Source organism: Pithys albifrons, chromosome 2 (assembly GCF_047495875.1).
Source record: "Pithys albifrons albifrons isolate INPA30051 chromosome 2, PitAlb_v1, whole genome shotgun sequence".
In the NCBI taxonomy this organism is placed as follows: domain Eukaryota; kingdom Metazoa; phylum Chordata; class Aves; order Passeriformes; family Thamnophilidae; genus Pithys; species Pithys albifrons.
In genome coordinates, this window is record NC_092459.1 from 115,320,739 (window position 1) to 115,606,377 (window position 285,639).

The following is a 285,639-nucleotide window of genomic DNA, read 5'->3' on the forward strand; positions in this document are numbered from 1 at the left end:
TAGTCCTTGTGTTCAGGGAATACATTTTCTATTAATCTCAAATTTACATTGGGTGGGATGTCTGTAATCCATTCTATATCACCTGGAAGAGAAAGTGTAACAAATTAGGTTTCTTAGTGGAAAAGAAATCCATAGGTTCATTTCATGTGTATTGACAACTGGTTACTTTTGGTTACATTTTAAATTATTTTGGCATTTTCGGCTGAACTATAAGATCTATAAAGTGCCCTTAAGTACTCAGCACAAGGGTATTGATATGTTTTTAAAACCACACAAACCCAGTTTTTCCAATATATTAACACAATATATCCAGAATTAAAAAGTTTGGCATAATTCACACCCAAATCTCCACCATTTTTGAAACCAGCTTTATGCTGTGCAACTGTTCTTTCACATTTACTGGGAAACCAAAGTGTAATCAAAGCCAGGGAATGTCATCACCGTCAGCAAGAGGCCAGACAGGATTGCATGGGATGAGTTTCACTGTCTCCCAAACACAAGGACACTTCACATCTCTCAGTTTATCTATCAAGCTGATAGAATCCAGTTTGAATTTGTATTCAGACTTGGGGTTGTTTGAGTTTGGGACAGAATGCCGAGGGTGTGGCCCTCCCTCTAACCTGTTTCTGTTTGTACCCAACACAAGCACAAAACACTGCAACCTTTGCATCAGTTTTGATGTGACTTTCCACAACCATGCATTTAGGAATTAACCCCTTGAGAACACGAAGACTTGTTATTTGTAATTATGAGGATTCCCGTTAGACTGACTCATTTCAGCAGTGAGTGCATTCCTTGCTTTGTTAAACATCAAATCTCTGTTTGAAAGGGTTTGAAATGAATCCTTTTACACCACCCAGTGTGGTGCTACTGGCAATTTTACCAAACACAGCTCCCTTACTCATGTGATCAGCATATTTGTGTTTATGAAACCATACTTATCTTCTCATGGAACTCCTCATTTGGATTGCAAACACATAATCCCTTCACCCCTCCAAAGTGTTTCCTGAACATCCCAGATGTTGTCCATGATGTTCAGGAAACTTGCTAGCCATGTTTCTTTATTACTCCATTGGTTTTGTACTCCATCACTACTTTCTGTAACAGTCTCTAATCTCCACATCCAGACTTGTGCTCTTGGTCTCCAAGTGCCCAAGGAACTCAACCTTGTCTTCTTCAACAGCAGGGAGTGTCTGGAATGCTGGCAGCTACCAAAGCCATGGGGCTTTAATTGTGTGAGGGGAAAGTCCAGCCAGCTGACAGAGCACAGAACCCCAGGACTGTGTCTCAGGGACACAGCTTTGTGTCCCAGCCCTTGGCAGAGGGTGGGACTGGGTGAGGTTTAAGGTCCTTCCAACCAAACCCATCCCATGACTCTGATCTTGCTAAAAGTCAAAAGCAATGAAGATTTGCCTGGAGTCAGCACAGGCTTGGCTTGTGCTCCCCTGAAATCTGAAGGGTTCTGACTTATCCCAAAGGGAAGGCTTATCCCAAAGGGAAGGCTTTAGCCATAACTTATTGCTTTACCTTTATCCATTAGAGACATCAAATCCTGACTGGACAAGGAGAAAGGAGAACCTTTTCTGTACTTGTTCCCTTTCCCCTTGCCTGCTCTGTCTATTCAGACAACAAGATCCTTGGAGCAGGGAATTCAGGGTTTATCTTTATTTATTGTACTAAGCAGTAGAAACCCTGGAGGTTTTTAAGGTGAGACTGGACATGGCACTGAGTGCCATGATCTAGTAACCAAAGTGGGGTTGGATTAAGGCTTGGACTTGATGATCTCAGAGGTCTCTTCCAACCCAACTGATTCTACGATTCTATGTCACATAGGCAGCTGCTGCACCCAGTCATGAAGACTGTTGTAAATCAATTACTAATACAGATTCATTTAAAGACTCACTGGCTCTGTGAGGCATTCAATACTATATTTGGGAGCACATCAGCCAGTTCTGGGCTAGAATCCTGATTTTACCTGTGTATCCATCCAAAAAGTTGGACAGCTCCAGTGGGGCAGGTGGCACATCACAGTTTACCTTTGTGGTTTCTAAAAAGAAACAGAACAGTCACGTACAAAGAACACAGAGGGACTATTTCCAGGAACAGCAACGGGTTAAAGAGCTCATCCTGTATAAAACCAGGTGCACACAACAGTTCAAATTCAGCTCCAAGACATTTATCATAAAGCTTGAAGGGTTTAAAACAACACATTACACGGAGTAGGCAAACACTGGTGGCTTGGGCCCAGCCTGGGGCCCTCCTGCCTGCCAGGGATGAGTCACTGCTCATTAGTTCCCTTCTGAGATGTTTGGGGACGTCATAATCGAAACTGCTCCTGTACCTTGGCCTTGCAAATGTTTTCTGCTCCCCAGAAAACCATAAACACAAAGCTACTCCCCACAGAAATGTTAGTAGGAATCCAGGAGCCCAGGGACAGATTTACCTGAAATTTCCTCTCCTTAAACTTTTAGAGAAGGTGGCACTTTAGGACTAGAGATTTTTTCATGAGAAATCACTTTCTTAAGTGGTTTATTGTACCTCAGACACCTCTGCCTACATTTTCTCTGTGTGAGAAAAATGAGAATTTTTTTTTGCAGATCTGCAAACCATAAACACAGATTTTCCTCCCCTTGCCTGACTAGAAGTAACCAGCAAAGCTGCCAGAGTGCAATCTGTGCTCTGATGGATACCCGGGCAACTTCTGGGGGTTTGCACAACACTAAGGATGCTTCAGTACATCAAAGAGTACTTTCAATGGGGTCCTCACCACTGCAAATATCACCTGTAACAATGGTAAACACTCCAACCTAATTCCACAGAACAGCAGCAGCAAGGAATTCAACTGATCCAACTTCAGAACTATCCACCCTCAGACTCAGCTTCAGCCTAGGTATTTTATTTAATGTGTGATGCAAATGTTCATAATAAATAAAATAATAAAACAAACTCCAAATGTTCAAAGAAAACTTTGAACTTTTATAGACAAGAGCATGGTTTTCAGCTTTTCAGCACTGAGTCCCTAAAGCCCACAGACCACTTCCATGGGCACAGAGATGGCTTGTTTAGACGTTATTTTATCAGGCAATAAATCAATATATTTCCAACTTCTAGGATTGTGATTTGCATGGATCTAATACATTAAATTTTGTTCCATTTCCATAAAAGCACTAAAATACCCAGAGAAAGAACAGTACTCACGTTGTGCATCAAGACAGATGAAGGCAGCCCAGCCAAGCACAGCAAAACCCACTGCTCTAGGAAGGGCCATGAGCACTGCAGGAAAAATCTGCTCCTCGAGGCAAAACCAGAGGGTTGTTTCTCATATAGAAAAGTGGTAAAGAATCATCTCATTTGCCATATCATATATTAGTTATTTCCTTAGCAAAAGCTTCACTGAGAACAAGACTGGAATAAGCTTTCCAGAGTAAATCCACCAACTATATAATGTGGTTATCATCTTCAACCTGAGAGCAAAGTCCTTTTGGGCAGTAAAGCAACAAGGAAATGCACACTTGTGCTGGAACACAGAAAGGGGTAAGTGTGGTTTTATTCCAACACTCATAACAGACAAGAGAATAAATTAACAAATGTCCTGGCCAGTAGGAGAGAAAAGCAGATATTCCCTGGGAAAGAAAACCATCATTGCCCCTTTGGATCTTGTAACAATGGCAGAGTATCTTCCCCTAACTCTGATCCACAGGGAATAAACACAGAATTCCTGCTGTGAAGATAGGAGTTACTATTTGATGCAAGGAAAATAGACACTTCTGAGGTGTGTCTATTATTTTACAGACAGTAGAGTATTAAAACATTTTACTTCAATGAAATCCCCTAAATCATCCCCCCAAAACCGCAACATTTTCACCTTGTCGAGAACTTTCGAAGACTACAAACGATTGACACATAGCCTGTGATTAGATGTGTCATTTGTAGGTAAATAGACCTTCGTGTGGAAGCAGAAGGTGATGACACAGCAAGAAAGCTGCTGCCAAGTCTTTTTGTGCTTGTGCCAGCATGTTTTGTCACTGTGGATACTGAAGTAATTCCTGCAGGTGAATGAGAGCACACCACATTCGCTGCCATGGGAATGAGAACACAAAATACAATAAAATAACAACTAAAAATAAAATTATCACTGTGCTGGCCTAGCCCTATTGAAATGTGAGAGCAATTCAAGCAGAAGCAATTAAAAAATTACTAAAAGGAGTTCAAGCCTGGGCACCATGTCTTTTGAACAAAGGCCCCACCCAGCCCTGGTTCTACATTGAGTGGGGCTGTTCCTGGTTAATTTTCACTCCTGGCCTCATTGCTCCCTCTGTCCATGATGGCCAGGCCTCAGCACGTTTATGTGGCAAAATACAGAAGGCAGGTCTGTGCACAAAAAGCCTCCTGTGAAGAAGTTCCCTGACCTCGTTCCCCAAAATCACCACACCCCTTTGGGCCATCACAGCCAGGACAGAGCCTACACAGGCTGGTATTTGTACCAAAAAGTTCTTCCAGCAACCAAACCCCCATGAGCACTGGAAATGTTAATTCACTAATGAGCACCCACTTTTGGATGTTCCAAATCAGAGCAAAGGCATCGCAACCTCAGCATTGTCTGGGACCTCTGTTGGCTCCCAGAGAGCTGGAGGCTCAGTGAGGAGAAGGTGAGACTCAAGAAGGGTCTCCCATGGGTTATCCACAGGGAAGCAGCCCAGAGGCTGAGGGAGGATGTGCATAAACTCAGTGCAAGGCCAAATGCAAGTTGAGGTTCAGCTCCAGGCAGGTGTAGAGTGGAAGCTGCTGCTCAGTGCAACGGCAGTTTCAGTGGGAGGGTCTTGGTCCAAGGGAACAGCAGCACTTCCCATCAAATTAACATCCCAAACCTGTGTGATTCCCAGAGCAGAGCAGCTCACGGAGTCCTGGGCAGCTTTGTCACTTGCTGTCCCTTCCAGCTGGCTGATGGCTCGTGCAGCCTCCCCCACCGTGATGCTCACGGACAGGACAGGTACTGACCTCGGGGACAGCAAATCCAGGCTGCCACTTTTTGGCCTCAAGCCTGGAAAAGCCTTGGGCTGGTTTTATTTATAGACAGAGGCAGGAGGGGATTCAGCAGGAAATCTGGTCCTATGATAAGATAAACTGAACACGAGTGAAGTCTTCTTTGTCTCCTAAAAGATGGATTCAGTTTTGGAGGTCTTTTCCAACCTAAATGATTTTGTAATTATTAAGAAATAAAGAAAAAAACCTTCAAATAAGGGCTCAAGCATCTGCTGCACAGAAGAGTTTCCCAACCCAATGCAGTTATGCCCAAACACTCAGCAAGAACAGGAAACAATGATTTTTAAAAAATTGATTCCCTCTGGCAAAGAAAAGTGTGTTCTGAGAGGGCCACACCACTCACAGCCTGGGGCAACCACATGCCCACATTTCTCCAAACACATCTCTGGGAGTCATTCCTGTATTCAAACTCCAAGATTTCTGGGCATGCAGGGAACAGGCACAGCCCAGAGTGCAGACAGTGACAGTGACCTTGTGCCCACGAGTGACAGCAGGATGTGCCTTGGAGCCTTCCCAGCAAACCCACTGCACATACACAGGACACCCAGACAGCAACTTCTAGAAACAGCCATGGAATCTACTCATACTCTTAGATTTAACAGCCTGTTTAAATGGCACAGTCTGCACTGTGGCAGTGCAGGACAAAGTTAAACATGGGGTTTTAAACACAGCTTAGTTCAATATTTTGCATACTTGGGTCATTTGTAGGGCAGCTCCCTCATGAATTTTTAATACAGCTTCAAAACTCGATGCAGATAAAAATTCTTTTAAGTTCATGTAGATTTAGAGTAGCTCAGCATTTAATGATATCCTGCTCTTGACAGATAAACAGCCTGTACTGTGATGCTGCAATTTAATCACAAATACACATGCATGATTGAGACCATCAAACTACATTTCCACACATAACTTAGTTCTTAAAAGCATCTATTAAAAGCTCACACACTTCTTAAATTAATAATGTTTATTTCCATTAAACCAAAGACAAATTTCCAGAATTAATACAAGATAAAAATTCAAGTTGGTTGGCAAAGGGGGTAAGATAAGACTGCACATCATGTATGTTGTTTTTATATGCTCAAAAATGTTTCTGAATAAAACAATACTGGTATATAGAACTGGCACTTTCCCCCAGAACAAAACCAGCAGAATTTTCCTTTTCCTTCTAGTCAGTATTCTATGAAAACTAAACACACACACATGCAGCCTGCAACTTCCATAGCCAAGGAATCTGCAACAGTCCTCTACCAGAAGTCACAAAATTGTAGCAAAACACTTATTCTACCACATTCTCATACCTGGTGGTTTTTATAATACTTTCAACAAAACTCAATCAGTTTTCCAAGGTTTATTATAAGTGCTTAGAGCTGCATCTGTACTTACATTCATAAAACCTGATTTAGTTGATACAGATTAAAGCACTCCTGCCTGAAATCAAAGCCATTGAAATCCACTTTTGCCTGTTGGGCTCCCAATTTGCTACAGCATTGGACAAAACACACCAACAACACTGATTTTTAATTGTTTCAATAAAAATCATCCACCTGGAAAGCAGGATTTTCAAGTATTGCTATCCTAGTCTTTTAACACCCACTGGAAATCATCAGGCAACAAGATAAACAAAAACAGCCCAAACAGAGGGCAGGACATTGAAAAACCTCCCTCTCCCTAACCCACCCCACCCTCCCACCCAGGATCTCTTGCTGATTTAATTCCAAACTCCACTTATTGTACAGCCATGAGCTGGAATAAGCTTTCCCTGAGTGCTCTTTCTGTTTCAAAAAGTCAGAATGTGTTTCCTTGAATTCAACCACTATAATTATTATTATTATTGCCATTTTCTTTGCCAATATGAAACTATTTTGTAGGCAAGTTATTTCATTTTGGTAGCCCTGGATTTGACAAACTTGTATTCTATTGCTCCAAATACAGAACTTGAAAGTGCATCTGACTTCTGAACAGTGTCATTCAGGCAGGTTTCAGAGACTAACTAGACCCAAAAGATGCACATGCACAAAGCTTTGTAATGATACATCTCTGCTGAAAGATGCAGAATGAACAGCGGATCTGCCTGGAAATTCAGTGGCATAGCAGGAACAAGACAGAACTGCTTTGCATCCTAAGGTCTGGCTATCAGAAGGGAACAAGACTGTTGTGCAAGAGGAGTCAGGAACGGGGATGAGCATGAATTTCACACACACAAAGCCAAATGCAAGATGCAAAGCTGCATCCCTGTGGCACTGATTTCACCTCTGCAGGTCCAGCCCTGTCTGCTGCCCACCTGCACAGGGATGGGTGAGGGACAGGGGGAGCATCAGAACTGCAGGAGAATTTTGTCTAAACTAGTCTAAGTGGCAGGGCTTTGGCTGCACATCCCCAGAGCCTGGCCTAGAATGGACCATCAAACTCTGCACAATGTAAGTACATCAGGAGACAGAGTTGTGCTCTTGCTGCTCACTGCAGAGTTCTCAGTAGTTTGGGTTTGTCCCTTTCAGTATTTCTAGCACTCCAAAAGGTATTATTTATGTCTTTCCCCATAAATTAAGTTAGTCTGATAATTTAATTCTGTAGATTTATAAAATATTTTCTATGCAACTTAACATGATAGCATAAAAAAAAGGCAATTAAATTTAAATTTAAGAAATAGGATATTTACAATTAAAATAAGTACAGACCTTACTGGATTTGCATTCATTTATGGCACAAAGTAATTTACAAGGCTTAAAGTAATAAATAAGTCACTGGAAAGCTTTCAGAGATGTGCATTCTCCACGTCAGAGTGCAGTGGAGGTTCAGGAAGCAGTAAGGAATTCTGGCTCAAGTGTGGTCATGACTCCTTATGTTGGACGGCCTTGACCAAAACGGGACTTGGACCTGGATTAAAAGCACATAAGAAATATACTTATATTATTACTGTAGGGTTTTTACATTATTAGTGTAATTTTTTACATAATTAATGCAACTTTTTACATAATTAATGTGTTCTTTGATGTGGGGGGCACTGGGGTTTGTTTTTGGAAGGAGGACAAAGAATAGGCTGAGAATCTTGGCTGACACTTTTCCATAACTGTGCAAGAAATGATGTTGGGCCTGGAGTGAACTTTCCCAGGCAGAAGCTGCAAAGCAGTTCTTCCAGCACAGCTACAAGAGGTTCATTCCCTCAGCTCTAGAGTCAAAGTGAAGCTTTTACACCTTAACCTGCTGAAGGGAAGCTGATTCATGAGGTGTGTGTGAAATGAGGCATTTCACAGACTCACAGACTGTTCTGAGTTGGAAGGGATCCACAAGGATCATCGAGTCCAACTCTTAAGTCAATGGCCCACACAGGGGATTGAACCCATGACCTTGTCATTATTATAACCAAGTTTAACCAACTGAGCTGGGCATGTTTTTCTCTAAACACCCACCCTCCCACACAACTGAAATGCCTGTTTTCCTCAGCCTTTTATTTCCCCTCTTACCTGACATTCTTCTCAGCGCTGTTCTGCCGAGCGCTGCCCTGTGCCGAGGCCTTGACCTGAGCCTCCAGCCTGGAGTAAATGCCTCCTGCATACTGGAATCCAGGAAAAAATCACCAGGGTTGGACATGATTTCAGTGCAATCTTTTCAGAAAACCCACTAACATCCAGCAGAGCCCATGGCATACTTTGTTTCATTAGCACAACCCAGCAGGGCTTTTCTTAAACCCATCCAATTTTCCGTGACTGGTTTTTAAAAGGTGGTGAACTTGAAATATTATTTTAAACTATAATGTCCCCAAAAATCAAAATGAAGGCTAGAAAAGTAAATTTTATCCACCCAAGTATTGAATAAATGGTGTTTTCATTTGTGTTAGGTATTTTTGTTAATCAAGGCTCACTTCAACCCTGTGAACAGCACTTTGTGCCAGGACAAATCTTACCTCTTTGCTGTCTTTTGACTTGACTCGATCAAGGTCTCCCAGTCTCATTTTTATTAAATGCCCTGTAATCTCAGACATTCTTCTCTGATCTGCCAGAAATAAGAAAGGGAATTCAGAACACATGCTTTCCTCGTTGCTGGATACAAAGAGAAGAATTAGACACACAAATTATTGATGCTGGATTTTAAAATTAACTTTCTTGTCAGCTCATGGAAAACTCTTGAGCAACCAAGATCCCAAACCCTGATGGATGGGATGGCCTCAGTCTCCTTGGCAGGTCCCACACTCACCCTGAGGCACCACACTGAGATCAAAATCTATGGAAATGGTTTGGGGGCAGAGGTTTTCAAAACAGCAAAAATGCACAAGAGTCTCAGGAGAGATTAAAAAAGGCAGAACAAATGAATAGAATAATATTTTAGTCAGAGAGACTGGAAAAGAGAGAAGCAGCAGATGTTTCTCTGCTTATCTACACAGACAACAAATGCCACAGGGACGCAATACAATTATTTGCATATTTATACAGTCATGAGATGACACAGTTGTAATCTCTGTAGGTGAGGAGCTGACATTCCAAGTACAATACATGAATCACACCAACACCCAAAACCCCATTGCTGTATCTGAGACTGAATTCACCCTAAGGGTGTCCAAGTAGCTGTATTTGAACAAAACCAGCTGTTTCTTATGGACAGTCAGCAATAGGACAAGGGGCTCAAGCTCTGCCAGGGGAAATTTAAGTTGGAGATCACAAAAAAATTCTTTCCAGAGAGAATAATCAGGCATTGGAATGGGCTGCCCAGAGAGGGGATGGATTCCCCATCCCTGGAGGTTTTTAAACTGAGATTGGCCGTGGCACTGAGTGCCATGATCTGGTAAAGGGACTGGAGTTGGACCAAGGGCTGGACTTGATGATCTCAGAGGTCTTTTCCAACCCAATCCATTCTATGATTCTATGACAGGAGCATTTTCTTTTTATCACATTAACTTTATGAAAGCTCAACTCATGCAAGAACAGACCATCTTCTCTCTGAGCATCCTGGTTGAACCTCAGGGACCTGGAGGCATCCCACTTGTTCTGCTGCATGCTCACGCTGGTGGGGAGGAAAGATGCACACCAGGCCATCAGTAAGGGCTTACAGAGAGGGGCACTCCAGAAAATGTTCTCAGGGGCTTTGAGAGTCACTTACATGAATGGAGATGCATCTCGGGAGCTTGACTAGCCAAGAAAAAAAACCACAGTTAGTTGGTTTGAAGATCAATCCAAAACTTAAAAGAGAGTTCCTCATTAATCAACCCAAGCCAAGAGCCTGGATTCACAGCCAGGGTTTTACCTTATCAGATGGCTTCTCCTTTTTCTGCACACTGGGTGAAGAAACCACTTTCTTGGGGTGCCTGTATGATTTCTTTAACTTCTCCTTTCTCCCTGCTAATGGAAGAAATATCCACTCACACCACCACAGAATTTCTCAACTACACAGCTACAGAAGATATCCCCCCTCTATTTCTTTACAAATAATGTGAATTAGCTGGCTATTTTCCTTCTCTTGGTGTTGCAGCCACACTAATGAACATTCCTCAAATACTCTTCTATGAGAAGTGCACAGGAACTCAAGAATGTATTTGAAACGCAGAGTGTCAACATGTAACAGCATCAATATTTTAAATTTCAAAGTAAGTGCAAATACAAGGTGTATTTTTGGCCATATTAATTCAATCAACAAGTTCTGAATGATATCACACCACATTTTCGTTCACCATGTATATTTTTTTAACAAACTGGTAAAACTCCAAACCCTTTGATCAAGACAAAATTAAAAAGAATTGCCTTTGCTCAAGTGACTCATGAGCTGGGTGAAGAGGAGAAGCTGCTTTTTGGTTTTCCACGTTCCTAAACCCCTTATCACATTAAAAAGAAACAACAAAAACCTTTCCAGATCATATAGAGCTTATCTTCAATGCAGACACACATTTTAGCCACATTCACCAGCCACTCCAAAGAATACTTTGCAGATTTTCTTTTTGCATGTAAAAACAGCCACATAACTACTGGATTTTCTTTCAAGACTTATTATGTAAAATTTCATGAAAGTAATTAGATAGTTTCCTAAGCAACTCTGAGGACATCTGACATGAATAGTTGCAGCTCTCCTTGTTTGCCAGTGATTTCTGATGGCACCGAGCAGGGGGGAAATTTGTACCTAACCCCAGAAAAAAAAAAGAAATAAAATTCAAGCAACATTAGTTTTTATTTTTAAAATGCTTAATGACCAAAATCTGCTTACAGAAGACTCTTCCTGCCTCAAATCCCTGCCTGAGTTCCAGAGAGGATGACTGTAAAGGATTGTTGTACCTGGTTTCTTGCACACTTCTTCTTCATCCCCCACCTCATCCTCGGTGACCTCAGAGCCAGTGGTGTACTCCTCCTCCTCAGACAACAACGACTGCTGTTTCTGATCAACAGCAGGAGAGTTGAGAGACTAAAAGTGAGGCTTGATTTCTATTAAATGATACATAAATCTGTCTCAGGGAGCTATGCTGAAAGTCAGCTCCTTCATCTCAGGGACCTGTGTGCACAGTTAGGTCTGAGAACACGATTCTCAAATGTTTGCATAAATGTTTTCATTTCTGGCTCTTCCAAGTGGTCAAACATTGGAATAATGCCCAGAAAAGCTGTAGAAGTTCCACCTTTGCCTGGATATGCCACTGAGCCAACCAGCACAGCTCTGAATTTGAATCTAACTTAGAAGTTGGCCCAGCTTTGGGAGGAAACACTAAGGAGGCCAGCAGAGATCCCCTCTCTATTATTGTATAATTGTGTTTAAAATCTAATGTATGGCTGGCTGTATTATTTTCCTAATTAATAAGAAAATTTGTTATGGTACTAAGTGTCTGAGCAAGCCACTCAATCACAGAACACAGGAAAAGACAAGCTTACAAAGGGTTCCACTCAGGCTTGCTGCATCTTGCAAACTGCCTGAAGCTGAGATATTCAGCCTTTAAATACCACAAATGTGCCCTGCAGTGCCCTGCAAATACACTCAGGTTACACAGGGCTACCTGCACTCATAATTTATTGCAAACTGCTCTGGAATATCTGGGGTTTGTGAGCTCACCCTAAATTACAGGCTCCAATACTGCAACAGATGGGCTCACAGTGAACAGCTCCTCACAGATCAGCACAGAATTATGGAAATATTGAGCAATGTGATGTTTGCAGTATGTGAATGTACACATATGTCTAAATAAAGTGATCATGAGTGCCTAGGAATCCATGAGAAATGATGAAGCTTAACAAGCTAACACATACACACTTTCATTTCTTGTAAAAAGTGTTGCTATTCTGCAAGCTGCAAATTAAAGTAAAAGCAAGAAAACACATTTTCTGTCTAATTAATTAGAAAATAAGACAAAATCAAAGCTAGTTCTCTGCTAGTAAAGAAGACCAAATATTTAAAATTATGAATAAAATATTTTACTAACCAACTGTAAAGCCCAGCTCTTCAGAGACAGAAACTGCAGCCACAAAGAAAGAGAAAGACATGTAAGTTAAAGTACTAATTATAATTTTTAAAAAGAGTGAGTGGAATTCAAAAGTAGGAGTGTTATAGGAACACCTTTCATTTCTTGGAGCGGAAAAAACCCCAGCCAAAACACAACCCATGTTACTGTTTTTTTTTATAGACATGCAGAAGTCACATGCAGATCCTCAGATACATCAGCTGACAAAACCAAGGCAGCAATTATTTAAATATCTGCCATATGATGTATTTTAAAGTATGGCTGGATCCTTAAAAATCATCAGTTTGAGAATGGGGTGGAAAGTGTAGACAAAGAAAGCTCCCTCTGACATACAGAAACATTTCCAACAGACAGGGTAAATGTTTTGCCTTTTCGCCAACCAGGTATGTTGTACCTGTGCCACCCTGCAATGCTCTGCAGTGTTTCTTCCTCCAACAGTGTATGGGGTTTGTTTTTATTAAAAGCTATAGGACAACTTCTTCCAAGTGCCTTTGTAAGAATCCTCATTATCAGAAAAAAGGGAGGGAAAAGATGAGCACTCACAGCATTAATTTCTCCAGTTTTGGGACCCCAGGGTGTATTTGGTTCTACAAGCACATCACATTCCAGGCCTTTTTCATCACCAAGCCCAATACCAGAATCACTTGGAGAGAAACACATAAAACAAAAATAAATGTTTCTACTTCACAGCCTCAGAATCAGTCTCTCTTTACTTACCATTCACCAAGAGAGAAGGCAGTGCTTCAAGTCAGCCACATATAATTTTGATAAAATACAATAAAATATAAAGATAGAAGTGGCTGCTTATGGAGACAGAATGACTAAATGCCTTCTTGAAATGTGAAAGGAAGAAGTACATGTTCTACCCTTCTGAATTTCCAACTAAACAACCCAAACAAAGTTACCTTTAAAAAGTTCTATGACTCATTTGAAGGTGGGAGAGAACTCAAAAGCAATGAGAGCACATGCTCAGAGTTGAAGGCCAAGTTATTTCAGTAACACAATACCCTGTTCTTACCTATTTGCATCCTTAGTGAAAGGAACAACTATAACATCTCTGTGATGCAGCAGATCATTCAATATTTGAGTAGTCTGAGATGGCAAAGCATCCCCATCTTCATTTCCTGCAGGTAACTCAACCATGTGATCCCTCACCTTGCAGCCCTGGGATACACAGCACATCAAATACTGGAATTAATAGGAAGAACCTATTTCTAAGTAAAATATCCAAACTTCAACTTGTGCACTTGTGTCCCCAGGTCCTAATAATAATTTACCATCCTCATTTTGGAAAGATATTTAATTTCATAACACCCAAACTGTTTCCCCCCTGCCACGTGTCGTCTTTTCCAAGTGAGCTAGTACTGCAGTACCTTTGGGAGGGTTGTGGGATCAAACCGAAGAACCTTCTGGTTGCAACAGGGATACACTCCTGTCCCAGTGGGGCCCAGAGCACTGGCTACACCTGGATAAAGGACTGGCTGCGAGTGGTACTGGCAGTGGGAGAACTCAGTGCACAGGAAGGACTACATTAGGAAAAAGAGAGAAAGAGAGGAGATTACCTACGGAAGGCAACATTTTGCACTATGAAGAACATAACCAAGCTTTATTACCATGCATTGTCCAAAGGGCTTTGATCCCTGCCTGACTGCCCAAAAGGCACCCAGAGGGCAGAGGAAAATCACACTGACCTGGTTACACCTTGAGCAGCTCAGCCAATTGACAGTCCCCCAGAGGCGCCAGTAAACATCCCGCCAAGACTTCAGCTCCTCGTGAAGGCCAATTAAATACTCATGGACCTCCCAGGTTTTGTCTCTGAAAAAGCAACACATCAGGTCACACACAGAGTGTTTTGATTCTGTCATCAGGTGGAGAAGGAGCAGAACAAGGTGTTCACTGGTGAAAAGCCCACAGTGGAGTTACAACAAGAAGGAGACAATGTGACAATCATTATTCATTTCAAAGCAGGGAAGAAGAGCATTTAATCTTTCACAAATCACTAACAACTGCAGCTTGATTCACCTCAACCTTCCTAGTGATCAAATGAGACACACCTCTTCAGAATTCAAGAGAGAATATGCAACTTGCAGTGGTGCATGTTATCTTCAGAAAGAGCAGATACAATATCCCCCCAATTTTAAGCCCTGGCCTGAACTATTTTTGTCATATATATGCCTAACCCCGACGAAGAGAGCACTACTTCCAACTGGAAATCAGTTCTAGGCACCACTAGAGGACCAATAAATAGAAACCTATTTTTGAGTCATTAAAAATAGGCCTGGCTTAGCTCCTCAGTCTGAACTCATTAGTGGTCAGGATCACTTCCCTTCAGTGTACAAAAGCAGTCACAAGTAGCACAAGGCAAACAATCAGAACCTAAATAATCCTCTGAGTAACTTTAAAGCCCTGCACATTTCTCTGCTAGGAGTGGCAGAGCAGCTACACACAGCCAGCTTAGGAGAGGTAATACAATTAATGAATTTTACATGGCTAATCACTGATGATCCTGATGGGTCAGGACAGGGTCCCAAGATTTGGTTCTATTTAGACTAATCCACACCTTGGAATAACTGCTGGGAGGTAACACTAAACACATGTGGCCTCAGGAGCTGATATGGAACTGTTTGGGTTGTTCTGAACAAAGCAGACCTGTTGAGAAAGGTCTCCTGTTCTTTATTTCCCACCATCTTCCTCAAGGGGAGCATGTAAGGAGGAAACCACAGCTGATCATGTACTGGTTTCATTAATAAGAGGATCCAGCTGTTCATAACCACAGATCAAACAGAACTGAATTAAACAGCTGTGCCTAGTGACTCAGGCACACATACAGGATAGGTCTTGGAAGCTCATCATAATCATTCCCTATATTTTTATTTTCTTCTGGGTAATACAAGAAGTTGAGATGTTTCATAGACTCTTAACATATCTATAATTCATTTTGTGAGTATCTGAATATACAGTATTTTGTAAAATCATCAAAATCATCAAGTTGAAGAAACATTTTTAATATATATATTCACTACCTTATATGAACATAGACAATATTCCCATGTTGATCTATGTTGATTTTTCCCGGCACACAAGGAATTCTCCTTTCAGTGTCTTTAGTGAGCAGCTTTTTACATAAACAACACCTAGATTATAAAATAAGAAAAGAGAAAGAAGGAAAGAATGCACTGGGGTAAGAGCAGGACCTCAAAACACAGGGACTGTGCTGGGAGCTGGAGCAGCAATGCAGAGACTATACCTGTACAGTGTTGCTGCATTTCCTCTGGAATCAGGATTGGCGTACTCCGGATCAAACAGCCTCTCAATCTTCTTGCAGAAAAGTTTACTATTAATGACAGCAACAAAGCTTGGCCATTAGAAAAGCTGAAAATTGCTTCAGGTATGGTGAGATCAATGGTGATAAGCAAAGTCACTCTCAGAATCTAATTTTTAATGTCATTTTCCTTTAAATTATCCTGCTCCCCTCTTGTTTTCACACAGCTCTGAGGAAAGAGAACCTTTATTTTTTTTCCTTTATTACGCTGCTTGCCAATATCAAGTGTCAGTTTCCACCTTGACTAAAAGATCTTTTGTCAGTGAATGCTGCTTTGAAAATAGACTGAATTCTAAAACTTACCATGTCTTTCCCTCCTGCCTAAAACCCTCTCACCCTTTCAGCTTGCTGTCTGTCAGTCTGCACTCCAATTATCAGCCCTTGAGCCTGACCAAGCTGGAATCCTTCTGTACAAAACAGAATTCCAGCACAACTATTCAGCCTTCCAGTCATCCTGACTTCTGTGTCTCAACACCCAAGTTCAGGGGATGCTGAAGCCAAACAATTCTCTACCAACCAGGAGCATGACAGCCCCTAAAAGATACCTTACCCAAATCCTGGCTCCCATGAGAGAATTCATGAATAATACAACCAAGCCACATTCCCAGTGTGGCCTTTCCTTTTGCTCATAATTTTAATATAAAATTATTAAGTCTCATGGTGATATTCTGCATTGAAGAAGCATTACATGAGAATATCAATTGTGTGTTTATGAAATGTTACGAAATATGATCTGAAAGCTCAACAGCACTTGAGTGGTGTATTACAGGGCAAAAAGTTACCTCTTAAATTTGTCTCTTTTGTCCTTCAGCTCTTCCACTTCATTGTGCCTGAAGAGATCGGCAATGTGTGTAACAAGATTGGCATTGATACAGTTCATGTTACATGGCGTGGCTACAATGGCATTCATATTTTTGTGACAATAATGAATACATTTTTCTACCTAGGAAAAACAGAAACATGAATGTTAAGGACTTCTAGACAAAAAACATACTAATTGCTTCAAGATTTTGTGTTTTTTCCAAGTGTGGTGATTTGAAAAGCCATTTCAGTTCAACTTCAAAATAATACACAAGTCTCAGATTTGCCTAAAGGAGACTCAGAATTAATGTAACCGAGTTAATGTTCTCCTCCCAAAAAAACCACACAAGTGTTTCACCTTCAACAAGTGGCACTTCTCAACTGCTTGTAAAAAGAGAACCATAAAGCACATTCCACATGGTATTGCCTGGATCTCAACTTAAACAGTTTCCTGTGGGTCGCTCCAATCCAGAACTTCTGACAAACATTTAACAAATAATAATATTACTTATACAGAGCTGGAAAGCCAGACCCCACATTGCACAAGTGTTGTTGAAGGATATAAAACACAGACAATCATTTAATTAATAATCTTTTTTGATAAAAACTATCAAAAGAAGATAGTGATGTTATCCTGGATTAGTCATCAGAAGGCAAATCCAAGATCCCACTAATCACAGTTAGAAATAAACTTTTATAACTTTTAATAAAGTTTTATTGTATTGAGATTCCAGAAATATTGGATTACTGCACTGAATGGGAAAGGTGGTAGAAGTGTTAAAATATTCTCTCAGCATCCCCTGTTTATGTAACAGCCAAAGCACAACAAACAAGCTGTGGACACCTGGTAATTAACTGTGCCCTCATGGCAGAGAATCTTTCTTCATACTTACTAATGAATCCATCTTCAAAAACTCAGAAGAAATAAGAATTGAGATGACATTTGATGGTTCTAAAAGAAAACAAATTAAGGGTTTTTTTACATTAATTCTTTTTGTAATATTTATCACACCCTTCCCTCTGCATATTTAGTATCTCAAGTATTATTTTACCAATCAACTGGCCATTCAATCTTCCAATATGTAGAACATTTTCCATCTTAAGAAACAGACCTTTGGCTTTCCATTTAGATGACCAGAGTAGAACTATGGCAGCCTGGAATTTATTAAAACTGGAAAAGGTGGCTTCATAAGGGTGTCATGACTAAACAATTATGCAACAAGATGCACTTCCACCTGCAGCCACCACACCCAGCTGAGATTTTCTCAACACAAACTTTGCATTGCAAATTGTATTTAAAACAAGGGTAGCAAAGGCTCAATAAAAAATTAAAAACCTGCCTCAAATGAATAAAGACAAAGGTTCTTCTACTGTTCCATCAGGGGCACGGGCTCAAGCTCTGCCAGGAGAAATCTAAGTTGGAGATCAGAAAAAAATTCTTTGCAGAGAGAGTGCTCAGGCATTGGAATGGGCTGCCCAGAGAGAGGGGGTGGATTCCCCATCCCTGGAGGTTTTTAAACTGAGATTGGCTGTGGCACTGAGTGCCATGATCTGGTAAAGCGACTGGAGTTGGACCAAGGGTTGGACTTGCCAACCCAGTCGATTCTGTGATTCTATCAAATTGTAGAAAACACTGGAATAGTACCAATGGAGAGAAGAGGAGAAACAAAACAATCCTGAACAATCATTACTTGAAAACTACCATTCTGTTCTTGATCTGGTCTGAAGAGCCTTAGAAACACCAGATCCCAAAATGTATGTATGTATGCATGGCCAAACTTCACAAACGAAGATTTGGGAAGGTACATTAGAGCTTTTTTACTGCTTCAGCTTTCAGCGTGTTTGCTCCAAGCTGTCCATGCTGACACAGCAGAGCCACCTGCTGTGACCACAGGATCGCTGTTTCAACACTTTCCTAACAAGCTTCAGCACAACAGTCACAAAGAGTTTGGGGCTGAACTTGCATCAAAACCACTACACTTCAATGAGCACAGAACACAAAGAGCCCACAACAAATGATTACACACTTTGGTTTACCTAAAGTGGGCATTTCACTGAGCTCAGAATCCTTGGAGTTCCTCTTGACGTATTTGATCAGCCAGTCAAAGATGTGGACATCACAGTGCACGGAGATGTCCACCTCCTCCCAGCGCTGCGCGTCCCCCGCCAGGTACTCGGCAAAGTACTTCATTTCTGAGATCAGCAGGTCTCGAGGGCACACAAAATCTTCCTTGAGGTTTTTGGCTTCATCACACACATGGATCACCATATTTGGCCTCAAAAAAATAAAGACACAAACCAAATTAGGACGTTAAGCCAATTAGCACATCACAACCCAAGGATCTCATCTCCAGCTGGGCATGACACGTGGCTACAGTGATGTCACTACCAGGGGTTTGTTAACAGAAGGAAGACAAACTGCAGTGATTAACTATTAATACAAACTATTCATAGAAGCTCCTGTTGGATGGCATTGTCATGGGGAGAAGACAGATCCATGTCCTCTGATACACAATCAGTGATTCAATTAAGGGACAGGAGACAGATTGGTTACAGGGTACTACCTGAATTACACAGAACTTAATTGTTCTCCCTTTTTAGTTTCCTTAAAATAACAAGGCAGATATGTATGCCTAAGTTACAGGGGCACCAATGGGAACAATAACAACTTTCATCTGTGCAAGTGAAAACTGTTTTCTTGTATATTCAAATGCCTGTTTCTTAAGAAAAGGCCCAAGCTGGAATCAGGCAATGCTCTCTCTGCAGAAAGGTGGTTACTGCCAGGGTTTCAACCAGCCATTATTCTGTGTGTACTCATGCACCACCAAAACAGGGGTGTGATGGTATCACAGGGACATGCATGTCTATTGGAATTCATGGTTACATTTTTCATTTACACCTTTTTTCCTGCTTTTACATAGATCTAATCTATGTTCACAGAATATTGTTTGAGCTTCAATCTTTTTTCCTTCCTTTTTTAAATCAGGTTGTTTCCCATTCCTGCTACAACAGTGATCAATCACCCAGAGGAACATTATGGACAGATTTACAAATATTTCTATTGCACACAAAACACTCTTAAACCAACTCATCGTATTTCTGTAGCAATGTAAGACTGCCAGAGTTTTACACCATCTTTTAGGCTTTTGCCTTTTAATTAGTTGTTCTCTTCCTGGTAGTAGAAAAGCACAAACAGTTTAGAAATCTTTCTGTCAGTTCTACCATCCCCAAATAACAAACACAGGAACAACTTCTCACCCCTGGCTTTCATCAGTGCTTTCTCCACTGTCATGGACAGGACCTTTCTCAGATTCTGAAGAATTCCTTGAGGAGGTTGCACTGGGCCTGCCTTCAATGCAAGGAAAAAAGGCTGCATTAGGACACAAGCACCTGACCTTTTGCTTTTCAGCATCCTGGAAACACAACTGAAGTGTGGCTGCCATGGAGGAGCAATGGGACACAGCAAACAACAAGTCTGCCACGAGGGCACTGCACAATCCAAATTCCTGCTCTGGGTCACTCAGACACTTGGCTACAAATCCAGATCAGCTCTGTCTCAACACAGAGCATAAGACTCACAGCCTCCAGCACTTACTTCTGGGAATACAATCCATTCCTTTAGCTCTCCTTGTCTGCTTTGTGGGGTGTGAGTCTCAAGACTCTGCCACATCAAAACTTCTGTTTTCAGAAAGCTTTGCTGCCAGGACATAACTTGAGACTAATTCCCATTCTCACCCATAATGTGCCAGCTTTGCAATCAAGCCGCTTCCAAGCAGAAGCACAGAAGACTCTGCAGAGGTGTTTTTGCCAAGGTTTTCACACACATGGCTTAAACCAGCTGATCATATAAAACAATGCTCAAAGAAAGACCATGAAATTTGACTCCTCCTGGATGTAGCTTATTCCAGGAATAAAGGACAGCTGCACTTCAACTAGGTAGTTCTCATGTGGCAGCCAAGAAGGGGACACAAACCCCAGTGAAGTCCAGGAGGTCTAATCACCAAATCCAGGGAGTTCTGGGTCAAGGGTTAAGACAATGAATAACTCTTCATTGTGATGATGCATCACTGCACTCTGAAACTTCAATGATCTTGTTTACAAGTCAGAAAGATCATTATCTTTTTTAAATAATGGGAGGGCACAGATCTGTCTTGCAGTGATGAAAACCCATAAGGTCATTATTTTCCATGATTCTGCCATCTCTCAAATTCTAGCGGTTCCAGAAGCTTCTTCTGCCTCTCGTGTAATGTCAGAGGCTGCATCTTCTGAAGGAGATTAAAATAGACCTCTGCATCTTATAGCTAAATAACTACAACAGACTGACAGCAAGAGTGACACAGTTCAGAAGGCAGCAGTTCTGCCCTTCAGGAAGCAAAAGCATCCTGGCAGAGGCAGAGGAAACTAAACTTTCTTCCAAGATACAGCCTAAGGCCTTGCAGTTAAGCCTTAGTAAGGCCATAGTAGAGACAACACAGTTCATAAAAGGGGAAGACTCCCTTGAGAGAGCCCAGTAAAACCTTGGAAAGGGCTGGTCCAGCCCCAGCCCTCAGGGCAGCCATCCCCCAGCAGGCAGGGGAGGTGGGAGCCCTCCATTTGGAATGCAAGGTAAGGTGGGAGCTTTAATAGATGACATGGCAGAGTTCTGTCTGAAAATATTAAGCAGTTTATTTTGAACACTGTGAAGTTATTTATTAAAGGAAATAATGCTGACAAGAATATGCAACACAGCCAAATAAAGGGGCACATCTGGACTTCTTCCTATCTTTTTTGATTCCTCCCTGAAGCTTACAGATTGATTGACTTCTGAAAATTAGTAATAATTACTTTGGGTAAAAGGCTATCCTATATAGTTGTTTACTGCTTTAAGATGCATTCAGAGGGATTTAACAGCAGTTTGCCTTGTAATTAGCAAGTATTAGATGACCTTTTATAACTCAGCCAAAAGCAGAATCCAGCTCAAAACGAGTTTGATCTGATTTGCTTCTTCTTGCTGTCATTCATGACTACAAACAAATGCAAACAGGCCTAAAATTCTTGATCCTTACAATAAGCAAATGTGAATAAATCCACTAGGAATTAATTAATTAAGCAAAATACCATTTACAAATATGCTTTTCTCAAATCCCCAACTCTGAAATATCCAAGTACCTCACAAATATTAAGAAGGTGAGTTCACTCACGCCGGTGAGAAAATAGATTAATTATCCTGATTTAATATCAACAAATTACATATAAACAGGACAAATAAGTTATCCAAAATCATAAAGAAAACAAAGGATAATCTCAGGGTAAGATCTGGTAGCAGGAAACACTACATTAGTGCACTTAACTGCATTAATACTCATTACATATATTACATTGTTAAAAAGAAAACATGCACTAATTGTCTAAGGAGTTCTAGAAGCAGAGTCAGCTCCTTCACTGCCTACTGGGAAGCCACTAATCTTATAAACAGGCACCTGTGGGTGCCAGCAGCATTTATCCCACAGCATCCCTGTAACTACATAATTGAAAGCTGCTTGGAAGCTTTTTTCAGTCTAGACACTCCACATACAGTTTTCCAGTAGCATCCCTTGATTAGGGATTAGAGTTACTAGAAACACTTTATTCACCCTCCAAAGTTCAAACAGCTGTTTTTCTGTGCCAAGGGAACAGGGAAAGCTGCAGCACTGTGAAGGACATCACACAGAACATTTTGCTTGAGTGCTTCACTGTGATCTTAATTTTTATCACAGAAATTGTTTATTCATTACTGAAGCAAATTTCTCATGCCATTTATTGAGTCCTACAGGCACTGAAACATCTCGGTCTATAATGAAAATGAGAGAAAAACTATCACACATTTAATTACAACTTCTGACAGAAGTACTTAAGAAATTCTTAACAATATTTAATTGTGCTATGACTGAATTGAGGACTATTAGGATTGGTCCTCTTTGCCAAATTATTACTTGGACATATAATTGACTTAAGGCATGTTACGTGTCATCACAAGACTGTCCTGCATCAAAAATTAGCTACACTGTGCTCCAGCTCCTGTGTAGGCATCTTGCCATGGAGCAGCTCTGGAAACAGAGGGCTTGGAGCTGGGAGGGAAAGGTTTGCCCCCAACGGATCACCTCCTCAGCTTTGCTACACAGCACTCCCTGGTTTCTTCATTCAAGCTGCTTAATGTGCCTGCAAAGGTTGCAGGTTTAACAGCACATCACCAAAAACCCTCAACAGAGGGTTCAGCAGAAGGACTTGTGCCTTTTGGAAGGACAAGTTATCAAAAACACCCAAGCAAACATCCCTTCTTAAACTAAACTAATGGAAAGTGCCTTCTTGTACACATTGTATTGACACTTAACTTTCCAAGGATGAGTAACTCTCATTCCCAGGTGGACTTACCACCCAGGACAGAAAAGCATGCACATATTGATTATCATCAAAGCCAATACATGTCAGAATGACTAAAGACATACCAGTTATAGTAATGGAATCCTGCCCAATAGCAGGCTCCTGAAACTCTGTCTGTGTATCGAGCAAGGAGGATTTGATGTACGTAGCTAAAGTTTCCACAGGACTCCCACCAGCAGCCATCAGGGAATTATACTGGTTGTCAACAGGTGAACTTCCACTGCTTTTTAGTTCATCAAACCTTTTTGCACACTGTCACAAGATTAAATGATAGGACAATGAAGCAGTAGCTTTCAATACATTTGTAACAACTATGACTTGAGATGGATATTGTATTTTGTATCTTCTGCATGAGAACAGTGACTGATACCAGTGACTGATATCAAACAGTGACTGATATCAAACTTACAGTGCTTCCTACTTAGTTAGTGGTATCAGGAAAGTACAGAAATATACAGTAAAATCAGACTTACCATAATTAAATACTTCAACAGAAAGAGAAAAGTTAGACAAAACCTGTTTCAACATTCATTTCCTTAAATCCCGTGATTTAAAACCCAGTTTTCAAAATGGAAGGTTATGGGGAGAGTTTGAGTTCTTATTTGTAACTAGTTCTTTCACCATAAACATAGTCAGATATTATTCACACCTATAGTAATTGGTTCATAATTTCTAGTTTTTACTTATTTTATGACCTCCATTCTGATTTGGACAAAAGGGACTGGTGATTCCCACTGCAGTTCTATTAATTCTCATTCCCACTACAGTTCTATTACCTTCCCATCCCTTGTTTTGATGAACTACAAAGTCTTTCCACTCTGTAGATTTGCACCAATACAGTGACAGTCATGGGCTTGGTTCAGCAGAATCCCACACACAGGTAATCTGGACATAAAAGTAATTTACTTAATTGCACAGGTGGTCCTCCTGTGACACTGGTGTTGGGCTCCACTCAAGCAGCTGGTTTGACTGATTTATTTTGGGCTGAAATAAGTGCAATTGCTCTGGGCCAAGGGCACACAGTGACACCCTTCTCATATTCATGGCTCAAATTTGTGATGATGCCTTAACACACCAGGGGATTCAGTGGATACCTGTGCTTTGATGTAACTGCCTTAAGCAGGGACCCCATGTATGTGAGTTCTCTTAAAGCAGAGCAATCAGACATGTACTAATCAATCATGTTAATTAACATGAGGAGAGAGCTCACTGATACAGTTATTTCATTTGTTTCATGTGCATGGTCCTCTCTGCATATTCAAAGATGAGCAGTAGGGATGTTCCCAAGCACTTTGCCAAGCCCTTGAAAGGCAGCAACATTCCACAGAAGCTTCTATTCCCAATCCCTCATTTTTATGTTCCCAATCCAAAGTTACAGCAATGCTATAAATGTGAGCTGACACACTTGATTATGTTTGCAAGAAAGTCAAGACCACTGGCTTGTTTTCTTTCAGCTTTGCTGAATCACAAGGGCAAAAGACATCTTCCTCTCACAGCTTACAAACCCTCAGCAATGAAAAAGTTAAAATTATTATAAAAAAACAGTAAGTGTTTCACCAGGAAATTCAGCAATCCAGAAAGAGAAGTGTACAAGGTTCTTCCAACTCTATTCCAACCAAAGAAAGAAAAATCCACACCTTCCAGGATCAGGAAGAGGCAACTGAACTGTTAACTACCGAGCAGAGGTCAGGAACTCCTTCTTCCTTAGAATTATAACCAACAGCATAGACAGTTATTAGGTTTGGTAGTGCCTGCAGGAGGTTAGTGGGTACTGGCATTCTTTCATCAAAGTCATGGCGTTGTAATTTGAAATATGTTAGCACAGCTCCTTTTCTTTATTCCACTTTTTAATTTAATTTTTAGTCTTATTCTGTATCAGTTCTAATGAAGGAAGATACAGAATGCATTTCTTAATGACAATGTTCAGATTCTTGTAGAAACAAAACAAAATATCTTTTTTTCAATCTACAGCTCATTTAACATTTTCAATTCTCTAGGCATAAATTACTTTAGAAAAAAAACAAACTTAACTTCCAGTTCCCTCCCTCCCTGCCTCCAAAATTTTCCTTCTCCATAAAGCATTTCTTGCAGAACACAAATTCTTTGATCAGAGAACTCACCTCTTTGGATGTGTATCCCGGAACCAGCCTGGCCACACTGTCCCAGTTGATGGGCTGAGGAACACCCATGAGGGAACACAGGATCATGTCCAAAACCATTTGGTTGTTGTCATAGGGGAAGTTATTGTTTTCTGAAAATCCACGACTCATCTTGGGCTACTGAAGCCTAGAAGAGAAAGAGGTATTAGCCAGTCTCACTGCGTGGTTTGCTAAAGCTTGATCTCTGTTACCAGCATAAATCCCTGTGGGGAGTGTGTGCTGTGGCATCACAGGCAAGTAGTGAGGCTTTAGTTGACAAAATTCTTGTGTTCTCAAAAGCCTGGGGGAGAAGCAACGTGCAAAACACCCGAAAACCAACCCAACAGCAGCAGGAATTACCTGCCTTTCCTCTGAGTTTTCTGTTTCCTGGAGGGATTCACACCACGGAGCCCTCAAATCCAACAAACAGGCTTCCTAAAATCTCAGAATAAACAGCCTCAGGCACAGAGGGATAGTTCAAATTTACTCACATTCAAGCACAGTTACCTCTTCCCACACACTTTCTACCCTCAGCTTTGCTCTGCACACTTCTTTGGCACACCTGACTGTACTTGGGGCACCCAGCTGGGGGCCATCACTAATGCTCTGGAGCCAGGAATCACAACACTGGGATGTCATTCCACTCTCCTCCTGAAGACCTGACTTTTGAGTTGTCGCAGGGCATCCTTAACCCCTGATTAGCTGGGATTATCAGTTCCAAAAAACCTTTATTCCTTCAGCTTCAAGCTGAACACCAGAAAAAAACATATATGGGCACAAATAAACACCTGTAAAAAAATCAGCTCCCCTGGTTTGAAAATCGGGTATTTAGGGTTTGGGGTTTTTCCAAATGGATTTTATGTATGGCACCAGCAAGAACAGCAAAAGTTCCAAGTGGTGTTTTAGCATGTGCTGGGAGAAAACTGCAGGCATTAATGAAGAGTTTCATATTCAGTAACAGCCTGAGAGCTGAGTAAGGATTCATACTTGGAAAGCAATTTTTCTGAAGTACCTTGAACGGATCACATAAATAACAGAAGTTAAAAGCCACACACAAATTACAAAGCCAGGTTTGCAGAGAATTTGAGAGACCATACACCTAGACAGTAGTGGATTTAAGTGATCTCTTGTTACTAAAAGTAACTACACATAAATGTTTCTTTTGTATCACCCACTTTCTAAAAGAAAAGACGCTTAAAACAGACCAAATAGCCCTGGATTTTGTTTCTGCCTCTAGGAGCTCTTCCAGCACTTTCTTGTTTGTTTGTTTTGTTGGTAGAAACAGAAATCTCAATAGCAGGTAACTGTAAACTTTCATTCTCTAAAAAGAACAGCTGAATTAAGTCAGAAAGAAAAAACCCAAAACCCACCAAGAGAATTCTTAGGTTTCCTACAGAAAAAAAAAAAGACATGAAACAGAAAACAAGTTGTGGAAGATTTCACACCATTTTAACAACTCAGTCTAAGCGAGATCTGCTGCAAAACATGCCAAATAACCAATTTTAAAGGACAAAACTCCTTCAGAGGCTACATGAGCCCAAACTTTCCAACCAAGATAGATGGCACTGTGAGATGAAGGCAGATCATTCCCTGCAGTCACAGTGTCCTGATCCCTCACCCTGAGTACTTCCAAGCAGTGTCACCGTGGCCATTCTGTGGTGGGGACTTCTCCCTGTCGCTGTGCAGACACACGTCAGTGCCAATTACAGTTAAGCCACTGAACATCTCCCATTTCTGCTTTCGGGAGAAGAAATAACCGGGCCAGAACAGGTCAGCACCACTGGCAAACCTCAGTGGTTATAAAATCCAAGGCTGACTTCTTGTGCTACTTCATCCTTCTGGAGCAGCTGGTTTAAAAATATGTTTGGAAGAGATAAGTCAGTGATGAAGTGTTATAATCCCTTCATCTCACACCATAAAATAGGCTTAATGCAAGTAAAATTACCAGCACTGTCAATATGCCATAAATCAGCATTCTGAGGACTAGTTCTATGGGATGATTATATTGGGCAAGCAGAGAAAGAAAGGAAAAGCAGTCATTTTATAAATCTATAATTTACAGGGAAAACATTTGAGCATTTCACTGGGAAGGAGTTTACTGCAATCAGCCCTGTGAGCACAAAGCAACCCAGGCATGAAGGGATGACAGGTGCCCTAAAATGTGGTGACACCTTCACAGAGAATCAAGTCTTGGGCTCTCTTGTATTTTTTTACTTGCTTTTCTGCACATTAAAACACAGTTTTGTATATGCCTATTATTGCATAGACAAACAAAAGAACAGACTTAATTACAAGCATACAGAAGGTAACTTTTTATTTATATTCTGGAAAGGGCACAGGACTCCTCTGGGCAGCTTTATACTGGATGTATAACTTTTGCCTTTTTGTCCTTTAGGAAATCCTGTCGGAAATACAGTTAAAGACACATGCAGGAACTGTAAGAGCAGCAGCAAAAATCCTGTAATAAATCATATTGTTAAGAGAAAAGGCAACTTCTAGAGAGTCTCTCCGTTCTATTACTGCAAGGAAAGCTCAAATTAACCCTTTCCTCAGCTAAGGAAATGGGAGTGAAAAAAGCTTCAGAATTATTTGACTTTGACCAACTCATTTGAGATACACAAATACAGAAAGATACACGAGAACGGGAATTTCTGTTAATACTCAGAATTCTAAACGAAGTGGTGCAAAGGATTTCTAAGAGTTAATTCATTGTGCAGGAAGTTGGTTTGCATTACGGAAACGTACCGTCCCTTTAAAGCCTGACTTTTTCTTAATTATTATCATCCAAAGCAGATAATTAATGTAAAAATGAAGAATTACTCCTCCTTGCACGTGCATAACCCGGGGGAAGGTGAAGATGGTGGGGCGGGCACGAGGTTCCATCCACAGCCCTGAACCGCAGCGAAGTGATGGTGCAGAATGAGGAACAACAGCAACTTCGCGGCTTGCCCACGTACCAGCCGAAATTAAAAATTATAAGGTACTTAAATGTAAATAAATAAATTAATAAATAAATGCCGGTCCCAGGGTCGAGACCTTACAAGCGCAGCAGGCTCCCCGTGCGGTGCCCTCAGAGCGGGGACAGCCGACAGCCCGCCGCGGGCGCGCTCCCGGCTTTACCTGGCGGCTCCCAGGCGCGGGGTCGGCGGGACGGGACGCGGCTCCTCCTCGGGCCGTGGCGGGCGGTGGCACCGCCGGGGAACAAGCGGGACCCGCAGCCACCCTCCGGCTCCCGTTCCGCTCCGCGCCCGCCGCGCCCTCACCCGCCGGCACCGCCCTCACGGGGAGGGGGGGGCGGCAGCGCCGGGAGGGGAGGGGGGGGCGGCGGCTCCAGCCAATCGGGCCTGGCGCGCGCCGAGGCCACGCCTCCCGGTGGCGGGCGGAGCCAATGGGGCGGCGCGGGGCCCTCCCGCCCGGGGCGCGCGCCGGCCCCGCCTTGCCGCAGTGCAGCGGCCGCGGCAGCGCCCCCTGGCGGCCGCACATGCGGCGTCCGGTCGCCGCGGCAACGCCCCGCCCCCTCGCGTGACGTCACGGCGACGTCACGAGGGTGGTGACGCGACCCCGCATTCAGTCCCGACTCGCTGCGGAGCTGGTGAAGCCCACAAGTGACGTCACACCGCCCCTTCCCCTCCGCTGCCTGCACCCACACCCTGCCCAGCCCAGGCTTGCCCAGCAGTTCCTCACAGCAAATACTCTGACGTCACTTTTGCAGTGAAACCCCACAATTCCCTCATGCCGTAACTGCGGTGAAGGAAACACCGGGTTCTTATCAAGCCTGTCAAAGCAATGCATCAGATACAAGAGAAGTGGTCTCATGCCATTAGCACAGCACATTAATTAAGCAGGAACGTGCTAATCACTCTGCACTGTGCCCACACAGAGGCTGAGCAAAGCAGCCTCTATTCTGGCTTTTCCCAGTTTTCTGACCTCAGTATGTGATAAAAGCAGTAACACTGAACTCTGAGCTGATTCACAGAACAGCCCAAGCACCAGGAGAGTTTGACCAGAGTTACTCTGCAAAGGGTCACAGTCCCAGTCCTGTCATGTCACCCACTGTTGGACTGTTCCCAACCGTGTCTGCCACTGCATCAAATATTCCCAAACACCTAAAATCCCCTTCCCCTGGGAAGCCACCTGTGCCTGCCCAGGATCAGCACAGATCCCCTTTTCCTACATAACAATCCTCCCCAATCTTGCCATGTTCTTCTGTTCCTTGTGGGTATTTTGGCAAGAATCACCAATATTGACTGTTTTCTTCCCAAAACCCCACTCCTAAACTCTGGAGTAATACAATGAGGGCAGAGGATGCAAAAACAGCAGAGAAAAGTTCAGAAAAAAAAAAAGATTGTACCAACTTAGAGAAGGGTATGAAATCCCAGCTCTCTAAGGCAGTCTAAAGGCTTCCCTTGGGTTTCAGTGCAAGCAGAAAACACTCATTTCACACCATCCCACAGCAACCCACAGAATAAACTGAATATTACTGGATTATGATGACATTTAGTTATTTCATGATGAATAGAAACCTGATGCTATGTCAGAGAATTGGAACATGGTTTTTTAACTTACCTGTGCTGTTAGTCAGAAGTTCAGTCTCTCCCTTTTTATTTTCTTAAAGAACAAACTACCAATATCAATATTTGACAATAAAACCCCCCTACATCTTAAATTTTACTAATTTGCTATTCTAGAGACTGTGCTTGATCAGTTACCATAATTCAAATTATCTTCTTGCATTTTTCATTTCTAAAGCAAAAAATCTCCCAAGATACCCTCTGCCAGCACAAATAACCTGTGTCATTTGCTCAAGTCCCAGAGTTTGGGGACTATTGTGAAATTCAGCAAATTTCAGGAGCTCAAAGCAGATAAAGATCCAGGGGTGCCCTGCACTGGCATCTCATGACTCTCCAGTTAAACCAGTTACACCAGTACCTTTGCTCCAAGCAGAGATTATCCAGCTGTTTAAAAGCTGTGTTCAGTGTGGCCACAGATGCCAGGAAAATTTTCATTGCAAGCAGCTCAGATTTGTAAGAAACTGTTTTTGCTTTGTATTGACCTCAGTAGCAAATTTCACCAAGACAATAAAGTAAGTCAGAACCACATTAATATTCCAGATCCAGTCTAGTTCCACACAAAGAAGAGGTTTAGGATCTGTGAAAAGTGGGCAATTAAGTTTTTCTAGCCAGAGTATTTTAATTATTCAGAAACCTGAACAAAGCTTTGAGCATGTGCATGTTCATTGCTCTGGCACCCAGAGAACCATCAGAACTGGCATCTGTAGCTTATGGTATTCAAGCACAAAGTGCTTGATATCAGCAAGATTAAAGTAAAACCAAACTCAAACCTTATATAAACAAACATTCAGAGGTCTGTTAAAGACTTCTAGGTCTGCTACAAGAACGTGAGCAGTTCCAGAGAGTAACATAAAGCTATTTTAGTATGTACAGATCTCAAAATAAGAGCTGATTGCCTAATGCAGAAATTAAGCAATAATTCAACCTGTCTTTTCTGATCTCCTCTTCCACACTCTCCTGTTGCAGCCACACCTGCTCCTTTTAGTCTTCTCCCCTTCCTAAACCTGGGTAAGTGTTGAGCAGCCTGTGTACCAGCCTTCCTGTTCCACTCAGTGTTCATTTTGCTCTTTTTTTCTGTAGCCTGACACGTGGACAAAAACAGACAGTGAATTGTAGGACTCTCATTTTTTACCCCATGCTACTTTATGCATTAAAAAGAAAAAACCCAAAACCTTATTGCACAGTATACATTTTACTTCAATGAACTTTAATACCCTTCTGCAATCAGTACAATTAATTGGGAGTTAAATAACTGACTTAATTTCCTCAGAGCCTTCTTTTCCAACTGAAGTAATTGCAAGATTGAAAGGATTAGAATTCCTGTTGAGATTTAATAGTTACAATGATGACAGTCAGTGACTCGGAGGCTGAGACAAACTACTATAAAGACAAGTCAGGTAAATTCTGAATCACCCTACTCAAAGAATTGTTTTCAAAATAGCATTACTTGAAAGTCAAATTAAACTCATCTTTCAAAAAATCAGTAAGATTTAAACATTCCAACAAGTGTCATGGCACTGTCTTCTCAACTTGTTCTGAGCCAGAAAACAAAAGGACAGAAAACAATCTCCTTAAATGGATACTCTACCAAAAAAAAAAAAAGTTGAGGTTTATTTATTCCTTTATTTAAAGATCCTTTCTCTGACTGAAATCTTTCACTGACAAGAGAGGCTGACAGTCCATTAACTACATCTCATGACAGTAAATTAATTCCCTTCAGGAATACACACTGTAAACAGAACTGTACACTTTACACCCCCTGCCCCCTTTTTCCTCTCTCCATTTTATATTTCACAATTTTTGGGTGTTTTCATTTCAACACAGTTAAAATTTCCAAATATAGATGATTTTCTTCTATGCCCTGGGACACAGGGAAGCATCTCAGGAACATGTTCTGGTTTAAACCTATTGAACTGAGTTTCAAGTTTTTCACCCTTTAACTACTCTTTCCTTTGTATCTGCACTTGAAAATTTAACAATTTAGTATAAATTATTCTAATCAAATCTCCCAACACCTGATCACAACCAATTCTTGCTGGTTATCAACAACAGGCATTCAGAGATGACTTTAAAAATCCAAGGTTCCAGCATGATATCTGTCTTTTCAGCCACTCTACCTCAATAGAACTGTGCTCATTTCACAGTTCTGTTGTGCTGAACAGCCTGCTGAAAACTCAAGGCCAGCAAATGCAACTAAAATATAAATACTGAAAGCTTTGCTAACACATGATGGGTGTTGAAGGCCTCTGTTGTAGGAACAGTCAAACTGCAACTCCATGATCCATTAAGCAAAGACATGTGCCCTACTTAAACTTCTGAGAACCTTTAAAACAAAAAAAGCTATTTTAATGATTAAGACAACTTATTTAATCCATTGATGTGACCTTCAGAAGTTCAACATGTTATACATACATACTACAAGGAAAAAGGGTTTAATTCTCTTTGCTTCATTTAACAAAAAACCAAAATGGTATTTCAGGACAGAATTCTCAAACATCAGTATGAAGAAAATACTAAATACTCTGAAGAGTCTTAATATTTTTATGGCTTTTGATAAACTGGAGCCCTCAAATGTTATGGGCAGATGCAAAATTAACCACCTGAAAGGCAGCAGAGTTTGTGCAACTCCAAGACCTTCATGAGACAATTAAGCAAGAAATGTTACTGCTCCAATTTCTTTTGACTTCCCCCAAATCAATGCTTTGCTACTGCACTAAAAGGCAGGACAGGTGTTTGACATTCAGATCAAACCAATGAAGAACAGAAAACAGCTGAGGTGCAGAAGGCAGACTGTGGATGGGCAGCTGACAGGCTACAACACAAACCGGCCAAGAGTGAGACAAAGTGATTTACCACAGAAGGGAGTAACAACTAATAAATGCCTGTGAATACCTTTTATTCCAATGTCCTTTCAATAAACAGAACTGCTCTCCCTCTGTAAACTCTGTTTCTCCTCCAATCCTCCCAAGTCCCTTTTCTCTCTGAGCTGAAGTCTTTATGACAGAGCCCTACTACTAATGAAAAGCATTTTAAAACTTGTAACCATTCAATTTTGTCGCCTAAATCTCCTGCAGTTCTCCCTCCTTTCAGAGGGAAACATGGACCATTACTCTTTTAGGGTCCTCAGCCTGCAGTTTTGGAAAACACCTTACAGAAATCAGTCTTCCCTTAGCACATCTATTGAACAGGCCTCTTGTCAAGCCAATACTCTAATGGAGACTGGGTGTTAATCCCCCATTTCATCAACAGTTTGTCTTCTTAACAAGAATAGGGCAGTCTCTACTTTTTCCCTTTGTTTGCTTTGCTTTAAGTGCCTCAGTTCCCCTTATCTGGAGAGCTGCTGCCAGGTGGTTGGACAGAATCACTAACGAACAGCCTTAGGAGAATAAAAAATAAATACTACAAATTTGAGCAATCATTTTTCCACCCCCTCACCAGTCAGTAGCAGCAACCACCGGTACAGACAGATCAGTGTTCCACTACAAACCAGATTTTCAACAACCCCCTAAGCTGCACCAATAAAGCCCAGTTCAGTAGCTTTGTTGATGAAAGTGCATTAGAGTTCCTGCTTCTCTCCACCACCCACAGTGGAGTCCAATGCAACGGGGACTTTACTACTTCCAGCAAAAACAGTTTCAAAAGCAGCTTCCTGCTCCTCTGAAGTCACAGCTGCAGGGGCTCCTCTGCCAGGTGTGCTGGGAAAGGCTGGCCTTTGCTTTGGAATCCTTTCCAGGTCCGCTGCTCTCCTACCTCTCCTCTTGCCCAGGATTTTGATGTAATTTGCTGGCACAAGTCCTGTTGTTTGGCCATCGTAACTGGCCAAGAGCCAACCACGGATTTTGGGCTGTTGTTCTGAAGGAGAAAATGCAAACACATCAAGTTACAAAACTATTCCACAACATGAACAAACTACTTAGTAAGTTTTGTTCCAATGCAAGTAATAACTTAGTGGGGGAAAAAAAAATCAGTGCAGGTGAGGACTTTAGTCAAATAAGGTGTGTTTGGTTTTCTAGTTTTAATTTTCAGACTGTAATACTATAACTTTCTTCACATGTGATTAGAAAATAAACACACAATTGAAAGTTTACCTTTGGGTGCTAATTTTAGCATGTCACCAGCACGGAAAGAAATTTCTTCTTCTGAGAGAGCATTGAAATCATATTCTGCTCTTCCAACTACATGGTCGTCTTCTCCACTCGCCCAGTTACTGGACACTGTTTGCAAACAGACATTAAAAGTTTATCTGCACTGAATTACTGAGTTTGGTGTGGTTTTTTAAAAGGAAAATGAAGAAAACACTTCAACTTTCTTGTTAAAACTTTTCCAGTGGAGAAGTGACAGAAGTAACAGGTAAAGCATTGACTTGTTGAGTTAATACAACCAATATAGCCCAAACTGCCACATCTAATAGAAAGGAACCAGAAATAGAGAGGAACCATGAGATTGAAATCACACAAAGCTTAAACACAATCTTAACAACAGGCTACTTCAATGGGCTGTCATTTGTATAACTCAGTATTGTGCCCCAGAATCTACTAACTACTATTACTGCAGTGTGGGATTAATCACTGTACAGACAACAGTGAAAGGAACAATAATGCTGCACTTCATCATCTTTACCTGTTTCTTCATCACTGTATGTAGAAAGCAGCTTCCAGATCAGGTAGGGACCTCCCATGATAACAGCAAAGAACAGGAAGATGGGCCAGGACTTGGCAGAGCTTCCCAGCTTGTCTTCAAGGCCAGCACGAGCCACTTTGCCCTCACTTTCAGCCCACAAATCCTCATTCTCGGAGCTGCTGTGCAGCCCCAGCAGCCGCTGCAGGCGCTGGTACAGGTACCTTATAGTTCTCACCAGGGCAAAGGCCGAGAACACCTTTGTGAAGTGGATTTTGAGGCGGGAGAAGTGGTTGGCCACGTCCAGCACGGCTCTGAAGCTGTTGTAGACAGCTGAGAAGGTGGCATCCATCATCATGCTGACCGAGGCGAAGGCATGCACGATGCTCTCGATGGACTGGAAGGCGCCCCTGCTGCTCTCCTCAGCCTGCTGCACAAACCTGCTGGGGGGAATGGCCTCGGCACAGAACCGGTTGTACCCCAGGCCACCATAGCCGTAGCTGTAAGGGCTGTAGCTCCCATAAAAAGAGGTTCCATATGAACCATAGCCTGGAGTAAAAGAACTGCTATAAGCTGGCCTGAAAGCGCTCAGGCTGCTGCTTCCCGTTTGCTGGGACGGTCTTGGCAAGATGGGGGGAGGTATTCGTGCCACCATGGGCTGGGCAGGTCTGGTCAGCAGGTTGTCACCCAAGTCAGCAGACCTAAACAAATTCAGACAGCAGCATCAGTACCCAAAGTTTGGATTTTCCTTTCCCCAGGGCCCTTAGCTAACTCCATAAACACCACAGGGGGTTTCAGCAGGAAACATGGGAGCCAAACACTCAGTGTGTGGTACAATGTTTGCTGGAAGTGAAAAATCTGGTCTGGAATACAGGTCTTTCAGGGGAAACAAACATAATGAAACACTCAGTGTAAACACGGAATGGGAATGACCACACTGAAAAACTTTTGGGTCTTTATTGTATTGATGAAGAAAGCCTGAAATGCACTTTGTAAAGCCACCAGACCTCCTGTTGTAACACCCAGGTCATTCTTCTGCACACAAAAGCCTCTCATGGCCCCCATCAAGAGTATCTATGAATTTCCCAATCTGAAAACTTTATTTCCAACACTACAATGAGCCAATGAAACAGCAGGAAGGAGCCTTAGAGTTGCTTGGAATCCACCCTTAAAGGGTGGTGTGACCTAATTGAGAATCCAGCTAATTATGCAACATGTGCAAGGGCTTTGGGTCCCCAATTTTCCCCTCTACCCAAAACTGCCTTTGTCAAGATTATCAAGGGATTGAATCTACTACTGATAACTGATATTGAATTTATTCCTTTTAGCAGAAAGAGGTATTATGAGTCCATCACTTGTTTTTAATTTAATAATTTTTTTCCTTTGTGTGCCCATAAGTTCAAGTCATTTAATTGTATTATGACTCTGCAAGCACTTGACTGGCATTTGGATTCTCTCAAGCAGCTTTTTGTCCAATTTCTGCCATCTCATTAAAAAAAAAATCACAGATTATCACCCTAAAAGTCAAACATTGTGGTTATCTCCTATATTTGCTGCTTCATCCCATGACTTCCCACTTCTGTAGTCCATTAAATTCACAGGGAAAAAAAGGCAGAAGAAAAAAAAATGCCAAAATGGAATTGCTGTGGAGCTGCCTCTGCTATTTCTCTATAGGGCAGGGAACAGCCTCCTCTCAGCAAAACTTACAGCTTTCCACAGCAAAGAATAACATTTTTATCTTTACAATAATTGCTTTTTCCATCGCAGGTTATAACCCTCTTCGTAGTTAAAAACAGAAGCAAAAATAAGTCACTATCACAACAAACAGAGCTCCAGTAGCTTGGTAAGTCACCCTCAATAGTCAGCTTGGACACCTCATTTTAAAGGTGCTTAAAGCCATTTAAAACGGGGTAAATAAACCCGGCAAGGCAAATTAACATCAAATCGCTCGCTCAGTAAACGGAGAACGCAGCGAAGTGTCTGTGCAATGTTTAGTGCTGGGCCAACCTTTTGCCTACTTTCAGCTGCAATTGCAAAAGAAAAACAAGCCGGATCTTCAGCCCCCAAGCGAGCTTTCCTCGCCTGCTGACAGAAAAGGGGCTCACAGACACTTTCTGCCCATCTATCTCCACGAGCAGGCTGGATTTTCTGGGAGAGCTCCCACAGACTGTCACACACACGGATCTCTCCCAAGCCCCGGGGGCACAATCGGCTCCGGGGCTTCCACAGCCACAGCACCCCCGGGAACGGACCCCGGGAACGGACCCCGCGCTCTGCACACTCCTGCCCACATCCACAGCTTCGCCTTCCCCACACAGGGCACCCCCGGAGCCCCTCACGGAGCGGGACCCCCTTCATGGAGCGGAATCCCCGGAGCTCCTTCACGGAACAGGACCCCCTCATGGAGCGGGATCCCCGGAGCTCCTCACGGAAAGGGACCGCCTCACGGAGCGGGATCCCCGGAGCTCCTCACGGAAAGGGACCGCCTCACGGAGCGGGGACCCCCCGGAATCCCCTCACGGAACGAGCTTTCTCACAGCGCGGGATCCCCTCCGAGCCCCCTCACGGACCAGGACCCCCCCGGGCCGCGCTCGGCCCCAGCCGGGCCCGACCTTTGAGCCCGCCCTATGCGTGCGGGCCGGGCCGTCCCGAGGGGGCGAACACCCATGTCCGCCGCGGCGGTGACACCCGGGGAAGGACGCCCGCACTCACTGGAAGGCGGGTGCGGTGCCCGCCAGACGCCGGGACTCCCAGGGCTTGGGCGGCGGCGTCGCCGCCATCGCGCCCGCTGGGCTCCGCTTCGGCACCGCTCGGCTCCTCTTCGGGCCTGCTCGGCTCCACTCGGCACAGCTTCGGCTCCGCTCGGCTCAATTTCGGGCCTGCTCGGCTCCACTCGGCTCAGCTTCGGGCCTGCTCGGATGCACTCGGCTCATCTTCGGCATCGCTCGGCTCGGCTCGTCTCCTCTTCGGCTCAGCTCCGGTTCTGCTTCGGGCCGGCCCGGTTCAGCTTCGGCTCAGCTTCGGCTCCGCTCGGTAGGGCCCGCCCGCTGCCAGGCGCCACGCGAGAGCGCCGAGCTATTCGGTCAGCCGGCCTGCGGGCAGGGCGCTCCGGCACGCCAGCCAAGCGATGCGCTCTGCAGAGCGGCTGAGCGAGCCTGTGCCGGGCCGCGGAGTGAAGGGTGAGTGAGGGGAGCGGGACCGGGAATGGGATGGGGATGGGAATGGGAATGGGGCAGGAACGGGGCAGGAACGGCGCCTCCGGCCTGCGAGGGGGCGGCCCTGTGCTAAGCGGGCCCCGTTCGCCTCATCCTCCTGTCTCAGCCCGCTCGCGGCGCCTCAGTGTGGGGGGTGATGGGGTCCCCCCTCAGCCCTGGAGTGTCGGGAATCCTGAGCTCCATCGATCCAGGGATGTCGGGGGTGCTGAGCTCCCCCCGATCCATTAATAACTCTTCCCGTGCTGTGGAGTTGGTTCCATGGCTGCAATATTTCTGTGCAAGGTACCTCCAAGCAGGATTGGATATTAAATTTCCAAGAGACACTGGAGGAAGGATCTGTTAAGGTTTCCCAGCCGGCAAAGCACACCAGGTCAAAGGGATGCCCCAAACTCCAAAATAAGTGGAGGCAGAGGAATGTGCCCTGCACACACTTGTTTTCCTCTGGCACCTGTTTGTTCCTGCTTTGGGTGACAACAGACTCCTTGAACCTTTGCTCTGAACATCTGTGGTTATTCCCACGTGCCTCCTAAAGTTTCCTCGATTTCCAGCGACCACTTCGCTGGGAATCTCTCTTTTTCCATATTTAAAAAAAAAAGACAGTTCTATCCCATTGTTAAATTTCGGCCAAAGAAATCAGTCAGTTCTGAAGTTCTGGGCAGAGAGAATGACAGGAAACCAAGTTAGCCATCATATTTTAGTGAGGGAGAAAATCATTAAGAGATTTCTCATAAAAAGTGTTGAGATGGGAAATAAGAAATGTTAAAAAATTGCAGGGCTAATGGATTTAGGGCTTTTGTGACAAAAGGGGCTGGCATATGTTTTTTGAGGTTCCTTTTTTCCCCCTTGTGATTTTAACACACTGATTCTTTAGTCTCTGCAATTTTAGGAGGAATTTGCATTTTAAATTGGGTTTAATATGTTGTAACTCTACCCTTTTATTTAGTAAAATTAACATGTCATGTAATGCACTTTATCTAAAGTAAAACTGGGCAAAAGCTCAGCATTCTCTTGTCAGAACTCCTGAGTTCAGGTTTTTCAGGGAAAAACCTGGGAAGTACAGAAGGTTTTCCCCCAGTCACTGATCCTTTTGTGTTGGTCTTCCACTTCTCTTACACTTGTGATTTAAAACAAAAATGTATCCTGAACTTTCTCTAGAGGACAAAACAAATCCAGTTATTTTAAATACAGTGCAGTTAAGTGTGTCCTTTTATTACTGAATTTCTGAGTGTATTCTGAGTTTTGTTTTTTCTTTTCTTTGTTCACTTCCAGAGTTCCCCAGCATGTTTTCCCTGCCAGAAAAGGACAGGCCAGTTGTGCAGCTCTTACTCAGCGCTGGCACCTGCCCACGATGTGTGTTGAGGTTCTGCTGTGTGGGATCCCAGATGCTTTACAGGCATCCCGACAAGGTTTGCCCTTTGTATTCCTGCTTGGAACGTGGGAGCCACGTGGAGGAGAAGGGGGTTGTGCTCTTGGGCCCTTTGCCTGGGAGGAAACTGCTTTGCACAAGGAGTTGTGAGAAGCAGCTGCTGCTCCACGGTGCAGCTGGGAGGAGTTACAGGAATCATGGAATGTAACACTTGTGGTGGGTTAAACGTTAAGTCTGGCTCTGAGAGTTGCCTGAAAACACCAGAGAACAGGGCACATGAGCTGCTGCAGAGCTTCTGTCACTTCAGCAGCAGAGCAGCTGTGACTGTCCCCTCTGTTCTCTTTCCCTTAACACAACAAGCAGCAAAGGGGCTGTGGGCAGTGCAGCTGATGAGCAGGAACCATCTCTGCTCCAGACTCTTCTGCTTTAAACTTCTTTCTTCCTTCAGTGGAATTGGGAGGGGATGCAGCTGTTGCTAAACATCCTTTTTAGCTGACCTTAGTGCTGAAATTCAGTGTTCTTTGAATTTTTCCTGCCTGTGCCCAGCCTTCCTTGCCTTTGTTCTTGTGCTGGAAACTCCTCAGTTTGGTTTTGGCTCTTTGCACATCCCCTAAATTGGTTCTTTTAGACCTGTCCCACTGTGTAGGCCAAATAAACATCAAATAAACACCCTCATGTGCTTGCTCTAATCTCTTGTGTCTGCTGGTGTCTGTCCTGGTTGTTTCACCTTTATTCAAGACTCTCCAGAACACATTTTTAAGATTTTTATTCCCTATCCTTTTGCATTTTCTTTTAATTACTTGAGGAGTGTTTGTCTTGTGTGCCATTTTTTATTCTTTTGCATCTCTACCTAATTTTTCTTTGAGCTGCAACTGCTGTCTTTCCTACTGAAGTCCTTTTAATAAATCCTTTCTGAACTGTGTCTTTGTCTCTTATCCTTCCACAAATTTAGGGCCATGCAGCCTCTTCTCCCTCTTCCCCAGCACCTCCTCTTAATTTTTGTGGGTTTCTTTCCTTACACAAAGTTCTTCCTCTGTGTATTTTATTTCCCCCCCCAACCTGTATCCTCTCTCACTTTGTTTTTATACCATACCAGCCAAGTCTCTTCCTGGGCTAATGGAGTTGAAGAAATTAAATTCTAATCTAAATTGCAAGAAGGCACTAAATGTCTATTTTCATTGAAAAGCAATGGGGCAAAGATAAGTGTGTTGCTGCAAGTCAGATCTGGAAAATGTTTTCATTCTGGGCTGGCAAACAAGTCTGTTCAGCAAAAGTTTCTCTGGAAATGTCTATTTTGAGAAAAACGCAGCTTGGAGCTGTTTAATTGTACCTTCAGGATGTCTTTGGGTATTAATTCTGAGGTGTTAATTACATACAGTGAGGCTCAACTGGAATGGTTGGTGCTGCCTTATGGAACTGTGTTTGTTAAACAGGCAATACCAACAGCAATTCCTCTGTTTGTGTCAGGATTTGCTGAAGGATTTACAAGACTTTGTGAGAAAGGATCAAGGAAAAGAAGGTACAGTTGGCCTGGATGGAGCTGACCCACCTTGTAAGAGAGTGAGACTGGAGCACATGGAGGAAGGTGCTGATGGTCAGAACCACAACGGAGCCCTCCCCGAGGTTCCTCCAGGGAAGGATGGGAATGCTGCAGTGGAGAGCTCCGCTGGGGGGGTTTGCAATGTGTGTTTGGGAATTCTTCAGGAGTTCTGCCAGGCTGACTTTGTTAAAAAGGTAAATCCCAGTTCTTTGCCTTTTGGGGTTGTGTGTGTTGGGGTCTGCAGTGTAGGGGTGGTGACTACAAACACCGTGCTGGTTTTTGGGGATTCTTTTGGAAAGAGATGTTTTCTCTTTTGAAAGAAAGAGACCAGAAGACAAACCAAAACATCTCCCTACTTTGAATATTTGAAGTGTAGATGGCACCATTCAGGTCCATCCTGCTCCTGGGCAGTGTTTTCCACCTGTGGTGGAACTGAATTTTGCCCAGTGTTTTAAAACCCAGCAGTGCAGGTGCAATGGGATGACTGCAGGGAGCAGACTTTGCAAAGAAAAGGACTAAGAGAGAAGTGGTCACAGGAATTTAGGAGGTAACCTGAGGTTCAGCTGCTTCCAAGGAAAACCTCAGTGTAAATGGTGAGCTCTTCACTTTTTATGTGCCAGGAAAATGAGGAGCCATCAGCTGCTGGCCTCTTAACTCCTTGTTTCTGGTACAGCTTGAACTTGTCTTTGTGAAGCAATAATGTTTGGAGAGCCACAGAGGAAGAAGTTTTGGTGATACAACAGGTTGTGAATAACAGAAAAAATGAGAGTTGGGGGAAACATCATCTCTGAGCAGTGAAATTCCTCATGGGTCAAACTGAAATATCAGGCAGGAAACTCACACTTGCATTTGGGGTGTTTAACAGAGTTTGAATAGCAAAGAATTTGCTTTAATAGCTGAATGTATCTAAAAATGGAACTGAACAGAAAGCATAGGATATGGTTTCTGTTGTTACAGTGCATTGTGTGTGTCTTTTGTTGCCATTGGCAGAATTTGTATCTTTTTACAGAATCCACTTCCAAGACTTGTTTCAGAGTTACTCTTTTCAGTAGCAATGCAAAATCTGTCAGCACTTGTTAGGGCACTGCAACACCTGATTATTTTATACCTGAATTTCCTTACCTGAGATGCTGATTTCACCTTGAAAGCTCAGAATTCTTCTCTACCTTTCCCTGGAATCACTGACATTTTGAATGATTTCTCCATGTGTGTTGGCATCTTGCCAGCAGCTCTCACTGGCCCACTTTAAAACCTTTAATGTGTGTTTGGAATCCTACTTTATTTCCAGTGATTTTTTAGGAGGGATTGATGCTGTGGATTCCTGTTTGTTCCTGTCTTATCCCAGGATCACAGACATTTTTATTGCCCTGGAATTAATTGTGTCGCTGCCATGAAGGAGGACACTCCAAGTCAGCTGTTCTTGTCTTTGCTCACTGTGGTGAAGTTTTTTGGACAAAGATTTCAATATGCAGTTGGTCTTGGCCTTAAAATAGTTAGTTTTGTTGTTTTATAGCCATAAGAATGCAGTTTATTAGTAACTGCTTTCTAACAGGACAAAAATCCCTTATATTTCACTGACTTATTAGTGATTACTCTGGTTCGTGTGTTCACATGAGTTCATCGTGGTTGAATACAGATTATCAGCTCGGGGCCATTGCTGTGATTTAATATAAACTCCTTCTCTTCCAGGTGTGCCAGAAAGTTCATTCTGCTGATTACCAGTTCAGTAGTTTTGTGTTCTCAGTGTCACTGCCCCCCCAGCTCTCTGTGAGGGAGGTGAGTAACTGAAATAACTTCAACACCTATTAAAGACAGTGACTTTGGGATGTACAAGCTGGAGGTGGTTTGATTTTTAATTGTTATTGTTTAAAAAACCCCTAGAAACATGCTAGAAGTGAGGTCTGCTCTCCCTTTGCTTGTGGGTGAGTGTTATTTTAATTGATGAAGGGATTGAGTCACTTTGGTTTGCAGTGAGCCCAGAGGTTACTTTCCATCTGAAATCCTACAAGGAGTCTCTTTAACCCCTCAGTGTGTTGTTCCCTCTGGCAGAGTTGCCAGCCCTGCTTTTTGGACCTTCCAGAGGTGGAACTGCATAGCTGGTGCCTTTCCTGAAGTAAATGATAATTGGGAGTGCAGGACACAGATGGAGGAATTTCAGGATGAAGTCTTTTAAGTGTTCAGCATTTTAAATGATGGGAAAATACACATTTTAATAATCACCTGTCTTGGGCATTGTTGGAAGTCTAGATTTGTAAATCTACAGTGTGTAGCAGCTGTAAAACTACTGATTTTTGTGGTAATTTTAATCAAATTTTAATCATTTCACTCCTTTAATTACAGTGGATAATGATAACATGGAAGAGTGTATAACCCTGGTAACTTTTTTTAAATTGAGGGAGAATACTAAGCATAATATAACTTGATCAATAAAGGCCAAATTTTTGCTAAGCTGTGTTTTACAACATTCCCCTCCTTGCTGGTGTAAAGTGATGCAAAAAATCTGTTCCAAAGGGCAGCATGTGAATCTTTCTGAGAGGTGCCTGCTGTGGTAAGATGTGACAGAAGCTGAGCATGGCAGAAAGAAGTGTGGATGGTCTTGGAATTCTGGATACACCTGTGGGAAAGTCTCTTCTGCTCCCACACAGTTTGATTCTAAAATAATCTGCTACACTTGTGGTGGTGACTTGTGCTGTTAGTTCTGCATCTCAGGCAAGTGTCAGTGTAACAGCAATCATATATTCTACTTGTAAGGCTTCCTGAACATAAGATTCTCTACTTGCCTTCTTAAATTGAGCACAATTCGTGTGTTTGCTGCAGCTGCCACAGGGCCTGGTAAAACAAGGCCAGAGCAGATTGCTTTGTGCTTTCTGGCTGGATGAACTGCCCTTATTCCCATTTGATTTTATGGCCATCCAGTGTGTCCAAAAAGCTCTTCCAGCCCAGGTGAGTGTGTGGCTGCCCGTGTGTGTGCCCATGGTGCTCTGGGGAGCCCCAGGTGTGGGTCAGGTTTGCTCTGATGGGGTTGGAAACCCCTGGTGTTTGCCGGGAAGCCTCGGTAGAGGGTGGTGTTGCATTGCAGTTCAGGTGAGGGATGTCCTCACACTCAGTCCTTGTGTTCCAGCAAACCAACAGTCCTGCAGTGCCTGGGACAGCCAAGGCAATAAAAGTGGTGGTGTGGGTCCAGAAAAGAATAGAGGGAGTGAAATGAGTGAGTGGAAAGCTCCAAACCCACATCTGTTCTCTTTGGAAGCAGTTTTGGTTCGACTGGGAGAGAGTTTGCATTAGGAAGTTGCTGCTGGCCCTTCCATTCCATCCCTTCAGTCTTGCCCAATGCTAAACCAGCTGCTTTTGTGCTCCAGCTGCAGGGGTGGAAGTGGCTGATGGTGGAAGAAGAACTTTAAAAATCAGGGGGGTTTATTTACCACCTGTCTGTTTATGACTTAAAAAAACTAACTGGTATAAACAGTCCCTGTTTTACAGTTACAGAAAAGCAGGAATATAATATAATCAAATGAATATCAAAAACAAATATCAAAATATCTCTAAATGCTTTGTGTTGAAAAGAGGTTGTTTGTTAAATTCTGCTCTTAATTCTCTGAAGTGCTCTGTGCAAGAACATGTGTAATCTGACCCTAAAAGGGCCCCAAAGAGAGCCTCCCTCCCACTGCCCTTTGGTGTCACACACAGAGTTTCTTTTTAACAAAAAAAGAACCAGAAACTGCCTTTTAGTATCACCTCCAACTCATTTAGTGTGACAGTTGTCATCCTGCCAAGTGCAAAATGCACAAGAGGACCCAAAGAGGAGCAGGACATAAAAGTGCCATTTTCATGGTGTTTGTGTCTGGGGTGCAAAGAAGCTGCTGCCTCTTCCCACAGGCAGGAGGTTTGATTGGAATCAATCACAAACACAGGAGTCCCAAGTTTATGTCAGACAGCTCTGCTGGAATATGGAGTGAGTGGTGCCCTTCAGAAGGGTGACTGAGCTCTGTGCGCTGTCTCAGCCGCGATCCATCAGTCCTGGTCCTTGCTCCAAGGACATGGATGCAAATAACATCTGCAGCCACGGCTCCCTGTAGGACTGGCTGGAATTCCCCATCTCCAAGCTCTGTTCTGAAGGAGTGGGACAGTGCTGGGGCTGGGATTGCCACTGTGACAGTCCCCTGCAGCTCGGGATCAGCGCCGTGCCCGAGCCCCTGGATTTCACAGGCGCATTTGCTGCTCAGCATTGCCCTGCAGGCTCCAGCTCTGTAATGAGCATTTGGCATTTTCCAGCCCCTCCACAAACATGAAGCAATTAGGAAGGGGAGGGATCTGCTCCCCTGCTTCACGTGCAGCTGGCACAGAGCAGAGGGGTTTGCCTGGCTTGGTGGTTCAGTGGGATTTGGAATTTGGGATCTTTTGGCTCCTGTGCTTGCAATGCCCTCGTCTATTGTTTCCTCTTAATTGAAGGGGGAAAGTAATTTCTTTAATTCTCTTTCAATTTGGAAGTCAAGAGAAAGGAGATGCAATTGTAGCAGAGCTGCTCCCATGCAGAAGTTATGTCTGGTTTGGAAAACAAGGGATAGGAGTGAGATGGGCTGCCCCAGAGTACCAGCCCTGCTCTGAGTCAAGGCATGGGAGAGCTTTTTAAACTGGCATTTGTCAAATGCAGATTTTTAGGCCCAGTTCTGTGGTTGTCAAATTCTCCAGCTGAGAGTTGTTCCAGGAATTTGAATTGGAAGCTATTTTTATTTATGATCTTATCTGGGTCATTATGCAAAGGAGATGACAATATCCTTCAAGTGAAGGAGCCTTACTCACACCTTACTCACCCCGTCTGCATCTGCAGGAGAATGAATCACAGGGAGCCTGAGCAAACACAATTGCAGCACCACAGCTGGGTTTGTTTTGTTCAGCAGCCTCTGGGCTGTGTATCATGTATCTAACAAAGTTCATGCCTCTCCCTGCCGTCCCTCTGCCCTCTCAGCGCTGTTTTTAGGGCTCCTTCGTTCTTTCAGATGTACCAAAGGCAAGATAAGCAGCTTTTGTTTAATTGAGTTCCTCTATCAGCATGTAAAAACGACCTATGATGTGGTTCCTCCTTTTGTTGTTGCTTCACTCTAGAAAGTTTTGGGGGGAGTTTTTCCTCTACTTATTAATTGCTTCTCGTTCATTATCAGTGAACTGGAGCATTTGTACTAAAAGCTCCCTCTGATTTCTGGATTTATTCCCTCTGTCCCTCAGCTTTCCCACACTCAGCCTGTCTCCCAAACTAAGTGCTGTGCTTTAGATAATGGGGCAATTCTCAGGGAAAGACTTTGTGATTATGAGCCCAAGTGTGTCTTTTATTTCATGTTTTTTCTAATGGATGATAACTGAATTGTGGGGTTTATTCATTTATATGTCTGTCAGTTTTCATAGACCATTCACTGAGACACCTTTTTTTGCATTTCCTCTGTGTGGGAAATAACTGATGACTTAGGCTGTCAGTCTTTTCCTAGATGTAATGTTAATAGTAAGTTCCAAATTGTTCAGTGAACCCTGATGATGTTTGGTTCAAAGCCAGGTAGGATTTGAGGTGAAGAGCAAAATGATGTCTTAAAAATAACACCAAACACCAATTCCATCTCTCCACCTCTGAAGAGAAAGCTAAATTAAATTCTCAACACTTCCTTTTTGTCCTGAGTTTTTAAAACACTTTCCCTTCTGCAAAGAGTCTCTCAGATTATTGGCAGTTTGGAGCCTTAATTTCTTTGTTTTTCTTTCCTTGCTGTCTCCTTTGCATGGTTGGGACCTCAGCGAGCTGCTTGGCTGGGGCTGAAGCAGGACATGAGGTGAGTGGTGTCTCCTGGAGCTCCCATCCCATTCCCACCAGAATGGTCCTCCAGTGCAGCAGAAATGAGAAACTCCTCATGCAGAGAGTGTTAACCAAGCAATTCATGCTGTATTTTGGAGGTCAAGACAGTTGTTTTCATACAAAGACACTTCTGCTCACACTGATGGAATATCAGACTCACCTCCTGTGTCCTTGGCCAGGATTTTAATGTGCTTTGTACCTTCAAAAGTAATCATAAGGAAATTCAGAATTGGGAGGTGCTATCATTTAATTATTTTTTTATTATTATTTTATTATTTATTGTCCTTTTAGTGTCTCAAGAACTCTATGTAGACATCAATCTGTATAAATAGTGAGCAGGCAAGAAGTTGTTTACAGTCCTGCCCAAGTGACCTGATGCTTACAAAGAGTAAGGTGGCAGCTGGTTTTGTGTGGTTTGGGGTTTATTTTTTTACATTCTTTGACCTTAACTGAGGTTTCTTATCTCTTTTGCTCTGTAAGTTCCCAAACAAGTGGTTTGAGATGCATCTTTCTCAGCTGTGCTCCAGGTGAACTCTGGAAAGACAGAATTTTCTAACTATCATGGAGCTCTGGCATTTGTTTCCTCGGTGCATGTTTTGTGCACAGAAAAAAAAGGAATGTTTTACTTGGCACTCAAGTTCCTCTTGAAATGTTCTGTGTCATGTATCTATCTTTGACAGACGCCTGAGCAAGTTATTTCTTTGTGATTCAGGAATCTGGGCCTTACCTTGGAAAAGGATGACATTGTTCAGCTGAAGGAAGCTTACAAGTGGATTATCCATCCCCAGTTGTCAGAAGAGTTGGGTGTTCCTGCTGATGGAAAGGTTTGGTATAAATAAGAAAACATCTTTTTCTCTGGGTTTTTTTTTCATATATGTGTGTATATATATTTATGCACTTATGGGGGGGAATAAAACTATACCCTTTCTCCTTATTAGCAGAGAATAAAGTTGCATTGCTCTTCTATTCACAGCGGGGAGAGAAACACTCAGTTACCCTGGAGATGCTCCAGGAAGAAACAAACTTCTTAGGTACCAGTTCACACATCCCTGGACCATAAAAGTTGCTTTTCCAGTGCTCTTTATCTGCAAGGCACTTGACTATCAGCCAATCTGTTCAACAGCCCCAGGAGGTGCTGTGGTGCCTGAGTACCCGCAGTAATGAGTGTTGTTTGCCCCAGGCCAGAGAGGGGATTGGGGCAGAGTGAGATTGGCCCGGAGTTCCTGGGCTGGCTGTCACTCCAGGAGGACGGGCGGCCTCTCCCTGCCCCAGGGCCCTGCACTCTCTGCACAGGAAGCCCCTGCCAGGCTTTTACAGTGGGGACTCCTGCAGGGTTTGGTCTTTATTCCTGCTCTTCCAGAGGGCTTGGGGCGTTGGTTTAGTGACCCTGAGGGGCTTTGAGCAGGGGCTGTCCCTGACTCGGGTCCCTCCTGGCTGGGAAGAGCTCTCAGCTCATCTGTGGTGACTGCAGAAATGCAAATGCTGTTGTGGCACACATTTTATAGATACACAATAAATGGGTTATCATCTCTTTTATCTATCTCTTTACTATTTTCCTAAAACTACAACAGCGAATCCTGAGAATATCCTCCCTGTTTGTTTAAAGAAAACCATTACCACCTTCTTGTTCTTTTTTTTTCTGTCTGTAATTTAGAGTTTGTTTGAAGTCAGCGTCGTCTTTGCTCACCCAGAAACAGACGAGGAGTGCCATTTCCTGTAAGTTTTATATAAATAACAAAAAGATCTTTATCTGAATATTGTGCAATATTGTTGGTTTGGATTTGTTACAGCTGCAGTGTTTATAAACTAGAATGGGGCCTGTGTCTAAACTTCCTTATGGCCACGTAAAGTTGCAGAGCTTGAAGTTACATCATCTCTGGTTAATTCTGTGCTTTGATGCCAATAAACAAAATCATCCAGAATTTTGATTTGAACTGGAAGGAGAATGCTCCATGTCAGCCTTTTCCAAGTCATTCCCAGTGTCATTTTAAAAAATAAATTCAAACCACATGGGAGAATCTTTGAGGTCATGCTCAAAAGGTTTTCCTGCTCTTGTAGGAGACACAGATGAGAGGGGAGGCTTTGAAGTGAGTTAATCCAACTTAGCTGCTTGATCAAAACAAACAGAAGTTCCCTTTGGCCTGGCCCAGGAGGGCATGTGATGTACACACAGAGGCAAAATATTTCTGTGAATTTAGGTGCCATTTAGTCTGGTTTCTCAAAATCTGGCTATAGATAATTAGGTTCACTCTTCCTGTTTGCTGATGCTTCCTGGAAAACTTCAGCTTAACTCAGTTAACTTGCACCTGCTGCCATTTAAGTGTTAGCATAGGAAGAGGTTTGGCAGAGATGTCTTTGTTGAACAGTGAATTAATTTCTTAAGACCAGAGATTTCTTTTGTGGCCTTTATATATTGCCTTGTGATTTTAGCCCTTCTGGCAGTTTGTGAGCTGTGAATGTTCAGCTGTTGGTTTTGCACAGTGCCCTGGGCTGGGAGCTGAGGGAATGCAGGCTTGGAGATGCACCAGTGTTTGCTGAACATCTTTTCTTTCCAGCTTCTCCAAGACTGGCCAAAAGAGGCAGAAATTTGTAGGCCTAAACTACAGCTCTAAATAATGGTACCTGCAGTCCTGTAAAAATGGAAGTGTTTCAGGATCCTGCACCCTTTTGTTCTTACTTATTTAGTTTTTTTAATTACAGTCATTTCTGAGGTGCCAAGGCATTCTGCACTTGGATAGTTCATATTTGGAGATTTATGTTTAAGGATATGGTGATACAGAAATTTTGGAAGAGACAATTTGTGTGGCAGACTGGCCAGGGAAGTCACTTGTATGGAAACAGCAGAACCTGCTGCCTTCGAGTCCAAAATAGTCACAGAGATGCTGAAAAGCCCCAGCAAGAAATGAAAAACTGGGTTGTAGGTTAGAAATCCTCCCTGAGTGCACACAGAGAAATCCAGAAATCCTCCCCGAGAGCACTCAGAGAAATCCATTAAGAGGAACAGCAGCTTCCTCTGCAATACTCAGAAAAGTGTTTCACTGCCCTGGCTTTCACTTTTGTTAAACAGCTCAGAGTTTCCTTTTGAAGAGGCAAAGCACCAATGGTGTTGAACACCCAGGGTTATTTTTTTGATGAAGTAAACAAATTGAATTTTCCTTTCCAGAAGGGGCAGTTTGAATCTGGAGTTTGTAGTGGGCATTGTCTAAGAGCAAGCACAGATGGCAAGGTCTCAGTACATCTTGCATAGAACTTAAACATTAATGGTGACCTTTACTGAGAAGGATTGGAAAGGACTGAAAGTTAAACTTGTGTGCTTTTCCACCCCATCTCAAAGCTGAGCCGTGTTTGTGTTGGTCAGAGCAGAGGAGATTTTACACCCTTTTGTCCATGAACTCTCTGGATCAGGCAAAGCACATCTTGAACCATTTGTGGTTTGGGAGTCAGTGAATTTTAGACCCTGCTCTGAACTAAGCTGTGCAGGTGAGACCCTGGAGATTGGTGCAAAACCCATTACATGCTGTGCTTGTGAGTCTGGCTGTTCATCTCTGTTTCTGTAAGGGGAGCAGCTAATTTTCATTTCTGTATTTAGAGCCACAGCCTGTCCAGACTGTTTCAAACCAGCAAAGAACAAACAGGTAAGATCCCATCATTGTTGCAGCTCTTTTCTGACATTCAGAATTTCGCAGCAGTATTTACAACAGAGAACTTACCTGGGTATTCACTCAGTGTTGAGTGGCTGCTTTTCCTGCATCAAAAATCTCTCTAGTTTTCAATTGTCTGGAAATAAAGTTATTCACTTCACATTTCTCAGCTTAGGAAAACCAAGAGCTTGGTGCTTTCCTTTGGGCTGTGCATTTTCCAGACTGTCTAAAGGTCATAATTTTAGGATTGGTCTCTGTAAATGCCTCCCTTAACATCTAGGGATTTGATTGTCATACATTAAAAGCAGCATAAAAGATGCTCCTCAAGCTCTCTGTGGCTGCAGCAGTTCAGATAAGTCCCATTGTGAGGATGAGACTCTGCAGCCAGAAGGGAAATGATCCCACTGCAGTTTCCATGTCCTCTGATGTGACTGCAAGCCCTGGTATGTGCAGGAAGGTTTCATCCCTCTGGCTCTGGAGGAGGGCAGGGAAGAAAAGGGGTCTGGCCACTTGTTGCAAGCCCTGAGCACACACAGTCACTGATGGAAAAGAGGGCAGGAAGAATAAAGAACCAGCTGGAAAGAAACTGATACAAGTAGGACAGTTGGTGTGATCAGAGGGAGAACAGTGACTTCTGTCAGGAGCCATTGCAAGGCCTTTTATCCCTCCTGGAGAAGAGTCCACCAACATTTGGCAGAGGCAGGAGCTGACCCAGGAATTCCACCCACTCTTCTCCACCTGACCAATAAATGCAAGGCTTTTTTTAGAAGGGCTGTATTACAACTCCCTGCTTGCTGCTTTGCTTCCCTTTAAAAGGGGGAGATCCCATATCAGGAGCAAAACCACACAGGCAACAAAATGTTGGGGAATCTAAAGCAAAACCAGCAACTCTGAAGAGCCATCAGAGGCCTGTCCTCACAAAGCAGCTGTGCTGGAAGCATCAAGGGCTGTGTTAACCAGAGGAGTGGGGTAAAAACCAGGTTCTGAGGGGAAAATTCTGTGCCATGTGCTCTAGATAGTTATTTAAACCTGCTGCTGCTTGAAGGGCTTTCCAGTTCATCTGTTCTCCCAGGGAGGGAAGTGCCTTTATCTCTGATTTGTGCTTAGAAGGACAAAGAACAGCTTTCCTGAAGGCACCCAGGAGCTGTGTTGGAACAGAGACCTGAATTGTCCCAACAGTGCCCCAGTATTTTCCATTTTTTTCCCCAAATCCCCAGTCCAGCTTGCCAAAAAGACGTCATCAAACTGGGAATGCAGCAGCCAAGCTGGGAGGAGAGGCAGAGGAACCTGCACTTCTCCAGGTGGAAGGTTTTCTCAGTGAGGAGAAGGCTTTGGGGAGACCAAGTGAATCTCCTCCTTGTACCAAGAAGTGATGAGAACAGGGAGCCAGGCACAGTGGGAGGGTGGGAGGCAGCAGAAAGAAGTTGAAAGGAGGAGCTCAGAGGAGATTCTGATCTTCAGAACCAGATCCCTCCTGGACAGGTTTATGCCCAGCCCTGCCTGTCCTGACATAAAACCTGGGGCTTGGAGACACTGAACTGTTGACAATGAGGGTCACTTGGGTTTCTGTTCATGGATTTAGGCTTCTGGTTTTACACTAGTTTGCAAATTTGGACTCCCAAGTGAAAAACTCCACCCCGTGTATATTTTAGTGCTTTTTCTCTCCCTGAGGCATCTCCTTTCTTGGTTTTTCTTAGTTCTTGACTCATGTTTTTATTTCACTGTGCAGTCTGTTTTCACCAGAATGGCAGTTATAAAAGCCCTAGAGAAGATAAAGGAAGAGGATTTTCTCAAGTAAGTATTTGCTGAAACTGGTTCTTGGTATTGTGCTTCTGTACAGCATTAAGATGGGGAGGAAAACAGTCAGTGGGGTGTCTGTAAAGGAACTTCTGGGTGTGGAAATTCTGCTGTTTTAACTGATTAAAATAGGTTTTCTGTTCTTCTGGTAATAGAAATAATTCCTGATCTTTTAATTAGGGAATATTTCGAGTTTGTAAGATGAGCTTCCCTTTACAAAGAAGACTTTCCCCCATATTTCCAAAGTGTTAGGAGTTGAGTTTTAATAAAGCACCAAGAGCTGTAATATGATCAAAGTCACACTCAGTGAGAAGCCATCAAGAAACTTTCTCTGTGCTGCTCTGCTGATGCTCCACCATGTCCTGGTATTACTAGTATCCTTTTTACTCTTTTTTTTTTATATACAGGCATTTTCCCTGTCCCCCAAGTTCACCAAAGAACCCCTGTGATGCTCTGGAGATTCAGTGCAATAATGGTGCAGTTTTTGTGGCTGGTAAAGTGATGGATTTATTTGTTGTCTTGACCAGAACTTTCTAACACTGCCATGAGACCCAGAGATTCTTGCTGTTTATTAATTCCTGTAATTAAGTATAAGGAACAAAGAAACAACTCCAGCTCAGGCCAAGAGGGAATGGGTTTGAAAGGGGAAGGAAATTACAGATCTCCTCTTTCTGTAGGAGTCTCTACCTTTCTCCCAGGCTTGTGTGTGAACAACTTATTTAAATGTGTGCAAACAGATCAAAAAGCCCAACCTGGAATTTAAATCCAACATTCTGTGTTTTAAAAGGGCGATAAAAGTCCTGAATGCAGGAAGATGAAAAATAGAAGAATGCAGAAGTGAGTGGCAGGGTGGTTGGTGTTTCACAAACACGCATTTCTTATTTTTAGTTATTGATGAGACAGTTGGATGTGCATTTTTGTGAATCCAAGATATCCAGTCCCCTTTAGCATTTTCCAAACACACTGTTTTATTTTAGGTTGCTTTGTTGAGTGGTTTTATCAGAATCCATCTGTATGAAGAGCAGGACAGAGGGTTTGCTTTCTGCATGTCATTTTACACTGGGTTTGTTATTTACAGTTTATATCCAATCAAAAAAAATTCAGGCAAGATTTGTTTTAGTTTTCAGACTTAAATCCAGAAGAGAATTTATTGAGCTCAGTGCAGTTATTTTGCTACTATTAAATGGGACAGGATCTTAATTAGTAAGCACAGAGTTGGCATTGCCCTCCTGACCTTACCTTGGGTGTTCAGTGATTACTCCCCACCCCAACTCTTGTTTCAAGGATTCAGGAGGTGTCAAACCGAGAAACACCTTGTGTTTTGTTTAACTCTTGTTCAGATCAAAAGTTGAAATTATTAGAACTGGGGAGCTGAGAGAAAAAAAAAGCAGCCCATTTTATTGTCCTTTTTCCATTTTATGGAAGGAGAATTGAGCAGTGTGAGGCTGCATGTGAGGGGTGAGTCAGCCAACTTTCAGATGTGCCCTGGTGAAACGGTTACTCAGTTTCCCCATTTGTTTGTGTGGCTTTTCTGCAGGTCCGAATGCAAGAAGGAAACATTGTTTGAGATAGGAAAATATGATACAAACCCAGAGCACAGTGAGTTGCACAGAGCTGGTCTGGGCTCTGGCTCATGGTTTCACAGCAGTGAGCTCCTTGCTCTGTGAATATTTTCACTTCTTACCTCACCTGTCTGTAAAAAAGCTCCTGGTGGTCATCCCTGCCTTTGGTTAGGGCAGCCCTTGTGCCATGAGAATCTCCCTGGGGTCACTCCAAGGATTCCAGGCCCTTCCCATGGCACCTCCTCAAGGTTCCTGACGTTGCCCCTGGTTTGTCAGTGACACTTTCTGCTCCTCACGTGGTTTTCCTTGTGAGCCAAAGCATTGCAGTTTGGATTTCTGTTTTCAGCCTTTGGACAAGGCAGGACTTGCTTGGAACCTGAACTGCTGAGTACAGGGAGGGTTATCCCTGAATCCCAGAGGGTGGGACTGCAGCCACAGGCTCTCCAAGCCCCTCTGAGTGGCCATCCTGGGCAGTGGAGCTCCCCTGGGTGTTGGAATGCTCCTCCACAGCACAAGTTTTCACAAAGTGCAAGTTAAACGTGTTCAAAGCTTTTCTGCACTGGTTCAGAGGGGTCACAGGTAACACAGTTCTTCTTCACAGGAAGGTACAACAAATATTCCAGGAATTTGCCTCAGACCCCCTGGATTATTGATGGGGAGAGGAAGCTGGAATCTTCTGTGGAAGAACTGATTTCAGAGCATCTGATGGCAGCATTCAAAGCAGACAGTAAGTATGTAGGAGATCTCTTACCAGACATACTTCTCATCATTACTAGAAGATTTTTCCTTAGTAACTACCCACTTAATCCAAGAGTGTGAAGGAAAAAACCTGCTATTTCTTTATCCCTCTCTTATCCCTCCAAGTCAAAGCTTGTAAACTTTTTTAGCTGTGATCAGTGAGTAATTAGACCCTTTTATCCTGCTACAGTAGCTCTGCAGTTCACCTGATGATGCAAATATGTTGGTTTCATGTAGTAGGGTTTTTGCCCAAACAAACTTCTTATGGGTTGGTGATTCATAAAGTGACTTGAATCAAGAAGGGGTTTGCCCCCAGCACTTTGTAATACCTGCCTGGCTTTCCACCCTTCCTGTCTCTTCCCTTCATTCATTTATTTCCTTCAGTGCAGATAATGTTTATCCAGGGATTATCCAGCTGGAATAATCACTGCCTATTCTTTGTGGAATTAAAAACATAGAAAGCCCAAGGAAAAGTTGCATTAAATGCTGATTTGGAGAAAACCAAACTTGTGCTGCTGCCTCCCTCTCCTCCCCTCCCTGTGGGTATGTTAGTCTGGCTGTGGGATCTCATTCAGGCCAAGGAACTGGGAGTGCTCCTCAAGAAACCTGTGAATGAACAGCAATATCCCAGATGTGTCCCTGAATTGCAGGCTCCAGTTTGTAAAGGCAAAACAAGTTCAGAAAGAAAACATTCCACCTTTCAAAAGCTGTAGATAGTATTAAAAATGTAACGTAGAATCTCACCTGCCTTCTTTAAATCTGTTACAGGCTTTAATTTTTCTTCCTCTGGGAGAGAAGATGTGGATGTGAGGACACTGGGCAATGGTAAGGCTTGGAAGATCCCTTGTGAAACACAGGAATGAAGTGGTTGTGTGAAGGTCTCTTGCTGAATGCTAAGGCAGGCTTTGCAATTCCATCTCAGACACACTGCAGTGATATTTATGTATTTGTTCCCAAATAGCTCCATAAAACCAGCTAGAAAGAAGAGCCCTTTCTCCGTGGCCTTGACTGCATGGAAAGGCAGAGCTGGGTGGGAGTATTTGGGTTTATTCACTCCCTGCTTTTGAGGCTTTTATGTCAGACTGATTCCTGTCCTGTTTTCTGTTCCTTCACTGTCACTGTGGTGTGGGGGAGCCTTATTTCCCTTCTGAGCTTGGCTCCTGTGGGAAGGTCAGCTGCTTTCCAATACACTGAAGCTGCTGGACCCAAAGGAAGAGGGAAAGAAAAACTAAACAATTACATGTTTCAGTTGCTGTCTGATTGCTGTGGTTCTTGGCATTGCTTGTGCTGGGGATTGTCCTGGCCCTGAGCACAGAGAGTACAACTCTGGCAACAGATGCTGAGCTGAGGGAGGAGGATTTAACGTCATCCTGCACCTGGGCATTGCTGTAGGTGACAGAAAATCAGCTAATTAACTTTTCCCTTATTTTATTTTTTAATTAGCAGAGACTTGTACAAGATGTCTTCTGGGAAGTCATAATTTGCACTTACTGCTGATACTGGGGTTTAGTGGCCAAAAAGAAGTCCCTGGTTCCTTATCCTTCCATCTGATGCCACATCCCTAAACCCACAAGTTCTGTCCTTGTTTGTGTAGCAGCAAACAGGCTTCACACCTTCAGCCTCCCCGTGTCACTTCAGTGCTCAATTAGAACAACCTGTTTTCCTGTTTCATGGCTGTGCCTGTTGCCAGGAAGGCCCTTTGCAATGGAGCTCGTGAATCCTCGGAGGATCCACTTCACTGCCGAGGACATGAAGAGGCTGCAGCAGGTAAAGCCTTTGCCCCTCCCCTGCTGCCTCTCCAGCCCAGCAGTTCTGCTCACCGGCTCTGCCTTAAATATCGCAGGCAATTAACAGCTCCTCAGACAAAATACAGGTTCGAGATCTGCAGCTTGTCACCAGGTTAGTATTTAGAGGGATTTGTGCAGGTGTTCCTGGGGTAGTTGTGCTTGTGTGAAGTGAGTAATGTCTGTTGTTTAGAGAGGCAATTGGTCGCATGAAGGAAGGTGAAGAGGAGAAGACAAAGACCTACAGTGCCTTGATATGGACAGACAAAGCAATCCAGAGAGAAGACATCGAGTTTCTGGATGGTATCAAGGTATCAGGAGCTCTTGTTGCTCATTTCAATAGTACCTGTCTGGTGCCTGAGGGAAGAGTTAAACACCCACGGGCAGGTCTCCTCCTCTGGGTTTGGGTTTTTTATGCTGTAGGGATTTCCATACCACCTTCCTTCCTTCACCACAGTCATCCAAGCAGGACAGCTGGCTGGCTGTGAGCCAGGACAACAAATCCTTGTGCAAGATTCACCTTCCATTAGACCAAATAATCCAGCAGTGAATGGGAGAGGAGGAAATCTGGCACCTGTACCCCTTCCTTTACCTGGCACAGTGTTTTGGGGGAGCAGAAGTGGCAGAGCTTTCTACAGCTGCTCTCCTGTGGCCACAATTCTGAGTTGGAAGTGTCTGTGACAGTGCAAAGAGGCCTTAGCAAGGCTCAGCACCCTCGGGAATAAGAACTTTCTTTAGATGTTGGGCTGATGGAAAAGGGGGTTCAGTTTTTGTTGTGCTGCCCCATTTCCTACGGGTCTTGCCCATGACCTCATTCTCAGGGAGACAATTCTTGGGAAGCTCTTCCTTTTGCTTCCCTCAATCCTGGAAAGTTGCCTTTCAAACTGCTGCATCTCCTTTGGGAAAAGGAATGAACTTTGGAAAAGACTATTCTGAGATCTAATCTCATTTCAGGTTTTTTCCCCTCACTTTTATTTCTAGGGGGTTGGTTGTAGCTTAGACAAAGCATTTTTTGGGTGAGATTTTTTCCTGATTGCCCTGAGGCTCTCAGTGAGCTGCTCAGTTCTGGAGTCATTCCAGCAAAGGCTATGGAGATTTCAAGGTTATTCCTCTGTATTTGTGATTCCATTAGTTTGTTGTGTTCATGTGAGGCCTGTTCAGCCTCAGATGGCTGCGCTTTCTCCTTCAATAAACCTGGAAAAAACCAGCCTTGCCTCAAGTTTACCCAACTACCAGAACACAAGACACAGAGCTGTGCTTGGCTCACAGCACTGGTGCCTCCCCCAGTGTGTGCAGTGCCACAGTCCCTTCCCCTTCCCTCCCTGTCCACGGCAGGAGCTGCAGCTGGAGCAGAAGACGCCGCTGCGGGTGCTGCACCGGCGGCCGCTGGCCGTGCGCTGCCGCCGCATCCACGCCATGAGCGCCCAGCTCCTGGACCCGCACCACTTCCGCCTGCGCCTCACCACGCAGGCAGGGACGTATCCTTGGCTGCCCCAGCTCCCGGCTGGAGCACGGGGAGAGCGGGAGCTTTCCTGCTCTCAACCCGGCGGGGTTTGGAATCGCTGCTCTCTGCGGTGGTCCTGCAGAGTCTTTACTTTTACACCACGATTTCACATTGAGGTTTTCCTTCCAAAACTCCGCCTGGGTTTGTGTGGATTCTTGTGCTGACCTCTCACAATATCCTGAGTTGGAAGGGACCCACAAGGATCATCATCTATCTCTAGTATTTAAAGTGTCTGACAGCTGTACTGGTTAAAAATACACTTAAACTTTTTCTAATTAAACTGAAAACTTTTCACCTTGGAAAATGAGCTTTTCCACAATATTTAATGCACTTCAGCGCAGACAGTGGATTCCTGCTCCTTATAAATTAGTAAGAGTTTTGTCCTAAAGTCACCACTCACTTTAGAGTAAAACAGAAGATAAAGGTCAGTAGTGCAGTTTTTGGCACTTAGGAGCTCTCTCAAAGATGGGTTTGGTTTTACCAGCGTGTTAACTAAAAATGGGCTTAGGATTAAAAAGCAAACTTTTTTCCCCTTTTGATTTCTTTGCTGTAAAATGCAACTCTCCTTAGCCAGAATTTCCAGCTACATCAAAGAATTTGTGCACGGAGACTTTGGAAGAACAAAGCCTAATATTGGGTCCCTTCTGAAGAGAACTGCTGACATTCTGGAGCTGGATGTAGAAGTAAGTTGTTTGCTCTTTAGCCTTCCTGGAAATTACTAAGGTGGTTGCATTTGTGAGATGCTTTTCATGGGATTGCTCTCAGTGCAACATTCCTGACCACAGGGAAGAGAAAAATGGATGTTAATGTAAGAACGGTGGTTTGTGCCACACGTGCCAGGCTTCCTCTTCCAAATTTGTATCAGGGAGGGATGGGAGGAGAGAAGATGAGTTTCTAACACTGGCTATCAGCACTCACTGGAACAGAGCTCAGCATGTTCCCTGAACCACATCATTACTTTCCAAAGTGGGGTTGGATGGGAAAGAGGAGGGACTTGACTGCTGGCAGTGCAGCTTCAAACACAGCAACAGATTCTGTCTGTTCACTGGCTGGAGGCAGGTGGAAAGCACAGGATTTGTTTGGGTTAAAAGACTAGAAGTAGAGATCTGGATTTAATACCTAACCTGGTGGTTAATTGAAAATGAAGGGGTTCATTTCAATAACCAATGATCAATGAGCTTTTCCTCGTGGATTCCTGGAAAGCTCTGCCCACGGGTCACAGTTTGCAGCTTCTGCATCTGTTTTGTAGGATGACACAGCAGGAGCGTTTTCTCATCCTCTGGTTTTCCTTGCTTGGAAGGCAGATTTGGGGACAGGTGATGGTTTTCTGTTGGAGCCTTGGCTGCACCAGTCAATACCTGACCATTTCAGTGTCACCAGTCAGCAGGTTGGTTGCTCTCACACCAGGAGGCCCAGCTGCAGGATGGGGAGAAGCTGGAGACAGTTCACATTCCCACCAGACAGTTCTGGGCACTTTGCACATGCAGCCCAACATCCAGTTAGTGGCAAAGGGAATTGTGACTCCTGGTAAGTGTAACATTCCAAGGCTGCTGACTTTGCCTTTCTTTCCTCCCCTCATTTCTAGTCTGTGGATGTGGACTGGCCTCCCACCCTGGATAACTGACTCCTGAGCTGGGATGAGGAAGCAGCAGCAGCTCCTGACCAAACACTGTGCAGTGTGACAGCCTGGGTGCAAAGGGTTTCCAGGGAATGTTTGGATCATGTTGATCTGCCAAAGGATGCCCTTACTTTAAATCTGCTTTAAACACTCTGGACCAGGTAGTGTTGGTTCAATCTCTGGCCTTATTTTAATTCCTTCTGTGCATAAAGATTTTAGGGGAAGCCAGTGCATTCCTGCTGAATTAAAGATAACCCTCCCTCAAGCCAGGTTGTTTTTTGTAAACTCTTTTTGCAGCTTTCCTTGTAGCAGGTGGCACTGAACCCCAGTCCCAGCTCTTCCTGAGCACTGTTCCTGCAGCAAATCCCAAAAGCCAGGGAGACTGGAGCCAGCAGGACGGTGCTGGAGCAAGTCTCCCTGCTGGCTGCTGCTTGGGCATGGGCAAATTTGGCTCCCAAAGGACTTTTGAAAGGAAAAAAAAACCCAAAAAACAACCCAACATTTTTCAGAGGAAATCTTTACACTTCAAGTTTTTCTCATTTAAGAAACATCAGCAACACTTCCTGGAAACAACAGTTGGGGCCTCACCAGCTCTCCAGCCTGGTCAGAGTCCTCTTGAGGAGCAGGAATTCCCCTGTGAGTCACCACATATTAAAAGACTGGGAACTCCTGGCAGTGCTGCATGATGGGAATCTAAAGAAAAACAGGAATACCAAGAATCTCAAAGTGCAGGCAGAAAGAAAACACACCAAAGGGTGTTAGAATTGAGAGACAGGGAGGGGATAAAAAGCTTGGATTTAGCAGCACCTCACCTTAGCTTGGATTTTCTCACACCTCACCTTGGATGGATGCCTGGAAGAGCTGAACACAGCCTGGAATGGGGAAGATCTGAAGTGTTTCCTTTGCTTATTTTAAATGTTTCCTGCTAAGCACCACCTACTTCTTTAGGAAGAGGCACTTTTATACCTGTATACCTGAAGTCCAGAAGAGAGTTAAACAAGAAATTAAGGTTTGGAATTTCAGGGCTCTTCATTAATTAACAGTTTGGAGATAAAGAGGGCAACGTTTGCCAAGACCAACCACTGTCTGGGGACAGGGAGGGTGACTGGGATGTCTCCCCTCCAATTCCATGGTGCCAGGACCTCATGCCAGAAGAGCTGCTGAGAACCTGAGCTGGAGGCTCTAAAACTATTAATAAATACATTTTAAGGAGCTCCTAAAGAGTCATCTTGAAAAATTATGCACGGCCTGTGCTGTCTCTGTTGCTGTGCTTTCCTAGCCCTCTGTAACACAAGTAATTCAGAAACTCCTGTTTTTCTAACACAAAAATAACAGAAACATGATTTAGACAGCAATATTATTTTTGGTTTTCATCTTGAAGCCTTTATGAGCAACAGATTCCAGGAGCTGTTCTCAGATAATCATCTGTAGCCAGACAGGAAGTGTCATGAAGGGTGGAAAACTAAAGAAACTGAAGTCAGAAAACAAACAAGAGAGAATTTCAGTCTCCTATCTGTGATTTCTTGAAACTCAAAGTGAGCTAAAATAGGATTTATAAATTCCATGAACTACAGGGGAAGAAAAAGGTAAACAAGACTGTGCACTGTGAACACAACAGGCAAGAGAGGAGCATTCCAGGGGGGGAGGACAAAGGGCTGCTCCTGTTGTAGCTCCAGGGCATTGAGACCCTGGGGGTCAGCTTCAGAACCCCAGGGCAGGTAACCCAGGCTGGAGAGAGAGCCCTCAGCGTGCTGGGCTGAGCCTTCTCCACACAACACACAGAGATGCCCCAGAACTCCCAGTTTGATGAGTGTGAGGTGTCCCAGTAACTGCAGCAGATCCTGTGCAGGAATCACAGACAGATGTGGAAGCCAGAGATGCCATCTGGGGGGTTGAGCTCTGCTCCAAGGCCAGTTTGGAGCAGCAGATGAACACTCTGAGCTGCCCTGGGAGGAATATTGCAGCAATCACAATATTCATGGGGTACTTTGGTCTTCCCCTCATTTTTACAAGTAAAACACTGACTTGTGCGCACTCCAAGTGGATGTTTTGTGAGAACAAGATTTAGTCTTGCATTTCTCTGTCAGGCCACCTCTAATGCCCCCCTGCATTTTGTTCTGCACCAGCTCAGCTGAGGCTGGAACTACCAGCAGCACAGAGGAACCCCAGGCACCTGCCCCCTCATCCCCTCTGCCTGAGAACTCAACAGCTCTGCCACAAAACCTGCTGAGCCCTGGCACTGCTTGAGGGTTTGCAGCAGCCACCAGGAACTGAAAACACCCCAGAAAAGCCCCCAAATAAGCAATGAAAACCTACCTTGTCCCTTTTCCCTGCCTGTCCCATGGTGAGGGATGTCACAGAGCTGGGGAGGTTGCAGAAGCTCAGCACTTGGTATAACCAGTTTTTTTAATTACCAAACCAACTCGTTTACAAAGGAAACCAGAACTTTGAAAATATTTAATTATACAGTAAAAATAAATTGTACTATAAAGAGCTTTCTATGAAGTGAGTAAAATGTTTACATTTAATATACTTAAAACTGAGAACTTCAAAAAAACTGAATAAACAACACATTTCAAACTTTCTGTGTATTTCTTTGGTCTTTCTATTGCTTAAGACTGCAGGGGAGCTGTGCACAAGTGAGGAAGAGCTGCTTTGAAACAGGGGAAGTCAATTCACTGCATTGTGCACCTGGAAAAGCAGTTTCCCAGACTTCCCATACATCCTGTCCCATGCCTGTCACCTATGGAATGGGGGTGGTGGATTCTGGCAGCAGCACCAGAGTGCTCCAAACACAGGGAGGGAGTCCCTGCTTCCCCATAAACCACAAGGAGCTCCTTTCCTTGTGTCCCACTCTATGTCACAAGTGGCTTTTTTTATTTAGGGGTATTTTTGCTTGTTTTTTAATATTTAAGTGTGCTTTTTTTAATCCTGCTTTCATGGTCTGGTTTTGTCACCAAATGGTAACAACTGAGACCCTCAAGCCTTATCTGCCCTACAGAGCAGGTTTATCACTTAAGAAATACTCAGACATTTCCTGCTGTGTTGCTTCTTAAAAAATAACAGCATAATAAAGTAGCCAAGGCCCAGAGTGTCTTATCCAGCCAGTCACCTCCAGCTGGTGTCATGGAACAGCTCAGGGCTCAGGCCAAGAGCAAGGGCTGGGTGGGAATCAGGTGGGAGGGAGGAAGTTCTGGTTCCTGATACAGAGGACAGAGGAGTGTTTTTAATGAGTACTGACTGAAATGGCTTTAGAAGTTGTCAATAAGAGCTGATGAGGCTGCACTGAGACTGCCTCTGGGTTTGCCCTCCTGGGAGGGGGTGGTGCTGGGGAGGCAGGATCTGAGCCTTCCTTTAAGCAGTCACTTGCATAGCAGGAAACTGCTGGGATACCTGAGGAAAAAGTAGATATTTTGGCTCCACAGATCTCTGTCGTCCAAACCACCACACACATCACAGCTACACACACACAACAACTGCAGAGCAACAACAGCTTCATCCCTAAAGCAACAGGGGTTGGCTTGTAAAAATGCACTCTGGGTGAAGTGCAGACTCTCTGTTCCTTCTCTTGTGCAGTGGTTTCCTTTACAACAGAGCTGGACTACTTAAAAATTCAAACCTTCCGGTCTTTTTAAATATATCTAACAATGACATAGTCATTAAAAAAATGTCACGAGTCAATTTGCCCTCAAAGCAAATGAGTGTGGTGAAAATGTGGAAAATCAACACATGTGCTCATTTTAGAACAGCATTTATAGAAAGGGGGTAAGAAACCTAAACCTTTCAAATAAACTGAGCTGAACTTTAATATCAATAGATGAGACTGAACTAGAGTGCTCATGTGCAGGTTTGTTTGCCTCATTTCTGTCCTATCAAAAATTAATTTCTATATAAAAAATGGCTGTTTTGAAAGAACTTTAACCCTGTGAAGTATTTGAAATTTTAACCCTTCTGAAGACACCAACTTTTTACAGTCCCCAAAGGCAAGGAAGCTTGAAGTGTTACCAGTTCCCTTTTCCAACAGCATAAAAACACATCTACACGTACTTTTAAGGCACAGAACCCCAAACCCTACTCCCACCTCCCCTCCTTGATGGGCACCACTATGGGCTTAAATAACTTAACTTCATGGTAACTTAAATACCCTTAAGTTCCATCGTGACACTTGCATAGCGACATTCTGAGAGACAAAGCGGGGACTCCAGAAGGGTGAGCGGCTCCTCCCCACGCTCCGGGACACGGCCCCGGGCGGCCCTTCGTGCCCCACTCAGGGGTTGTAGCTCTGCAGGATGTTGTCAAAGGGGAAGGATTGGTAGAGCTCATCGGCATGGACGCCGTCGCCGTCGTAGAACTGGGTGTCTGCCAGGCCACCCTGGTGGCTGCCGGGGAGCCTGGGCTCGCCCAGCACCTCCTGGTCCATAAAGCTGTACATGGGGTCGGCCAAGGCGGACTGGGAGGCGAATCCGGCGCTGCCGGCACCGCCCGGGGGCAGCTGCAGCTGCTGCCGCGGAGCGCTCGAGTTCAGCACCGCGTTGAACTTGTCGAAGCTGAGGCTGGCGCAGTTCATGTCGTCGGTGTCCATGCTGATGGCAGAAGACGCAGCCGCGTGCCCTGTGCCACCGACACCCGGCAGCTCCGCACTCGACACCGTGCCCAGCCCGTTGGTGCCGCTGTAATTCCGGAAGAAGCTCGAATCCTTCTCGTCGGGCCAGCTCAGAGGGTCGGGGAAGGTCACCAGGGAGCTGCTGCCCGGCACCGGCACATCCGTGGGGAAGCTGTTGGGGGCGTGTGCGCCCAGCAGGCCGCTGGCTGGAGAGGAGGAGCTGTGCAGCCAGCACGGGGACAGCCCATCCTGCTTGGCCGGGCCCACCGGGGCCAGCTGGCTGCAGCCAGGGTACAGCTGAGTGCTGCTGGCCAGGGAGCCCAGCCCGGGCATCAGCAGCGAGGAGGAAAACAGGTTGGGCTCTACGGAGAGAATGCCGGGTTTTAGGCGGGGTTTAAATTAAAAATGGTAAAAAGCAAAGACACGCTGCAAGAAAACACTCTAAGATTGTATGAGCATTTCCACTTTGGCACTTAACTGCTCCCCAGGGTGGACCCCAGTTTCTGGACAGCAGCAGAGAGCTGCCCATCTCACTCCTCTAGAGCCCACGTTAAGGGTGATGGCTACAGTCACATACAGAAGTGATGGTTTCATGTTTGTACAGGAAAAAGTATCAGTGCCTCACAGGAAGAAACCCTCAACAAAAGATTAGAACTTGAAACACTATTTGTTTTGAACCAGACTGTAGCCAAAACTCACCTTTTTTAATCATCTTCCCTTCAGGAGTGACCACAGGGAATGGAGTTACTTTGGGCCTCTCTGCTGTATTTGATCCTGCAATGGAAGAAAGAGTTAAGTCCAAGTGTTTGCTCTTACACACAACAGCTCCATCTAAATGGAAGTTCACTCAAAAAAGAAACAAAAAAGACAAGTATTTTCCTTACCACAGTCCTGTATGAGCTTTTGCCAAGCCAACGTTGATCTTTGCCTTTTGGCTTTGTTGCCATATGGATCTACAAAGAAAGGGGAGGAAGGGAAAAGTGTGACGTTTCTCTTGGATACAACGTGTAAAGGAACTTCCTAGTGGCACCAAGATATAGTTAAAGAAAAATATTTCAAGCATGGCAGCACTAACAAACCATGGGAGTGTTATCAACAGTGATGGTTGGCATTTTCACTGATAGAGGGAACAAACTGACTGTTGTTACTTTTTAGATCCAAACCACTATTTTGCGTAAATATCACAGAATTTTTGCTAATGAAGCAGCTACCACGAGCTCTGCACTGGTAATGGCTTCTCGGCAACACAGCTGACTGGAGGCATACCCTTTTCATCTGGGAGGTATCTGAAATCCATGGGTTCACTGACTTCCTGGTCAGAAGGTCTCCGCAGCTGCATCTTCACGGTGACGGGCTCGGAGATGTCCCTGAGGAACGGCGGCGTCCTGAACACGATCGCCACTTGGCGGTGAACGTCGGCTTGGGAGAAGGAGCCTTTGGCCTCCCAGTTGTCCAGGACAAATCTGACTTCGATATCATCTGCTCCATTGGAAACACAAGGTGCTTGTTAAGCTGGAAAACCAAAAACTTGCAGCAGAAAAGGGGAGCAAAGAAAGGAGCCCCTCTCTGAATTCAAGTGGCTCGACAGAAGAGGCGCTGAGAGCCCTTGAACCTGAAAGCTGCTGTGCCAAGATATAAAACCAACCCACTCAGGGATGTGTGATGAAGGTCTCAGTCCCCCAGCAAAAAGTGGGAGCATCAGCCATTTGGGACAAAGATTACCTTTCTGCACTTTGTCACACAGGAGAAATATTTCGTCTCCTCCTTTGACGCTTCCACAGTTCTTGTTCACACGACAAATTCTCAATTCTGCAGTGTTGGGAGCTCCTGGAAACAAGGATGCAAATCTGATGACAAAGGATTATGTGAGTTGGCCACTGTTGGATATGAGGTGCTGGGAGTTAAGGCATGTGAAGGGAAGGCAACAGCTGGAGGAGCGACACCCCAAAATCCACATGCAACAAGTCGCTCTGTACTGGAAATCCAGAAGCAGGGCCTAATATTCCATGATCCTGCAGCTCTCAGCTTCTCACCTCCACATACAAGACACCAGCACAGCTGTGGCACTCACTCCCTGACTGTTCTAGAGGTCTCAAAACACTTCCAGGAATGATGTGGTTGTGCTTGGCCCTGCTGCCCTTCAAGCTGCAGAATTCAAAGCAGTTCTTTGAGGGACTGGTTACCTGGTACAGTCAGACTTCTCAGGAAAAACCTGGGCCAGCAAGTCATGAAAATTCCCCTCCCTGAGCATCTGGCTGTAGTTCTATTCACAGAGACACTTGGCCATCCAGCCCCTCCTCTGTGACCCCCGCAGGTGTCCAAGAACAGGTCTGGGACTGTAATTCCATATCTTTACTCAAGGCAGCAGCTCTCACCCAAAATACTCAAATTTCAACTCCAGACTGTGACTAAGCATGAACAGCCCTCGGGACAGTGGTGGATGGAGAGCTGTCTCACTGTGTGTCACCAGGAATTGACTCCTCTGAAGGCTGCACTCCACATCCCAACAACCTCATGGCTACAGGTAACTCCAGTGGGATGGAGCCCTGCTCTGCCTGGTATGTCTGGCCTTGTTCTGGAGCAGCAGCTCCAAATACATTTAAAAGGCCTGGAAAGATCCAGCTGGTTCTGCTTTGACTCCCAACACCAATTCTCCTGCAGCCACAGCACCAGGAAGGCTCTGTCACCATGGGCTCCCCTGCTGTGATACAGATGAAACACGAAACCAAAGCTCAGGGTGTCACCCTCAAAAAAAACCCCCAAAAATAAACCCAAACAAATCTGCTTTGAACTCCCAGTTTGGGTTTATTCCTGCCCAAATACAGGTACAGCGGAGAACAACACAACTACACCTGGAATACCTGGTAGTCTCACACCAGACCCCAATTACACAGTTACTATCTGCAGTTATTACTATTATTGTTATTAGAAGGCAGAGCTCCAGCCTCCTGCACTACATGACACACACACCACTTCATTTGCTGAATGAATCAGAAACTCTGAAGGGAGGGGAAACCAAACAAAGCCAGAAACAGCATAGGATCACATGACTTGACAGCGTCATGGTGCGTTTTTCACAGGAAGGGTAAATTAAGAGTTGTGAGGAAAAGCCTAATTCTACCTTTTTTTCACTTCTCTGTGTTTGAATGCCACTTGATATCACGGAATCACAGAGTGGTCTAGGTTGGAAGGGACCTTGAAGATCCCCTCATTCCAACTCCCTGCCATGGGCAGGGACACCTTCCAGTATCCCAGGTTGGTCCAAGCCCCATCCAACCTTTCCTTGGACACTACCAGGGATGGGGCTTCTCTGGACAACCTGTGCCAGGGCCTGCCCACCCTCATAGGGAAGTATTTCCAACTAATATCGAATCTAAACCTCCTCTCTGTCAGTTTGAAGCCATTCCCCCTTGTCCTCCCATCGCACAGCTTTGTGAGAAATCCCTCTCCAGCTCTCCCTCAGGTCAAACCCCTTGGAAAAGCAGCTCCTCACCAAAAGTCACGTTGCTTTCAACAACGGCAGAACAACACGCTGTGCCCAACCTCAGTTCTCAGAAATGCTTCATCTGACTCTTCCCCAGAGTTTTTGGCATGGCAAGACATGCAACTTGGGAAATTTCTGTTCAAAACCAGGTCATGTGAAAAACAACTGAAAACAGAAGGTGCCTGTGATACTGAATTTTAGACAGTGCCAATGGGACTGCCTGTGCCATATCCAGGTGATTGTTATGTAACTCCACTACTCAAAGCAGGTGGAGACTATGAAGTATCAGACAAAGATTTGAAGTGTGCAGCTGATTTTCAAAACGCCTCAACAGATGTGCAAAAGCTCCACTCTCCAACCTGTTGCATTCTCTGCAGTGCTGACCTTACCCAGCACCGTCAGACAGAGCAGGTTTAACCAGACTGGCATTTCTGAAAGCAACTGAGATGTGAAACCCGGCGACATGGTGCTTTCTGATTTGTGGTTGCACTTCAGCAGGGGTTTATTTACACCACTGCCACGTTACAGGCAGGGTTCAGACTCCTCCAGTGCTGCCCACAGACACCCACGGCAGCACACTCAGCTCACACCATGCCACAGCTCGGGCCTATCACAGCCTCACAAGGGCTGACATCAGCCAGCAGAGACTAATCATGATCTGGCACATTACTAAATGGCATCTGAGGCAGAGCTGCAAATCTTGTACATCACAGTTTTATCTCAGCCCTGATTACTTCAGTGCAAGGGCCCTCAACAAGATGATGCTCACAGTCCCAACTTCCCCATCATTCTAGACTCTAAAAATATCAAACCCATCTCAGTTCATAAGGGTGATGTCCCCACAGTACAATTCCAACAACTCTTTCAAACACAGATCTTACTTTATTCGGTAATCTCTGCTAAAATAGGGACATTAAATATTTAGCATGGAAATACTCATGCTGCAGAAATAAAAACCACTGCAGGGAAGTTTTCAAGGATGAAGAGTTCCTTTGCTATTCTGCTCCAGCAGGGAAGTCCAGCATATGCTGAGGGCTACAATCCTCAGCTGCAGTGACCTGCTGAAGCCCTACAGACATCCAGTTTTGTGGAAAACAGTGTCAAGAAGGGTGTGTTCCTGTACTTGAGCATGATCCAAGATTCCCCCATTGTCTACCCATACGATGAAACAGCAACTCACTGGCATACAAAGGCATATAAAAGCCTTAAGACATTTCCCACTGGGATAAATGTCTCAAGTTCCATTCCAGGGCCCTCACAAGGCAAAGACAAGACTCCTCAAGGGCACAAAGCGGCTTTAGAGGACTCCCCTGAAAAACAGATGAGGCTTAAGGCAGCCACCCATCGCACTACAGTGACTTATACCCCTTGGCACACCAGCAATGTGCCCTTTCGTGCAGTCATTGCTGCTACATGAGTAAGGGCTGAAAACACACCTGTGTGTGAGTCCATGGAGGTGGCATACAATTCTTACTCTGTCTGGCCAACACGTCTCCCTGGGATCATGTTTAAAGACGTGCTCACTGTGACCTGGCAGATCCAAAGCCACAGAAGCGACCCGGAACTGACCCAAACCTGGCATTTCTCATCCCAAGCTGGAGAGGAAAAACAAAGGGGGAGAAGAAAATACGACCTCTGAGTGAGCTGGTACTTACTGTTGTCATAGATGGGGTTGGAGATCAGAGGAGGCAGAGCTATGGAGTAGTTGCCGTGCTCGTCGGGGAGGAAGGCCTGGAAGCAGAGCCGCACCACGTTGAGGTCGTACTCGTCGATGTTGTGCAGCTGCTCCTCAGGCACTGAACAGCACAGGGAAGGACAAGATGAGGGTTAGCTTCAGAACCAGCAGGAATTCTCTACCAAACACCAGCAGTAAAAGACAAGCCTGAAGCCCCTGCCACATTTCAGGAGCAGCACAAATCAATTTCTTGTGCACAACAAATGACACTCAAGCCTTTAATGCTTTCCCTGCTCAGCTAGCTCAGTTCTTCAGCTGTTTCTTGCCTTTGGTTTCCTCACCTTGCCTGCCCAATCAGTTTGATGCATCTGTAGTTTAAAAGTCACTCCCTGGATGTGTTTATCTCTTATTTGCAGATAATTAAATTTACAAAATTAATGTTGCTACTGAAGAGAAATATTTTGGTACAAAGATGTCCTAGGACCTCACTGAAGACTTTCTGCAGCAGTGAGAGGCTACGTGGTATCATTATTTTCCTTTAAAGTCTGAGATGGAAAGGGAATCAGAAGGCAGTTCCTGGGGCAAGAACGAAGCTGAAACAGCACAAACCACCTCCCCACTCCATCACCACCTGTGTCACTTCTGTACCTCTTAGTGGAATCATTAGGATATAATTTTGTAACGCAAGAAGAAAACCTTTGTTGGAAAGAATCTGTTTCCTTACATGTTACTCCCAGCAATGCATAAACCAAACTCAGTATTTCAGTTTTGTTCACTCTTTCCTTTATTTAAATTACAAGTCACAGGACCTGGGTTATCCTTATGAACATCTCACGCACTCCTGGGAAAAGCAGCCCTCTCCAAATTCAATGCTTTCTTTAAGGTCTGACATTAAACCATTATACAGACATTCAATGCCAGCAAAATGAGAAACTGATTTACTTTCATTTAGTAGAGGTACTGATAATTAAAATCATTGCAAGAGTTTCTCTTTCCCAAAACGTTTCTGAGCAGCACTTCAGCAGTTTCACACTCCTCACAATCACCCAGAGTGAACACGTGCCAAGTCACCAGATCACCACCTCTCCATTCACTCCCTCCCCTGCCCTTTCAAAGGCCTCTTGGCAAGAATAAAAGATTGAGCATGGCTGTGATAAGAAGTCTGAGGACCACACTGTACTGATTAGATTGCTTGCTCTGACCTTTAACATTTAGCACTGGCTTGGTCTCCACCCTGCCACGAGTGGGATTCCACAAAGCCCACTCGAATGATTTCTTCCCTTTACCTTCTGATAGTGTGAAATACAAGTGTGATGAGCTCAGAATACTTTCCACTGGCATTTTGAGCTTTTCTGGGGCTCTGAATCTCTCAGTTTCTCCTGGTCTCTACTGCTAAAGGAAATCAAGTCACCTTTCCCCTTCACAAGCCCATGACCAAGGCAAACACAGCAGCATGTGTAAAACTAAGCAACAACAGTGTGAACTTCAGAAGTGCTGGGGCCCAGGGGACTCCTGCGATGAGCTCTTTGCAGCTTGGTGCTGACTGTGTGACCAGAGACAAAAAGTTTCATGATTTAATGCACTTCCTTAGTTCATCTGCTAGCCTGAGACAGGATCTTTAGGCAAAGGGTTTGGAACAGACTCCTCAGCCTAACCCTGACTCGGCCAACTCTGCAGCCCAAACGCCTCTAGGTACAGCCTGACCCAGAGAATGAAAACAGAGAGGTGCATTCCCCAGGCTGCTCCCTGCAGAAGGGATATCAGGACAGCAGCTCTGTGTTCCGACATCATGGCCAACTCCTAAGGACACCCTGACATCACGGCTTACATTCGTGTGCTGTGTGAGCCACCGGTGACCATGTGGATCCCTCCAAAGGGTGGCCAAATTTCAAACCTCTTTACAATTAAACTGAGCACAGAGATTCAATACCTTTGTCTAAGTCTGTAGATGGAAGCCAAGCACTAAACCTCCATCTGGCTTTTGATCCTGAATCAGATGTGAGGACTTTGTGGTTGTACAACCAAGTCTCTCTCATGCTACAGGAGCCCCGGTTCTGCACCAGCTTTTCCACGAGGAAATGTGTCTTTCTCAGAAACAAGTAACAGCAGAATTAAAGCTTAAGAGAACCCTCTAGATGTAAAAATACACTAGATATGGAGAAAATTAGCACTGCTGACATTCAAATGACGTCAGCTCCTACGCTACGAACTTGCGCAAATTGCCAATAAATCTGTTTAGCACCTGATGGAGGAGAGGAGTGGAGTGCCAAGAATGGCAAGGGACAGAACATGCAGCTCATGGTACCACAGTAGATCCCCCTACTTCTACTTTGCATGTTTTCATAAATGATTTAATAAAACTCAAAAAAAATCTGTAGTTTGAAAGAGGAAGCGTTCAGTCAAGAGTGATTCCTCCTGGGCTATTTTTAACCAGAGAAGAACATAACAGAGCAAAAAAGAAGAACAAGACAGCTGCAATTCCATCTTGTGATGACATGCTTTGAAAAAACAACCCCAGAGACACCAGATTCCATGTTCACATACAGAAACACACAGCTCGCATTGATTTCCAAACATAAAAGACAATCATCCAAACAAAAGCAAACATTGTTGTTTTTAAACAAACATCTAATCCTGCTTGCTCTGAAGTCCATTTGGGAGCAGCCACAGCCTTGGAATAGGTGCTGGCTTCCACCCTGAGAATATTAAAAGCAAACAAATACAAGGCAGACAAACACCCTGAATAATGCCTGGGGCATGGCCAGACGGAGGATGGTCGTGTCACTCTGAGTTGTTTCACCAGCTCTGGCACAGGAGGACAACAGACAGGACTAGACCTGACAAACCTGAAGTGATTAAAGCCAGGAAATGCTGTCGAAGATTTTGGGAATAGCATGTACTGAGGAGGAGGAGCAGCCACTCCACCAGGGCATCACACACATGAAGCCAGAACATCACCCAGCGTGGTATGTCGGAGGCAGGTACAGCAAGAAAGGATCCAACGCAACACATGAATAAAAAAAGGGAAGAAACACTCTGGTTTTGGCAAGAGTTCAACTTCCTCTTCTGACTGCTGCTCCCTGTGTGGCACCACACCTTACTTTCTTCATATGAATCCAACTGAAAGGGCTGGAACCCACCCAACAGTCGAGGTATGTTAGTCTGATGGCCCAATTTAATTTAAAAAAATAGCCCTACCCTGGCAGGAATTCATTTCCCACAGTTATCTCTGCACTCAGCTGCACATAAAGAACTGTAAGTGCAGCTGTTTTACAAGGGGAAGGAAGAGCTTATAAAAGTAACACACAGCAACTCAAACACATGGAGATTAAAAAATTAAATTCTAAATATGAATAGCATCAAAAACTCCATTAAAAACCCAGCAGCCCATGGTAAAAGAAAACCAACCTCGCCAAGATTCTTGGCAACAGGAGTTCAAAAGCTGCAGTCAAACCCAGGGAGGACTTGCCGTTCCTCTGGAAATGAGCTAAAATAACTACCAAATCCTCTCATTATAAATCTGTTTACAGCTCTTCTGAACAAAATGCTGATTCCCCAACTTAAATAATTATCTTGGAGATAATTCCCTAATCCATTATCCACTAATATGGGAAGAGACCGATACAGTCCCAGTGGGGGCAGAAGAACACTCGACCTGAGCTAAACCGTGAGCTCCTTCCAACATGAGCTGGCTAATCAGGCAGCTCCTGTGACACAGGGACAGCTGTCCCTGTCCCCAAGATTCTTGTCTCCTAAGTCCAGACATGTCCTGCTGGGATTCCACTGAGAACTCGCTGAATTTGCTTCTGTAAGACAAAACTGAAGACTTTCTGGGTCCAACCCACCATGGTGCAATTCCAAGTTCAGACACAAAACTAAAGGTACTGGTAATATCAATTTGTTCCTGTCTATTAATTTCTAATTATAGTTTTACAGGGTTTTAGTATTTTAACAGCCTTCAACATGCAGTAAGGCCCATAAAATACCGTTTATCTGATGAAATTACTGGGGGATGAAGGCCTCTGATACTCACTCATAAGGTGATGCTGCAGGGAAAGTGAAAGTTTATTCTCAACACTGAAGAGAAATGATCATGGGTTTGGTTTTTTTGGCTGATGACACTTGATCAAACATCAGGTCCCTCACACTCAGCTAATGATGTCAGAAACTTGTGGAGTGGGTGGAGCTGGGGGTACTTGAGCATCTCAACTTAATATGCGTGGAAAATTCCAGGGCAAAGGATGTGGTGTTACACACTCAGGGAGGGCTCTGTGGAGAACACCCCACAGAGGCACATCCTGTGACCTTCCCTGCTCAGTGAGGGGCTGCAGGGACACACAAGCCATGTGAGATCTCAAGGAGAATGACCTCCTACAAACCAAACCAGCCCCAAGATCACTGGGGAACACACAGCATTAATAATCCCCATGAGCTGTTTCTCTTACGCAGATGAGGGTTTTTAATTTAAGGATATGCTGGGAGCTCAGTTTCGTTTCAGGGATGACACAGAGGTGGTTTGCCCCAAGGCTTTTGCTCCTACAGTACAAAGATACCCCCCTTGGCCCTGATACCGACTGGGCAGTCTAAGTTGGTCCGGGCCAGAGGTTTTGCTGCCAAAGGCTGGCTCTGCTCAACTTTTCCAGCGCTACTCTTAGGCTGGGCTTAGCTCTAATGTGGTGAATCAGATCAAGGAACTGGTCTGGCTCAGAACTATCTTGCCAGAAGGAAAGAGGAAAAGGCTTGTTCTCAGCCAGCTGGTTCCCACGATAGGTAGCCCTGGCACAAGGGAATTGGTGGAACAGGATGCAGTGAAAGGAAGGGCTGCCTCTTCCAGTGCTGGAGAAATGGGGTGCAGGTCACAGGGCCCTCTCGGTGCCTGGGAGGTGCATTTCAGATCCAGCTTATCCCCTCCCAGCCTACATCCATGCTGCAGCCGTGCCAATGGAGCCTTGGGAAGTCTCACAGTAAACACAGCACACACCAAACTGCTCAGTATTCCACTGGTGTCTCCTGTCACTGAACTCCACAAGCTCCAAAGTCCCTCACCAGCTGGTTTAATGCCACATTTGCTGTTTCCAAGTGAGCTACAAACATCCAGGGACAAGGATGGAGAGGTCCTGGTGTGCTATTTTTTTCCTGGTACCAGGAGCAGAACACTGTTCTCTCTTTGTACCTCAGCCTCAGCAACTGGACACACAGCCCTGGACAACAAGTCAGGCTGTTCAGCTACACATCCTGAGCCATAAATCCCATCTATCAGCACTGCCCAAGGAATCATAGAATGGTTTGGGTTGGAAAGGACCTTAAGGACCCAGTTCCACCCTGTGACACAGGCAGGGACACCTGCCACCAGCCCAGGTTGCTCCATGCCCTATCCAACCTGTCCTTGGACACTTACAGGGATAGGACAGCCACAACTTCTCTGAGCATCCTGTGCCAGGGGCCTCCCCATCCTCACAGTAAAGAATTCTTAGCATAAATCCAACCTAAATTTCCCCTTCTTCAGTTTGAACACATTGCTCATTGTGCTATCACTACAGTTCCTAATGAGGAGTCCTAATAAAGCTGCAAACAAGGGGAGGGAAGGACTGTGGCAGCACTAGGATTCTTCTCCCAGTACACCCATGCCTGGTTTATACCTCTGACATTCACCAAAAGGTAACTTTTAATCGATTCTGCAGAAAAAAAAGAAGCTTTTACACACACCTCAAAACAGAAGGAGCATCAGCAACACTCAGTTTTAAAAAACAAAAATCTCAGGGGGTTGATCAGTGCAGAGAAATGAAATTCAGATGCCAACCTACAGCCAATAAATGCCCCAACTGCTATGGATACATTTCCTTGTTTTACAGAAGAAACATGAGGAAGGCAAATGGCTTGGCCTCATATAAAAGGCAAGGGAAGACCTGGGAAAATAAATTAAAACTTTTAAAATTCAGTCCTTGTTTGGCTTCTTTTCCTGTTTTATGTTCAATCTGAAAAAGGTAAAACTGAAATAGATTTAAGTGAATGTATCTATCAGCTTCTGTACATTTCTAACATGTTTTTTAGCAGTAGCTGTTTATAAAAAAAGTAAGTCAGCATTTTTGTCTACTTGGTAATTTTCCTTTTTAAAGAATTTCAAAAGGGGCTGTGCTTTAGATTAATACACACATTTCAGCATAAACAGTGAGAAGTATTTCCATGAGGAACAAAAGAGCTTTCCAAAGCTGAGTGCTAAACTCATGCCACGATCGGGCCACGCAGCTCTGGGCCCTGCCACGATCGGGCCACGCAGCTCTGGGCCCTGCCACGATCGGGCCACGCAGCTCTGGGCCCTGCCACGATCGGGCCACGCAGCTCTGGGCCCTGCCACGATCGGGCCACGCAGCTCTGGGCCCTGCCACGATCGGGCCACGCAGCTCTGGGCCCTGCCACGATCGGGCCACGCAGCTCTGGGCCCTGCCACGATCGGGACATGCAGCTCTCGGCCCTGCCACGATCGGGCCATGCAGCTCTTAGTCATGCCACGATCGGGACATGCAGCTCTCGGCCCTGCCACGATCGGGCCATGCAGCTCTTAGTCATGCCACGATCGGGACATGCAGCTCTCGGCCCTGCCACGATCGGGCCATGCAGCTCTTAGTCATGCCACGATCGGGACATGCAGCTCTCGGCCCTGCCACGATCGGGCCATGCAGCTCTTAGTCATGCCACGATCGGGACATGCAGCTCTCGGCCCTGCCACGATCGGGCCATGCAGCTCTTAGTCATGCCACGATCGGGACATGCAGCTCTCGGCCCTGCCACGATCGGGCCATGCAGCTCTTAGTCATGCCACGATCAGGCCATGCAGCTCTTAGTCATGCCACGATCGGGACATGCAGCTCTCGGCCCTGCCACGATCGGGCCATGCAGCTCTTAGTCATGCCACGATCGGGACATGCAGCTCTCAGCCCTGCAGCTCTTAGTCATGCCGTGATCAGGACACACGGCTTTCCTTAACTGAGGTTGCTCTGTGCCTCTTGAAAAGCTGATGCCTCTCACTTGCCAAGATTTTCAGCCTGAGAATTTACCTGGGGGGTTGCACATTTGTTCTGATTCAAGACAAGAAACTCAAAGTTTTTTTGTAATATCCAAGGCACTCATTTCAGAGGACACTTTCCATCCATTCCCAACTCACAGATTCTTGCCAAGAGCCTCCTCTTGGTTGCCAATACTTTGTTCTGAGAATCCACAGAGCTCCGTGGAGAGCAGGTGGGCTGGAGAGAGGGATCCTGGGCAAGTGACGTCAGAGCAGAGGGCATGTGTGGAGGCAGCAGCACAGGGGCCCAAGGGAAGCTGCTCAGAGGGCTCAGCATGGGCAGGAAGCGAGGGTGGCAGCGGGGGCGTGGAAGGGGTGTCACAGCGGAGACGGTGACGAGCACGGAGCCGCCACAGGGTCAGCTGCTCGCGGGCGGAAAGGGGAAACGGCAGAGGAAACACTGTGAAGGCAACAGAGACGTGTCGGCCTGTGGCGTGCAGGGGAGCCCAAAGATGAACTGCATGCTTAGAGCCAAAGCAATTACACAGGAACACGAACCTTCAGCCTGTGTCAAGCTCCAGGGAAAGGTTATTGACACCCCCTTCATGAATTGCCTCGAATGTGACGATTCTCTGGGTTTCTCACTTCGAGGCAAGTCCAGGGTTTTCATGCATTTGGCTAAAAAAGGTCAGTCCTCTGCAATGTTGCACTGAGAACAGTTTTCCCCAGAATTTAAAGAAAACACTTAGGGCTTCTCCTCATTGATAATTAACTGGAGCTGTTATTAACTCAATTGTTGTCTCTCTGTCAAGTCACACCCACTCACAAAAGCTCTTAACTGAAAACTGGCTCTTCTTTTAATTTGAGTTGGCTGTACATCAGACAGCGCATGGGAAGACAAGGATATGGCACAATTCAACAGCTACTAAAAGAAAACAAACACCATAGAGAGTAGACATGGACCAGCTCCACTGGAGGAGTAACTCTGCTCCTTCAGTGCTGGGCTATTTATATTACCATCCAGCCAAAGAGTCCTAGTTACACATTGGGCACCCGCCCCATTTCCCTGGAGCGCTCAGGGACAAGGGACAGCGGCAATTTCGAGAACTGTTCAGATTGTTAGAGGACAAAAACACAGGGGATGTACTCTGGGAACACAATGGATCGCCAACATGGTGTGGAAACAGCAATTCTCCCCCAAACAGTAATAAAGAGGAGCAGCCCAATTGGAAGTCATCCTATTGCAACTTAGTGAATTTGTGCACAGTTGGCACAGCCTGTGCTGAACTTCCCCAGGGATGGATGCTGCCAGCCAGCAGTGGGAATTCACAAGGACACAGCCTTACAGGTACACTTCCAGAGTGACTCCCATGCAGACATCTCCAGCTTGCCAACTCCAATCACCCAGGAATTCAGAGATAGGCATCAGTTGTTTCAAGAATACAGGCCAGACTGCTGGAGAAAATCATCTTAAATTCCACATAGCTCGACCAAGCAACTCCCTGTGGCTGCTGCTTGTGACTCTCCTTTCACATGTGTCCATACTATATGCTGGAAGGTGTGGAGGAGGGATGGCACCACCAGAGAGCTGGTGCTTGTGTTCACTCTCCCCTTGACATCCCAGCTGTCTGGGGCACCTGACAGCCCCTTTACACAAGGAAGCTTGGAATGCAACTTTGTGGACCCACGCCTTGCTATTACTTCATCCCTTACCAACAGGACAAGCAATGCACATGCTGGCAGGCTGGAGGCACTTTGCATCTGTTAGCAGGGCCAGTGCTGAAACTCTGCCCTGAAAGGAGGCTCAGGACAGGCACTGTTTGTTCCAGAACAAAGTGGGAAAGAAAAAGAAAAGACAACCAACACACCAACACCCTGCAGGTCAGTTTTCCATGAAGTTTCTTTGATGATGTTCATACAAGAAATGAGTAACAACAGCTTGCGACCTGCTCAGAGGGTGCACAACTCCAGTGTCTCTAAATAGAGAAGTCAGATTCCTTTCTGAAGACACAAAGGTAAAGCACAAAGAAGAATGGATACAACACAGCCTGCACAATCCTGGAGAATGCACCAAGACTCTTCTGACCTTAAAAAGCAAACTAAACCCATACATAAAACTTTCAGCCTTATCAAGCATTGAACACTGCAGTGACTGCTGCTCACAAAACCCTGTTTTGCTCAACTAAATAAACATATAAAAACATCCCTGTCACTAACCCTGTTTTATTAGGCCTTGGTGCCATGCCCTTGCTGGCCCCTGCTCAGTGTGGGACTGCCCTGGAGGCCGTTCCCCAGTGGCTCTGCTTTGTGCTGACACGTTAACACACGCCGAGAGGCAGTGACACAGCTGGGGATTGCCAGCACTGCCCCTGCCCAGAGCAGGGTGCTGCCCTGTGTGTCACCCAGGCAGGGGTGACACTGCTGCCAGGGCAGAAATGTGGCCTCCTGCACTGCTGGGAAGCAGCCCAGGATCTGCCCAGGTGCTACAAGCACAACCTGCTGTTATCGCCCAAAAATGATTAGTGAGTGTGGAGTGAAGTGCCAACAACTGTAAAAATCTACTTCCTTCTACAGCAGAATTCCCCTTTCATTGTTTGAAACCAAGGTATAGTTGGCCAAGTCAAGACAACATAATTCAAACCCTTAAATTGTTTAAATTGTGGTGATCTAAACTTGTGTCAAAATAGATGCTATTTTGTGTGTACATTATCCTAAGATAGTTGCTTAGATGAATCATCAGCACCATCAACCTGACTCAGTGGCTGGTCTAAAATGAAGAAAAATACCTTAGACATTCTCATTCTGTAACAAATTCAACATGCTGCTTTTTGTCCCAGTTCAGGGACATTTTAAAGCCAGCCAGAAATCCAGGTGTCAACTCTCCAAGAAGGATCTTACCTGACCATAGGCACAATTCTGTGGGTAATAAAAAAAACCAGAAGTATTTGGAAAATCTCCAAGCTCCTGCCACACTTCAGTGAATACATGACTGCATTCACAATACTGAGCTAGTAGTTTGGGGGTATTTATGCTTTTCACCTCACTCCCTCAGCTGTGCCTGCATTCTCAGGGTGTTGGTCTCACTCCAGTTGGCCCCAAAACCTGCAGTGTGTTCCCCACCCTCCCTGTGCACTGAACGTGGCAGTTCTATGGCTGTGACATTAATTGGTTTAGCAAGTTGATCTCAGGGGAAACCTTTTTTTTCCCCAAGTTGGTTTTCCATTGGAGCAACTTGGTGAGTGTGTGCAGTGCAGAGCCACCTAGGCTGTGTGGTGTGAGGGAAGTGGTGGGAGTGTGTGAGCAGGGATGGAGGGAAGAGCAGGATGACTCTTGCTGAGAGCAGCCCACGGATCAGGCATCACATAAAACAAACCCCTGTGAGTGGGCCCTCCCAGGTGTGGGCTCTGCAGCAGCAGGACCTGCCTCAGGCTTGACTTACACCAGTCATATAATCATGGAATGGCTGGGATTGGAAGGAACCTTAAGGATCATCTTGTTCCAACTCCCTGCCATGGGCAGGGGCACCTTCCACTACCCCAGGTTCCTCCAAGCCCTGTCCAACCCGGCTTTGATATTACAATCCTGCTGTGGATTTCTGAGTGCCTGGACCAGCTCCCACACTGTAAAATCAAGCAAAGAGCAACTGCAAGGGGTCTCTCAGCCCCCTGAATGGGTTGAGGGGTCACAGCAGAAAAGTGGGACAGTGGCAAGTGAGATTTTTTACTGGCTTAAGCTGTCACAGATTTATGCTAATTCAGTCCTTTACTCTCATGGCTGGCACAACTGGGAAATCTGATTCCCAAGACACTTTCAGACATTTCCAGGAAACATTTCTGCCACTATTCCATCCCTTCTGTCCAAATAACAACTCAGATTGCTGCTGGGAATTACAAAAATTCAACAATAAAGAAAAAAAATAGGGGCAGCTGTCCAAAGAGAGTCATCATGTGATGACAGAGAAGAAAGACTGGAAGGGACACAAGAGGAAGGCTGTTTCTCAGAAAGAGATTTTTTGGAAAAAGATCAAGCTCTACCACAAAAGCAAAGGCAGGACAGGAAAACCAAAATGCCACCACTCTGACAAGTGAATCAACTGATTTCATTTCCACTCACCATTGAAAGGGTTAATCTTCTTTGAGATCCGTAAAGAAATTGATTCCTTCAGGTCTTTCTTCTTCACACACTGAATGCCCAAGTTCTGAAAACTGAAGCACACATGGCAGGATTTCAGCAACTAGTAGCATCTTCAGCATAGAACTTTAAACAAATTAATTGATGTTGATTAGTGTGGTACCGTACAGGGTAAGAAATTAATTTTGAGAAGGGTGTAAAAGATCTCAAAAGCAGGGATGGTGTTTTTCCTAAAGCAAGGGCAGAAACAGAAGCAAAGAATATTAAAATAAAATTCTACAGTATTTATAGTCCTTATTAAGAATATGTATTTCCGTATTACAAATTACCCTGCAGTAAACCCACAGTCATTAAAAGTCACTCAATCTTGGGTCATTTATAGTCACAATTAGTTTTCTGATCAATAAACCTGCTAATTTGCATTAGCTAAAAGGTTTGTTCTCCTGCTTTTATCAGGGAATATAAATTTCAAACACTATTTTAAAGTTGGTTGTTTTTTTTTCTTAAACAGGTCAAAACAGGTTTTTAAATCTCACATAGTTATGGAAAAGTTCTGAAGAGCTGCAGCTCTTCCTTATTTGCATAAAAGTGCAGGTCACCCTGATGCAGGAGGTGGGGGGAGTCCCAGGCAAGCTGACTCTTTCCCACATGGAAAAACCATGACATCATCAAAGCTGAGTGGATGTAAAGCAGGAAGTTAAAAAAAAACAAATTAAAAAAATTATCTGTGTTTCATGATGTGACAATAAGCTCTGAAGATGGGTTGTGCCAGTAGGCATCTTTCTCCAGAAGTACCAGCCATTTCCCTTCCTCTGAAACTCCACACACCTTTGTTTTAGCAACAAAAACACCTTATTGCACCTACAGACCCTCCTTGTTCCTATCACCACTCTCCTTCTGAACCAGACTACCCTGGCATGATCACAGAATCGACTGGGTTGGAAAAGACCTCCGAGATCAAGAAGTCCAACACTTGGTCCAACTCCAGTCGCTTTACCAGATCATGGCACTCAGTGCCACAGCCAATCTCAGTTTAAAAACCTCCAGGGATGGGGAATCCACCCCCTCTCTGGGCAGCCCATTCCAATGCCTGATTACTCTTTCTGTAAAGAATTTTTTTCTAGTATCCAACTTCAATTGGCAGAGCTTGAGCCCATCATGCCCCCTTGTCCTATAGCTGAGTGCCTGGGAGAAGAGACCAACCCCCACCTGGCCAGAACTTCCCTTCAGGGAGTTCTAGACAGTGATGAGGTCACCTCTGAGCCTCCTTGTCTATGCTTGGCTCAGAGGTTCCCAAATCCTCTGCCATGAGGCTGAACTTGCAGAGCCTCTGATCACCAGAGGAATGCCCAGACTCCCTTTGAACTCTGGATGTGCCACAACCCAGGGGGAAGCCAAGCCCAGCAGCAGCTCCTCATTCTCTTTGGCTTCACGTCGTGGCTCCTGACAGTCAGGATTGGGCCTGGACCTTGAGGACCAGTCCTATTTCCACCTCCTCTTTTTAGGGCTTGATCACAGCACACATCACTTTTTCACCCCCAGAACACCCTCTGTGTTCCAGGGATTGTCTGAAGCACAACTCAAATTCCATAAACACGCTCCTTTCTGTGTTACATCCCCAAACAAAGCCTCTTGTGGACACAGCGAGGCTTTTCAGCACCCCAGAGCTCTCGGATTAGAAATGTTCTCTAAAGCTGTGCTGTCACAGTGAAAGTGTGTGTCTAACTATTGCTAAGCAGAGGGCTGGGCCAGAGGAGGAACTCTGAGAACCCCAGCAGGGCTCTGGGGTTTCACAGCGACGTGAACTGACAGGAAGCAACCGAGATAACGAGAAGAGAGAGGGAGAAGTAGGAAAAGAGAAAAAAATCTAAAAAAACTATGATATCATTCATGTAGAGAGAGAACAAACTAGGAAGTAAAAATCTGAGTACACAGGCAGCCCCACAAGCTCCAGCATTCAAACTGTTGCCTTGATGTCTTGGCCAGCAAGGGCTCTGATCAAGTTCGGGCAGCAGTACAAAGATCACTACTCCACAAGCGCAACAAAATGCTTTGGGAACTTTAAAGAGCAGGATACAGAGTGATTACTCAGAACAGCCCAAAATCTATGACTAAGAATTCCACTTCTACTCAGAATAAAGGAAAAATGGATTTTTGTTCCACTTAGGATGCTCAGCAAGAGCAAAGAGCCAGACCCACTATGGAGAGAGGACATTTCCTGCTCACCAAGTATTGGATGAGGCTTTTCTCCAACATGGACTCGAAGAGAAGAATGTGAAGATTGAGTCACCAGCCACAAAAGGGAAAATGACTTTAAACATCCAGATCCAATTATGGATCATGCTGTTCTTTCATCTTAAAGTAACCAATGATTTGTTAAAAAATGAGTGTACCGATGCTGGAAACATTTCAAAGGGAATATTTCAAGCCTCCTCCCATCTCCAATGTCAAGCTCAAACTGCAAAGTTCACATTATCAATAAAGTGAAAGTAGCCCACTCACTGTTCTGTAAGGAACTGAGAGGCTTACACCCTGACAATACTGAGAGGGACTCATGGAGAGAGCAAACAAGCACCAGTGAAAGGGAGACGTGGCATTATGTCAAAGAATGGAGATTGCATCAAAATCTGCAAATAAACATTTGCAGAGCATCCCAGTGCTTTTTGGCACTGCCATGGCCTCTCTAACAGTCTTGCCTCATGCTTACACATTCAGCCTTGTGCAAGATAACGCCAAGAGGAAAAGCAATCAGTGTCTTCCAGCACTTGGTGATGATAATACAAAGCCAGAAATGGTGTTAAGCAATCCAGCTCTTTTGCTTGAGATTAGAAGGTACAGGGCTGAGGGGAGGAAGTGGGATGGGCTACAACAACAGACTTCCTTTGACCCTGGCTGAGGAAGCTTTGTTTGAGAAGGCAAAAGGGAAGCTGATGAATGGATGGTCAGGGTAGGAGGGTGCAAGGTCCCTCACAGGTTTGGATACTCACATGACAACAAGCTCTGTGCCACCAGAACACACTGCAGCACATTCAGGGTCCCTGGAGCCTGGGCTGGATGCTCAAGAAGCATCTCCAGTGTTTATTTCACCACCAGGCAATCCCCACCTTCAAACAGACGTGTCTTAGCTCTTTCCTTTAATAGTGTCCTACTGACTAAATATGGAGTAATTCCACTGACACAAACAGAATCCCACCAGCCTCAGAGTTGTGTGGAAGAGCCACTTACACACTGAAATATTTACCTGATCTTCCTCCCAGCTCAGTTATGTTTACCCCAAAGCAACAGACTCCTCCAAATTTACTGCATTGCAAACTGTGAACCACAAACAGCTTGTCAGGTCTAAATTCCCCTCTCTGACAATTCTGTTATATGAAACTTGGTAAACTTATAGGAAATGCCATCAAATACAACTGTATTTGAGATATTCTTAACAGCACTGACAAACATCCCATAAACAGCCTGAATTTTCTTTACTGCATCCACAAGCTGATCCTTCCTTACACATTTGCTCTGCAGAGCAGGGCCTGAGTAGAATCTATATTTTCAATCAAAAAACCCCCAATCCAAACAAACAGCAACTACAGTGACAGCTACTAACACACTCTACATGTGTCACAACCACTGAGTTCTAAATGACATGATACTCTGCCAGCACAAACTTTCTCCAGAAAGTCCAAATACAATTTTCATGGAAGGTGTGAACTTCCCTCAACACCCTAAAGTACAAATTCTAACACTGCTACCCATTCTATTACTCATCCTTTTCACATGTAGGAAAGAGTCATGCTCAAGTGGAAGACTTATTACTGAACAAGACCAAAAAAAGTAATCAAGTGGGAGAAAGGAAAAAGAGACACTGGGAGAATAAATAAAGGAAGGAAAAGGGTGAAAGAAAATGCTTGTGTGAAGTACTGAAAAAGGAGGACATACTTCAAAGAGAAGTTACCCTCTCCCTGAGATGGATTAGTAAACTACAGCAAACACAGCATTCTAATTGCTCTTTCAATCATTAGTCTGAGTTTTAAAACACAAGATTAGCAAATCACTGGCATAATTAATCAAACTCCCAAGCAACAGGATTACTCACGACAGGACTCGCCGCTCTGGCCCGAACTCGGCTTCGTAGTAGCCATCTCTGCAGTCCTTGCCAACCAGATCATGAGGGTGTGGCTTGTAGGGCTCATTCTTTGTTACCAGTGTGGTTCTTATTTTGACTTTTCCAAAATAGTTCAGAATCTACAAAAAAAGGGAAGAACAAAAAAGGTGAGATACTTTCTAGATTTCAGCTACAAGGGCGAAAGCTCCCACATGGAACACAAAACACAATTTATCCTGAAATACTCTGTGGAAGAAACACCAGAGCTCTGTAGGTGACCACACAAAAATGCTTCATGAAGAACAAGTCTACCACCAAAATCTCAGGGAAAAAACTCCTAAAGCCTCAGGGATAAGGATGCTGCCAGTGCACGGAACATTAAGCAGTGAAAGAAGATCTTAACAGATACAACGTAACACAAACCCCTCTGGAGCTGGGGGGGGGTTTCTAACTGATTCCCAGATGAATATTCAATCTTACATTCAAGCAGGGGAGAACCAAATTCTCCAGCTCTTGGTTCACAGCACTCACCAGCCTAACTCAACACACCTTCCCCAGGTGCAGCAAAGCAGCCTCATGCTGATGGCTACCTGTGAAGTCACCAAGTGTGGGGGAGTGTTAAAAAAAAACAAAGAGGAAAGACAGTTTGGCCTAAATTGTTTGACGCACAACAACTTGAAAGCAAATGCAAGACTCGCTCGGGCAGAGGTGAGCTCTCCTCCTCCACTTCCCCTGCCCTGTAACAGTTCCTCTCCTCCTTCAGCCCTTTCTTTCCTCTCCTCCTCCTGAGAGTCCAAGGATCATCATATACCCTTTTCAGCCCAAATCTCCCAGCTTGGACTTGATCTGTGCTCTCCCAGCTTCCATCATCTGTTACCTTTCAATCTCCAGCGTGGCTCCTCAGCCTTCACATAAACCACTTTTTACCCTTAAAATAATACTTCTACCACTCTTCACTTTCTTCAACTATTACATCATTTCTCCCCCATTTCACACCCAAGCCCTTAAATCTGAAGCCTGATCTGGCTGCTTTTGATTCTCCAGTTCCTCCTAGATGTTCATCTTCATAACCACAACACGAAATTTAATCTCTTCCTGGCCCCTCTATTCTCATCCTCATTGGTGTTTCCACCTCTGGAGGGGACTCCCCTGGCACCTAATCAGCACTAAAGCCTCCTACAGACCCCAGGGAGGCAGGAATTCACCTAGAAATCACCTGCTATCAGTAACAATCAGCTCTGTCATCAATAATCACCTCTAAAAAAGAACAAACTTTGTCAGAAATGCACAGTCACCTCCCCATGTCCCACCTTCCCTTTGGCTTCTGGCTGGTCTTTGTGTGCAGCACAGTCCAAGATAAGAGGAATGAAGGGCTTGTGCTGCCCTTTCAGCTTGTGCCCTGGCACAGATTTAGGCTGAAAGTGTGCAAGCCTTGAGACTTGCCAACAGCCTACAGAGTTCCTAGTTCAACTGGCAGAGCGCTCAAAAACTGAGACTCTGGCAGATCTCCATTTCCTGCATTCCTCAACCAAATCTGGCACTGTGATAATCAAGGGGGAACCTTCTTTGGTTCTTCCCTTAGTAATTCTGGCTCCAGGGCTAGAACAGCTTTCCCAGTTGCTTTATGTTGTGGAGACTCTGCTGATCAACCCATGCCTGCCAATACTTTCTCAAACTTTCCCTCTTCAAGACCTTTTATGCCTCAGCCTAAAACATCTCATATTTTTCCCATTTCACATCCTCTGTATCTGTGCTTTTTCTGCTGTGATTCCACTTTTGGCTCCACTCCTTTTTAATACTTGCACACACTGCAAACACAGAGGCACAGCTTCTGTTCCTGTGCCAGACAGCAAGTGCTCTTCACTTCCCATTTATATCTGAGCTTTCTCTTCTAATCTCAGCTCCAAAAACCTTTCTCCAAACTGAAAGAGGTCAAGGACACACTGGCAACTTAAAACTTAGAACAGGAGACCAGAAATTCTGACCCTACCTGTCCAGGGTCTGCAGCACATTCCTTTGTCCCACATAGAAAGCTACTGCCCAAGTGCTTCCATTCCACCTCTACTGTCTCTCCCTTTGTCCCTGATTCCATCAGAGCTGCCAGGGCTCCTCTGAATCCCTTCATTCTGGATTTCCCAACCTATCCATAATACAACCACCCAACTCCTCATCATTGCAGGTGCCCTGTGTGCATAATTACCCTTTCTCAGCTCATTTTTAAGCTCTATACCCCTTTCTAACCCCACACACTTCATGGCAGTGCCTTCTGCAGGGCCCAATCACTGCAGCACTCATACAAAGTGCCTTCTTTCATGTTGTGCCCAGCAGCTTTTCCAAGCCTTTGCAGATTTTGCAAGCAAACTCCTTTCAAGCTCTCTCAAAACTCCTGCTGCAACCCAAATCAAACCCAAACCCAAGTCATAACTAAGAAAGCACAGCAAATGTGCCTTCAGAAAAAGCTCCTAATGAGCAGCTCCCAGACCACCAGTCCTTCACTGAGTCCGCTCTCCAGCAGCACTTTAACTGCCTCTCTTGTACATTTGAAACCAAATCTGTTCATGACCAGGAGCAAGTAAATCTTTGCCCACTGTGCTGCAACTCCACATTTGCATGCCAAGGAAAGAAAGACATGAGATGAAAAGCATTGTATTTACTGTGTGGAGTCCAACACACAGCTACAAGCACCACGTTACTGTGGAAATGGTAATTCATGGATAAAAGTGGTATTTACCTGGATGGAAGGGAATGTCTTGTTGTTATCAGTACTGTGTTCTCCTGGAATGCTGCCTGCAGATCTTCCCTCACATTTGTATCTGAAGCGCATTCCCCTTTGCCTGGGTTGCTCAAATATCTCAATGTAGGGCTCAGGGCCACCTTCAAAATAAAACATTTTTAACATTAGGACATAGCAGAGCTTAAAAAGCAGCAGAAGATGCAAGAACTGGGATTTCTAGAGTCCCGGATTAACATTCCGACTTTCCACTTGATCTACTTTTTCAGACAATGTACTCTTCTTTTTATGTAAATGCACACATTGAAGGGGAATAAAGGGAGAGAACAGAGTTAGATAAAGCCTCCATGGTATAAATGCCAGGCAAGTAATTAGCAAAGGACATCCCCCTCCCTCTCATCTAGAACTTAGTGTCTTTTAACCATGATAGAACACGTGTCTGATGAAAGCCGATTTGATGCAACAGAAAACAAATCATTATTTTGAGGGAATCACTGCCATCTTTAAGAATAACACAGTTTTAAGAATAGGTGTCCTCTCCAAGTACCGGTACTGCCAAGTATCATGTTCTCTCAAGTGTCCTCTGAAAGAGATGTTTCCCCAGAAAGGATTGATTTAGTTTAGTTCCTAGGGCAAGTGCAGCAGAAACTATGCAAATTATGCAGAAAATACCCCACCCTACTGGGTTGAATATCATCACTGGAAGCTCAGAAAATATCTGATTGCTTGCACTGAATTCTACATTTTGAGTTGCCCACCTCCCACAGGGCTGGTTTCTGGTTGCAGTGTGTTGCCAGACAATGAAACCTCAGAAAAGAGAGGTTTTCAGGAAACACAAGTGATAGATGAGAACAAGAAACAGCAGAACTCTTGAATGGGGGGTTAGAAAGACATTAACTTAGCAAGAGTGTAAGTACTTTTCAAGTGATGTTTTATTGCCAGACAATAACAAGCTATTTAATAGATCTCACTGAGAACATCAAACAGGACAGTCAATCAAACAGTGACAACAGTGGATGGCATGTGAAAAACAAACAACAGAGGGTAAGTAAATATTGTCCAAGTTGAATCATCGTAGTGCTACACGATCAGAAGAACGTAGCTTATGGAAATAAATGTCTGCTGAGCTCTCTGTCATCTTCATATAATAGCATCCTCCTCAAGCAAGGCTGAGCATCCTAAACAAACAGGACAGGCAATATCCTGTGGCACAGCACTGACAAAAAGTGCTTGGACTTCAACATAATAAGCCAAACAGTTATTAAATATGTTGAAAGTCCTAAAAGGGTAGAAGAACCCCTGCTTCCTTTTGCCCAAGGTCTGTATGGCCTGTGAGTCCATAGCACATAACTTTTGGCAAAGATTCCCAACTTAACTCCATAATAAAGGCTTCTCTTCTGCTGCACCTACAGTGGTTTAGGTACAGCTGCCAACAGTAAGCTTGAACTTTATGCCTGGGATTTGCTGGTCACAAAAGATTTCCAGTGCTGCAGCAGTTCATACCAAAGTAGGAAAATATTATAACCTAAAAGATAAAGAGATCAAGAGAAGCAGAGAAGGAATGGAAAGAACTACATCTCCAAAACGTCACCTTGGTGTGACCTGAATCCACATTTATCTGTCACACACCTACAGCCAGTGGTGGAACAGCACTGTGAGAACAGCTCTTGGCTGGGATTATCTTTGGCCACTCTTGCCTCCTTAAAACCTGAATGCCTGTTCCAAAGACACAACCCACTTCCATTCCAGGCTGTATTTGGTGTCAAAACCTTCAACAACTGCGGCTCGGGACTCCTTACAGATCATTCTAAAAATTGAGCAAACTACAGTTTCTAACCTGATCACTTCCCATCAAGTAGATTTTCAGTCATTTTTTGAATACCAGCCAGGAGCTGTCACATCAAACACACATTAGCCACTACTCCAGACCCAGTTACTTAGAAGGATGGTCCCTTTTCTAGATACTTCCCAGCTCTTCCCTAATCCTCCCTTTTTCTGTTTAGAAAATAAGTAAGTCCAGCAAAGGTCAAGGGAGGACTGGCATCAGTAACTAAAAAGCCTAGAAATTATGTAAAGCTGGTTTCAGAGGGAGCAGAACTCTGAACTTCTCCCACACCCGTGCTCACACACCTGTGTGTGCCTATTGCAACTTGCACATTCAATTTGCTTATGCTATTTCATTTATCAGCACAGTCCAGCAGCCCAGACAACAGAGGGCTTGAGCCAGCAGCACAAAGGGACTGCTGCTACCTGTGAGCCTCCCATTCCATCACACAACCGAGGAGAGCAGCCTCACCCTCCTCTTCCTACACAGCCCGGAACGCCGCAAACACAGACACATATCCATGTGCTAAATTAAAAACCTATTGCAGAAATTACAAAACTGCAGCAAAGTGCCTACTAATCGAGTTAACTTGGAGATTCTCATGGTTACAGAGCTGCTAACTAGAGGTGCAGGACACCCACAGACATTACGTATTTGTCAGAACTAGCCAGAGCTGTTCGAAACCACGGCAGAGCACGATCACTTGAGGTCTTTAACTCTCGCTGCTCTAACCAATAATTTCCCTTCACATTACATTCTATTTATACTTGCTCAAGAGGGCTTTTTTTTCCCCCTCACCTATTAAGAGCACTTTATTTTAAAACTCTGGGCTCAGTGATCTTTACAGGGCTGTGGTTGAAACGAATGCCACTGAAGGTGAACCAAGTGCTTAACAGCCAGGTGTGTTTGTGGGAAAGTAAATCTCAGTGACGCGGCAGCCTCCAGAGATTAAACATTAAACTTCATTTTTTTCTTGGTTCCCTCTCACTGTATTTAAGAATCATAGTATCATCTCTGCCGTGATTATTGGTGTCATCATGTTTTGTGTAGAGAGGAAACACAGAGAAGTGTTTGTGTGAACTGAAGGTATTATCAGCGCTCTGCAGCCAACTGGAGGGCTGTCCAACGTTCCCCATTTCTGTAAGTCACCAACGTGCTTGAGAAGTGGCAGGGCTTAACTATTCCACAATCTACTCTCACACACAGAGGTCTGTTAGTTCCCCCACTGCTGCTACAGACCTGCCTTTTTCAGGTCTCCCTGTGTTTGTCAAACAAATACGAGCTGCATCAAAAACCAACTCTCACTAATTCTGGAAGAGAAATACATGGCTACTCATATTACCTGTCTGCCCACAACTATTTCTAAAAGCATTTGAAATGTAAGAAAAGGGGGAAAAAGTAGCTAATCCTTCATCTAAGTGCTTAAGAGTTTAATTTGTCTTTGTAATTAATTATAATTGCCTATACACATGCTAGCAATAGAAACACTGTGCTACATATTACAACCTGCCTCTCAATCTTTTTGTTATTAAATTGTTTATTCCTCCTCGTGCCCTTAATGCTACTAAATAATTTTAAAGAGAATATAGGAGACCAAGTGTCACAACTATATATGCAAGGAAAATAGGCAAAAGCAGTGACAGCTCCAACAGTTCAACCAGCTTATTACTCTCATTCGAGCACCAAAGGGTGCTTTATTCTCATCAGCTTTTGAGCAACATAAAGAGAAACAAAAGGCCAACCCCAAAAACTCAGAACAAACTTGCATCAGAACTCTGCAGGATGGTTTAACGTTGAACACAGCCTGTGCCATTAGGGAAGAATTGTGACATGCTGCCACCAAGCAAAGCCATAGCAGGACCAAGGAAGGGCTCTGCCTCTTTCCTTTGCTCGGGGAGAACTGCCCGGTCTATAATTTTCTTGCACAATCAGGAGCGCCCGTGAACACTCTCCAGCAACATCTGCATGTGAAAGCAGAACAGCTGCGGGTCTCTGTGGAAGATGTGAAAGTATCACCCGAAACCCTCCAGCCCGAGGTGAGTGCAGTGAGACACAGATGGGAGAAGCGTTGCCCTTCGACTTTGATGTCACTGCTTTGCACAAATCCCTGGTGACTCCTCCGTCAGTCGTTTCTAAAAAGCAAGATTCTATCCACTTAAAACCTTCTGCAACACCTCAGGCAAAAAAAAAAAAAGATGGTGGAAGCTTTGTTATAGCACATTCCAACTCAAGCAAAAGCAACTGCAAACACAAACAAGATCTGATTTTAAAAAGCAGTAATTACCTAGGGTTGCATCCACTGCACACTGATCCTAACAGAGACAAAAACTGCTCACGAACTTCCTCTTTACTATCGTGTTACGTTACAAAACAGCAACCAAAAGGGAAAAAAAAAGCCAACTACAAAAGCAAGCTAGTACCAGGAAGTTATGAACTTCCCCCGCTGAAAAATTCCTTATCTGGTTCCTAATTACACTGAAAATATATAGAGACACGAAGAAAAAAAAAATCCCCAAACTGCTGTCTCCTGCTTCAGTTTTGCCACTCTGAAATCAAACCTAATGATCGGAAGACATTTCTGTACACACGTAGTTGTTTTCTCTCTGTTGATAGTTAGCACACCTATGTATTTACCAGCAGTGAAAGTTCATAGTTTGCTAAGTGGCAAAAGAACCCACACCCAGGTTGAGATTGGAAAGCAGCTCAGCCTAGAAACACTAATCTAACTAACGTAGCCAAGTTGTAAATTCAGGTTTTTTTCTTAAACGCTCAGACAGATATGAGAGAGACGCCTCCCGAAAGGATGACAAACTCGGTTTCATTTAGCCTCAAGAAACTTAATTGTGCTTTTTGTTGTAATTACTCAAAGCGCGATCCCTTATCTGCGCTACTTTGCATTTGTGCCATCTCTGTTTCTCATTCATTTGCATTCCCACAGCCAAGTTACGCTGCGAACTGGATCCCCGAGGAGCATCACCCGGTTGCCTCCAGCCCATGTACGAAACCCGTATTTAACACCTAAAGTTGCGCTGATAAAACGTTTAAGTCTTAAAAGATATGTATCTTTTGAACCGTAACAGCCTCGGAAGATGTAGTCGCGACTGGTGCGAACAACCCAACGATTCTTCAGGCGAAGGCGAGAAGCGCGGCCGGGTCTCTGCTGTCCCCGCGGCCGCCCCGCACGTCCCCCTGTCCCCTCCCCGGCTCACCGGCCATGCTGACAGCTCCGCTCCGGCCTCTGCGCCGCGGGGCTCCCGCCCGGGCCCGCACACGTCGGAGGAAGGCCCGGACACCCCTGCTCGCCGCTCTTTTCAGGGGGAATTTCCCGGCGGGCGGGCGGACGCAGCGCTGCGGAGCCGCCCCCCGCCCGCCCCCGCCGCGGCGCGCCCGCCCCGCCCGGCAGTGCCGGCACCGGCACCCACCCCGGGACCCCGCTCCGGGACACCGCCCTGCTCCCCTTGCTGCGCCAAGTCAGGCACAAGTTTGTCCTCCGGCCCTGCCCTGCCCGAGGTGCAAAAGAAAAAGTTCAGTTCCTCCGATTTCAGAGCCTGTTCCCGTCCACAGCCTCACCCTTCTTTCCAGCGCGCTCCGACAGCAGCATCCCGACATCGCTCCGACATCCCACTCCGACAGCCCCAAGAGACCCAGTTCCTTCCTTACTGCACGGAGCCTGGTGGTCAGCCTGGAGAAAGCTCCAGGAGCCCTCCCTGCAGCCTTCTAGTGCCTACCTAAGCCCCCTTCCTTCCAGGATGGCATTTATAAAGAGGACAAGGACAGACGGATAGTGACAGAACACGGGGGAATGGCTTTAAACGGACAGAGGACAGGATTAGATGGGATATTAGGAGGAAATTCTTTCCTGTGAGGGTGGAAAGGCACTGGAACAAGGCTGCCCAGGGAAGCTGTGGATGCCCCAGCCCTAGAAGTGTTTGAGGCCAGGCTGGACAGGGCTTGGAGCAACCCAGGACAGTGGAAGATGCTCCTGCCCAAAAGAGCGGTTGGAATGAGACTGTTTTTGAAGGCCCCTTCCAACCCATTCTGCAATTTAATAACAAAGCTGTACATGCTGAGGACAGATCAATATTGAAGTTAAGGAGAAACTAATCATCAACAAACTGATTAAGTCACAATGGTCAACTTTAAATCTACCAAACCTTCAGAGCATCTCAGATCCTCAATCTCACAGCAAGATCAAGCCAAGGAGTTGGACACTGAGAATAACCCCAGAGAGCCCCAAGTGTGGCTGAGGTGGAGGGGTCAGCGACAAACAAGCAAATCTAGGGGGGAATTAAACACCTATGAAAAGAGGAACACAAAGGCACAGGAAGGCCACACCTCGCTGTGGTGCAAGAGTGTATTCAGTTAGCAACAAAATTTACAGTTTTTCCTTGACCCTGGGAATGGAATACACTGCCCATGTAGTTAAATGAATTAGTATTCATGAAAAAGGAATACATAAAATAACAATAAAAGCCTCAAAGAACACTGAAGCAAGGTACAAAACCATTAGGGTTTTTACATTTCTTTTTCTCACTATCCTTTACTTTAAAGCAAAGGTTATTAGGATGTATGGAAATGAACCACAGCAAAAAATGCTGTTCTGTAAACTGCAAATCCATACACCAACTCAGGCAGAAAAGCAGAGGAGGCTGCTCAATACTTGTTATTCTTCCTGTCTTGTGGTCCATCTCCTCTCAACAGGACTTTTCTTTCTAACCTTAATTTTGCCCAACTATCATTGTATTTCCTATAAATGGAATTTCTCTTTCTCCATCCTCCAAGCAAAACTTTCCTTAAGATTCAGTGTTCATCACATGACAGGATTGTTACACTGCTGTCAAATTTATAACTGAAATTGGAGGCTTAGAATCCTGAGGGGCACAAAGGATAATCAAAACATCTGTGACATTACCTCTAGATGATAAAGGGGAAGAAAAGATACATTATTTAGATATTATGATAATTCTATGGTAGTGGGTTAGTTTCTTGCCAGAATAATATTATTTCCTCATTTTATTTCCCACAAAAAAAAGAACCAACCAAACACAAACAAATGAGAAGTGCCCTAAACTATGAGTAATCAGGACTTAATTTTTATGTCTTCAAGGATTTCTTAGATTCCCTATGATGGATGATGTAAAATAAAGCAGGAAAGTGGGACTAATACTCTAAATCAAACTTAAGACTTTACCTACACATAGACACACACACAACCTCAAGGCGTTCACTGACAAAAAGAGACCACAAACAAAACTCTACTCAAGGTGATAGCTGAGGGTTGAGAGGAGGGCAAATGCTTTTCTCTTGCATTTTCTGTGATGAGTCCAAAGATACCAACAGGATGGCACATGAACAGAGAGGCTGCTGGGGGCTCAGTATCTCACTGAGTTATAGAAAACCACACAACCCGATTTCTCTCCCTTAAGTGCCCCATCCAAACACAGCTCACCAACACCTAATATTAGAAGATAATTCAGTTTTTAACTAATCACCTGGTGGGCCAACCGTTTTGGACAGCCTTCCTTCACAAGTCTGAACAGCTGGAGAAGTGCTCCCCCTCTGAGGGCATCCCTGCAGGTCACAAGAATGATCTGGACAGGATTTTTAAAGGGAAAGGGGTGCTGCTCCTCTGGGCTACTGAGTTTGGGGTTGGATGTAAAGCAAGCTGTCTGTGCAGACATGTTCTGTACTCATCTTCAGGCTGGCCTGCAAAATCGCAGATAGTAAACTGTGGCACTTCAGGAAGAATTAATTTAGGGGGTTTCCTAAATACAGTTTCTATCCCTGGTTTTCACCTACTTCTCTAGCCTGTGACAGTGCTGAATAAACACAGAGCAAGGCACCTGGGAAGCTCTGTGGCTCACAACGGAATTAGTACTCATTTCTTTGGAAGGAAAGTGTTGTTGGAGGGTACTGATCTAAACCAACGTGAAATAAAGGGCAGTATTCCAGGCAATATGAATACCATGTTATGACCAAAACAAAACAAACATTCCCTACTTTTCCCCAGCTCTTTTGAACTCTTAGTCTTAGGGCTTGCAGGAACAGGCTACTCAAAGATAACCCTTCAGACTGCATGTTAGAAATCGAGGTGGTATTTCACACACATACCAATGTCTATGGTACAAACTGTTGCTTGATACTATTTTTAAGAGAAAATACGAGTGGCTTGCACTTCTTAGAACATCCCCAAAACTTTATCCCTACCCCTTTCCTAAGACAAAACTGACCTTCAATAAAATGAGAGGACAACCAACCACATGAAGTATTTCACTGTATAAGATCTATATGTACCCATAATGGGAATATGCAGATTCTAGATCTGGCTCAGGAAGCCCTTGAACTGAGTTCTTGGAGGAAGGACAGTGTGAAAGGAGACATTTTTGCTGATGGTTTTACTCTCTCCAGCATTACACTGATGCCCACGGAAAGGCATAACAGTGAGACAAAAGGATCTTTTAGTCTAAACCCAGTGTGGCTGTTTTATAAAACATTCATGTTTCCCTGAACTAGGGCAAAGCTCTATGGAAACCAAGAAGCCTTACCAAGTAAGAGGCAGAAACCTAAGCACATGAAAGAGGCCTTACTCAAAATTGTGTAAGCACACAGGGAGATCCCTGTATTCAATTCTGTCCTGCTGATTGGAATCGCAGGGATAATCCCAGGAGAGTGATGTGAACTCGAGGGTTGCAGGATAGCTCTGATGGTAATCCCAGAAACCTCATCACCAACTCACACGAAGCGGAAGAACACGTGCTAACTTTGGGTATATGCAGATCTCTGCAAAAAGCAGGATGGAATTCCCCTCCTCCAGGATTGCATAACACCAGCCAGGTGCATCACTAGTGTTTTTGTCAGCTGACTTTGGCTACAGCCAGAGGCCAGATACCAGAATTTTTAGGCCAGTCTGATCCAGTGCTTTACTTCCCGTCTTCCAGTTCAAGCAAGTGTTTGAAGATGTCATTTTTCTCCACTTATCAAGACCAAAGATAAGTCCTGCCCTCCTGCTTTCCCCTGCCTGCTGCACCAGCACAGTTAACACCTATGTTGCTGTAAGGAATAAAGCTTCCTGCTCTGGTAGGGAATGTCATGGAGCAAGTGGAGGCACAAAAAAAAACCCACCAAAAGAAAACACCCTCATAGAGCAAAGGATTGAGTGTTTGGCACGGTGTGAGCCAAGCCCAGAGTGATGGCCCTGCAGTGGAGCTGAGCACAGACATTGCCCAATGAAGCTGCCGTGACAGGAGAGCAGCACAGGTAAACTGTTAAGTCTTTATTTCCTGTTCTCACCTATCTGACTTAAATCAAGGTTAAGCCCCTTGTCACTGGCCTGGTACTTTAGAATATGGCTCTCCCGATAAGGTGTATCATTCTAGGAATAAAAGTAATAAAATCATTCCTTTCTCTCCTTATAGTCTGTATTCTTGTCCACTGCATCTCAAGCTTCACACACTCCCCTGATTATTAATTTCCAACCCTCTGTGCTTTAGGAAACCTTTTGTTGTTTGAGGTATATTTTTTAATCTCAAAGGCCTCTTGTTTAAACACTTTCAGGCCTTTAGGTGGTTAAAGCTTTCGTGGTTATTGGTCCTGAGGAAGGTTCTAATGCAGAAGTCATTGCAGAAGAAGCCATGGCTTGCAGATTAATGATAAACTCACAGATTGTTCAAGCCATTCTGCTGGAAGTGCTCCTGTACCACACTTTGAGCTTGTCTGACACAGAACAATGCTACTGTGCCTCCTCCTCAAAACAGGGTGGAGAGAAAGGAAATGCTAATAGAGAAAGGTTGGTCTTGTGGATAAGGCACAAGGCTGTGATTCAGGAGACTGGAATTTGGCTCTTGGCTTTGGCCTTTCTACACTTAGGCAAGTCGTTTCATTCTCTAAGCCCCAATTTCCCCAAGAGAAATCACAGAAGAGACTTCCTTGCTCCCACATTTCTATCTTACTTATTCCTGATGAAACTTCCTGGGGGACGAATCTGACATTACATCACAGTGCAGACCTCAGTGCAAAGACAGTTTCAGGGACACTCCAGACTGTGGCAGTGTCAGAAAAAGGCAGTCTCTCCTCTTTATCTCCTTCCATCCAGGTAATTCACGCTTGTGTAGTCTAAACACTGTTGCAAGCACTGCCTTGGAGACACAGGACCTTGCTTAAAAGTAACCTGGAGGAAATAAGGTTACTGTTTCTCTGCTGGCTCCATTTTACTGAGCCAGTTCCATACACAAATCATAGAAATAACTGCACTGACAGGAAGGAATGTGGTGGCACCAAGGCCAGAACAGGTTTTGGGGAGACAGATTTGGGCAGAGGTGCCTGCTTCCTGGCAGAGTATCAGTGCCATGGAATTACAGCACAACGCTATTTTTAGCCTGACAAGTTGAGAAACCTCTCTGAAATTTGTAATTCACACTTCTTCCTTCCCAGAGCTCACATTCAGAGCAGGAGTCCCCAGGCCCCCTTCTCCACCAGCACGGTCCGGTGTTTCCTGTTCCTTCCTCTTCATCCCAGTGCTATGAACACCTACCACAGTTTGCATGGTCTTCACATTTGTTGGCAGGAAAAGGAAAAAATTGAGCAGTACTACAGTGAAGCTGATTAGTGACCTCTGAAATGGATACGGACAAGCTGCAAACTCCTTCCTCATGCCACAATCAGGATTCACCTGATGCAGAAGTGCTGTAGGGAGAGGACTTAGGGAAGAGATGAGCTCAGGTTGAGCATGAAGAGCTAAGTCAGCAGAAAACAACCTTTTTCTGCCCAGAAGGGTATTTTTAAAATAGATTACACCTCTGTAAGCCACATCATTGTTGCTTCCTCACAGGAATAAAAATGCCCTATTGCAGCCACAAAACCAACAGAAGGAAGGATGGAAATTGTCCCTTTGGCAACAGCAAGATGTTGGAGTACCTTAGTTGTAACATGAAAACTCCATACTACAAATATATAGGCAACGTAGGCCTAAAATGATTCCCTTGCTCCATCATGCACTGGATCCAGTACAGAGGATAACAATCACTCATTCAGGTTTTTATTACAGGAGTTCCCTTTTTTCTCAGGGCTCACAAGGAGTTTAAGCTCCTTAAATCACCTTGAGCTTCAAGAACCTCAAAACATTGTATGTACAGCCAATAATAAAGAGGTAAAAGTGTACATTGCTTCAGTGCAGCCCACCAGACATACCTCCTTCAAAAACTAAGGTGCAAGACTTCACATTAGATCTCCAGCCCAATCTCCGGCAGTTCTGACTTGTACAGTTACAGGATCACAGCCAGAAAGGGACACCACTCTCTGTGCCCAACGTAAACATGTAACACCTTCTGGGACAGGTTTACACACAGTGTTCTCCTACACATGCAAAGCAAACTTACAGTTTGTAAACTGGTTCCACACATCTTATCTGGACCCACATTAACCCTTTGTACAAACTGCCCAGGGCTGTGTGTCAGAGTGCAAAGCCTTACTGGCAATACCTGGCCACAAACTGTGAGTAACCCACAATCAGCTATGAATAACCCACAACCAGCTCTGCTGCTTCACCCCACTGCTGTCTGCACTTTGTGCCTAAACATCCAGTTTGCTGCTGTGCTGCCATAAAATACTTCAGATTTCTTAAAAAGGCCAACATCCTACCGAGGCCCAAGTACTAGTCTGAGCTTTCTGAATCCCAAGGTTGAAAGCACTTGATTTCACACCCAGCACAGCAATGGGTTTTGCTGTCATGTACATTCTTTACTCATACATATCAATCTTCTTTTATATTTGATTAAAAGGAACAATAAGCCAAGAAGAAGAATTCTTCAAGAGAGCTGTTGCACAACACAAATCAAGAAAAAAGAACAGACTTTTTTTCCTCCCCTGGAAATAACAGCTCTAGACACAGCCTGTTGAATAGAAACACAACAGACACGAAAGAATTGCTACCACAAGCTGCTTCTGGCAAGTACATGCAGGAACCAGGGAAAGGAGAAGACCTAACCCAAGACAGAGACAACAGAAAGGAGCCAGTGGCTAGAAGGATTAATTAAAACAAGGGCTAGGAGGGCAATATCATATATAAAGTTGAATATAAAGAAAAGGTAACCACTTAATGGGAAGGTTCCTTAACAGGCAGACCTAGAAAAGACAAATTATACACAGTAAAGCCATTGATGTTCCAGCATCACTTTTGCTTAGTCTCCAATGAGACCCTGGGGTACAAGTCAAAGTCAGCAGTGCTGAAAGTCAACCTGTTGAATTTTCTGTTTCACAGAGGCTGAGCCAGGTATTGTTACCTGACTTGTCCATCGCAGCAGCCCCATGGGTTGGTTCTAAGCTAAGAATTACAGGCTCCAGCAGCAAGAGCAGAAACTAAGGAATGGGGGGCATTTGGAATAAAGTCCCTGGTTACTGTTCCACTGGCCTTGCTCCTGGTTGTCACAAAAGCTTGTTCCTTTAGGGCCTCAGTGCCACTGCCCCAGTGACTGTGACTGACACCACTGGGTTTGTGGTGACTCAATAAAATGCCCCCTCGTGGTGACCACCTCAATTTCCTGACAAGGCACCCAATTCTGCCTTCCCAGTACACCACACTGTCTCTGCTCCTCACACCCTTGTGGTTTCCTGCTGCTTCCAGAACACGAGAGTAAAGATTTTCATGTGCAAAGCAGTCAGTATGGTATCTTGAGCTCTCATCTCCAAAAGCAGCCAAAGACAGCTGACTGTGCCTTTTGCAGGAGTTTGCATTGAAAGGAAACCTGCATAAGTAACCATAGGCAGCACAGAAATTAAATGGAGACAAAAGTTCCCACTTAAATTTGCAAAGTATTTCTGTGAATCTACACAATCATTTGCTTTAAAAAAGTAACCAAAGAATGAAAATTTATAGGCCTACAAAAGTTTGTTATATTTAAAAAAAACCCAGCTATTTCATTTTTTCTTATCACCTTCTCTTACCCTGTAAAAGTAAAATCAAATGAGTAAACCAATCCAGATCTAATACCACTTCAAAGCTTTTGAGACAGTAGAGACTCATAGTTCAGCAGGAGATACCAAATCTGTTCCCAGTGGCACAGACAGTGAATTCTGTAGCTGGCTGATTGCAGGAGACTCAGCCCTGGGATTGGCAGACACTCACCTACAGTACAATGAGCTACTACACTTCATTAGTATTCATTATGATCCACACCCACCTATAAACAGCCTGCAGAGGCTGTTGCAATTCTGAAATTGGTAGTGAGACCTGATTCACATCCGGATACTTTTACTGCCCCAAGTCTTTCAAACTTACCTGGCCCACCATGTGAAACTACAGGTCCCAGGAGAAAGCTCTTGCTGCAAGAAAAGATTTTAATTCCAGCTTTCTTTTCCCCAGTGTTAGACACTTAAGATTCAGCTGGACCAGAGGGTATTGCTACTCTTTCCTTTTCCCCACAAGTGGGCAACATCCATGCTCCCGAGGTACAAAAAGCCCATCAGGAAGTAAATCTGAAATAATGACAATGTTCTTCAAAAATCCATGTCATTTAACTGCTGGATTATTTTAAAACTAAAATTCATATTCCTTTTACGCATCTTAATTACACATGATAATGTTTCTGCCTCCTGAATATGCATCTTTAGGCTCCAACGTCAATGTAAACACTGGTCCAGCTCTGCAATTACAGCACTTTTGCTTCTGCAAATATTCCCATGACCTACATCACCAAAAAAAAACCTCTGGCAGGTGACCCAGTTACTACAGACTTGGTCAGTTCAGGACTTCACACTTGCAACACAGTTAAAACCTTATTTGCAAAACAGCACTGCTGCAACTGGTCAAGTGGAAACCATGTGACCTGACATGATTTTAATTGTAACATAGACAGAAGTTTCCGTTTACATAGCCCAGGACTAACATCTACTGCTGTTCTGATACCAGAGGACACCTGAAATGTAGGAAGTGAATAGAAGGAAAAAAAAAGAGGCAGCTGCTTGGACAATTTACTCAGACAATTACTGTCTCATCATTACCATCCCTGCTTGGAAGAATGTTTACTAGTGCCCCTAGTAGCAGAATGGAAAAATAAAATTAAATGTATAGCTGAATGGAACCACAGAATAAATTATATTTAGCATAGCAATTACAGTTTCTCCTAGACTACATGCATTATGAACAACCTATATTTGTGTGGTCAACAACCTTGCCTCATAAACATCCCTGTAATTAATTTGAAATAACAAAAACCTGGGGTAAATAAACTTAGTGTTATTTTTGCTCCCTTTAACAGTGTTGGGCTCCTTAACTTTACACAGACAGTTGATTCACCACAGCTGATGAGGCAGAAGTCTCCAGCCAGCAAAGAAGAGGACTCAGATGTACCAGGGATGAAGGCAGCGGCAAGAAGATCCTAAAACGATAAAAAAACCAAATCGATTATGGTTTATGAAAACAAAACAGAGCAAAGCAGCCGCTGCTTAAGTAAAGGGTACTAAAGGGTTGTTTTTTTCCACTCCTTAATAGCAGCCATAGCCATTCTATGCTCCAGTAATCCTGTCCACTTGTCTTTTGCAATATCCTCCCCTTCCAAAGTCTCTAACCCACAATTGTTTCAACTTTTGCAAAGATTCTGGCTGTCTTCCAACCCAGAGCTTTGCAGAGCTGTGTGCACAGCACTGCTTTATGAACAGATGTTTAGGATCTTCATAAACTCCTGTCCTGGCCCAGTGAGGTTGGAGGGAGCCACAACTCTGTGGTTCCTTTATGAGTGTCTCCATCTTGGCTCACAACACACTCAGGCAGAGAATGAACGACAGCTTTATTGAGGAAATCTGGGAAAATTCAGGCTGGAGGAAAGGGGAATGTCAACTTCCCTTGACTGTTTCTTCCACACTTATTTGAGGGGCTTTAAGCAACTCGTGAGGCAACAGCACATTCTTGGCTGCTGGAGGGGTGGCACCTTGTGTGTGTTCATGCCATTGAACAAGCATTGATTCCAGGAATAAGTTCATTAAATTTGAGGTCAGGCAACAACACATTCATAGCAATACAGTTAGAGCCAAGAAGCCCATCACGCACCTCACTTACAGGCAAGGCTTCCACTTGAGTTGACTGTAATTTTGGCTGAGTGATAAAAGTCCACAGCCCTGCAAACAGAACATTCATTTAGGTATTGTAAGGGAGCAACTTGCTGTAAACTCTGTTATTCAAAAAAATCTAAGTGTTCACACATTATCACATTCATAATTTTTTAAAATAAGAACATACACTTAGTGTGCATTTTCTGTAGAGACAAGTAGTAACTCCTTAGAAAATAAGTCACCATACTTTTGTTTTTACAGTTCTACCATCAGGAATTATTTGGATTCCTCCCTACCAACCTCACTTGCTCCCACAATAGTAAGACACAAGAACTTACCCAGTAGCACTTAGTGAGGTGTTAACTTGGGTCTGACAGTCCCATGGCACTGCCTGTTGTGCTAAAATTCTCAGTAAGACTTTTTTGTGGAGCAACAAAAATAAGCAGGAAATAAACTTGTGATTGTTTTGTTGGGTTTTTTTTTAAGTCAAGGTCTGAAATGAAAAGTTAATTTGCAAGCTTATAAAACACAACAATAGTGGGCTTACATAAATACAGTGGGTTAAAAAAAATAAATCAGTAGTTGGTGTGAGTTATAGTGTCCAGAAATAGTTATCAGAGTCCTTATAACAGTCCTCAGCCAGATACAGTAACTTTGGCACTGGGAATCCCCACTGCAGACACAGACAACATGACTCTGAAGAAAAAGGGTCAAACAACACCATCTCACCCATTCAGGGAACTTTGCTTCTGTTTCTGGTATTAGCCACAGACTTTCTGTCTGACCCCTCATAAATCTCTGTGCCTTAGATTCCTCATCTGTTCAAGTAGATCTTAAATAAAACTTCTCAGAAAAATTATAAAGACTTAAGTGTTAGAGAAAGATATTTACATGGTATAAGGGAAAGTCTTGGGAAAAAAAAAGAGCAGGATACTTAATACCAAAACTTACTAAAAATAAGAAACTTTTAGTGGGCACTCTGGTTGATCCTCTGTCACCTTAAACATGGGTGTTAATGGCATCCATTACTTAGCAAATAGAGGATCATCCCGTGTTTTGCTTGTCAACAAAACTCTTCTTAATAACTAGCTGAAAACCAAAACAATCTGAACTAATGGAACGGTGACTGAGAAGAGGCTGAAGTTCACATACAAGCAGGAGCTGATGAAATCAGGTCTTGCTTAGAAGTCACTGAGAACCTGTGGTTAGTTTCTATTCTTTAGCCTTAAACTTTTCTAAGTAGTGGCTTTGCTTTGCTCTTGTGACGTTTTTAGACCTTTGCACGAGGACACAGAAAAGTGCAGCAGGGTTTCCCCAGTGACATCACAGCCACTGAGATCAGGAGTGACCTTTAAGGCTGAACAAGATTTGAGTTCAAACATACAAACCTCTGTGTGAGCCCGAGCTGTGCTTCTGGACACTCCATTTCAGCCGACTTGTTACTGAAAGGTGAACTCAAAACAACTGGAAATAAGCAGAGTCTGGAGAAAATTGAGATATTGCCTTGACTGAATTTTCCCCACTTGAAGTCACAACATGCATGAATGGGAGAGAAAATTAACACCCTGCTGATTGTTCATTTCTGTAAGAGGAATGTTACTCAGTAAACTGATTGATAATTCTACCAAACATCTACCCTGAATTACAGAACAATAAACATCTCTGTACTTGTACAACTTACCGTTTGGTGTAAGCCAGGATTTATTCAGTGGGTAAAGAGGGGAACAGAAAGAGGGGATTCCCTGGCCTGCTCATTCCTCTTATTTCAATGTCTGCAACATCGTCATTTTCCTCAAAACACCATTCCCAGAGGTGTATTTTTATCCCACTTGATTTGAACTAAATTACTGCAAGCAATCCCTCTGCAGAAAACACTATTCCCCATGATGGTCTTATTGTTCATGATTCGACAAATTTGGTGGTTTTTTTTTTTAACAAAAGCTTCACTGGGTTGCTTTACAAACTCTCCCAGCAGCTGTTTTCCTACAGAGCAGGAAAAGGTACAGTGCTGGTCAAAGACCTGTAAAAACACTCTGAGTGAGAACATTACACATGCTACACCATCCAGACAAAACCAGAAGTGAATGTGATGACCAGTTACAATTCTTGCAAGAAATACTTCAAGACTTCTAGTTTCATAAATGCAGTTCAGAGTCAGGACCAGCTTTCAGTTTCCTGACAGTCTCTTTCATCTGGGAGAGCAGCAAATGTATTTACTTAATACAGTCAGCACTTCTTCAGCTTAGTTATTAGAAATCTCTGTTGTATTGTTCTCTATGACAGGGTTATGTCCTCCTGCTGAAGGAGTGGGAAAAGCTGTTTGTAATAAAATATAAGTTCAGTATCAAACACATGAGAAGGAAAAAATAATCTGACAAAGTCACAACAAACACCCTTCCACAGCAGTGCTGAAGGCAGATGGCAGATGGCCAAGCACTTACACATCAAGTGATGCACTAAAACCTCAGCTTTTCTTCTTTGCATGCACAGAGACACAATGTGTGTGACAACTTTCTGTTCAGGCCAACTGACCACACTGGAAAAACATGGCAAAATTAAAACTGCACAGATAAAAGAAATTCTGGTATGTTCTAGCTTTAGCACCTACTTGCTACAGCATTAACTCTTATTTTATTTTTATTATATCACCATCAACACACTTGGTTGGTTATGGCTAGTCAACACTTCCTATTTTAAGGTCACATTTTCAGTTACTCCCAGTTGGCCAAAAGCTTTTGTTTGGCATATGATTACATATACTGCCCCTCCAGATGATTTTTTTAGGAAAAACAGAACAAACATGACTCAGTCATTTCTAAGAAGGATCATAGGGAACATATGTTTTAATTATATTCAAAGAATTCTTACAACTTTTAAGAAACTTCTGCACATTTCAGAAAGAGGGACATGAAATTCAGCAAGGAGGCTGCGCTGGTGTCACTACTGGGATTTTTTGCTCTTCCTTTGAAAAGACACACAGAACTGGGCAGGTATTGAACCTTTGATATGACTGACCTTGCACATGCTTGCCAGATTTGCCTTTTAGTAGCCAAAATTTTCAGCTTTCTCTCCATTGCAGACATGCAGAGAGTGCTGACTGGTCCCCACAGCAGGCAGCTGATTGCCAGGCTGCCACACACTGAAACAGGGAAGGTTATTTCTCCTCTGGTTTGGGGACTCTCAGGATTTTCACTCATTGACACTGAATAATGTACTACCTGGCTCAAATTCAGAGGAAGAAAAGAGGGATTGAGGTGAGAAAGGGAAGTCTGAGTTACCACAGAAAAAGGAAGACAGGCAAGAGTCTGAGATCAGAAGAAACAAAGAACAGATGAGGTGTAAATAGGAAGAGAAGGCAGCAGGAAGATTCAGACAGTGTCTTCCCAGCAAAGAGGAACTGTCCAAGACGAGTAGGATTTTTCTATCAACTTCTAGAAGGTCAGACAGCTGAAAGGTTAACAGTATTTTCTGGGACAAGAGAAAAATCAGTCCCCAGGTTACTGCTTTGCCAAGATCCTCCCAGAAAAATACACAAGGAGCCCTGAAGAAAGGGAGTCAACACTGACCAATATGCTGAGTGACAGCAAGGAACACGCAGCACTAAGGGTTGAAAACACCCCACCGTGCTCTGGTTGGGCCAGCAGGACTCGGGAATAGGCAGGGAAGAGCAGAGCTAGGAGGGAAGCAGAGCTGGGGGTGGCTCTCCAGGCCCATGGTCGGGGTGGCAGCAGCCCAGGGCTGTTCCTGGGCAGGAGCCAGGAGCGCCGCAGTGACACAGTCACAGCAGGAAACCCGCCCACAGCTCCCCTTCAGCTCCCACGGGGAAAGGGCACGAAGCCTCCACAGCAGTGGGTGCATGGAAGGAGGAGGCAGCAGCCCAGGGGGATGGTCCTGGAGGAGAGGGAGGTGCCTGTTTGCCCACAGGAGCAAGTTGCTGCCTCTCTGGTTTCCTCTGCCCCCAGCCTGGGGTGGTTCTCACCCCTGGGCTGCACCTCACAGCTCTTCACTGCCTGGAATAACACACAGCACCACACTCTTTAGAAGAAGTGTGATGAGGTAATCACAAAAATACAGCCAGGAGTTTTTGCTGGTGTTTTCAGGCTGAACAGCTTGTGTCACATTAATCATTGCATAAAGGCAGCATTAATAAGCACCCTTACCTCACAAAGTTAAGATTACATCATTTCAAGATTCTTTTTTCCCCTTTGCTTTTTCGTCATTAAGGCAAAAAGTAACTATTGTATTTCTTTCTCTCAGTTTCTACAGGAAAATCAACTGGTACAGCCAAAACAGAGGTGACTTCACATGAACTGCTTCTTTGCTTGTACCTAACAAGTAAAACCAGAGATGTTAATTCCTGCAAGGGAATTTCTTGCTCAAAGTTACAATTTCAATATAGAACTGCTCCTCTTTAAAGAAGATCTCAAGTCACACACAGCAACCAGCTAAGAAGGACAGAAAAGAGCAACATTTGCAGGAAGTCTGATACCAAAGAGCCTCTCTTACCGAGTCTCTGCAGGAATAACTTCCCTGTCAATCACTTTAACACAGGCCTTGCTCCACAAACAAAGGAGAACACTCACATTTAAAAAGTTTGAACTTTATTTACAAACAGCTGAATTCTAATCTGCAAGTCCTGGGGCAGTATCGAAGTTCTGCAACATCCAGGGAAATTCCACAACACTCACGTCACTCAACATCACTCTTGACATCTTATATGTCAAGATACATTAAGACTTGTAATTCACCAATGGATCAAGTCTGAGAAACTAGTAACCTAAATTCTTCCTGAATGTTCTTCTTAAAACCCTGAACATTCTTCTTAAAACCCTAAGAGGGAGTGGGGGGAAAAAATAAAAAAAGAAGAGCAATTAGAAGACAGTAACAAAGCAAGAGAAAAATAAAAAAAATCTGTGTAAAGGCAAATACTTTGATATCCAGTGGTTAGGTTAGTCTGAGATTAGCTATGCAAAAATCAGCCCTTAAACAGCCTTGGAATAGTCAAGTGGAACAATTTAAAAGCAGGGGAATATTATGGGATTGTAGACTACTACAAAACACTTTCCATATTTGTTTTGCTGTTTATCTTATCACCTCCTTCAGCTTTAACTCCTTCAAATTCATGATGGATTTGTGTTTGCACAGGTGCTGGAGTTGTAAACCTACTGGAACTACTACAGCCATGACAATATTTGAATATCACTGTTTTTAAAACACATCACAAAGCCAAGGCAACCATGTCATAAACCCAAGGTGTAGTTTTGCTAAAAGTTACTTAAGTTATATGGGCAGTGCTTCTTAATTTTAACCTGTGACTAAATCTAAGCCTTCTAGTGTAAGTTTTGGGGTTTTTGGAGAGGAGGGGGGAATAAAGAAACCTTTCCAACCCACTAAGGTTAACTTCTAACAGATTAATTACACTTGGAGCAAGCTGGAAACCAGAGGCAATAAGGAAAAAACTAATTAGACTGTGAAAAATACAGTCATGCCTTCTCCACGAGTTTGGAATACTTGCAGCAGGGGGAATGCTAAACAATTAAGACAAAATACATGCCACGTTATTCCTTTACAGTCCTTCAGGCCTGTCACAAAGATTTTAGGTGGGTACTTAAGATGTTTAGAGCTCAGACTCACTCTTCAAATGAAGCAACTCATTTTAAAGGAATTCTGGGCTATCTGTTGTCCACACAGCAAACTGGGACCTCAGCTGTCAACACAGTTTGCAAACTGCATGACTCAGAGGGCATTAAATCAAAATATGGATACACCAGAGGCAGGGAAGCAAAGCAGTGCTCCCATTCTCCTCAGATTGCCTCCAGCATGGCAGTTTGGCAGTGGATTTGGCAGTGTTGGGAATATGGTTGGAGTCTCTTTTAAAAGGTCTTTTCCAACCGAAGTGATTCCATGACATCATCATTTAGAACAACGTAATTTTTCTGGCACTGCCTTTCCCCTTGTCTCCCTGAAGAGGTGGTTTAATTGTTTAGATTTTTTTAAGCAGATCCCATCTGCATTTAAAAGAAAAAAACAACAGAGACTGAAGATTTTAAATTTCGCTTTGAGGATAGTATTGCACAGTACATAAAAAACAGTGTAGGCAAACAACTTTACAAGGTCATCTGCAAAAACACCACATTAGAAAGAAATGACAATAGGGAAATAGCACAATACTTGTTCCATAGGATCAGATTTTCCCCCACCCCTCACAAACCCCAATGCACTTAACTGGGTAAGCAGTGTTATCGGTTTACAGAACCAGACTTAAGACTACTGCAGGTTTTCATGGAAGCATTTAGAACAGCTTTCAGGGTTTATCTGAAAGCACTTTCTGCATGCCACTGGCTTTCCACACTGCAGTTTGCAGCAGTGTCACAACAGCCTCGGCTGTTGCAATGTCTCTGGACCTTCAGCTGTGTGTTCACAGTTAGTCTTTACTACCCAATGACAATAAAGAGCCTCTCAAGTTCTCATGTTGGAGCAGTCTTAAGACAAAAGAAAATAATCAGATAACACAGCACAAAACACGCCTGTCATCTCCGCACCTTGGGAGGATTTCTTTCAGTACTTTAACAATTTCTGGGCCTCCATGGGAGGCAACACCTGTGCAGTGCATGGCTGTGCCAGAGAGTGGAGAGCTAGAGCCCAGGGAGCTGAGCACCATCGTGACAGATGCACAGAAGTGCAGGTGCCAAACAGGAGAATAATTTAAGATAAGAACAATGCATTGCACATGAATTAGGAAAGCACAAAGGAACACAGGCTCGGTCAAACACACTCGAAACCAGAACGTGGTTGCAGCAGCCACTTGACCCTGTTGACATTCCAAATTCAAGTCACAGGACAGGTTGTTTTTTGTGCCTGTTTCAAAAGCTGGTGACAGTTAAGACTTTTTAAAAGCTAATAAAGGCAACTGTTACAAGCATATGCAAAGAGCTGTTCAAAATGAAACAAACGTCTAACAACAGTATAAAATAAGGCCATGATTTTAACTGGTCAGTTACAGGAACCTTCCATACTTGTTAGTAAGTGCAACACACCTTCAGGATATGGACCATTAACAAGGGATTATCCTCTTCACCTGCAGATACACCAGTTACCCATTAAGGGTAAGTTTAATGGGTCTCTTTATAATACGAATGCTATTTGTTGGAACAGGAGATGAAGCATCTGGTAGTTCTTTACTGGAAAGCCTCTGCAACACACAAAAATATGCCACAGGGGAAAAGAAAAAGTAATTTTAAATTAATCAATGAATTTTAAATTCATTAACTCAGAAGTAGCAGCAGATCAACCATTTCCTTGCTGAATATAACATTCTTTATGTAACGAAACAGTATAGCCCAGACCCATTTTCAGAGATTTTTTTTTTCTAGTTGCCACCAGGATACAGAGGAAGAGCATATTCCCCTCTGCACAATTCTTGTATCAACTGAGACAACCATAATCCTGATGGTGAGGAGGGAAATTAATTGCAAGTTGTTCAACACCATGATAGAGAGAGGTGCCATTTTTCTCAGATCCATGGATCATGAAAACTGTCTCTACTGTCCAGATTACTTCCAGTCTCATAGCCCTCCATTTCACAACATTTTATGTGACACAGAACAGTTAAAGTCACCCATAGACTTCAAAGCTTCCAAGAGTCATCACAGAAATCAGTATTCAGGTCCTGATAACAGCACAAAAACCCCAAATCAGGACACAAACTGTCACTGTGTGAGGGCATGGAAACATGGGTTTTCAAGTTCACTAACTTGGAAACTTTGGCTTCACTTCTGTGAGTAAACCTGGAAGGTCATTGTTCAGATATTTAACTTGTTGGAAGCACAACAGGCAAAACCTCACCAACTACTTCAAACCACCAAGTTAGAGGGAATAATGGTCCATAAATCTTCGTACATAAAATAAAAATGCTAGTCTTGCTTTACCTATGAACACAAAAGCATAATAAATACCTGTGATCTTGATGTGATTGCTGGAGTCTGCATGGATTTTCCATCAAGGACACCCTAAAAAGGGCAGAAAAATCTGTCAGGCAGTACTGCCAACCTCATGGTGGAGAGGCAGCAAGTTCTGGCAGCTGGGACACTGTAAATCCTGCATGCACTGACAACCTCCACCTCTCACAGGGTGGCTTTAGGCATTGTCAAGTCCCAAAAGCATACAGAGAGTGGTTCAGGTATTTCAGCCTTTACCAACAAGATCTCATCTTGATTAGAGGGTGTGCCCTCAAAAATTTATGCCTCAGTACAAAGCTACACAAATAGCAGAGCCCTTTATCTTCCCTTTGAGAGGCCAAAAGCTTTAGTCTTCATAGTAGTTTTACATGAGGGATTCAAGTGGTTCTCAAAAGAAGATAAAAATCTAATTTCAAGCATGGCAAGAAGAGAGATACTACCAAATCAGTCTAGTAGTAACATCTAAAAGACAGGTGCAATAGCTGGGAAATGAAGACTGAAATAAACTAAACTAAAAAGTGTATTTTGTTTCCATCAGTAAATGTGCAGAGTATTTACATGAGGCAGTCTAGGCACCAGACTACTCAGCTTTTCAGTTAGTCCACTGAATAAAATCACTTAAAAATTACATTTTTTGTAGCTCTTCTCCTTCCATCTTGAGGATACCTGCTTTCTGTGGCATCTGAATCACAGACATTTAGCTGGAAGAACAAAAATACACAGACTCAGAATAATTGCTATGCTAAAATTACCTTCATTTTTAAGTACTGCTTCTAGTCAATACATTAAATGTATTAGCAGTCAGTCTTAAAGAATATTTATACAAGTCCACTATTACCCCACTGGAATCTCAAAAGCCTCTCACAAAGTCTTATTACCCAAACCTTGGCATCTGTACTTGCAATACTCAATACTAGACAACAAATGAGTTCTTTAGAAGTGTCAAAATTGAGGGTTTGTTTCCTCCTTATTCTTTGCCTGTGCCTCAAATCAGAGGTCAGGACACAAGAACAACTATTTAAGGTAATTTACATATAGCAATAAAACAAATCAAGCATTAATCTCAAAGGTTCCACAAAACCAAGATTTAACAAGGAACTCCACACTCATTTCAGCAATAGAATGACCTACTGTGTAGGCTGCTGATTTCTAAAGCAGCAGAACTACCAACAGGCATTCAAAAAGCATCTGCCAGAACCAGACTGGCTCATAATTTTACAGTTGTAAGACTCATAACTTCTTCATTTGGAGATAATTTTTCTCTGAATTAAGAACTGCTTCCAGAGGAGACAGTTCATTCAGCAATTGGTCATTGCAGTGATAGATAAGTACAGTAATATTTAGAGGCCTTGACACCAGATGAGAAATAGTCATTAAATGCCAGATCCTGAAACCATGTTGTTTATAGCTATACATTATATTCAAGACAATTTCTCACATGTACATCCCAGTAAAACTAATAATTAAGCTTAAATTTAGATTCCCAAAACCACAGGGGGTGTACAAACACATTTCAGTTCTTTAATTTATTCCACACCAGTAATTAACACTCCTTCAAACCCTTGGCCTAGCCCCCATTCCTTGCCTTTTCTCCATCTATGGCTTTTTGGGGGCACTCTCCGGGTGTAGGTGGACGAGACACTTTAGAGCTTGGTGAATAATGTTGTTTAGGTGAAGCACTCTTAGGATCCATGAACAGAGTCCCACTTAATTTATGCTTTCCTTGGACAACACACGTTCTGAGCTGAGAAACCGTGTTATATCCCGGGATGGTACAACCAACGGGAGGTCCCGATGCTCTCAGTGCCACTGGAGCCTCCATTTCTGTAGGAGACACCTGGCTTTTAGAGTTTGGCCACGAGATGAAAGGCTGCATTCCACATACCACCTCAAATACATACTTGGATCAGTCACAGGAATGCAGAGTCCCTTAGACGTTGATGGCTCAGCTACACTGTTGGCATCACTACAACTCTGACATGCAACATTTCTATAAAAGTCAAACACTAGAGTTACAAAATGCTGGCTTGTGAAACACTATATATTTCCAGAAAGTTCATATTGGCATCAGCCTTCTTAGCTTGCTATCACAGGTCTATTAATCAGCACAAACTCACAGGCAATGTGGGACATGATCATCATTGTACTGAACTTCAGAGCAGGGATTTAAACTCAATGCACTTCCTTCAGTGAGTGTTTTCCCAGACTGGACTGTGCTACTTCAACCACTGTATCTGCTCTCCCCAGATGTGCACACCATTTTTTTGCTTATTTTTGTCATGTGACTCCCACAGCACCAAGCAGCCTGAACACAGCAGGCATCACATTTGGTAGGATTGGGCAATTACTCTCAAGATTACATATTCTTCCTGTGCTGAAGTAGCTTATGAATAAACAGACTTCCCAGGCAGTGACAGACACTTGTACTGCCTGAGTTCCCACTCCACTAAGTCAGCAGCAGCTCTAGTGTTTCTGTGAGCAAGAGCAGTGCTTTTAATCCACTTTGCACTAACTGTACTTCTTGTCAGAAAGAACAGTTACTTGCACATAAAATACTCCAGCTTCAAGCTACATACTGAAGACTTATATTCAAGACTAAATAATCTCCCTAGCGTCAAGTTCTTCTTCATTCCTATGTGTTCATGCACATTAAATTACTTTTTTCAAGGATTTCTTAAACCTGTCTCCTGCCAGGTGCCCTAGGGAGATTCCGGCTTTGTTCCTGAAGCCCTCAGCACCCTCCACATGCTTTTGATCCACACAGATTGCAATGAGAAATCCTAGACTTCGTTTACATTGTGAGGCAGTTAAAAGCAGCTTCTCCACAGTTCTAAGGTTATTGCACTAACCTTTCTGTCTCTGCTGTAGAGGTGTCCAGTTTAGATATTTTATTTAACAAAGAGGAATTAGATGGTGCTCTGGAGCTGCTGCTTTTGGAACAGCTTTCAGCTAAAGACGACCTTTTGCACTGAAATCCACTATGACTTTGACTAACATCTGACACTCTTTGCTGAAACGACAGTTAAAAAGTAAATAAAGTCTTCAAGTCAATATTGAAGGAAAAAAAAAAGAAAAAACATTACCAAAAGAGCCGATTTTATGATACCTTCTTTCTTTTCTGTAAGGTTTCTGCTGGCAAAAAATAATGGAGTTGCTTTCTCTTCACATAAGTTGCCTCAATCTTCATACCTTCCTTCAGGATGTTGAGGGCACTGGCCTGCCTGTAAACTGACACCAAACACAGTGTTGTGTCTCTGTGGGGCTGCTGCCATTAGTTCACAGAATCACAGACTATTCTGAGTTGGAAGGGACCCACAAGGATCATCAAGTCCAACTCTTAAGTCAATGGCCCACACAGAGGACTGAACCCACGACCTTGGCATTATTACAACCAAGTTTTAACCAACCAAGCTAACAGGTGCTTGTTGAAGTCTCATATGGTTTCTTTATGTCTGTCCAGCCCAAATGAAAAGCAAGGGGTTCCCAGCCTAAATGAACACAAAATGCTACTCAAGCACTCCCAAGTAGACTCAAGATGAATGTGATCTACAATGCCCATTTCACATCCCCTACAGACCAGATACATAACAGCTATTTAAGCTCAAATAAATCCATTTATGTGCTCAGTTACAGCCATGGTTTGCTAGTCATGCAAACACATCACATCTGAGCTGACTTGAACCTGAAGGAGATAACACTCCTTAACCATTAGATTTCTAGCTGAGAACAGATCCAGAGGACTTTCTGAATCACCCCAGTTGTGCACATCTGAGGACCAGGCACCTCACTCAATATTCAGACTAATTTTTGATTTGGCATTTCCAGTGGCGAGTGTGGGATTTTCCAGAACAGTTCTGTAGCACCACACAACTTCTCAGGAGTTTAGATGTTAAAATTCTGTCCAAGTAAGCAAGACTGGATTTTAGGGACATCTGATTGGACTCTCTAGAATTTAAACAGGTTTTTCTTAACAGCCTCTTATGCAACTTGAAAATGCTATACTAGCACAACAGTTATTACAGAATTAAGTCACATTCAGATAAGCTTATCTAATTGGCCTATCATGAGCATAACTGGAAAGTCAGCTTACTAACAAAGAGTGGGAATCAAAGTAAGGACATGCAACAAAAAGGCTCACAAGTCTTCCTACAGGAGATCTAGAAGTGAAATGAAAGCACCAACACCAATATGGACAGCTCCTTCAAAACAAATGCAAGAATTTTCTCATGTAGAAGGGAAATACGGTTAACTGAACCAAAGCCCTCCAAACAGCAAGCCTTAGATCCTTGTGCCCAGCAACGTGAAGTTCATCTTTGCCCTCTGAAAATATCCTCCCAAAGTCAAGGCACACAGTAACAGCTTTCCAGCACATAACTATGGTCATCCCTACACTTGCCAAAGGATTTCACACCTCTCAAGAAACACCTTCCCTGTTCACTTCTCTCTGGATTCAAACCCTATATCCAGCCCATACTAAAGGTCCTTCACTAAGAGCACACAGCTGTGCTAACCATGTTTGTGTACAGAAAGAAAGGATTTAACATTAATTCTGGACTCTCAGCAGTACATAAATCTCATCAGCAAAATTTACACTTGCCACAACGCTGAAAGACATTGCCATTGGATGTATGTGCAAGTACAGACGGCACTGCAAGTCTGGGGAAGTCATCCCACCTGGCCTGAAACTCAGACAAGAATTTTGGTGCATTTTTTTGTGCTTTTCTTCTGTTCCAAGCATGAGCTAAGAAGGAGGTTGAGTTTTACTGCGTTTACTCATGTCTGAGAAAGAAAACACCCAGCTCATGCTGACACTATGGATAAACTCTAACAAACATTTAAAGGATTTCACTGTTTAGAACTTTGTCCAAACACATTTGTCAACTTCAGCATAGCCCAATTCCCTTGTTCTTCATTATGATAACAAGGCCTGAGCCTGAGAGCAAACATGCACTTCTGAAAGGTACAAGATTGAGAAGAATTGATCAGATTACAGGAAGCATCTATGCTTTCAAAGAACTTCTCACCCCCACTCCCTTTATTGGAGCATTAACTGACAACACTTGCACTAGTTACTTATCTCTACATTTATCAAAAGTAGTAACAGAATATGAACATGGAAACTTACACACCAGGCTGCACGTAAATACAATGTGATAACTCAGAGACTTTCACAGTCACATATACACAAAGTGTGCCTTGGAAAATAACATCAACAAGCATTACTGGCTCATCTTAGAGCTTGATACAATCAATTTACATTTTCAAAGCAGAACAGCTGACTACTGGTTTTCAACACGTGTAGCTACCCCTAGTAAATGGACATCTGGCTGTGCATCTGACTGTTCCCTTCAGGAAATACAGTTCCTTTGGGAGTGCTTACACTGTGACCTACAGAACTGTTGTTTCACACGTGGTACGTGGAGTGTGGCTAAACACACATTTTTTTTTCAAGATAGACTTACTTTGACACAGTGTCAACACATTATGTTTTTTAAGCTAATCTTCTATATGTTGCTCCCTACAGGAATATTTAATACCAGAAGGAAGCACAATTCACTTTGTGAAGCCATTTCCACTAGAGTAAAGGAAATTAAACCCAAGTCTAGAGCAAAACAGAGGCTTACCTGTATCTGTGAATGACTGTATCCCATGAGTTAAATCAACATTAGTCTTTTCTGCACTTTCCACTTTCTTAAATACAAGTCCAAGGAACCACATTGACACAAAGCCACTCCTGCAAAGACAGATTCACAAACCTGCTGCAGGCACAGATGCCAGTTATTTGGATTCTAGTACACTTCAGCTGTGTGCAGCAATTAGAGACTAGAGCCAGACCATATTTAAGCCCTCAGAGTACATTCTCCCTTCCTTGAAAGGCTCTTACCTGCTCAGGACTCTGCCTGTTAGAGGACAGCCCTACAGAACACACTGAACAACTCTCACCAATCAGCTGAGGTGAACAAATGTAAAGAAGTTACAAAACACTGGCCAAACAGTACCTCAGAAAAGCAAAGTAACAAAACTCACTGTTTATAGAGATTTTCATTGCCAGGGAAAGACTGTGGTTGTACATGTGCAATAGTTATAAATTCATTCCTTTCCAGGTTTCCAACCAGCACACGAATTTTGGACTCCACGAGGCCAATCCTAGTAAGAACAAGAGACGTTTATTCATTTTTAACTGTATCCAGCACATCAGTTAGATGCCTGCTTGTAATACAGTGTTAACCAAGCAACAAGCTGAGCAGACACGGGAACTTTGTATCTCACACACACTGTAATTTCAGATGTTTCCAGTTACACTTGAGCTTAAAGACAAGGATAAGCCAATTTAACAGTTCAGTGACAACACTTCTACCCATAACCTGTGATGAAAACACCAACAAGGAACAGATCCCAGCACCTCTGGCTGCATTTTCAAGTGCAGCAGAACTCCTTTTTTACCCCAAGGATCAGGGAGAAGAGTGGTTTGGAAAAGGCTCAAGCTACAACTGCTGAATTACACCTGAGAAAAAATGAAATTCTTCCTGCAGATTGATCAGTGAAAGGGGAAAAACAGTTATTTTAATAAACAAATAATCTAGTCAGTCTCATCAGAAATTTATCCAAGAAATGAACCACAACCATGAAAGCTTTAATTTCAATACTGGCATTTTATCCTTTTACCTAAAACTCTGCTAACTTTGAAAGCAGTCAAATCTGTGTTACTCAAGTACCTCATGTTGATGAATGACAGAAATGTGCTATCCCCAAACCCATTCAAGAGCTGGGGAACTAAGTTTGTTCTTACAGCAAACTGAAGCAAGTTGATCTTCTGATTTTTAGTTTTCCCAGATGCAAAACTGGAAAATGTGCCTCCGTTTCTCTCACTGCAAAAACACCAGCTCTTACTTAGAGCCAGAATTCTCCTTGTCTTTACTGTGAGATACAATAAACTTGGTTCACTGAAGAACATTTCCCATAAAGAATTACTTGGCCCTCTGGCCACACACCTTGTTGTGCACATAACTGTGACTGACACCAAGCTGTAGCTGACAGTGCTTTTGAAGTGAATATATTAGAAAGCTCAGATAACAGGGAGTACCTGTAAGAGCTATTTAATCTTTCTTTTAGAGATGGCACAAGAAGGATTTGATTTAAAACACAAGGCAAGCATGTAAGTAAAATTAAGGTGCCTTTAGAATGGGAGGTTTTGCTTGCTTAGTTAGGCAAATTAAAATACCTATTTCTTAACAAAGAAACACCCTGAAAAGTTAATAACACACATTACAGTGTCTTACTTCCTCACAATTTCCCTTTATTTCAAGGTTCACAGTTAATCAGCACATTCACAAAGGTTAAACAAGTTATTATTGGCATATCTCCCTTCACTGAAGAAAAGCAGGTCTGGAATAGGCTGACTGCACAGCAGTGCAATCCAGTCCCTAACTAAATCTTACATTAAGTAAAATTATTTATGAAACCAAGTCTAAGACTCTAGAACAGTGGTCTTCAAAGCTGGGGGGTGGTGGCGTATTCCATGCCTAGTTGCATAAACACTTCATTTGTTAATACAATTAACAAAAAAAAAGTGCAACATTGAATTGAGTTTCAGGACTCACCAGTTTAAGTGATGCTCCTCCGTACAGGCAGTAGCAGTGAGCACAATATAATGCCTAGAAGAAAAGGAAAATGAATACACTATCTCAGGACTTGACTTTCTAAATATGAGATTTTCTTTTTTTGCAGTAAAAACAGTGTCGGTGGCACAAGACACTTCCTGTGCTTATCCTTACTAAAACTTATACAATTACCTCCAGTTTCTTTAAACAAACAAAACACCAAAACTGAAACACAATCTTCTATTTAGACCCCAGTTAAAACTCACTGTGCTAACCAGTAAGTAAATTATTTCAGTTCAGGCAGATTTCATACATACTTGTACTTCTGAAAGAAGTTCAGTGGTTCAAAGAGCTTTGACCAGTCTGATTTTCCTCTGAGAATCTCATCTGTAACTTCCAGACCTACAATTAAGGTTGAAAACCTTATTACCATTTTGTTTTTAAGATACCATGACATGAACTCTACAAGATTGACAGTAACTGACAGATCAAAACACAGGAATCCCCTTGGCACAATGACATCTGTTGCAACAGTTCATTGTAATACTGGTCCCTTATTGCCTGCAACAGGTGGACTTCCCAGAGACTTTATTCTCCCTAAAACACCTCACTGAGCAAAACTAATTCAGATAACAAGGTTTCACACAGCAAGAATTATCCTGTTTAACCAGGTAATAGTCATGGAAAGCACTTTACCACGTTGGAACTCTTCTACCATCACTGCTCTTGTTGATATGGACACATTGTATGTGGAGTTCTGCTGTGGATAGGTTGGTGTGATGATGGGCATCACGTGGTACCGGTCTGAGGGGTTCACCTGGGATGTTACAAGGACTTTGTTTAGCATCAGTTCAGGTCAGAAGAAAGTTTAAGGCTTCTGAGTTCAATGCCTACATACCCTGGGGTCCCACACTGGTAAGTTAAGAAAGCTCTCTTCGAGTCGTTTCAGCAAGACTGGCTTTGGCCAATTCCTACACAAGAAGAGTCAGTAATTAACCATCTATTTCAAACTCTGCCATGTAATTTATAGTTCCATTGGATGTTGTCAGTGTAAGTTTTTATACAGAACTACATCTAGAAGGCTTAATTCTTTATGGAAACTAAAATGAACAACAGCTCTTACCATTTTGAAAATATCAAGAAGAACTTGTTAACAAGAGTAGAGGCCAAAGCATTGGGATAGAGTTGACATATTCTCGCCACCAGCATTGCCCAGGAAACTCCACCAAGAAACCCCATTATGTTGGAGTAAACACCACGTCCTAGAAGGGATACCATGCAGTTAGTCTGTAGCCTTCCAAACTTAGAGCAGCAGTTTCACAATCTATAGAATACCCAGTATACTTCAGCCTCAAAGTTATTTATTTTTGCAGTGCAGTGAGGCCAAACTGCTGGTCCTTGCAGTGATGAGAAAAAGAATCATTACCACACTTTTTCCCAAAATACTGCTACTCTAAAATTTGCTTATTCTGCTACAGCAACTGCTTCACTCCAACCTCCCTTAAGACAAGAGTTCTGCTATTCTTCTGGCACTTGCTCTAGCCACATGCTTAAACAGTATTTTCTTAATTCTCATGTACTTCATTTGGAATTCTTATCACTTGAAATCAGGTTACTGATAAGCAATGCAGGACTCTGCCTTATAAGCACTCTCCTCTCGCCACTCTATCCCCATTAAAAAACATGTGGAATCTACCACGTGGACAGGCCCTGAATCTAAACTAAAAAGCTTTCAATTTAACAACTGTCATTTAAACAGCAACCCAAAGCTGAGGTATTTCCAATAGTCAGTATGAGGTGCCTCTGGAAAGTTTAAAGATCACAACCAACCACATCACTCACGTTTTGCCCACAGTTTGATTGCTCGGAGCGTGAGCCGGAAGTTCTCCAGGTTTGGCACCAGACGAAGGATTTCATCAGTAACTCTGCTGCCTGCAAGACACCAGGCCAAGTACAGAAGCTCCTACTAACAGGTACAAGGCAGCTTTATGCTGACCTACAGCTTAGTGTTCAAGTCCATGAAAACAGGTTTGGATCACTTCTTTTGTATTATCTTGATAAAAATGACACATTGCACTTGGTGTTCCCTATCACTGAAAACAGCTTTTTCATAGTTTAGATGCTAACAATTTTTAATAAAGCTTTTTCACAGGATGCTTTGGCCATAAACGAAAACATAAGACATTCCAACTCACCCTTTCCACTGAGGGTGGCAGAGCACTGGAACAGCTGCCCAGGGAGGCCACAGAGTCTCAGTCTCTGGAGAAATTCCAAACCCACCTGGACATGTTCTTGTGTCACCCATTCCAGGTGACTCTGCCTTGGCAGGAGGGTTGGACAAGATAATCTCCAGAGGTCCTTTCCAACCCTAAGTATTCTGTGATTTCAAAAGCTCAGTTTCTTTTGACAGCCAGGAACCATTAAACCAAATGGTGTTAAACAGAGAGCAGGTCAGGCTTCAGGTATTTTAATTTTTTTAATGAACTACCATACATTCTTCATCAAGTGCCCTACAGAGTTACCTGAGTTTCTGTGGCAAATGGAACACTGCACACAAACCAATCAAACAAACAACAAGCAGAAGCCTATCCAAACACACAACTCCTTGAAACATGTGAATTTAGGCCCACTCATCAGTGTCAGAACTCAAGGACACAGGAGAGCAGCTGCTACACCTTGTAGAGAAAGGAGGGTTGTGCAATGTGCATTCCACACCAATTTCAGGAACACTTTCTTTGTGAAGGTGTGGAAGACACGTTTACCATTTAAGCTCCGAATGCATCTGATATCCAGGCTCCTCAGGCACGAGTCATCTTGGAGATCCAGATCATCAGACACCGTTGGCATAGACAGTTTTGCAAACACAAGATCAATCTTAGAGAGAAAAAGGGTCCAGCCATGAGTTACAATGCAGCACTGTTGCAAACAGCACTGAGTCAACTCTGAAAACAGTGGTTAACATTTGTATTTAGAATTATGTGACTATAGATGAATCTGCAAGAGACTTATATGCCACAAACAAGAAAATTGCTTGAAGTTCCTTATTTATTTACAAAAATCTTTTTTGAAAGCAGGCAAGATTACTTTACACTTAGAATTCCTATTAAAAGGAAATTTAAAATTAACCACAGAATTAAGATGTAAGTTCAAACAACCCCAACTATATTTCAGCAAACAAGAAAGCATTTTCTTTATGCAATGAGCTTTTAATTAGCTGTATTTTAGCAGAGTCTGAGGCAAGAAAATTATTCTGTGAATGTCTGTACCAGATAAAGGCCACAAAAAGGTCACTGAATAAGTGTCTTCATGATGGCTTCCTAGGGACTTATTCTCCTGTAAGATCCCATTTTAATCTGTTTCTTCTCCTGGGATAGCTTGTGGTCAGGCTGTTTAACTACAGTTTCTTACCTCAATGCCATCAAAGTCAAATTTGATAACTGGTACATAGGCATCCTCAATAGCCTGTGAAGGAGAGGATGCCTGCAATGAAACACTGGTTTGCTACTTTAATGTTTTTCCTATATTATAGCAAAAATACAGAACTTACAGTGCTACACTCCTCTGTATAAAGACAGAGTTGCTTCCCAACAAAAAAAAATTGCTAATAATCCTCAAGCAGTGTAGCACTACTATGGTAGTAACACCAGATTTTATTAAAAAGTTACTTAGGTAAGAGATTCAGAGGCTGATCATGTGGTGTAACACTGTCAGCAAACAACAAACCTTAAATATTAGTGGTTGTAAGCCCCTTATAACATCCAAGATTAAAACAACTTCCAGACACAACCTTGCTTTTGGGTACAACTGACTCATTCCCAAACACAGGGAGGGGAGAAGGGACCACAAAAATCTTATGTGATGTACAGTCATTGGGAAAGGAACCAAGAACTGGACATCTAAATTTTGATGCTGCATAAACCAGTATTTTAGAAGGTGCTCAGAAACAATTTCTATTTTAATTTTGGCTAGTAAGACATTCACTACCACTGCAAGTCTAACAAGAATATTTTTGTAAAAGTTGCACAATCTACCAGGCCGAGGGTTTACTCACTCTTAGATTTTTTACTTCCTCTTGATTTTTCAGTTTTTCAAAGAATGACTGAAAAAAATCCGATCTTTCCACATGACTGGGAGCAACACAAAGGGCATCTATGTCAGAACCTGCCAAGAGATTCATTTCTTCTGTTACTGCTGGGAGTCACTTTCCAACATTAGAACTACGACCAGACACTGAGAGTTGTACCTTTAGTGTGTACTCCAAGCCTGTAGGAACCAAATGTAAATATCTTGCCACCAAGATGTTCTATTATCGAAGGGGGAAGATTCTGTGGGTAGAAGAGAGAGATTAAGATGCACATAGTCCTATGTGCAAGTTTAACCAGCATGTAAGTTAGTAAGGAAGACTAAAAAAGACTCCATAAACATCTTCTCACTCCCATACTGGGTTTTTAGTTTAATAGACTGGTTTTCTGAAGTGAGTTGAGCTTCCAACTAATAAAAAAAGGATTATGAATAATGTAGCAGTACTTTTACAAATTAAGACCTATTATTAGCCTTCCCTGCAGCAGAGGCACACAAATTAACACAACCCAAGAGCCATTCAAAAGGCATACCTAGTGCAGTAATTTCAAACTAGGCTCAGTGCTGGAGGCTATTTGGGGCAGGATTAGTGCCAATTTACCATTTTTCTCATCCACATGTTGTTTCAGCTTTGTTAACGAGTCAGCTGATTGAACCAATTCACCAATTTATTGAGTGCCTCAAAGACTTGGAGATCTTGAAGTACCTCTTCTACCTATTTCTATGGCAGTTACTACAGCTCTAATTGATACTTAATACTTAAAAGTTGAACTTTAGCATAAATCTTCTAAAAGAAATCAAAAGGCTTGAGGTGTTTTGATAAAAACATAGTAAAAAAACACCTTACCTTGCTCTCAGCAAGTTCTAAAATCCATTCTTTGACCATGTTATTCAGTTTACCAAGAACAGCTGTCCTATAAAGAAAACTCACAGGAAGTTTGCATTAAAAAAATCAAAAACCAAGAGGTTAACAAATTTTAGAGTCTCATTATACCTCTGAAAGAGTTTTTCCTTATCTTCAAACACCCCAAATGGCTTCATTGCTTCAATGAGCTTCTGAGTGTGAGCATGGTCTACATCACTAGGAGGAGCCAGGCTGATTGGAGAGGTAAGTCCATAGTGCCCTTGAGGCTGGTTCTGCTGCCTGGAAATACTGTGAGAAAATAAAGGACTGAGCACACATAAGAAAAAAATAAACCTTGGTAGAAAACACCATTCAGCCTACAGGTTTCCATATCCACTTCTGTTCTTTTATCCAGCATTAACATAAATGAGGAAAAAAAAAGGCTCATGATTTTTAGATAACTTGGGCTAACTTAGAAGACACAACTACTATAAAAAAAACCTCAAAGCAAACAAACATTTGTGGATGTAAAAATTATCTAAGTACAACACCACACACAGCATAATTTCTGAAACATTTCAGTTTTGTATCTGTTTTGATTTAAGGATCTTCCCAACAGCTTTCTGTTAACATTAAGCAGGACAATTCAATTTCTCTTAATTCAAAATATTTGTGGTGTTTTGACTGGTTCTGGGAGGGCATTACACTTGATTGTAAAGGCATACAATGAAGTGATCTGTTAAACAGTTGATGTGATAAATTCAGTGTATTATTGTATAGAACCTTTGCTTAAGAAAGGGGAAAATGGAAGAAAAGCACCTTGTTTTACATTACCTGCTGAAACCAGGAGAGTAAAACAAGTGGGACAGGGGTAGGAATGGTGCTTAATGCATCAAGAGTCTCTACAGAGACTGTAACAAAAGGAGAAACACAGTAAAAGGTCTGTAGAGCTCATCATACTTGTCAGAGTCTGTACTCAGACCCTGAGGATAAGGAAATTAATTGTGCCACTATTCAAACTGGATATTTTCCTTCTTCATGTATCGACAACTTCAAGAAATTATTGAGTTGGTCAAGAGATGTTTGTTAGTGTTTAAGATACCTGACCCATTTTAACTGGAAAGAGATGAGGAAATGCTCAGACAGTTTCAACACTTCATTTTTAAAAAGACAGCTTATTGCACAGCTCCTTATTGCTAATTGTTGCCTTTACTTCTCCACTGAGGGAAAACAGATTTCCCTCTCTAAAGTATCTTTATCAAATTACACACACAGCTTTTAGTCACCTACTGGGCTTTTACTCCCCTTCCTCTCTACAAACCCCTTTTCCAAGCTTGGTTCTATGTATTTTCCAGAAAGCTTGGGGCAGGTATTACGACTGCTGTCCTATCAATGAGTCTCCCAAGTCACAACACCTGTTTACTTACAAGGGGAACTGGAGCATGACCTAATGAAATACATAAATTTCCACTCCATAAATCAAAACATTCATAAGAAGTATTTTCCTTCCTGTGATATCATTTTCAAAACAAATACAGGAAGAAAGCCTGTGCTTAATTGCTGTGCATTACAACTAAATTGAAACACCTACAGCAGGAACTACCTCCATGTTTTATGCATTACTTGTATTGTACAACTTGCACTTCACAAAGTTTACACAGAACAAGAATAGGATTTAAACTACACAGGAATTTAAGACCCTTCCAGGATACAGAAAAGCACCATCTGTCTTTCTTTGCCCCATTCCTCTTACAGATAACACGAGATTGGCACAAAGGACAACATCAATATGTTGAACTTAGTATTATCAATAACAAATTAATTAGATAATACTCATATCAAGTTCTTTTAGTCCATACTAGATACTTTCCAGTTGCTTGTAGGCATTACTAAAATCTCGACCTCACAACCCAAAAGCTGAGGAAAACACCACTTGGAAGTTCTTATCAAGTGGCTTCTGCCCAATAGAATTTGTTGCCCTTTTGGAATTAAAAATAAATAAAACCTTACTTTGCTTCCTCAAGCATGCCAGACTTCCAGGCACATAAAATTAAGGGACTAATGGACCTTAACACTCATTTTACAGAAGCCATTCACCCATCGGCCTCCTGTTTAAACGGGAATCCTAGTCCAGCTCGATATTCTCCCAACTCTTGCTACAATTTGCCCTCCTCAGCAAGCACCTCCAGCGCGTGTCAGTCCGGACAGACCCCGCTTATACACACAAAGCCAACTAAAGCCGATTTATTCGGGGTTTTGCCCCTAATTCCCAGCCCCACACAGCAGCGAGGCGCCTCTCCCACAGCCCGGGGCCAGCGGCGACTCCCTCAGGGCGTCGCCTCCTGCCACAAGGGAAGAACGACTGGAAACCAACCCGCGAGCCGCAAAAACAGCAGAACCCCATGGGAAAAAAACCCAAGGCAAACGAGGGAAAACTCCCACCCCCCTGGGTCTTGCAGCGCCGGCGGCCCCACTCCCCCCGCACCAGCTCATGCCGGCGGGTCAGAGGTGCCCCCGCTCCGCTCCCCCGAGACTCGGACACAGACACGGCCACTGCTCCGCAGCGCTCCGCAGGACGCGCGGCCCCGTTACCGCCGTTCCTCGCCCGCCATTGCCGTTGCTCGGCGACGGCGTCGACACCACACGAGGCAAGTCCCGGGCGAAGCCAGCCCGGCCATTTATTTTAACTTAAAAAACCCCCAAACTCCTCCCCACGCAGGAAGGAGGATTTCACCCTCAAAACCCTCCCGGGAGAGGGGGGTTGAGCCCGGTGGGAATCGCCCCCTCCCCGTTCGCTCTTCCCGCCGCCGTCCCCTCCTCCTCACCCGCGCGTCTCCCTCATGGCACGCGCACGCGCACAACCCGCGCCGCCTCCCGCGCTTCCCACCCTTCTACCGTGCCCGCCTTCCCGCCCCGCCCCTTCCCGCGCGCGCGCCGCCCCCTGGCGGCCGCGGAGGGGAAAGGGTGTCCCGTCGTGTCACACCGTCCCGGGACGGGGACAATGCGTGGCGATTCCCTCCCTGCGGTGGCGATTCCTCCGCTGCGGTGGCGATTCCTCCGCTGCGGTGGCGATTCCATCCCTGCGGTGGCGATTCCATCCCTGCGGTGGCGATTCCTCCCCTGCGGTGGAGATTCCTCCCCTGCCGTGGCGATTCCATCCCTGCGGTGGAGATTCCTCCCCTGCCGTGGCGATTCCTTCCCAGCGGTGCAGATTCCTTCCCCCAGGAGGATGTTCCTTCTCCTGTGGTGGATGTTGCGCTCCCCGCGGAATGGATGTTCTCTCCCCCGCTGAGGCTGCGCTGGTCCCCGCCGTGAGGGGCTCCCGCAGCCCTCCTGTCCCTCCCCTCACCAGCCGGGGATGTTCCCGCTCATGACACCCCAGCGAAAAGGGGTAAGATAAAAAGCAGGTATCACTGTTGGTTTAGTTTATTCTCGTCCCCGGTGTGCCTTGACTGGCATTGGGAGGACCCTGCGATTGGCTCGGTTGGTTAAAACTTTGTAATAATGCCAAGGTCATGGGTTCAATCCCCTGTGTGGGCCATTGACTTAAGAGCTCGACTCGATGATCCGCGTGGGTCCCTTCCAACTCAGAATAGTCCGTGATTCTGTGATTTAACACACCTTTTCCACTATCCCAGGCTGCTCCAAGCCCTGTCCAACCCTTCCTTGGACACTCCCAGGGATGGGGCAACCTGTGCCAGGACCTGCCCACCGTCCCTCCTAATATCCAATCTAAACCTCCTCTCTTTTAATCTGAACCCATTCCCGGTTGTTCTGTCCTTACACACTCCTACAAACAGCCTTGCCACATCTTTCCTGCAAGTTCCCTTCAGGTACTGGGACGCCACAATTATTACAATAATTTTAGGCCAACATGACTTGTTACAAGCTGGGTGTTAAACCAGCCAAACCACCCTGAGATTATGGCACTTAAGTGACAATTTCCCACTTGCATTTAAGCCTCCAAAAAAAGCTAAAAATCAAAATCCCAACGCTTCAGTAAACTCGAATAAACCACTTTAAAAACGTTTGCTTCCCCACTGCCCCGATGTCCTGCCACATCACAGCCTTTCTCTGAGATCTGCACATGATTTCTGGACTTTTCTGGGGTGTCTGTAGAGCCTTTGCTGAGGTAAAATATGTTTTATCTTGCAAGACACTTTGAAGAAAAACAAACTTAACTTTTGTCCCCAGATTTTAACAAATTAACAAAGCAAATATAGTTTTAGCAGGATAGCCTTTACTACTGTTCTCAAATAATGTCATGCTATAGAGAGTTAAAAATTACTTTATGGAATATTTGCATGGCTGGACTTGTGCTAAAGTTTCAAAGTCTTTAATCTGATTGATGCTTCTGCAAGGAACTGGTAAAGAGAAAGAAAATCAAGCAAATTTATTGAGAGTTTTTGATAAACCACTAGTCAAACATTTGATATTCTTAGAAGTTTGTCAGGGTTTTCTTTAACATTTTATGGTCTCTACAACACTATTGTGATCCTATAGCCAGAAAAATTGTTCCTCTTTTTTACTATCAGGTTCATCCCATCTATTTTGTGTAAGGAAAACACCTGCCTTTATTCCCCCCCCCCCCCCCCCCCCCCCCCCCCCCCCCCCCCCCCCCCCCCCCCCAGTTTATGTGGCCAAGTATCCAAATTTATTTTTTTAAATATGTTTCTGCTGTGAGCTTTAGTACCTCCCTGGGAGCTGCATTTGCCTCCAGCTGCGATTTAATTGGAAGGTGATACATTTCTTTTAAATCACCTGCAACATTTAGGGGAAAAAATAACAGCTCGTCAAGCACAAAAGTTTGTCAGGTGCAATTCTGGTGTTAAATGGCAGTGAAGAGTAATCAAAATTAACTGGATTTCTTCAGCTGTAAACTGTTAAAGCAAAGGCAGTGGGGGCTTGAGAAACAGGATGTTAGTAATGGATGAAGCAGGAGTATCAGGATATCAGTTCTTAGAATGCCTGGAGTTGGAATAATACTTTTTCTGGAAAAGGAATAGTTGTGAGGAGGTGTGAGAGCAACAATTAAATAGAGGGGTTTTTTCCCTTGAGTTTGTGAGTTCTGGTTTCTGGAGTTATCTGAGGTGAGTGATTTGGTTGGCTCTTGGGTGAGGGGGGTTTTTTTCCCATGGAAAATAGTGGTCTGATGTTGTTTATGACTTATTTAATCTAAACTAAGCAGGGTCAGCCCCGGATTAGTACTTGGATGGGAGACCTCCTGGGAAATGCCGGGTGCTGTAGGTTCTAGTCCTGAGGACTTCACTGGCACCGTCCAAGCTCACTCGGCCGTGGCAGATGAACCTCAGGACTTAAATGGTGAGGCCAGTTCTGTGCACACTGAGCCTCACCTAAAATCCACTGTGCAGGCTGGAAGGGCACACCCACGTGGGGACAGCCCTTCCCAAATCTTCATTGGCAAAGCCGAGACACACACACAGTTGGTTACTGTTAGTTATTTATTTCTGACATGTAACTGTTGCATTCTGCCTGTATAACTTTTATAGTTTTAGGTATAGGGGGGCTAAACCATGTTATGTTTCTGAGGGTAGAGATTTTTGGGGACAGTTTGTTTCAGAGTACTGCTTTTCTCTGCTGGGTGTCTTATTTTAAGTTTAAAATGCTTTTGTGTAGTGCCTGAGATATAGAAATGCCTGAACACTAACTGAATATTGTAGCTGAGGTTTCTCTTTGGTGAGTGTTTGTGTTATCCAGATAACGTTAACTCAAGAGTGATATGGGGTGGAGTGGATGTTTGGGTTTGTTTGTTTGTTTTGTTTCTTATGCTGTTGGTATGTTCTAAAGGAGTAAATATCCTTTTCTCCAGCAAAAGTGATGTGATATCTGAGTACTTTTAATCTGTTAAAGAGTATTACTAATTTTGTGGAGATGGACTTTTCATATGTTACAGTCAGCAATAGGACAAGGGGACACAGGCTCAAGCTCTGCCAGGGGAAATTTAAGTTGGATACTAGAAAAAGTTTCTTTCCAGAGAGAGTGCTCAGGCATTGGAATGGGCTGCCCAGAGAGGGGGTGGATTCCCCATCCCTGGAGGTTTTTAAACTGAGCTTGGCCGTGGCACTGAGTGCCATGATCTGGTAAAGGGACTGGAGTTGGACCAAGGGTTGGACTTGATGATCTTGGAGGTCTTTTCCAACCCAATTGATTCTGTGATTCTACATATAATTTGAATTTTGTCTGTGAAGTTAATGATAGTGTGGTGTGTTTTATAAACCACTTTATGAGATTATGGTTTGGTAGTTTTCTGAATTCAATGCTCATTCCTGGCTGAAAGAAGTTGTCTGTGTCCTCGTTATAATGTTGTTGTTTCTTGCCCCTTTTCCACTCCGTTTTTTTCAGCTGCTGCCCCTGTTTTCCATAGAGGGGATATTTGAGACATAACTTGGAGGTTTTCTTATAGGTATGATCACAACTATTGGCTTTGTAGGATTAAATCTCCTCCATAGAGAGATGTATGTTAATATTACCCCAGTGAAATATTTTCAGTATGTCTGTGTTACTTGTTTGTTCAGCTTGGAGAAGAAGAGACTGAAGGGAAGGACAAGTTGTGATATTTTAATGTTTTCTTAGTTTTATGGTGTTTCCCCAGATGAATTATGTGTTGCATGCTGTAAAAAAGACAGATTTATCCAGAAATATTTTTTTACTGTTGTATTTGCCAAAGTGCTTCAGGATTCTTATCACATTTAATGATTAAATGGTAACATTTCAATAGGTAGAGTGAAACTTTAAAACAGGTTTTTGAAGGCAGCTTTGGAGGAATTAGAGGCATATGCATGAAAAGTTATGTATCAACTATTGCACCTGAACCTTTCTGCTTCAGCATAAGAAATCTGTCTGAGAGGGAGACATTGCAGAGAATATTTGTGTGATCCTAAAGTATTATTCACATCACAGGAACTTATCAGAAAAAGTTTATTCCAGCTTTGTATTTATGTAGAGGATCTTATCTGTGTAATGTACTGTATTTCACTGGAGTGATTTGTCAGCAATAATTTGTATCTATACATTTAGGCTCTGATGAATATCAGCTGAGAATGTGAAATTCAATTCTGGAAAGCTGTGTTTTGTAATGAATGTTCTCAAGATTCACTAATCTATCATGTTATGTGGAAGATCTATGCTGAGAGATAACACTGAACAGTAGAAGGTGAGGCTACTGAAGGAAGATTTCAGATGGATGCATTGAAACAAGTAGTTTGTTGTGGGCTTGGCTTTTCTTTTTTATTTTTGAATTTCACCAACTTACTTAAGGGATGCAATTCTGTAGATATTGGTAACCTTACAAGCTTCTGAGAAATGTAAATGCACAAAACATTAATGTTTTAAGCCTGTCCTAAGTGGCTAAAACCTAAGATTTTTCCTTGAGGGCATCCTTTGGGACTGTGCTGTTACACTGTGGCATGTCTTGCTAGGCTGGCTTGCTCCTGATGGCCATGAGCTAGCTCCTCCTGAGGCTCCTTCCAGTGGGTTCCTACCTTAACTGCAGTCACTTGGTAGGACTTTAACTTCTCTCCCGATCATGAGCCAGCGAAACAGCTCCTCTGCTTTGCTTTCCCAGGGAAGCCTGGAGGGCTTCACCCCTTAACGTTGTGACTCTCACCTGTCCAACAGCGACAAAAGGCTCCACTAAACTTGCACAGGCAGCGCCACCAGGAGATGGACGGGTCGCTCCCGTGTTTCCCTTCAATTGAAGCCAAGATTAATGACTGTGTTACCAGCTCCTAAACCAGGTTAGTTGATGGGAACTAACAGTGAGCTCGCTGGAGCGGCACTAATCTCACTGAAGTGCCTGCCTTTGATCAGCTCGTTCTCTCTCAGCAGGCCGAGAAATCGCCACAGGACGGGAGTGCTTCGTTTACAATCATGTTAATTTTGCTGTAGGTTTGTCTTTAGCTGTTGGAGATTAATGAATCAAAAGGGTGTTTAAATTTACAACCAGTTCTCTTCTAATCACTTGGCAGTGTTATTTCTGGCTGTTTTCTCCTTTGATTACCTGAGCTGGTCATCCAGAGGGCTCGGCTGTTTTTCCATCTGATAGCTGGGTACAGCCTTAAATGTTTGGGAAATGGTGAGGTGATAGCAGAGGATGTTGAGGATTTTTTGTTTTTCCAGCTTATTCCTAAGCTGTAATATTTGTTGTAACTGTGTTTAAATCCATCATGTGCCTTTCCTCTTTACTCATTTTTTGCCCCTACAATAATCTTCTGTCACCTTTGATTCCCCCAACATGCATCACATGCAGGGACAGTACGTTGGGAATATTCATTTATGGGGAAGTGCAGGCAGGACTTGTGAGGCCTGACAGTTAAATAGGAGCAGAATCTGCTTAACAAGGACTATGGATATTTGGATAAGCAGGTGGCACAGGGAATCCTGGATTTCACTGTAAGGGGAAGACTAGAGTGGTGAAATGTTTCAATGTCTTATAGACAGCCTGAATAGTTTTGTTCTGTAAAGATTTAATATGACCTCTGGTACCCTCAAAATGTATTATGTGCATAAAATTCCTTGCCATTGCAGTTTACTTTTCATGTGTTTCTTTTTGGGGCGGAAAGTGGTGTGGAAAGCACACTTGTAGTTTAACATTGCTTCTCTAGAACAAGAACAGTGATCTCTGCTGGCTACACCTGAAGAAAGAAAAAACCCCCTTATGTAGAAGATGTTGGTTCAGATCAGAAAGTGTCTTGAGTCAGAAACTGTTGCCAGGAAGATATTGCCCAGATTTACTGGGATATGCCCCTTGTAGGTTTTTTTCTTTTACTATAGTACCTTCATTTTACAGGAGTACTGAAGAGGTGTAATCTTTTATTGTTGAAAGTTTTTCTCTGACCTGAATGAAAATTTCTATGAGATGAGGATCTTTGTGAATAGCTTTAATTAAAGAGCACACACGTGTTTGTTGTTGGTTTTTGGTTTTTTTCTTGATAGAGGAGGAGAATAAATCTGTTTAATTTTGCATTTTTCTTCTGTGCTGGGGACCCAAGTGCTCGGACAGTGATGGGGTGTGACAGTGGTGTTGTTCTGGTTCCATTATAGTTGGAACGTGGCTCTGAGCCTGTTGCTGAGCATTAAAGCCTGGTGCTAATACCCTGCTGCACTCTCCCTTACCATGTTGAGGAGTCTCCTTTGTCATGAATTCATTAGTTTCATGCAGAGATCGTGTATAATTCTGATTGCTGCTTGCAGGGAAACTTTAAAGAGAGGAATAGATACTGGTGATTACTGAAACACCTCAGTTCTATGTGCAAATGGGGAGAAATTTTCACATCCATTAACCTTGTAGTAAAACCTTATACAAGTTTTTTTGTTCCTTGCCTTTTTAAGTGGTAGTGTTATGTTCAACTTCTGTCAGAAAAGAGTGAATTTCCTTATGAACTTGAGCCCACAGTGAGGAGCTCCAGCTGAGCAGCCTCAGCCTGGGCTTGCCAAGGTTTTGGGAGGTTGTGTAGCTGTGCTGGGTTTCCATCAGGTCTTGAAATTGTCCACTATTTGAAGGGAAACTAAACTTACAGAAAACAAATAATAAATGATTCTGCTCCAGTGTAAAACACAAGTGAGTTTTACTGTTCCTTTTCATTGTTGTTGCCAGGACCCGTTTTCCTCACTGTGTCTGTGTGTTCCTGTATTTATATTGAAATGAGGAGGGAGAAAATGGAAGGTGAAGACTATCTATTGAAGTTGTCTGTAAGCTTGTTTCTGTTTTGGGCTTCCCGTTAATACTTGGATTTTTGTGATGGTTTTCCTGGGTAATTATGAAGGGGCAACTCACAGGGGTTACAAAATAGTGAAGGGGAATAAGAGCTTTGAAAAAGAGTGTGACATAAATACTGGTTTAGTTTTACCACTGAAAATATATCTCCAAATTTAGAGGGGAAAAAATATCTGAACTTAACTACTGTCGTGTTCTTCTGAAGTAAAAGTATAATTTACTGTGGTTGGAGAAAAACAGGGAAAGAGGAATAACAGACATAACTGCAGCTGAGCTTGTTTTAGAGGCTTTTGTGATCTTGGCACTTCTATCCAGTCTGGTGAATTGTTCACAGAGTTTCTTTGTAGTTGATGAAGTAAACAAAAGGTAATTGCTCCTTTTTGTTTGAGGAGTTGCCTCACCAGGGAATTGGGAGGTGCAAGGTAAGCATGGAAATGATGCTGACTTTCTCATAAACAAGTTTTTAAAGAAAAAAATTAACTGAAAAAAATGAGACGAAGCAAAGGAGAGTGACAAGTAATAGACTGAAAAATTAGAAAAAGGCAAGAGGAATATGATAGACGAAGTTTATTACCATTATGTGGTTTGTGAGGGTATCCTTTTGGGCTTCTTGCATGTCTGTGTGTACATATGGATATGCCCATCCAATTACTTCTGTCTTGACTGGCAAACAAACACAGGACACAAATCAATATTTCATACAAATATGCAAGTGCTTCCAGTTACACTAACAATTTTTAGCATATGTCTTGTATATTTTCTCAGCTATGGGTAAGAATTGAGTAAGAGAATAGAAAGCAAACAAATGAACAGTGGAAAAAATATGTGTGATGTTCATGAAAACTGCTTGTAAATGAGGCAGTTCAAGAATGCAGCACCTGGGGTGGATGTTCCAGTGTGGAGGAGAAATGCTGAAGTATTTTCATCTCCTGCATACAGAGTTCATTCTTGGGTACCTCAAGTCTACTGAAATACAAAGGGTTTCTAGGTGGTATAAATAAACCAGGAGTAAATTGTTTGTTTATGCTGTGAGAAAAGAAGAAAATGGCAATTGAGCAAATAAGCCTGCAGTCTGTATGAGCTCAGAAATTCTTACTGGTCACCTAAGAGTCACATTCATGTTTTTATTGTACTTTCATCCACCTGGTTGCTTTCAAATAATATATATTTGGTCCTTTTTCTGTTAACAAATGTCATATTAATCTGAAAGTTTCCTTTTTTTGCTTGCTGTTTGTAGCAATGTAATAAAGGGGAGGTGTTCACAGGGAAGATTGTAAAGATTTCAGGGTTATTGTTTTCTGAGATTATTGAAATTGATTCACTGTGAATTTGTTGCCAGATAAGTTTTCCATCTTTGAAGCACTCTGTTTTCCTGAAGGAGCTCTCCTTTAATTGATGATAACTAGATATAGTAACTCCTCTCTGGGATGGCTTAGTTCACCCTTCAAAGAGAAGTCTCTGGGGGTTCTTTGCTATTTTGCACAGGAGTATTTAATTATTCCAGAGGTTTAAGAAATAATGCTACCTGTGCAAGGCTGCCTTTAATTATGCTCTCATCTGCCTTCTTCAGGAATGTTTTGCCATAGTGTGGAGCCAGGGAGAAGCCTGAGCTCAGATTCACACTTGAATCTTTGTAGAGTGCTGGCTGTTTGCACAGGTGATGCAGCAAAGGAAAGCTGAGAGTTGGAGATACACACAGCACAAATCATTGGTGTCTTGGTAACTAAAATAGTTCTGGTTACATCAGAGTAGCCATGAAAATAGTTTGCCATGTTGCCAGCAGAAAAACTGGGGACAAGAGGATTGTTCAGTCACAACTGTTGGGAACTGGACCTCTGTCCTGGGACTGTAACTTTATAGATTGATTTTTTTTTTCTTCTTTAAACTACATGTGAATTCATTTCATTTATTCTTTGATGTACCCCATCAACGAAGCACGTAGGAAGATAAAAGTATTAATTATCTGCAACTATTAAGACTGAGAATAGATAGGTTTTCATATTGCTGGTTTCATACTGTAATTAACAGCATCCAAGACTGTAGGACTTGAAAAAGATTAGAAAAGAAACCTCAGTGCTATTCAGCCTTTACCTTCAGCCCTGCAGCTTTCCAAAAAGTATACAGTAGATTTTCAGTCCAGTGGATATTTCTTAGTTGGCAACAGATAAAAGCCTTCAGGTTCCTGGGAGAGGATGAGAGCACAGGAAAAGCTGGTTGCAAAGTCACTGGTGGAATCCCTTTAATACTGGCTGGGTGATCTTGAGAATTTTTAAAATAACACTGAGCATAATCTAATTTCAGTGAAACAGAGTTCACCCTGATAAAGGGCTCTCCAGAAACGAGCTCTTTGTAACTATAGAAACACCTAAATTTTCTAATCTTTGATAGGGAATGAGAACAGACTTTGCAGAGCCCTTGGTAAATCCCAGAGCTGATAGTGAATGCTTAACACATTGAATGTAGTAGGAAAGAGGCTCTTTGGAACTTGCTTCCAGTAAAACATTCTCTAAATCAGAGTAATATCCTCACTTAGCTGCTTAATAATGAAAAGGGTGGTCAGAGGAATGTAGTGGTGAGTGTCCTTGGAGGTGGGAGAAAAAGGCTGGAGCACTGTCAGTTAATTTTCTGAATCTTTCAGGAAGTGATTATTATCTCTGGTCACAGCCCCTTTTAGGAAATTGGAATCAAAACCAGGTGCACTTTTTGCACTGAAAGAAGGAAACAAAACTTACGGTAACACAGAGCAGGAGTGGAAACAACACAGACTGAGTGCTATGGAGGCAACTAAAATCTGGTATAATTCAAGGCAGATGAAAGACTACTTTATTAAATCTATGGTTTAAAGATAAGTGTCAGGTGAAATCCACTGAGAAAGTGAGCACTCTGCTTAAATTTGAACAGGAGCTGGTGTGGAGCCAAGTTCAGATGGAAGTGGTGGTGCACTTTGAACCTGAACTAGTTTCTCCAGTTCTGATAGAAAACTTGCTGCTTCTCCTTCAGCTGTTGTCAGATGGGAAGGAAAAGCCCAAGATGGAGTGATGGGAAAGACTTCCCTGAAGGTGCTTTTGGGTTTTGATGGAAGGGGATCTTTGTTTTGGAACACCCCCTCCTGTAGGTAACATGGTTCAGAATATTTGTGAAGGAATTTAAAAACACCAATGTGAGCTAAGTCATATCACCTAAAAGTGAGTGATGAAGCACAACAAGGTATTCAGAGTGACTGTTCCTAACTAGTGTATCCAAACAGTTGTTTCCTGTTCTTCATGTTGCTCATTTTGTGGATCTCATCACTGAAAAACCAAGCTGGGGAAAGTCTGCAAATAATTGAATTGCAGCCACCTCCAGTACCTCTGTGAAGACTGTGGGGTTTGAATGGGTAAGGCCAGGAGTAAATGCCACTGACCCAGTGCATGAAAACTCACTTTGCAGCAATATTGCTTGAGAATGGTAATTCCTCTCTCCACTACTTCAATGATTCTTTTATTTTAAATATTTTAGCTTTAATGGGAGGTATGTGGCTAAATACCAGTGCAGGCCTTTTACAATCCAATATTTTCACAAGCCAGTGACCCAATAAGCACTTTAAACCCAGTAACTCAATGCTGTTGGAGGGAACTTACCCAGTGGTGCAAAACCTCAAACTATTCTTCACTAATGCAGAAGGAATCTTTCTTTTGTGTGAGAGAGACTTCTATTTTTCAGGAGTATACAGGAGAACTTTGAGGTTCTTGCTTTGACAGCTGTAAATTAACATTGTTTTAATTTTTTTTACTTCATTTTTTGGACAGGTAAGAAGTGTTCTCCCAGGTTTGGTCTGAGATATCTCCTTAGATTGTAATTTCAGTTGTCATTTTGTGCTGCTGGATTAACAGTTGTGCTTTTCGAGCTGAATGAGATTGTTCAGTTGTCATAAGTGTTGTTTATTGTTAAATATCATAAGCACCTTTGTGCCTTGGAGAAGGTGGCTGCCATTTCAGTTAATATTTAGTTGTTATGTAGGTTGAACAGTTTACTCATTACTTTTCCAGGATCAGGGAGGTGCAGGATGTGCCTCTTGGCTGAGTTACAGACCCAGACCCCCCCGAGGTGGAGTGAGATTCCAAACCCAGCACCCTTCAGTCAGTCAGTGCTCACTCCCAGTGAGAGGCTGAGGCTGACACTGCTCTCTGCAGGTGATTTGCTCACACACTGTTTATCTCTCTAAGCCTGTTAGTCACCCAGACAGTCCCCGAGGTCAGGGCAGACACTGCCAGGCTGTGCTTCTGGCTCTGCTGCCTGAGATGTGGGTGAGAAAAACCCCAAGTGGTATCTGCCTGGTGCCTTCTAACATGTTATTTGCCTCTCTTGGAAATACCTTGCTTGATGCATTCTATGATTTCATTTGTGGACTTTCTCCCTTTTGTTTTTCAGGGTGAGATGACAGCCCTCAGGAAGAGCTGGAAAACACACAAGTAAGTTTTTAGTCTTTTTGGTTTTGTGTTTTTTTTTCTTCCTCCTCTAAGTAACCTTTTGGAAGACAAAGTCATTGACTGCTGTCCAGAGAGCCCAGAGGAGCTTCCTAACACTGGAATTTAAATTGCAGAAAATCAGGTGGTGAGTTTTCAGTCTTGGAAGAATTTCAAGGCATGTCTCAGGTTTCACTGCAGATGAACTTGAAGCAGAAGTGCATTCAACATTCTTTACTTTACACCAGCATCAGTGCAAAAGCATTGAGATTTGGGTGGGAATCTAGAGAAATATGTTTTTTGAAGTGGCTTTTATTAGAATTTTTATAACTAGAGGCAAAAGAGGAGCAGAGTCTATTTTTAATTGACCTTAATAGGATGTTTTGGGCAGTGTCTGCACAGTCCCAAGCTGGCAGGTGATCTGGATTGAGCTGTGCCTTCAGCAGGGCAAACAAGCACAGGGTTTGTGTGCAGATAAACCCATGTAGACACCTGTATATCTTTCCATCCATTAATATGAGATTTAATTTTTTCAGTGTGTGTAACTCTTGTCTGAAACTTTCTTCTGGCAGATGTTCTTCTCCCAAAGTGCAATTTCTTTCTGCTGCCTCCCCAAACCAAATAAATCTCTCCATAATCTCTTAAAAATAACGAACAAAGAATTCAAGAGTTGTCTGTAGGGAACTGAATGCAATACTTGCCATCCAGAGTGTTGATTTTCCTGGGGAAAAGTACAAGCTACTGCTCCCTCTCCTGGCCTCGTAGGGGAAATGTGTGGAATTGTCAAAAGGGGGCATTCTTGCTTTTTCACACGAGTGAAAAATAAGCCATAAAATAAGTGTATAGTTAGACCTGTCATTTTGGTAGAGCAGAAATTGCTCAAGCTGACAGTCTTCAGCCAAAGCAAATATAACAGATGGAATATTAAATATCAGAAGTGATTTAAAGACTAATTTAATCTCTCACTTTGTGGACAGAGGTTTTATCTGTCTCACCTAAGGTTTACCCAAAGCTTTTATTAATTGATGGAAATGCCCACTGCACAGTTATACTTACTCTGTCTGTGTATGAAAATATATATCCCTTGCAATTGTCAGTTAAATCTCACAGAACAATTCTCTATATCTGAAAATACAAACATGACAGTCCTGCCAGTCTGGACAAGGATTTGCTGCAACTGGTTTTTGCATTTTGATCTGGCACATCTGGAGTTGCCAAGAAATAGTTGAACAAACTCTGTATTCTTATAAAAGTCTCTTGAAAGGGCAAATCCTGATGTACAGCCTGTCTGGATGTACCTTGAGGAATTACTGATGCCTCGTGCAGTCCTTGCTCATGGAAACAAGAGCAAATCCAGGTTTGACTGTGCAAACAGAGAATGCTGTTGGTTTTAAGCTTCTGTGTTAAGAGGTGTCAACAAAGGTGTTGGTTTCTGAGTTTGCCTGAGTACTTACAGACTAGACCTGTTAACAAACAGGTTCAAACTGGTGCTGATAACTTCTGTTCATAATCAAATTTGTCTCTGCTCTCAGGTATTTCTAATACTTTTATTTGCTCTAGTGCTGTGGTATTTATGATTAGGTGAAGTCTTTCTATACATGGTAATTAATATGCTTTAACATTAATACTCTAGATCAACTTGGGGACAGCCAACTTATGACCTGCATTTTTAAAAAAATCACATATTGTTTTCACTTGCCTAGGGAATAATTTCTTTTTTATAATTCAGTTTATCTGGCTGATGCAAATAAAAAATACTTCTGCCCTAAGGTTATAGAATATTTTAGTTACCATGCTTTAAAAAGATGCTGCATTTTCAACCAGGAGTCTGGTTGGTTGTTGCTTGGTTTGGTGTGGTTTTTTTGGTTGGTTGGGGGGTTTTGTGTGGGTTTTTTTGTTTGTTTTTGTTTGGTTGGTTTTTGTTTTGGTTTGGGTTTTTTTTTTACACTGAAACATCTAATTTCAGTATAGTGGACTGTTAGGGTTGGGATAAAGATGTCTCATCTTGAAGGCATAATCAGAACACACCAGCACAACAAGCAGCTTCAGGGGGCATATCTTTTAAAACTGTAGCTTTAGAGCAGGTGTAGAGAGGGCCATAAAATATTTCAGTTTTAAACCAAACAAAATTTCAGTGATCTTTCTGCACTACCCATCACCTCCCATAGCAATTTATACTTGAGGAAAGTGGGTGCAAGGCACTACCAGATACTTCTCTCTCCAAACTCACAAGCAACAATCTGCAGAGGAACAGACAGGGTTCACACTGACAGTTTGCTGTGGTAATGGAAGGAAAGCATCAGCCTCAAGCACTTGCTTCCCAGCTCCTCATATCTCTACTTAACCAGGGTGGGAGGTTAATTTGGAGTTAACTCTTTGCTTCAAAAACTCAAGTTTGTTATGCTTAAAACTGCTGGTGTAGACATATTCCTGCAGGGACTGGGTATGTGGAAAAGCTCAAGCTGAAATGAAAAGAAAGAACAGAACCAAGGGCTGCAGAAAAGCAGTTGTAAGTAGAAGGAAATACAGTAAATACAGTCTGTGCTCATTGTCAGCTTTAAATACGAGCAGGTAAAAGAATTGCAATTAATCCTCCATGCAAAACAGTGGCAAAAGGTTCAAAGGGGGACACAAAACAGGATGGTCAGTCTGCTCCTCAGTTAAGTGGCTGTTTATACATTTATTGGGAGTCTGCCTGGAAAAATATTCTTCCCTACATGTAGTGGGGTTGTTTTTAGGATTGTTGACTGAGGCAGGAGGTGCAACTGTTCCCTTTCATCCTAAATTGTACTACTTTGCACCAAGTGGAGCTCCTTGAGGTCCACTCCAACAGGGTTTAAAAATACATTTTGCCATTCTGTTTTGGGGCAGATAATGTGTAGTTGGAGTGTGGATTTACTCCACTGCAAGTTAGTCTATCTCCTAGGATAAATGATAAGTTATTACTATGACTTTTTATTAGGAATCTATTATTAGTGGCCTTGTGGAAAGCAAAATGCTGTAGTAGAAATGTGGGTTTATATAAAATGCTTACTGGTGTGTTTGTGGGGGTGTGAGGGAGTGTAAGATACTCAACTGTAAAAATAAAAAAACCCTATTAGTTCATGTGTCATTAAGTAGAAATTAGGTAATGGATTACTTATAGGCTGCCCCAAAAAATGTTTGTTTGAGAATAAATGAAATTCTCAAATTAAAGGCTTGTTGTTGCAAGTCAGACCTGATTTAAAAATGCAGAGGAGGAGGGAAGGATCTTGCTGTGACTCTAAGGAATTATTGGTCAGACCCTAAGCTGGGAGGGTAAAGGGCCATAAAAACAGCCAGGAATAATAATTTGTGGAATTGCACAGACTAAGTTCTACATCCTGGAGCTCTGCTACCAATGATAAATTAAAGGAATCAAAGTCCTTTTGGTGAGACTTTGATTACACAACAAAAGATCTATGATGTTCCAAACATGGCTCAAATTGCTGGAGAAGAAAAACAAACAACATCCCAACAAAAACCTGGTGATCAGGAAACTGGAAAGTATCTAAAAGTTCTGATAGTTCACAGCACTAGGGAGGATGTAACAGCAAATGGGTGTTGCATGAACACAGGGATCAAACTCCTGAGAGGAACAAACTTGGAAGTGGAACAAGTAATCTGGGGACATGTAACTGCCCCAGCCTGACCCAGTCAAATGGCTCAATGAAGGTCCCAGCTCATGTTTAACCAAATGGAATTGAGATCTCAGTGTTGCACCTGACTGGTCCCTGAGCTGATTTCCTGCTGAAGTTGTCAGGATGATAATTGTTCCTGTGTTATGTCAACACCATGCTCTGGCTGATCCAGCTGAGGGGTGCAATTAGGATTCCTTTAGAATATCAATGGCTGTCCAGTTTCAGAGGAAACTGGATACACACCACTGGTAACATTTTCCTGTTTTAACTTAAGCCAGCAATGAGCTGGTTCAGGCCCTTTTCAGCTTGTGGTAATTTTGAGGTTCTAGAAGAATATGGGACTGCTTGATTCTTGTCTTAATATATCTTTAGACAACACATAGAATAATAACTTTTCTCAGCAGTGTAATGGACTTCAGTTTAAGCATCAGCATGAGAGGTTTCAATACTAAATTTCTGCTTGATTCTCTACAGGGTTCAAATTTGGTATCAAAACTGTCAAGTTTTGCATATCAATTTTGCTGTGAGTTTCCACATGGGCTGCTGGCCACGATTCATTTGAAACCAGGCTCTTCTGTAGATCCTTTCACTTAGAGGGGGACAACAAAAGTCATTGAGAGGGAAAGCCAAGGAGCTCTAGAACCTCTCTTTGAGTTTGTCCATGCAGTGGGTGGAGAGCAGAACTTTAGTAAGATAAAACTTTATGAGGAGAATTCAGAAGTTAAGGTGATCTGTTCTTTGAACTCCCCCACAGAAACTGCTCATCTGATTTCACAAGAAGGTGAACATAAGCCAAAATTCCATGAACAAGTGTCTACTTACAGGTAAGAGCAAACCTCCAAAGGATTTTTTTTGAAAAATGGAACTCTTGGCTTAGCTCCGTCTTCAAATATTGGTGCTAATGTGATATTAAGAAACCAAGCAGGGAAGAGCTTCTGGGGTTAGTGCTGGGGGGTGAGTAAAGGCAAATCAGAGCAGGATGATAAATAATGTGTTGGTCTCTGAAAGGAGAGGTGTCATCTTGTTCCTGACACACTGTCAAGAAGATGCTTTACTGCTTTGACTTGCTGTGTTGAAGAACACCTAACAGCTACTCAGTAAGTGGTTTTATAAGGAATCTCACCCATGTTACAGTAAACAGAGCTCAAAGATAACATATCTTTATGCTTTTACACTTCTGGGGATGATAACTGTGAAAAATTACCTGGGGAGGGTTAGCAGGCTGTACCTGTGGCCATTTTCTCATGACCCTTGAGAGATCAAGTTTACTGTCTTGGATCATGATGTGTTGTCAAATGACAGGTTTGCCTGTCTGGCCAACAAAAAGTAATTGAGGAGTGTTATGGTTTTACAATCCATGTTTCACCAAATTTGTAGCTTTTTGAGCTGTTAGACCTGAACAAAGTAGGTCAATGTTGACAGAATAAGGTTGGCTCTCACTTTGCTTCAGTTTTGAATCCTTCTGTGTGTGTGCCTTTACCTGGAAGCATCATGTGGGAAGCACAGAGTTTTCTGGAGGTATTGCTGTTATAATTTCAGTTGCATCTCAAGTTAGGATTTTTTTAGTGTTATTGTACAGCATTTTTTTAGTCACTGTTCTAAAATCTGTATTTTGAATCCCTAATCTGCATTAATTTAAACAAGTAATCTGATAGGCTCCTTTAAGTGGGGAATTGGGAAGTGGAACCTTTGTTGACCTCAGGTTAGTTGTCCTCAAGCCGTTTATTTTTGTGGGTATGGAGCAGCAAAATTGCTCCACTTACTCTATTTCTCACCCCTTTCTCTTCTGTAGTGGCTTCGTCTGCTGCACCCACATTGTGCCCTGAAATGTGTTATTAATTTAAAAAAATGTTGTGTGGGATTTTGTTTGGGTATTTTAATACTCCTTTAGGTCTTGGGGCAGAAGAATCTGTGTAAACAGATCCTTATGGCTGAGATTTCCTGTAGCTGTACAATACCTGCTGACTGTGCTTTTAGTCACTGTATACAATGAAAATGATTATTTTTAGTAGCTTTCTCCTCAAATAATTTCATCTGCATGAAATGTGTGATCTGCTCCTTTGGGTTTGTGTAAGTCAAACAACAAATGTGTAGCAAAGTATAAAATCAGGCTGGTTTACAGTCCTGACACTTTTCCAGGTAAGCTGTGTCTGGGAAGAGGAAACATTAAAGGAAAAAAGGCTCTTTTGGCTACAGGTGACTTATTTAAACTCCTGTAGGGAAGGACTTTCCAGGAATGATGAGTGTGGGGACCAAATGCTTCTCCTTTGCATCAAGTGCCTCAGCTCCTTGGTACAGACTCTGTGTACATGTTCTAAAGCAAATGAAGCAATTAAAATAGCATAGGAATTAATTACAAAACAAAATTCCAGAGTAAATGAAGTGCTTAAATATATGCAAGAAATGAAAATAGTGTTATATTAGCACAGGTCTTCAGCAGACCACACGCTAGACTGAAGAAGCTTTGTAAAGGAAATAATTTGTGGGAGAAAAGTGTACAATGGACAAAGTTTAAGCTTAGAACCTGTGCTTGAATGCTTTGGAGTGAAATAAATAAAAGCTAGACTTTTTGAAAAAATGTTTTGCTGCATTTAGGGAAAGACTTTTTTTTCCCTACTTGTCTTTGATATTAAGAAAAGGTGATTACAGGGTACTAAGTCAGGTTTTTCCCAGCCTGAAGTTATCATGGATTTTCTTAAATTAAAAAAACCCACAATGATACTGTAAAACAATCCCAACTTGCAGCAATTCTGAGGGATTTGCTAACTTATTGTTTTGCCCTGAGGCAAGATCAACTTTACCTGTTATGCAAGACAGAAGTTTGTGTGGCTTCCCTTTAAAATCCTTTATGACAGACTGTCTTCCTCCTTTCGTCTGTTCACGTATTTGATTATCTTCACCTGATATGTAGGGAACTTAACCCCATTATTTTGTCTTCTCTGTGTAAAATAAGCAGTGAATCTTTGCAGCAGCCTTTTGCAGAGTGGAAGGCTGTTACAGTGTCCCCACAAACGGGCTTTGTTACACCAAACAACATCCCTAAAGGCAGTCAAATATAGCACAGATAACAAAATATAGTATAGGAAAGACCAAGATGACACTTGAAGCCAAACCCAAATGCCAGCACAGAATCACTCACCCTGTTTGCTTCTCAAATCTTTACCTCTTGATGCAAATATTTCCTGCTAAACATTGCCCCGAAGGACAAAAATACTTTTGTGGCTGAAGTTAAAGGGTTCAGCTTCTCCACAATGTGTGTGGGGAATTTTTCAGAGTTTGTAGCAAGTGGCTCTTTGCTTTGGTCTGCATTGGCCAGGGCACATTCCTGTGTGAATCCACTTCCACATTAGGCAGGGGAGGGATTAGAGAAGTTGTTTCATGAGCTGCTCTGTCAAATAGCCTGAGAGACACCTCACCTCCCCTAAGACTTCCCCATCTGAATCTCATCTATCAAAGGAAAGTCTGATATTTTCTGGGATGCCACAATTTGTGGAAATGAATGAGCTTAATTAAGCTCATGGGAAGCTCTCACAAATGGCTAGAGATAAATATCAAATGGGGTCAATACACTGTCATGAGACTTTTGGCTTGTTACTGGATGTTCCCATCCCTTTGGGATGGCCTGGAGGGCAAGGACTTGTGAGAAGATTGGGGTTGGCCATGATTAAAGCTATATTTAGAAACTTTTTTAATTGCATACACTTCAGGCACATTAGAGCTGGCTGGTTTTTTTTTCTTTTTATGGAACAGTTTTCTGCTCAAAAATGCAGTTTAGTGGAAATCAGAATGTTTCATGGGACTATGTCAATCTGATTGTAGCTTTTGACAGAAAGGGGAAATTAACTCAATTTTTCAGTGGTTTAGTAATGGGAGTGTGTCATTTGGACAATGTGTGCCTTATTGAACTATTTGACATGTTTCATATTGGAACTTAGAGCAGAATTAAAGTAATTATACTGACCTACCAAGATATGACTTTGAGTGTACAACAGCTACTACCTGCTACACAAGAAATTGTTGACAATAATTCAGATTAAAATGGAATATGTGGGTAGCTGCCAAACTTTTCACCCAATAGAATGCTATTATTTTATTAGAATAAAATAAAAATTAGATGCTAGATTAGATTCTAATAAAATTTAGAAATTCTGGAATGTTATGGAAAATAAAGTTCTCTGCTTGAGGGACACTTGGCAGAATAAAAAAACAAATCCTGATGTAAATCAAATCTGTTGGGGATAGAGGTATTGACCAGTCCTGTGAGTCTGGAATGAAAGGGGTGGTCCCAGATTTTTCTACAGGCTACATAAAACATTGGAAAATATGCACTGAACATAAAAAGTGACCAATAATAGAAATCAGAGAGCTGGGGAAAGACTGTAGGAACACAGATGAAATCATTGGGGAAGCCAAGCTCAGGGAGAACCTGTCCTGCTGTTCCTCATGGATGGTGGGAAATTGGGAGAGACATAAAGAAATAACCACAGGAAAAAAACCAATATGAAGTCCTGGATATACCTTAACATTGTTTATAGAGATCAATCCCACCAAGCAATTCCTTTAGAGCAAATTGAACTCCTGTACTTACAACTTGCCTGATCTTGTCCTTGCAGAGGGGCATGGAAAAATGTTCCTTGGGGTGATGGGATCAGCTGTGGGATTTCCTGTTGCAACTTGCTGGCTACTACAGGGGGTCGATTGGCAACAATCTCATTTGCACCTCTTCAATGGGGAGAGAAGGGGTACTTGCTGCCCAGCAGTTTGGAGTTCACTTTAAATGGGAGGTGAATTGCTTAAGGCCAAAAAAAAAATCAAAGGACCAGTTCATGATTAGAGTGTTAGAAAAGGAAGGTGTAAAACAGCACAAGGTCTGAGGGTATCTTGCATTAGTTTCTTGTTGTAGCTTGTACTTGGGATTTTCTGTGAGGTTTGGCACAAACTGGGAAGGATCTGCTTGAGAAGAAGTCCATGAGAAGAATTCCACATCTAGGGGTGGATTCTTGGTGTTTTGTCGTTGTGGACACTTGGCTGTTGGTGTTGGGGAGTGTGCTGGTGTGACAGACCTGGGACGGTTCGGCTGAGTCTGCACAGGGGAAGGGCAGAGACAGCCCTGCTGAGCTGAGTGAGTATTTCTGCCTTCATCCTTCCAGAACTCTGCTCCATGGGAGCAATAAATGTAGCTTGATAGTTTGTAATTCTCCCATTGTAAATGTTACTTTCAGCATTATGGCAGATTTTGGTTTCCCTTTGCAATGTGGCTGTGACATTCATGGCCAACACTGACCAAGTGTAGTTTGTGCCTCCAGAATCCGTTTTCTATGGATGACACACAATCACACTCTGGACCCACAAGTTAAAATTCTGAAGTGGCACCATTGATGAAAGAAAAAATTTTTTTGCATTACACAAGCACCCGGAAGGTTTTCTTTTGTTCTTGGTATGTTTCTCATGTTAAAAAGTAAAAAGGAAAATTATATAATAGAACTTAATATATGCTCCTGTGTCCCATCTTGGGGGATGAATATGTCATTCCATATGCTGTAGCTAAACATAAATGAACTGTTATTAATGATTGCCATAATGTTTTCTAGCAGTTAGCTGGCTGTGATTCTAGGAATTTTTTTCCACTGTGTTTTGAAGGGTTAGGTTATTTAAACTTACTATCAAATGGAATCAGATCAAAGTGAGCTAATTTTTCTTAAACACTAATCATTTTAAGGCTATTGAACTAAATATAGAGGCAGTTCATTAAATCATTAAAACAGCCTGCAATAATGCTCACAAAGTCATTATAGTGCTATTCCCCAGCCAGAGAGGTGGTGTTGCCTTAAGCACAGTTTAATCAAATTAGATGGTGGGCTATGTCCTGGGGTTTCTCCTATTGATATTCATTAAAAATACATGATTTATCACTAATCTCTGTAAGGTATATCCTCCTCCTCCAAATGAATTTTGTAAATGTCAGGGGGAAGCAAACAGAATAGTTTATTGTTATAAGAATTTAAGTGTGGTGTGATCACATTTACATTTGTATAATATGTAATTTAGTGATTGATGATAATTTTAATGTGCCTTTAAAATTTTTTGTGCTTAGTTAAAAAGTTAACAAAAACAGAAAACCCCCAGGAGTAGCCACTTTATATTTTAGTGCTGTATAAGCATATGAATTAACTTTAGACTTAATTATTCTGTACTTCATCATATAGTTTGCTTTTACGGATTGTCTATCAAACTTCACTGTTTAATTTCATGTACTCCTTTTGGTACCATTTTCCATTTTTTCTTTTTGTTTGGAGCACTTCAGTGTTGTAACTCCTCTGTCCTTTCCTCTTCTCTCTTTTAATTTCCTTTTAAGTATTTCCTTGTTTTAAACTGGGAGGAAATATTAATGAAAAGACCACACACAAACATTCCCCTCTGTGCTGTCAATGCCACTCATTTTTAGCGAGAATTTCTTCATTTATATGATGCTTTTGAATCCTGTAATGCTCTACAAATGGGGTAGATCAATGATGTCACCAAACCCCCAAACCTGCAGCTGATTGATGGTGCAGTGAGGCTCCACCACACTTCAGACCATGAGGGAACACATTTCTGATTGCACTGCTCATCTGGACAACCTTAATTCCTTCTACTGGCATTTACCTGTATTGTCCCAACTCTAAAGTGCCCTGTAAATATGCCCTGGGTTTGTGTTGCTGTTATTTATGAACCTTTGATACCATTGGAACTCCTGGGGAATATCCCCAGTGATCGCTCTTGTTCTGGGAGCTTCTTGGTATCATGTTGGGTCTTTTCCATCCAGGAAAGAGCCACCTACTGGACCTGGTTATGGCTGCACTTACCTGGGGTCAGGGGTTTAAAAGACAAGAGTTAACGTTTCTGGGGCAGGTGGGTAAAGTTTTTAGTGCCCTGAAAATCACCTGTCAAAGCTCAGAGTTCACCCAACTCTGCTTAGCTCACGGCTTTGCTATGTGGATGCAGATTACTAAGAAACTATTTACTTGATTGTTGGGTATTAATCATGTTACCACAGAATTGCCCCTTAATTGAGACTGGCTTGAATTAAAACATAACTATTATGTTGTAATTGCTGAGGTGGTGTTGTAATTACTGAGATGGTCATATAACAACACTTGCAGAAGGAACTGCAGGTGTGGTTTTAAAACACTGTCCTGCTTGCACTTGTCAGCTGTGCCAAAAGCCACTGTGCATCAGTGTGAGGCAGATCTGGGCAGGTTGCTGCTGTCACAGGCTCTGCTCTGGACACTGGCAGAGCTGAAATTGGAGCTTATTTGTATACCCTTTAGAAATTAAAACATGCCTCAAGGTGGATAATTACTCTGTTGGACACTTGAATGCCAGAGTCTTTGGATTTGTTGGACTGTGGCTCAATGTAATGGTGATCCCCTCTCCAGCTGGTGCTGCTGAACTTCCCCTGCCTCATATACACTGGCACAGGAACCTCTCTCATGCCACTAAAAGTAGGATCAAGAACCTAAACCTGTAGAAAAGCTTTCATTTTGGCAGGTAAGCTCTCAGGATGTCTTACCATGGGATTTGACAAATGCCAGTTCCAGGTGCAAGGAAGAGGCCAGGAAAGTACAACAAGGTGAGGAGAAAGGCAGGCCAAGAGCAGTGCTGAGAGGGGTGGAAAGGGCACAGAGCTGTACCCTGAGTTAAAGAACAGTAGCACTTTTGCTCATGGTTTTATTTCCAGCCACATGTGGGGTTATTTATTTTTACGGGGTTTTTCATACTGAAACACCAGTTCAGTCAGTTTGCTGAAAATCAGAGCTTTTGTCCTACACTAACTTTCATTTTGTGAAGGAAAGCTTGAAAATGTGTCCTAAACACAATGAGACTCCACTGACCAAGACTTCAAAAGGTACAGTTCAAGTAGAAAAGATACCCATGCTAATGTCCTGCTTTATAACCAAACCCCTGAGCCTTCTGGCATGAGAGTTGTGGTTATTGTGATTTACAATGTCCTGAGTGGGTTAAGTGGAGAAGAGGAACCACCCTCAGAGGGGGCTGAGTGGCACACAGGACTTGGTGCAGTGTGACACTGACTGCACACACCCCTGAGCTGCAGGGCAGGGCTGGCAATGGGCCCACAAGCCTTAATCCTGCAAATATACGTCTCACAATTCACTTTATACTCGTGAGAAGCCCAACCTGAGTGAAATCCTATTAAATTGTGGGTCTAGAGCTAATTAAACATCTGCCTTTCAGTGATTTTTTTTTTATTTTACTGAGATTACTTATAGTGTATAGGTAAATGCACATCTATAGAATTGGTTCTATCATTTTCTAAACAAGGCAATAGACAAAACATTTGTTGTTTTCCTATAAAAAAGTCATAATCAAGTGCTGATGACAGACACCATTTGCTTTACCTGATTTTACTTTTGCTTCAAAACCTTTTTCAAAGCCAAGTGTGAGGTACAATAGGGCAGCTGGAGATTATCCATGGGCTCTTCAGCTCCAAAGCCTTTAAGGTGAGATGTGAGCAAGACTGTGCCTTAATTATTGGCAACAAGAAGCTTTGCTTTCTGAAGTAATGAATGGAGGTCCTTACAAAGGCTCTTCTTAAGTAGCTAAATGCATAATCCACCCGGGATATTGTTTTAAAATTCATTTTGTGTTCAGTAATTTGATCAGAGGAGGAATTGTATTGGTCATTTCTCTTGTGTAAGAACTGTGTCGCACCTTGGGGCAAGGAACATTTATTTTCATGATTAATACCTGTGAGTTTCGTGGCCTAATCAGAAAGCCCTAGATGTATTTGAAATGAAATTGCCTTTTTTTTTTTCCCTGACCCTTCATTCAATTCACATCAACACTCTGACTATGATCCTTTTCCTTGTGGATGCAAAGATCCTGTGTCACCCACATAGCTTTTTTTTTTTTGTGTTTGTAGTTCCAATATTAAGGGGTTTGAGCTCCAGAACAAGTCGTTGTAGTTGGACACCTTTGTACATTTGTGTAACTTAATACATTTCTCAAAGATGAATAACACAGGAATTGTGAAAATTAATGTAATGCTTTGCCCTGCCTTCCCTGGTACCTCTCCAGCCTGACCAAGAAATCCATGCTGGGTTTTGCAGTGTCCTCTTGCCCCTCTCTTATGTTGACTCTTACATACTGTAGCTTGTCTGCATGACATTAAAGATCTTTGGTGTGAAGGGCATGTCTTAATTCCCCAAATCCTTTATACCTTTTTATCACCTGCTAGAGCTACCAGTATTTATCCAAGGTGCCCAGAATCCCAACTCTAGCCAGAACCTCCTCGGTGTTAGGCAATTAACATGATTGATGTCTTGATGAAAAGGCAGCATGTAGTTGATATTTTGGCTGTTTGGTGTTGTCTTGGCATGGTTTAAATGATGCATTTCTGTTTGTGTCTTGGCCTTTGTGAATGTCAGCTTCAAAAATAGGAAGTGGCTGTGCCTGTTGGGAAGGGATGGCCTGAGAAAGGCTTTGGGGAACTGGCAGTGGCCCGTTCCATTCCACTCCCCTGGGTGTCAGTGTTATGGTCTGCTTGGAGCACTGGCCATGTCCATCTCTGAGCTGTTTGTGTCAGGACATGCAGGATCACAGCTCTGCAGAGCATAACAGTCAATAAGCCTGGAAAAGGCCTCTGAGGTTGAGTCCAGCCTGTGACTGAACACCACCCTGTCAGCTAGACATTGGTCCAGTCTTTCCTTAAACACCTTCAGGAATGGTGACTCCACCATTCCAATATCTAATCACCTTTCTGTGAAGAAATTCTTCCCAATGTCCAACTAAAACTCCCCTGGTCCAGCTTAAGACTTTCTCCTTTCCTCCTATTGCTGGTTTCCTGGGAGAAGAGCCTGACCACCCACCTGGCTACAACTTCCTTTCAGGGGCTTTGATGGTGATAAGGTCACTCCTGAGCCTCCTCTGCTCCAGGCTAAACAACCTTCAGCTCCCTCAGCTGCTCCTTATAGGACTTGTGCTTCAGACCCTTCGCCAGCTTCATTGTCCTTCTCTAGACTTGGTCCAGCACCTCAATGTCCTCCATGAAGTGAGGGGCTCAGAACTGGACACAAGTACTTGAGGTGTCTTATAAGAGCAAGAGGAAGCTCAAAAAGTCCAGGTCAGAACTCTGGTGAGCAGCCTTGGATGGACCTACATGTGGTTCAGTGCTGTGTGGAGAGAGTTGACCTAACTGGAGTAAAGGTTTAATTCTTCCCTGTGCAGAAGATGAAGCACTTTAAAGAATTCTGCTGGTGTCCCAAAAGAAGGATAAAGCAACAGAGAAGCAGAAGTTTTATCAGAGAAGAGGAAGTAATCCTGGGAGGGTCTCTGAGGACTTTTGCCATGAGGTCAAGACCTGAGATTGGAAGTTTAGGGGGTAGGGTGGAGTTCCCCTCTAGTCTCAGCATATGAAACCTGCTTCTTGTGACTGGTCACATAAGCATGGTCTGCCAGTGGCTTTTTCTCCCCAGAAAAAGTTTCTGTAAATAGAATAAAACATTCCTTCATGTTGGAACAAAAAGAAAAAGTATTTACAACTTACTAACACTTTAGTTACCAACTTGTGTGGCTATTTACTCCACAACCCCCCCCCCAGATAAAGCCTGATGCTGCCATTAATTACATGATGATTACTTTCCAGCAGGATAAATTAGCCCCTGCTGAGCTCCAGGCTGCCACAGCTACTGTTACCTGTGCCTGAATTTAGGACTTTAAAGCTTACTTCAGTACTTCTTTCACAAGCAGTACCTGTCTGGATGCTCTTAGACTTAACCACAGACATGTATAATTTCAGTAGAATCCCTGCCTTCTGGGCAAGTCTGAATCACTTCCTTTGTTGTATTTATCAGAGATTAAAAGTAAACATGTTTGCAGGACTTCTCGTATTTCCATGCGAGTTGTAACACCACTTGTGTGCACATCTGAGTGCACAAACCCATGGAGTGAGCTCAACTTCTCAGGTATCTGGCTGTTTGGTTGGTAAATCAGATATTCCCTTATGGATTTGACATTGTCCTGACTTTATTCTTCAGGGGATTTTTGCAAGAGTGTACAGATAGTGTGAGCTTATTGGCTCATGGTGTTTCCCCCACTAATTTACTAATTATTTCTTAGTAATTTCCACATTCATGTGTGCATCTGATATGTTTGGTGTGTGTGCACATATCTGCCATTCCAGTGAGAAAAATGCAACCATAGCCACGTTATGTAAATAAGAATTTATCTGTTCAAAGCCCTGCTTAGCAGTGCATGATTTGGCAAAGGAAATAATCTTCATAAGTGGTGTCTGGTTTTAGTTCTGGCTTCTGTCTTTTCAGACCAGGTACTTTTGGGCTGCTGCTCATTTTTCACTGCTCTCAGTGCCTTCCCAGATGTTCCCCAGTCTGGAATGACTTGCCTGTCATTGTTGTTCATAACGTACCAGTTTGGTTTGACCTTTTGATGTGTGTGGGTTCTAGTCATGCTGTGGTGGACATGAAGTTTCTTGGTAACTGAAAGTTTATTTTCTGAAGCTACATTTTTATGGTGACTGTTGTGGTAGTGAAAGATTACCTGTTGAGTTCTCAGAAGTCAAAGGAGTCATAATAATGAAGACATTAGAATAGGCTGAGGTCAGTATTTCCATTCCTGGTTTACTTCACAGTATCTTAGGAGTCTTGTGTATGTGCACAACTACTTGTTGTTGCTTTGCTTGCATTTCATGTCTTATCTTTACTCATCATGGCTTTGATATTCCTTGACATGCCAGGCCAACTTACAGCATTTGTTATTTTCCACACTCAGGCTTCTACCCTGGAGAAATGGAAAGAAGAATTCTTTCTTTTTAATGACCTCTGCCTCATGATTTGATTGTCTTATGTATGACTTCATACCTGCTCAATTCATGCAGTAATTACACAGTTCCTGGGAAGCACCTTCTGAGTTACTGTCTCTCTGAGCAGCCATCCTGAGAGAAAGATGGATACAAACACTTAAGAAACTCTTGGGACCTATAGGGTTTGTTCTCAGGTCTTTCCATCCCTTGAGAGAAGCATACAAAGCATCCTGAGCTTATTATAGCCTCACTTCTTTTTTTCTTTTCTGTATTTATTTAAAGATATTACTGGGGTACTGCACCTTTATGTTGCCACACTGCTGTCAGAAGCAAAGAATGATCTTATTATTTTATTTCCTGTGTTTTAACACTGTAGGTATAGTCATGTTTGGATCACAAGTTCAAGGTATTTTGGGTACTTATGTATAAAACTGGAGTTGAGTTGTACTGACCTGTTGTGATTGTATGTGAGCCCTGGCTCGAGCTTCTTGTGAGCTTCTAAAGTGTAGCTGTGTGACTTCTGGCTGCTCCTTCCATCCCTGGACTACAGGCAGCCAGTGTGGTCCAGGAGCATTTGCCTGTTCAGCTTGGATGGATTAATGTTCTGCCATCAGTACTGTTCAGCTCTCTGCACAGAGCCTGCATTCTGTTCCCTGAACACCCTTTCCATGTGGCAGCATCCTGAGGTTGGTGTCCTTGTTCACCATTGCCTTGGGAAGGCTGTGCTGCAGTGAACCAACCATGTCCAGGCTGCACTTTTGTCTCCTGCTCATACCAGCAGTTCATTTGCATCTGAAGGGCTCCAAAGATAGTCAGGAAAGCCAAATAACCTCTGTCCCCAGCTGCATCTTTAGCTGTGGTACCTTCCAAGTTGCTTTTCAGGCTCAGCTTGTACCTCCTGCAGTAAAAGCAAGGATGGGCTGTGTGGGGTGTTGCAGCTGATTCTGATTCCAATTTCAATGGAAGTGAATTTTCAACTTGCCCAAGTTAGTGCTTTCTGCAAACACCTGAAGATACAGCTGTGCTCTGCCACCTCTGTTCTTTCCCCTGTGCCCACACCTCAGAATGGGTTTGATTCCAAACCTCAGAAGTCCTGCTGGTGACATCAATACTCCTTTGTGGCAGGCTGGGTCCCACATGGCATTCCTTGGCATCTGCTGGTGCTCACTGTGCAGTGAGTAACTTATTCTTCCACAAAACCTTCTGCCTGTGTCTCTGGCAATGAGTGTTGTGAACGTGTTTGCTCCTGCCAAGTCAGGTGCTGTTTTTTGATGAATGTTTTTCAAAGGCTTTGCACAACTTCTGTGTCTATGTAAAAGTGCCATTACCTGCCTCCAGGAAGGAATCAGGTGGGTACAGTGGCAAGGAGGACCCAAAACAGTTATCTCATTTTTCAGTAGCCTCATGGTGCTTATTCAAGTAGGTTCTGTGGCTGTATCAGTGATGCCTTCAGCGTTCATTTTATTGCTGCCATTATTTTTGTTCCATGTGATGGGTGCTTGGTGAAGCAGGTGCTGTTTTGGCAAGGGGGTTCTAGTTTTCAGGTGTAACATCCCTGGGAGATACCAAGCATTTTAGAAACATTTTGGTAATATTAGAGAGATGTCAGTTCTTTCTGAGCTTGGGGCTTTGAGTGTGTGCATGTGTGAGGCTGGTGATGTCTCCAAAATGCTTATGTTCCATTCATACTTGCAAAAACATGCCTGATCTGCTCCCCAAATGTTTTAGGGACCCAAGCTTTGGTTTGTACAGGAACTTACTGTTGTCCTGGAGAAAGCATGTGCTTCTCCTGTATATCTGTGTGTAGTTTGGTGCTCACACAATGGAAATGGGACTTGAGAGGGGAGTCTGAGAACTGCCCAAAACACTGAGTACTCAGGTGGTTAAGGTGCTCAGGAGGACTGAAATTTGTCTGCTCAAACCGAGCAGATGAGGAATGTGAATTTCCTAAGGGAGTACTTGAACCAGTAGGTCACTGATTTCTCCAGGGACTCTCCCTCAATATTTGTTTCCTTGCATGAGGAAAGTGTCCTGAATGCTGCACTGAATCATACAATCGATTGGGTTGGAAAAGACCTCCAAGATCATCTAGTCCAACCCTCGGTCCAACTCTGGTCCACCTGCTCTGGTGCTGGAAGCAAACCCTTGCTGGGTGCTACTGATTGTGGCAGACCATCTTTGTGCGAAGACAGGCAAGGTGCTGAAATGCCACCAGTGCCTTTATGTTTCATGCCTGAGCCGTTCTGGTGCCTCCCCTGTTTAGGTGTACCTCTGTCCTTGGGGAACAGCTTGTATTATCCAGGCAGTTCCACGTCCTGGGGTGTTGCAATGCTGAACATTGCACAAGCAGAAGGCTTTGAAGAACCTGTAAGAGGACAGACTTTTCCCATGGGGAGTGCTGTGGCATTCAGGACTTGTTTAGGTGAAACAGTGATTTCTGTGCTATGAGTTTTCAACCAGGTGTTCTTTCACCTTGGTCTACTTGGAGATTAAATGTTATGGTGGTTGTGCTGCTGGGTCACTTCAGTTTTGCTTTTGTGGATGCTTTGCTGCTTTCTTTAAAGTTCTTAGTGTTTTCTGAAAGGCTTAGTGCTTTCACTGATGACCCACGAGCTATTTAGTGTTGCTTTCTTTGTGTGTTATTGTTGTCCTTGACTGCTAAACTATTTCAGGCTTTACAAATCACTTACTCTTTCTGGTTTGCATCACAGTAATATCACATGTGGCCAAAAGGTAAAAGCAATTGTTCTAAGAGAACTTTAATTGTTTTGGGAGAACTTTGTGTTAATAGCAAGTATGAGGCAAAGTTAATTAAATAGTTACACGTTTTGGGTTCTCCTTGCCACTATAACCACCTGATTTCTTCCTAAAGCAGGTAAAATATAAACAATGATGATTTTGTAAAAAATAAATAAGCTTTTAAACTTTGCTATATTGTTAGTACAGGTTGCCTGACAGAGTAGTTCTGTGATAAATTCAGGTTATCAGCCTGTTTTCAGGGCAGAATTAACTGGCTTTAATCATGTGAAAGGATGAAAGAACTTAAAGCTTTGAAACCCTGCTCTGCTTCCCCAGCTCACAAATAAAGGAGAGGGTAGGGATAGAATGGGATCTGATCATGTCATTAAAGATTGTTTTGCAGTGCCCCAAAGAGCCCTATTCAAGGAATCACTGGTAATCTTCATCTTAGGGTTTCTTAACCTTTTGAAACTTGAAGTTGGCAAACTAAAAGCATTCAGCTTACACAGGCCTTGGTGAATTACTGCCCATGCTTTGAAGCCAGTGGAAGGAAACTCTTTAGCTCTGCCCTATCGGTATCACTATTTGTATTAATGGAATAGCAGAGCTGCAGGAAGCTGGCAGTCTGGAAGCAGGGTGGGGATGTTCTGCTTGCAAGTGTCTTATAGGTGTTTTCTGACAGTACAGCTAAGGCTTTTAAAGGTGTTAAATTCCATTCTGAAGTCCAGATGGAAAGGGCATGAATATTCCTGTTCCCACACAAAGGATGCTGAGGAGAGGTGCAGGATCCAGTGACTGTTCCCTTTGGAACCAGAGTGATCAGTCTGTGCTGGCAGCCTCTTCCAAAACTGAGCAGTCCTGGGTTAAAGTGTTTTCCTACCAGATTTCTGGTTAGAGAACCTCATTCTCCAATGGGAACACTGAAAATAACATCTCTGTGGATTTTAATCTGCCATTGGGATCTCTCCAGCCAGAGGCTAAAAAAAATGAAGACAATTGCTTTGCAACTTGAATTCAATTATGTTCCTTTTATCCAGATACAGTGGTTCAGTCTGTCATATCAGTATGACAAAAAAGGGAAGTGAATTATTCTGGGCCCTAAAACTATTGTTGGGGAAGGAAAGGATTTGTAGATGCGAGTTAACATACTTTGACAACTGTTTGCCAAAGCCATTCATTACATCTGCCTCTGCATTAGAAAGGGCGCAATATTTCATTTTCCATTTCCTTTCACAAATAGAAAATTAATTGCACAGACTTGCAGCAAGTGCAGATATAACTCGTTATGTATTGTTAAGGCTGTCTGTGATAAATTTATCAAGCTTAGACAAAGAGTCCTCTGAAATCACAATGGATCCATCTTAATTAACATTCTTTAAGTGACAATTACACCTGTTTGGAAATAGGAGGTAAAAGCAGACAACTTTTCCAGAAGCACAGTAATAGTGATCTCTGGTTACAGAGGAAGCTGGAAAACATAAACTATACTGTGATTTGAGCCTTGTTACTCCCCTTCAGGAGTCAAATTCCAAGTCCTGTTTCGCAAAAAAATTATTCCAGTGGATCTGTTAAAAAATACACAAAATACAGAGTTGTTCTGACCACACAATAATGGTTGTCTTGCTGTTGGCTAGTGATGTAATTGAGCAGTTAAATGGGGTGAAGGTGAACCCATTAAAGTCCCTTTCTATAATGCAGTTATGACATATGCTGTTTATAGAACTCTCCAGCCATAAAACTCTCCTGCTGTTATCCATCCTTGGTCATATTTGCTGATACAGCTGATCTCTGCTGGTGTCACTGCAGTGGTGCTCTGGAGACTGTCCTTAATGGCAGGTGAAACCAGAGGGTGAGCAAAAGAAGGTGGCACAGTTTGCAAAAAGGAGCAGCCAACAGGAGAAGGTCAGGGACATGTGGACACGTTACTGCAATGTGCTGAGTTACCTTGGCAAAAAAAAATACCACAAGATGAGGATAAGGAGGACAAGGGGAAGTTTTGCACTTGGGGGTGAAGGCAGACGGACTTCTCCCTGAGAAGAATTTTCAACAAGCTGATATTTCCCTTTGCTTTCCTCTGTGCTGAGGTTACATCCTGGACATGGACTCCATGGGGGAAGAGCACCATTGGACTGGGATCTGGAAGCCTTTGAACTGAAACCTTCCATGGCCTTACAAGGTTCTGGTGAAGGAGGAATGTGGTGAGCACCAGTGTTTCCATCACTGCAGTAAAATATTGCCCATAAAGACAGCCTTGGTGGGTATTTTAAGACCCACAGTTTTTAGGTTGTGATTTAGTAATTACCTTGTTATCTGCAGTCCTGGTTTCTCAGACCCACCTGCTTTTTGAGCTTTTTGTTACAGGGCTCACTTTTAGCTGGTAGGTTATAAACACTTGGAAACTCAGGCTGTTCCCATGTGCTTTTCAGACACCATCCTCTGACCTGCACTTCACCCCTTCCTGCACTCCTTTCTCCCACCTCTGAATTTTTGGAATGCTGAGATGAGCCCTTTATTTTTGCCAGTACTTTCTAAGCTTGAATTCTAACAACTGAAACCAGAATTCAGTTTAATGCAATTTCTTTCTATGTTTTCTTGTTATGTTTGCCAAGAAACTCAAACTTTAAAAGAAAACCAACCTGCAAAAGCCTGTGTGGGCCTATTTCCTTAATTGCTTCAAACAGTTCTAGAGTTTCTTGAGTTTTTCTGCTCAGCTATGCAGATGTAAAACATTCCTCCCTCAGAATGAGCATGTACAGACCTCTCAGTGGCAGAGCACTATGGAATTTGTGTGATGCACATACCTCATTCCATTTGCAAGTGTCATTAGCAGCAAAACTAAGTTACAGTTTTCATCAGACAAGTCTCAGACTTGAAGATGTAGGTTTTGGTTTTCCTGAAATATGGTGTTTGGTTTGTTTGGCTTCTGAGATTATCAAGGCTTTAGTAATACAGGGGTCTGCCTAAATTAGTGAGTTAAAAGGAATCTGGTGCAGAAAACCTAGTTATGCTTTTTGTTTTGATCTGTAGGCTAAATGTGTGCACGTAGAACAATCTTTCTTTTGGTCTGTAACAGCACTGCTGTCGATATTGGTGGAAGGAGTTTGCAAAGACACCTTAATGCACTTGCTGGTTGAGTGATAATCCTATTTCCTCCCTGTTTAGAGCCTTGTTACAGCCTGTGCTGGAGCAAAATACCCAGTGGTGCTAAAAGGGCATATTTCCCTTCCTTTCTGCTGTTTGTTCCCCTGCTGCAGCTCCAAATGGTCCTCTCTGCTCTTCCCCACTGCCCTGCTTTGTGTGTGTTAGTGCTGTCCCAGAGCAGCTGGTGGTGACCCCCTGCCTGCCATTGTGTGCTTTGGTACCACCATCCCTGGGCAGGGCAGAGAGCTGGTCATGTCTTGGTTGTGAGCTCAGAGTCTAACCTGGGTAGGTCTCACTGCCTTGGTTAAACTCTGGGCATGAACTCAAGCTTCTCTTTCACAGACAAACAGCAGAAAAGAGTTCAGGCACCGCAGGATTGGGATATGCCGTTCAGGCTTAAAAAACACACCAAGCAGGAAGAATGAAGCTCTTGCCTTTGAATTTAGGACATCAGTGGTGTGTGGGCTTAGATTTATGATGTCTCAGCTTTTTTATCCTCCTGCACTTTTTGCTGGTGGTAGTTAATGCTCTTTTGGTCTTGTTGATAGAAGAGCTTGAGGTTTAGTCAAGTGTGACTCTTATCTCTGCCAGTGCCATTCCTAGATTAGATTAGAGATTAGATTTGTCTTTTTATTCCACCCTTCTCCTGAGTCCCCATATTTGACTCTACTGACTGCCAGCCTCTCTGAGATCAAACTGCATTCAGCAAAGACAAACCTGTGTCAGGGTCTGCAATTTGGGCAGTTGCTTCCCTTTCAGTCAATGATCACCCAGAATTTTCAGGGCTATACATCCTTGTCTATTCCAAAATCTCAACTCTTTCCCTTTCTGTGACTTTGAAGATCATGGAAGGTGAGTGGGGGGGAAAAGTGAGATTCATGAGGAGTTGATTGTTACTCAGGTGCTTGCAGAGCTGCTTCCCCATGCAAAGTTTCTAAAGCAACTTCCAAAATCTTTGTCTTAAACCTTTGCTTACAGCCAGGAAACAAGTTGTCTGTGTCAGTCACATTATGATAAATCTCAGTGCCCTTTCTGTTATCCAGCTTTCAAAACCTTGATTCTTCTTAAAGAAGATTTAGAATATAGAATAATGACCTGCTTGAGCAGTGTGTGTGTCTGACTCTTGTTGCTTGGCTTTGCAGATGAAAAATGTGTGTTTGGATCATGGGTATAAAATGTAAAGATGCAAGGCTGGGTTTATTAATAGGCTTGGTATGTCTCATACAAGGTGAGCTCACAAGCCATGGTTTGGCACAGCACATGAAACAGCCAGATAACCTTAAGAAACAATTTCAATTAGATCCTTATCAGAGTTACACCAGTCAATTTAAGCAGTAGAAGCAACAGCATGTAATTTCTGTGGCACAGATTTCACAAACTGAGTAATTCGTAATTACTGTTATGTAGAGTTTAGGAGGTAGAACAGTGCAGAGATCCTGTGGCCTCTTCTCTGTGCATGAAATACTCAGTACCTGCAGTGAACCTTTAATGAACTGGCCCATATCCCACAAAAGTTTAGGGTAAATTGAAGAAGATACAAAGAAATTGTGAATGCTTGTTAACTACCTACAGGATAAAATAGGTTTCTTAAGTATAATTTTGTGTTTTCTATTAATTAATCTCAAAAATGTTGTCTTAGGCTCATGTGTGTGCATAAATACCAGAGAGTATAGAAGTTTAAATGTAGTGTGATTTTTAATCCAAATAAAAACCTTTATATGGAAGTAGAAACATCAGTACAGAAGTGCTTTGTTTCCATATTACCCATCCTTATTCCTCCTTAGGAATACCTGAAAATGTGTATTTTGCCATGAGTGAGAAGGGATGTCTCAAAGTATTCTTCCTTCTTATGACAACAGGAGAGTGCAAGAAGCTTCTAGTTTTGGAGATTAACCCACCTCAATCTGCTTCCCTCAGGAGAGGACTGGCTTAAAGGGGAAGATTGATGAAAATTTACTTATCCCCAAGGGCAGAGCAGGATCCCTCAGCAGAGTCTAAAGCAACTGTATGTGATGGGATTGATTATTTGTAAATGAACTGTTTTCTGTTCGACAGTGAAAGCTCAGAACGTTATAGTTACTTGTTTGTTTTGGAAGGACAACCTCTCTTCTCAGGCAGGAAACAAAAGCTTGATGGTGCAGAACATTTCTTGGAGCTTTGGGTCTATAAATAACTGTTCTGCAGAGCACCTAAAATGTCCCAAAAGGACAGGTCTAGTATGAGCTACAGAGGAAGTTGATGCAGAGCTGCTGACTAATGTCAGTGCTCGGTGGTGCTGCTTCTCCCCAGCGTGTCAGTGCAGGAGCCACACAACTCTGTGCTGTGACTGAACATTTTCACTATTGCAGCAGGACTGGTCTTGTACTTCTGAACCCCGATTCAGGCAGGAGTTTTAACATTGCTAGGTATGTACCTCTGCTGAACTTCTGGCACGAGGTGGAGTAAGGCTTAGTATTAGTATGCTGGACTGAGGCAAACATTAAATATGTATCTGTATCAGCATACAGCAGCCATCAGGATAAAGGAAGTTGTGTGCCACTCGGTGCAACAGCAGCATCCTGTTGTGGAGAGCAGTGCTGACCACACTTCACCTTTGGGGCTGGCTGCCTTCAGGGATTTTCAGTCAGAATCCATCTTCAAAATGCTCTTTGTCTTCAGCCTCCTCTGAAGTCTCCTTTGTCGTCAGGTCAGTTTTGCTCCTCCAAATTTCAGTAAAAACCCTGGGGGATAGCTGGCAATCCACTGGAACTGAGGGAAGCTGAAATCATGACTTTACAATCTGTATTTTAGAGGCTTGACTTTAAGGATTTATTCATTCCTATTGCATGTGTCTGCAACTCAGTCCACTAGGTACAAATGACATAGGCAATGGAGTACAGGTTGTACCTGAAGTGCATTTTTCCTTTTATTTTTTCTTCTTTTAAAAATAGTTGCTGTAATAGATTTTCAAAATCATTTAAGCTGTTGTGGGTTCATCTCAGATGTCTTTGGGTCCAGCTGTATCTTTCTTGAAAAGCTTGATTTTTTCAGATGGGTAGATGCTTAGATGCTTAACACAGTTTTGTTTCTTAGCTCAGGAGAAACAGACCCTCTGAATCACTTACACTGTGTCCAGTTGCTTTTGTCTTACCTGCTGTTAATAAACTTTGTGTAACACGGACTGATTGTACCTAAATAGTCAATAACATCTTCATTATGAGCTTTGTTATCAGTTTCTCGTGGATATCACAACAGTAATGAGTCCTGTATTGTTGTGGAGGAAAACCAGAAACTTCAGGATGAGTTTATGGAGGGGGTGAAGCTGAGAGGGGACCTTTGGCCATGTGGGACTGATGGTGGTTTGTTTAGTAGCAGAACTGGGGGTGCTGGGGTAGGAATTGAGGATGAAAAAGCAGGGTGGGGAAGCTGGAAGCTCAGAACAAGGCACCTGAAGATGATGAGATGACACAGTGGAGGTTGTTAGAAGAATTCAAAGCACAGAGTAAAAAGTCTGGGGCAAAAGGCAAGGAATGTTACCTTTGTAATCTGCGTGTGGTGGAAAGGATCAAGGAGTGCCTGAAGGGAGAAGGTGGGCAGAGAGAAGGGTTATTGTGACACGTTGCCTGGAAATAAATGATGAATGTTTTATTCTCTGAAACCAATTACTTTCTAAGTGCATAAAAGGATGGGAGTCACTTGACCAAATGTGAACATCTGTGTAGGTATTGATACCTCAGCTTACTACCTAAATCCCTCTAAACAGGAGAGAAAAATACTCGTGGATGGCTTGGGTTCCTGAGGGCAGAGCCTTCACAGAACTCTGGTAGTTCTTAAAGCTTCTCTCCATTCAGCAGGTTCTGTCACACAAAAGGGCCTGGAAATTGCTGGTCAGTTCGTGGTGTCAGGTTGTTTTGTTTGGCAGCACTTAAAGGCAAAGCTGAGTTCTTCTGAAAATAGGATAGTAGAGCAAAAGTTACCCAGCACTCTTAAACAGGTGGCCACTCACAAATTTTACTAGAATTCTGCAGCACACCTGGAAATTAGAAAGCAGGTGTCTCTAAGATGATAAAACCGAAACCAGAGGAACACAACGCTGTGGTGACTGTAATCCTGTGACTGTATTGTGCAATAACTATAATAGTGATGGTATCTGCAAGTGTAACCTTTAATTACCCTGCCTGTTTCTCCAAACTCTTCAGGAAGGAAAAATAACACCTATTTCACACAGGTTGTGAAAATTAAATTTCCCAATAGACAAGAGCATAGGAACACTTCTACAGTGTCGAACCAAACTCCCTTCTAACATAACATTTTTGTCTCTGAGGGTGACCAATAGATATACAGAGGAAAAAAGATTAAATATGACAAGCAGAGAGTAACACTGCCTGGATTATAACTTCCTAGTTTCAGTAGTCTGCAGATTAGGAATTTCCTGAGTTTGCTTTCGAATCACCTTGCGTAACAGAATGGTGCTTTCCCTTATTTATGCATCTATTTGCTTTAAGATTGTTTCTGTCCTCTGGTATCTGCTCTTCCTATCCAGCTCAGTGTCACATGCAGGGCATTCCAGTTGATTTAAGAACCTAACACCTCTTTTTAAAATTAACTTAAGAAACCAGTGTTTCTGAGAGTCACTGGCTGTTGCTGGTAACAGCAGTTGAGTTCTGGAGTTGTTTTGGGGAAAATGTTGCTGGAATCTGTTAGGAGTTTGTGGAATGAAAGTTAGTGAATCAATTCAAATGCTGTTTTGTGTTTGGGGAAAAAGGATGGTAGAAATGGGATATGTTTTACTTGGGGTTATCCAGTATTAGGGAGTTTGACATGTGACATCGGAGAAATATTGTTGTTGCCACTGGTTATAGCAGATACCTGTGAAATGCTTGTGTGTTGGAGCACTCTGGTACCTCCCTTAGGTGAGGTGGAAGTAAATAGAAAACTGTGTCCTCTGTGACTGGTGCACGAGAGCACAGTACTGCTAAAGATTTATGTACCTGCCAGAACTCTGGCCTGCTGTACCTCTGCCTCTGTTACAGGCACAAATACGAGTTTATTTTACTTCTTAGGTGGTTCTTGTCACAGTGTTGTTGGGGGAAGAGACACATCCCTGCCATTCCCCTTTTTGTACTGACTTGTCTCCTAACACTCGATTAAAAGTAGCACAGAAATCGGTCCAGGTCCCTCAACTTCTCCCGAGGGGGGGAATTTGGAGAGAGGCGAGAGTGTCTACCACAAATACATAATTTTCTTTTCACTTCATGGTTCCCTGTCCATCGGATTTGGCAGCCGTGCTGAGCGGGAATGGTTGCGGATCGATGCCGAGGCGATCAATGCCACGGCAGCGGCCGGCGCTGATCGCCTCCAAATCAATTCACACGCTGCTCTTGCTCAGGTTACCTGCCACTTCACAAGGAGGGAGGGACGGGCAAGTGAGAAGAAAATTGCACAAAAAGTATTCTGGGACCTTTCTAAATAGGCCACTTACGTGCAACACTTCCTCTCCTGTGCATGTGTTTATAGGAGATGTAAGTATGAGATAAGGTCACAATGCAGTGCCTTGTTTGAAACTCAGACGCTGCTCAGAGGGAGGAGAGTGGGGCCCCGGAGAATGCCTGGGAAATTCTGTGGAAGACACTGAGCAGTCCTGCGTCTTCACTGTTTTCCACCTTGTGTTTTGGGTACTTAAATTAGTCAAGCACTGCTGTTTGGATGTGTGTAAATTTAAATTATCCTGCGGAGCGCTGTGCCACGGGGAACTGTGGCTCCTAATTTCTGAATGCTCCTCAAGGTGAACGGGTTTTGTTTTGCTTTAATAAGGCAGGAGTTGTGCATGTCGAAAGTGCCTTTTGTACAAAGATCTCAATTTACTTGGCAAACTTCCATGCATTAAGTCTCCCTGCTTTGCTGTCAAGGAGTGAGGTATTGTTATCTCCATTAAGAGCAAGTGAGCCAGGAATAAATGCCTAGTCTCTTCGTGTTGCTTCTGTTTCCTTTTATTTTCCTTTCTTCACAGGGATAGTAGCCCTTAATTTAGAGATTGTTGAGACTAGAGATGGTTCTGGCCCCGATAGCACCTCATCCTCCTGCCAACACAAGGACATCTCCCATTTTCTTCTCCTGCAAGTGTCTGGCTGTGACCCAATTCAGTGCCATCCTTGGAGATTCTCTTGTCTGTGCCACAGTTGCCATGGTCCCTAGGGAAGCAGTCAGCAAGTAATTTAGGGGGTAGGACCACCCAGCAGCTGCTTCTCCCTGCCAGTCACTGACATGAGACCTTGGCAAAAGGCTCTGTCTTGCATGGGAGCATGGATCCATATGCACAGAGGATAAATAATCCAGCAGGGAATTCTATCCTGCACAAGGGTGGCCATGCACTGGGTCCTTTGGCTTCATACACTGACTATGTCAGTTGAGAGGGGGGAATAAATACAGTTGGCTGGGGGAATTGTTCAGAGCAGTCCTGGGAGGCAGTGGCAGGTCTGTTAGAACACTTGACTGCTGTGTACTCCAGCCCATGCTGCTGCTTTTTGCAATAAACCAGTGCTGTATGATTGAATGTGTCCAGAGACCATTGCTGTGTAGGGTTCTGTGTCCTCTGACAGACAGGACCTGCCTTCCTCCTGGAGCAGAAGGTGGGAACGGCATGCATGGAACAAGTACAGCCATACCAATACAGAAGAATGTAGAATTCATTTACCTTGTTTATTGCTCATTAATTTTAAGGAGTGGTGATGCCCTTGTCTGTTTTCAGTAGTACAACTGCAGCTAATCACAACAGGAAATAAATATTGGCCACTGCCTTAGGAACACACTGGATAGCAAGTGGTTTGTGGCACAAACTGTCTTTTTGCTTGGCACCTGATGTGGTGAGACCTTATTTCTAGGTGGGGAACAAGAGGTCAAAGGCTGCCTGTCACATGAACACTCCTGCTCCAAGATAAAGCTGGCAGGTGGAGCCAGGCAGGGCCCCAGAGTGAGCTGCTGCCAGTTGTGGGGTACTCTGAGCTCAGCAAAGAGGTCCAGGAAGAACGGAGTGTCTGAAGCAGCATAAGAACAATATTTCTTGCTGTTCTCGAGAATGGCATATTCTGTTTTATGTAAATGCAAAGAGGATCCAAGATATGATGTTTGTAATCTAGATTTATGGTGGGGTTGTGTTGGTGTTGGCTGGACTGTGACATTGAAGTTGAGATGGAACAAGCTATAATGGAATGATTTACTCACCTGGTACTTGGGATGATATAACAAGCATCTCTGAATCTCGGATGGACGCATGGCATCTGCTCAGCGTGGATCCTAGCTGGATGTGAAAAGGATTAGGGAGTTTTCAGAGCCATCTAGAACTTTTTTGTGTTGGTTTTCTTGAGAGAATCGTGTCTGTCATGGTTATATCTTGACATAGGGCTAGCTGGCAGCATCTGGAGAGGGTTACCATGGTGATGCTTTGAGTTATATGCCAAATTTAGTGTTCGCTATAGGTATACATTTGCTATATATGGTTTAAGGAGTATCTCACATAATAGTCCTGTTTGAGCTGAAGTTGAGGATTGAAGTGGAGAGCGCTTGTTGTTTTACTAGGCTGGGTGTGGAGATGCAAATGACCATGAAAAACTAGGGTGGGTGGCACGGCCAAAGGTTCTCATAATTACCTAGTTAATGGTGCTATTGTTTGAAGCTTCACGTGTTACTTTGTGTGATAATAAAACAAAGAGTTCAACATCTTGAGAATGGCTCTTGAGGACTCTTGTTAGGAGACTGCAACTGGCTTTGATCCGCGGAACTGAGGCTCTAGGGCATGAGTCCATGTTGAAGTGTAACCTGAACCCCAATCCCTCTGCGCTGCCCAGCTCTGATCCCTCCGAAAAGCCTGAGGAGCTTTACTGAGCACACCTCCTGTTGTCTGGAGCTGGGCCATGGCCAGAGCAAGTTGAAATCCTGTCTTCTGGCCCACTGTGACTCTCACAGACTTTTTAGTTTTCTTGGGTCTGAACACTGGATCTCCACTGCTAACAGAGCTATCTACTGTAATCCCAGCAGTTGCAGACTGCTGTGGGGCACCCCTCAGAACTGGGGAAAACCCCCAGATGCTGAATCTGAGCTATGGAGGTGCTTTCATGACAGAGGGAAAACACCATTTGGGCAAAACGGGCACAGTATTTTTCCAGTAGATACAGGATGTTTTTTATCCTCTCTCGGCTTTGTGAGACACAATGTTTTAGAATAATCTAAGATAGCTGAAGTCTCTCTTGAACTTTAGCCCTCGAGTTCTGGCTCTTGTTGAGCTTGGAAGGTCTGGTTGGTATATTTTTTTTCATCTCTAGAGCATGGGGATGGAAGACAACACTGATTGCTGCCTTCTGATTCACCCTTAATCATTCCCACGTTTGGCTGTTGCTTGGAAGCAAAAGCCTGGTTTTTTGTCATGAATGTGATTCTTCTGCTGTCCCACTGACAAAATTGACTCTGACAGGGAGGTCTGTATTTTTTTTGTACCTCTTCTGTGGGCTCTGGTCCTGCAGGCCTTTAGTGAACAATAGAGGGAGGCAAGCAGGTAAGAAATGGAAGGAGAATGTGAGGGAAAAGCAGCCTGATAAACTTACAATGTTCAAATTCTGTGCTGGAATCTGGTCCATGAACCCTCATAGGGAACCTCTGTAGCTCCTGGATTAAGTTGCCACATTTCATTCTTCTTGTTCCATCTGAGCTCCAACACAGAGGGGAAATGCTGACCTGTCTGACTAGTAATGGCTGAAAAAACTGCGCATTTGTGACCATAATCAGACTTAAGAGATGCAGGGAAATAAAACTTAACCTGCCATAATCCCAATTATTTCTCAGTCCAGTCATTTTATAGCCTGACATGAGGAGGGGACTCTGATAAGGTTCCTAGTGTTGCACAACACGTGCAGTGTCTCTGGCATGCTGACATGTGAGGACAGTCAGGATAAATGTGGATGGCTTAGGAGGTGAATTGCAGGGCCCCTTGATGAGTGTTTGCAGGGATACCTTCCTTGTAGGCAAATCCTCAGTGGGATGTGTCTGTGTGTGCTGTGTTGGGGATGGAGGGCTGACTTTCACAGAATGATAAAATGTTAAGGGTTAAGAGGGACCTTAAAGATCATCCAGTTCCAACCCCCCCTGCCATTGGCAGGGACACCTCCCACTAGACCAGATTGCTCAAGGCCTTCTCCAACCTGCCCTTGAATGCTCTCAGGGTTGGGGCATCCACAACCTTCCTGGGAAGATTTTTCCAGTATCTCACTACCCTCCCAGGGAAGAATTTCTTCCTAATATCTAACCTGAATTTCCCCTCTCAATTGGAACCCATTCCCCCTTGTCCTGTCGCTACAGTTCCTGATGAAGATCCCTCTCCAGCTTTCCTGTAGCCCCTCTTCAGATACAGGAAGGCTGAAAGGTCTCCATGCAACCTTCTCTTCTCCAGGCTGAACAGCCTGAGTTTCCACAGAATCACAGAAGTGGTCGGGTTGGAAGGGCTCACAGGGAGTCCTCTGCTCCCACCTCCCTGCTCAGGGAGGGTCATCCCAGAGCACTTGCCACAGGCTTCTGCAATATGTCCAGTGAGGGAGACTCCACAGCCTCTCTGGGCAGTCAGCTTCAGTGCTTGGTCACCTGCAGGGGAAAGAGATTCCTCCTCATGTTTGGGTGGAACTTCCCATGCAGCACTTTGTCCATTGCCTCTTGTCCTATTACTGGACACCAAGAAGAGCCTGGCTCTGTCCTCTTAGACATTTATGCTCATTGATGAGGTCTCTTCTCCAGGCTAAACAGGCCCAGCTCCCTCTGCCTTTCCTTGGAAGAGAGATGCTCATCTTTGTTGCTTTTCTCTGGACTTGCTCCAACAGTTCCATGCCCACCTTCTATTGGGCGTTTATGACTTCTTTTCAGCACCGCTGAGCTTGGAAACCACCAGTCCTCTCCACGGGCGAGGAAAGCCCAAGGTGTGGCGTTCCCTTTGGGCTGGCGCTCCCGTCGCTTCCGCCGCGGGTCCGAATCCCGGGAGGCGTCCGGGCCGGACCTGCAGTGCCGCGCTGTGGCCGCACGAGGGCGCCGCCCGCCCACGGACGCGGCGGTGGCGGCGGGACAAAGGCGCAGCGCTGGCGGCCGGCACCGCCCCGGGAGCGGGGACGGACACTCCGGGAGCGGGGATGGGCACGCCGGCATGGGCGCCCTGGGATGGGGCAGAGGGCGCCCCGGGATGGGGGAGTGGGCACCGGCAATCTGGGATGGGCACGTCCCGCGATGGGCACCCTGGGAGTGGCACTCTGGGAGCGAGGATGGGCACCCCAGGATGGGCACGGCAAGGGGGACACGAGACCCAGCGCTCGAGACGTGGACACGGCCAGCTCCGGCATCTGGCAGTGGAGGAGGCTGCCCGCTGCTTCACGCCCTCCCGTTTGCATTGTCGAACCTTCCCGCCGCAGGAAAACGCCGGGAGGGTTTATCTTCTTTCCTTTTTTTTTTTTTTCTCTTCTTTGTTTTTCCCGAGAGCAAATGAACGCGATGCTTCTGGGCAGGATCTCATCAGTTGCTTTGCCAGGCCGGAGTGGGCCGGGAAGGGAAATCACTTGTACTTTCGTTCCCCTCTTTGATCCCAGGCAGTATGTAAAAGAATTGCAATTACAGTTAAGCAGCACCTTTTACCCCACAGCGTCCAAATTCAAATACAAACCTGAAGATCAGCTTCTGCCTTTTTCTTTTTGCTTCCCTTTTTTTTTTTTTTCTAATGTCCCGCAAAAACTTATCGGCTGGGCGCTCTGGCTTTTCCCTGGTCTTCCCTCTGCGATCTCCCTTTTGTCGGTTGTACCGGCTGAAGTCCCCTGGGTGGCAGCCCGAGCTACTCATTCATCATCATAACAACCGTTTAGTGTAAAATTAACAACAACTTAACTACTACAGCAATAAACATGGTCCTGCATTACCACAGATTGATGAGGATTACTTAGTTACAATCAGCTGGGGCACAGACAGGAGAGGAGAGAGTCTGCCAAATCAATAGCTTTCCCAAAGTTTAGAACTTAATCTCCTCCCTTTAGTGTTGCTGTTGCTCGGGGGCTTGTTTGTGCCTGGGCTGGGAGAAGGAAAAGGGAAGGAGGGGAATTTCCTTCCCTCCTCCCCCCGGAAAGTTGGCACTCAGTATTTGCTTTGTGGGAAGATGAGGACAAAGTCCTCTGTGTGCATCTGTTCACACACCTGATTTCTTGAGCTTTTATCTTGGAAACAGTCCGATTGGTTGATTATCTAAATATATTTTGCCTTTAATTCCTTCGCTGTTTAAATTCGTAGCTTAACCTTCTGAAAGGACCCCTAAAGGAGCTGCCAATCGATCCCAAAACAACAATGCATGAGAAAGAGAGAGCTCTCAAGCAAATCGGTCCTCAGTCCCACTACCACGACTGCTGGTTATCTCATGTAAACTCGGAAACGTTCATCACAAGGAACAAAGGACAAGACGAAAATAGCTAAGCACACCTAGAGCTGCATCTAAACAAAAAAAGAAGCCTAAACAAACCCAAGGTTTTCTATTTCTTCCTGAGCCAAGTAATCCCTTTGATTACATCTAATACCTGCCAAAACCCAGATGGTATGCCCACCCATCGCACAGTGTGATAATGCTACATTGTGAAATCTAGCCATTAATATTAATTGTCAGCTAGAGAATCTGTCTGAACTACTAAAGCTCGAGGTTGCCTTGAGAAAGCAGGGCATGATTTAGCAGGGATTTAAAGATAATTCTTATTCTTTCGTTCTCTATCTCGCATACGTAGAATGTTAAACAACAGGCCTAGAACACGATTCCAGTTTCTGCCTCTCACAAATCTGGTCTTAAACTAGCGTGTACTTGGGGGTCTCACCTGCTGACCAAAATATTCCCTTAAATTGCTGTGGGTGTGCGGGCTCCATGTAGATACACCATGCTGCCCTGACTACCCAGCACGTGTGACCTTTCTTCTTTCTTTCCATTGCTTCCCAAATACCCTCTCAATAATGGACTTAGTAATCCCTGAGAATTACTGAAAAGTCTTTTTGAAACTCTTTTTTTGTTTGTTTTTTATATGTATTTCAAGCTAGGTGGTTGAAGATGGTGGGGAATGAGAGCAAAGATTAGTATAGATAGACGTGATGGTGCTGCTTTTCTCAGATTTTGAGGAACTGCAGCTGGGGCTGAGACATAAAGGTCCTCATATCCTCTGGAAAGAGAGAAACAGAAGTGTGAGTGAGAGGAGGTAGGATGAATATGTATTGCTATCTATCGTGTTAGCTCTTGCCAGCTCCTTTCAAGGCCTGTTTTTGGAGTAATAGTAATGTTTTTGTTGCAATGCATGGCTCTTGTCATTCATCTGTAGGCCTCAAAACCAGTTTTAAGCTGATGGTGGCTCTTCTGATATGCAAAAAGACGACCACAGGGTCCTGCTGTGGCCTGGGCCCAACCCCACAGAGGATGGGACAGCACTGAACCATCCAGGAAATCAGTGATCAGTTTTGATGTAGGTCGTTTTCAAAAAAGAAGCAGCTCATGGCCTATCACCAGATACCACCAATTTCACCTGGATGAGGGGGAAGCTCTAAACATTGGGCCTGAAGACATAAACATTTGTGTTTCAATCTCTCAACAAGCTGCTCTGTTAATAATCTCTAGCATAGATGCTCTACATATTAGTGGCTCAAAGTAAGCTGGCACTTAACAGAATAGAATTAAAAAAAAAACTATGCAAACAAGATCGTGGCAAAGGTAGTGAGGCCTGGAAATTCAGGTTCCAAAGTCTGCTATTCCATCCTTCCCTCATTCCTTTACATCTGGCTATTCTGCAGCGATTTAGGCAATAAGACTCTTTGAAATGGGAACAGTGAGACATATAAATATATGAATATGTAAATCAGGTTTGTATTATCAGAGGTTCATATCAGTATAGGCGTGCATGAAGATGTGCTGCTTGCTTTGTCTTTTTTCTTCCCACCAAAGTCCTTTGAGGCTCATTTGTCTGCTTACAGTGGGACCTGGCTCTCTCAGGATTTTACCAGAAGAGCTTTTTGGTTACTTTTTTTTTTACCTTGGAAAGGTACAAACTGAGCTTACCCAGCACCACCCAGAAAGCACATTGGCATGGGCTTTACAGAATGCCTGAAAATCTGCCTGGCTTTCCCAAGCAGCTGCCACCACCCCCAGCAGCAGCTCTTGTGTCATGGCCAGCCAGCCTGGGCCTGCTCGCTGCTACTTTCGCATCCCCTCTCTGGGGCTCAGCTGAGCCACACCAGGAAGAGAGAGATGTGAAATCAAAAGTGGAACAAAGGACCCCTTTCCTGCCACCGCTGAAGCTGGTGGTGTGTCCTGCTGACTTCAGCAGCACTCATGTTGTTAAGAATAGGTCTGTTCTAAGCTCACTGTTGTGTCTGCAGCTTGTGTGGACTTCTCCTGAGTTACAACGTGTGTGTACATGCACAGTGAGGGGAAATGTACAGTTTTGGGCAATTGAAAGTTTAATCAAAAGGCCACTTTTCCCCATCTGTTATTTTTGGGCCCAGCCTCCCGAGGGTCAGCTTGATAACATTTCATGCTGCTTCTAATCAATTTTATACCAGGAAGCAGTGTGAGAGCTGCCTACCAGAGAGCTGGAGTGGCATGGGGCTCAGCACTGGGAACAGAGCTGGAAAAATATGTTGGGGATTTTGGGGCATAAACAAATGTTTCCTAATCTGGACTGCAACTCTGTCAGGCATGTGCTGACAAGCAAATGTCGATTGGAGCTGAAAACTAGCAGGTTCTACTACAGCCTAACCTGTAAATCCACATCTTGACAGGCATGTTGTGGTACGCAGAGCTGTAGCCTCTGAGAAGGAAGGTAACACGGGAATCAGATCATGGAATCAAAGAGTGTGATTATCACTGCCTCCTTTTTGCTTTGTATAGACAAAGAAGTAGGTAGTGGTTTGTACTCATTGTTTGCTATATAACTGTTTAGATGAGACTTGATTTTTCTGGAGCGAAATGATTTTCAAGTCATAGACCTTTTTCCTGGCCTGTTTCTTCCCCATGTCCTTTCCATCCTGTGATTGTCTCTTCCATGACTGGACAAACAGATAGGCATGTACTCAGTCCTGAGGGCTCTGTTCCTCACTCCACACACCTTGCAGGGGACCACATGAGAACCACATAAAAGAGGAAGAAGAACTAAGTAGTGGGGTCAGAGCTGGAGCAAAATTTCTCAGCAGTGCTGGCAAGACTGAATTTTGCTGCCTCAGCTGTGACATCTTGGGATCAGGCTTGGTGACCTTGGAGCTGTCAGAGGTTAGAATGTGGGGAAAGACTGCTGCTATGAGAAGGGAGCTGCTTTTCCAACCTGGACTGCAGCAGTGACCCAGAGTTTGGGGGACTTGGCAGACCCTGGCTGGTTGTTCCAGTCAGGTGCTGCTCCTGTCCCTTGAAATACAGGAATCTCTATTTATCTGGGAGACTTAAAATATCAGGAAGAATCTTCAGGAAATATGGTTGAGCCTGGTGCTCGTGCTCTGTTGTGTGCTTTTGGCAATGGGGAAACTTGCATTTTCAAGGATTTCTAGCATGTTTAGAGGCAGAAAATGCCAACAGCCCAGCTCTGTGGGCTGTGCTGACCTGTAGACTTGTAAGCTAAAGAAACCCCGATAAAACAATATCACATAGTTTCTGTGGTGTGCAGCTGTCAATCTTCTGTGCCCAGGGCTGCTGCTTTTGACCAAGACCTTTTGCTTTCTGTGGACGGGCTTCCCTCAGCACAAGCAGAATTCTTAGGGATGGTTACTGCCTGCATGGGCAGTGAGGGATCTGCACAATGAGTGCCTGACTTGATCCCAAAGCTCAATTCTGGGAGTAAGAAATGAGCTGCTTGAGGAGTTAATAGCGGGAAGTTTGGGACGGAGTGTGCTGTGTTGTATCTATTTTGAAAACGAGCTGTTTAATCTCACAGGGAAGAGGTAAAACACTAATTATAATACACTGGTAAGAGTAGTATTTGTATCTGAGGAGCATTATCGTTGTAGCCCATCCTGGAGGGCAGCTCTTTAGTGATGCAAATAAAGTTCCGATGATTCGGGCTTTTCCAGTGTAAGGAATTAAAGCTGGGAGAAAGCATCGTGTTCCAGCATTTCAGCTGCTTCAGTGCCAAGGATTAGACCGAACTTAACTTTCATCAGCACTTTAATCTAATGGTGTGGTTCTGCAGCTGATTTAAATCAGCGCCGCACTGGTTTGCTCTTCTCCGCCCTGCAGCTGCGTGCTCTGCTCTGCTCTGCTGTGCTGTGCTCACCTCTCCCTCCACTCCCTCCCGGCACTTTGCTAAACCAGCAGAAAAATAGCTCTGCAAAACGCAGCAAATGGGGTTTTGTTGGCTCAGAGGGCTGGATGATGAGGTCAGAAAGGTGGCAGTGCCAACCCTGGGGTGGAAGCACCTCTTGTGTGGACAGGTGTGATTCCATCAGTCCAGGGAGCCGCCCTAAGAGCTCAGCACTGCCGGGAAAAGCGTTCCCAAAAGTGGTGTGGTGCCGATCCTGTGGATGGTGAACTTGACTGGGCTGAGGACTCTCAGCTTTCCGTATGGAGATTACCAGGGGGATTCCCATCCTGGTCCTTGGTGACCTGCCCAAGGTGGCAGTGCCGAAATCCCAACCTAACAGCAGAGGAAGAAACCCTCATTCCCTTCTGTAGTGTCAATCAAAGATTTATTTTGATTATTAGAAGTAAAAAAAAAAAAAAAGTGATGTCATGTACCTTAGAATAAAGATACTTAGAAAGTAACATCCTGGACTAAGATAATTTTTTTTCCAAGCACCTTTTGTTCGGGTCAAGGTAAAACAGAAAACTACAAACCGGAGCCTTTTTAGGCGGTGGGAAGGGCTGCAGTTCTCCTGAACTTCCACTGGGCTCCTCTGCTGTTACAGTCAACACAAGTGCCAATTAAACGCTTCCTAGTCTGAACCGAGCTGGTTTCCAGTCGACATTCCAGCCCGTGGACCCGGCATTGTTTCTGGCCAGAGGTCTGTGTTACCAAAACTGACAGGTGTCACGGGGGTTATGCTGTTCTTAGCACTGTTTTGAATTTTAAAAAATCCTGAAATATTAAAAATATCTGAGAAGAAAAGGTGGTTGTAAGATATTGGAAATCCTATTAGGTGGCACAGTTCTGTTTTTTTCCAGGCTGTCCAGATGATAGGTTATGGATGATATTGAAGCTCAGAATTATACAATGACTATTGTGACAGACTTACACAATGAATACAGCACCCCATGGCTGAAGCAGGTTTCTTTTCCTATTAAATGTTTATTTTATGTCCAAGGGAAACAAGACCTCAGTTTTTATATATTCTCTCTATAAATAGTTCTCTACTTTTTCAAGGGCTCATGAAAAATGTGACAAGATGTCCACCGAGGTCACAAATGTAAGCATAAATAGCTGCAATTTAACATCAGTAGTTAGCAAACAAGATACCCTGGAGGTAAAGAGGCTGATAAAAAGAGGGCAGCGAGGCATTAAAGATGCATTATTTGGGGGTCTACGGATATAATTTAGGCTTCACAACAAGGTCAGACTGATTTAATTCCCTCTGCAGAGGTCAGTCCGAGGCCTGGCTGTACTAACCCCTGTGCTCTCCATCTGTCTGCACTCCAAGCCAGACACTTTCAATAGGTGATTGTGTGTTCATGACTGGATGAGAACACATTGAGATCACCTCCAGGTCCAGGCTCTGACAGCGTTTCCTCGGAGCCACGGCTGACCCCGGCGTGGCTGGGACCTCTGGAACTTTGCACTCGGCTGCAGCTTTGAAGTGCTGAGAAGAACAGCAACTATTGGTGTTTCCCTCATGCTGTAAGTGCTCCTGAGCCTTCAGCTTCCTAAATGCGTCACCACAGTGTCATAAACTCTTTATGCAAGTTATTCTATGACCCTTGAAACATGATTTTTTTTCAGCACTGGCAAAAGTATAATAAACCAAAAACCTCAAACCCTTACAGTGTTTTCTCTAAAATGAGGAAAAATGAAGAAACCAGTGTTTGTGGACATCTTTATTTGATAGTTCAGCGGGTTTTTTTTAAAGAAATCTCCTCCCTAAGCAAGAGATTCTTTAAAAATAATTGACAGAACAAAATAAATATGCGATGTGCTGATATCTGTTAGTCATTTTCTTGCTGCTTTTTTCACTTGATGCTAAACATTTCTGAATTCTCTTTTCATTTTAAGTAGGAAATGGGCTTATTAATCTGAATGCAACAACCAGAGAAATGGAGGCCAGTGAATGCCTCAATAAATATTTAGCTCACACAGCAAACAGCACTTGCTGCTTTCATGAAAAAAACAAGACATAAGATTAGTGTAAGGTACACTTAATTTTAAGAGCAGACCTAATTTTTTACCTGTATGATTTGGACTACAGGGAGGTCACAAACTAATAGTGCTTTCATTTTAGGTTGAAGCATGAAGGTAAAATGATATAAAATGGCATGAAATAATTGACATCCTATGCCAAAAACCAAACTAAAGAGACTCTACACAGTGCTCTTTCTCTCTGAGACACTCTAAGTCTTCCTTAAGTACAATACTTGTACACATCTGGTTTCAGTAATTATTTTAGTAAACAGTTTCAAAAGGAAAAAAAGGGTGAATGTGGTTGGGAACCACCAAAATTCAAATCAAGGGATTAAGAGCTTAGGATGCAACTCTCCACAGAGTATCTTGTCCTGTGTTGCTCGAGCCTGCCTACTGTAAAGGCACTGCAAGAACATTAATATAGGTCATAACAAAGTAAATTTAAGACAGATTTTCAGATTTCTGCCTGTACTCCTCAGGTTAAGTAAACAAATTCTGATCTTAAATGATAAAGACCTTTTGTTCCAGATATCTTATGAAATCAGCTCTTGTGAACTATGTGTGCTGATGAAACAGAGATAGTATGTGGCTCTTGGGGCTGTTTCAGTGGCCCTGCTTTTCTAAACTTGAAGAAGGCACAGGGAAAATCTGTGCAGAGATCCCCCAAAAAGCAAAAAGGTGGTAAATTGTAGAATTTTCTATTTTTTTTTTTTTAGAACATTTGATGCCTGACCCCACACCCCTATGCACACACTCCCATTTCTGGTGGCCAGCTCACCTTTTCACTAGGTCCAAGGGTTGCTGGAACACCTCTGGAAAGTGTGCATGGTGTGCTTGGATTAGCCACAGGGAATCTCTGGGGAGTGGTACAATAAGTCACCCCTTCGTGACACGAACTCACAGCCTCCTGTGGTCCTTCCTGTCTCCTGCTGTCCTAAGGAGCCAAGCTGTGGACTTGGGTTCTTTTCACTACGGGGGTGTTTTAATAGTAGTTACAGTTTGTGGTATTGTATTAGGAGTATTAAGGTATTCATTACAGCAACTGTTTGCTTTAAAATACTTTGGGGGTGAGCTTTTATTGCTCAGGAATGGTGCCAGATGGACTGTCCTGAGGAGCAAAGTCCTCACACTATCTACAGATCACGGCACAACCAGTGGCACATTGTTTTCCTCCTCTGTCTTCCTCTCCCACCAGCCTGGCCTCAGAGAGCACAAGTTCAGGGGGAAGAGGGCACAAGACAATCTGTGGTGCCTCTGCAGAGCAACCCACATCCCGGGCACCCATTGAGGGGGCTGATTGGAGACTTATTTTATGCACTGGCATCTGGCTCCTGGCAGCCTCTTAAAGCATCACCTGAAAGTGGGGGCAGTTCTTGAAGCACTTGCTGTCTATTGTAGGAATCCACACCAAACAGGCTTTACAAATGTTTCTGACTCCAACACCTGGAGCTGTAATACACCTTTTTTGAATCAGTTTTGCCACTTCAGCTAGGGGAGGGGCAGAGCTTCCAACAGGGATTGAACTGGTACTGTCCATCCTTGTGTCAACACTGGAAGCCATTCACCCAGAACAAAATAACCTGTTGTGGGTGGTGGTTCCCTAATGCCAGTCCCTGTCCTTTGTTTGCATCTCACTTGGAGCTGCTTATCAGATGCCTGTTGTGGACTGCTTTGTAAGGCAGGCCAAGCCTGCACACTTGCCATCCCAAATCTGTCTGGCTTCTTGCTTTCCTGCAAACCTGAGCCCAGGAGAGGCTGAAAAAGCCACCAGGCCTGTCAGCTCTCTGGAAGTGTGCTCATCTACCCAACTGACACTGCTTTCCAGAAAGCCTTAGCAGGATGTGGATCTTAGGCTGGGATGGCTTAGGCTTACAATGGAAACCCTGGCAAACCCTTAATAGGGCAACATTAACAACTTCCACCCTAGGGTGGTGTTCTGCTTTGGTGACTTCTTCATGGGGAAAGGACCACCTGAAGTACAGCATTGCTTCTTGTGCTTTGCTTATGTCCTGCACACTTGGAAAGGAAAGATAAAAGACAATCTGTGAGTCTCATAAAAATGTCTGATTGTCTTCCTCATAGCAGGGAGTTCTGATCTGGCCTCACACTGCATGCTCAGGGGCTGCAGGATTTTAAGGGTTCAGGCTCACCTTGGCTCCCAGCACAGGTTTTTGCCCTTTGAAATGGAAACCTCTTGTGCCACAAAAATGGGCAGCTGCTTTTTAAACGTGCACTCATCATGTCTTTTCATGTGTGAGGTGTGAGACATGACATGCTCTGTCAAGCTAGTCTATTCAAACTTCCCCTAATATAGTTCATTTTTATTAGAGATGGAAGACAGGTGATTTAAATCTTAATCCTACAGAGTGATGTGTGTGTGAGGTGTAGGACACCTGGGTGTGTTCTGTGGTGCAGCTATTGCAACCAGCTCTTTGCATACTAATCTGGAGGAGGTTTGCTGTGCCCTGCTTTACTCGGGGTATTGGTGGAAATTAAAGTTTGAGGGCACTTCATGCCATTGTATTTTCCTTTCCTATTGTTAAGTTTTTGATTCCTCTTTTGCCCTACTATGTATTTATACTCCTGCCAAGTTCCAAGAGAGCAGAAAAGCTGCTCCTCATGTTGTTATTAAGTGAGGCTTTCAACAAGTCAGTCTTTCAGAGAGGAGAAAGCATCAGGCAGGCAGGTGAAGACAATTTCTGCATTGCAGAGTTACTGTCTCACAATGTGCTTGTCCTGTGGCATGAAACTTAACAATTCACAGCTCTCCTGTCCTTGTGCTCCTTGTGAAACTCACTCCAAGCCAAGATCTTCCAGTTCGTGTCCTTCATGTGCCTGAACCAGGCCATTTGTTTGAGTGGCTCCCTGACTCCTGAAACTCTTTCCCTGCTGATCCAGGAGCAGTGTTTGGGGCAGGATAGCTGAGCTGCTGTTAGGCAAGAAACAGAACAAACAGGTTAAAAAGAGTCTGCGCTCCCAGGCAGATAAAGCTGAAGGAGAGCAAAGAAATCACCCCAGCTAAGCAGAAAACAAAACAAAAAAAGATGTGCTGTTCTCTCTGTCGTAGTGTTTGTGTGGTGAGCTGAGGCTGGGGGAGCAGCAGCTGCCAGCGTGGATGGTTTCCCTGAGTGCTCCGGCACAGAGCAGGGCCTTTCTCCTGGGACAGGCAGAGGCCTCCCTGTGCTCTGAGCCGAGTTCATGGCCTTGCCCCTCAGCTCTGGGGAAGGTCACAGCGTCTGCAGGCACTGCAGGAATGTGCTTTTGCCCCACACCAGAGCAAGCACTTCCATGTGCTTCCTCGGGTTTTCCCTGCAAGAAGGGGGCAGGGGAGGACAAAGATGAATTTCTCTCAAGATGGACAGGGGTGATGCAAAGCACTATATAAAGGCTATCTAACACAAACCCTTCCCTCCTCCCCCCCACCCCCAGAGAACCAGAACAAGTTGTATACGCTGCTTTACCTGTATTTTGACATCTCAAGGCGCACACAGATCTCAGGCTAGCTCTGTATCAGGGACAGCTTCCAGAGCGTCATGTGGGCAGCAGGATCAAACTTTTAATCCCTGAAACTAAAAAGGATGTCTTATTTAATGGGGGAAAAAATACCTTGGGCCACTTGCAGAGAGTTAAAAGAAACAGCGTGTAACAGTGTGGACAAAGTCCTGACCTAAGTGTGGTGAACTGCACCAACGCCTTTGCTACAGCTATGAGTTTATAGCCTTCTGGTGTGTTGTTTATGTTACTATAAAAAAAGGTGAGAAAATATATTCAGTTACTTTCTGTTTCTCCCCATTGAGCAGATGGCAATTCATAGCTCAAACTGTTTTTTAAGCCATTTCACATTTTACTAATAAGTACAATATGCTTTTCAACGACAAGCTGCACTCAGACACTTCTGCAGAGGTTATGTGGTTGCTCAGGTAGCTCAGGAAGCAAAGACTTTATGAATCCTGTTGCATTATAAGGTCAAATATTTTCCGGTTACCTCTCACGTGGTGGAAAACACAAGCTAAAACCTCTCCCACTTGTTTCAAATTATTTCTAATTTTGCAGGCCACAAATAATGCAGTGTGCTTACCTGAACCACCTCGGTTTGAGATTGTTTCCACCAGCAATGTTCTGGTAGAACAAGCCACACTTTTTAAGGAGCTGAATATTCTTTGTATTTTGAGTGTATAATAATATGTAGAGGTGTCCATTGGGAAAAGGAAAGAAACATTCAGGAGTTCTATTTCAGGAAGCTTTGGTGCTTTAGAATGAAAACTGTTAATATTGCATGCATTGGAAAATTCTCACCATTGCATCCGTGGTTTTCTCAAAATCTGTTAAATTACATGAGTGCAGAAATAAGGAAGAGTGGGTTTTATTATTAATTGACACTCATTTTTAGCTGGCATGTGGTGGCAGGTCCTCCAGACAAACTCGAGGCACAGATTAGAGCTGAAAGTTTTGGAAATGTTCTAAATCTTTGTAGCATTGCAGACAGGAAGTGTAATATTAAACTGACAAATTGAATATCTTTTTTTTTCCCCAATGTAATTCACAGTTTTTTCCTATTATTTTTTACTACCCGTGGAGATAAAGCAAAACAAATTCTTAAAAACAGAGAGAAATATATTTCCAGATACCTTTTCCCATTAAGTAATATCTCCCTCATACATATGTACTGTCAAATATCTCTCCGTTCCTTTTCCACACCGTGTCTACAGCCAGAAGTGTTGGCTATGCAAATATTGCAGAACCGACTCCCAGCATATGTGCTGTGTGCCTGGCTACAGATACACGGGAAACTCTAGGTAATAATTAGTGTCTGCATATATTATCTCGCAATTATAATTTTACATAATCGGTTATGTAATCTCAAGGCTGGTATGCGGTGAGAAACTGTGGTTGCGTCAGAATTCTTCGGAAGAAAAATAAAACTATCGATTGTAAGTGCACGTCCTAGCGAGGAGGGAGCGCGGGGAGCTGTTGCAGCTCGGCGGTAAAAGCCACGGCGGCTCTCGCTAAAGCTGGAATCGCCCTCCAGGAGCAGGCAGGGGCATCCCGGAGGCTCCAGGGGCACGGCGTGGGTGGGGAGCGGGGAAGGGGACAGCAAAACGGAGCAGAAGTGGGAAGGTGACAAAGTGGCGGGCGCTGATTCATTGCAGGAGCTCTGCTCGTCCCCAGCTATGGAAACGCTCCCGAAGAGCAGCGGGACGCGGGGCGGGCTCGGGAGCCGCTGATGGAGCCGAGCCGAGCCCGTCCGCCCCTTCTTTCCCTCGGTGGCACCGCAGCGGGGGCTGCGACAGCGGCATCGAACAGCCCCGACCGGAGCCGCTGCCACCGCCCGAACCGGGGCTGGCCGGGAGACCCGCCGCAAAAAATAAAATAACCCAGGCACGCCGGGGAAAACAACGGAGCGAGCCGCAAATATGTAAATAAACCGCAAAGTGAATCAGGTGAAATCGCCAGGCGTTCGCTCCCGACAAACAGCAAGCTTTGTAATTTCCAGGTGTTGGGGAAAGCCGTTGTCTTACAGTTTGTAAATCCCTGCTGGTGGGAGGGAGGGGGAGAATCTTCGGAGGTGAATGAAATATCAAATCACGAGGCTCTATGTAGATTTATGATTGCATAAGAGGCTCGATCATTTCCATATATTGAAATGTGCTGTCCTTTCCACGACTGCCCAGCCCTTGGAGGGAGAGAGACGCTCGATTCCGCCTTGATCAATGCTGACTGTGAAGCAAGGAGGAGGAGAAGGGGGGGACCAGGCTGGCACCAGATGGAGCAGGGTCTAGGGAAAGGTCAAGGTTAGCTCAGGCTGCTATTGAATCGGTTGCAGCCTCACAGATAGATCTCTGCCTCCGAGGCACCCACTGGGGCTTCTCAGAATCAAATCTAATAGAAAAGGCAGTCACAGAATGAAATCGCTTCATCTGAATGCTAAAATTGTTATTAGGCTACATTAGAGAGATACCGGGCACATGATTACCAAAAAAGGAAGCATGCCTTGCAGTTTGTGACTGAAATAAAAGCTGTGAATATGTTGATACCATCGGCGATGTGCAAGGATAATAGATAACAGGAGAGAGGAGCAGGGAGGGATGTGTGTGTGTAACGAACAGATTAACATATTGATGCAGACTTGTGTATCCGTATAAAATTATCTGTATCGGGGGCGGGGTGTGTTTATACATGCCCAGAGAGCAGCACTTGGCTTCCTGCGAGTCCTGCACCGCTCTGAGGGCATTTATTAATGGATTTGTACTGCAATTATGGGCCAAGAAGTGGGAGCTGACTCGGAGGAGAGGTTTGTAGTGGGTCCTCCCAGGACTCCACCTGCAGCCACCCTTGGCTCCTGTTGTGGTGGTTGCTGCCACTTTGATTTTTCATTTGAAGTCCTCTTGGAGGGACAGGGCTCAGACATTGTACAAGGCCACTCTTTTTCTTGCTCACATCAGGCAAAACTCTGTGAGGAAATGTTATGAGGTGCACACTCGTGCAGACACCCCACACCCTGGACACAGGAGTGTGATGTAAGCACACACATGTGTTTGGAGCAGCGATGCTGTCAGCTGGATTTCAGGGATCAAAGTGAAGCTCTTCCAAGTTACCATCTCCTCAACTCTTTAACCTACAACACAGGGATATCTTAAGAAGGATTTAGTCTTGTAAAATAAATGCTGGCTACACTAGATTAAACATGATGACTGCACTCTAAGGGTTAATAAATTTAGAATTAACAGATCATCCCAGCTTGATACAGCTACTATAGATGATTTAATATGCAGCCTAAGCAGGTTGACAGTCCGCTCACAGATGCAGATAAGATCAAACAGTCTCTTGATTCAATAGATTGAATGGTTGTACTGAGTGTCTGGAAGGTGAGTGACAGTATGTATATGGCAGGGGTTCTGGTAAAGAAGGGCTTCGATTCCCCACTGCTGTGCACTGCACTGGTTTTCCTTTTCTAGCAGTCAACCTTTTTCAGCAATCAAACCCGGAGTTAACATGAAAAAAAAGTCTCAAATATAGTTCAGCAGAGTTATTTGAAGTTTTCAGTAATGAAAAGCTCCGTGCTTTAATGGTAATCACCATTACTATCACTAGTCTGCACTTCAGATTCCTTCCCTATGGACAAGGCCATCACCACCCGCTCTGTCCCACAGGGAGTCTCACAGGCTCTGTCTGTCTGTCCACACCAGTCCCCTCTCCTGACAGACCTAAGTCCACAGGAAGAAGGTATTTTGGAGGCTGAACAGGGACTCCTTGCCCCAGACAGCCCTTGGGACTTGGTGAGTGCAGCTTTGCCCTAATGTTATCTGCTGTCCAGAGGCTTCAGCTGTAGGAAACCCCAACAGGTGCAGAGTGACAAAGACAATTCCCTCACTTTCCTTCTCAGATCTTTTGTTTTTCTGGCTTAAAAGTTAATGTCTGTAGTAACTCTGCTGTGGTTTATGTTTTTCTTCTTGCTCTTCTGTCCTATTTAAACAGGAACGTAAAACAGTCCTCACTGAAGCTGGTGAGCAATGGGATGACTGAGTGGTCTCTAACAATTTTATTATTTGATCAAGAGTAAAAGCTCCACCTGAACCATTAGATTTTACAATATGAATACATTTCCAGAAGATTTAAAAAATGCTTATTATGTATTCAACAGACCGTTACAGGTCTCAATTGTGTCTTATTGTGTTATATAGGTACACCACCATCCTGGAAAGGTATTTGTGTTAAAGCTGCTGCCCATCTGAACACTTGTATTGTTTACCTTCGTGGGTTTTTAAAAAAATATTTAAATAGTTTCGATGAATGCCCTGCAGAGGGTTGATGTGATGAGTGGTGCTGCTTTGAACTTGCCAGCACAGCCAACCCAGAATTTGAGATTGCTGTTTCTCTTTGTGATTTTTAAAATAATCTCATGTACTTCTGCAAATGTTTACCTGTGAATTATAGTTTCATTTTAATTTGGAAACCAGTGGCTCATCTTCATCCCTCAAATGCTGAGTTAGAAAACAGAGTAGAAAAGAGAGGGCCTGGGTGTGTGTTTTGGATGCAGATCCATGTGAGCATCTCTGGATTTTCCTGAGCAGCTCTGTGATGCCACACAGGGATAAGCCAGTCTTTTTCCTACTCCATGCCTAGAAGCAGGAACATCACCTCTTAGGTGAGCCGATGGAGGCACGAAAATCTTCATCTTGTATTATTGGCGCTATCAAACTACCAGCACTTCTCAGTGCAAAGGAACAGCACTCTATATATAGATAACCCTTGCAAAGACATTCCCTAAAGCCTCACGAACAGCCGAAAAGGCCGTGCCAGCCCGCGGGAAGGCGGGGAGGACTCATGGAATCCGTGGGACTTGGAGGAGCAGCGGTGTCCTTGCCCTCCGGGGGGATACGTGGAGGGCCCCCCGGGTCCCCCCGCGGCTTCCCGAGGCGGAACCAGCGAAACCAGTTATCTGGCAGCAATTTGCATATTGATGGTGCCTCCTGCCGTTCTCCCTGATTGCTTCACCGGCAGGAAAGGTAACAGGAAAATATATAACCCCCCTCTCAAAAATGGCAGGGAGGCTCCTACGTGCACGGGGGCTCTGATGGGAGAGTAAAGCCTGGTAAAGCCCCTGGGAGGAAATTTGTTTATAGAACTGATTTTTGTCATAGGATTTGAAGGCAGTTGTGTTTTTCCTGGTTTTAAGTTCCGAGGGTGAAAATGTGAGGTCTCCGATTCTGCAGAAACTGCAAGAGACCAGCACTGATCACTTCGAGGAAAAATAATTGGCCTCGTCATATTCACTGAATGGATACATTTAAAGAGGAGACAATCCTGGGAGGGTGGGAAAGGCATTCCATGGACATCTTAAAAGCACAGTGGCATGGTACATGTATTTTTTAGTCCCACTCATAAGCATTGTGCAAATGAGCAGTACAGCTTTGAGTATGAAAACTTAATTAGGTCTCAGTAGGGAATAGTTTCATTTTTATTGGCTCTGAGTACAGTGGCTGCCTAAGACACACCTATTCTGGGACATTTGGCCTTCCTTGGAGCAACTGCCATGTCTGTGTTCTCATGCCTTCAGTTGTGGGCAGCACCAACCATGGTGCCAGGACCCTTTAACTCACCTCACCCCTGTGCTGAGAGGCCCTTCAGGAGGGGATCCCAGCGCATCACACACTTCCAGCACATCTAGACCAAACTTCTCCATGGGGAATAGCACTTAGAGAGAGGCTGGTGCTGTGCTATGGCCTGGATTTACCCTGTGGTTATCTATAGCACCCAAACGTCTGAGGGAGGTGTGTGGCAGCACAGAGAGGCCCAGAGACACAGACATGGAGCTCTCCCTCCATGTGTTTACCTTCTAGTTTTCTCTCTCTCGGCACTCAGATGCTGTGAAACTAAATATGATAGGGCAAATTAAAGTCTAAGTTGTGAATACATTAATTTCAGTATGGTAATATCAAACATTGTGCATATTTCTGATTTCTGTATTTAATTTCCCTTGCTTTTTTAAATGCTGGGGAATAGTTGCTGAGTGAACAATAGCATTGGTACAATAACTCCCCCCAACCCCAGCATTCATACTTAATGCACATCAGCTTTCTATGTAATACCATACAATATACTTGCATGTTATTTTAATTGAGTGAAATCTTATTCACATTGGTGAGAGAAGGCATTCTTTTCACTGCAGCCAGGATTCATACTGCACTGACAGAATTATATGTGCTGACAATAACAAGTGGTGGCAAAACTATCCAAAATGCTCAAAGAAGTGGGTTCTTATCACAGGTTATTCACCACCACTCCTGCTCCCCCTCAGCACTCTGTCTTTCTGTGCAGCTTTGGGCTATATAATAATTTATTCTTCTGACTACAGAGAGTTGCATTAAAATATTATTGTAAGCATTTTAACAATTAAACTGAAATTTTGCACAGAATAAATATGGCAAAGAAGAAAACCCACAGTAAAGCTGTCCTTATTTTTAAACACGGAGAAAGATCTCTGCTATTTCAACTGTTAATTATTTTTCATCTAGACCCTCACACAAACCATGTCATGTTTTGCAAAGCAGGCGCATTTCTTCTTTGCTGAAGCTAAAAGCTAAACCTAAATGTCACCTGAAATAGTAATATAAAATGAATATAGAGAATGATGATTGTGTATCTTAAATTTCAGTTCAATGCATGCTAAGTGACTAAAAGTTGAAGCTCTAAAAAGCAGTGTAATAGGAGTTATTTACAGAAGATGTTAAGGCACCAATCTAACAGCACACTTGAGTACATGCTCACTTCAGGCATGGAAGTACAGCTGATGTGCCCAAAGATAAATATGTGCTTAGGAATTTTGCAGTACCCAAGGCCAAGTAGATTCTTCTGGTAGGGGATATATTGAGCAGGTTTAGAGGAGGAAAATCCTTTTTTATTGCATGTTCCTTCTCTACTGTGCCTCTCTCCAAGCATGCTAGGAAGCAGGAGGGACAAGAAAACAACTAGATCTTTCCTCATCTTGTATAGCAAACCTAATTTCTCAATGGAATTAACTTCTTTGTGGTTGCTGATATTGGGTTTCTCAGATTAGTAATTATTTTTGCTATTCTACTTTTTGAAATCAGTTTGAGGTACAGTTGGGTTCATTTTTCAAGACAGAATGTTTGCACTTCCTTGCCTGCAACATCCAGAGTGGGGCTTTCCAGATTTCCTCTTAGGGAGAGTTTTGATCCCCTTGGATCTAATCTTACACAGAAGTGCACTTAGCAACCTAAGTGAGAAAATTAATTTAAAAAGCTGTTTGTGTCAATGACCTGTCCTCCTACAGCTCCTAGGCTTGGACATGGCGACCTGCTTGGATACATGGCCTGGGATCTCAGCAGGGACTCCAAGGACCAGCTTGGGCCATCGTGGGTTTCTGTGTGGGCAGACAGAGCAGTCCTGCTGAGAGGAGGATTTGGATGTGTGAGCACCTTGCTGAGGAGAATCTGGTTTCTCACAGTGCTTTGCTTGGGAATGATCTGCACACAATAACCCAGAGTGAGAGAGCCCCATGCTGCACTCTGGTTGAGTCAAAACTCCTCCTGAAACAGACGGAGATGCTACTTGTGAGCTCAGGTGTCTCTGCTCTGCTCTCTGTGGGAAGGTGGGTTTGGAAATGCTCTGGGATCCAGCTTTATGAGAGCACTCTGTTCACTTGTGGCTCATCTTTCTGGCCCTGGGCATGTCTTTGTGTGCTGTTAGGATCAAGAAAAATCTCAAGTCTGCATCTAAACCAACCATGTACTCTTTGGCTTAGTGTGATTTGAGGTGATAAAACCCACCTTTGAGAAGTTTAAAACTAGTGAAAAGAGGGAAGCACTTCTCAGCAAAGTCCATTGCAACACAAAGCAAAATGTAAACTTAGGCTCAATTATTCAAAGTCAAATGGCTTATTCCTTTCTAAGTGATGCCAACACACAGGTGGGACTAATTTCCACACATTTTGAGGGGGAAGATAAAGCCGAAGAAGATTAAAAGATTCCAAGAAACTGTTAGCAAAGATATTTATTTATGTTCTCTTTATCTTACAGATTTAGGACTCTCTTTGTAGATAATTTAAGTGCCATTTCTTATTCCTGGTCTCTTATCTGTGTTTAGGTACACACAGGTGGGTCAGGGTGGCAGGTGTGCCCCATGAACTCCTCTGGGTAGCTGTAGCTTTACCTTGGGTACCTACACATGCCATTCAGTGTGGAGCTTCAAAAGAGCTAGAAATACCAAATTCATACCCTAGATGTCAGTAAAAGAAAAAAACAGTAAAACCCATTAAAATCATTTTATAGAAGTCTGTGAATCAAGCAATGGGTTAGCCAATTATTCATAAGATAATTCCCTATATGGACTGGCGGTTGGAGTCCCAAGTTTCAGCTCAATCAAATTTACACAGCCCAAGTTATAACCTCTTCAAGATGGGGATTGTAACAGGAGCGCTGACAGACCGTAACTACTGTGCCTCTTTAGTAGTGAAAGCTCAACTACCTCACTCGTGCAGTGGCTGCTGGTGCTGCCATAATTAAGACTGTATGGATTTGCATTATAGGTCAAGCTCTGGGGGGTTTTAAATGCACATATTTTAAACCATGTTGGCTTGAAATCTGGGACAGGAAAAGGAGCATGCTACAGGTTTACTTAGAAAAAGATATATAAATATCAAACCTACAAAATGACAAATAGTTAAGGAAGTCCTAGACCAGTGCAAACTAAAACCAGTTTGGCTGAAATCAAACATTTGATTAAAAATGAGGTTTTATGGGCATTAGTAGCACCTTCCTCTGCCTGCCCATGCACAAGCAAAACTCTTTGTGTGCTTCAAGGGAAGGTTTTTGCCGTTTCCAGCTCTGTTCCCTGAGAGGTTTGTGGCATTTATTTTACAGTCATCCCCAGAAAGCCCAGTCAAGGTTCAGGGCTCCATCATGCGAGGTGCTGTGCAAGCAGAGGCAGGCTGAAATCCCAGACCTTGCTGAAACCCCTGGAAAAAGTCTCCCCAAGTTCAGGGGTTTATTTTCCAGGTCCTGCCCTCGGGCAAGCTGATAACAAAATCATTCTGTCACCTGGCGCTCAGATGTCTGTGATCCTGCACGGCCTCGCTGCTCTGTGTGTGCTGTGCTTGCTGGTAAGAGCTTGCAAAACCAGAGTTTATTTTGAGCCTTTATTAAAAAGAGAAGGGAAAAAGAAAAAAAAAAGGAGAAAAGGAAAAGCAGCAGCACCCAAGTTCCTCATGCAGGAATACTAATGCACTACTATTTCTAGAACGTGCAAGTCCTCTGCTCATTCACGGGAGTCAGCCTGGTGTGATAAGAGTTCTACCCACGTTGCCTCCGCCTGATTGAGACTATCAAGACGGTGTCGGAAAGCACCCTGTGCGATCTGCCGTTACATAATGCAGCCCAGCTCCAGAGAACTGGCACAATTTGGGAATTTGTGTTTGGTCCTAATGTTCTCTACCGAGCTGGCAAGTGAGGTTCCTGCTCTCAGTGAATGACAGTTGGAGCTTCGAGGCAGGAACATTTGCCCACCAAAGTTGCTGAACTCACCCACTGCCAAGTCTGTCACTACATCGGCAGATAGGCAGGGACAGCAGTACGTGGCATGAATTGTGTCACGCTCCTTTGCGCCTTCAGGTCCCAGTCCTGTGCAGGAGGACCGTGTGCCTCCCTGTGAGGTGGAGGAAGGCCACACTTCTCAATTTTAGGCAGTTGTATGTCGCTTTCCACGGCAACCTCTCAAGTATTTCACATGCCTGAATGGAGGGAAGATCACATTCTCAGGCAGAGAGCGGAAGTATGAGGAAAAGGTCAGATACATTTTGGCAGATTTAAATCTTGGACTAATTTTTACAGCATGAATGTTCTCACCTGGGCACTCTGTCCTGCTGCTGCAGGTTACTGCCACTGCCCTGGGACAGGGATGGGTGCCCACCTCTGCTCTCAGCTGCTCCAGGGCATGAGCTGGTGTCTCGGAGCTCTGGTTGACATGGGACAGATTAAGGCAGGATGGGCACTCAGCTCATGAGGCAGATGTTTCTGAGGTTGGCTTGCCTTTGTAGGCAGCCTGAAAAACAGCATGGCCCCAATTTCAGCCTGTACCTCAGAGTTTGCCCCCACGCTGCAGAGATGTGGGGGCCGCATTTCCTCCAGCTGACTTTGCTCTGGGGCTGGGAGTCCATAGCCAAAGAACAACTGATAACATGGCCAGGGGTGACAGCAGCTCCAACTAATGCAGGACTGTGGAGCATCCTCCGTGACTTGGGCAAAGAACGGCTGGGGAGGTGCAGGAGGCAACACAAGTTTGTGTCAATCCTCAGAACATGGTCAGTGGGTCATCCTCTGTGCTGGCCTGGCTTTGTTTTCACCTGCTTTTCCAATCTACCAGCGTTTCTCGGTGTTAGCCGTCAGCATTTGGGCATTTCTCACTGTGTTTACCTGCCACGTGCACTGGGTTTGTTATTATAACCCAGTAAATGACACCGGTGTGTAAGGGACAGAGAAAGGTAGAGATGCCCGCTGTGTCAGAGAGGTGCCGTGGGGAGCAGAGGCGGATGATGCAGGTTGTGGGGTGCAGTGGGGCAGTGGTGGGGTGTGCCTCCCTTGCTCCACAGCCCTCCTGGGGTTATCCCACCCCCGAGCTGGCCCTGCCTTTGCCGCCGGGGCCAGCTCGGAGCCAGCTCACCCCGCTGCCCCCGGACGCACCGGAGACGGTCCCCGTGGGGCTGACCCTCACGGGCAGCGCCGGGGCCATCCGACCTGCCCCCGTTCGAGCCCAGAGCACTGTCGGGGGTCCCCGGCGGGGGGTCTGCCCGCTCCTGCGGCCGGAGGCGGCCCCGCAGCCCTTCCCATGGCGAAGGCAGCGCCCGGCGCTGGGGCTGAGGCTGCAGCAAACTCCCTCGCAAGAGCTGTTTGTTGACCACATTCACGTTCAGAGCCCTGAAGCTAAAAGCACTTTACACCATAAAATAAAAGCACTGTCTTTTTTTCTAAAAGGTTACGTCTGGAGGCCACGCTGCTCATACTTCATACAGAAAACTACTGAAAGGGCTATGAAATCCTCTATGATTTACACTCCCTCTCAGTGCATTAGGATATAGATCTACTCGACTCTAAAAATACTGTGGAGTTTCTAACCGACGTGAATATATGTGCATTATTTCAGAAAGTCTGTTAGAAAACTTGTCAACACATTATAAAGCATAAAGCAGGACTTGGCCATTAAATACAGAGATCAGAGACAGAATGTATACGGCAGGAAGTACTGAGTAAAGTCCCTCCATTCAAAAAAAAAGTCTATTAGCTAAAAGTTTACACACAATATACACCAAAAGGTTTAGAGAGAGCCCGTGGACCGCAATTACATGGCATAAATAGAATCAGTAAGGGCTTTACAGTCCCCAGCGCAGTTAACTGCGCTGTCAGAAAATAATTTTAATATTGTCATAATTTATTACCCACCGAAAGCCACACCACGGATTGTAAATATAGTCACTTTGTGTCCACGACTGCTCGTTAAACAGCCTCGTTCCCTTCCCCTAAAAATACAATGAAATAAAAACCCACCTGCATTATTAATCTGCGGTCATGCCGTGTTAAAAATGTCTTCTCACTCCTTTTCTTTCTTGAGGTTTGTTATCTCCCTCCAATCACATGACAATGCGAAGCGCTGGGAGGGGGGGAGACAGGAACGAAGGGGAGCCCAGCACTATTGCGATCAAATGCTAATATTAATAATTATCCAGCCAGGATGAAATATTATTTTTAAGGCAGCGAGTTTCCATTTAATTCGAGGCATTTTTACGGTGCTGGAATTAAGGGCATGCTGATGGTAGGAACATCCTCACTGCCATTCATGAAAGCATCTGTAAAATTAGCTCCTGACTGTAGGTTGTGAGATGCGGTCTGGGAAGTCACCTCTGGAATCTCAAACACGGCACGATAATGAAACACATTTAGTTGTCACCAAGTGCTTAATTTGCTATGATTTTTTAAAAGAAAATCAATCAAACGATGCCTTCGATTGGGGATAAGCACAGGTAGGTGTTCTGATGCAGGTTGGCTTTAGAGAGCGTAATGAATTGTAATTCAGAGGAGTGTTAACTGCGAACCGCAGAACCTTTCAGGGGTAATAAAGTCATTACTTTTTACATTGCAGCCGCCTTCAGAAGCTTTATACGTGCCATTAGATATAAATCAACCCCCATATATATATCTCCATCTCCGCTACAGACACACACGCCCGTTTCTGTAGGATTCGCGCAGGGACCTGTGCACGCTTGGCACAGCGAGCCCTGCGAGCGGCGTGAGCCCGGGAGCCGCCGCTGGTGTCACCTGCGGCGGGGTCCGACCCCCGTCACGTCCCGCATGTGCTCCCGCACCCATGCCCGCACCGGGGTCGTCCGTGCCGGTCTATAAAGGAAGGGAGCGGGGGGCTGAGCGGCGGGCGGGCGGGCGGAGCCGGGGGGTGTTTGGGGGGCGGCTGGCGGGAAGCTGAACCCACCGCACGGCGGAGCGACTCGGCCCGGCCCCTGACAGCTCTACCGGTGCGCGGCCGGGCTCGCCTCGCCAACAGGTCCCCGCCGAGCGCCGGCGCCCTCCCGCCCCTCGCTCCCCGGGGCGGCCGCGGCTCTGCCCGGCGAAGTCTCTCTTAAGGCGGCGGGCAAATCCTCGTTCCCCCGGGGCTCCCGCCCGGCGCTGCGCTCCGGCTCTCCCCGCCGTCCCGGGCGCGGTTATCCCCTCGCACTCCTTCGCAGCCGCACTTTGCTCCACGCGCCCGTTCGCCTCCGGAGCTTATTTCTACCGCAACCTGATCCCTCCCGGTGCCGGCAGCGCCCGCCTCGCTCCGGGTCCTTTCGGCGAAGTTGCAGCCGCCGCTGCATCCTCCCAACTCCAGCCACTTCTCGGTGCCTCCCGCCGCCTCGGCTCCCCCCCTCTCCCGCCCTCCCCCGGTGCCAGCCCGCTGCCCGCGCCGCCCCGCCGCCGGCAGACCCGCGTTTCGCTTTCGTTCGGAGCCTGTGGCTGCGGGCAGGGCTCGGAGCGCCGCCGGGGGAGGGAGGGGGGTTCCGGGCTGGAGGGCGAGAGCAGCTCGCGGGGAGAGCTGCGAGGTCCCGCCGCCCTCCGCTCCTGCGGCTTCTCCTCCCGTGCCTGCCGCTTGCTCGCCCGCCAAACTCCGCTCGCCGCTCCCCCGCCCGCCCCGGGGCAAGGCCCGCCGCTCCCCGCCGAAGTTCCCCGCGGCCCGGGCCGAGCCCCCGCCGCCCCGCAGCTCCCCGCGGGGCCGCCGCCGCCGTCCCCCGGGGACGGGCCGCAGCTCCCGGGAGGAGGGGACTCCGCGGCTTCGAGGGGGATGGGGGGGGCGAGCGGGGAAGCCGGGAGCCGGATGCCCCCCCCCCCCCCCCCCCCTGCTTTTTGGGTGGTCTCCGGTCCTACCTGGCTTCCCCCAGCTCCCCCACCTCCTCGGTACAGCCCGCGGCCAGCCTGCCCCGCAGCCCTCTCTGCCCGGCTCTGGCTTCACCGATGTGTTTGCTTTTCCATCGGGGGTGTGCGTGCGAGAGCTGCCGCTGCCTGCCTGCCTGCTCGCTTTCTCCCGCTCCTTTTCCTCCCTTCTCTCTCCCCGTGTGCGTGTTTAATTTCCCCCGCTCGCCCCTCTCCCTGCTCCCCTCCTGCACCCGCTCGTCCGCGGCCACTCGCGGCTCCGGCCGCCGCCCCCTCTGCCTGCGGCCCCCCGGCTCCATTCGGCAGCGTGCGCCGGGCGGCCGGTGCACCCCCCCCGCCGCGCCCCCTCCCCTCTCCCCCCTGCGATCACTGTCCATTGGCTTGTCCTGCTCTCTTTTTCATGTCCAGCCCCTGATGAGTGTCCATTGGTGTTGCCTTCGCCTTCCCTCCTCCCCTCTCCCCGGCTTGCCCTGCCCATGTTTTGTATGTCTCTGTCCATCCAGGCTCCTGACGTTCAAGTTCGCAGGGACGTCACGTCCGCACTTGAACTTGCAGCTCAGGGGGGCTTTTGCCATTTTTTTCATCTCTCTCTCTCCTTCTCTCTCTCCCTCTCTCTCTCTCCCTCTCCCTCTCTCTCTTTTTTTTCCTTGCACAAAAAAAAAAAAAGCCATGACTGCTATCCCACAATTCATCTTCCCTGCGCCATCTTTGTATTATTTCTAATTTATTTTGGATGTCAAAAGACATTGATGAAGATATTTTCTCTGGAGTCTCCTTCCTCTCTAACCCGTCTCTCCCGATGTGAACCGAGCGACTCACAAGCCACCGAAGCCACCAACCCACCATGTCGCGCCGCAAGCAAGGCAAACCCCAGCACTTAAGCAAACGGGAATTTTCACGTAAGTAACCCGGAGAGCAATTTATTTAATTTCCCCTTCACGGATTTAATTTTTAATTTGAGCGAGAGCAGGGAAAAAAAATTTAAAAGTGAGAGCGAGTGAGCGAGTCGGGAAAAAAAAAATTAACTCAGCGCAGGCTCGGGATTCTCAGCATTCCGGTTAATTTCTCCCTCTCTAATTTAATCACCTTGATGACTTTTCTTCTCTTTCTGCCCGTGCCCCTCGCCCAGCGGCGCGCACTCCGCTGCCCCGCTCCGCGCTCGCCTCCCGCTCTCCGCGCTCTTTGGCGGCAAGAGCGGCAGCTCTCGCTTCGGCACCGGGCGAGGCGCGGGCGAGGTGCGGGGCTGCCGGGGGCAGAACCGGTCGAAAGTGGGAAAAAATTCCTGCAGGAGCGGCGGGCTGCACGCCGAACACCCCGGTGGCCGTGCGGACGGGTGGGAGCTGCGGGTGAGCGGAGCGCGGAGAAAGTCCGGCGGCCGGAGCCCCCCGGGCTGCCGGCGGGCTCGCCCCCTCGCCCCCCGGCGCCCTCCCGGGGGGGGTGCCGAGCCGAGCCGGGTCGGGCCGTCTCCCTTTTGTTTCCGCCGCGGGGTGTGGGGTGGCCGTCCCGCCGCCCCCCGCTCTCCGCCGCCTCGGGCCGGCGCCGTGCGGGGCTCCGCCGCCCCGACCTCGCCCCGCGCCCGCCCCGCCGCCGCTCCGGCTGGGGCTGGGGCGGGGGGCGGCACCGGGCGGCGAGGGAGCCGAGCCGAGCCGCGCCGCGCCGGCTGGGATTCCCTCCTCGCCCTCGCCTCGCGTTCTCCCGCTCGTTTACTATTTTTTGGAAGATTTTCAAAAAAAAAAAAAGTGGAAGTGGATTTTGATTGGGAAAAATCTCGTGTCTGAATGTTTACAAGCACCGCGTGTGCGGGGAGCCTCCTGCCAACAAACACAGGCGAGAGCGAGCCCGGGCTGAGCACACACACACGCGCGCACACACACACGCACACACACACTCGCACCCTCACACCCGCGAACGGCCCTTTCTCGCCGCCGCATTTCAACCCCAAACCAAATCCGCTCTCCCCGGGAGAGAATAAACAAACCCCGAGCCCCGCCAACCCGTTCGCAACAAAAACTCTCCGGCTCCCTCCGTCCCTCCCTCCAGCCGCCACCACACACACCAGGGCTAGATGCAAGATAAGCGGGAGCGCTCTTTGCACAACAAAAGGCAACTCGAGCTGGAAAGGTTTGGGGCGAGGGGGGTGGGAAGGAAGGGAGAGAAAAAAATCCTCTTTTCCTCGGGGTGAGCCGGGGGGAAGGGGAAATGCTGCATGTTTCTCTTCGCTCCTTTCCCCAACCCCCCCCCCCCCCCGCCTTTTTTTCTTTATTTCTTCCTTTCTCTTTCGCCCATTGCTCCTGGCGGGTTTTGTTCCCTCCCAGGGATGGCAGAAAACCCAGGGCCATTTCTTCCTGCCAACCATCCCTGGCTGCCTCAGCCTTTCGCAAAAGCCCCCAAACTTTCCGCCGCGATTTCTCTCCCCCACGACCGCCCAAACATTCCAGCCGGGTTCGCACATGGAGCGAAGCAGCGCTGGCTCTGCAGGCGGGCAGGGCCGAGCGGCGGCTCTGCCTACCCCAAGTTTGCCCTAATACCCGGGGATGTCGCGGGGGCTCAGCCCCTCGCCCCCTCCCTCCGTCCCCGGTTGTTTTCCCCCTCTCTTTTGGGTACTTTTCGGGATGCTTTTTTGTTTTATTATTATTGCCGGGGGGGGCTCGGGGTGCAGCATCACCGGCCTATGTGGGGGTGCGAGTCCCCCTCGAAAAGGGGGTACGGGGAGTGATTTCTCCGATCGGCCGTGGGAGTGCGGGGAACGGGGATCGTGGCGGGACCGGGGACCGGACCAGGGACTGGGGGGGCTCCGGGTCGCCTCCCGGGGCAGCGACGACGGGCGGGGATCCCCGCGGCTGCTTTTCGCCGAGATACCCGCGGGCCAGCGCGGAGTTGCCGCACGTGCAGGGCGGGAGCGGCGGCCGGGACGGGCCCGGGGGATCCCTCCGGCGAGAGCCGCCCCGGGGCTGGGGAAAGAAAAGAGGGGGGTGGGTGGGCCGGCAGACGCGGGGGAAGGGGAGGCTGGGCCGGGGGAGCGGCGAGCCGGGGGGATGCGGCGGCGGGGCCGGGGCCGGGGCGGCGGAGGCGGCGGGCGGGCTCCGTGCCCGATTCGGTCGCTAGGAGGCACAGCGAGATCAAACAAGCGGGCAGCCCCGCGAACTTGAACCTGGCCGGCTCCGCCGCTGCCTCCCGGCCGGCGGGAGGGGGAGGGCGCCCAGCTCCCTCCCCTCCACCCCCCTGCGCCCCCCCTCCTTCTTCTTCTTTGTTCTTAATTTTGCGCGGAGTTTGCTTGCTCCGGGAGGCAGCGGGGGATGCTCGCCTTCCCCCTCCCCGGGTTTCCCCTCACTCCTCATAACGCGTTGGCGGTTCCCATTGTACCCCCAAGTCTTTCCCTTTCCTTGCACCGTAGGAGCCCAGGACACAAACTTGGGATTAAACAACCCCTCTTCATCCTTCCCACGGTGCGGTGCGGGGAAATGCTCCGGCAGCGCATCCGCATCACCCCCCGGGCATTTCCCCGCACCGCACCGTGGCATCCCCTGCTCTTCCCACCCCATCACCCCCAGTATCTCCTTTCTCCCGACACTCCAGAAGCCATCCGCTTTTGCCGATGCGGTTGTTTTGGTGACTGGGAACAGGGGGAAGAAGAGGGGAGTAGGAGGGTGAAGGGGGAAAGCTGAAAAGACATGTTGGTGGAAGGGCAATTTGCATGAAAAATAGAGACTCATGATTAGGGACCCAGGCAGGGAATTTTGATTGCCCCAGAATTAAAACATGCATTCTGCAAATCTGAGGCAAGACCACGTGAATTATATTCTTGTGTTTTCTTTGTAATTCCGATATTTTACATTTTGTTTTAAAAGTATCAGTCATAATAATAAAAAACATAATTTTTGCCGGCTCTGCCTCCATCAGGAGCCAAATGTTTTGCAGCGAACACGGTGCCAGCCGTATTTCATACGTTAGTATATAATTCTTGTTAATTAGCAATAATTTACGTTAAGAGCATAGAAAATGTTGAGGTTACAGGTTTTATATCTGTACATTTGATCATCTTGTTATTTTCAAGAACTTTGCCTCCTATAAAATTAATTAGGTGAAATGTGGAGGTGTAATCAGCAACCTCTGAATTACCACTTCATTTCCTGGTTTTGATTGTAAATCAGCCCAGTCCATACAGACTTTTAGCAAAGTCTATTTTTGTTCAGCGCTACTTTTAACTGTCTGCTGTCGAAGCAGCGGGTTACCTTCCCCTGCTAAATAATAGTGACAGCGTCAGAAAGGAATCAGGCCGCGGGAAAACATTATAATTGAGTAATGATTATGCAGAGCCCCTCGCTAAGCCAGTTGCAAGGGGGAACACGGGTGATTTTGTGTCTTCTGCTGCGGAGAGTCGGTGAGCTCAAAGTTATATTCGCCAAATACCTTTGTCTGCGGCGTGCAGAGAGCTGCTGGTGGAATTAGTCCTGCCATAATTTACTCCCTCAGTCTGAACTCAAGGAACGGCTGGGGAGAAAAAACGCCATGCCCGGCAATCCGGCAGAAACACCCTGCTCCTCTCTCGGCTTCCTGAGCAGTGGGAGACACACGCTGTGCCTCTTGCCGGTCTGCAAGTTTAGGGGAAAACCCCAGCGATTAAGACATTGTTTTTATTAATATGAATGTAACCTTCATATTCCTGTGGTTGACCTTATGTTAAATTAGAAGTAGTACTAGAGGCAAGAAATGATGGACTGGATCCCTGTGTCCTAGTTGGAGCTGAGGTACGGCGAGGTAGTGTGCTCTTTCAATATTATTTTACGCAGCACAACTGGGAGCTACTCCAGATCTTCTTCCTCAATATTCAGCCTAGGTAGGGTTGAAATAAATTTAACCTGAGTTCACTGGATTTTTGCACTTTATCAAAATCAGTTCCAATATTGTGCAGTCAAATTAAAATCTATTTTTTGATTCTCTGTGGCTTTAAGTTCATTAAATGTGAAATTGGCAGCCAGCTAAAGAAGGTCAGGCTGATTAACTGTTTAGGAGTTGTGTTCTGTCTCACTTGCATTACCTGGCAGTGTTTTGAGGTGGGTTGTGTTTGTAGTTCCCTCTCCCCCTGCCTGCTGCTGTTACTGTGTATGTTGTATTGCGCAGACAGAGGAAGACCAACACGCTGCTGGTATTTATTTTTTTTTCTTCTGAAAGGCAATAGTGATGGAGACTTCACAGAGAATGCCAAGGTATTTCTCTGCAAATTTAACCTAAAAAAAAAACCACCAACAGAAAAGAGAGCCGTGTCTGCCTCCTTAGAGCATCCACTGACGATTCTGTGAGCAGAAATAGCCTCATAATGAAGCTTTTTGGAGCTCATTCAGAAAATTTGTCAACTTTGACAACATTAGGCAAGGTATTTTGAGTTTAAAGAAGGCGCTTCTCAATGTTGCAAGGAAATGTGGCAGTTGCTTGGCCAGGCTGATTTTTAGATGCTGAAGGCCACCAGTGCTAACACGTTCAAGATAATTTAGGCATTCCCTTATTTCAGGATTAAAAAGCACAAAATGAGTGATTGCCTCATTTCCTTAAGTACTAAAAAATATCCCATCCATTTAATACCTCTGGGTGGACTTCAGTGAATTTGCTATTTATTTGAATCGTGAGGAGTAGCTGAAAAGTGAAAGGTGCCTCCCTTGGCCCCGCAGGCATTTCTGCTGCACTTGCTTTTTATCATTTTGCTTTCTGCCATTTATTTATCTATCTGTTTATTTATTTATTTGCCCCATCCCCTCCCTCCCCCATGAGTAACTACTGCCTTTAGATTTTTTTTTGAATTGGAAGCCGCAGACAGGCTGACAGGGACAGTGGCACAAATTCATGTGTATAGATATGCACGTGTGTTCTGAGGGCTGTGTGTGCCCCGTGTGTCGGTGCCTGGGTGTGTGTGGCCAGGCAGGCTGCCTCTCCTTCCCTTTCCTTCTACACACATCCACACGCTTTCTGCATGACATATACGGGGAATATGCACTATCTGTATATATTGAAACACCTTTTGTCTATGCTGTGTTTCAGCCTTCTGAATTTTAGAAAGTGGGTCTGGCTCGTGGAAGATACACACCCATGTGTGTGAGAGAGAGTGTGTGCAGTGCTTTTAGCCTTGAATTCATGTACATAAATAATACATCCCGCAGCAAAACACCATATTCGCTTCCCTTCGTAGCAGCACAAGTTTTGCAGTTATTTCAGCCTGTTCATTTAATTTTAGCACCGAATCGTTCAGCGAGTCAGAAATTTGCCCTCATGTAGGAACACGGGGACAGTTGCGGTGCTCGCTCTGAGTTCTGCAGGCTACAGCTGCTTCTGCACAATCTCTTCCCTGCAACTGATGAATTCATCTCCTCGCTGCCGTGCTGACAGCCGCGGTGCACGGGTGTAGCTGGGGGGGAGCAGGCGGACGCGGAGAGCGGGGTGTAATATTCATGAAGAGGGGTCTCGGCGCGTTCCTCCCCCCGCGCCCGGTGCCTTTCCCAAGAGCTCTAATGATTCTCCTTTTGTTTCTCAAACTGCAGCCGAACCTCTTGAAGCCATTCTCACTGATGACGAACCTGAACATGGCACGTTGGGAGCTCCGGAAGGGGACCACGACCTCCTCACTTGTGGCCAGTGTCAGATGAACTTTCCGTTGGGGGACATTCTTATTTTTATTGAGCACAAACGGAAACAATGCAATGGCAGTCTCTGCCTAGAGAAGGCTGTGGATAAGCCACCTTCACCCTCACCAAGTGAGCTGAGAAAAGCATCCAATCCCGTGGAGGTTGGCATCCAGGTTACGCCAGAGGATGACGATTGTTTATCAACGTCATCTAGAGGAATTTGCCCTAAACAGGAACATATAGCAGGTAAATTACAGCAAGGAGAAGTGTTTGCGAGTTTATTTCCGTTTCAGTTGCAACGTAGCGTGTTGGCAGTTGTGAACTGCTGTGTGTGTGTCTGTGTTCTGCTCGCCGTGACGGCTGGTGTGTTCAATACCCTCCCTGCCTTCGGTTGGTGGCGAGTGGTATTTCCTGGTGCCTGCGCAGCGGCAGGAGCAACAGGCACGTGCCGTGCCAGCCGGTGTTTCCAACGGTATTGTTTGAGGCCACTCTCGTGGTCTGCCTGTATTGTAGTCACCGTCTCCCGGTGTCTCGCCTGCCGTAGTGCTGCAGGAGGAGGTTTCAGCGAGGAGCTTTCGAGTCTTTGGCAAAGTCAGGGGTGAAAGAGTTAACTGAGCATCAGCCAGCCTTGGTTCCATATTGGCTGTCAGCGTATGGACTGTAATTAAACACAGCCCCATGGCAAAGTGACACCACCGACCTTGACTTTAAGATGCCATTTTCGACTGGCCAGGCCAGAGTAGAGAGGGCAGTTGCTGAAGCGCACAGACATGCTTATTCGGAAAGTTTAAGGGCATGTTGGAAATTTCAAAAGGTTGGTTTGACAGGAAAGGCTGCTTTCTGCAGCCTGCCTCCTCAGCCAAATGATAAATGCTTCGCTGTGCTCTCTCTTGTCTCTGATGTGGTTTTGACAGATGTATCTTGATTTTGTTTGCGGTTTACACAACCACATGTCAGCCGTACAAATGTCCAAGGCAGAGTTCTGTTTTGTGCAACAAACAATATGAAATGTAATTTTTAAAAAAATAGGGTGAATAATACCATTTCTTAGCTTTTTCTTTTTTAAGAAAAGGAAAGCCATTCGCTGTGCAGATATTTTCAGAAACGAGGTTAAAAAATAGAGTGTACCATGTGAAAGAAAATCCCAGAGCCCTGGGAGTGTAACAAGGCACGCTCTGCTTTTAAAATCCTGCTAGTAAACAAAAGTACTACCCATTTGCAGCGGGTGTTGCAAATCACTTCAAACCGCGCCAATACTTCTGGTTGAAAAAGGCGAGACCGCAGCGTATCAACACCAACAAACACCTGAACCGGTTTCAAACTCCCCCTCCAGTGATGTTTGGGATGTGGCACTGCCGGTACCTCTCTTCTGGGAGCCCACAGGACCGCTTGGGGTTGTTGGAGGCGCAGTACATCATCTTGTGATGTGCTGGAGCTTGTCTTGGGCTTGCTTTGGCCACAAAGTTAAACCATAATAGGGCAGTAGGAGCAGGGAGGTTCAGTGCGATACTCCGCAGCCTCCCTGGCCTCCAAACCAAACCGGCTGTCAAATCACGCTGGAGAGCTGTAGTTTTGAAGGTCTTGTGGTGGCAGCAGATACGTACTGGAGTGGGGTGTGTGTCTGTGTGTCTGTCTGTGCACGTGTCTGTGTGCAAAGCCATGTGTGTGCCCACGCGTATGTCATGTGATACTGGATAGATACTACTCCTGCAGAGCAGTGGGTATTTCTTTGAACATTAATATCTGTACATTTAAGAGGAAACAGAGTCTAAGCTACATTCTGAGTGAGACTTGAAAACCCCAACAATTCCCCATATTGCACTTCCCAGACATGGGTGTTGAAGGTGAGTTTTTTCCCAGTGTGCAGAGTGCAGTGCCCATTTCCATGTGCTGCCTGTGATCTGATGGGAAACGAGCAGAAGCATAGGGCATGATTAATGAAGCAAGAGCCTGGCGGAAGGGATTTGTAGTCTTCCGAGCTCTGGAGCCATACTAAATCACCAAATATGGAGGAGCGGCGGTGTGATGTAACGCTGTATTTACGTATGGCGCCGCTCTGCTCAAAAGACAAAACACAGTGTCTGTCAAGCAAGAATTAAACATACTGTCCTCCCCTTGGTCCCAGATAGGTCCTTGGGCTGGAGGGATGGAGTTCTGCAGGAGGGGAGCCTCCTTCACTGGGGGTTTTGCACTGGCATTCGTTTGGCACGGGAGACTCACGTTGCGTGGGACGGGTGATGCGAAGAGAGGAGGATTTTGGTTCATGCACCGTCATGGGGCTGTTAATTCTGAAAGGGCTGTGGTTTTAACTGACTGTAAACCGTTTAGTGAGCTGAGACAGTGGGTGAGGAGAGGGGCACATTGGCAGGGGACTGATCCTGCTTGCTCTTACATGTAGGGATCACCTTTACTCTGCAGGTGGGCCCGGCTGGGAGTGGGTTTGGTGCCGTGCAGGAGGGTCTGTGGTCATGAGTAGACACCTAGATGCAGCTGTCAGGGCTCTCCTGCTCCAGGTTTTCTCTGTGGTGGTGTTCAGCTGTGCTGTGGACAGGAGGTCCAGGAGTGCAGGTCCTCTGCACCTCTTTGGCTGGGCTGGAGCCAAGGGACAGTTGGTTGTTCCTGTTGGTTGGGAGTGCAGCGTGGCTGTGGGAAGGGAAGAACATGCACCACTTATGGGGTGTTGCACTATCCCCTACCCTTTGTGTTTCCATCTCCCTTTTCACCTGGATGAGTTCAGATTCCTTGTGTCAGAAAGAAGTGTAGTGATAGCTGGAGTGACCCATTGCTTGTAGCCAGTAGTTTGTGGGGTCTGGGAGTAAAATTACCAGTGAGGGTCGTGGAGCCTGAGCTGTGGAGTTCAGGCTTCTGGAAGGCCCTTTCAGTGAACCTTAGGCTCTTCCAATTCTATTTTACATCTGATCTATGTGCAAGAATGCAAAATGCAAAAGATACCAGTGTGTAATTAAAAAAAACCACAGTGGCTGCCTTTAGGAAATTATACAGAAGTTGGAGCAAGTGATTGTTTCTGGTAAAAAAGCAGAACGTAGGGATTTTGTAGCAATGTAAAAATGTCCCCAATTAGTTGTGAGGCTGAAAGATCTTCTAGGTTAGCCCTGGATACAGAGGTGCTGTGGGTGAGCTCTGGGTGTGGTGTGTGCTCTCTGCCTGTAGTTTTGCAGTCAGTAACTCAGGATGTTACAGTAAAATACCATGTGAAGATAAGTAATGGTTAAGGATCTACAGAGGATGAGGCAGCGAGTCATCCAAATGCAGGGAGAGATGATCTCTGTTTTAACTGTCGCTAGGCTGCTCTTTATCCTCGCTGCTTTCCAGAGACAGGGATGAGTACAGGAGCTTATGTGTGTGTGCACCCTGTGCAGTAGCCGCGAGATCCGTGTAGGTGCAGCCCTGTGCACGTACCTGGCTCTTCATGTGGGTGTCTGCCTGTGCACAGCTCTGCCTCGCTATAAAAATTTTGAGTGATGCTGATCCAGCGCTAGAGCTGAAATGTCATAAATTTAGCTGAAAATTAATAGGATATGTTGTGTGGGTCCAACGAGGCAGCTTTCATCAATATGTATGTCAAAGCCTCACCACCAGATACCGGCAGCCCGTGATTTGCAGCGAGGGCGACGGCAGGGCTTTAGTTATCCACTCCTGTATTTTACAATAGGGGGAAATATTAACTGAAGTATCTGGAGATCAGTGAATGTAAAATTGCTGTTCGCTTATTGAAAAGGCTGAAGAAATATTTATCGTCTGCCGGTGTCAGGTTTTAGCGGTTTGTTTGTTGAATGTATAAATCCGAGGGAATTAATGAAAGGGTGGGTTTCGGGTGAGGAAGGCTCTTAAATGTGACTTGGATGCAGTTGGAGGAACACTTTGGAGTGCTGCTGTGTATTCCCCTGTACGATGCCGAGTGTGCATCCGTGGATGCTGTATTTACTGTACAAAGAGGGGAGGAGGAGGGGAGGTCAGCTTTCCTGCTCAAATCCTATATTCCCAAGCTGCTCGTGGCAGTCAAGTAAAACACGTGGGAAAATAGTGTAAGAAAACGCTCTGTCTGCAGCAGTTGGGGAAAGGTGGACGTTATTTGGTACTAAATTTCAGACCGAGTATGTTTGATTATTACAGTTCTCAGGAGATAATGTCTTCGAGCAGAAATTTTCTTGGGCTGTTAGTGGTAGCTGTCATTATAATTCTGTAGGTTTTAAATGGTGATTCCTTATTTTGTTTTGTTCTGGAGACAAAAAACATATTGCTGTCTGCATTGGATAGTCAGCATTGCATCCTGACTATAAGATGAAACCTTAAAGATAGAGGGGGAGAAAAGGGAGAATATGGGAATATTTTGGAGTCAAATTCCATCTGCTTTCCCCATACAAAGAAACAGAGGGCACAGGCTGGGTAAAATATTGCAGGCAGGAAAAATAGTGAGGGTGCTGCCCAAAGGCTCCCACTCCTGAGGTCTGGAGCACTGTGTACAAGCTGTATTGGTAAATAAGACAGAGAAAGGTTGTGCACCGGCAGCTTGGCTGTTTTGTCAAAGTACAATGTCAGAGAAACTCTTTCTAAGACAAATTGTAAATAGAAGTGTCATGATGATTGCATGATTGAGCTCTAGAAGTGTCTTGCAATTGTTGGCATTGTCAGAAGACTTTTGAAAGCTTAATTAAAGGCGGTGGCCTGTGCGGCTGTGAAATTTACTTCTGGGGGGGAAAACTGTAAGAAATGTAGGGGATCAAAAAGTTGCTCTAATGCTGCTCACACGGGGATGCAGGGAAGAGTCAATAGTTTCCTTGCTTTACCCATTCCCTTTTATAAATAACGTTTTTTGAAGAAGCAAACACGTGACACTAATATCATCCTTTGTACGAGGTAAAGATTGTGTTAGTTTTCCTATTCCCTGCTGTTCCAGACAGTTAATGTAAAAATGGCTCTTTATTGGAAACACAAATAGGAGTTCACTCAAAGCACAGAAGCAGGGTAGAAAGTTTGCCTCAGCAAGATCCTTCCAGGGGAGCATCAGAGTGTTGTGGTGCCCTGAATATTTCTGGTTTGGTGTTTTTTTGTTTGGTTTTTGCAAATCACATCTTTTAGTTTAGAGGCTGAGAAATGTATTTTGTGTTATTTCTCCAGTTGTGTCGGACACTAAACTGTGGAGCTCTCCACAAGCAGAAGCATCACTGCACCCAAAATGCTCGTGGTTTAAGAGGCAGCCCAGCATATGTTGAGCTTCATATAGACCCTGAAAGGTGCACGTTGGCATCACGTGCCGAGAGCGCTTTGAAAATCATGCGCGTAATAAACGCGCGGCTCCGTGCGGTGAGTCCCACCAACGAGTGCTGGCTGATGGAAACTGAGGCAGGGAGTAAATTAAACACCTTCTAATTAGCTGGGTGGGAGAAATAAAGTCTTCCCTAAACATTCCCATAATTTGGTAATGCCTCTTCTAAAGAGGAGTAGGCCTATTAGCATCACCCCTAATGTATATGAGGGTTTTGTATATGCAACCCTCAGCCCACGAGCTCTTTCTTATTTCATTCAAATAATAAAGACGATTAAAGAGGCTTGCGAGGCACCGTTGGACAATGGGAGTTCAGCCTCCAGTTGTTTGCCTGCACTCGTCCTCATTACGGGAATTTTTTTGGACAAAATTCCCTTCAAGCTTCGATCTGGTTTTATATCCAATAGGACCAGCTTTGTGCAATAAAAGGCGTTTAGCATCAAGCTGGACATGGCCTGGCACGTTGCCACTTGTGTGTTTTGTTTTGGTTTTTTTTTTTTTAGCTAATCGCTGAGGATCTCTCATTACCTTTGTGCTTGTTGTGATTTTGCTGGGGTCGTGATGCTGCCAGGGATGTCATGAGTCCAAGGAGGTTGTCTTGTCCCACTGGCAGGCGGCTGAGCTTCCGTCTGGGAGCACTCGGTTTTATGTGTCAGCTCCTGGGATATTGCACAAGTTCATAAAACACACCGGGCTCATATATTTTAATACATTAAGGCAGATATATATATATATTTTCATACTAGTAGCATAGCCCTAAAATTAACCATTGGTTGCTTGTTGGTTTTTTTTATTCCCCTGGGCTAATGAACATATTTTATTTCACTTTGTACAAAGACTCCTGGTAACGTCGGGCATAGCAGGTTTGGGCCCACCATGGTTGGTATCAGTACATGGATTGCTGTGATTTATGACACACTTTAAAAAATAGCAGGCACATTAATGGACCCACAAACTCCCTGAGCTGTTGGGATGATCTGACAGAGAATTTCCATGAAACAATTTACTCTTTAGGGCCCCCATCTTGGGCGTGCTTTGCTCCTCCAGATGTGGACCAAACTTGCAGGAGCTGGACCAGCAACTGCAGACCCCCCTGAGTGGGCAGACCAAGTGCTCACATTATTCAAACCCTCCTGTGTTAATGCCAAACCCATTTTAAAGCCCGTAAACATCCTCCCCATCTTTCTAATCAGGTTTAGTATGCAACGCACCCCGCGTGGGGTTCAGCCAGTTTGTTTTCCAACCTTTATTGGCCAGCTGCACTCGCTGTGCATCTCTAAAATATTTCAGTGAGTTTTTTTTGCTCTTCTTCCACGAGGGCTGGTAACTTGGTGGCTGCTCCCCGGCTCATTCTTCATTCGGAGGTGGCATTGCCTGGGGTTGGCAAGGGAAAGGTTTGCGGTGTGGGGTGTGGTGAGGTCAGCCCCGATCCCAGCAGGGAATTTGTGTTCTTCATTTGCCTTTACAATCGGAGCACAGCTACTGTACCTTGGAGCAGCTCTCAGGTGTGAGCTCAGATGGGCGCATGTAAATGTCCTGTCAGATGCAACACAGGAATATTAATGTTTCCTCACCACCACGCTATAATAAAGCTGTACACAGCCAGCTTAATATGCAGCTGGGCTGGGGAATTGTATAAAACTTCGATAGCCTGGTGTGAATGACAGCAGCGGAAAAAATATTCAATATGCCACAGTTTGCATTCTTGTTTGCCTTTGATCTAAACCAAAATGAAAACATCCACTTCTTTCCCTCCTGGTTGCGTATAGGTGTCCTTCCTCTGCAAAATTGGGTCGTAAGTAAGGAAAGAAAACAAAGTGCCGTGCAGAATTATTTGAAGCACATTAACGCCAGCCCACTGGGGATGTAATTTTTTCAAGTATTAGCAAACATTTATTTTTTATACTTGGGATCGTTTGCTTTGCTTTTCATTCTTTTTTTAGCATCTGGGTCTGGTTGAAACAAAGAAAACAGAGTCATCACAAACAGGGGCCGGAGCCTCCTTTGCCCCCCAGCTGCGGGCACAGCCCAGGCTGTAGATCTCCTAACAGAGGTTTCATTTGCATCTTCTTGTGTGTTCAGCTCTTCAGCTCCATCTGAAGGTGCCTGTTTTTCAGCGTGGCCGTGTTCGAGGATTTTTAATAATGTGCTCATTTAACTGAATCAACAGCTGTCAGGAGCAGTTGTAGTAAATCCACGAAATGCACAAAGAAAAATACATACGTTTCCTGAAACAAAACACTTGCAACAAATTGGCTGCCAAAAAACCTGCTGAATTCTGGGTTTGCAGACAGTGCACCAAAGTGTTTCTTCTCCCCGGAGACCTCTCCCCGCTTGCCTGCTGCAATTCTGCTGGAACTTTTTACCTGAACAGGTTGCTGTTAAAAAAAAACAAACCACCACTTCCCCCTGTTTGAGGACTGTGGAGTTTTGGTGTTCTGCACTAAATAGCTGAAACACCAGGAGTGGGGCAAGAAGAAATCCAAGTAACTGTGTTGCTGACAAGGCAAGGGGCTCGGTCTCCCTGTGAAACAGCTGCAGGAGAAGCAGAGCTCCCACTCTGCCCTTCCAGGTAGGCGTTGTCAGGGTGCTCCGAGCTCCGAGGCAGCCTCAGAGGGTGCAGGATTTGCACCAGAGAGGATGCTCCAGCCCAGGGAGACCTGGGGAGCTTTGGTCAGTCCACACCAAGGGCTTCCTGCTTCCATCCTCCCACTGCTTTGCCTAAATGCTGAACAATTACACCTACAATTTGATCTTAGCTGCAGATAGAAAAACCTCTGCCTAAATAAACAATGGAATTACTGCTGCACAACAAAGGCTCAAAGAAGAGCCCTGCCTTTAGTGGTGTTATTATTGTTGTTGTGGATAATACTATTATTGTTATTATTACTGCTATTACTACAACTATTACCTTTTTAAAATAACTACTCATCACAGTTTCTCATTCCTTCAGGAAGTAAGGAATTTCATTTTGCATTCATTGCTTTTTTAATTGATTTAGCAGGTAGGGAAATATAAAATGCAAAAATAAAAATGCCTTGTGTTGCCCTCCCCTTCCCCAAAATTTACAGCAATGAATTTGTCACCCGGCATTACTTTGCTTCAGCATCACGGCTGGTTTGGCTTTTTTTTCCTGGACATTGAATGAATCATGTGGGTTTTGTTGCATTTTAGCTACCAAGTTTATTCTTTGTGGAGTAAGAGAATAGATCAGCAAAAGTGTCGTTCTTCAGCCGGGGCATCTCCAGCGCACAGACAGAGAATTTGCTGTGCGCGGGTGGCCAGGGGCTTTTCCCTGTGCTTCTCTCCTATTGATGCTGATTTTCACGTTTAGGAAAGAGCTGTTGAGCAAAGGGAAACAGCAGTTGGGGAGCCTTGTTCTCTTTAAAGGAGCTAAAACACAGTGGGATGCGTTTGGAAAAAGAGATAGAGGCTGTATTATTTTGTAATAAACTATAAACTGTCCTATGTTAAATTTGTGTTACGTTAAGAAAAAATCAATAAGGAAAAATTAAATTCTGATAAAGATACTCTTGGATCTTTGAAAACAACTGCTGTCCTTTCAACTAAAACATTTGAGGAGCTTCAAAGAGTATGTATTTCTTCTGATCTTAGAGCTGTGTGACTGGTAGCAGGGAAAAAAAAATCTTATTCTACATACAAGTGGATTGCTTAACAAGTCAGCACAGACACATACTTGTTTGTACCATAGAGATAAAAATTCCTGTATAAAAATAATTCAGTTGCTGACAGCAGGCATTGTGCTGGGGCTGCCTCTTTTGTGCTGGCCGGGGGTCAGGGACCACAGCTCCCACTTTCTGCCGGGGGGAGGCTGTCACCATCGCTTGCTGCAGCCTGGAAGTAAGTTAATTGCTGTATTTTAAGGAATACTCTGAGCCCCGTGGTGCGGTTTTTATGTCTCAGGAAGAAGTGAAAGCAGTGAGGGGAAAAAAATCTCCTAATGGGGGAGATATGACTTGAGGGCAGTTTGGGAGCGAGGCCTTCAGCAGCTCGGTGACCCGGCGGTAGTTCCTAAACTTTTGTTTTCATTCTAATTCCAATTTATGCTGTTACATCCCACACTGGCCCTCCCTGAACTCTGCTCGTGTGGACTAACATTGGTGTCGGGAGGAATCTGTTAGAACTGGGGGCTCGTGGCCGGTCCAGGTGTTTGGTGCTGTGGCTGTCGCACAGCACCGTGTCCTTTTGGTCCAATAAATGTTAAAAAAGCAGAGTGTTAGCACAGCTCTGGGCATCCCCTTCGTAGCTCTGCAGGGCCATGAGGTTGGGAAAGGCTGGGGAGAAATTATTTGAACGTTCATTCAACATCCAAAGTTGGGGTGCTGAGCAGGCAGTCACTGCTTCCCTCCCTACTGCCCCTGGGATCGCTGGAAAAACAGTCTGCCCTGCTCTGCACCCTTTGGAAGGTGCAGGCAGGATCAGGCCCTGCTGGGGCTGGCCGGGAGCAGCTCCAGGTTCGGGAGCTGGCGCTGAGCGGTGCCCCCACAAACCAGTGTGGCGCGGCGGCTGCGGCTCCGCTCCCGGAGCAGAGCGGCTCGCTCGGTGGCACGAGAGCCTTTCAGCCCTCCCTTTTAAATGCAGCCAGTCCCTAAAATTATTGCTGCTGCACTCTGATGAAAATAATGTTTTTATAATACATTTGCTGTTTACACGGAAGATGTGACTTGAGGGGAAAAAGGCTTTTTTGGAGGGTGGTGGAAATCTTGTTAATCTGCTCTCGGAGAGCGGCACACAATACTGCCTATGAGCAAGTCTGTGCTGCTTTTGATAAATTACCATGTTTAGAGATAGGTTTGGCTCTTAAGGGCTTAGTTTTCTGAACAAAGTCCATAACAATGTTTTCTGCCTCTGTTTGTCTCCAGCCCCTTTGGCTTGACTCGGAGCCCTGTGTTTAGTTGAAGCTCCGTCTGGAAGATATAACAATTTTGCATTAAAAAAATAAGGAAATCACAGGAAGAAAAACCCTTTTGCTTTTTGGATGAATCTTACTGATAATTTGCTAAAGCTCATTTGAATTTTAAGCACTTCTTTAATCTTCAAAGGCTAAATTGCTTTATGAATATGCATGGTGTGGGCAGACTTTAGTTCATTACCTAGTTGTAAATTCTAATGACCATTAGGTCCTTGCAGTAATTGCGAATTGTTTTGCATTTTTGATTGGCCTATTAACATGTGCATTCGGCACACATCAGGCCAGCCTGTCAGGCTGCTGAAGGAGAAAAAAAAGGTGAAAATTGTTTTATAGCACCAAGATTCTTAGATTTTCAATCTTGGAAAATTGATGATGTAAAAAAATTAAAGCGGTGTTTTTTCTTCTCAAGATTGAAAGTTCACCAAGAGATTTGACATATTTAATTTACATGATGACTTTGCACTCCTTCATTAATGCAATTTGCATATGAAGCTGTTGTTAATCACTTTTGATCATGTTTTGTGTATTAGCTGCCTCAGTGGCTCTTCTCCCTCAGATGCTCCAGTAGAAAGCAGCAAAATGATGCATCTTCTTGCCAAGTTTCCTTTAGTGAATTGAGGAATTAGGAGTCTAACCTTGAGTAATTAAATATGTTCTATCAGTTCTCTTTTAATGTTAAGTACACTTGGTTGGAAGTGTAGAAGGAAATTGTTCCCATTTGGGGGAGACATTCCTTTAAAAAATAAGTCCACATACATAGATAGAGAGGAATTATTTTCCGTGATCTGGAGATGCCAGGGCAGAAGGGAGAGGTGATGGCAGGGCAGGGTGTGGTGGTGCCTGGACTTTCCCTGTGCATGACCAGCCTTGAAGCCACGTGCCCTGGGCCTGGCCCTGTGCTCGGTGTGTGTGTGCAGAGCTGCTGGTGGTGTTGGGGTGGTGGTGCTGTGTTTGGGGGCACCTGTGCCAGCGAGCGAGTGCCCTGGGTGTAGGAGCAGGTTGTGCCATCGGTGCTGCTCCTTGTCCAGTCAAGCCTTCCAGTTGCCTCATCGCAAGGAGGGTCTTTTTCTCCTGTCTGTCCGGGCAAGGCGTTAATCATCCGACCTTCCTTGCAAACTGGGAGGAGAAACTGGGAGCAGCCTGGCTGGAAGCCTGCCCAGCTGTCGTAACCTGCCGGGGCATCCTGTGCCTGGCCAATGCCGGAGGCCACCCTGCCACCCCTCCTTCCTGGATGGAGCCTGTCCCCTGTCCCGCTGATCCTCGTGCTGGGACACCGTGACTCCGACTGCAGGATTGGGCTCTTGCCTTTGCTTCATCCCTTAGTTGTCCGTCTCTGGTAATTGATGCTCAGCTTTGGTTTGAGAGTTTATCGCTGGATAAGAAGATGAATCACAAGGGTGAAACCGATACCCTGATTAAAGGGACTGCTTAATGAAAGAAAATAAACAGAGAGGGAAAATGCCCATTCTGGAAGGAACAGAAGTACAGTTTTAACCTCGGTGAAGACCTACTGCTGCCCTTCCATGACTTCCACCCATACCACGCTAAAAGCGTGGTTCAGTTCAAAGTTGTTAATATTCAGCTGGGAAACAGTATCCAGAACACAAATAAATTATTAAGTGCATGAACTTTTTCGGCAGTAAGATGAACTGATGGGGTCCATCTGTGAGATCCAGGGGCTTTTTATTTGTGTGTGTCGAACGATTCTGCCCTCTCCGACTTCATAGCCTTTGGTCCCTGGCCAAGCGCATGCATAATTGATTCCACACGCGCTATCATTTTCTTGATGTAATTGCTTTAGTAAGATATGATGAAATCTAATGGATAATTTACTATATGAAAACGACAAAAAAGTAAATGTTCCTGTTTTGTGCTGGAGAGTGCCCAGGTGACCTGCATGGGGAGGGAAACCCACGTGTCGCCTCTCCCATGAGCAGAGATGGAGGTGAATCGCTGGAGAAGTTCAGAGCAAACTCTCTGTAATTATTCAGAGTTTTACAACACAGGTGAAAGCAAAACACTGGCATTGTTTGGACACTTTAGTTTTTCTTGCTTGCTGTTTTAATTGCCAGAATGTGAACTCAGAAGAAGTTCTCTGCAGAAGGCAAGGGGGAGTATTTTTAGAAATCAGCATGTCCTGGACTTGCTGCCCTGGGCTGCAGAAGGCCCTGACATTGGTGCCTTGCCTGGCAAAAAGATCTTCTATTCTGGCTGCTTAAATAATGCACTAAATTAAATTCAAGGCATCGCTTGAGCTGGATGTATTTTTAGGGAGTTCAGAAGTGTATAAATAACAAATCCACATATAATTCCATCCACATCCAAAGGAAAATATTCCACTTCAAAATTTGACATCACGTTGGTCTTTAAGAAATGATTTGTTAATCTCATTTCCTTTCCCCCTTGCTACCCAGCCCTGGAGTATTGTGTATTCCTTTCCATAATTTTTTAAAATAGCTGTTTGAGGTAACATAGACACAAAAACATTTTCTCATTTGCTTTGCCCCCCCCCCTCCCGCCCCTGATGTTTTCAATGCACTAAAAGAGGAAAAAATATCCGAGGCAAACCCACATAACTGTAGCAAAACTGTTTCTGAGCAAGTCATAATAATGAACAACACATGATCTGAAATGTGATCAGCAAACATATACTTATGCCAAGGAATTTTTGCCATTCACATACCAAGGTTCTGTAAATCAGTAAACCACGGCAGAGGAGCCCCCGGCACAGCGAGGGCAGGAGCAGGAGCAGGAGCAGGATGGGCTGCCCAGCAGAACTATCTTGTTCACAGAGCAGCTCTTCCACCTTCCTCCTCTCTCTCTCAGTCCATACAGCAAAATCTGCAGACTTTCAAGAGGGAAAGTGCTGCCTGAGTTATTCTCAAAAGCAAAAGCAGACAAATAAGTAGCAAAGGAATGAAATTTCATTGCAGTGTTCTATGGGATTTTTTTTCCTTCCCCCACCTCCCCATCTTATACAGAACTAAAATGTAAATTACTTTCTGGTCCTAATTGGATTTAATTATTTCTTTAGGAGAGGATGGGTGGGAATGGCACACAGCTGTCCTAACAAAACAAAGGAGCCAGAAAAACCTCACTTTCCCCCATGTTGGCTAATAAACAGTGCAGAGGATCTTAGTGCTGGCAAGCAAATGGAGCGCTGTGTGGACCTGGGGAAGGGGTAAGAGCTGTGGGCAGCCGGGAGCACTATTAGGAAAAGGCCAGGCTGGCCGTTAATAAGTGCCCTTAAATGGTGATTTGTGGTTTCCTATTAATTTCTGTAACTGCCCTGTTTTTTAGAGCACCCAGCCTGGCCCTTCCCTTAGCCTAAAACACCTTGCCCAGATGCTTTGGCCTTGTGGTGAGACCCAACCTCAGTGCTGGGCTGTGAATCTCGCCTGGGAAGCACCAATCTCACTGTGACACTGATGGCAGGAGGGACAGGGCGTGAATTTGGGTCCCCTACACTTGGTGGGGTGTTCCCAGTGGGAGGAGGCTCCCTGTGCCCCCTGGGTGGGGTTGGGGGTACTGGGGTGCCAGCAGTGGGGTCCAGGTGAGGTGGTGCTACTTCACAGGTTGATGGCACGTTGTGCCCACGGATCTCCAAGCGCTTTACAGGCTTTAATGAATGTGACCACTAACGTGATTTATAGTGCGATTCATTATTGGTATTGGAGGGACTGTATTCTTATTTTGTCATTTGCTGTTAAAATTAATACACTCCATGCTGGCTATAAAAGTGTATTTGCATTTAATTGCAAGTCAGAATGAATTAGTGGATATGATTTAAACCCGAACTCACTCCTTAAGAAGAAATCTTTAGTGGGGAAGGAAAAATCACGCTCGGTGCTGGATCTCTTTGGTGGACGTGGGGATTGAGTCAGGAGTGAGGGAGAGGAGGGGGCAGACGGGGGCTCAGCTCCTTTTTTTTGTAAGTCTTGAGGTTGCTTTCAGCAAAAAATGCCTTTGCCAGGAGGGGCTTAGGCAAAGTGGTCAAGCACATCTGCTCCTGGGAAGGTAGGGAAGAAAAGAGGTTACTAGTAATAGGGCAGCAGCACAAAGGGAAAATTGTACACTGGAAGCATTAGTCTCCTCGGCGGTGGTGTGGCCAGACTGGTTTAGCAGACAGGATGATAGATTGCTTTGTCAAGGGTCCCAGGGTGTGCCCTGAACTTGAAGCACTTTGTTTATCTTGAATAGAAAGGGAAAAGCACAGACATAATCGATGTCTAGTTTTTTAGGAGGGAGGAAGAGGTAGAGGAGGCAGAGGGGGGTGGTGGCGGGGGGGGGGGGAGGCCCTGGCTGTGGCTCTCCATTAACAGATGAACTTGGCTGAAGTCCAGAGTTTGATGAGAGAGTGTCACAGCCCCAGAGCCGGCCAGCCTTTTCAATAATTTTCTTTTTTTTGTACCTGCTGACTGTACATCAAATGCTCCCAGGTCTTTTGGCTAAAGGCAAGAAGAGGGAGAAGGGGAGGGGGAAAAAGACACAGCTCCATTTTTTCCCTCTGAACCAGTTGAGACCAGTCCCTTGGCCACGCACGCAGGTTCTATCATCTTTCCTGGCTCGCTGTTGGGGAAAAAAGAGTTGTCGCCGTGCCAGTAACCTGAGGGCTCAGGACAAAAAAAAAAAAAGAAGGGGTTTGGTGTTTTGAGAGGCAAACTAAACTTGAGAGTGTGAGAGCAGGAGGGGTGTGCGTGTGTCTGGGAGATTTCAGAGATAGCAGGAGTTAAACTGGGGGGTAAAAAGGATCTGTAAGGCAGTGCCTGCCTCACTGGTGAGGGTAGACCTGGGGGACAGACCCAGCTCAGGTCCACAGCCTGTGCACGACAGCACCTTTTACACAGTGGCTTCTGCCTGTGTAAATGACTTTCTGAAAAAATCAAATTGATCCCTTCGTGTAGACCCGTGGTTGGTGTGGAGGTGGCTGCACTTCCAGCCTTTACTCTGTCACAGAAGGTTGCTGCGTTGTGCACAGCGTCGAGGTGCTTTCTTGTAATGCCCTGGTGGTGAGAATGAAGATAAAATCAGATCTTTACTGGATTACCATTGCTTTTACTTAAAGTTCCTTGCTTTGCAAGAGGTGGATGCGGTGGGGTGTAGTTAATGAAGCTGCAGGGATGCTGCCTGGGAGCTCGCTGGGTTGGAGCTTCCAAAGGACACCTGGCTGGGGGTACAGGTGGCCCCAACACGCCTGTGGCTGGGCAACACGCTCTGAATTGACGGTTGTTTTGGGTATGTTTTTGTTGTTTCCAATTATGCTGTTTCGGACAGTTGTTCAGCTACTTACCAGTCTTGGCAGGAGGCTGAGCCTGTAACATCCTGACATTTTTGGTTTTTAACAGGCCAGTCTCATCGTGCTGGAACAAACAGCAGCTTAACTGCGTTTCACTTTAGCTGATCTGAGTAACGTGTACTCTGGTCAAACAAGGAACTCCTCAAAGGAAGATCTCCATGCCTTGTTTCCCGTCACGCTGATGGACAGAAAGGGAATAGCTGAGAAAGCACAGGCTTCCCCTGCTGCAAAGGGCAGCATTTCAGAGGTGTGGAGGGTAGGTTGGAGGGAGTTGGATCACCTGCCTGTCCCGTGTCCCTTTGGGGTGTTCCTGGCATCACGCCTTGCTGGGAATTGCCAGATTTGCTTGGCACTTGAGGCCCTGTCTCACGTGGCTGTCCCTCCTTGGAAGGGAGCAAGTTTAGGGATGGTGTCTGTCAGTGAAAGCTTTGCTTGGCCACCTCAGTCCATGTGGGGCATCCAGGTCTGTGAGTCCCATCTTTTGGGGAGGAGGCTGGGAATGTCGTATTCCATGGTTTGAAAATCCCAGCCTTGTCTCCTCTCCTTCCCCTTTGCATCCTTAACAAGCAGGTGGTGATGTGTGCTCTGCTCTGTGGGAGGAAAGTACAAAGGCTGGGAAGAGGCTGTGGGATACAGCTCCATGAGGCTGGGTGCCAGGGCTCTGGAAATCTCCCTCCTGAAGCTGGTTTTCTTCCCTTGCTCTCCACATTGTGTGTCAGACTGTAACTGGTTTGCTTGTGAGCGTCCCAGAGACTTGGCACTGTGATGTTTCTTCCCGGGCGTTTGCCTACGCAGTGTGCTGCTCCCGTGTGTAAATGCCTGCACAGGACGTCCTGTTATCTGCCCATCGAGGTGTTTACCTCTATAGCATCCATTACGTGAGGACCTCAGTGCCTCAGAGATGTTAATGAGCACACCCTCACAGTACTGGCTCGAGATAGGCAACCCTTGTTTGGCACAGGTGGGGCCGCCGCCCCAGGGGAGGCAGGAGAGCTGCGGCAGAGTGGGGATGAGAGCCTGGTGCTGTCCTGGGCACACTGCCCTTCCTCCCTGCCGGTGGATGGGCAAAGCTGGGAAGAGAAGCAAAGATGTGGTTGCATCCCCCAACCAACTTGCTCTTTGCCAAGACCTTTTTTGGTAAGGAGTCCCTCTCTTTCTTTGGCCCCCTCACCTCTTGGCCCCACGGAGGTGCAGACACTTGGTCTGGGGGGCACATGTGGTCGTGCGATGCTGCGTCCCTTGGTGGAGATTCACCTGGATAACTCTGGGGGAGGCAGTGGGGCTTGCAGTGGCTCCCTGTGTTTGGGAAAACAGCACCGGTAGCAAAGGCAGGTTGTACGTGCCAGAGACAAGACAGTGACCTCTGGGTCAAGCACCTGTGTCTGGAGAGCCCACGATAAATATTGTACAGTGGGAACAATGGGGCTGTAACAGAGCTGCGAGCAGAGGGGCTCAGGCCCAACGGCCGCTGGCTGAGAGGCTGCTGGGGAGCCGGGTAGTATTTCTACTTCAAACTGATTGAAACGTCGACTAAAAATCAATGCCGTTGACTAGCGATAATTTACAGTTTGCTCGGTGCTAAGTAGCCCTGCGGAAGGATGCGCTTGCCATGCCGAGCCGAGCGCGAGTGGTCCGGGCGCGGGGCTGAATCGGATGCATTATAGGTCAGCTCTTTATTTGTTTCATCACGACTTTTTACACAGTTGTCATGTAATTTATGGCTGCTTTCACGTTGTCAAACATTTTCATTGCAGCTTCTTCTTAACGCACTCCTGACACAAACACGGCTGCTTTAAAGACACTGTATTGTTTCATAATCTGAGAGGAGGACTATAAAACATCAAATTACACTATCTTCAGGCTAATCTAAATGCACTACAGATTGAAATCAGAGCTCATTTGTCCCTGATGCAAATTATTAAGTTCTAATTATAAATATCCATTTAATTACCCCATACATTTTTATTCTGCAGACCTTCTCAGCAATTCTGTCTGAGATACAGTAGATGTATAGGAGAAAATCTGCAGTAATTAATGTGCATTTCCTAAATAATAAAGAACAAACATGAGCCACTTTGTTCATGGATGACATATCCGCACACACATTTTTAGCTATCCATGTCACAGCGTCAGACGCTGAATGCTAATTCAAAAATAAATAATGGAAAAGACAAAAAATAAAAGTTTGGGGGTGTATTTCCTTCCTCCCCCGGCCTGTTGTGGAAATTGCTGGGTCTTTCAGTTCCTTCTGCCCTCCTGTGAGAGGGATGAAGGTGGCTCTGGGGGCCACAACATCTTGTCCTGGTGCTGCTCCTGAAGCCCCCTCATACTGGAAGCCCCACAAACCCAGATGCATCTTGCAGCAAAACAAACTGAGGGAGCATCTTTCTGCCATGTCAGCCTCCCCAACTTTTTGGTTTCATGCCCAACAGCAGCTGAGCAGGTCACAAAAGCTCCTCTCAAGCGGCAGTAGGGGATGCTTGAAGTCCTCTCCCTGCTTCTGTGCTCATGCAAAACCTGAGGGCAGGGACAGGCACAGAGGAAAGTGTCTGCTGGGGCAGCTCCTCCTCGCAGTTACCCTGGGGGTAAATCCCAAGTGGCTGCCCTGCAGCCAGGAGAGTCACTTGGTAGGCACAGCAGTGGAAATGAGCTTGGACTCAACCCGTTAGGCTTATTTATGTTCAGATGAACAGAGAGCCTCATCTACCAGCTACTGAATTCCAGGAAAAAACTTGGAGAGGGTGGCATGCTGGGATAAAAGTCATGCTGATCAGAAATCACCAGAGAAGTTGTGTGTGTGTCTGTCTGTATGTGTAGCCATATACATACATGGGGTGAAAGTCTGACTGGACTGCAGTTAATGTGAGCATTGCCACGGGCTTCACTGCACTCCCTCTTTATACCCATGTTTGCATCTGCTTTCTGGGTGAGAGAGGAGCCTTTCTGGAAAGGATGCTTGTGTGCTATCAGTAATTATAAACAGAAATTAGCTGCGAATTTTCTCAGGCATATATTGGACTAAAGCTCCTTTCATTTAACCAGTTAAGAAGATGAGGGGCTGCAGCAGTGTCCTTAATTCCCAAGTAACTTTGCCCTTATTTATTATAATCGTTTTATCTCAAACTTTGTCCTAGAGTCACAGGGCACTAGGAAGAAAATCATAAAAGTGTTGGTAGGAGCCTAAGGACCTTTATATAAAGAAACTAAACAAAACCCAAGCCTGATTTCCTAAACAGAAGAATAATTACCTTGGCTTTTCTAGCAGCAATATATTTTTTTGGAAAGATCAGCCTCTCTTTTGTTTTTTTTCTTTTTTTTTTCGAACCACAGTTACTGTACTGCTTTGAAACAGTGTTTTTATTGTGTTTCCTCCGTGAAACATGATTTTTATTGTGATTCCTCTGCAGCACAGTCACTGTACAGATAATACTCTCTGAGATTTTGCATCTTGTCATATCTTTTATGCAGAAACTTAAAGTGCAGCCTAACCTGACAGTTGGATGGTGAGCAAGCCACGCTGCAGGCTCACGGGTGCTTTAATTCCCACATGATCTGCTCTTACCTGAGCAGCCAAATGTGTCTCTCCGCTCTTGTTAGTGTCTGGAGTAGAAAGTGAACAATGTATCCCACCATCAGTACAAGCTTTTCACAGCTTAATAGTATTTATCTATTATTATTGTACCCTCCAAATGCATCAGTCGTTACATTGCTGATGCCTGGTGGGGTGCTGGGGCTGGGACAGGCTGGGCTCGCTAATGGGGTCACTGGTGTCAGGGTGTGATGTATAGATTATGTTTACTGTGGCATGTTTTGTTTGTGAGTGAGGCTGTGGGACTGGAGCAGATGATGAATGAAGACACTCCACAGTTTCACGCTCGTCCCTGTGGTCACAGGTCTTCAATACAGTAAAGAGCTTCTTGTGATACAGAGGTATTTACATGCCTGTAGTGGACTTAAAGCTTTATGTCTGTGACTGATCTTGAAGGTGTGATAGTCCAGAGCTTTAGTATTTTTCTTTAAAGCTCTCACGTGCCCTGGATAAATGCTTGGAATTTGTTAACCCTGGAGATGTGTGAACCACCCAGTAAAATAATTTTCCTGACCGAAATACTGGTCTGTTTTTCATCTTGGAGCCTCCACATGTCAGCTGGGTGGTCTTCATCGCCAAAACCCAAACAGCCAAATAGAATCATAGGGTGGTTTGGGTTGGAAGGGACCTTAAAGCTCTGGTTCCAACCCCTTGTCATTGCAGGGTTACCTTCCATTGTGCAAAGCCCTGTGCAGCCGGGCTCTGAACACTTCCAGGGGTGGTGTATGAGTGTGTGCTGTCAGGGCCCCCAGTGATGAAATGCCTCCAGAGGCACCCTGACACTCCAAGATGCAAGTAAAGCATTAATTCTCTTAAAAATCAAGTTTGATGTGGTGCATTTACACCTGGAGCGGGTGGGATGCAGAAGCGGAGCCAGGGCATGGCAAGGGTGACCTTCACCCTCAAGGTGTCTGGCTTATTCCTGTGACAGACACATGTCCTTGGAGCTTCTCACTGGTCTCTCCTGCAGGTCTCACTTTCCCTTTTTCCCCCCCTGTGCATCCGCCTAAATGGACAACTGTGGTCTGTATGCAGGTCCTTCTTACTTATTTTATCCCCTGAAAGAGTCCAACAAGCTTTTACCCACTGGGTCTATAGAGAAAACGGCCAGGCAATTTTTGTTTCAATTTAGGCGTCTCTCCGGAGCGCTGGTTCCAGAGACTGATCAATAGGTTTTATTGTAGACCTCACTGTCTCTAAAAGCACCGTGACCTTATCCCGTCTAAAAATAGCATTTGCTCTTGCCGCCTGCAGAACCTTGACCTGTGACAACCCATTTGGAGCATAACTGACACGTGCAGTCAGCTGTGCATCCAAGACCCCTGCATGCCCCGGGAGAAACCTCCCCGTGCTCCTTGGAGCCCTTGTTGGGAAGAAGGAGAGAGGGAGGGAGGTGTGTGGGGGTGGATGAGGTGCCTTGCTCCCTCAGGAATCCCAGCGTGGATGAGGGCTGGTCTTTTCCAGGTCCTGAGCATCTGAGCATCCATCCCCTTCTTTTGGGAAGAGCTTTGCATGCAAACCCAAATACACCTTCACACTGGCACCATGTGCCACATCCCTTCTGTGAGATGTGGCTTTGGCATTTCTGCTGGGTGAGTTGCTGAGCCCTGGCAGCCTTGGGTGGGAAACACTGCTCTGGAAAATGGGGTCTCCTTTGCTTCTGAACTGCTCTTCCTAAGACTGGACAAAAAAGTCACCCAAGTTAAACCAGTGCCTGGCCAGTGGGTGTGTTTTACTTGTTAAGGTAGTTCCCAATGGCAGGGTGTGAAGAGGGAGAGCTCAGCCTGGATTTTGATGGCCTACTGATGCACAAGTAGTTCCCAATGGCAGGGTGTGAAGAGGGAGAGCTCAGCATGGATTTTGGTGGCCTAGTGATGCACAAGAAGTTCCCAATGGCGGGGTGTGAAGAGGGAGAGCTCAGCATGGATTTTGGTGGGCTACTGATGTACCACAGGGGCTTGAAGTGGCCACCAGGTACCTACTGCCTACAGCAACGTCTGCCAGAGAAGATGCACACCTGCATCCTCCACCAGAAAGGGCTGGTTTGGTGTTCTCCATGCAAATGAAGAGATGTGGGAGAAGAGGAGCCTGTGGGCGCTGCCACCCCTCCCTCCTCAGTGTGGCCGGGCTGCCTGGCAAGGGTTAACCCTCCTCTCCCGTGCGCAAGGGCTGGTGCTGAGCCTCTGGGAGATGAAAAGGGAAGCAGCTATGATTGCAGAGCTGTAAAAGGTGGCATTTTGTTCTCCCGCTAACAAAAGCCAGGACTATTGTAGGCTTCCAGCTTGAAAGAGGGGTCAGTGGTGGTATTAGTGCAGCTAATCACGGGAGGGGCCGGGTGGGCACACGGTGCTGCTGCCGGCAGGGCTGGGACCGGCCACGCCGTGCTGTTCCCAGGCACAGGTTCCTCTTTGGTTACACAAAATGTCCGCTCCCTCTGCCCTCATGTGCCGGCTATTATTAGCCAGTGTCACCCGGTTATCTGAGAGTGGCGCTTTTAGCTGCCATCTAAGTGCTTGACACTTGGGTTTGCAGCAGATTAAATTAAATTTTAGGCTGGTTTGGCTTTACTGGATGTAGACAAAAGGAGCAGCTGCCGTGGAAATGTAATCTGGCAGTGGTGAGGGTGGAGAGCACTGGCTGGTCTTGCCCTGTGTGCCTGGGCTTGGAGGGTCTCAACATGCAGCTCGTTATTGTGGTAACAGGTACCTAAAACACCATCCCGTGGAACATGGGAGCATCCCCAGCTCAGTGCAGGGCCATGCCCTCCCAGCCAAAGTGTGTTGAGATGGAGAGCATTTGGATGTGACCAGCTGGCAAGCACAGACACCAAACTGGTGCTTATCTTGTGTCTGTCCAAACGCTGTAGTGCAGAGCCCATGATAAATATTATTTACTTATTGATGAGTCTGTTGGTGCAATCCATTCTTTTCGCTGCTGGGCATGTTTTTGTCTTACTCATGTTTGGCTAAAAAGCAGCAGGCCTACAAGAAGGTTCTGCACAAGTTCATTCTGCCTTAAAAGCAGACCAGGTCAAGGCCAGGCCCAGAAATTCATCAGAGATGCAAGTGACTTAATTGCCATCTATCATTCCAGGTGGGGGGCACAAGGGATGGTCATCCTGAGTGGGGGAAAAGGAGTTCTAACAGGGTCTGTGGGGGAGACTCAAGTTCTTCTGAGCCAGCTATGGATGAAAAAATCTGATTGAAGACCTCTCCCCAAGGTCTTCAACTGCTGCTTGAAGGGCATTCCTAGACATCGGATCTAATATCACCTCTGTCTTTAAAGTTAGATCAAGACAGGGCTGGCCTTGCTCCAAAACTGTTTCCTCAATAACCTTCTTCAAGAGGAGAAGGGTAGGAGCTGGCAAGGTTGTTTGTGTCAAGAGATTATTTTTTTCTTTACCAGAACAGTACTGATGCTCTGCCCTCCTGAAATGAGGCATCAGAGCAGTCATTGCTCCAAACCCCTGAGGTGGTAGGATTTGTGGGGCAGGGGAGCAAGCTTAGCCCAAAGCTGGGGGGAGCTGCCACTCCACACATGTGGAGTCAGGCTGGGTGGAACCAGGAGATGTTACCAAAGCTGGCTTAAAACACAAGTCTTTGTCTTGAATTTATCAGTGTCTTTTCTTACAGCTCTGGGGTCAATGACTGGCATAAGAAATGCCATTTTTCCTGCCTAACTCAGCACTGCCAGTTCTGGCAGGCTGGGCCTGCTTGCCTTTCAGTCCTGCCCCCTGTGCATCCCCACGCAGGGTGCATTTCAGGGGGAGCAGGCACAGGTGCTGCTTGGGTGTCTTTGTAGAAGGAGGTTTGGGTTTGGAGGCTCCAGAGCCAAGGTCTTCATGGGGAAAGGGCCGAGGTTTTCATGGGCAAAGGGCAAAGCAGAAACACCTCTTGGGTTTCTCTGCCCAGCCTTGCTTTTGGGTTTGGCTGGTATGAGACTAATTATGACATTAAATTTGCCACCTTTCAGAATGAGGTCAGGACAGCGGTGGGGGAAGGAGGTGGTGCAGGTGCCCTGTGAGGCTCTGTGGGTTTCCCCTTGCAACCCTTGGCAAGTTGAAGACCTCCCTGAGCAGCCTGCAGGGACATGCAGTGAATCTGGCCAAGTTTTGGTGCTGACACTTTCCCTCATTCCCTGGGGGACTTTGGGGAGAGTCACAAATAATTCAGCTTGGTGTGGTGTTTGTTTAGTTGCAGGGGGAGGATTCTGTCTCAATTTCAGCACGTAGTGCTGTGTTCATCTGAAAAATAAGAACCTTTTATGCTGGTGTGATTGGGTGAATTTAGGTATAGCTTTATTAAAAAAAGGAAGAAATTCAGAAAACTTGGTCACTGAACCAAAATCTAAACATCTTTTATTTTATGTCCATGCAGTTTTCCTCTCTGAAATCAAATGGAAAATCTGGTTTACGTCCTGCACAAATTAGGAAATGGAGCTCTTATGATGGGGGTTAAGTTTGAATTATTAATGACTGTGCAACAGCTTGACAGCCCCCATTGAAAAATAGGTACGTGATCATCTTGTCTGACTTAGAGTTTTATTTAGTGGTATGGCAAGATGGAGATTTTTTTTCATAGGGATTTTTGGGCACCTTTTGCCAGTAGAAGTTTTGCAACAAGTGAGTAACGTGTTTTAGTCATCCCCACTGACCATGCTTTGAAATGTGTGTTGTTGGTATGGAAAGCCCTCCTTGTCTGGTGTTTTGGGAGTCTGAGAATAAGGAGAATTTTACAGTGTGCTGATGGTGCTGCTCTTCACCTTGGTGTGTGTTGGCCTGGCTTTGTGGAAGGTGGTGGCTGCTGTGCTTTCTAGGAAGCTCTTGGAAACCTGATTTTTCATTCCATAACTTTCAAATTTAAATTAGCTCTTGGGGCTGCAGTGTGTAAACCCAGTGAAATTCAAATCTTTTTTTGCATAATTCACATCTCATGCCTGATGGGAGAAAAAGTGTTTCCTTAAATTAACAAAAACCTGTAATTATTTTCTTCTCCATGTTGAATTTGGAGAGAAAGGCGTCTCCTTGAATTTTATTTTTTCTGTGATTTGTTTTTGCTGTTGTTTCAGAATAATTTCGTCATGTATTTATTAGGAACTGGCAGCATCTGCTAATTTTCAGAGCTATCACAATGATGGCAACATAACAACTTGAGGCCAGAAGTGGGGCCAACACCTTATTTGCAAGCAGTCACATTTATTGTGGTGCTAACGCTGCTCTGCTCGCAGAGGAATATGGTGTTCAGCATAATAAGAGTAGGAAGATTTGGCCCTAAGCAATCCCTTCTGTTGCTGTTGGGGTCAGATTGCAGAGCCTTTACTCATCATGGTAAGTATTTATTAACCTTCAGAGAACAATGGCTGTAATGAGATTACCTGGCTAAGTGCTTATCCCGTCGGGAAGGAAGTTTTGGAGCCTGGGCACGGTGGTGTTTTAAGAGAGATAAGAACTCTTTGCTCCACGGGTCACTGTGCCACCTGTGCTGGGGACGGTGCCTGGCAGGGCAGGAGGGCAGCACCACCCAGACTGGCCAGGAGTCCGTGCCTTTGGCAGGAGAGGTTTAGCTCTGTGTTGTCTTTCCCGGATTAGCTGTGCTGAGAGGGAGAAAAAGGCAGAAAAAAGCGCCTGTGTTTGAGTGACATGAACAAAGTAATTGACTATCAGTATCAAGAATTACTGCACAACCATGCAGGGGACAAGTCAGAACATACCTTGACAAAACCCTGCAACAAAGAGCTGCTCAAACACACCCTTGAGTGTCGGGAGCTGTAAATTGAGCTTCAATTCCAATGAAATACTTTTAGGCTTTGTGTACGTTTTTCTATCTGCTTGCAGTGATTCAGTGCCATGCAGGAGGTGAGTGAAGTCCCCAAAAAAGAATCAGCAAGCACCAACTGAGCACTGAGATCAGTGGTTTGTGTTGGTCTGTGTCAAAGTGGCTTTAGTCTTCATGAATTACACGGGATTTCTCCAATTCCCACATCGTTTTCCCATCTGGTTCTATGTACTTCTCAAAAAATGTGGGGAGCTGAAACAGCCCCTCAGTCATATTTTAGTTGCTGTTTTTCTCACGGGGAAGAAACAAAGAGGGGGATGTTGCACCCTGCCCTGTGAGCACAGGGATAGTTCAGTGAGTGGCTCCACACCCATTTCTTCCTACAGGTTGGGTTAGAGACACATTTTTGGCACCGGACACGGTAAGCGTTCCAACATGTTTGTGATCTGCGGCTCTCAGGTCTGTGAAGGTCTGGTGTTGTGGCTCTGGTTGCGTGCAAGTATTTCAGGGTACCTGACTAGTGCAAAATATGGGCAAAGTACCGTGACATGAATTTAATCTGCTGGTAGGAGTTTGTTCTGTGTTTGTTCTGCCTGCCCTTCGGTGACACTTGCTACGTCCTCAGCTTTTTCCCTGTGACATCAAATGCCTCCTTTGGATTCCTGGGTGTCTCACACAAGACTGGTGACAGCACATTGTGGTACTTGTTGCATTTATTCCAAAATACCGATTGTTCATTTTCTACCCACTGTGCACCTAAATGATGAAACAGAGTGCCAAATCCAGGGAACTCTTTCTGTTGACTTGAGCTTTTGATCAGACTCAATTTTAATTCCTTCCCTATTTGCCCGTAATGCAGGCTGTGCCTATTGACTTTCTCCCTTCTCCAAATGGCATCACCACAGCCCAAACTCAACCAGCCTTGTGATTTCTCTGATGGTTTTTCTTAGAGGCAGAGCTGTAGGAGCAAATGTTTAGGGGGGGCCTTCAGGTCACTGGGTACAGTCTGTGGCCTTCGACATCCAGAGGTGCTGAGGTGGCCACATCTCACTTCGTTTTGTGTTTTACTCAAGCACATTGAGAAGGGAACAGTGCCTGGGGTGGAGTGGTGGGCGGGGAATAGGGAAGAGGAGATGGATGAGCCCTCAGTTGTTCTGGGAAGATTCAGTGGCTGCCCTTGGTCCTTTCACCTCCACGGGGCCATGTAAGGGTTACAGCATTTTAGATGTTTCCCAAAGTGTCAGCGTTAGGAGCACCATTAGGAAAACAGGAGATGAATGACCAAAACGGAGGGGCAAAATAAATTAGGCAGTTGCAAAGCTGCAAACAGGCCATTAGTGGAGAATAAGGAAGGCTTGTGGTTGCGAGGCTGCCCCTTCTCCAGCCCACTGCAGCGGTGCTTATAAATCAGGGTAACCGAACAGGAGCCCTTATTAGGGCTGTGTGGCATTAAAGGTGCATAAAAGTGTAACAGTGGATGCTGTAAAATCAGATGGGTGCTCAAATTTTGCTGGAGCTCACAAGGAGATGACAGCAAGGCTGTGCCTTTGGGACTGGAGCACACCTTCCTTGGGAATCGTGTTTCCTGTTCCACAGGGAGGGACTTTCAGCTCCACAGGTTCAAGCTGGGTTTTTCCCCATTTGCAGCTCTCTAGTTCTGCCTCCTGAGACATTGCTCTGTCCTCTCCTTGCCTAACACCCACGGTCCTCCACTCGCTCAGGGACAGACCTGACACATCTCCTTTGAGCAGCGGTGCCTCGTGTCCTCTGTAACTCCATCTGTAGGGTCTCTGGCCATGCCAAACCCCTCCCAGTCCTCTGCAGCATGCATTGCACACAGGGAAACCTCACTGGCTGGTGTGGGCGCTCCTAAGTGAGCGGTATTATATTACCCCACATAAAGGTCACATTAACGGAGCATTATAACCAAAAGATGCTCGCAGATCACTCTAAACCATTTTAGGCATCTGTTGTGCTTCCATCACCTGCTCTTCACCCATTTGTTTGTGTTTGGGATGGAAAGGACACAGCCAGGAGAGAGCCTGGAGGATGATGAGCAGCCAACAGGATGGAGCATTCTGCTTTTGCCTGGGAGCTGCAGCAGGTGAAACCCAGCTCCACGTAGCTGGAAGAGGCATCCCAGTCTGCAGCTTGGCTTGGAAGGGGTGTTGATAGAAAGTGCTGACTTATCTGAGCTGGCTCAACGCCTTGTTCAGGTCCGGTGTAGGCAAGGGGGGAGCCCGAGCCCAGCGCAGTCGAAAGCCCAGCGAGCCTCATCTGTGACGGCTTTCTAGATCACACCATGTAACACAGCCCAACAAAGGGCTTTTAAATCCTAGTCAAGAAGACAGACAATAGAAGGTCAGAGTTTAAAAGAGAAAGTGTGCCTCAGACTGATGTAATTCCCCTTCTCCCCCCTTTTCTTAGTGTGAATCCTTTGATATTTGAGCAGGGAAATCCTCTTTATCGGGAAACTCCACCTCCTCTTATCTCATACTCCCTCGAAAATACTATCTGCTCTCCTGCCTTTCAAGCCTCCCAGTCTGATTTGTGGTGGAAACCTCCTCATGTGGGCATACTGTCCTCCCATCCCTCTTGCCAGGTGGGCACAGCAAGGCTTGGTGCTCCACACCTGGACTCACTGTAAGTAAACACCCTCTGGCTACTGACTCCTATGGGGATCCACGCTTGCCCATCATGGCCAGGATCCTGGGAGCACCGTGGCCAGGATCCTGGGAGTGTACAGGGTCTGCAGATGAGGCAATCTTGACCTGTCATGACACTGCAATCAAATTACAAGGCTTAGGAGGTGTAGTCTGGCCATGTTTACCTTTCAGCCCAGCAAATAAAGGTCCTCCCTCACCTTGTGGTGTAGAGTGATCTTTTTCATAAAAAATTAAACATTAGCCATGTTGAGTCAGACTAGAGATCTGTCCGAACTGGTGTCCTTTTTCTGGCCTGAACAGAGAGAGAGCCCTTGGAAGCAGGAAAAAAACACAAAGCAGGCAGGGAATTTCCTACTCCCTGCTGTGCTCTCTTGTCTTACCTCTGTCATTGGAGGTTGGACTGGAGCATCCTTGACTCTTCCCCCAAGGTTATGCCCATCCCTTCTGGTTGCTTGCATATATTTTGCCTGAACTGGGACTGGGGAGGTTGCATTACACTGCTGATTGCATCAGGTAAGTCGTGTTTCTTAACCTCCTTGCAATGGACTCCAGTAAGACTTGTTAGCAATCCTAATTTGCTCTAGCAAACAATTGCAGGGCTGGGGAAAGAATCACCCAGTGGCTTTGAGTGTACACACAGGGGATCTCTGCAGGGCTGTGACAGCTCTGGAGACCAGAGAGCTTCTCTGTTCTTCTCCTGCTCCATGGAAAATCAGATCATGGCTCTGATCCATGATGTCGATAATCACAGAGGACCAAGCTCTTCTTTCACACAAGCAGATTTTTACCTGCTGTGACACCATGGATGTCAGTAGGTGTGTTCTCAGTGTGTGAGATGTGCCCACCACATTTCTGAGCATGGAGGATGCCAGGCACTACTGGGTACCTGTCCAGATGTCCAGCTGGAGTCAGTGGCTGCTGAGGTGATACCCGAGGACTTTAGTTCCTTGCCCATCCAGAAGAGCCAGTGAATCACCTCTAGTCACACCTGGGGCAGCCCATGAGATGTAAATCACATGGGTCCTGCCTGGCCAATTTGCACCAGCCCTGAAGACTCATCCCTGAAGTCATATAGGAATGGCCACTTAATTTTTTCTCCTTAAGCTATTAAAAGTGACTTTCCGGTGCATTGGAATTCGGTATTTTCACATTGCTCTCTCCCCTCCCATTGGCCCTCAAACACACAAGGCCAGGACAAGAATTCATGGGACTTCTCAGCAACATCCTACAATCTTCCCAGTCTACTTCTGTGCTCCTGCACTTCCAACTTCTTATACTCTGGAAAAGAGTTTGGCTGCAAGAAAACTGTGCCCATGAAATGGTGCAGAGTGGAAGGAGATGGTGCTGTTAGTTGTGCAGTTGCTGTAGATTGTAATTGTTGCAGCCTTCAGTTCCAACCCAGATTAATGCTCCCTTTGCTTAAAATAACAAAAAGGGAACTGTCAAAATCAGAGCAAAAATGTTGGCGTGATGAAACACGTTAACAGGTAGCCATTAGCACTTTATGTCTGCATGAATAGTGTCTGTGAGTGTTTTATTGGTAACAGAGCAGGGAGGATGGGCAGAAAATGGTGTTCATTTGCAAACTGGAATGTTGCTTGAATTGCAGTTTTTAATTGTCACTTCTCGGTCAGGGAACACTCTGGGCTGGGGAGGTGGCCTTGGGACATGGCTTCAAGTACAAGGCTTTTGCCAGAGAAAGAGGAAAGGAGCAGATAGCCTGGACAGGACCTGTTCTTATTCTTGTTTTGCTCTTCCAATGTGTGAGAGAGACCCAACTTTGAAAGAAGAGTGAGGGTATAGCTGTGGAGTGCACTGAAACACAACTGTAACATCCTGGGAGGGGCTGTCAGTCCAGGTGTGTGAGATGTAAAAGTCACCACACTGAGAGCAGCTCTGGGTTGCACTGGTGTTTTGCTGGTTGACATTTTACTGATCATTGATGGCCATTCCCAAGCTCCAGCATCCAGCTGTTGCTGAAGGGAATGGTAGACATTTATTTGTAGAATTAAAGCAAAAAAAAAAAAAGAAAAAATAGATAAAACACAAAGGGGTGTAGAAACAGGCAAATATTTGCTGCAGAAATTAAGAGAAATAATTTGTTTTGGATTTCCTGAGTGTTGAGGACTGTGGAGGAGAGGCCGTTGCTGCTCCCCACCAAGCAGGGGTTGCCAGCTCTGGTGCTGGAAGTGACTCCCAGACTGCTTAAGCTCTGTGGTCTTGTTAGCTAACCCCAAGACCTGGCTCAGCCCTGCCAGTCTGCATCCACCCTCTTTCACCCTCCAGTTGGTGTTTCCACCAGTGCATGGAGCTCTCTGGCATCTGCCTTCTGCTGATGCGGAGGTGCTCGGGGAAAAAAGATAAAAGGTGCTTGTTGTCACCGTCTCCTCTGGGCCCTCCCTGTCGCAGCCCTTGAAAAACATGCCCCGTGAGTGCTTTGTTTGTGTCTCAGCAACTGGCAGCCCTTCTTGTTCCTGGAAATGTCAGCCCCTGCCTCGCTGCTGACTGGGGGCTGAGCCTCTCTCTGTGTGTCCCTGCTGGTGAGGAGCTGCCCTGGGGCAAAGCCTTTCTTCCACCTCCTCCCTCGGCCTCCCTTTGTGCCCATGTGTTGATGAGTTGCTGCCTGTTGTTTATTTATACAAGTTTTTTTGAGGGAGACAGCCCGACACAGGCGGTGTCTTGGGCTGGTTCTCCATGACTGAGCTTAGTTGTTGATTTTGGGTCTCTTGTGAGCTTTTGCACGTGGATGCACATGTGGGTATGAGGTGGGATGTTGGTGCCCCCATGTAGCCTGAAAGCCTTGAAAAACTTACCCCTGGGTGCAAACTGTGCCTTTTGTGCATCAACATTTCATCCTTCCTTCCTTTTCTGCCTCTCCTCCCAGGGAAAGCAGCGCAGCGCTGACAGCTGTAGCGGTGCCTTGTTCTTTCCTTACGGGAGCGCTGAATTAATGGCAGAAACATGGGCTGGATGCTGCTCTATGGTCTTCACAAAAGCTGTTTGTTTTTCCTTCTGTGTTGTGGTGCAGCCGGCACGAGGATGGTTCCCACCTTCCTGCCACATGTTCTTGGGTTGTTGAATTCAGGACAGTAGCAGGATTTGCACCTGGACAGCCAAAGCCAAAGCCAAAGCCATGGGTGACTCTGTGAGACTCACACTGCCCTCCCTCCCACTCAAGCCAAACCGATATTTTCCTCCCCCTGAACACCACGTGGTTTTTAACCATATGCACTTCAGTAGGTTTTAACTTTTTTGTCTTGAATCCAAGCAGCTTTAATCAGCATAAATGTTTGTGGTGGATATAAGTTGCTGCATTTAATAAAGGGTGAGCTTTTTCCCCCCCTTTTTCTTTCTTTTCTTCTTTCTTTTCATCCCTTATTTTGCATTCTGCCGCGTGCGATGAGCGTTTAATCCCTGCCCTTCTGTCTGTTGAGATATTATGTTTTTTTAATAGTGCTTGTTTATGACTAAGGTCAAAGACAGCATTTCAGAACAAAAATTAGAGTTAGTTCATAATTGAGTACATATGTATGTTACTGTTTATTTTTATAGTTTGCTAATTTATTTTTAAACAGCTCGGTTGAGCCAACATGTTTATAGGTCTGTTTATCACATGTCTTGCCAGTCGCAGTGCTGAGAGACACACGCTTTTCAATAGCACAGATCCGAAGTGAAATTAGATAATACCGCCAGGTAGCAATTTAATTACATTAATTGAATGTTTAGGTTGAAATGTAGTTTTGCAAAAGCTATAATGGAATACATTTATAAGTGTCTGCATATAAATCTTGGCATTTAAAATGTTATTCAAGCCTGCTGGCAGGGAAATGAAACTCTGCTGAGTGTTTTTGAGGGAGAAATGGGGTGTTTCGCCACCAGGGCTGTGCTTGCAGTCGCCTGGGCTTTGGGTACCATTGGTGTGACTCTCTGTGGGTGCCCCTTCCCGTGGGGGGAGCCCACGGGGGGTTACCTGACTGGGCAGCTTCGTGGCCTGATCCAGTACCCTGGGGTTGGAAAAACGAGTCCCTGATGGAGAGATAAGGGCTGAGCTTTGCGGGAGGGCAGAGTGGTGCATTGGCCAATGTGGAGAAGGTGTTTGTCCGGCTGAAACCAAGTCCTTGCGGTCAGGCACTGAGTGGTTTCCCAAGCTTGCCAGCTGCTGGACCGGATTGTTCCCACGGGTTCTGGCCCTGGGCTGCCTCCTCTGTCCCAGGAAGCACCGCTGAGGAGCAGAAGCTGTGAATGAACCACACTCTCCAGCCCGGATGGGGATTTAATCCTCAGCGTAAACATGTACAAATAATGTATTGTCAGGAGAGGGAGAGGGAAAACTCCTTCAGTTTGACAGTGCCCAAGAATAGCAGGATGAGAGAAACTTCTTTAACACTGGTTTTGCTTACACCATTGTCTTTTGCACTCATTTCCAAACAAAATGCTAAAATTGTGGCATTTCTAGCAGGAGTGAGACTGGGTTTTTTGCAGCTCCCTTTTAGGATCTGGAGACCTGAGTGGCTCTGGTTTCAAAAGAAAAAATAATATAAATAAAAAGAAGCAGGAGGTCATAGGTGGGTTTTTATCAGGGCTCAGGGACAGAAAAGGGGTAACCAGAGGAGAGTCACAGCTTGTGCAACATTCTTGTGCCATGGTGGGCGATCTCCTTTTGAGTGCTGCATGCTGGAAAGGGGTGAGGAGAAAGAGGGGGATATACACACCTGAACACCCAGACAGTGGGAAGCCTTTGGAATTAAGCTGGTGGCAAGCAGGCCCCCTGGCATTTCTCAGGCTTTTGTATTGCAAACAAGCCAGGAAAAATGCTTTGGGCTGAGCACTGGGATCTTTCCATCTGTTTTGTGCACACACTTAGGTGTGGGAACCCAAAGCCTCTCCCTGGTGTGTATATGGGTTGGGATGGTTCACTGAGGTGTGTTTTTTCCCCCAAATCCCACCTTTCCTGAGTTGGTGATCACTCAGATGCTCATGCCTGGAGAAGGCATGACTGAGGCAGGGGCCTGGTGACAGCAGGAATAAATGTGCAGGTCCAGGTCACCTTCTCTGAACAACCCAAGGTTTAGCACAGGTGGCTGAGGACTAGTTGTGTTCTTCCACCCACTCTTATTCGTTGCTTTCTCCAGTGTGTAGATTTTCTACTCAGCTTTTGTTTGGACCCAGCTTTTGTCTTGCAGCCTTTTGTACACCTGGGATTAGGTCCCAGGTGCTGTCTGCCCTGGGATCCGTCACTGCCTCAGGGTCCTGTGCCTGCAGCAGGGCTCAGGAGCGCCTGGAAAGCTCCAGGGGGAAGCATTCCGCTTGGTTTCCCTTGCAAAGCACCTGGTGAAAATGCACAAAACCTCCTCACTGCAGTGAACCCAAACATGGCAAATGGGGCCAGTGGGGCATCTCCTCCAGATGAAGGTACTGATGTTGATACAGCCAGTGGTGCTCCTGTGCTAATGCAAAATACCTGCACAGATAAAAGGAAGTAAATTACAGGAAGTTTCCTGATCCAGACAGGAGATTTCAGTTGTCTATGTGAGAGGTTTTCATGAGAGTAGCTTTGCCAGTGACTGGAATTGAAGTGGAATGAGAGCACAGACAGAGCCTGGAGAAGCAGGAGGGGATGATGCCGACCATGCTTGCAGAACCAGAGGAATGAGTAGCTCAAGGTGTGTGCAAGGTGTCTGTGGTGGCAATGGCACAGTTCTTGGTGATGGGCCTCAGTGGGTGCCTGCTTCCTCCTCAACCTCTGATAGTTTTCACCTCATCACGTCTCCTACACCTCTTGTTTCCCCCTGGACTTGAAGGTCTGACATGTGCTCCCAGCCCAATGCCAAAGGACAAGTAATGCTGAAATGTGGGTTCCCAAGTCAAGGTGCCCCCAGTGAATGTGGTGGTTGGGTCAGTCATGGCTGGTGTTTTCAGAAAGTCAGACTTTCTAGAAAGCCTTCTATTGTATTGCAGAACCCAAGGGCTTCAGCCTCTCCTCCATCTTTCAGATCAAAGGTGGTGTTTCCTGTGTGTCCTGATGGACCTCCGTGGTCAGGCTTGGCCTCACGGGCCAGTTTCTGCTGAAGAAACACAGTGCAAAGTGATTGTTGGACTTGGAAGTGCTTTGAAGCATGTACTAAACTGTTTAACCATGTTAATGGCATTTGCTTTCCTTTCCCCTTTCCCCATCAATCTATAAAGTTCTTTGAGGGCTTGATTTGCATGTGAACATGGGATGGCTGTTTGTCCCCTCCTTTGGTAGCTTGTGACTGTTTTAAAAAGCTCTTATCAGTGGGGTTTTCCCATCTCCTTTATTTTTAGCTGAAATGAAGTGACTGATTTATAATTTTTCATCTTAACAAAAGCTCACCTCAGGCTGGAGACCAACCAGGGAGTACTGAAAAAAAAATACAGTCCAGAATCAGGGGGTTTCAAGGGAAGTCACAACATAAAGCTGGAGTTCCAGTTGCCTCCACCAGGTGATTACCACAATGCCGAGCACTCAGTGCTTTGCTCAAGGTTTCCAAATGCTTGGGAACAATTCCAGCTTGTTTGGGCTTGGGAACAAAACCTCTCTGAGATCCGCAGCCAGGGTGGAAGGGATCCAGGGAGCGCTAGGAAGCTGTGCAGCACCATCCCTGTGCTGAAGGCTTGTTGGAATGACTAAAGCTAACAGGGCATCCCATGGCCTTGCAGTAGGAATGTTTGCAGGCTGAGTTCAAGATGCTTATTTAAAATTAATCAGTCACGGCCTAAAAGCCGCTGTGCTTACTTATTTTAGGAAGGAGACTGAGAGGTAGGACCTGCTGTGTTAAGGACACTGAAGTGGTACCTGCTTTTGGGTCAGATTGCAGTCTTTTTGGGTTGGAGGGCATCTCCTTCATACCCAGTTCCACTGACATCCTTGTGAACAAACCATTGCTGTAGACAAAGCTGGTGTGATAAAGAACAGCTGCATACACCCTTTTTGGGGTTCTCAGAGGTTTATGCAGCCATGAGAGTTGAACATGGGAGGAAATAAACAAGCTCTGCTGATTGTCTTCTGCTCTTTGTTATATTTGCACTGGGCTCTGTGTTTGGGAACATCTTTTTTTGCCCCAAGTCTTTGAGGACAGGCTGCTTAAATGACTCACAGAGCTATATTTTCTTTCTAGTAATGAGGCATCATGACATGCTAGTTGTGGGAAATCTGATAGACTTAGGAGACCCTCGGAGGGTAGAAAATTACTTAATTTACTTTGTGTGCAATAGTCTTAATTTTCAACTATTTGAACAGCTGATTGCTGGGGCAATCATCAGATCTTGAGTTAAGATGTTTCCTGCTGGAACGGAGCATTGGCTAAATGGGCGATGGCCGGGGGTAGCCAAACGGAGCGATTGCACACGTCCATCTCAGGGGAAAGAGGAAAGCAAATCCCTGATCCTGAGATCCAGGGCTTTCTGTTTTGTGGGAAGGGTGAGGCAGGTGAAGCTCACCTGGTCTGCTGGTTGGTTACCCATGTGGGGAGCTGGGGCTTTGACGGTGGCTCTGGTTAGCTCTGGTGGTAGCTCCAGCAGGAAGGAGCTGGGTCTGGTTTCCTTTTGAGAGGGTGAGCAGCCTCTGCTCTGTGATTCCCTTGCTGCTTGCTCATTGTGAGTGAATGTGATAAAATCTAGTGGTGGAATTACATTACTTCTTGGGTGCTTTCTTTCCAAATTACCGATAATCCCGTGTGTCTTTGACCCATTTCACAGAGACGGAGGGCAGGATTCTGCTGCCTGTTTTTCCTGAGCAGCTGGCTGAAGCACATAGACCTTGAGTAAAGGGATTAGAAACCAGTCCTTCATTTGGGTTGGGTGTTGCAGTCATTTCTTAAATGAGTTGTCCCTGAGAAGCCTTGCATGGGTACCTGCTCATAGAGAAACTCGGTGGTTTAACTCATAGGGATGGAAATAGAAGCAGCGGATGTGCCGAGAGAGACACCCGGGGGTGATGGGACCTACTTTATTCATCAAGATCAAGCTTGTAATGGAGCAAAAAGGACAGAGGACTTTTCATTATGAAAACTGCTGGAAAAAAGTGTTTGTAATTGTTCAGAAAGGCAAATGGGCATGAATGTTAAGAGGCCTTCTCCTGTCTTTCTGTGCCAGCAGAAAATGAAAAATTCAGTGTGAAAGTATTTTCTTATTAAAACCCCCCAGACTGGACTGTAACATGCAATACTAATTTCTGAAGGCTGAGAGCTCCATGATAGAGAATATTTAATTACAGTGGCAAAGTACAAACATTTCCTAGCGAGCCTTCATTGTGTTAATAATAATTAATTAATTCCTTGGCTAAAACATACATCCTTCTCGAGTTCTTTTTAGTGGGCTGGGAATCCGATGCCACTTTTTATTTTATTTTGCTGACAACCGCCCAGCAAGTAGGGAGGGTGGAGGCTGGAGACTATTTATATAAACAGAGGCTTTATGTTCCACTGTGTGGATGGTTAGGCTGGGGTTGCACGGTTTTGGTTAGCAGAGTTTTGCAAGTGGAGCCGATCAGCTGATTCAGGGGGACCGAGTATGTGATAAGTGTCTGTACAAATATTTATACAATCCCGATAGTGCTTTGAATTGCATTATTACAGCACAAAAAGCTGTCAGATTTCCAGGCTCTACGAGGCTCGCGTGTGTTGTGCCAGTGGGTGCAAGGGAGCCCGGGTGGACCCGCGCCCATCGCCCGTCTGGAGCAGGGAGGGTGCTGAGCCCCTGCAGCACCCAGCCCAGCTGATAAGCCCCGTGAGAGCCTGGCTCTCTTCAGGCTTAGCACTGAATTGATGCAATTATGTGGCACAAGGCTGACTCAGAGCAGCCTGGGAGCGAGACTGTGGGCTGAAGGAGCTCAGGGCCACCTGCGAAGGGTGGTGGGGAGGTGACCCCCTGCACGTGAGAGCCATGTGGTAATGCCAGGCTGCAAACTCCCACCTTATCCTGGAATGCTGCTCCTCACTGGCACTGACAGAGGATCTGGCCCCACATCTGCAGCTGATGTGGGAGGCTTCCTATCGACATAGGAGAATGGCAGTTGTTGCCCAGAAAGAGACATTAAAAGGCTGTGGTGGCTGATGTGCAGGAGGGGTGCAAAGCCAGATGTAGATGGATTTGGGACTGGGTGTAGAGCAGGTGTCATCCTGTGCCTTTTCAGTTAGTCCAAATACCCTCGTGGGTAGGTATCCAGGCATTGCTGATGTGTATGGTTTGATGGTGATTTTCACTGGATATGTGTTTTTAATTAAAGCTTCCTCAAAGCCATAGGATTACAGGATCCCACTGGCACTCTGGGATAAAACTTGAAACTGTGACTTCAGTCCCACTTCAGATTGCATATACACAGGCAAGGCTCACACTGCTTGGTGCCATGAGGCCAAAGGATTATTCCAGATTTACAAAAGCAGTGAGAGTTGGAGTCAGTGGTAGGGAAGGCTGGAGGCTTCACTTCAGTTTGAGTGAACTGAGCACTGTCAGTGGAAAGAAGCCGCTGTCCTGGAGCAGGGTTGGAATTCACCAGTAGCTGCCCCAGCCGTGGCAGAGAAAGTCCTGTGTTTTCACATGCTGATAGTGGCTGCCTGTCCTGTTCCACTTACTTGTAAGATTAGGAGTTTGGAAAATATTTGCGAGGTTGTGAAACCAGAGTCTGGGGTTGCTGCAGACCTCTTGATGTCCTTCAGCATCACAGCTCAGGATAACTTTAGTTTTTAGGGATGAGTGTGTGTCTTTCAGCAGTTAGCTCTAAGTGTATCTCCAGAGGTTTCAAAAGAGTGGGCTCTCTGCTTCCAGTGCGGCATTTGGGTTTTTTTAGGGCATGTTTTTCCCCAAGGGAAAGAAAGCAGCAATTCCATAATCAAAGAAACAAAGCAAATTGCTGCAGAATTTCTGCCTAACAGTATCTGAATACAAAAGAAGTGGTATCCACTTTATAAATGAGTCATGTGTGCCTCAGCTCTGGCCTTCTGAAGCAGAGTCCGAGCTGTCAGGTTTAGCAGCTGGTGTTCCAGCAGCCTTTTATGTTAGCAGAGAGCAGTGTGTGTCTTGTGTGACAGCCCTTCACCTGGGACCCATTGCTGTACAGTGAGATCAGAGCCACGAGGCTGCTTCATCCACATCCCCTCTGCTGCTGGGACAGGTGAGCAGGATGTCAGGAAAGGATTGAGTGAGTCAGTGAGGGAAAAATCACCTCCTGATGCTTTTGGTACCGAATAAAGTCATGTTTTCCATGGTGACTGGTTAATTTTCTGGGCCTGTTGTGTGGACCCTGCTCCTGAAGCACCCAGTGCCACATCATCCATGCTGGCCCAACCGGCCAGTATCGCTGGACAGACCTTGCTCAGTGCAGCAATGTGGTTAGCCAGATAACAAGGGCATTGACCTTGTTTTTTGCCTGTGTTCTAACAGGAATAGCCCCATTCCTGAAGTGTCACCTGCACACCTTATGTGTAAGTCACCTCATTTGGCTGTGACCTGTGGGTTGTTGCTGAGCAGGTGGGATGGGGAGATCCCCTCCCTCTGTGCTCTTGTGGGGCAGTGATGTGCTCAGAGAGGCTTTACCGGGACAAGAATGGTCAGGGGTGGTTTTCTGGACATAGTGAGATGGTCCTAAAAGTGCCTAATGGGCTCAGAAGAGCTACATGAGTTTCCCTGACAGCCTCTCCTTTAGCTTCCAGCAGGAATATGCTCTGCCTCTGCAGCATCCCAACTTTGGAGGAGGCAGATGGAAACAGTGAGCGCTCAGGGCAAGTTTAAGGTGGCATAATTAATGTCAGAAACCCAGAAGGAAGTCTATGTAGTGTGTTGCTCGATGTATAGTGCAGCTCTGTGGACCAGGAGCATTTTGTTTGGTGTCTCACAGGCAGTAGAGCTGGAGCAGGCAGGTTTTGAAGGGGTCACCTGTTCCCCTTGCTCTTGTGCCAGTAGTTCTGTCCCTCTCAGTGTGGACATGGTGGCATGGGACATGCTCACCTTGAGTGCCAGAAGTGGTGGCTGTAGTGACACACCGTTTTGGAGGGCTTTTAAAAGCTCAACTTTAGAGGAGATGGGAAAGTAAGTGCGGAACTGCTTGAAACAGCTTAAAAATATGGGATGTACAGTGGGAGGCACATGATATGGGATGTACAGTGGGAGGCACATGCACTGCAACTGGGTGTGATCCTGATCACCCACATGTCCTGCTGCAACGGGCAGGAGCTGCAGGTGCTGCTGGGGCTGCAGCAAGGGCATGGTCCAACCCCTCAGCTCCCATTTCAGTGTTGTCCAAGGCTGTGGAAGCTCAGTGATGGCAGGATCTCTGAGGAGCTGGAAGCTCAAGAAGCAGCAAGACTGGCAGGTAGACTGTCCAGACCAAAAGCAAGGGACTGATAGTTTGCTGCAGGAGTGGGGCTGTGACCTTGGCACACTGTAAATAGTACCAAAATCAACACCTCAGCCCTGTGGCTGGTCCCTGCACACTCCTATCCCATAGATAGGGTATTACAGCACCAGTACCAGCACCTCTGTGGGGCAAAAATAAAAGCTGTGAGCATCTGCTTGCAAAGATACCCATACTTAACTAAACACTGTGAGTGACCTCGGCACCAGAATGGTAAACATGCTTTAGAAAACTGCCTTTAATCACAGCAAAAGCTTTTCTTCTAATTAGATGGTGACCTGAGCACAGGTACAGGGGGAAGAACTGGAGCTGCTTTGGCTGGTTTCTCCATCCCTACCTGGTGCAGGGGGTGGTGAGGTGCACTCAGGGGACAGCTGGGTGACAACTGGTCTGGGACATGCCATTCAAGGGCTGAATGTGATGACTTTGTGAGGAGTTTTGTTGTATCTCTCTTCACTGCAAGCATCTTCTGGCAGTAACGTGTGCCCAAGTGGACAGACAGATAGGTGGGAGGGTCCTGCCCCCACGAGAGCCCACGGGGAGGCTGCAGCAAACCCCGCTGGGCACAGCCCCAGCTGCTGCCCAGTGTGTTGCCTAAACGGGCAGATGTCAGCGTTGCTCAATGGGACGCAGCCCCGAACGTCTGTTTATTAACGGATAAGATGGTCAGGCTGGCGCCTGGCGCACGAGCGGCCTCTGCAACTCCTGTGGTTTCCAACCGTACTTATCGAGGGAGGGGGCTGCCTGCCCAGGGAGGGTGGTTCCTCTAATCACCAGCTTCACATGCCAGTGGCGGGCAGATGTGCGGGGGGCAAAGGCTTGGCCCTCTCCCAACAGCTGCTTTTGCCAGGATCGGGGTAGGAGTCATCTAAGGCAAGGCTGGAGAGGTTGGACGAAACATGTTGCTTAGAACAAGTAAATATTCCCCAAGAGAGGGTAACATGGGGCACTTCACAGACATGCCCTTGCCCACTGATTTCCACCATTAAATGGGGAAGGAATCAACTCCTCACAGTATTTCCCAGCAATAAGTTTAGCTCCAGAAACCTTTCTTCAAGTCCCTTAGAGGCTCCTTCTGTTGTCTGCCCTCTGTCCCCAAGAAGCTGCGGGCAGTGTGTGCGATGGCCGCGGCTCAACGGCATCTCTCCTGCTTATCAGACTATATAATAAACATGGCTTTTAGGGGGGACTTTCTGGGGAGGGGTGCGAGGCAGGCAGTGAATGGAGAGGCCAGACACCATTGTCTGGCAAGAATGTGAGTCCCCGGGGGCGAGCGCGGCTGGGCTCGCCTTCCAAATTGTCCCCGCAGCAATCCCCCCTCCTTTGCGGGATTTCCTTCTCCAGCCGGGGTTTTGTTTCGGAACAAGCGTTGGTCAAACAAGCTTTTGTTTGCGGTCAGTTGCTTGGCACACATACACCACTTCTGGTGGGGCACAATGAGGAAGCTGTTTCGGGGGCAGCTGCGGTGGGACTGAAAGGGAATACTGATGGAAAAAGGGCGCAGGGAGGAAATGGCTGGGTGGGAATTAATTGGGAGGATCTTAGGAAGTCTGGGTGCTGCAGCAAGGTGGGGAGAGTGGTGGGGAGTCCTGAGATCCTGCTGCCCTGTCCTGCTCACCACCTCATGCTGGTTTATATTACTTTTACCCCAGCATGCCCCGCCTCAGAGCAGAAAGTTGTACAAAACATTTGCGACCACACGTCTAAAAAGCTTTCTTTCAGGAAGAAGTAAACTTATTTACACCAATAACAGAGTTTAAAAGGAATTGTGTAAGTGAGACTGACTTCTTTGTCAGCAAAAATTGCAGCAAAACTGTTCATAGATGACATTACCTAAATGACATTACGTACGTATGTCCTTTCTTTCACATTTCCTGTAATCCTGTTATGGCATTGTCCCATTACCTCAAGCACTGTCATCTTTAAATGCTGTCAGATCTTAACTGGATGGCCAAGGACATCAGAAAAGGATCGAGGTGAAGCTGATGGCAATTTCAGACCTGCTGTGTATGTGGCCATCTCCCAGCCTGCCCCTGCACCAGGGGTTCTGTGATAGCACATGCGGGTAAAGGGATGACTCAAGGACTTGTACATCTTCTATGGACTGCCCCTCACCACCACAGTGTCCGGCACGCTGTTCTGGGAAGTGCAGGGTGTCAGGCACAGGGATTGAAGGTAGCTGGTACAAGCTCACTGGTGCTTGTTGGAAAGTGCTCCCAATCCCCAAGAAAACGAGGACCCAGAGGTAAGTGGATGGAAAATGCCCCTGTGGGACCACAGGCCACTCTCCCCTCACACAGCCATCATGGCTTGGACAACCATTTACACAGCACAGCAAGCTCCTCGGTCTGAAGGTGCTGTTAAGAGCAACATCTTGGTGTTCATAGTTTGTAGCATTACTGCTCTCTTACTGTGTTATGACTAAAAAGTGACGTGGGGCCAATTTCTTTTACTCCAACCACGAATGGGCTGCTGTGGCTTTTCAAAAGTGCTGCAAGATGTGGCAGCAAAGGCAGGGATTGCAACTTCTGCTGTTCTCCTGCTGAAACACTCTGTGCTCTTAATCCTGAGGAGTGGGAAGTGTTGGCATCCACGCAGTGTCTGTTTAAACTGGCAGCCCCTCTCATCAGATTATAATAGAGATGGTGATAGTTGCCAGCTCTGGTGCAGGAACTGTTGTTTTGTTATCTCTGGGTGCAGTGCAATGCTCTGAGGGGCTCTGGTCCCCTGTGGTGCCCACTGGACCTGCTGCAGTGCTCACAACAGCAGCCTGGAGGAACCTGAAGCGCTCACTGCAGGCAAAAGTCTGTGGTCAGGCACATGGAGATATATCTCCTTGGCCCCATGAGCTGCATTTCCCAAAAAGCAGAGCTGCTCTGTGTGTCGGCAGCAGGGGAAGTGATGCCAGCAGGACGTGTGGCTCCCAGATGGGCTGTCCTGGCTGTGTGGGTGTAGAGGTGCTGCCGGCAGGTCACAGAGTGCCCCACGCCCTCCTGTGCCCTGGCAGGTACAGCAGCAGTTGTGAGCTGATGTGTGATGGAGGTCCCAGCCCCCTTATCCCATGTGTTGTCAAAGTAGAGAGGTGAAGAGCTGGAAGAGGAGGACTCATGGATGGAGAGCAGGAGAACAGTTCTCTTCTGAATGGCAGCCACGTTGATTTGGCTCAACACAAGGGTTAGGCAGCAGCAAGGCTCAGTTTAGTTCCAGAGGTGCCAAAGAGCTGGGTCTGGATCCACAAATTTTCCTGCTGAAAAATAACAGTGGCACAGCCCACAGGGTAAGGGAGCGTTTGTCCCTGGAAAGAGTCAATATTGTGATATGAGCATGTAGACTATGCAGACGGTTATTTGCTTCATCAGGTGAGATTAGGGGGTTTCTTTAATGGCTGTTACTGGTGTCTAAGTGTTGGCATTTCTAACATTTAATTGCATTTTCCTGCAATTCTTAATCCATCTTCCCAGGCCAGTCCTCAGGCCTTATCCCGTGCCAGTCTGAGGCTGTGAGTGGGCAAAAATGTCCATGCCAGGTCTTCCCACCCAAGTGCCATCCTCACCCGCCACCTTCTCCTGCATGATGTGCTGGAGCCATCTCATCTTGCCTTGCCTCCCACAGCCCCCAGCAGGGCTCTCCCTGGAAAGGTCTCAATCCACTGCTCCTAAGCTGGCCACAGTTTGTGCATCGCTGCCCCATCTGGCTGCCAAATTGATGCTTTTTTGAATGCTGGAGGAGAATTTTGCCCTCCTTTCCAAATCTCTTAATAACTGAGGATTTGGGTGTAAAAGCACCAACTGCACTCGGTTCTCTGGGGCTTTTTTTCAGTCATTTTGGCTTTTTTTCCCCTATGGGCACAGGAACCACTTATAGCCGAGGTGGGCCGAGTTTGCAACTTATTAATCTCTCCTTTGCATGTGGGCTGAAAAGAGACACCATGCCTTTATCAAAAGCCAGGCTAGCACAAAAGCCTATGCAAAATCATCATCAAATCCTATTAGAGGTGGAAAATATCTCTCAGATCATCTCATTCATTTCCCTGCCAATGCTAGACCGTTCCTGAGAGTTAATTTTCTGTGTCTGCCGCCAACTCCCTGTGTGACTGCAGGTCTGTCATCTCGCCTTTGGGTTGTCACTGGAACTTCCACGCATTTCTGTGCATTTCCAAACAAGCCTGGTTTTGTTCAGTGCTTGCCTCTGTTGCTGTTTGCCCTGTATTAGGTGTTATCAGTGGTTTTTACTCTAAGAGCACCTTGCTGGTTGCTGGGGAAGGCATTCCCATGGGATGGGTGCTCAGAACAGCCTGGGGAATGCCGTTCCCTGGGCAGGGGCTGCTTCCTCTGCATCCACCACTACCTGCCATGGGCCTGGGGGAAATGAACTTCTCCAAGGGATGTTTCTGTGCTGCAGTTGTGGGTGTGGGTTCATCCCCCATAAAACAATTCTCTTCTTCCAACCTCTGCTGGCGCTGCCTTCAATAAACTCCCACCCCGAAGTTCTGGACTGGCTGCGAGATCCACTTGACAGGGAGGAAAAATAGTAATAATTCAACGTTGGAGCTATTTATAGCATTAGGCAAACTCAGATTTCATCAGGGTTTGTTTCAGAGGAGGAAACAGCGTCTAGGAGTGCAGTGACCTTCCTTGTAACTTCCCGGCGGCGCTGATTGAATTCCCCGGCGTGGCGAGGGCTGGACAGCCCTGGCAGTGCCAGGAAGGTCAGTCTGGCTACTGTCACCCGGAAAGGGTCAAAAGCACGAGCTGTCGATAGCGACCTGCATTTGCAGAAAATCTGAGGGCTTTCTAATTAACTGAGGATCTCTAAATTAGAGCGAAGCCACTTGACAAGCCCCCTCGTCCTCCTTAAGTGTCAGGGCTCAGCTGATCCCACATCTAACAAGCGGCTGATTTTTAGCAGGAGCTCCGAGACTCAATCAGCTCCTAATGGCTCCGTTTCAAAACGTTTCAGTGCATTTTTCATCTCCTACTCTGGAATTTATGCTCTTTGTTCCCTGCTCAAATATTCTGGCGCTTTCCCTTAATTTCAGACTCCTGCCTTGTGACAGCTCTTCTGCCCTAACCAGGCAGCTCGTCACTCGCCTTTCCCCGCGTGATGCTCCGCCGTGGCTGCTCGCTCCGCTTTCTAATCAGGAAGTTCCAGAAATTCCCCCTTCCTCTCCCCCTGATGTAGTGCTGCGGGGTCTGGAATTTCATAATGAGAAGGACACCCATCTTCAAGCAGCCCCCTGTGTAATAAGAGCTGAAAAGTGAGTTTATTTCAGCTTTAAAACCCCTCCTTTTAAGGTGGCAGATGCAGTTTGCAAATGCACCTGATCTTGACCTCCCTCCCACTGCTGTTCTGCAGTGCCTCAGGTTTGGGCACTAGTGCTCCTGATTTACACCATGGGCAGTGAGATCCAGCCCTCATTTCAGCTGCATTCACAGCGCAGTTAGGTTATGCTCATTTAAACTGAGGGCTTTGAGCTGCTGGAAAATGAAGGGGGGCTGTTTTCTGACATGTAACTCCTGCCACTGTTAATGAGACCTGTGGATACATCCTTGGAAAGTTGTGATTTGGAATAGATAAACTCCATTCAGGAAGGTAGAGAGTTAATCAGCAACTCTTAAGACTTCCCGGCGTGTGTTTATGTTCCAACAGCTTATCCATATCTTGGCAATTATTCATGTGAAATAGAATATAAATCCCACAGCCTAATTTTTCTTTGAAAAATTTCCCAAGGTAATCAAATCCCGAAGTGCATCTTCTATTCCGGTGGTTTTATCAGTAAATCAAATTTTTATCATTTATCAGCAAAAGTTAGATTTAAGCATCCTCACTGTAATGTTTGAAAGATGAACATTTGTTTCAGTGGGTACTGTGCCAATCAATAATCTTCCAGCTTGACTCAGCTATCAATTATTGCCGCAATTATTTGTCTAGTTGGATATTTAAAATGTCATCAGAAAGAGATGATTACATATTCCAGAAAGCAAGGCACTGTATAATCAGATGAACTGAATTCAGTTAAATGTAGTGTGGTACTAACCTGTCCTTCAAAGCTGAATTCTGCAGCCACGACTGAAACAACAGCTTTGTGCATTATTGTAGGGAAAAGGATCTTAACCTTGGAACAACGCGTGTTATTGGGGTCGGGTAATACTCGGTGAGAGGAGACCTTGCGAGCCTGGAAATTGAATCAGCCTTCCTGACATAAAACAGGGAGGTGGGGTTTTTTTGGTAGGGGGAGAGGGCTGGTTTTGTTGGATTTCATCTGCAAATCTATAAATAAGAAAATCCGCTCTTTATCTGCCTTGCTGGGAATTTCAGCTCCTGAGCTCGGAGTGCCAAATTTTCAGGTGCCCTTTTTGCATTCCCCGACTTGATGTATGTGTGGTAAATACTCTCTGTGCCCCGAGAACGCAATAAAGCTGTAGCAATTCTTGCAAGTCTTACATCCTCCAAACTTCAGATATTCGGAGTATTATATCAATTTCAACTTCAAGGATATCTCGGCGATGGAGAGGAGACAGAATAAACCAGAGGCGACCCGACAACTTTACGACATCTTTTGGTCCTATTTGCAAAGCAGAGAGGGGAAAAATACATATATTTTATTGATTGTACTAATGCTTGTGCAAGTTATGAAACTTCAGTGTTGTAGGATCTGGTTCAGCACTTGCTGTGCTGGCAGCTCCGTGGTGACATTGAACTTGCTCAGGGACAGAATAAACCTTTGCCTTCTTGGCAGATGATTTGCAGGGGGAGGTGTCCTCTGGGGGGACCTGCAGTTCCCCTGACCCACTTTGTCAGGATGGTTTGCTGCTGGCTAAATATCATTAATTTGAAAGTGAGAGAGGAAAGGGGAAGGCTCGGGAAAGGGGAGGATCCATTGTGGGAAGGAGATGGTGGAATAAGGCTCCCAAGAAGAGCCCCTCAGCCAAACCAGGGGCATTTTGGCTCCACTGAATTGTGAGTGGGAGCAGGGATGCCCTGGGATGGAGAAGAGGACCTTGGTGATGCCTGGCTGATAAGAAGGGCTGGGGAGGGCTGGCAGGGACCACCACATCTCTGCAAGGTGGTGGCTTAAATGCATGTGCTTTACAGAGACTCTAAGATGTGAAAAATCAGCACAAATAAAGCAAAGCCAGAGGTGAGGAGGAGACTTGAGGGCCCAGCAGTGCCCTGGCAGCACCGTGCTTGGTGCTGAGCAGCAGTGGGGAGGTGCCAGCCCCCCTTTCTCCCAGGGACGGGGCTCAGCCGTTCCAAAGGACACTCCGTCTCTCCAGGAATGCCCCGGGTGGCAGAGCAAGGTCCTGCAGCACTAATCAGGTCACCAAACATGAGCAGCTCTTCCCAGCAAAGCAGTGTCCTGGCGCTGGTCTGGGCGTCTCTGTGTGTAAGAGATACGTGTGTGTACGATGTGCAGTGCAGAGTATCCACAATGCAGTCACCTGGGCCAGCTGCACAGCTGAGAGATGCCAGGATTGTGGCACAAACCAGGAGAAACATCCCATTGCTGAGTGAGATGTTGTGGTCTAGAGCATCTCCTTCCTCTCCATTGCAAGAAACCTCTTGAAGTGTGCTCTGCCTTTTCTTTGGGTGCTGCCAGCCAGAGAGAAAAGAGTGGGAAAGGAAACAGTTTGTCATGTAGGTGTATGAGTGAATGAGATGATTTGGAAGCTCTTTGTAGCTGTGTAATTACAACACTGCATTTAAAAAGGGAATTATTGACTTGATTGTCCCCAACAGCCACTGGGTAAATGCGTAATTACGGACTGTTGGAGCCAGGTACTGTTTGCTGGATAATCAGGTTAGGCTGGGAAAGGGCTTTGATCCTCTTTCTGGGATTGTGCTTGACCCTTGGAAGGTCACCTGGCAAAGAGGACACACTTGTTGCCAGGTAGGTCCAGAGGAACCGATTTAGCAGGTGTCAGTCCCAGCGAGGCCATTCCAGTTTGAATCCATTCCTTTACAATCCCTGTGCCTGTTCCTGGGGGAGGCAGGTGGGGAAGACTGGCCATCAAAGAGCCATAGAATGGTTTGGGTTGAAGCGACCTTAAAGATCATCTTGTTCCAACGGCAGGGACATACCAGCCTGGCCTTGAACACTTCCTTGATGGCATTTGGGATGCTGGTTAATTCATTAAGGTGGTTGTCAGAGATACAGGATGGTGTTAGTGGGGAGTTCCTCCAACGGGGTGGGCAACAAGGTGTAGTTTTCCTTCAAGTCCCACCGCTGGTGGTGATGGTCAGTGGAGCTGTTACCACGTGGTGCTGTGGCCTGCATTGCCTCTGTTTCTCCATTCCCTTGGCATTAACATGACCTGTGTGATCAGGTCATCTCTGCTCGAAGGGTTTCTTTAAAGACTTCACTCCAAGCCGAGTTTGAAGCACAGTGTTGTTTTCCAGTGTCACGTTTCTCATGTTCCTCGCTAATCGAGACACGACAGATTTGCACCCCCCTCAGGTTTTAAAAAAGCACAAAATCAGTCTCAGCCTCATTCATACCTTACTTGCCAAGTTGGAGCTCAAAGCAGGTTTTCTTGGTGGCCAAATTGTAATTGCCTCAAATGGTGACAGACGTTGAGGTCAGGCCGGTGTTCTGGCAGCACTGGCTGCTCCAGGGGCACCCCAGCACCCTGTTCCTCCCCATCCAGGCTTTGGCAAACCATTTGTTTCAGTGCTTGGTGTTAGACAAGTATTTTTTTGGGAGGGGGAAATCGAAGTGTATTGGGTTTGGTTCTGCTTAGAGTGAGTAGAGTGTATATTGAGGCTGCAACCCAAATGGTCAACCATGAAATCTCCATTTCTTCTGCAGGGAGGAACTGGGCTCCCTGATTCCATCCCTTCCCACCTACTCTTTCCTCAGGTCCAAAAAAACTGTTTTGTGGAACCTTGAGCATTGCTGCAAAACCCAGTGAAAATGTGGCTTTGTGAGAAAGTGGTGAATTTCTGGAGTTCCTCACTCCACTTTAAATCTTTGACAGGCAAAGCAATGCCAACTGTTGTATGGTTGTTCTGCTGGTGGTGGGGCTTGGGGTTTTTTTGGAAGTTTGGGTTCATGGCATTAACGTTTTGGCCTAGTTCTCCTTCAGAGAGGGTTTTTAAAAGGAGGTGTAGTGAAAAAATGGCATTACTGATATTTGGTTTAGAAAGTGTTTTCCCAGTTTTTTTAATATGATTTCAGGAAGTTTGAATTTTCTGGAAAAAATTAATTTCAGGAAATACCAGTATTGATACATCAGTTTGTGAGGGTGGGGAGACACTGGAACAGGCTGCCCAGAGAAGTTGTGGATGTCCCAGGCCAGGAACAACCTGTTCAAGGCCAGGTTGGAAGGAGCTCTGAGCATCCTGGTCTAGTGAAAGATCTGGCAGCAGGGTGGGAATTCCCTAAGGTCCCTTTCAGCCCAAACAATTCTGTGATTCTGTGATACAAATTTCAGGATTGTCTTTTATCAGTAAGTTGTAGGTAAGGAAAATCTGGTAAAGATAGCAAATGGAGCATTAAGGGTCCTGCAAAACAAAATTATTCTAAATTTTTTTACATTTTCAAGACTCAATATCAGGCCTCTGCATGAACAACGTGGACTCGGTTTGCAGAATTTTATTTTCAAAGGCAGAACAACAGTGGTACTTCTTTTACAAGCAATACCACATCACTTCCTTCAGAGTTTGGGGAATATTTTCCTTTTTCAGTGTTTCTGGATCTGGTTCCCCTCATGATAAAGACAAAATATTAGAGAGGAAGTACCCTGTTGTACATAAATGCAGCTGCTGCTGTTACTTAATATTATTCTAATTATTACGACAACAGGAGTGACAATGCTGATGCTCACAGTGCTGTAACAGCTACTTAGAACCAGTTAATGATGGACCAGGTTAATAACAAGCCTTTTGCAATCTGTAGAATCAGGAGGGAGAATTAGTGCAAGAAGGAAAAAATTCTGTCTGGACAGATACAGTTTGCCATCTAAACTGGTGCTACCACTACCAGAAAAAGGTGAGTCACTCCAAAGCAGCTCTTTCTTACCAAGGGAGAAGTTGGGCTGCTGCAGCCGTGGAGCAGACCCACTGATCTCCTGGCCCTGCCACGCATCCTGTGTCCCAACTGTTTCACTTCTCTAGTTCTCAGTTGAAAGGAATTTCAACAGTACCGATTTCCAAAAGAGAGAGGGGGGGAAGAGAGAGATATTTGACAAGCCAGATGGAGAAGAACTGAATCAAGTACAAGTGGTAACAATTAACTCAATTTTTTTTCTTCCCCCCTTTAAATACCATAACAACTCCCAATTTATCAGTCCAAAAATCAAGCAGTCAGTTGACATTAAAGCTGAATAAAGAAGTTCCTTGGTTTGGCTCAGGCTGTTGCTCCCATAGTTTGGTGGTGAGCAGAAGGGAGGGGGGTGCTGACTGCAGGGTGCAGGTGTTGGAATCACTTTTGTCTTTGCAGTGTGATGGTGAAAGGTGTGTGTGTGCCCTGTAGGTGCAGGCAGCCTGGTGAGACTCCTTGACCTTGTTTATAGGTGTGGGGTTTTGAGGAAGGTGGAGGAGCTAAGCCACCAGGGCTTGTGGTGCTGGTTTGTGGAGGGATGTGCTGAGAGCAAGGGATGCTGCGGAGAGCAAGGGATGCTGCCGAGAGAAGGGCTGGACCATCCAGGCTGCAAGGGCCAAGTCCTGGTCTGCTCGGAGCTTTCTCTGGCACGGGGATTTCTCTGAGGGAGTGATTGCAGCTGTGAATGAAATCTTTGTGAACACCATTGGCACGTCCTCAGTGGCTGCTTACGCTGTTTGGGAAAACACTGGGAAAAAACCAGGGTGTCTGTAACACCGCAGGTTTATGCATAGCCTGGGTGGTGCCCTGGGGCAGCACACAGAGACATGGACACGGACACAGACACACACAGATAGACACACACAGAGAAACACACACACGTGGACACACGGACACAGACACACACAGATAGACACACACAGAGAAACACACACACGTGGACACACGGACACAGACACACACAGATAGACACACACAGAGAAACACACACACGTGGACACACGGACACAGACACACACAAAGACACAGAGAGACACGGATGGACACACACACACACACACACACAGAAAGACACAGACACACACACACACAGACACCCACGATCACACAGACACACACAGACCCACACAAATGTGCACACACACAGACACACACACAGACAAACACACAGACACACAAACACAGGCACAAAGAGACACACACACACACAGACACGCAGAGAGACACAAACACACAGACACACACACACACGCAGACACACAGACACACACAAACACAGGCACAGAGAGACACACAGACACACACACAGACACACAGACACACACAGACACACACACACACACAGACACACACACACACACAGACACACACACACACACAGAGACAGACAAAAGCACACACAGACACACACACGCACACACAGACACAGACACACACATACACACACACACATGCTGCTCCGTAACCTGCTGCTCCTTCCCAAGCAGTTGCCCTGCCCCGAGGGCTGCCTGTCCTGGGTGGGGGCACCAGGAGGGTGCTGCCTGTGGCACTGCAGCGCTGCTCTGCTGTCCGGCGAGCAGCTTTCCTGGATCCAGCCCTGGCTTTTGAGAAATGAAGGAAGCTCTTCCAAAGCACATTGGCACACACATGCAGATTATTCCATTACTCACTTGGCAGTGCCTGAACCTGCATGCCTAGATCCAGAAATCTTTTTTTTTTAGTTTTTTTTCCCCTCCCAGCAGTGGCATCTAGCTGACAGCTTCTCCTCCCAGCTGGTCTTCTCCCCAGCATCTTGTCTGGCTTTGCTGCTGGTGGCTGTGGACATGGCTTTGGGTCGTGCTTGGAGCCAGCTCTGATGTGCCTGGAGGTGTTGGCTTGCTTTGACTCGGACTTTGAGCACAGTCCACAAGCACCAGCTTTTTCTTAATATAAAAAAGCCCCTTAATGCTGAAAGCAGCCATCTCTTCATATTTTACTGAGTAATTGTGCCAGCTGCCCTTAAAGGCACTGAAATGCCAATATCCATCCCGCTCATTTGTTAACATTTTGTGGATCAGCAGCTAAATCTTGTCACTTTGGTGTCACTGGTTAAATCACTTCTTTCAGGGGCATGGCAGGCAAGAGCTGTTCTGCTGCTTTTTTTTTAATATAGACAGGAGCCAATAACTTCAGCAACACTAAACATTTGTGCTGTAGTGAAATGCTGTGTGTTGTCACTAGTCCTTTGCTGGCTGGGATGTACAGAAGGAATAAATATGTAAAGGTGGGTGAGGCTTCACCAGCCAGGTGTCATCTTGGCCCCAGGTTGGTATTTGGTGCATGGTATCCACATGTAATTCTCCTACAGGGGTAATTTCCCAAATAGGAAGAAAATGAGCAGTAAAATTGGCTGGGAGGAAAAATGCACACGCAAAAACGTGGATGGTAATTGGAAGCTATTTGTAAAGAGTTGATGAGCTGTCCAGGAAGGAGAGGACAACTTTGGCCCAAATCCAAACCCCACTTCACTCGCTTCAGTGGTGAGATGAGAACAGCAATTAGATATTAAAAAAATCAATATATGACAATTAAAAAAATGGAAAATGGATAACAATCAATTGCAGTGAGAAACCATGGCTGGCAGGAGAGCTGAAGATGCTGAGGAAAACTCGTGCCTGGCACCAGTGGGGAGAGGAGGACAGAAAGTTTCTCAGGATTCTGGAGAAAAGAGAAGTGATAGATGGAAGAAACAGTAAGGTAGAAATTTTTTGTAAATATTTCTGCTGTAGACCTGGAAAGCAGCTGTGTTATTTTTCTGTATCATGGGTGGGTGATGATGTTTTTTCTAGCTCATTAGCAGCTGAGGAGGATTTTGCACAAGGTCCAGTGGAGAGAAATATTTTTAAATAAAAAGGCCCTGACAACTTGCACCCAAGAAATTCGGAAGAGTTGACATGTGATGCTGGTTTTTAAAAAGCTTATGGACTGGGAAGATGATGTCAAGAGCTGGCCAGGGTAACATGGCAGAGTTGGCAACACTGTGCTTATCTCTTCTGGGCAAAATAATTGAGGAGCCAACATAAGATTTCTATTGATAAAGAATTAAGGATAGAAATATAATTCGTGCCACTCAACTGAGATTTATGGAATATAGATCTTGTCAAATAAAGCTGATTTCATTCTTCTAGATGACAACTTTGGTTGATAAATGTAGATGAAATAGACTCTGCATAGTGTTGGACGTGGCACAGTGTGATACTGTGCATGGGAAGATGGAGCACTGGGTGGTACTGCTGGCACAGGTGATTCAGAGATGGCCAATAGAAAGAGATTTGGGACTGGGGGGGCTAAGCTGGAGAGGTCAGCAGGGGCCACAGTGGTGGTTATTGCTTTGTTGGTGATTCAGAAATTAATATGCCATTTTAGCTGATCTCTGCTGTGGATAAAGCAAAGGCATGTGGAGGGGTGGAGAGCAAGAGGGGTGGGTTTGTGGTGGGGTCTGGTAGGACTGTCAGGAAGAGTGTGTTGAGAACACACTGGGTACAGCCTGCTGTGCTCCTTGGTTGGAAGAACGGAATCGGGGCCGTGCTCACAGAGCTGGAGAACAGCACTCTGGAAGGCAGTGGCTCTGTGGGAGGCTCTGAGGAAAATCAGCTCTTCCCAGTGTGGTGCCAGTCTGAGAAGGGCTGGGCTGGTCCTTGAGTAGTGCAGCAGGATGGAGGGGGTGGCTTCAGGATGGAAAAATAACTGGATTTTAAAGTGTGGCTTGATTTTTGGGTTCACAGGGACCCTTGCTGTGCTCGAGGGGTCCTGTTGCTCACCAAGAGCTTTTTAAGGTATCAGCCACAAAAAAGACTGTACAGAAAGAGAACAGGTAGAGATTGAAGCCAGAGAAGTTCAGGTGGGCCCCAGTACCCATCTGAGAGTGTGGTTAGCTGTGGGAACTGGCAGTGGTGGGAAGCAGTGGGTGCTCTCCTTGTCTTTTGAGCTGGTTTGAATAGTTTTCACTGGGATTTTGTGCTTTGCCTCAAAGACATTCTGCGGGGCTGGAGGAGGTCACGCTTTACTGAAAGACTCTGTTGGGCACAGTGACATGTGCTGTAGAAAAGGTAGAGAGTGAGAGCTGGTGGTGCCTTCCAGCCTTAAATTCCTCGATGTGAAGCAGCAGCCAAGCATGTGAGCTCCAGCCTCGCTGCTGGTGGGCTGGTTCAGCAGGGACCTGCTTTTAGTCTGGATATTGGGGATTGCTGGTGGCCTCTTGGAAACCAGCTGAAAGCCCCAGTGGCATCACAGTGGATAGATAACACATCCCATTGCATTGTCCCAGTAGACTTTCTCCAGCTCTGTCCTTGGCCAGCACCAGCACTGCTGATACCCACCTTGCTTGCCCATGGTCATGCCCAGATGTGTTGGCTGGGAAACCTGCACGGACACAGAGGTGCCCACAGCAAAGAGACATCACAGCCTTTGGGTCCTGCAGCCCCATCTGACTCTTGAGGGGACCCACATGCTGTACCAAAAACCCCGTGGTGGTGGGATGGGGATGGGAGGACGGGAAGGGGAGTCCCTTCCAGACGCAGGGATTGCCGTGACTGTCTCAGGACCCGTCTCAGGACCCGTCTCAGGACCCGTCTCAGCGTTGACAGGCAGCGTGTGGATTAGTGCAGGAATTCCTGCAGTTCCACAAGGCTGCAGCAGACAGGAATGTATCTCTAGGTGGTGATATGGTCAGTCAATAGCCTTCATAATTAATCAAGCACTAATAGACAAATTAGAAGTCATGTCTCTTCAAAGCAGGAGGTGGAGACAAATGGCTGGTGGATTTTAACTGTTTCGCTCCTTTATTTTATTGCCTGGTTTTTGCTCCCTTGAAAATGGGTGTTTGCTTAGGGAAGTTTCGTCCATAAACATGATTTTAAATTTAAATTATTATCTTAATTAACCAAACACGGATGGTGAATTGAAAACTTGTTTTTCAGGCAAGCACATGAAGAATAATCTTAACATTTTACACTCCACTAAATCAATGTAGCCCTAATTTTGCCACGCAGGAAATCAATTCCAGTCTTTATAACAGTCGAAGATGTTATGAACAAAGTAATTTTGCAAATTATGGCGAGTAACACATTTATTGATGACTGTAGTTTAGGAATTTAGAATTTGTGAGCGCTGTAATATAATAAGGCTGCACTGGCAGGAGCTGAGTGAAATACAGATTATATGGTGAAACTGTAATGCATCATTTGCTATTAGTGGACTGGTAATAATTACCAGTTTCAAAGCAGCTTTTTCCATGTAATCTTTAGTCTCAGTTGTAACAGCCCTTCTCATTGACATTGTGATTACATGAGCTGCCCTTATGATCTGGAATATCTAGTTGATGGGAATGCTAAAATGTGGTAGTGAATGCTCGATGTTGTATCCTCATTAAGAGATAAAATGCTATTTTCTCTGACCTGATCTATAAGGTAGAGAGGCGAGGCAGCATTGCGTTGTTAGCTCCCACTGTGGAGTTAAAAACTTCCACTTCATTATAGTGAAACAAGATGAAATTTCCCTGTTTAAGGGGTTTTTTTTCCTGAGCTCACAAATGAGCATAGGAATGTGAAAGTCCAATTGAATTTCCCTCTGATTTCAGCAGATTTAAGTATTTATCTGTGCTTGCATGCCTGGCACATGCTAAACACCACAGTGCATTTAATTCCAATGCCAGCCTCAGGATGAAACGTTAAATATTATTCCAAGGGCTTTTAAAGTGATTAAAGTGTTAAACGCCTGCTGTAGACGCTCGCCTGGTTCAGCTTCCCAGGCCAAACCTAGAGTAACAGCAGAGCCAGGAGGCTGGGAGGAAAGCTGGGATGGAGCAGCCAGCACTGGGGCTCACAGGATCACAGGATGCTTTGTGTTGGAAGGGGTAAGATACCTAGGTAAAGATACCTAAAGATACCTAGTTCTGTCTCACCCCCAGATCATCACTCAGCTCACCCCAGGAAGAAAATGCTCACACAAAGATTTTCTTCCCTTCTCACATGAAATGGGAAACACAGATAAAGCATTTTCAAATCTGCTTCATTTGGTTTTTAATTCGTATTAGGCAAATAGGGGAGACCTACTGGGGGTATCTCTCAGTGCAGTCAGTTCACCCAAGAGAGCTGCTTAAGGACCAGATTCCTTGGAATGTGAATGTTGGGTCAGTGCAGGAGTGTGTGGTGCAGGCTGATACCACCCCAGGCACTGATGCCCTTGAAGGGCTCCCATTTGTTCTCAGCAAACCTCAACATCGTGTTTAGTTTTCACAACACCATTAAGCAGCAGCTCTATGAGAACTGCTGGACGAGGCTGGAAAGGAATTTTTATCCTTCTCTTAGCTCTGGTTTGGGGTTACCAGCATTTAGCAGAAAGCATCCATGTGGGGGTGGAAGTGAATTATTCTCCAAATCCCAGTAATCAATAAAAGCACCCTCACCTTCGCCATATCTCACGCCACTCTTTGCTCGTGGGCAACCCTCAAAAAGTTATTCATCCCCCTTGTTTTGCCATATTTTAGAAGGGGCTGCTTTCTGCTGTCATTATTAGCCGGCTTTTTGTTTAGTTATTTATTAGTTGGTTGCTCTTTTATAATGTCCGTGTTATCTCCAAAAATAAATTATCATGAAATAGAGTTCGCTCGCTACTTGCCAAAGTGGCATTTACCATCCTCAGCTTCTTTTCAGCGCGAGAGAAATAATGCGGCTCCGTCAGGGCGCTCGGCCAGGCCTCCTGGCCACCCTCCAGCTCTTTCCCTGGCGGAGCTGCCGCTCTCTCTGCCTTCCCCTTTCCCTTGTCCCGTGCTTGAATTTTTTTTTTCTTTTTTTAATTTTTTTAATTTTGCCCCAGAGGTGAATCTCTGCTAAGGAGCAGAAATTGATGCCTAATTCTGTACTCATTGTCAGTCTCAAAATAAGGAGGAGATTAATAATGTGCTGATGCCCAGCTTGCTGGCAGTTGTGATGCTTTGGGTTGCTGCTTTGAACTGGTCTCTTATGTGAGTGCTTTTTAGTGGGGGATTTATTTATTTTATACTTATTTATCTACTTATTTACCCCTCACTCCGAATATGTGCAGCCTCTTGTAGCATACAATCTGCTGAGATGGAGCTGGCATTGATTGACTTTGATACCTCTTTTTCCCATAGCTTGTTTTGTGCTGTGTTTACCCACCAGTTCGATGTTGAACCCAGAGCTGGGGATGGTGGGAGGAGGTGGGTGTGCTTTGGGTGGGTCTGGACCTCCCTGTTCTCTCCCTTGTCTCCTCCTGTCCATCCCTGTGCCTGAGCTGGGATGTCCCTTCCCCAGCTCCGGACTGAGTGTCCCAGAGGAGAGGAGCATAGGCGGGGAGTTGAGCTCTCACCCGCCGCTGGATGGCCGGAGATTGACGCTGCTTATTGTGTTATTTTACAGGTAAAGATGAGCCCAGCAGCTACACGTGTACGACTTGTAAACAGCCTTTCAACAGCGCCTGGTTCCTCTTGCAGCACGCACAGAACACGCACGGCTTACGGATCTACCTAGAAAGCGAGCACGGCAGCCCCCTGACGCCACGGGTTGGTATCCCAACAGGACTAGGTGCAGAGTGCCCTTCCCAGCCACCTCTCCACGGGATTCACATTGCAGACAATAACCCTTTTAACCTGCTCAGAATACCCGGCTCGGTCTCGAGGGAGGCGTCGGGGCTGGGAGAAGGGCGTTTCCCACCCACGCCGCCCCTCTTTAGCCCTCCCCCGAGGCACCATTTGGATCCGCATCGCATTGAGCGCCTGGGTGCGGAAGAAATGGCTCTGGCCACCCATCACCCTAGTGCCTTTGACAGGGTGCTGCGACTGAACCCCATGGCGATGGAGCCCCCCGCTATGGATTTCTCCCGGAGGCTGCGGGAGCTGGCCGGCAACACCTCCAGCCCACCCTTGTCCCCGAGCCGGCCCAGCCCTATGCAAAGGTTGCTGCAGCCCTTCCAGCCTGGCAGCAAGCCCCCGTTCCTGGCCACGCCGCCCCTTCCTCCTCTGCAGTCCGCTCCTCCTCCCTCCCAGCCCCCCATGAAGTCCAAGTCCTGCGAGTTCTGTGGGAAGACCTTCAAGTTTCAGAGCAACCTGGTGGTCCACCGCCGGAGCCACACTGGGGAGAAGCCCTACAAGTGCAACCTCTGCGACCATGCCTGCACGCAGGCCAGCAAGCTGAAGCGCCACATGAAGACCCACATGCACAAGTCCTCCCCCATGACGGTCAAGTCAGACGATGGGCTCTCCACCGCCAGCTCCCCTGAGCCGGGCACCAGTGATCTGGTGGGCAGCGCCAGCAGCGCCCTCAAGTCAGTGGTGGCCAAGTTCAAGAGCGAGAATGACCCCAACATGATCCCCGAGAATGGCGATGAGGAAGAGGAGGAGGAGGAGGAGGAGGAAGAGGAGGAGGAGGAGGAAGAGGAGGAGGACTTGAACGAGAGCGACAGGCCGGACTATGGCTTCGGAATGAGCCTGGAGGCGGCCCGGCACCACGAGAACAACTCGCGGGCTGGCGAGGAGGGCCGGTCGATGCCAGACGTCATGCAGGGCATGGTGTTGAGCTCCATGCAGCATTTCAGCGAGGCCTTCCACCAGGTCCTGGGGGAGAAACACAAGCGGGGCCACCTCCCCGAGCCCGAGGTGCACAGGGACACTTGCGACGAAGATTCGGTGGCCGGCGAGTCCGACCGCATCGACGAGGGTGCGATCAACGGCCGGGGCTGCTCCCCGGGGGAGTCCGCCTCGGGAGGCCTGTCCAAAAAGCTGCTGCTGGGTAGCCCCAGCTCCCTGAGCCCCTTCTCCAAACGCATCAAGCTGGAGAAGGAGTTCGACCTGCCGGCCGCCGCCATGCCCAACACCGAGAACGTTTACTCCCAGTGGCTGGCGGGCTACGCCGCCTCCCGGCAGCTGAAGGACCCCTTCCTCAGCTTCGGCGACTCCCGACAATCGCCCTTCGCCTCCTCCTCCGAGCACTCCTCGGAGAACGGCAGCCTGCGCTTCTCCACACCGCCGGGCGAGCTGGACGGAGGGATCTCAGGCCGCAGCGGCACGGGAAGCGGAGGGAGCACCCCCCATATTAGTGGCCCGGGCCCTGGCAGGCCCAGCTCAAAAGAGGGCAGACGCAGCGACACTTGTGAGTACTGTGGGAAGGTCTTCAAGAACTGTAGTAATCTCACCGTCCACAGACGGAGCCACACGGGCGAGAGGCCGTATAAGTGTGAGCTTTGCAACTACGCCTGCGCCCAGAGTAGCAAGCTCACCCGGCACATGAAAACACACGGGCAGGTGGGAAAGGACGTTTACAAATGCGAGATTTGTAAGATGCCTTTTAGCGTGTACAGTACCCTGGAGAAACACATGAAAAAATGGCACAGTGATCGAGTCTTGAATAACGAGATAAAAACTGAATAGAGGTATATTCGTACCCCGCCCTCCCCATCCCCCCCCGCCCCAACCCATCCCGCATCCCCGTAGAGGTTTTCTAGTCCCTTGTGATGGAAGTCATGGAAGCTAAGGATATTTGGAAAGTGCTTGTCACCAGCACACCCTGTTTATTTTCTTTTTGTTCTCACCGTTTGAATGCATGATCTGTATCGGGGCAATACTATTGCATTTTACGCAAACTTTGAGCCTTTCTCTTGTGCAATAATTTACATGTTGTGTATGTTGGGTTTTTTTTTTTATTTTGGGTTGTTTTTTTTTTTATTTTGGTTGGTTTTCTTTTTTTTACTTTTTGGATTAGACAGCATGTATGGTATGTTATGGCTGTTTTTAAATTGTCCCTGATTAGTTGCTGAGCAAACATGTCGCTGTTTCCAATTCCGTTCGGGAAAAAAAAAAAAGGAGAAAAAAAAAAAGAGGAAAAAAGAGGAGGAAAAAAAAAAAGAAAAAAAAGTGAAACAAAACCAAACCCGAGAGCAAACAAAACCGACCATGCTGCATACATCCTGTAATACATATCATGTACAGTTTTGTTTTGTGACGTGCAAAGGAAAACACGCTTTGGGTGACCCTCTGCGGACAGGACCGATAGCGCCGAAGAAGCATTGGGTTAGGTAGATTGCTGTCTTAAAGGAATAACCCCACTGATTGGAGAAAGAGTTCCCCTAGGAACATCTATTAAAAAAAATGGCCTTTAATTGGAAAGTAACCAGTTAGGAAGAGGTAGATTTCTATTAGTTTGGTTACACACACACACACACACACACACACACACACACTAATAATAATAATAAACAATCTGAGTGCCTTGGATGTGTCGCGGCCGATGCCGATGGCTCCTTCCTGCTCGTCCTCCACGCGCAGCTCGTCGGCCGCGGCGTTTGAGCCTCCCACCGAGCGCGAGTCCGTCCCGCGCCCCTTCCAACGCCGGCTCCCTAGGAACGAAGAGGAAGGAGAAAACTAAGGAAGAGAAAGAAATGACCCGCTCAGTCCTAGTTAAGCATCATTCTTCTCCACCTTTTTAATTATTTTTGTAATTATTTTTAAACCAAACTGATCACACCAGTCTAAAAACCTGCTTTGCTCCTGGAGAGAGCTTAAAACGAGATGTAGAATCTTCCCCCGGCCCCTTCCCAAAACTTTTATTCGCTTTCCCCATCGATGATTAAATAGAATGTGAAACGTGCAGAGGCCCTTCAACACCATTAAACACACAATAAAGGAAATGTGTTTTATGAAGATATTTACTTTTAATAATATCTTTTATTGATTCTGGCACCAAAACAAATAAATCCGGAGCCACTTGGTTGTCAAGCTGACAATCAAATTATATAAACTTTAAGACCTCGTGTATACCGTATAAAAAATAAAATAAAGACTGGCAATAATATTATACCGAGTGTAACAGATAGAGGAGCAAAAACATAAATAAATTGTGATTTATTAGCACAACGTGGTACTGTTTGCCATTTAAAACTAGAACAGGTGTATAAGCTAATACCGACACAATGATCAACTATGAACTATTGAGACTTGCCTTTAATGTGACGCTTGGAAGAAGCAACAGAAAATTTAAAAAAGAAAAAAAAAAGAGGAAAAAAAGCAAGAGTAGCAGTATCTGTCTGTGCTCCCTAAAAGTTGTCCTTCATTTTTTTTTCCCCATCCTCTGTGTGCTATTTGTGTTGATGTGGAAGAGGAATCCTTGTTTTATTCTTAAGCTAGAGCCCACCCCGGTTGGTGTTCAAATAGCACTTGACTCTGCCTGTGATGTCTGTATCTTTTCTTTAATCGAAGGTACAGAGGTTGAGTATAAAATAAGACTGCTCAGATAGGACAATTAAGTGCACTGTACAATTTTCCCAGTTTACAGGTCTATACTTTTAAGGGAAAAGTTGCAAGAATGCTGAAAAAAAATAATAATAAAAAAATAAAAATTGAACTCGATCTCATTGATGAGCATAAAAAAACCACCCCCCCACAAAACCACACAAACTTTGCCAGCCATTTACTTGACTAATCTTATCTTCTCGGACGCGACATTGCAGCGCTGTGAATGGAAACAGACTCTACACCCACATAAAATGAATGATTGCTTTTGCTCCTACAGTGCAAGGATTTTTTTGGGTATTTTTGTTTTTTGTACAAAAAAAAGGAAAAGAAAAAATGCCACAAAAATTTTTTTTAAATATAAATGTTAAGAAATTTTTTTTAAGGAAAAGAAAAAAAAACCACAACACTTCATTATGTTTAGGGGGAAACTGTATTTTAGGGTTCATCGTCTTGGTGGTGTACAAGACTTGTTATTCATTTTAAAATGGTAGTGGAAATTCTATGCCTTGGATATACACAGCTCTTCAGGTTGTATAAAAACATGCATTGGGGAAAGGTTTAAGATTATATAGTACTTAAATATAGGAAAATGCACACTCATGTTGATTCCTATGCTAAAACACATTTATGGTCTCTTTTTTCTGTATTTCTAGAATGGTATTTGAATTAAATGTTCATCTAGTGTAGGCACTATAGTATTTATATTGAAGCTTGTATTTTTAACTGTTGCTTGTTCTCTCAAAAGGTATCGATGTACCTTTTTTGGTAGTGGAAAAAAAAAGAAAAAAAAAACCACAGGCTGCCACAGTATATTTTTTTAATTTGGCAGGATAATATAGTGCAAATTATTTGTATGTTTCAAAAAAAAGAAAAAAGACAAAAAAAGTGTGACATTGTACAGATCGGAGGCCATATGATGGCTCTCTGGGGGAAACCTGTTCCGATGTCACGCTGCTTGGCCGTCACAGAGGGGTGTACATATCTTTTTGCGTTCTTTTTTCCTGCTGCCATACTGTATGCAGTACTGCAAGCTAATAACGTTGGTTTGTTATGTAGTGTGCTTTATGTCCCTTTCCTTCTATCACCCGACATTCCAGCATCTTAACTTCATATGCAGTAAAAGAAAGAAAAGAAAAGAAAGGAGAAAGAAAAAAAAAGCTTAAAAAAAAAGGAAAAAAAAAAGAACAGAAAAAACCGTTTTGCAGTTTTTTTCATTGCCAAAAACTAAATGGTGCTTTATATTTAGATTGGAAAGAATTTCATATGCAAAGCATATTAAAGAGAAAGCCCGCTTGAGTCAATACTTTTTTGTAAATGGCAATGCAGAATATTTTGTTATTGGCCTTTTCTATTCCTGTAATGAAAGCTGTTTGTCGTAACTTGAAATTTTATCTTTTACTATGGGAGTCACTATTTATTATTGCTTATGTGCTCTGTTCAAAACAGAGGCACTTAATTTGATCTTTTATTTTTCTTTGGGGTGGTTTTTTTGGGGGGGGCAATTTTTTTTAATTTTTTTTTTTTTATTATTTGGATGACCAAAGGTCATTACAACCTGGCTTTTTATTGTATTTGTTTCTGGTCTTTGTTAAGTTCTATTGGAAAAACCACTGTCTGTGTTTTTTTGGCAGTTGTCTGCATTATCCTGTTCATACACCCATTTTGTCCCTTTATTGAAAAAATAAAAAAAAAACCTTAAAGTACACAGTGTCAGCTTCTGGTGTCCTCATTTGGCACAGGCTGGAGGTGCCTCCAGCAGCAGGACGTAGGAGGAGGTCCCACAGGGCGTTCTGGGGGACGTGCTCCCATCCCCGGGGAGTGCCCACCACCCAGCCTGGCCTTAAATAAGCTGGAGGATTTTTGGGTTAAGGAGTTTGCTTTCGGGCCAGTGGAAAGTGCTTGCAGTCTGGACCTGTAGTTTGGGGTTTTTTCCTCTCTAGTGCAGGACTGAGCTGTGACCCCCTCCCCACGTTAACCTGCAGCACCCCCGGCCTTCACTCGCTCTGCAGCAGGGACTTCTCTCCCTGTTTGGCAATGCTTTGGCAGAAGGGATGAGCAAACAAAAAGCTCTGCAGCCTCCCCAGAGACTCTCCCCAGTCCCCAGCTGCTTTTGGGGCCGTGGGGTGGAATCAGCCACTGGTGCAGCTGATTTCTCTCGGAGGGCTGAGACCTTACGCCGTGGCTCTGGGACTGCACTGACCCCAGCCCAAGGCCCCCAGCCCCGCTCCTGGCTGCAGCTGGGAGCTCCCCTCTTCTCCCCTGGGCTTTCATTTTTTTTGGTGGGAATCGCAGGTTGATGTGCATGACTCTCTAAAAGGTGGAGTTCAGGTCCCCCCGGTCCCCCCTTAGGGGTCTGTATATGTTGTCAGTTCGAAAAAATACCGCATGTTGCAGCATCTCTTTACTTTATTAAAGCACATACCACTGTGATATTGTCTCTTGCTGTTCCTAGTGTAATGGATTTAATACTTTTTTTTATTATTATTTTCCTTTTTTTGATTTCTGTAAAACCTTCCAGTTGTTCTGTCGTCTTCTTGTGATGGCATCATATGTTGCCTGTATTTTTACCCCAGCGCCTTCTCAAGGGGAACTTTGGAGTTTAAAATAAGACAGAAATACATATCTAAAGAAAAGGACTTACTCCTTTTCTAGGAGAGGTTTTAAAAAAAATAGAGCTCCACTGTAATCCTGGGACAGAAGGAGTGAAGGTTGTGTTGTCTGGGCTGGTGGGATGAGCTTTCAGGGGGGTAGAAAAGTGCTGGCAGCACCCCTGGACCGCACTGCCCTTTGGAGGGATGGTACCCACTGGGTACTGGAGCTGGGGATGTGTCAATGTGGGCACTGCCAGAGGGGTCCCCAGCACAGCGTAGGGGAGGCAGGGTCTGGCACTAGCACAGCGAGCTCAAGGTGTCAGGGATGGACACTGGCTGTTCCCAGGAGGGCTGGGGCACGCAGGGATGTGCATTACAGCTGCTTTGATGACAGGACTCTCAATCCTGTGCCATGGACTATCTGTTTGGAGTCAGGTCTCTCCCTCCCTCTCACCGTTTTTGTTGCTGGTTGTTGAGACCATGGTCGAGGTGCTGTCGAGGGGACTCAGGTTAGCCAATGTGCCTGGAGTCAAGCGGAGCCTGACTCTTTTAGAGCAGGTGCTGTTCCCTGTGTCTATCCTGCAGTGGTCGTCGTTCCACTACCTTTATCCTTACTATGTTTTACATATGGAATAATCATACATACAATCATACAGCCAGACATCTGCATAGAGATCCATGTACAGGCACCACTGGGTAGACCTGGGCTCCGTGTGCTGCCGAGGATTAACCAGTGCAAGGCCTACAATTATTTACTAAATCGCATTCCAAGAGATAAATCTGATGGGTTTCTGAGAGCTGAACGAACCTGGTGGGTGCTGTGACGCCCTGTGGCCATGCACATGGGGCTGGGTGGTGGTTTGGAGGAAGGAGCTTTGGGAGAAGCAGCTCCTGCTGTAGGAGAAGTTGTCTGAATGCTGCTGGCAGGGGTGTAGCTTGGGAACAACCACGCACTGTCACCTCCACACCAAAGCAGAACTTGCAAAGTGATGTCTTTTCTGCCAGTGGCGATGAGTTAATGGTGTGGTAAACCCAGTGAAGTTTGTTGGGTTGGGGTGGGACATGGATGTCCAAGGCCCCACCATGTGCTCTCGAGCTGCTGTGGCATCCTGTGCACGCGTGACCTGCGCTCCCAAGAGACTTTGCTGCTTTTCTCTGTGCAAAAAGATGATGTCTCTAAAAGGGAGAGCAATACTTGGGTGACAAGTGTCTCTGTTGTTAAAATCACAACCCTAACAATTTCAAGGAGGAATGTGGTTTTATGGCATAGACCCCTTGGCTGTTAGTGTTTAATCTCCTCCAAATTAAATGATTAATGTAATGAAGGCACTGCAACAGTATCCAGAATTTAGACTACAGATGTTTCATATTTATTATGTTTCCACGGGCTGAGATAATAATACAGGAATTAAGTGATACCATGCCTTTGCTTGACATTCAGGAGGCTTTGGCATATCTAATGTGATACAGTTTCAGGGTTTATCTAGGTGCAGAGTTTGTACTAAGAGATACCAGCTGCTCTTTCAGCTCCCTCCTTCTCTTTTTTCCTCCAATAAAGGTTGAAACCCATTTCTGGCGGATGCATGGGCAAGTTGTAGTATTGACTAGGAGAGTGATACTGCCTGGGGGGCTCTTTGCCAGAGCTGCTGAAGAGATGCTGCTCCTCGAGCCCAGATGCTTGGCTGCTGGTTTCAAAGGAGCCACAGGGATCCAGGAGTGGCAGGAGGCATGGGAGGACCCCAAGGTTTTGTGCCCCTTGGTGGGATATGTGGTTTGCAGTGGTGGTGTGCTTGTGGCTGGGACAGCTTGGAAGTCTCAGCCAGCTCTAACATCAGCCTGGAAATGTGTGGGGCTCAGGCACCAGCAGTATCAAGCCCTCCCGGGGGGGGGGTGAAATCAGGCACGTGCCCTTTACTTGAGGAAACACTCCAGTTTCACCCAGTGAAGATCTGGCCTAGGGGGGAGTTGCTTATTTAGTCCTGACAGCAGCTCACTCTTCAACCACTCTTATAAGTATTAATGAAGGAATTTCCATAGACAGCAGCTCCCCGGTGGGGCTGTGGAGGTGTGTTTTGAGGGCTGTGCTGAAGATGCTCCAGCCTCACCATCACCTGTGGTGTAGCCCTTAAGTCTGCTGTGTGGGGCAGTCGGTGCTTGGTGATGGGCCCTGAGCAGGGGCTCTCCGCTGCTCTCTTGCTCCCTCTGAGTGGAGCTGTCCTGGTGCTCCATCCCACGCTGCTGGAGTCGGGGCTTTGCAGCTTGAGCTTTGCTGCTGCAGTGTTCACTTCCATCCAATGTGTAGCGAGTCGGGAAGAGTCCTCTGTGACCCACCCGCCGTGTGCCGTGTTAACAGTACCAGCTTTAAGAGGGTCTACAGCACTGTGGGTGCTAGAGGAAATCCCTGAGGTTCTGGGGAAGAATAGGAGGAGGTTTTAAGACAGGCCGGCTTGGTCCTTGCCCAGGTGTCTCAGTAAAGCCCCGAGGTTTTTCCTCCTAAATGATCCCTGCGGTTCCTGCGTGGTGCCGAGGATGCTGGATGCAGAGTGTGGCCTGAGAGGAGGAAGGGCTCCCATCCTGCCGTGTCCCTCTGTGACAGTTGGGTGTCCTAGTTGTTAAACACACGAAAAAAAGAGGCAAAAAAAAAAGTAGGATAAGGGAATGACTCATAGCGTGGGCCGTGTCACACCTGTTCTCTCCTCTGTCCCCATGCTCTCTGTAGGTGCGGCGTACCCCCCCAGCTGGCGCAGCGCCCAGGGAGCCCCGGATGTCTGGCAGTTTTCGGATGGAAGTTCAAGAGCACTTAAATTCTGAAAGGAGGTGAAGCTGGGGCGTCTCGGCGTCCGGAGGTGGCCTCTGTCCTGCTGGCTCGCTGCGTCCCCGGGAGAGCCTGAGGAGTCCCCCGCCGAAGGCAGCGCTCCCCGGGCTCCTCCTGCCTGCAAGACTATCGTATTTATATTTTGTAATAGAGTACAACACTTCTTCGGGGTTGGTTTTTTGTTTCTTTTTTTTTTGGTCGTTTCTTTTTTATTTTCTAAAAACAAAAACGAAAAAACAAACAAAAAAAGCAGACCCACCCACCAAGGTCAAGGGCTTATTGATGGCTTCAACCAGCTCCTTCCCCCGTGGAAAAGACTGTCTTGCTCTCATGGACAACCCGGCCTGTTGGTTATCCCCGCAACGTGCCATTCCTTGGGAGGCACATCTGATGTGATGAATTAAAAATAAAACAAAACACAGTGCAGGTCTGTGGGTGGGTGGGAAATTGCCATAATAAATGTTGGAGCTTTAGGTTTTGTTTGCTCTGTCTTTAATTTTTAATGCTAACAAGGGCCAGGCAGCTGGTATGACTTTGTACTCCCGTATTGGCTGCAGAGAACCAAGTGCTGAGTTTACGCCAGGGCCGGTGTTGGTGCAAGGCCGTGGCACTCTGAGTGGTGGTGAACCACCACCGGTGTTTGGTGGTGCTGAAGGGGGGTCCTCCCAGCTCTCCTCCATCGTCTCTTGGTGAATGCCAGCTGTTACATTTCTGCTGTGAAACCACGTACTTTTGGGGCTGGTGGGATCTGTGATACCGCTGGGGTCCGTGCGAGGAGCAGTGAGGCCAGCGACAGGTTTGGGGAGGAGCGATAGCCTTGCTATGGAGGTGCTGTCAGTACCAGGGCAGGCAGAGCCCTGCCCTGAGCTGGAGGCCCTGCTGTCAGGTTGGTGTCCTGGTGTGTCCCACACTTTGCACAAGGGGCACAAGTTTTCCCCCTTGCCAGTGATGCTCATGCCCTGCTCGGCGCTGAGCACCCACCCAAGGAGGCGGCTGGTTCAGGGCCGGGTGCTTTGCTGAGCAGGAGGTGGGCTAAGTGTGAGCTTGTGTGCTGTCTGCAATGGGATTTATAGGCTGTTGCTACTCCTGTCAGTGCCGACGAGTGGGAATGGACCTTATTTGGTGAAAGAAGCGGGCTGGGTAGCGAGTGGAGTGGCTGCCTGGCTGTGGGGCTGGCAGGACACTCACTGCGGGGATCAGCAGGACGGAGCCACGGGCAGGGGCCAGCGGGTGTGTTTGCTTTGTGGATTAACTTCAGGCTCACTTCTGTTTTATTCAACTCCTTCCTTAAAATCTGAGATCCTCCGTTGGGGTGACTGTCTGTTTCCTTTGCCATGGGGAAAACGATGTTGCCTGTGGTGATTGCTCTTTAGTTTCTTTAAATCCTCGGGCTCTGCTTCCCGCCGTGGTCTGGGCACAGCACAAGCACAGACACTTTGGTACCTTAAAATTTGGCAAGGGGTCGAGACACGAGCACCTCCAAGGAATGCCACCCTGGGATCCTGGATGACTTGGTGCACAGGGGCCCAAAGGGAGCTGTTGCTGCTGCTTTTAAGGCAGTTTGGTCTTTGAGGTCAAACCACCCAAAAGTCTACGCACATCCCTCAACTTTTTTTTTAACCATTTGGAGATGTTTTTAAAGGTCCTTCCTACCCCAGCCTGTGCTACCACCTCTGTATGTGCACATGAGGGGGTTTTGGAGGCTCGGAAGGGTGAATCCCGTTGGATTCGGCATCCCACTGACTGGGCGCAGCATCGCTGGCCATTTCTCAGCGCCATTGGCTGCGCTGTGTCCGTGCCCACAGCTGTGCCCGATCAGCGCTGATTGGGGTTCAGGGGCTCGCGCGGGTCCCCTCCCTGATTGCCAACCAGTCTCACCTGCTCCGTATCTAACCCGGCCTGGCCCAGGCCCGCTGGGAGCAGCTTTATGAGAGCTCTCAGCGAAGTGACTGTCCCTGAGGGTGTCTCGTTCTCACTTTTCCCGAGTTCGTGGACGCCTTCTGGAGTAGTTGGTTATGCTTTTGCTGTGGTGGAACAAGCGTGGCTTGTCTCCCTCAGCAGCCAGAGTGAGGCAGGGGCTTCTCCCAGGAAAAAAACAAAGAAAAAAGCAAAGAGGTGGCGGCGGAATGGGTTCTGCCGGGCGCGGAAGGGATATCTGTCCTCTCCTGAAGAGCTGAAGGTAAAAAGAAATAGTTCTTATAATGTTTGGTTTTTTAAATGTAGGTGTTAAGCTCTCTCCCAGCTCTTAGGACTTTAAAACATCTCCAGGATTCGTGTTGCCTTAAAGTTGCAAACAGCTGTAATGTCTGTGCTGAGTACCTGGGAATGGCCCAGCTTAGCTGTGAGGGTCGCGTTAAAAAGCTGCTTTTTCAGGCTTGGAGACGATTTGATTTGCTGTGTTTGATTTCTAAGCACACTTTTCTGAGACTAAAATGCAGCAAAGATCGAGTAGTCTGTGAAGTTTAACTTAAATTTTGCTTTCAAAAGAATTAATATTTTGGCTGTGCGATGCGTTTGGGCTGTGGGCTTTTAGGAGATGAGAGGCCTCTCTCCAGAAGGGATCTGAAAACGGATCTAAACGCTGCGAATGGGAGTGTGGCTTGAAAACTCAAACTCCCTGTGTTTTGTTTCAACCCCAGCTTTGTGTTGGGTCCCAGTAAGTGCTGTGGGACCAACAGCAGCATCATCAGGCTGGGGAGCATCGTGGTGTTGGTGGGTGGCAGCGTGAGTGTGGACTCTGAGGGAAGGGGGAGAGGAGCTCCATCCTCCTCGGGCTGCTGGAGGTTATTTTGCCAACTGTGCTTTTTGCTCTGTACTTTGGTTTTTCATCTCACTTCTTGTGCTGCTGTGTTTGAGCTCTCTGGGTGCTGGTGGGACCCAGGGGTGAGCCTTTACCTGTGGATTTTTGGTGGTAAGGCAGAGGACCTTCTAACCATCACTGCCGTTCTGGGGCTCCCTGCCCTGGTGTGGGATTTCACCTGATCTCACTATAAAGTATTTTTGAGGAGTGAGCTGAACACCCTCTCTCTCCCCCAAAAATGAGAGTGGTGCCTCATTTGCTTCTTTTCTTACTCTCTGCTTCTCCTCTTGCCTAGTTTTCCCATTTCAGGTGCGGTTAGGCATCATCATTCATTTGTATGTTGGATCTGCTTCAAGTCTATTGAACACTGTTGCTCCTCCATCCCAGTCCTCTCCCCTCAAAAATCACCCTCTTAACATTCATCTTCTCCAGGGATCCAAACAATCAATTATTCCCAAGGAAATATGGAGTTTGAGGGGGGGGAGAACAACAATAAAAATACCAACCAAACCCCAAATGCGGCTCTTACTCCTTAATCTCAGTGGATAGAGTTACACATCTGGTAGAGGCTTGCTCGTTGTTGCCGTTACTTTTATTGCATCTTTAGCAGTGATGAAGTTCAGATGGCAGAGCCAGTGGGCCCCAATTTAATTTGGTCTGGCTGCCTGTAATGAGCAGGATGGGATCCCTGGGAATGCTGGGCTAGGCTGTGGTTCCAGCGGGCAGGCAAAACCCCATGGTGTGGCTGGGGGGGTGGAAAATCTGGTAACAGGTGGGTGGAGGTGCCTGTGCTGTGTGAGCATCAAATCCTGTGCTGAGGGGGGTGGATGGACAGGTAGTTTCTCATACCAAAACCCAGAACCAAGGAGATAAAGTGAATTTCTAACGTGGCTGGGGTGTGTGTGCCGCGATGCTTCCTGAGGTTGCTGTAGCCCTGATGGCTCTTCCCTGGCCATTCCTGTGAGCCCCTGGGTCTCCAGTGGTGATGTACAGAAGCTCCCACCTCTTCCCCAATGTCTGCATGTGTCTAAGGGCTATCCAGGACTCATTTTCGGGCCTCCTGGCGGTGGGATATGTGCATGCAAAATGAAGGTTGTATTTGGCTTCTCATATTTGGATCTATATTCCATATTGTGTTGACCAAGAAAAAAACACCTCAGCCCCCGTGCTGAAGAATGTGATGGACTGATGACTTTCACAAACGTACTGTAAATCAAGGAGGCTAATAAATATTTGCTATTAATAAATTGGGGCTACTGCCTTTCAAGTTATTTTCATGTTTTACAACATCCTGATTTAAATGGCACCAAGAAGGTGGTACCTTTGGACCTCCCCTCCTCCCCCAGCGTGGTGTGGTGAAGTTCAATCTCAAAGGCTCAGGCATGAGTGTTTTCCTCCATGAGGAGGTTTAGGTGGAGCAGTAAGACCCCTGCCCAACCCCACAGAGCAGTGAGGGGGTGGCCCCAGGGACAGGGTCCCCTGGGCAAGGTGTGGCCCCTCGCTGGGTTGTCCCTATGGTCTGGCAGATGATCCCCAGAGCTTGCCAAGCCCAGGGCATCAAAGAGCCTGCAGCCAAAAGCTCTCCCACCAGCCCCAGCTCATGCTAAACCTTTAATGGTTCCCACTTGTGAGTGCAGCCGCTTCAGGTGGTGAGTGCACAGGCAGAGCATCCACAGGCTGCTTAACCCCTTCTCTCAGGTTTCTCTGGCTCTGCACATGAGAGGCTGGGTGAAGGCCTTGGTGTCCTGAGAGGGGCAACTGCAGGCTGCAGAAAATGGGGGTTTGGACTTGCCTCTGGAGTATCTGTGGTGCCTCTGGAGATGCCAGATCCCTCTTTCCATAGTTGTGCCCTTGCAAACCTGGGACACTCTGGACAGGGAGGGAGCAGGAGATGGAGCCCTAAATAAACCTTTCCTTTTTATTTTAGGGGAGTGTCTGTCCTTTCCCTGACCTCCTCTTGCAGCTCTCCATCAACAAGCAGAGCCTGATGGCTGTGACACTTCTGTCCCCCTTCCCTTTAATGCTGAGGGGTGTCCTCTGGCAGCCCTTGTTCCATGGCTTGTGTCCATGAAACCTCCTTGGTGGGCAGAGGGGTCCCTCCCTGCCCTGTTCCCCCCAAACACCCCTTGTCCCCTGGTTCCAGTGTGGATAAAACTTCTATTTTATTCTCCTTCCAACAGACCTTTTCCCTGCTGCCTGCCTGGCACACTCCCCTGGGCTTTGGCTCTTCCATTTGGAGGCTTCAGGGAGGAACATCCCTTGGGGAGCTGCCTTGCACCTGGCTGCTCCACTTGGCTTTTTGTTGCCTAAAATCCCCTTTTAGCTGTTTTTCTTCAACTTTTTTTCCCCCCTCTTTCCCCTGTTGAAGAGACATCACCTTCTGCAGCTGTAGTGATTAAAGGGGAGGGGAGAGAGGAAAAAAAAAGCGCTTATTTAAAGCAGAGCCTGGCAATATAAAATAAGGTGTGGAGGTGATGAATGATCCCGGGGTGCATTAAAGCAGGGGCTGGCGTTTTCGACATCGCTGCTCCTCGCGGCGTGTTTGAGCACTTCGGAGCCCCGGCTGTTTTGAAACGCGGAGCATCCGCCCCTGGGCCCTAATTCGGGCAAGTTTAAAGCCGTCCCCGAGGACCGAGGCAAGTCGGAGCTGTTTCTCCTCTCCCGCAGACCCGGGTGCTGCCGAACGGACGCGGCGCTGGGGAGGGAGGACGAATTCCACCCCGACCTCCCGAGGGCGAGGGGATGAGAGGGTGTGCCGAGGTGCGGAAGCCTCCCTGGCTTTTAAACGCCTTTTTAAAGGCTCTTCGAAGGGTATTCTCAGCATTGCTGGGAGAGCCAGTCAGCAGAAAGGGAGCAAAAGAACAGAGCTCGTTGCATGCCACTACCAGGGCAGGTGCAGGGAAATTATGCATTTTTCCGGGCTGGCTTATTCCCTTCAGTGTATTAAACATTATTTTAATATTCGAGTGACAATGTTTTATAATTAAGCCAAGTGTAAGAGAAGAAGCAGGCTGGGGAGCTCGGCTCGGTGTGGGGAGGTGAGGGAGGTGCCCACCCGCTGCCCAGGATTAACCCCAGCTGGCAGCATCCTCCCGGCTCTGCAATGCCAACACACCCCCCGTGCCTCGGCAAGAAAAACCTTTCACTCATAAAGGTTGTAATGTTAATACAGGAGAAAAGCCTTTTAAAAAATTACATTAGTTCACAGACATCTATTGAACTCATGAGGGGAAATTTAGCCCCTGAGAGATAGAAACTAAAGAGCTGAGCCATAAACCAGTACGATAACATCCTTATTATAAGATGCAAATTAAGGGGCCCAATTCACTTTAAAAAAGCATTATGAGTATTTAATTTTTCTAGTGGGAATATCTCTGAAGTTGGCCTGTGTGTGGGGTTTTTTGTGCTGTGTACTTAAAATAAAGAAGAAAGTAAGTCAGGCCACGAAGCAGCTGCTGAAGGCAGAGCTGAGGATGCTGAGTAGGGTTTGGGTGTCAGAGGAAGGAGCTGGTGCTCATGGAGGGCAGGAGAGGATGTGCTCATGCTGGGTGTGGGTGGGGAGTCCATGGCTAAAGCCAGCAACATTGCAGTGGGGTTTCAGTGGTGTAAAGCAGGGTCAGAACCTGCCCTGGGAATTGTGTGAAGTGTTTCAGGGTCCCTGTGCCCTCGTTTCTGACAGTGGTGCCCTGCAGGCTGAGGAGAAGCACATGGGATCCCACCTGTGGGTTTGGACTTTCTGGACAACTTGCTCCCTGCCCTTGGTGCTGCATCTCCCTGTGGGGGTCCATGGGGCTGCCAACAGCGCTGTGGGTTACAGGTTATAGGAAACATCCAGTGGCAAAGGGGTCACGGGGCTTTTGGGTGCTTTGCTTGTGGCACTTCTTCACAATGGGAGTGATTTGAGGCTTAACCATATCTGCTGAGTTTGGGTTTTCTGGCTGTTTCTTGTTTCCTGGAACCTTTTCAAGTGATTTTATTTTTTCCCTCACCTCTGAAGTTGTAATATGGTGAAATCGCTGCTCTTGGCTCTGCCCTTGCTGTTTGTCAGATAGTGGAGGTTAAAGTCTTGAGCTAGGAGAAGGGCTTGATGTGCAAGGTGGGGACAACTGGGATTTAAAAACCAAAACAAAACCCTCCTAGTGCTGGGCCCACTCTGTATCTGGCCGAGGGTTGAAAGGTTAGGGCTTTTTCAAAAAAAAAAAGGCAAAGGAAAAGTGGTACATTCATATCACATCCTTCGAGGCAAAAGGGCTGGTTCAGCCACCTGTGGGCTGGAGCCATCGGGAGCCTGAAATGGTCTTTTCAAATGTAGAAAATAAAACAAAAGCCCTGGAAGATGGGCTTTCAGAGGGGCACTTCACTGCTCTCCTCTGTAATGTGCAGAGCTCATGGGCTGAGTGAAATAGGGAGACCAGGTAAATTTGAAACCCAGGCATTAGATAATTAATTTTGCAGCATTGTAGAACATCTCTGCAATTGTGGGGGTAAACTGGGATGGGATGTGGGCCCTGCAGCTCAGCTTTGGGGTTGGGCTCTGATCTTCCACCTCAGCTCCTGCCTGGCTTTCAGGGCATGAAATAATGGGGTTTTTCCAAGGCTGGGTGAATCTGTTAAGGAAAACCATGGTCTCCAGTTCAACACCAGTGGCTGAGCTTGGACAGCGTCTGAGCTGTGCAATGAAACCAGTTTCTCATCCTGGATCTGCCTTTTTATCCTCTTTCTGGCAATGAAGACTTATTTGTTTCCAGGCCACTGTTTACAAGGAATGTTGCTGCTTTTTAAAGCAGCACTGATACCCCCAGCCAGCAGAGACCATAAAATAGTGGTGGGTAATGCTTGCACTAGGCTGGCTGGGCCCTGAGGAACAGCCTCCTTGCTTTGAGGAATTAAAAAAAAAGAAAAGAAATCCTGTAAACCCTTTTGTTTTGTTTAAGAATCATAAATTCAGCAGCTAACAGGGTTAGTGGTCCAGCTGGGCAGCTCTATGGGGGCCACAGGTTAGTTAGGCTGGGAATATTTACAGGGCTGTGCTGGCCAGGCACGCCGAGGGGGGCTCAGCACTTGTTGCACACAGTATTAAACACCTATTAAAAAAACAAAAAAGCACCAAAACCAACCACCAAACCAGCCTTTTCTGACAGAGCAGGGTATGCCGTGATAGCTCTCCCACAGATCCATAAAAAGAGGCATTTTAGGAGCGTTTTTCCCCTGCCTCCTCCTGGATCTGCAGAACATCGTGTGTGTATTGTGGCCAAAACCCACCCGGCTGCGGAGACAGGCGGGAATTTCGCTCGTCGTTTACAAAGCGAACTTTGTGGGAAGATGAGGAGTAACTAGCAGGGTATAAAGCTCTCGGACAAATCTGGTGATAACATTCCACACAGTTTCCAAGCTCGCTGTGCTCCCCTAAACCTCCCCCTGCCCTGGATTTAGGAGCAGGAGCCTCATAAATCCTTCCCCCCCCCGGATGCTTTATCGGGTCCCGCAGGTCCTCCCTGCGAAACCGCGGTGTGGGAACATCTGTGCAGGGGATATCCTCCCGCTCCAGCCGCTGGGAAGGCGGTTGCGGTTCCGCAGCTCTTTAGCTGTGAAATGAGGAAGGATGTCCTTCCTTGTGGGTTGGCAATTACGGCTGGAAGGGAGCAGCAGCGTTGCTGTCCCGCACCAGAGTGGCTGCCCTAAGATAAGGGGTGAGGTGTCAGGAAAACAACACCCCGCCGGGGAGCCCGTTGTGAAAGGGATTGTAAAACCTCCGTCTGTGCCTGTGCGTGGCTCTACCAGCCCTTGGAAATAGAGCTTAATTTGCGCAGCACCTCGTTTTATAAAAAAACAACTAAAACCAACCGAAAAAACCCAATTGAAATCAACTGGAAAAAACTCAGCTGCCCTTTGTGCTTTGTTGGAGCGGCTGGGAATGTGATGCCCTAAATCCAACCTCCATCTCTAACCCTGGAAAGGTTTTGGGAGCAGGTGATCTGTTTGTGTCTGGCACACACCCCTTGCACACTGATGTTTGCACCAGCAAAGACTTAAAGGGTGCCAGGATTAGCACTGGTGGAAGGCTGGGCCGGTGTCACTGGGAATGCTCTGGGAGGGCTGCAGGGAGGGTTTAGCCAGGTGGCAGGGATGCCCAGTATGTGGCTTGCCATCCCTCCAGAGATGGCTCCTGCTCTGGCTTGGCTGCAGCTCCTCGGGAGGTGCTGTGGGGCTGGATGAAACTGGAGCACACTCGGTGTGCTTGTGGTGGGGGGAAGGAATTGAGAAACAAGGAGTGATTTGCAGCAGCACAAGTGGCTGCCTCGTGCCTGGTGTGCTCTCTCCCAATCATGTGCTTGCTGCCTGCAGTGGGTCAGCTGGGTGAGGGCTCCCAGGCAGATCCAGTCATAGCAAGAATCTTTCCAGGTATGTTTTTAATTTTGGAAGATTGGCACAGGAGTCTTGCCTGGGATCAGATGCCTTTCCAGAGGTGCTTCTCTTCATACCTCCCTCACACCTTACCATGAGGATGATGCAAGGTTGGATTCTTTTTTCACCTGCTCCAGTAACCCCTGGCTCTTGGGGCTGGAGCTCCACAAACTGAGCTGCCTCAGTTCTCCTTTCATGCCTCCTTGTATTCTTCTTTAAAGGAAGAAATGGAACCCCCTCTCTGAGTTGCACCGGGGTGGAGTTAAGGAGGAAACATTAAGATAAGTGAGCAGCCTCCAAAATCAGTGGGACTCCTGGAAATACTTGATGCCACAGGAGGTGTTTTTCTTATTCTTAATGTTGCTTCTTGCACCCCAGTGAGAAAGGAGAGGTGACTCTTTAGACAGGGAGGTGCAGCCAGGTGGGGGATGATCTTTGCCGATAGATTGTGCTGGTCCTCCCATCGGGAGCCCCCATGGCAGGGGCCCTTCTTCCCACACTGCTTGGCAGGTTTTGCCATGACTCACGGGAGCCTGGGACAAGGTGGGGTGTTTTCTTCCAGGTCAGGATTTAGGTGGATTGGCAAAGGGCTGTGGGAATGCTTTTAAGGTGTCTTGTTGCATGTTTGGAGGTTTTTTTTAAAATCTGTTTTGTTTTGCTGCAAGCAAAGTCAGGCTCTGCCTTTGGCCGACAGATGAGCAAAGAAGGGTTTGGGCTGCTGGAGATGCACTTTCATCCATTTCCTGCATCCCACCCTGGACCTCTGCTCAGCATCTTTCCTCCTCTTCTACCCACTCATGCCCCAAACCTACTGCCCATCTCCAAAAAGGTCCCCCAGTGCACCCCCATTTCCTCCCTCGTGGGGAAATGATGGGAATCAACTCACATTTCAACAGGTATTGCCATACTTGGAAAAATAAAAACAACAGAATGAGAGAATCTTTGCAACACACATAGAAATCTTTCAAGACTTGGAGTTTCAGGACTCGTGGAGAGATAAAGACTAAGCAGTAATTAAAGATCACTCTGAATTACAGGAGGTTTTTGCAATGATGGTTGAGGTCCCCCCTGCAGGAGTTTGGGGTGGCTGAGCAGCTGCTTTGCATTTGTTACCCTTCTTATTTAATGTGCATTAATCACTGGCCATTGCCCACCCCGAGCCAGGCCTGGCAGTGCCTCCTGGTGCCTCCCTGCTGTGGATTAACCACCTTGTACCACCAAGCTGGGCTAAGTGCAAGGCTTTGTGGCACCGGTTCCCATCGGGATTACTTATCTGCATGGGATAGACCCGAGGGCAAACCGTCCTGGCACTCCATCAGTGCTTTCCTAAGTGTGCTTCTGGGAAGTGGGGGGACAGCCACATGCATGACCTGTTCTTCTGGCCTCTCCTCAATCATGTTGCAGCCTCGGGTGCATTTTTAGCTCCTCTGAAATATTTTGGGGGGTGTTTTCTCAAATTAGTGCCTTTTTTTCTTTCCCTCCTTTGACATGTCCGAACTATTTCATCCCTTTCTTAGTATTGACATAAAAATGCAGCTGAGAAAACATTGAAGCTGTTTCAACAACTGCTGTGCTAAGAAGTAAAGTAAACCAGAAAGTAGTTGCTGCACTGGGAGCTTCCTCTTTAAATCAGCTTGGTGGGGTGGGGGGGAGAAGTGAGAGTCCCTGGTAATTAGATTCTCTCCCTCATCCTAATTGCATTACCAATAAATCAGCTCTGAAGATCTGTTTCTTTTTAAGTTTTCCTGAATTTAGCCTTTGTCTGAGAATCTTGGAACAACAGAGCTGCAGTAAATATGATTAACCCCCAGTTAATGATGGGGGTCTTTGGGCTCTGCCTGCCGTGGTTACCAAGAGGTCCCTCAGAAAGCAGAGGCACCAAACCCAGGAGTGGGGCAGCCTGGGGAGCTGCTCCCTCATGACCAACATTGTTTAAGTCTTTACATTAAGGGGTAATTTGGCAATTTGATGGAAAAAAATTAACTTTTCCTCAGCATGGCTTTTCCTTCTGCTCTTTTGTTCCCTGTCTTGTTCCAGAGTTGCTAAAGGCCAGGGAACTGGAGTTTGGCAATGCCTCTCTTAATACTTTCTATAACTTCAGAGTCCCAAATGCCTTTAAGCTGTGATTAAAGCAGATGTAGCTTGTATATTTTTGTTTTTGAAAGAAAGAGGATGTTTAGTTAACATATAATTGTGTTGGGTGTGTGGACTGCAGAGGGGCAAGGGGAGAAAGGAAAGGAGAGGATAAAGAAAAGGCTTCACAAATCAATGTGGGGTGTTCCCTTTCCCTTAACTGAAGTCAGGACAGGCCTTTCAATCAGAGGTGAGCACTGAGGGCTTATTGGTGACCTTGCACCAAAATGCTGTGCTGCTGAAACCTGGTGGTTGCACAAGAGGCAGGGCATGGCAAGAGGAACCACACCTTGGGACTCCTGTGAGGCCCTAATGGGTCACAGCTCCCAGTTCGTTAGTAAAGTCAATGCTGATGGTTCAAAAAAATTAATCCTTGGAGTACAATGTAAATTCTGGATTGAAGGAGTTTGTCCTCCCCACTGCTCAGCTCAAATCTGTGCTTTGCAAAGCTTTACTGTTATCACACAAGAATTTCTACTGGATATGAAGACAAGGACCAGTGTGCTGATGGTGCAGTCACCTTCAGCAGGAAAAGTGAGTTTATGTCCCCAAAATGCAACTTTTGGATAGTTTTACTTTGGAAACTTGTGAAGAAGGGACACTGGAATGTGCTGTCTCTGTCAGGAGAGCACTGGTGAGCCTGAAGCTGCCCAGTGATGGGGGATGAGCCAAAGTTGGTTCAGCACATGCTGGGATGTCACTGTCCTTCCTGTAGGATGTGACCTGCATGGGCAGAGGTGGCTGCAGGTCACAGGCTCCCCTGGCAGCCCCAGGGATGGGCCTGGAGCCATCCAAGAGTAGGAGCAGGGAAGAGATGGGGACAGAGATGGTGGGGATGGAGGAGACAAGGCTACATCCTTTAGGATTCAGAAACCTGTCCCACTAGTCATCTTCTGTGCTCAGAAAACATTTAGGGCTGCACTGCCAGGCCAGGGAGGGGAATGGCCTTCAGCTGTGGCCACACTGCCTGTTCATTAATTCCCCCCTGGATATCCTGCAGGGTGCCCTGCTCTGGGTGAGCTGTGACTGGGTGGGGTGCTGGCACCAGCTGGGGCATCACCTGCATCTGCTGCAGCCTCTGAAGCCTCCTGCTTGTACCTGAGCTGGCACCTGAGCTTGTACCTTCTTTGCCTGGACTTGGGAGGCACAGCCTGCAGCCTCCAGTGGCATCTATCTGGCTCAAAACCCCTCTGGGATTGTGCAAGGTTGGTGCTGGGGACTGCCAGCTTACTGTGGGTACCCAGCGAGCTCTGGGCACAGGGGAGCAAAGCTGTGAGCTCTGGGAGGAAAGGGAGGATGTCCTTGCTGAATTTCAAGGAGATTGAGGCTTCCAGGAGGTGCTTCCAGCTGAGCTTCTCTTGTGCTGAGCCTCAGGTGGCACCTCATCTCCACCTGCTCATGGGATCACCTTGGATTGTTCCTGGTGGGGAGGAGAGGCCATCAAGCAGGAGCTGCTCTCCATGGTGCAGGTGAGCGGTGCCTGTCCCTGCTGCTCTTTGCAGCACTGCTGTCTCCGGAGCTCTTTGCAAACACACCTTATCTCTTGAGGATCTCCCCATGCCCACAGAATGGCACCTGCAATGTTTATTATACCACAGCCTTTCTCCCATGTCTGCCAGAGGGAAGAGCTTAGTGTGGACTGTGCATCAGAGTCTTGGAAAGCTCCCTGGCCCCACAGGCTCAGCTTAGCCCTTCATCTGTGCAAGAGGAGTATCGTTGGTGTCACAGGTGGGCAGGGTTGTGTAGTGCTGTTTTGAAGGCACAGCTCCGGAGCTGCAGGCGTGGTCTGTGCTTGTGTGCTCATGGTGAGAAGATACATTGTTCCTTTTTTTTGGCAAAATATAGATATATTTTTATTTTTTTCTCCTTGAACCTGAAATTCATGTTTTTGGGAAAGGTTCAGTGCTGCAATGGGCAGAAGACTTGGGTTTCTGGCAGGCTTATCTTAGGGGTTTGAAGTTCATTGGAGGTCCCTAAGTGCTGATAAACTAAAAAAAAAAGAAAGAAAAAATTGCCAAATTATATTGCTTGGAGACAGCAGTGTTTCTTGGAAGTGCTGAAAGGGAGGGAATCCTCAACCTGTCTGGGGTGCAGCTTTGTACCATGACTGGTTTTTTCCTCGCTGGTGAGTCAGGGATGAAACCGTGACAAACTAATTCCTCTTTTCCTTGGGGAAGTAGCAGGGACCTTGCAGAAGCAAATGTGGTGACTGAAGGCCATGCTGTGTCAAATGGCTGGATTTTGCTGCTAAAAGGGGCTGGAGGAAGGTGGGCAGGAGAACTGGGAGCTGAGGGACCCCCACAGCTGTTCCTGCCTGTAACTGTGGTAGATGAAAGGAAATGCAGGGGATGCTGGTCCTGCCCCAAAGCCAGAGCTGCTCCTCTGGTCCCAGGTCCTGCTATTCCCTTCAGCCCCTCCCTGCACTTGGCTCCAGGCAGGACACTCAGCCCAGGGGACACCTTTTCTTCCTTTTTCCTCCTCCCAGAAACAGTGGGCCAGGCTTATCCAGAGCCACCAGGTGTATGTCTGGGGTCTGCTGAGCTCAGCCCAGGTCTCTTGGGTTACAAGGGTCTGTCTCCAGTATGCATGGCCCCCTTCCCTGTCCTCTGGTGGGGAGACAGGAGGGACCTTCTGCTTAGAACAGGGCTGTGGTGCCTCCATCTCCCCCACAGACCACCCTCCTCCCCTCTGACAGCACCAGCAAAGGTCAGCTTTCTGCATTTTTTGGCAAAGCCACACTACAGCTGGCTGGACTGGTTTGCAAATGCCCAGTGGCAGCTGCAGCTTTGTGTGAGCCTGTTTGGGGATTGCCTCTCCCAGGGGCTGAGGCACCCACCAGACAGGGGACAGGGTGGCTTGGCATGTTGGGTGTCTGTCCTGGTATGCACCAGCCAGGCCATGGCCAGTGGTGGTCCTGCCATGGCCAGTGATGGCCTGAGAAGTTGATGTTGTTAACTGGGAGGAAACAACTTAAGATTATTTTGGCTTCTCCTTCCTTCTGTAGTACTGCATCCCAGGCTGGAGCTTTTGAACAACCCCAGCAGCCAGGATTGCTTATCCATTAAAAACCATCCCTGACTCCTGCGGACCCGGCGCTGCGCTCATCAGTCCTTGTTTGAGCGATTAAGGATTGTGCCATTAGTCTGCTGCTTAATGAATATTGAAATGCTGTCTGGAAATGAAAAGGCATCTGTTTTCTGCGACACAAACAAAGCAGGAGTATTTCCCACTTAGAAAGATGGTCCCTGAGTGTTGGGTGTCACCCCACCCGAGCTCCAGCACCGCCCTCGCCTTTGAACTGAGGGGAGAAGTGGGAATCTTGTGGCTGGTAATAGCCAGGCCATTATTTTAAGGATACAAATGTTTAATGTACAATAACGAGTCACATAATGAATGTCCAAATGAGTGATGCTTTCTTCAGTTTCACATTCCCAGAGGCGCAGCAAGTATTGGTCACTTTGACATGGAAAGCAGTCAGGCAATTACACTGGTGTGCTCTGAAAAGAGATGTGATTTCATAAGGAAAGACTCGAAGAAAGGCCCAGAACTCCCTGTGCTTCCTGGCACTGCTCAGAATTCAATTTGCCTCCACTCCACGTTAAAAGGGGATGTGGGGTTTGGGGCTGTGTTTAACTCTGAGAACCTCCGAGCTGGAGTTGGCTCTTTGGAAGTGAGGAAGGAGGCTCTAAAGGGTTTGTTCTTTCTGTGGAATGAAAAAGTAGGATTGATGAGGCCTGGTGGCCCTTTGTAGCAATGGGGATGCTGTGAGGGGTGCAGGTGGGGACCACCAGCCAGGAGCAGAGCAGAGCTTGCAGGTGGGACATGGGCTCTGCCTGGCCATGTGCCTACAGATAATCTGACCATCAACACTACCATGTTACCGAAACTCCCTGTGGCTTCAAGGGTTTTGCCCAGCAGCTTTCAGTACCCTCTTTTCTTGTCTTTTTTTCCCTTATTTGTGAATGAATTAAGGAGAGAATCTTTACAAGATATTTTGAGAGCTTAGGAGTTAAGGCTCTGAAATTTGGGGGAAAGCAGCACCCTGTAATTTTAGCTGGGCAGCACCAGTTAATTGTCATGGGACAGAAGGCAGTGAAACCTGGGTAATTGTGGTGGTGGCAGAAAATCAGTGTCGTGCATGTGCACACCAGGGAGGTCTCAACTGTTGCCTTAGAAAGCAAAGTTTCAGTGTTACAAAAAAAAATTCTAGGTTTTATCCATTTTACTGAAGGCTAAAATGAATTCTTATGTATATTTGATAAGAATATTTATTTTGTGTTTAGCCCAGCATTAAGGATACTTTTTTCTTAATAAGCTCCTGTCAGAGCTCCTGTAACCGTAGCCTGAAGGATGTTTTGTGAAAATGAAAAATGAACATATTATTTACCTATCAATACCAAGCCAGGCTGATCAATGCAGACCAACACGGCTCCCCCTTCCCCTTCCCACCGGGACGGGAGGAGTGTTGCCCTGTCTGGGCAGTGCTGCGACTTTATCTGTAACACGGAGCTTTCAACCACTGGGCCGACAAAATGCCTCTCTGACAGCCAAGCCATTAATTACCATCATCTGAGCCTAATTCATTCATCCCTTTCCCTCTCATGCAGAGGGACAGGGAAGGCCGAGGGCACTTGGGGAAACATCGGCATGATTCCATGTTCGTTATGCGGCGAGCGCTGCCTGCGACTTTGTTGGTTGCAGTGGCTTTAATTGAATTGGCTTGCCAATAAAGCTGTTGTCATTCAGTAAGTGAATTTGTTGTACTACTCGCGCCACAGCTGCTGCACACAACCAGGCGTTTCCTGAAGGCAAGCCAACCTTGTGCTACCCTGGCTGCAGGGTTTGCTTTGCCTTTCCCAAAAACTCGCCCATAACGGGCTGTAAAATACCTTCGAAGTGGTATTTTCCACACAGGAGAAATGGGGCATCACCTGCCTGAGCCCTCCTTGCAGGGGTTGGTTTTTCCCAGCCCAGGAAGGGCTGGCTCTGGGCTGGGTGCTGGTCACCCATGGGCTGTGGGACTGGCCTGGCAGACTGTGTGTTTTCCCAATGAATGGGCTCTGACCCCCGTTCCCCTGTGCTGGTGCTGATAGAGCATCATTGTTCCTTGCAGGAAAAATAAATACAGAATATGACAGACAATATATTTTGTTATTCAGGAGCTTAGAGTCCCATTAAGAAGTCTGGCAATATTGATAAAATAAAGCAACATTAGAAGAGGCATTTATTATGGGATATGGAGGCTGTTGGGCCAAAATACACTCCAACTTTCTGCAGTTTATAAAACATTAGAGGAGGAGAGGGGGGGACTGCTTGATTTATGGCAGCTGTAAGTGATACTGAGATGATGTAAAATATCCAGAGGTCTGAGAAGGCATTACTTTTGTGTTTTAATGCGTGGTATGAGTGTGTAGGTGGAGAGTGGCCCGCAAGGCGGCTCAAGGACCAGCACCCCCCACACAAACACCTCCTCCTCCTCCTCATGGGGAGCTGAGATGCAGCCCCTCCTCTGAATGCCACCTCTGCTCCTCTTGTCTGCCAGGGAAGAGCAAAACCCCCTGTTTTTTCACTCCCCAAGAAGTGTGGGAACACATCTGGATCCATTTCAAAATGCTGTGGCTGAGTCCCAACTCCAATGGGGATGAATTACTTTTTCTTGGTGTTGTGCTGAGCTGGGGGAATCACCCCAAGGAAGAAGTTGTCTGCAGAGAAATTATTTTTTTTAATAACATCATAAAAGTTCGCATTGAAATCTGAGCTCATTCCATCAGATTTACACTCATTGTAGATTATTTTTAACACATCCAAAATATGGGCAGGTTGAGTATTTCAAATTCTCTGTTCCAAATGGAACATGCTCAGCTTCCTGTGGGGGCTCAGGTCATATTGTGAGTGTTGATCTCACCTGAATCCTAAATTTGAAGAGAACCTGGAAATTAGGTGTACATGAATGCCAATTTCTAGATATCAAAAAACTAAATTTTGCCCCACATTGCTCATGTTATTTGAGTAGTAACTTATGAAGAAAAGCCTAAAATAACTTGATACTGGTAAAACTTTCCTCAACTTCAGGACCTGTTGGCATTAGTGCTGGGAGCCTGTGCTTGTGCAAATCTATGGAAGTGGTTTTGGCAAAGGCTGCAATGCCTATTTTATTGCCTATTTCCAGCCCAGGAAGAGTCACTTTTCTTGATGGTTTGGGAATAGGAGTCTATCAAGCATAGAGCTTGAGGACCTTCAAGTAGCTGGCTTGTCTCATCTTTGTGGGGCATCGACTCTGGGAGTAGAACCACAATGGGAAGTGCCCCACTGATGTCTGTAAGACTGTGATCTTTCCCCCCTCAATATTTCTTGGGATATTTCCTAGACATTGATGTGCAGCTCTATGAAGTATCTCTGTGGTCAACTGAGATCCATCAGCCAAAATGTGTGGTGTTAGGTGTGAGTCCTGGGGCAGTGCGGGTGTGGCAGAGGGTGCATGGGCAAAGCCAGGGATTTTAAGGCAGGAAGCCACAGCCAATCGCCTCCCCTAATGGCTCAAAGGTGATGCTGGTCCGGCAAACCTCCCATGGCATGGGCCAACCCACTGGGCTGGAGCAAAGAGGGCAAAGATGGGGAAGTGTTAATGGTGAATACTTAGTGGTTTAGGCAGCTCCAGGTAACCCAGTTTCCTGGGAACGCTCCCCTTGGAGCAGTAACGCTCCCTGAGTGCCTGTGTCAGTCAATTACAGACTTATGGGAGCCAGCAACGTTTTCTCCTATCATTTCTTCCCACCACTCCCCAGGCTGCTGCCAGAAAGGCCAAGCCCAGTGACAGCAAGCACACATCAACCTCTGTATGTCATGGCAAGGAGCCAAGAGAAAAGTTCTGCATAACTTCATCTTGTCTTTTCCTTTCCTTGGGTATAAAATTAATGTGTGTGGAATGCAGCTGCACTACTATTTAAAAAAGGAAAAAAAAAAGACCAGGCTGACAAGGGGTTTTGTATGCCTGTATCCCCCAAAGCTGTTAGAAATAAATTTTCAGGACTAAGAGCCATGTAGTTCTCAATTAGCAGCTAATCAAGTAGGCTCTTCTTTATTTAGTAGGGTTATGTTTTTCTTAATTCTTCTGTGCCCTCCACATTCATGGTATAAGAGACTTGTGCAGGCAGGCTGGCCTTTCTTTGGAGTGAGATTTCTGTACAGAAAACACAAATAGAGAGTAACTTTTCACAGACTGAGTTGAGTGATTGGGAGAGCAATGACTTGGAGGAAGCAGACTCCAGTGGAAGGGAACTGGTCACTGAAACCAGACTGTGGAAATGCCATAAATACAGGTCCGTAGCAGGCCAATGTTTATTTTTCTTTCTCTATTCCAAGCACTGCTTTTGCCTTTAAGCTCAGTAGGGCTGGAAAAGCAAAAGACCATCTGGAAGCATGACAGGAAGGGAAAAGGAATTTGGTGAATGACTAGTCAAAATGTGGTTATAATCTGAGTGGTTCTCCTTGAACTCTGATATAATTTTCATGGAGTTGTAGAACAGTTTGTCTTGGAAGGGACCTTAGAGACCATCTAGTTCCAACTCTCCTGCCATTCAGCTCATGGACAATACAAGCTTGAAAACTTAGTTTTGTAGTAACCTATGGAAAAAAATACAATCCAGGTGTGAGGGACCTTTGGAGTCATCGGGGAGGAGAAAACTCAAATTCCATTAAGGCTTGTGAACATCCAATCCCTAAAAATAAGGTGGTGTCTCCCCCAGCTTGCGATGCAGGGCACTGGTGGGATGTACATCCTGGTGCCAACCAGTCTTCGTGTCTCCGTGAGCCATGGGAGGGCTTGGATCCTCTACACCCAACCCTTTGCTGGCTGTTGAAGGTGTAATTACCTGTGTGGGTGGTAAAATGGCCCAGGGCTCCCCGTTTGCATTTTGTGCAACTGGAATGTGCCCTCCTTGCTCAGGTAACGTGGCAAATAAAACCCCAGCAGGGCAGCGGCGGGTGTTGAGGAGTTTTGTAAGAGCATGAGAATGGCTTTTATGACACTCTATCACTTGCTGAGACTGCAGGGCTGGTGCAAATAATCTATTAAGAGAGGGCTTTTGTGAAGCTCCACGGCTTTTTAAAGAGGTTTACGGCTTGCAGAGCAATCGCTGGCTGTGTGAAAGTTGGGAGGTGTGCGAGGCTTCACGGGGCCACCTTGGCACGGGAGCTGCTGCCTCTGTCGCAACAGGCACGGAGGTGCCGGAGCCGTGGGGAAAAGTCCCAGTGCTGCTGGAGCCCAGTGACTGCCCCGGGGGGCCGGGCACCAGGCTGGCCTTGCCCCGGGGCGGGGGGGGGGCCGGGCACCAGGCTGGCCTTGCCCCGGGGCGGGGAGGGGCCACACCAGGCTGGCCTTGCCCCGGGGCGGGGGGGGGCCGGGCACCAGGCTGGCCTTGCCCCGGGGCGGGGGGGGGGGGCCGGGCACCAGGCTGGCCTTGCCCCGGGGCGGGGGGGGGGGCCACACCAGGCTGGCCTTGCCCCGGGGCGGGGGGGGGCCGGGCACCAGGCTGGCCTTGCCCCGGGGCGGGGAGGGGCCACACCAGGCTGGCCTTGCCCCGGGCTGCCCCGTGGCCCTGCCTCGGGTTCTCTCTGCATGAGCAGTTTCTCCCTCCAGCACTCAGAGCTGAGCTCTCTCACCAACAGTGGCTCAGACGTGTGTACCCTTGCTGGGCACCAAGTCAAGCAACCTCTTTGCATCTAGGATGAGGACTTCAGCCTTTCTTACCTGAGGTGCTGCTGTGAGAAGGTTCAGCACCCCTGTTGTGTCAGGGGTCTTGGCTGTTGCAGCTGTGCTTGTGCCACAAGGGAGAGCCCAGGGGCACCCACAGAGCTGGGATTGGACCTGTCTGTGTCACCCAAAGTGCAGCCTGAGCTGCAGTGGCCCAAAGCTTCTGGCTCTACAGGGTGACGCTGAAAGCAGGTGCAGGTGGGAGGAGATCGGTCAGGGCTGAGGCTCTGCTCTCAGATAGGTTTGTGGGTTTTTGCAGCATTTTCATGGGTTTTGTGATTTCTGTTGTCTCTGCCCTTGTGGACTTCTTGGAGGAGAGCTCTAGGACAATGTAAATATTTTGGTTTTTTGGAAGCACTTTGACACCTCATGGCTTCCTGTGAGCATCTTCCTTTCCTCCTGGGCAGTGCAAAGACCATGTCCCCATCTCTCAGCAGAGACTACTTTGTGCACAGTTCAAGACATTTTTTGAGATCTCCTATGACATTAAAAGCACTGCCCGGAGCTTGAAGCATCTTCCAGATGTACAGGTCATCTTGGCTGTTGTTCAGTTCCATGTCCAATGGATTTGCAAATATTTCTGTTGCTGCCACAGCCGAGACCTGGATTTTGCTGGAGAATATCTGGCATTTAACCCCAGTGGTAATCTGAGCTTGGTGCTCCACAGCTCAGTTTGGGACACCTTTGAGTGGGTGTTTGCCTTTCTCCAAAAGAGTGTCTTTTTGGGTGTACTCAAAGGTCTGATGGAAGCCTTTGCAAAGCTGTGCCCTGTGACAGTAGCTTTTTCTGTGTATTTGTATAAAGATTATGCACTGAGATCCTGATCAAAAACCTCGTGAAGCTGTGGAAAAATCTTCCTGTTGGCTTTATTTGGCTTTGCTCCCGCTCTGCAAGGGCAGAGTTCCATGAAATCAGAAGTCAGAACCTACAAAAATGTGCGGGTGAGATGCAGAAATTCTGAGATTAGCCCTAGACAAATAAAAAAATAACTAAGCCAAACCTAACAAAATGTGACACTGGTGCTTTTCTGAAACTTTCTCTTTGTTTCAAAGCAGTGTGTAAATGCTGTTTCTGTATTACCAGGCTTTTCATGGGGACAACAGTTGCTCGGAACAATTTTCAGGTGATCAACTTGCTTGTGGTCGCAGGGAAGGGAGGATATTCACTGTGAGAAATTCAGAATTGTGAGAAACACTCTGGAGCTGGGAGTAAAACAGATTAACCACCCTTAACTGCAAACCTCTGCACTAGCTGTGTGCTGTCTGTCCTACTCCAGCTCCTCCCTGCAGGTGGGATTCCTGACCCACAGTTACCTGTCCAGGGCTGGACTGTTGGCAGTGGAAGGATTAGCAGCTGCAGCAGTTTTATTGCAGTTGAGAGATGTGAAATGATCAAAACCTACCCACAGACCTGAGAACATTCTGCAAGAAACAAAAGCATCATTAAGCTCCCGTTGCTGTGGAGGATCACAGAGCACACGAGGGGAGGAATGGGAATTGCTCCA

General features: G+C 45.5%; 6 protein-coding genes across 14 annotated transcripts; 2 read left to right on the forward strand and 4 right to left on the reverse strand.

Annotated features, from left to right (window-relative positions):
- Positions 1 to 6,738: 6,738 nt before the first annotated feature.
- Positions 6,739 to 28,398, reverse strand: SANBR (SANT and BTB domain regulator of CSR). Of its 2 annotated transcripts, XM_071582192.1 has the most exons (21): positions 25,487 to 28,398; positions 25,109 to 25,274; positions 23,054 to 23,240; positions 19,848 to 19,938; positions 18,627 to 18,865; positions 17,483 to 17,541; positions 16,571 to 16,731; positions 15,714 to 15,800; positions 15,490 to 15,600; positions 14,158 to 14,281; positions 13,840 to 13,992; positions 13,485 to 13,630; positions 13,010 to 13,109; positions 12,428 to 12,460; positions 11,298 to 11,397; positions 10,279 to 10,373; positions 10,135 to 10,163; positions 9,965 to 10,038; positions 8,945 to 9,033; positions 8,505 to 8,596; positions 6,739 to 7,917 (listed from the first exon to the last, which is right to left on the reverse strand). In XM_071582192.1, exons 2-21 carry the CDS (start codon positions 25,256 to 25,258, stop codon positions 7,881 to 7,883), a joined length of 2,157 nt encoding a protein of 718 aa, XP_071438293.1. In that variant the 5' UTR covers positions 25,259 to 25,274; positions 25,487 to 28,398; the 3' UTR covers positions 6,739 to 7,880. The 2 variants fall into 2 exon arrangements, with proteins under 2 accessions (XP_071438293.1, XP_071438294.1); XM_071582193.1 differs by lacking the exons at positions 23,054 to 23,240; positions 25,487 to 28,398 and having other exon boundaries at positions 25,109 to 25,184.
- A 2,472-nt stretch (positions 28,399 to 30,870) lies between these two features.
- PEX13 (peroxisomal biogenesis factor 13) lies at positions 30,871 to 37,269 on the reverse strand. Its single transcript, XM_071582198.1, has 4 exons — positions 37,027 to 37,269; positions 34,318 to 35,015; positions 33,786 to 33,911; positions 30,871 to 33,549 (listed from the first exon to the last, which is right to left on the reverse strand). The coding sequence occupies exons 1-4, from the start codon at positions 37,092 to 37,094 to the stop codon at positions 33,254 to 33,256; spliced, it is 1,188 nt and encodes a 395-aa protein (XP_071438299.1). The 5' UTR covers positions 37,095 to 37,269; the 3' UTR covers positions 30,871 to 33,253.
- Positions 37,270 to 37,368: 99 nt separating this feature from the next.
- On the forward strand, positions 37,369 to 61,488 carry PUS10 (pseudouridine synthase 10). 2 transcript variants are annotated; one of them, XM_071582194.1, is made up of 19 exons: positions 37,369 to 37,493; positions 38,799 to 38,935; positions 40,363 to 40,629; positions 42,125 to 42,211; positions 46,214 to 46,248; positions 46,984 to 47,095; positions 47,926 to 47,987; positions 49,861 to 49,906; positions 51,642 to 51,706; positions 52,117 to 52,202; positions 53,873 to 53,998; positions 54,778 to 54,834; positions 55,700 to 55,776; positions 55,853 to 55,908; positions 55,987 to 56,104; positions 57,129 to 57,271; positions 57,881 to 57,980; positions 58,547 to 58,684; positions 58,883 to 61,488. In XM_071582194.1, exons 1-19 carry the CDS (start codon positions 37,442 to 37,444, stop codon positions 58,919 to 58,921), a joined length of 1,803 nt encoding a protein of 600 aa, XP_071438295.1. In that variant the 5' UTR covers positions 37,369 to 37,441; the 3' UTR covers positions 58,922 to 61,488. The 2 variants fall into 2 exon arrangements, with proteins under 2 accessions (XP_071438295.1, XP_071438297.1); XM_071582196.1 differs by lacking the exon at positions 58,547 to 58,684 and having other exon boundaries at positions 37,381 to 37,493.
- Positions 60,991 to 91,784, reverse strand: REL (REL proto-oncogene, NF-kB subunit). The gene is made up of 10 exons (XM_071582197.1): positions 91,673 to 91,784; positions 86,639 to 86,781; positions 83,899 to 84,047; positions 79,794 to 79,885; positions 68,658 to 68,798; positions 65,241 to 65,345; positions 64,785 to 64,997; positions 64,403 to 64,471; positions 64,218 to 64,292; positions 60,991 to 63,880 (listed from the first exon to the last, which is right to left on the reverse strand). The coding sequence occupies exons 1-10, from the start codon at positions 91,677 to 91,679 to the stop codon at positions 63,183 to 63,185; spliced, it is 1,692 nt and encodes a 563-aa protein (XP_071438298.1). The 5' UTR covers positions 91,680 to 91,784; the 3' UTR covers positions 60,991 to 63,182.
- Positions 91,785 to 108,293: 16,509 nt separating this feature from the next.
- PAPOLG (poly(A) polymerase gamma) lies at positions 108,294 to 124,838 on the reverse strand. The gene is made up of 22 exons (XM_071548104.1): positions 124,813 to 124,838; positions 122,138 to 122,296; positions 121,991 to 122,057; positions 121,307 to 121,388; positions 121,115 to 121,224; positions 120,472 to 120,525; positions 119,826 to 119,937; positions 118,906 to 118,995; positions 118,187 to 118,325; positions 117,962 to 118,034; positions 117,760 to 117,880; positions 117,381 to 117,465; positions 117,064 to 117,117; positions 115,490 to 115,609; positions 115,087 to 115,196; positions 112,569 to 112,690; positions 112,312 to 112,472; positions 111,364 to 111,452; positions 111,048 to 111,286; positions 110,092 to 110,163; positions 109,460 to 109,513; positions 108,294 to 108,696 (listed from the first exon to the last, which is right to left on the reverse strand). The coding sequence occupies exons 1-22, from the start codon at positions 124,827 to 124,829 to the stop codon at positions 108,598 to 108,600; spliced, it is 2,229 nt and encodes a 742-aa protein (XP_071404205.1). The 5' UTR covers positions 124,830 to 124,838; the 3' UTR covers positions 108,294 to 108,597.
- A 66,902-nt stretch (positions 124,839 to 191,740) lies between these two features.
- Positions 191,741 to 268,086, forward strand: BCL11A (BCL11 transcription factor A). 7 transcript variants are annotated; one of them, XM_071582206.1, is made up of 4 exons: positions 191,741 to 192,682; positions 198,314 to 198,643; positions 254,774 to 256,653; positions 263,950 to 268,086. In XM_071582206.1, the coding sequence occupies exons 1-4, from the start codon at positions 192,628 to 192,630 to the stop codon at positions 264,049 to 264,051; spliced, it is 2,367 nt and encodes a 788-aa protein (XP_071438307.1). In that variant the 5' UTR covers positions 191,741 to 192,627; the 3' UTR covers positions 264,052 to 268,086. The 7 variants fall into 7 exon arrangements, with proteins under 7 accessions (XP_071438307.1, XP_071438303.1, XP_071438302.1 ...); XM_071582202.1 differs by having other exon boundaries at positions 254,774 to 256,501; XM_071582204.1 differs by having other exon boundaries at positions 191,744 to 192,682; positions 254,774 to 254,916.
- Positions 268,087 to 285,639: the final 17,553 nt, after the last annotated feature.

Bases quoted from the DNA above. Each gene is read 5' to 3' on its own strand.
- REL (XM_071582197.1), bottom strand. The intron at 84,048-86,638 runs GTAAATACCACT...CTTTTTTTGTAG, and splicing joins AGACATTCCCTTCCATCCAG to ATTCTGAACTATTTTGGAAA. The intron at 64,998-65,240 runs GTAATCTTTGTC...CCAATGGAGCAG, and splicing joins GTGTGACAAAGTGCAGAAAG to ATGATATCGAAGTCAGATTT.
- PAPOLG (XM_071548104.1), bottom strand. The intron at 117,118-117,380 runs GTATGTATGAAA...CTTTTCTTCTAG, and splicing joins AACTTCTTTCAGAAGTACAA to GCATTATATTGTGCTCACTG. The intron at 108,697-109,459 runs GTATTTATTATG...TGTGTGTTGCAG, and splicing joins CAATCACATCAAGATCACAG to AGGCTTTCCAGTAAAGAACT.
- PUS10 (XM_071582194.1), top strand. From the start codon at position 37,442: ATGCGCTCTGCAGAGCGGCTGAGCGAGCCTGTGCCGGGCCGCGGAGTG. The intron at 37,494-38,798 runs GTGAGTGAGGGG...GTTCACTTCCAG, and splicing joins GCCGGGCCGCGGAGTGAAGG to AGTTCCCCAGCATGTTTTCC. The intron at 40,630-42,124 runs GTAAATCCCAGT...CTTCTCTTCCAG, and splicing joins AGGCTGACTTTGTTAAAAAG to GTGTGCCAGAAAGTTCATTC.
- PEX13 (XM_071582198.1), bottom strand. From the start codon at position 37,094: ATGGCGGCGACGCCGCCGCCCAAGCCCTGGGAGTCCCGGCGTCTGGCG. The intron at 35,016-37,026 runs GTGAGTGCGGGC...GAATTTGTTTAG, and splicing joins GGCACCGCACCCGCCTTCCA to GTCTGCTGACTTGGGTGACA. The intron at 33,912-34,317 runs GTAAAGATGATG...GTTTGCAAACAG, and splicing joins ATACAGTGATGAAGAAACAG to TGTCCAGTAACTGGGCGAGT.
- SANBR (XM_071582192.1), bottom strand. From the start codon at position 25,258: ATGAGTCGTGGATTTTCAGAAAACAATAACTTCCCCTATGACAACAAC. The intron at 12,461-13,009 runs GTGAGTGCTCAT...TTGTGGCTGCAG, and splicing joins AAACTGGAGAAATTAATGCT to TTTCTGTCTCTGAAGAGCTG. The intron at 10,039-10,134 runs GTAAGTGACTCT...CCTCCCCACCAG, and splicing joins CGAGATGCATCTCCATTCAT to CGTGAGCATGCAGCAGAACA.
- BCL11A (XM_071582201.1), top strand. From the start codon at position 192,628: ATGTCGCGCCGCAAGCAAGGCAAACCCCAGCACTTAAGCAAACGGGAA. The intron at 192,683-198,313 runs GTAAGTAACCCG...CTCAAACTGCAG, and splicing joins AAGCAAACGGGAATTTTCAC to CCGAACCTCTTGAAGCCATT. The intron at 198,644-254,773 runs GTAAATTACAGC...GTTATTTTACAG, and splicing joins TAAACAGGAACATATAGCAG to GTAAAGATGAGCCCAGCAGC.